This window comes from Rhopalosiphum padi, chromosome 1, assembly GCF_020882245.1.
Source record: "Rhopalosiphum padi isolate XX-2018 chromosome 1, ASM2088224v1, whole genome shotgun sequence".
NCBI lineage: Eukaryota > Metazoa > Arthropoda > Insecta > Hemiptera > Aphididae > Rhopalosiphum > Rhopalosiphum padi.
In genome coordinates this window covers 55,795,769-56,084,126 of record NC_083597.1, presented here as the reverse complement: position 1 = coordinate 56,084,126, position 288,358 = coordinate 55,795,769, and the positions used below count along the sequence as shown (strand labels likewise).

General features: G+C 27.9%; 24 protein-coding genes and 1 pseudogene across 36 annotated transcripts; 15 read left to right on the top strand and 10 right to left on the bottom strand.

Moving 5' to 3' along the window:
- Window positions 1–11,462: 11,462 nt before the first annotated feature.
- On the top strand, window positions 11,463–19,246 carry LOC132932192 (sodium/potassium-transporting ATPase subunit alpha-like). 2 transcript variants are annotated; one of them, XM_060998441.1, is made up of 2 exons: window positions 11,463–11,919; window positions 14,080–19,246. In XM_060998441.1, exon 2 carries the CDS (start codon window positions 14,477–14,479, stop codon window positions 17,492–17,494), a length of 3,018 nt encoding a protein of 1,005 aa, XP_060854424.1. In that variant the 5' UTR covers window positions 11,463–11,919; window positions 14,080–14,476; the 3' UTR covers window positions 17,495–19,246. The 2 variants fall into 2 exon arrangements, with proteins under 2 accessions (XP_060854424.1, XP_060854425.1); XM_060998442.1 differs by lacking the exon at window positions 11,463–11,919 and adding an exon at window positions 12,732–12,878.
- A 564-nt stretch (window positions 19,247–19,810) lies between these two features.
- On the top strand, window positions 19,811–28,091 carry LOC132932193 (protein obstructor-E). The gene is made up of 5 exons (XM_060998443.1): window positions 19,811–19,965; window positions 22,423–22,737; window positions 26,441–26,641; window positions 27,246–27,441; window positions 27,798–28,091. Exons 1-5 carry the CDS (start codon window positions 19,929–19,931, stop codon window positions 27,958–27,960), a joined length of 912 nt encoding a protein of 303 aa, XP_060854426.1. The 5' UTR covers window positions 19,811–19,928; the 3' UTR covers window positions 27,961–28,091.
- A 4,335-nt stretch (window positions 28,092–32,426) lies between these two features.
- Window positions 32,427–34,440, top strand: LOC132917752 (protein obstructor-E-like). The gene is made up of 5 exons (XM_060978634.1): window positions 32,427–32,582; window positions 33,111–33,305; window positions 33,408–33,614; window positions 33,735–33,948; window positions 34,174–34,440. The coding sequence occupies exons 1-5, from the start codon at window positions 32,528–32,530 to the stop codon at window positions 34,238–34,240; spliced, it is 738 nt and encodes a 245-aa protein (XP_060834617.1). The 5' UTR covers window positions 32,427–32,527; the 3' UTR covers window positions 34,241–34,440.
- A 1,809-nt stretch (window positions 34,441–36,249) lies between these two features.
- On the top strand, window positions 36,250–44,002 carry LOC132917044 (protein obstructor-E-like). The gene is made up of 5 exons (XM_060977567.1): window positions 36,250–36,705; window positions 37,543–37,767; window positions 38,888–39,091; window positions 42,244–42,457; window positions 43,757–44,002. Exons 1-5 carry the CDS (start codon window positions 36,654–36,656, stop codon window positions 43,803–43,805), a joined length of 744 nt encoding a protein of 247 aa, XP_060833550.1. The 5' UTR covers window positions 36,250–36,653; the 3' UTR covers window positions 43,806–44,002.
- A 1,762-nt stretch (window positions 44,003–45,764) lies between these two features.
- On the bottom strand, window positions 45,765–45,890 carry LOC132918766 (U4 spliceosomal RNA; annotated as a pseudogene).
- A 2,241-nt stretch (window positions 45,891–48,131) lies between these two features.
- Window positions 48,132–52,474, top strand: LOC132917174 (protein obstructor-E). The gene is made up of 5 exons (XM_060977782.1): window positions 48,132–48,417; window positions 50,392–50,619; window positions 51,132–51,329; window positions 51,606–51,798; window positions 52,257–52,474. Exons 1-5 carry the CDS (start codon window positions 48,369–48,371, stop codon window positions 52,279–52,281), a joined length of 693 nt encoding a protein of 230 aa, XP_060833765.1. The 5' UTR covers window positions 48,132–48,368; the 3' UTR covers window positions 52,282–52,474.
- A 5,327-nt stretch (window positions 52,475–57,801) lies between these two features.
- LOC132927977 (putative uncharacterized protein DDB_G0288537) lies at window positions 57,802–72,975 on the bottom strand. Its single transcript, XM_060992531.1, has 4 exons — window positions 72,771–72,975; window positions 64,473–64,706; window positions 61,960–62,148; window positions 57,802–59,825 (listed from the first exon to the last, which is right to left on the bottom strand). Exons 1-4 carry the CDS (start codon window positions 72,823–72,825, stop codon window positions 59,095–59,097), a joined length of 1,209 nt encoding a protein of 402 aa, XP_060848514.1. The 5' UTR covers window positions 72,826–72,975; the 3' UTR covers window positions 57,802–59,094.
- Window positions 72,976–94,085: 21,110 nt separating this feature from the next.
- On the top strand, window positions 94,086–94,747 carry LOC132932228 (uncharacterized). Its single transcript, XM_060998501.1, has one exon. It carries the CDS (start codon window positions 94,250–94,252, stop codon window positions 94,709–94,711), a length of 462 nt encoding a protein of 153 aa, XP_060854484.1. The 5' UTR covers window positions 94,086–94,249; the 3' UTR covers window positions 94,712–94,747.
- LOC132932227 (male-specific lethal 3 homolog) lies at window positions 94,730–98,988 on the bottom strand. Its single transcript, XM_060998500.1, has 11 exons — window positions 98,688–98,988; window positions 98,546–98,614; window positions 98,375–98,484; window positions 98,076–98,316; window positions 97,843–97,988; window positions 97,522–97,674; window positions 97,365–97,441; window positions 97,220–97,289; window positions 96,991–97,160; window positions 96,281–96,365; window positions 94,730–95,437 (listed from the first exon to the last, which is right to left on the bottom strand). The coding sequence occupies exons 1-11, from the start codon at window positions 98,790–98,792 to the stop codon at window positions 95,320–95,322; spliced, it is 1,344 nt and encodes a 447-aa protein (XP_060854483.1). The 5' UTR covers window positions 98,793–98,988; the 3' UTR covers window positions 94,730–95,319.
- A 2,553-nt stretch (window positions 98,989–101,541) lies between these two features.
- Window positions 101,542–140,897, bottom strand: LOC132918323 (uncharacterized). Of its 4 annotated transcripts, XM_060979505.1 has the most exons (13): window positions 140,616–140,897; window positions 133,111–133,223; window positions 111,780–111,872; window positions 108,306–108,440; window positions 108,077–108,241; window positions 107,872–108,000; window positions 107,477–107,806; window positions 107,128–107,388; window positions 106,798–107,051; window positions 106,572–106,719; window positions 106,448–106,514; window positions 106,133–106,381; window positions 101,542–106,068 (listed from the first exon to the last, which is right to left on the bottom strand). In XM_060979505.1, exons 2-13 carry the CDS (start codon window positions 133,198–133,200, stop codon window positions 102,119–102,121), a joined length of 5,871 nt encoding a protein of 1,956 aa, XP_060835488.1. In that variant the 5' UTR covers window positions 133,201–133,223; window positions 140,616–140,897; the 3' UTR covers window positions 101,542–102,118. The 4 variants fall into 4 exon arrangements, with proteins under 4 accessions (XP_060835488.1, XP_060835486.1, XP_060835487.1 ...); XM_060979503.1 differs by lacking the exons at window positions 133,111–133,223; window positions 140,616–140,897 and adding an exon at window positions 114,302–114,622; XM_060979504.1 differs by lacking the exons at window positions 133,111–133,223; window positions 140,616–140,897 and adding an exon at window positions 114,302–114,622 and having other exon boundaries at window positions 106,133–106,378.
- Window positions 140,898–153,708: 12,811 nt separating this feature from the next.
- Window positions 153,709–155,926, top strand: LOC132931892 (sepiapterin reductase-like). The gene is made up of 5 exons (XM_060997970.1): window positions 153,709–154,212; window positions 154,377–154,811; window positions 154,872–155,038; window positions 155,228–155,454; window positions 155,522–155,926. Exons 2-5 carry the CDS (start codon window positions 154,617–154,619, stop codon window positions 155,710–155,712), a joined length of 780 nt encoding a protein of 259 aa, XP_060853953.1. The 5' UTR covers window positions 153,709–154,212; window positions 154,377–154,616; the 3' UTR covers window positions 155,713–155,926.
- A 1,497-nt stretch (window positions 155,927–157,423) lies between these two features.
- On the bottom strand, window positions 157,424–164,948 carry LOC132931893 (peptide methionine sulfoxide reductase). 3 transcript variants are annotated; one of them, XM_060997971.1, is made up of 5 exons: window positions 164,638–164,948; window positions 158,391–158,557; window positions 158,212–158,326; window positions 157,919–158,052; window positions 157,424–157,850 (listed from the first exon to the last, which is right to left on the bottom strand). In XM_060997971.1, exons 1-5 carry the CDS (start codon window positions 164,677–164,679, stop codon window positions 157,613–157,615), a joined length of 696 nt encoding a protein of 231 aa, XP_060853954.1. In that variant the 5' UTR covers window positions 164,680–164,948; the 3' UTR covers window positions 157,424–157,612. The 3 variants fall into 3 exon arrangements, with proteins under 3 accessions (XP_060853954.1, XP_060853955.1, XP_060853956.1); XM_060997972.1 differs by lacking the exon at window positions 164,638–164,948 and adding an exon at window positions 160,413–160,543; XM_060997973.1 differs by lacking the exon at window positions 164,638–164,948 and adding an exon at window positions 158,670–158,796.
- Window positions 164,949–168,887: 3,939 nt separating this feature from the next.
- Window positions 168,888–175,817, top strand: LOC132917387 (sepiapterin reductase-like). The gene is made up of 4 exons (XM_060978104.1): window positions 168,888–169,280; window positions 169,349–169,515; window positions 175,081–175,307; window positions 175,376–175,817. The coding sequence occupies exons 1-4, from the start codon at window positions 169,086–169,088 to the stop codon at window positions 175,564–175,566; spliced, it is 780 nt and encodes a 259-aa protein (XP_060834087.1). The 5' UTR covers window positions 168,888–169,085; the 3' UTR covers window positions 175,567–175,817.
- Window positions 175,818–178,182: 2,365 nt separating this feature from the next.
- Window positions 178,183–186,035, top strand: LOC132931949 (transcription initiation factor TFIID subunit 2). The gene is made up of 19 exons (XM_060998070.1): window positions 178,183–178,536; window positions 179,265–179,318; window positions 179,406–179,569; window positions 179,650–179,866; window positions 179,944–180,182; window positions 180,242–180,463; window positions 180,719–180,932; window positions 180,998–181,288; window positions 181,496–181,704; window positions 181,762–182,001; window positions 182,079–182,331; window positions 182,411–182,551; window positions 182,619–182,812; window positions 182,928–183,139; window positions 183,225–183,447; window positions 184,724–184,853; window positions 184,922–185,113; window positions 185,198–185,515; window positions 185,581–186,035. The coding sequence occupies exons 1-19, from the start codon at window positions 178,492–178,494 to the stop codon at window positions 185,773–185,775; spliced, it is 3,753 nt and encodes a 1,250-aa protein (XP_060854053.1). The 5' UTR covers window positions 178,183–178,491; the 3' UTR covers window positions 185,776–186,035.
- Window positions 186,036–187,524: 1,489 nt separating this feature from the next.
- Window positions 187,525–194,015, top strand: LOC132928498 (tRNA N(3)-methylcytidine methyltransferase METTL6). Its single transcript, XM_060993213.1, has 3 exons — window positions 187,525–187,667; window positions 192,489–193,156; window positions 193,219–194,015. Exons 2-3 carry the CDS (start codon window positions 192,489–192,491, stop codon window positions 193,391–193,393), a joined length of 843 nt encoding a protein of 280 aa, XP_060849196.1. The 5' UTR covers window positions 187,525–187,667; the 3' UTR covers window positions 193,394–194,015.
- On the top strand, window positions 187,526–191,990 carry LOC132928506 (ubiquitin-conjugating enzyme E2 H). Its single transcript, XM_060993225.1, has 2 exons — window positions 187,526–187,667; window positions 190,232–191,990. Exon 2 carries the CDS (start codon window positions 190,262–190,264, stop codon window positions 190,808–190,810), a length of 549 nt encoding a protein of 182 aa, XP_060849208.1. The 5' UTR covers window positions 187,526–187,667; window positions 190,232–190,261; the 3' UTR covers window positions 190,811–191,990.
- A 4,532-nt stretch (window positions 194,016–198,547) lies between the features above and the next one.
- On the top strand, window positions 198,548–204,581 carry LOC132917446 (rab-like protein 6). The gene is made up of 10 exons (XM_060978194.1): window positions 198,548–199,097; window positions 199,174–199,280; window positions 199,376–199,626; window positions 200,089–200,229; window positions 200,295–200,495; window positions 200,609–200,823; window positions 200,899–201,079; window positions 203,947–204,034; window positions 204,118–204,258; window positions 204,399–204,581. Exons 1-10 carry the CDS (start codon window positions 198,968–198,970, stop codon window positions 204,504–204,506), a joined length of 1,563 nt encoding a protein of 520 aa, XP_060834177.1. The 5' UTR covers window positions 198,548–198,967; the 3' UTR covers window positions 204,507–204,581.
- Window positions 204,582–211,509: 6,928 nt separating this feature from the next.
- LOC132919559 (cell division cycle protein 27 homolog) lies at window positions 211,510–219,620 on the top strand. The gene is given in 17 exon segments (XM_060981252.1): window positions 211,510–211,702; window positions 212,465–212,540; window positions 213,102–213,187; window positions 213,189–213,250; window positions 213,413–213,692; window positions 213,760–213,869; window positions 214,435–214,611; window positions 215,182–215,302; window positions 215,387–215,530; window positions 215,596–215,788; window positions 215,865–216,045; window positions 216,104–216,329; window positions 216,413–216,540; window positions 216,776–216,893; window positions 217,012–217,215; window positions 217,268–217,406; window positions 217,987–219,620. Coding segments are annotated over 17 exon segments (2,280 nt in total). The 5' UTR covers window positions 211,510–211,678; the 3' UTR covers window positions 217,998–219,620.
- A 723-nt stretch (window positions 219,621–220,343) lies between these two features.
- LOC132919552 (lysosomal alpha-glucosidase-like) lies at window positions 220,344–229,141 on the bottom strand. The gene is made up of 18 exons (XM_060981240.1): window positions 228,639–229,141; window positions 226,661–226,830; window positions 226,356–226,530; window positions 225,204–225,294; window positions 224,897–225,065; window positions 224,753–224,819; window positions 223,912–224,013; window positions 223,561–223,701; window positions 223,250–223,366; window positions 222,984–223,195; window positions 222,357–222,490; window positions 221,820–221,971; window positions 221,607–221,755; window positions 221,461–221,545; window positions 221,181–221,362; window positions 220,994–221,079; window positions 220,696–220,898; window positions 220,344–220,568 (listed from the first exon to the last, which is right to left on the bottom strand). Exons 1-18 carry the CDS (start codon window positions 229,008–229,010, stop codon window positions 220,509–220,511), a joined length of 2,667 nt encoding a protein of 888 aa, XP_060837223.1. The 5' UTR covers window positions 229,011–229,141; the 3' UTR covers window positions 220,344–220,508.
- LOC132919536 (lysosomal alpha-glucosidase-like) lies at window positions 229,092–235,525 on the bottom strand. Of its 2 annotated transcripts, XM_060981226.1 has the most exons (19): window positions 235,370–235,525; window positions 234,598–235,172; window positions 234,254–234,414; window positions 234,018–234,192; window positions 233,747–233,837; window positions 232,798–232,966; window positions 232,676–232,742; window positions 232,505–232,606; window positions 232,303–232,440; window positions 232,124–232,243; window positions 231,835–232,046; window positions 231,616–231,749; window positions 230,829–230,980; window positions 230,612–230,760; window positions 230,449–230,533; window positions 230,202–230,383; window positions 229,953–230,041; window positions 229,686–229,888; window positions 229,092–229,541 (listed from the first exon to the last, which is right to left on the bottom strand). In XM_060981226.1, exons 2-19 carry the CDS (start codon window positions 235,135–235,137, stop codon window positions 229,479–229,481), a joined length of 2,832 nt encoding a protein of 943 aa, XP_060837209.1. In that variant the 5' UTR covers window positions 235,138–235,172; window positions 235,370–235,525; the 3' UTR covers window positions 229,092–229,478. The 2 variants fall into 2 exon arrangements, with proteins under 2 accessions (XP_060837209.1, XP_060837203.1); XM_060981220.1 differs by lacking the exon at window positions 235,370–235,525 and having other exon boundaries at window positions 234,598–235,291.
- A 14,111-nt stretch (window positions 235,526–249,636) lies between these two features.
- LOC132917888 (protein RRP5 homolog) lies at window positions 249,637–252,735 on the top strand. Its single transcript, XM_060978867.1, has 7 exons — window positions 249,637–250,036; window positions 250,163–250,381; window positions 250,665–250,793; window positions 251,028–251,129; window positions 251,198–251,351; window positions 252,226–252,391; window positions 252,474–252,735. Exons 1-7 carry the CDS (start codon window positions 249,914–249,916, stop codon window positions 252,646–252,648), a joined length of 1,068 nt encoding a protein of 355 aa, XP_060834850.1. The 5' UTR covers window positions 249,637–249,913; the 3' UTR covers window positions 252,649–252,735.
- Window positions 252,736–253,028: 293 nt separating this feature from the next.
- Window positions 253,029–254,637, bottom strand: LOC132917889 (peptidyl-prolyl cis-trans isomerase H). Of its 2 annotated transcripts, none has more exons than XM_060978868.1 (5): window positions 254,413–254,637; window positions 254,210–254,330; window positions 253,556–253,732; window positions 253,371–253,466; window positions 253,029–253,308 (listed from the first exon to the last, which is right to left on the bottom strand). In XM_060978868.1, the coding sequence occupies exons 2-5, from the start codon at window positions 254,291–254,293 to the stop codon at window positions 253,111–253,113; spliced, it is 555 nt and encodes a 184-aa protein (XP_060834851.1). In that variant the 5' UTR covers window positions 254,294–254,330; window positions 254,413–254,637; the 3' UTR covers window positions 253,029–253,110. The 2 variants fall into 2 exon arrangements, with proteins under 2 accessions (XP_060834851.1, XP_060834852.1); XM_060978869.1 differs by having other exon boundaries at window positions 254,424–254,637.
- Window positions 254,638–254,813: 176 nt separating this feature from the next.
- LOC132917886 (zinc finger Y-chromosomal protein 1-like) lies at window positions 254,814–260,418 on the top strand. Of its 3 annotated transcripts, none has more exons than XM_060978865.1 (9): window positions 254,814–255,226; window positions 256,673–256,902; window positions 256,965–257,096; window positions 257,338–257,432; window positions 257,510–257,699; window positions 259,406–259,578; window positions 259,642–259,859; window positions 259,921–260,157; window positions 260,222–260,418. In XM_060978865.1, the coding sequence occupies exons 1-9, from the start codon at window positions 255,163–255,165 to the stop codon at window positions 260,383–260,385; spliced, it is 1,503 nt and encodes a 500-aa protein (XP_060834848.1). In that variant the 5' UTR covers window positions 254,814–255,162; the 3' UTR covers window positions 260,386–260,418. The 3 variants fall into 3 exon arrangements, with proteins under 3 accessions (XP_060834848.1, XP_060834847.1, XP_060834849.1); XM_060978864.1 differs by having other exon boundaries at window positions 257,338–257,444; XM_060978866.1 differs by lacking the exons at window positions 257,338–257,432; window positions 257,510–257,699.
- Window positions 260,419–260,751: 333 nt separating this feature from the next.
- LOC132917885 (beta-1-syntrophin) lies at window positions 260,752–265,633 on the bottom strand. Its single transcript, XM_060978863.1, has 7 exons — window positions 265,138–265,633; window positions 264,774–265,073; window positions 264,374–264,562; window positions 264,084–264,307; window positions 263,152–263,500; window positions 262,868–263,061; window positions 260,752–262,001 (listed from the first exon to the last, which is right to left on the bottom strand). Exons 1-7 carry the CDS (start codon window positions 265,301–265,303, stop codon window positions 261,909–261,911), a joined length of 1,515 nt encoding a protein of 504 aa, XP_060834846.1. The 5' UTR covers window positions 265,304–265,633; the 3' UTR covers window positions 260,752–261,908.
- A 3,810-nt stretch (window positions 265,634–269,443) lies between these two features.
- On the bottom strand, window positions 269,444–285,384 carry LOC132917884 (neurabin-1-like). Of its 3 annotated transcripts, XM_060978860.1 has the most exons (24): window positions 285,129–285,384; window positions 284,645–284,900; window positions 281,438–281,717; window positions 280,835–281,029; window positions 279,864–280,059; window positions 279,441–279,800; window positions 278,829–278,965; window positions 278,307–278,327; window positions 278,096–278,239; window positions 276,956–277,145; window positions 276,022–276,168; window positions 275,693–275,953; window positions 274,755–274,922; window positions 274,543–274,695; window positions 274,421–274,474; window positions 274,095–274,247; window positions 272,584–272,748; window positions 271,666–271,794; window positions 271,260–271,514; window positions 270,941–271,142; window positions 270,271–270,423; window positions 270,072–270,209; window positions 269,893–270,002; window positions 269,444–269,774 (listed from the first exon to the last, which is right to left on the bottom strand). In XM_060978860.1, exons 2-24 carry the CDS (start codon window positions 284,898–284,900, stop codon window positions 269,499–269,501), a joined length of 4,143 nt encoding a protein of 1,380 aa, XP_060834843.1. In that variant the 5' UTR covers window positions 285,129–285,384; the 3' UTR covers window positions 269,444–269,498. The 3 variants fall into 3 exon arrangements, with proteins under 3 accessions (XP_060834843.1, XP_060834845.1, XP_060834844.1); XM_060978862.1 differs by lacking the exon at window positions 274,421–274,474; XM_060978861.1 differs by lacking the exon at window positions 278,307–278,327.
- Window positions 285,385–288,358: the final 2,974 nt, after the last annotated feature.

The window sequence follows — 288,358 nt, the reverse complement described above, 5'->3', positions numbered from 1 at the left end:
ATCGTTGGTCGTATATATGCGATACTCCCATCGCAAGAGTTTTGTCGTCTCAGCGCCCGTTCTAAGATTAAAATATATCCATGTTAGACATTGTACTAGGAATATACTGAATATATTATTATAATTTATAATATATATAATATATATGACACGTCACGTTCAAGCGGTCATAAAACGCGCACGCACGAACCTCCGAAATTAGGTACTAAGAAAGTTTGTTTTAATAATATATAGAGAACCCGTTTACCACATGGTATGCTAAACTATATTCTACTTCCTCGTAATAGCAATATCATTACTATATACGTATATATATATATATATGTACAGATATACTGCATTAAGCACGCGCGGAGCTTACTACTTATACGTACAATATATGTATATATTACAAAGTTCAATTAACGAATTATTCTGTATTTTCGAGAATTGTGATTCGTGACCCATAAACTTTATGCAAATATAGCTGTTTTCCTTCATTTATAATTTGACTACTACTTTTTATTCTAACTCCATGTTACATTTTACGCGACGCGCGTCTAATCGTTTTTATTATTCATAGTACATATAAGACCACAATACTAGATTATGTAATAACTAAAAGGTCGAAGACAACGAACTTTATTTATTATTTACTTTTATACCTACTATATTTTAATATTTATGTAATAAAACAATATTTCGTATATCGCATATACATTGTATAATAAGTAATAACCACTAGTTACCTAAAACTTTATTGAGGTTTTTTTTTTTAGTAGATATTTATTATTATATAATAACAATATATAATATATTAATGTTACAAAGAAATAAATAACAAAAAGATACCTTCTAAATTAGCATAAATTAAATAAGAGTAACTTTGAGTTTTAATTTTCAAAGTTAAAATATTTATTGAATATTAGTATATGACTTGTTTAATTCACAATTATAGTTCATCAAATCAATGACAATTGATTAGTTAATTATAAAATGTAAAAAATTTGCATACTAATATATTTATTATAATTTATAGTACGTTTTGTTATTGCATGCAATGCTGACGAGATTCATAATATTAGGTAAATAGATTGATACAAATAATAAGTAAGATCAGTATTCAGTTATATAAATTGCACTGAGCTGACATATAATAATATAATTATAAATATAGTTTAATAGATCTTTTTATTTAAACAGAATTTTCAGCTATCAACACTTTAAATTAAAACTGTTTTATGCGTTAAAAGTTGTAAAAGTAAAATTATTTTTTTTTTTAAATCGTTATAAATTATAATAATAGATACTTTATACGTTATTCTTATGTTTAAGTTTTAAAATTTTTTTGTAACAATTTATTAGTGTTTCTGTATTATAGCAACTGTAAGTCAACCTATACAAACTTTTATAAAAGAAAATGTAAAATATATTTAAAAGATTTATTCAAAATTCAAAATAATTTTAATTATAACGAAAATATTATTTCATGAGACTCATATCTAATACATAAGCAGTATAATAGCAACGTAAGTAGTTATAAGTACCTTCTTAAAATAAATTATTTATCAAATCGGGCCTAATTGTTATTAATGCTTAAATAATAATTAAATCCGTGTTAAATATTATGTACGCGATAATTTATTTTTAAACGTAATAAAAAAAAAGATCAATGGATTTTTCAAATTATATTAAAATAATATTTAATTATTTTTAACATTTATTATAATGAACGAATATATCATATTAATACTAAAACGTATGTTCCATTATAAGTTATACCATATAACACATAAGCTTATTGCTGATGTTTTTTTTTTATGATATTACATTAGTAATTATTTTATAAATTTGTGTTATGACTAAATGCTTTTAGTCGTACATCAAATACGTTATTTTCGAAGAAAAATAGATTTCGTTACTTTTGAGGTAATCGGGTCAATCAATAGTATATAAAGTATTGCTACCTAGTACCTGGGAATGGTCATAGTACCTTTTTACTCGTTTTAACAGTGTTTTATGAGTACCCCGAATTTTTCATTGGATTACTTAATAGAAAATTGAATTGATCTGTTATGATAAATGAAATTTTAAATGTTCAGATTGGTAAAAATAAAAAAAAATAATAGATTTGCTTTAAATAGTAAATACCTAATAGATAATTTAAAATAATGGTAAAAATTATGCTTTATGCAAAAAAATTAATAAATTATAACATGTCCAACAGAGTTTATATACTGTACTAAATTTACTGCATTACATTTTGTCTAAAAATAAGACAGGCAATGATGCCATTTACTATTTTATTTTCCGTGTTTTGTTTCTAAACAAACCATGGTCATTTACTTTTGGTCTATAAGTATAATACGCATCATTAATAATCACGTGTTCAAAACTTATTTTAATTCTAATATTCTGAAATTGGATTTTATTATGTGTTAGGCAGAAATATTCTACACATATTGTAATAATGTATTTCTAAACCTTTTTCATGGAATACAAAATTCTCTTAAGGTCATAATAATATGCCAATAATAATATTTGATTGGCTAATAACAATTATACATGCATTTAGTTTAAATAACATTACATAATCACCATTATTACCACTGAAAAACCTCAATGTTTAAGAAATATAATATAGACTTTGAAAATAATCGCTCTGTTAAGCACTTCATTTCAGATTGATTAAAAATTTAAGTACGCTTATGATTGTTTTGAACATAGAATATTTCTCAATCTTAATGCTGCTCTTGGACTTGACCTTTTTTATAACCCTAAATCTAATTGATTTTTTTAAGTGAACTAATTTATATAATCTTATTTAAAATAACAAAAATAATTTTAATTTAATATACAAATATAAAAATATATACATTTAAAAATAACATGTAAGTTCAACATGTAAATATAATGTAACTAATGGTCTTTGTTGTAATCTAAGTTGTAATTTGGATCAATAAATATAAAAAATAAAAATAGTAAATACAGACTCAAACGGATTAGTGTGATATGGTAATAGTTTTATATTTTAAAAGAATATTTATGTATTGGCAATTGCTTTTTGTATAAAATTATATGGCTTAAATATTAAATACTGGAAAGTACCTATTATACAAATTTAAATTATACATTTATTATCATTTATGCTATCTGATTATTTTTAAATTCAAATTATTTAAGAATGAAATTTCAAAGATAATATGTTGGAACAAATATTTTAAAGTTATCGATATTATTTTACTAAATTACGTGTATTCATAATTTACTTTTATAGTTTGAAATATTATAGTAACAACCTAATGACATTTCGAAATTATATTAGTACATTACTGCCACTACTACTATATTAATAGTATCTAAGTACTTACAATTTATTATAATTATATTATGAGTCATTTGAAAAAGTTTTGAATAAAAACAACAACACTTAAAAGTTAACACAAATTATTTTAAGTAAATTTGAAAAGTATTTTTGATAAAAATATAAAATTAAGGAAGTATAAATTAAATTGTATTTTACGGGTAGTAATTTAAATTTAGTTAAACGACTAAATGCATAAATGTTAAATGCATGTTTTGAATATTATATATATATATATTATTATTATTGTTTTAGAGTTAAGTTAAATAAATTAAATCATTATTAAATTATTATATGATAAAAAAACGATTTTTATATTTTAAAAATGATTTTGGTATTTATAAATATTAACAATAATAACAATAATAATAAGCTGAATAGGACAGTATTATTTTTTATTGAACAATTTTGTTTAAAACTAAAAGTTACAACGTAATTTATAATATCAAATTATATTCGGATTAATTGTAATATTATGCATTTATCGTTATATTGGTTATACATAAAACTGTGACTTTAGTAGTAGTTGTCTAGCTACTGTATACCTATTACATGAGGAATAAATTTGAATTGGAAAGTATTTATTTTTTATACATAGTATATACAAACGATATTTTCTTAACAGATATAGATGTATTTTTTCATTTCCTACAATGATACGCCACGTATAATATTATATTAATAATTTACTTCTACTGAGATCTATTTTAATATGTTTATTCACAATCAGTGTTTATTTATCTTCAAATACGTTTCAACTCGTTCTCTAGAAAATAATATTTAAACCTGTCAGTGGTTTTTGGCAAATAAAATAACACTGAATAAGATAATTTATGGTATGAAAGATATGTTTTTCACAAATCTTTAAATAAATTATTTTTGAAATGAATTTAAGATAAACCTTTGAGATATGGTTATGACGTGTTAATGTTCCATTAGGTGAATAAATATTGTAATCTTTGTTTTACATAATTCAAACGAAAAAAGCAATTGATTTTTTTCTAAATTTAAATCTGATGTCATAATTCTGCATAATATTACTTTTTTAGTGGTTTCGACGGTTAAACCGATAATATTCGTTTATTATTTACTCGAATTTGCGCTTATGTAACATATTATACTGGAAATACAGTTACTGATTCGATTCATGTAACAGTTATACCGTAATATACATGTTAAAAAAGAAGCCATAGTTGTATAATGCCGACGCAATATCAAAATTCAAAAACTATTATACATGTTTAGCATTTATAATATGTAATAATTGTACGTTAGTTATCCGTGAGATGTTTTTCTTTTAGTCATCATAAAATTTAATTTTTTTGGAATATTGTAATTATTACCTACAGGAAAATTAAAGTGAAACACTTAGACAAGACTACACGGAGACAGTACCTATATAGGTCTCGTTTCGTTTCGCTGAACTCTGCATTAGTTGGATGAGCTGTGAATTTCACAATTCACAATTCGCTAAAAACAATAAAGTGATCAATGGATTAGTATTTGGAAATATAATTAGTAAACGAGAGTTCATCGCGTTCAGGTTCATTGTTGTAACTGTATTTTTTTCTACGTGTGGAAGTAATGGATAAGTTTATATTATTATACAATATTAAATTTTTTTTCGAAATGTCCAGACAATTTAAGTTAAACACATACTGCATAGAATGTAATTCAATGAGAGAACGTCATAGAATGAACAATTAATAAAAAGAATAAATAATAAACATTAGTAAATTTGTTAATGATAAATAAAAATTGATATATTTGTTTTTTATTATCAAGCTACTTTTTTGCATTTATAATGTGAATATATGATTATATTTTAACATTAATTCTAATGTGTACTCAATAATCATATATTTTAATTATTAAATTTGATATTATATTTTATGCGTGTTAAATTATTTTAGTAATTCATTATATTTTATAATATATAATAGTTATATGGATTGACAACTATAAAAAGTTGACAATGTTAACTTTACAATACAAATTTCAAATTATATTCATTTTTATATTAATTTTCTAAAAAAATTGAAAATTAACTTATCTAGATAACATTTTCGAATTTAGTCATAGGGAATAATTATCTTACATTCATAAAACAAATATGATATACTTATCAGATAGCGTATATAATATATTATGTATAAATCGAATACGGGTTGGAAGAAAATTTGAACACAGATGGAAAGTTCACATTTTTAACAACTTTAGAAAATTAATGTACAATTATTTGTAACATAACTTGTAACTAAAAATTTGAAATATGTATATAACCCAAAGTTTACTCTCGAATTTTGTTTAGGGCGCTATAGGGTCGACGGTCCTGCATGTTGGGCGAATTTAATATAATATTGTCTGATCTTTTACTGGTAGGTATTTATAGTCGTATAGAATTATCGAAATACGAATTCATCCATAATGATGACATAAATTATGGTACTATATTCCAAACACATATTTAAATAGCATGTACAGAGAGACGGTTCAGTCAAAATTTAATTGCGAATTATCATAACAACCGCACGGTTTGTATAATTTCGAACGAAATGTTTGCACATTAATTGAATGCATGTTTTGTTGATCTTTTTTCAATTTTGTAATGTGCATAGAATTCGGCAGACTTTTTGATAATCGCGTCATACAATTTATTATAATCACGTCTACTCTATATGTAAATGTTGTTTTTTTTTATTACAAAAATCATGTTGTATAATATACTATATGGTCTATGAAGCTCGTCAGACACGGTGGGTGGGTTGTCGAGGGGAGTGGAATGGGAGTGGGCGGACACAGTCACACAGAAATAGTGCACTGTATACTATGCACAGGTTGATAGATTTCGTATGGACGGAGATTTACACTCGAGATCGATGAGTAAAATGTAATATTATTAGTATATAAATTGCATAATAATAAGCGTATTATATCGGGCTGTTTATATATACATATATAATAATGGATGTAGGTATATATGTACAACTCCGGACATCGACATGTATAATAGTATGTACCTACTATACCACGGTATGTTTGTACCACGTCGTTATATATATACAGTAACAATATATATATGTGTGTTGCAATATATTATATGCAGACCGATGAGATACTGATGATCAATACGCGGGCAAATGAACGATTTGTAGTTATTTCAGAGTTCGGTAGCAGACTGCCGTTCTATATATCGTCGCCGCCGCCGGTACATATGTCATCGCCCCGGCAGCAAAGCGCACGTTTAGCCCGCCAGCCAGCCAGCCAGCTATCGACCACGCCGCCGCCGATATATAGAGCTTCGCTGTCCGCGGTGTTGTTGTATACAGCGCGGTGCACGCGTTCACCGCATAATGATATATTATATACAATATATATATATATGTTGTGCGGAGCCGCCATTATGCAAGGTTTATACAAGTCGGCGCGCTATTTTTAACGCGTACCTATACATTGAATCAATAATGAGCGTGCCGTTAAAATAATGACGATAATAATATAACGATGATAAATTATTATTATGCCATAATGACCACGTGATAAAGCGGTATAATAGAAATCGTACCGGGGCACGGCGGCGGCGGCGGCGGCGTGCATTGTAATATGGACTTTTCCTGCAGCTGAAGGGTCAAGTTATTAGCTCGGTTCCTATTATATAGAAGCTGTATTGATTTTACGCCGGTGTTGGCGTTGTCCTTGCCGTTCAGCCGTACCAACCGACCGTGTACGCCATCAGCTGTTTAAACCGTCGCCACTGTCTGCTGCGGGCGTCGAGCACAGGGGTGAAGCGACGACGTCGCCGCCGGCGCGCACACCGCCACCGCCACCACCATCAAGTCTTCAACGGGGGTGTGTGCGTGAATGGTTGGCAGTGTTTGTAGACGAACAAGAGTGGGCGACGGTGGTTTATCGCCATCGAAAAATTGATGATGGACAAGAGATGGTATATGATTGCTAAAGACGCGACTATATAGAAAGACGAAACTTATTGCAGAGATTGCTAAAATTATAAAATAACGTTCTTAATATATATAATATACAACATGCCGGTGTCACCTTTCGCTTTTTGATTATCGTGACAGATTTTTTTCTTCCACCTGACTGTTTTCGTGATTAAAAATGATTTCTTTGAAATCAATGCAAAAACGCGATGATGATTGCAGTCGGACTCGTGCATGGACGCGGCCAAAGACCTACTTCTATTTGCAACGTGCTAATATAGCTTTCCCGAACAGTATTCAACTTAACGATTTTGTTTAATTCAACATCTATACAACCTAGCAAGTTTATCTGTTAAATTTCGTTTCCAGAGACTAAAAAAAACGAAGTAAATTTAGTTATTATGTCAGAAAATTACCTTTAGATTATTACAAAATCCATGTTCTGTTTATTATGACACTAAAATCTGTTAAAAAATCAAATCCAATGTCCACATAGCTATACAAAGACATAACTTTAGCTAGACAACACTAAAATTCGTATTGTAGGTACTGATATATCTAATATACGATTATTAGTGGTGCACAATATTAAATCAAATTTACCGTCATGCTTATACATTTTATTTAATAAATATGCCATGTATCAAACATTACCATATGGCTTATGACGATATATAAATATAAAATTCGTCCCGAATCGAATATAAAACTATATAATATTATAATTCAGAAAAAAACATATCATAGTAAGATAAAACATTCGTAAACTGTCCTAAGGCTTCTCCGATTTTTTGGAAATGTACTCTAAAAAGAAATCATGTCATAAACCTAGATTGTTTCCTTGGAGACAATATTTTGAATTTATTACAACGTTATTATCATACGTAAATATGTTCTACACACGTGTGTTTTATAATACCTATATTTATAAATTTCCAGTACTTTTCTGTCCGTTATTATAAAAGACTGGCTGCGTGTACGACATGAGTCGTGGAGAATGTTTATTCTTGGTGGCTTAATTTAACTTCGTCCGCAAATATATATGCATAATGTATTTACGTACGAAACAAATAGAGAAACTTGCGACGGCATCGTCAGTGATCCAAGTACGTTTGCCACTGACAGCGTATTATTTTTCTCCGGTTCGTGGGTTCTATTCTGACATCGACAAACACACATATTATATTATTATACCTGCATACTGATACTTTCGATTTACGATAGCATGGCAAACATATCATAACGGCGTCGTGTCGCATGACGACTGTTTATTTTCCAAACGCCCTCGATTACAACTCTGTAATATCGGTGAAAATAATATCATGTACAATATTGTATCGATCCTGTCGGTAAAAAATGCATTCATGTCTGTTCAAACACACAAAGCCACGTCTATGAGTACGCTGTAAAAATAAATACATTGTTCTCTTTTTCCCTCTAATCTTGAATATTGTCTTTTGATCTGAGTCAATTCAATTCAAAAAAAAAAAAAATTCACGTTTTATACGTTTTGCTTTACAAACACGTTTCAAATTATATCATCTTTTATCGAAATGAGGGAATGAGAGACATACATTGTGATTGGTGGCTCTTAAAGTTCCTTCACGAATAAATCTAAGTTGTCATTGAATATTTCGACATATGCTCTCTTTATTGATTAGTTTAAAATAAATTATGAAATAAATAAATAATCATTATTTATTCTGAAATATTTATTGTAATATATAATATTGTATATATATATTGTTTCATATCAATAATATTCATTTATGTCGTAAATCGTAATAGCTTACTTTTTTAAGTTTTATCCTTTTTAGTTATTGGGTATATTGTATTGAAAATAATAATAATATTTTTTAAATAGATTTATACTAATACTGTATGATTAATATTAAAAAAATTAATTTCTATTAATAATAATAATAAATAATAATGAATAAATATGGGCTTAAATAAAGTGAATAAAGTTCTGCGATAATACCGACTTGCATTTATAGATACATGATGCACGTAAGAAGGGTTTTACATTTATATCGAATGTTTTGGGGTATATTATAATATATTTGCTATGGATTTCATTTCTACTAAGATAGAATTGGAAACCACGAATGACGGTCATTATGTATTTGCGTGCTATACGAAACGAGTAAACGACAAAAACGAAATACATAGGACGTTCGAAAATTACTTTCATTATATTATTATAGCGTGATTTTTAATTGAATAAAATCAGTTTTGTAACTGTTTAATAATTGGTTTAAATCGATCGACAAACAAAACGTTTTCGTGTTAGGATAGAATTTTAATGATTTAATACTTTAAACGAAATTTAATATAAAATATATTTTGTTTACGTATTTGTAAAATGGGCGTTAGATTTTGTATAAATCAAAGCTATAGGCTCGTTATAGTCATGAATATATACAAGCTTGTTGTTTTAAGTATTAAAATACGTATACGTATACTATGCATTATTATAAATAACTTGAAATCACACATTATTTTTGTTCATTGTAACACGAATGATACGATGGGATCGTTTAATACGGCACCCGATGTATGCAATTTAACAGCGTCCGCGTCGTGCGTACAAAACGTATTCGACGACAATATAATTTGTACTGGTTATCATTATTTTTTTTTATTAATATAAACAAGAATGGCCTTTTAACAATTTAATTACACGTCTTACTTAAAATTAATAAATTGTAGCAGTTTAGGCATTATATAACACTGCATTAAATAGTTAAACAGCTATAAAAATCATTTAGCCATATTTAACCCACATTAGCTATATAGTTATCAACCGTCTGATTATTATACTATTAATAATCGTTGACTTATTTTTGGAATAATTTTAAGTACATACGTATAGAAGTGTAGAATAAAAATATTGAGTAATTAACACGTACTATTATTTCAATTTATGAACTATCTTCTTAAATCGATATATTATAATATTATAATATTGTACGATAGAAATATGCGTGAACGGATTTGTCCGTTTATATTCTATAGTAGTATAATATAATAGAAGAGAAATTAGGATGGAAAAATGATGATGTGCTAATGAATATAATATAACGTACAATATAAAATGTTTGAAACAAAACAAAATGTACAGTGTATAATATTATTATTATTATTATGGTCGTTATAACGCATGTTGTATTGCATAGTTTATAAGACGACAGCCAGGAATGTTATATAATATTAAGGAGCGGAGTTGTAAATGAAATTGAAACGGTTTGGTTACGATGACATATCGTCACAAAATATACTGCTCGATTCCATCCTCACACGGGCAACTCTGATTTTTTAAGGAAAACTATAAACATTTTTTAGATACTTAAAAGTGGAAAATGCTTAGATACTCTTTAAATTCGTAGTACACATTAAGCATACTATACACGTAGAGATAGTTTGACTTTAGGCGAGTCTTCTGTTGCCCTAGGTTAACATACGCGGTGCTGTTCGGTAGTATCGCTTATACAACTCACATCGGCCCTCTACTTCCTCGAAGATTATAACGGAGGACGCAATGAGGATCTCTCGTACAACGACACTCACAAATCGAGAATCTATCGTTGACACAGAGTGGAAACGAGGTCAGTCTGTCTGCTGCCATAACTTACAACACTACCACCAACACCACCATCGCCGCCACCAACTCCACCATTATTCGTGCACTAATTTCATGCATTAGTCCCCCATAGTGATTTGTTATAAACGTCATGTAATAATAATAATTGGCGAATACGTAGTGAGTGCACCATCGGAGACAGTGGAGGCAGCGGCGGCCGGCACCTCTGAGACACATGGCAACGGCGTGAAATATCTCTGCGAGACGTTTTTTCGCGCAGTGGGTTTGTGTGCGAGAGAGATGGGACTGATTTGCGGGTGGGTGGGCGGATGGATAGATGGGTGTGGGTGCTGCTTGTGTAGGGCGAGAGGGCTACACGGACGATGGCGAACGGGTTACGGCGGGCGAGTGCGGAACGGCAACCGCGCCTGGCGCCTGGACGCCCGACGGATCCATAGGACCGCCGCCGCCACTACGCCGCCGCGCCGTTATGCCGAAACCCTCCTAGCCGCCCGTCGCACGGCGGTGGCCGCGCACGCGCGTCCCAGAATAGAACTTTACGCTACAAGCCCGCGCCGCCGCGGCTGACACGGCCGCCGGCCCGAAACGCCGCCTGAGAGGAGTTCAGCTGCTGCCGCCGTGAGCCGCGGGACCCGCGTTATTGTAACAGCTCTAACGCACTGGACAGATTTTTCTGTCTTTATTTTAAGACCATCACCAGAGACGGTTTTTTCTTTTTCCTTTTTCCTCTGTTTTTATTCCTTCTATCGCGTGTCTCCTCGGCGAACTCTCCGCCTGCCTTATCCCTACCACATCCCGATCCCGAAAAAACTCACCAATTATCCTACCACTGCTGCATATACGCGTCCGGTCTGGCTTCTATATTATTATTGTATTATTATTAAAATTTTCGTTATAATTATTAAATTTGTTCGCGATTCGTTAAGTGTTTTTTCAATTCATCGTTATTATAAAATAATTCGAAAAATTTATAAGTGCGACTCTGCGATCACCTGGATTACAATATTTGCGTGATTTGGATACCAAACTTGGTGAGTAGCGTCATCGTCGTACAGGCGTACAGCCGAGTATAATTTTCGTCTACCACCGTTGTTTAATTGTAATGCTAAAATAATATAATATAAATATACGTAGTGGTCATGTAACACTTGTGTTTATGCGTTATTTTGTTTTTATTTTCCATTTTCGTCGCATAACGATCTAACGATGTTTTATTTTTCAAAATTGTTTTTACATAACCTTAAAGTCGACATTTTTTTTCCACTTCTGTATATTTGGCGATTATTGTCAAAGTTGACGTGTGTGTGAAAACGGTGTGCTGTTATCGAACGGTGAGCGCGCTGGTGGCGGACGGGTGGCGAAATAGGTCGCGTCGGCGGCGAACGGGGGCTTGGCTCATGGGTGGGCGATGAAGGGACATACGGAATTGCGTGCGGGCCGGCGCGGGGGTAAATGTGGCGTGTGGGTCCGCACTGCGGCTGAGCCAACTATTCGTCTTAACCTAAAATATAGTTAACGTAATAATTCCAGTCAAACGATTGGATTTTTTTTCTGTTAATAGTTTTTATTAGTCTATGTTTTTATTTATTAAACTATTCCGGGCAGAACTTTTCAGTTCAGACATTCATGGCTAAAAAGAAATAGCAAAACACGCACTTGGGATGATTCGATTCGAATGAATCGAATTCGTTAATGCGAGGTCAGGGTCATTCGGTCACCAAACGCTCTTCCAGTAACTACATGTGTAATAAAGTCATGTCTTAAGGCTTATCTAAACTACATAATCCAATTTAGTTTTCATCGTTATTGAATTTATCCATAATTTAGAATTTAGGTGTTTTTTTTCGTACATTAACTATTCCATATTGCAGAAATATTAAGAACATTTAACGCATAAAACAAAAGAATATTATTAAATAAGTACGGTTAAAAACGAATATTGAGATTACATATGCAGAATTCGATTAAAGCTTTTGATTTTAAATTTTAAGTAAGTATCAAAATATGAGTTTTATTTTATAAATTAAATGTATTTAAAAATGAATAAATGCTAACAAAATAATATAATAACAAAGAAAGAAACATTAATTTTTATTGAATTCTATATAGTTATTAGTTACCATATGTTACTTAAACTTTATCATCTGATTAAATATTTCTAAGTCATAAATGTTTAGTATAAAGTAAATTTCTATATATATGTATTATACATGTATGAAAATGTATATGTATATAAAAGATTTTTAATGATTTTTAAAGTCAATAATACAAAAAACTATTTCCGTTTACTTTTTTATGCAATTGTATAGAGTATAATAAATTAAAACATATCTAAATTGTTTAATAATTTATTTTAAGATTCAAAATTTTAAGAATATAAAGTAAATAAATTATTTTCTATAAAAATATACAATTTTAAATTAAAACAAAATTTAATAATTGTTTTGGTCTTCGAAGATTTAAATAAATAAAATCATTGTTAGTTAAATCAGTTTTAAATAATAAACAGCTAAACGATCATAAATACTACTTTTAATAATTTTATATATTTATAATATAAGCAAATATATTGAAGCAAACTATCAAACAATCTTGGTTAAAATTTTTATTTTAATGTTAAATTATTGATTGAAATAAAATTATATTCTACTTAAATTTCTAAAATTTAGTCATTACCATTCCATTTATTGAATGTACATAATTATTTCTACTTACATCTAACTAATGAAAATTCGAAATAATTAAAATACATTTTTCTATAGGTAAATAGAAATATACATATTACTATAAGAATGAAATATAATTTTACTATAACATATTGCATATCTATTTGAGCTGTATGTAATTATATATAGGATAAGTTTCCGGTAATACATTTATAACGTTATGATATAAAACATAATATATTATAGTAGATCTTAATTGAAACATATTTTAGTGATTTAATTTAATTATCAAACAACATTAGGTAAAAAAATAAATGGTTGAAAAATAATTTTGGCACGATGATCGTATATGTATAGCGCGTTTCTGGATTACCGTCAAGGGTATTTAAATATAAATTGGGGGAAAAACTAAAATACCATTCCAATGTTAGCAATAGTATAATTTTTATCAATTAATTTACAATTCAATAAGCTAAAATATATTACTATTTTATTTTATTTTTTGTTTTTTTTTTTTTTGGGCAGAAAATCATCATGCGGGACAAGACGTCTTGATCCACGCTGATCCAGAATAACAACAGCACACACACATACACACTTCAGAAAATCGGAGTCACACTTTATTCTAAGTCTGTGATATTATTTAATATTTTTAAAAATGAACCTATTAGCCGTAATCGATTTTCTCGATCACAGAATAGAGATAGAATCGCCTATTTGTAATCAAATGAAAAGATCGTTATAAGTAGTATTATAAGTTGTTGACGTAAATTCGTTATTCCAATTAGTTAGTGTATTTATATATTTTGTAAAAATAATAATATTAATAATAATAACCATGAATTCCTATAAATATTTTTAAAACCGTAAACAGTTTTTAATTGTATTTTTACAACGAAAAGTCCCTTATATTCTGTCCAAAATGGGTTCCAAAGAGGCGGAAAGCGGTGGTGCCAAAACCGCCAAAATGAGCGATCTCAAAAAAGAAATCGACTTGGATGATCACCGGATACCGTTGCCGGAGCTATACACTCGTTATGAAACGGATCCAGAGAGAGGTTTAACGACCTCCCAAGCTAAGCGGTTATTGCTTAGGGATGGTCCTAATTCTTTAACCCCACCTAAGAGGACTCCTGCGTGGATAATCCTGTTGAAACACCTGTTTGAAGGATTTTCAATCCTGTTATGGACAGGTGCGGCCCTGTGCTTTTTAGCATATGGTATTCAATATTCCACATCTGAAGAACCACAGGAAGACAACCTATGGCTGGGTACAGTATTAGTACTTGTATGTGTAATAACAGGTGTTTTTGCTTACAGTCAAGAAGCAAAAAGTTCAAGAATTATGGATTCCTTCAAAAACATGGTACCACAATACGCCAACGTTGTGCGAGACGGTGAACGGAAAAACATACTGAGCTCAGAACTGGTAAGAGGTGACATTGTGGAAGTCAAGTTCGGTGATCGAGTTCCCGCCGACGTTCGTATTATCGAGGCCCATAATTTTAAAGTGGATAACTCATCTTTGACTGGAGAAACTGAACCACAACCTCGGGATTCGGCTGTATCTAAAGTACAAGTATTGGAAGCGAACAATTTGGCATTCTTTTCCACTAATGCGGTTGAAGGAACTGCAAAAGCTCTTGTGATACTTTGTGGTGATAACACTGTAATGGGGCGTATTGCTGGACTGACTACAAGGCTGGAACAAAGAGATACACCAATCGCTAATGAAATTCATCATTTCATGCATTTGATTTCTGCTTGGGCAATTTTCCTAGGAGTGTCATTTTTCATAATGGCATTCTTACTTGGATACCATTGGTTGGATGCTTTTATATTTTTGATCGGAATAATTGTCGCTAATGTACCAGAAGGTCTTCTCGCTACCGTGACCGTGTGTTTGTCTTTGACAGCAAAACGGATGGCATCGAAAAATTGTGTCGTAAAACATCTCGAAGCAGTCGAAACTCTTGGATCTACATCTACTATCTGTTCTGACAAAACAGGAACGCTGACTCAAAACCGCATGACTGTAACACATTTAAGTTATAATAAGGAAATAATTGAGGTGGATTACTTCAAAGACCCGACAGGTGTAACAGAAGAGGCTAGGAACACCAAAGCTTATCAGTCGCTTGTTAGAGGCGGGTGTCTTTGCAGTAGAGCTGAATTTATATGCGGACAAGATAATACACCAGTTTTAAAGAGAGAAGTCATGGGTGACGCGTCTGAAGCCGCTATAATTAAATTTTCCGAGCTTGCAGTAGGGGATGTTATGGCTTTCCGTGATCAACATAAAAAAGTAGCAGAAATTCCGTTCAATTCCTCCGATAAATTCCAAGTTTCAATTCACGCATTACCGTCAAAAGGACAATTGTTAGTTATGAAAGGAGCACCAGAAAGGATTTTAGCTCGTTGTACTAGAATGCGTTATGGTGACGGTGTTGTTGAATTGGACGAAAACATCAGACAAGAAATGGACGAAATCATTGAACAACTAGGAAGTTACGGTGAACGTGTTCTTGGTTTTTGTGATCTTTTTCTAAGTACAGATCAGTTTCCAATTGGCTTCAACTTTACCACAGATCCTCCTAATTTTCCTTTGACTGATTTGAGATTTTTAGGTCTGATGTCTATGATTGACCCTCCAAGACCTGGCGTTCCAGATGCCGTTGCTAAGTGCCGATCAGCTGGTATTCGTGTTATCATGGTAACTGGTGATCATCCCGTGACAGCTAAAGCTATTGCAAAGGCAGTGGGTATCATAACTGAAGGTTCTGAAACTCTTGAGGATATTGCTAAACGACGTCGAGTACCGGTATCATCTTTAGATCCACGGGAATCTACAACAATCGTTATACAAGGTTCATTATTAAGAGATATGTCCACCGAAGAACTGGAACACGTTTTAAGAACAAACAGAGAAATCGTATTTGCCCGGACTTCCCCAACACAAAAGTTGAATATTGTTGAAGGTTGTCAAAATTTGGGAGCTATCGTGGCTGTAACTGGAGATGGCGTCAACGATTCACCGGCTTTGAAAAAAGCAGATATTGGTATAGCTATGGGCATAACAGGTTCAGATGTATCCAAACAAACTGCCGACATGATATTATTGGACGATAATTTTGCATCTATTGTAACTGGAGTGGAAGAAGGGCGCCTTATCTTCGACAATTTGAAAAAATCTATAGCGTATACTTTGGCGTCCAACGTCCCGGAGATAACTCCATTCTTACTGTTCATCCTTAGTGGTATTCCGTTGCCACTCGGTGTTGTTGCCGTACTTTGTATTGATTTGGGAACTGACATGTGGCCAGCTATATCATTGGCTTACGAAAGGGCAGAATCCGATATTATGTTAAGACATCCCAGAAATCCATCAACCGACAAATTGGTAAACGGTAAACTTATTTTTGTCGCCTATGGCCAAATCGGAGTCATAGAAGCTGTAGCAGGATTTTTCTCGTACTTCGTCATTATGGCTCAATGCGGATGGTTACCGCGGAGATTGATTGGCATACGTAATGAATGGGATTCAAAGTCAGTTAATGACCTGGAAGACTCTTATGGCCAAGAATGGACATTTACGCATAGAAAAGAGCTAGAATATACCTGCCATACTGCCTTCTTCATAGCTATTGTTGTAGTGCAATGGGCTGATTTGATTATTTGCAAGACTCGTTACAATTCCATTTGCCACCAAGGTATGGACAATTGGGTTTTGAATTTCGGAATGGTTTTCGAAACATTAGCTGCCTGTTTTGTGTCTTACTGTCCTGGTATGACCGAGGTGCTCAAGACCTATCCCGTGAAAGCCGAATGGTGGCTCCCCGGTTTACCTTTTGCCGTAGTCATATTCGTTTATGACGAATGTCGGCGTTTTTGGCTCAGGACTCATCCAGGTGGATGGGTCGAACGACACACTTACTATTAAAATATTTTAAAGTATTTACAATAAAATTAAATAATAATCACTCATTGCGTCAATGTCCCTGTATAAAAAAATCAATTAATTAAAAACAGTTTTGCGCATAATGAATGCGTAAAAACCTCATTATTAAAAATTAAAAATGTATAGCTGTTATTGTTATTGATAGTTTTATTAGTTATTTATATATGCGAATTTTTTGAAAATATAGATTAAAGATTGGTAAAATTAAACGCTAAATTAAAAATGTCACCCCAAACTTAAAATGAAACCAATTTGTAATAATAATTATTATAATAAAAATGAGTGTTCATTTACCATAGGCCTAGATTATTAAATATTATGTAAGTAAAAAAAAAAAATCGTTGAACAATGCATAGTGTTGGATTAGATATTCATAAATGTTTTGTTATATACTATAATAATATATATAGTACAAGGCTGATCAAAAGTCTTAACTGAAAAATCATCTTAATTAAAAACTTTTGATCTTCCGCGTCTCTACATATTGTAATCCGGGCTGGTTTACGTGCAATTATGCTTAGAGGCTGAGCCATTATATATGTGTATACATTTTAAACAAATTGCCTGTAGAAAATTCAATGTATAGTATTTTGTTTGGAGTAAAAAACTGAAAAAAAATCGAAAAAAAAATTTAAATAGTTATTGCATTTTTAGTTTTGTTATGAGTTAAAAAAAAATATTATCAATAAAGTATAAGTGTTATGCGTATAATTAAACTAGGGCAAGGATTGGAAGATAAATTACAAAACCAAAATCTCGTTCTCAGCACTAATAGCTGGTACCAACCTTTAAAAATAAAATTGTCGTCTTAAATAGTCTATATAATATATTATAAAATATACATACGTATTTAATTGTTCGGCGTTTTCAACTGATTGTACACATTTTCAATAGATACATATTATATTATATAGCTTATTATTATTGTATTGGGTATTATAAGTTAGACAATTGTTTGTTTTTTTTTTTACATTTTTTTCCTGTAAGTTGTGCCTTATTTATTTCATTTATATTTTGTTTCTTGGCTGGATATGTATAATTTGTATTACCTTTTATTTGTTCTTTTCTTGTTTTTAATACTTATATACGATTATACATATATGATAATTACGATTATACGATATAATAATATACGCTATTCGTTTTTATCTTATTGTAGACAAAACGCTTTTTATAGTTGATTTCACAAAGGCAACAATAACTTATCTTTAAGAATAAATAAAAAAAAAAATCGTATACTTGTCATTTGATCTATAGCTTACCACCTACTAAAAAAAAAAAAACATTATTATTATGTTTATAGTATAACATGTAAAACGAAAAAAAAAATAATAATAATATTTTTAAGGCAGTTATTTTTTTTTTTTTTTATATATATATAAATATTATATTTAGTGCAGACGTAGGACGAAAAATGTTGTTGAATAGAAGGTTTATAAATTGTAATTCTGTACGCTTTTAATATCCATTAAATAAATTGTAAAGCTACAAAACTTAACCATATATTATATTATTATTATTATACATAGTGATTTTTTTTTTTTTTTTTTTTTAATGAAACAAACCATTGTAAAACTTCGGGTATTTAGTTACTATGTAATGTTATATTATTGTTCGGCTATCTCGTGCTGTATGTGCATAAGACAAAACACGCAAAAAAATAAAAATCATATTTCAGAGATTTAATGGTAATGTATGTTCCGAATAAAAGTCCTGTATACAAAGACATTTAAATTTGACTTTTATTTTATCCATCACGTAATACAGACTTTCTCATCGTCATAATCATAATCACGTTCACCTCACAATATTATTATCATCCTATCCTCTATACGTTCCTCTATACGTACACGACAAAGAAATTATGTATATTATATTCTTTGTCTTGCTGGTTTCGAATTTTGAAATTCGTCTTGCGAAAAAGCAACAACGAATAGAGTATAATATAAAAAAATGCATTCAAACGTTTGAGTAACATATATTATATATATATATATATATATAAGTAGGTATATATTATACTCTATAACAGCTATAAGACGTAACAATATTATTATTATTATCATCGAAACCTATGTCGGCAGCGTCGCTTAAATAAAAAAGCGTCGTGGCGTTATGAATAAAATCGTATTAGCATCCGGCGACGTGCATATGTATATAATAAAATCACGTTTGTATCGCCCAAAGCCGTTATTAATGGTCGGCGTGGTTGTGGTGTACGCGGGAGAACTGAGAAGTGGTTTTCTCAGAACGAAGGTGAATACATTATAATAATACGCTGGTTATTTTATTATTATTATGATTATTATTATTATTATTATTATTATTACTATTATTATTATTTTTTTTCTCGTGTCCGTGCCTGCGTCGTTCACAATCATTCGCGATCGAAAGGTCTACAAACCACACGTACAACATGGACGTAAGACTCGTCGCCATTATTTTGTGCCACAGTAAGTAGCATAATGAATCAATTAAGTCATATATATTATTATTACTATAATATATTATATACCTACCTATAATATCTATATATCCGCTTGTTTTGTTCTTATTTTAACGCATGCAATATATCATGTTACTATTATAATACGCTTTACACGTATTTACCTATTAAACGCGGTGTTCGTCGAGAAAATATTATTTTTTTTAAAAATATGCCTATAACAAATAAAAAGAAAGTATGTAGCGTATAATATCGTATACGTTCAATTTCTCGACACATGCTCGTCTAAAATAGTATATAAATGTATGAGGTTGTTGGTTTTGTTTTCATAATATACATTTTATGCATCAATATTATTATATTTGAATATGATATTATGCAGGTAGCCACGTTATTTGAAACCATAAATCGATTATATATATATATATATATTACTACATGCTTTTACACTTTTCTATATTTTTGAGCTTTTTCGGTGTAGATGGTGTAGTGTTATGTCAATATTAATATCGCTTTTTAATTTTTAACGCATTATTATATTGTGTATGTAATATGCGCAAGGGTGAATTTAGGTAGTAGGTATTTGTTGAAAAATCGTTTTTATTCGCCCTCACAATATGCGTGTATTTGATATTTAATAAAAAGATTATGTATACTGACAGTACTGTAATATTATAAAACCCTACTGATTTTATTACATTCGGGATTACTATCGTCTTAATACTTTTTTTCAAATAAATAATTTATAATAAGAAATAATTGAAAACTGTTTCTTGGCGTCCGACGTATAAAATATAATATAGACGGAATAAAAAAGCGGTATCCCACTCCTTTTTGCCCTCTCGTGGTGAATCGACAATACCATATTATATATTATTATATATGTATATGTTAAATCATACGTACAAACGGCATTCACTCGAACTCACGAACGGACGCGCTTGAATTCGTGACTGGTACCCGGCAACGATTTACAATAAACAGTACAATCTGACCTTGGATTTACCCCTAAAGAAATAAACGTTCGAAACAAATTGACTTTGATACGTATGTAAAAAAAAAATGCCAAACAATAAAAATAGTAGTATAGGTTTTAAAGATTGAGGATTTTCCCCTATTCCCCAAAGCAGAACGTATAAAGATTATTCAATTCTCTGATAGACTAAAAAGGGGTAGAGGTGATTTATAAAAAAAAATATTCACCTTTTTATTTAATTTACATATTAGGTAGCAACCTTTTTATGTTTAATGCATTTACCTCAACTGTTCGATTAGAATATTCATTACATGTCAACTGGAATTTTAGTTATTATTTTCCTCTGTTCATGAGGTATAATTTATTTTAGTGTTTTCTTTTTCTTTCTTGGTAACATTGCAAATAAGATGGAGAGGGATTGGGATTCGATTATTGAATTAAAAAATTATTTTATGTCAATCTCTTTCATTGTGCGGTGCTCGGGTCTACTGGTGTCCATATTTTATGATATTTTTGTTTGTAATGATGACGAGTGTGTGTTTTCGACTTTCGGTGCAAAAATAACACGATATCGATGTGCCCGCGCTTGAGGCCGTTAAACCTTTTACTCTTCTACTATAGGCTCGCTGGACACCGTCCAAGTATTAATACTCGACGCCGCTGTGGAATTCGTGAGAACGCGGCAAATTCCTAATAGTCTGCGTCGGATGGCGTGGTGATTAAAAATACGTCTATTTGACACAAACCTCCCCTCCTCTCATTTTGCGTTTTTAGTCAGCGGTAGTATATTATTATAATAGTATTTTTTTCTGGAGAAATAATGTTTCGCGTGAAACTTCTAACGACCAATCAGCCTCAGACGTCTTTTCAAAACATAGAAACGACGAATAGGTGAGCGTATTTTCGGAGATTCGCGGTGGTGTAAGGACGGTCAATATACCACTTATTGTATATATACATAATATATACAGCGTTATAATTTAGGTCGTGCAAATGTGCTTAGGCGAGAGAACCAACGAAATTTTTCTTTTTCTTTAGTACTATGTGAATATTATCATATAATATATATATATAAAGAAGTATACTCGACGTCCTTTTTTGTCCCTTTTGTTCTCGATCTCTTTCTGTGAATAGCACAACATAGTTCCCCACTGCTGCAAATGTACATAATATAATAAGGTTTTGTGTGCTTTTTCCCACGTGACAATAACGCAGAACTAGTAATATATATATAATATATAAATGCGGTAACAGATAAGCACCCATTACAACACCTACAAAACAAACGCCTAAAAGCTTTTTCGTAATACAATACATTATACGCGTCGCAAGGTCTTATTACCTACTGTTATTATATTATATTACTATATGTGTACACTTCGACTACACTTCTCCCACGCGTTCGTAATATAAAAGACGAATGCTATAGATCATCGTGTGTGCGGGCGTCTTATAATAATAATAATAATAAACGAATCGTTTCCGCAGTCGCTCTGTTGAGCGGCCAGTCCACTGGTGGTAGAAAACGGCCGCCTACCACGACTACGGTGGCACCCCGTCATCGACCGACCGCCGTTATTGAGGACGAAGATTTGGCCGATCAGCTACAGCAGGAGAGCGAGTGTCCAGAGCCGAACGGTTTCTTCGCGGACGCCAGCCAATGCGACAAATACTACGCGTGCTCGGATAACAAGATCACCGAGAAGCTGTGTCCGGACGGCATGGTGTTCAACGATTACAGCTCGCAGCAAGAGAAGTGTGACCTTCCATTGAACATCGACTGTTCACAAAGGCCCGCCTTGCGTGAGTATATTTATACATATATAAGATAATGCGTGTACGTACTCTGAATGACGCTATCAAAAGCCTGAACGGACTTACAGTGTCGGTGCCTTTTATCGAAATCGAATTTTTCACCTGACATTTTAATACTTTAAAACCTGAGTAATTGCAATAGTGTGATTATACATTTAATTTTCTCTATTCTAGAAAATGTTGATACGCAGAAAGTGGTTTTTGCTATATAACACCCACGTTTTACTTATAATAATATATCATTGATATAATGATTTGTAATAATTTGTGAAACGCGTGAATATATAACACATATATAAATCCTATTCGATTAAACTATCCCGTCATCCATATATCAAACCAGAAAATTAGTAATTGTAACAATTCCTGCTTTTCGAATCACATTGTTTGCACCCGGGATACTCGCAGGGCTTGTCACGATTCCTGATGATTTCATCAAATTTGGAAATATCGTGTATATCGTGTAGTGCTATAATATTATACATAAGTATTTATCATCATAAGCCGCAAAAACATTAATCAATTTTTTTTCCAAGTTTTTTCTCATCCGAATTTTGATAAAGTATACTCTATACAAGTAAATTATTAAATAACTATAAAAAGTCCATCAAATTTTTTTGAAAAAAATCCAAAATATATACGTTATATATTTTAAGAGTTTAATATTGTCCCTTCCAAATCACGCATAAAATATCTGAAGTAAATGTTCTGCCCAAACTCGACCGATCTGCGACGCGCATGAAAGTCTTCCGCGATAAATCATCGACACGGTCACGCCAACCATTTAACCATTTCCGCAGTATATTATCGTAATATGGATATTATTTTCAATAACATTCCAATACCATTTTGTGCGACGGATAAATCCGCAAACTCACCGCGACTTAACTGTGGTAATATACGAACAACACAATAATCGTCGATATTAAAATTCGTAGCGTACGATAATAATAGAATTATATTACGTCGTCATATACCTACGTATTACTGTTTATGCATAAAAGTCTGTGGGGCGCCGCGTGGGCGGTGGTTTGCGAAAGCGAGTCCGCGCGGTTGCTCGCGTATACCTATTTGTCGCCGCGATTTCGTGCGAGGGCGTCGGACACCCCGATCGATCAGGCACGTGGTCGTCGTGTATCGCGTTGTTATTGCAATAATAATATTATTATCAATACGATTAATAGCATTACCACCGTCGTAGTCGTCGTTATGATTATTATAATATTGTACGTAAACGGTTGACGACAATAATAATATTATAATAATATAAATGTGGCGACTGCGCGCGCGACTGGACGCGGTGCCAACAAAATAATATAACGCTCGCGACGAGGAGACGAAGAAAGAAAAAACCGTCGTGTGACGTGAACTGTACGCGGCCGACGCGTCTTATTTTAGGCGTACCTTTTCGAGCCGGCCGACGCGTGTTAATTATAGCGCGCGAGTTTTACGCGCAAAGACACGCGGTGGCGGTGGCGGCGGTAGCGGTCGTCCGCGTCACGCAGTTTTTTCGATTATAACATATTTATTATTATCACGTTATTTTTTTCATGTGAATATTTGTGTAAAATAATATTATAATGATATCGTGATCGTTATGTAATATTATTTTATATTATTATATTGTGTACGTGGTCGGGCGCAGTTTATGTAGAAAGTTTAGATTATATTATTATGCATAAACACTATTAACGCTGCGTCCGTCTTGTATACGGCACGCTGTAATAATATATTATTATTAAATATTAAATATTTTTGGCGAACGATGTGTTCAACGTCGATTGCGTAAATTATACATAAATACCGCTAAACGCTTCCAAGCTTTCTAGATATAAATTATACATTATATGTATCCGGGGATGGAATTTTATCCATTTTCGTTCAGTCTTAACGTTTTTATTTAAATTTCTTATCACAAAATACTGTTGTCATTTTATGGTCAAGCGAGAGTAAATTGTAGGTGAAATCGACGTTGATTTTAAAAATTATTACCTTACGGAAACGTAAGCTGCCTTTGTCCTTTTATATTTCGAATACACATAATACTGCGTGAACGCCTCTCACAGTAATACCGACCCTGCTCCCACAAGCTTATCGATGACAGTCCAGACTGCAATACGTGTTATTATTTAAGGCGAAACGTGTCTCGGGAGTAGCCACATTAAATAAACAACAAATGTTGACATTGGTCAGGAATTCAAAACGAATAGAAATTTTTAAATTACCATTTATACGCATAGATACGTTTACGGCGATAGTCTATCGCGATCAATGTCACAACATCAGGGTACCTAACCGTTTCGATAATAATATTATATTTCTTACGACATCTGCTATAACGCGGATTATTGGATTATTATACAATATATAATACAATTATATATAATATATATACGATTTTGACTCTCTCTCTCTCTATATATATATATATATATATCATGCAGTACTTATACATAATGTGTGCTATAACTTGTATTTCATGTACCTGTAACGCTAATAGTCATTTTTATTACGTAATATCGTACGACCAAGTGCAAACCAAGTCTTTCAGTAGTCGTACACTTTATATATAATACATATATTATAACATAATATTGTACATGCAGGAAACCACAAAACTGTAGGTATCTGTGGCGTTCACATGTAGAGGAAGCAGACGAGGGCGTATAAAAGTTAGATTAGTCCACGTTAGTTATCTCGTATAAAGTATAATATACGGACTTATTCGTATTAGTATAATATAGGTAATAATATATATTGTATACCATTAAAATTCCGAGTACATATTATTATTATTATTATTTTAACGCGACGACAACATTTTTTGGTATGATATGATGTGATATTATATTAAATTCAACTTTCGAGAAATTTCAAGGATGAAATTTCCATATAAACATCAATTAAATCGTAATACTCTATCCATTTGTTCGTTATTAATTATATGCAGACCTTTAGTACACGCGTACTGTAACATTGAAAATTTAACGACGGCAAATTATAATGTTCGTTCTTTCCTTTCTTTATGAAAACTCTAATAACATATTATAATGTTAACACGTATTATAACAACCGTGTCCACATGGTATAGACAAATTAATTTCCCTTTTTTTTTAATGCGGCTTTTAATGATAATAATAAAAAAATTACAAAATATACTATTATAATCATAACGGTGAAATAAACAATTTTTGGCATACACATATGGTTTATAATATTAAATATTATGCAATGTGTTAATAAACATTTGCAGCGATATGATAAATAAAACCATGACAGTTTTTATGTCCGATAATAAATCGATCCCGCAGCATTTACTCGTATAAATTAATTTGTAACTTTTCGTTTTCTAAACAAAGTATACAAGCGCTGTTAGGAGTGTTAGGACATTAAATCTGTTTTGGATCCATAAATATCATACCGACATTCTCTACGATACTGCTAAATAACCGAGAATGAAAAGTATAAACTATAAGTGCGTATAATGTACGAATGTGTTCTATAAAAACTTTTTGTCCAAAATGATTGATGGTATGTGAGTCAACTCGCGCGAATTGTAAAGTTCGATAATAAACTAAAAAACTAGCAAATATAACGTCATACGAGATGACCGTTGGGAGAATAGTATTTCATTAAGTTACATAGTAAAGCTTCACTTTCATTAATTTAATTTATATATTTTTATTTCCAGAGCCACCTCAACCAGCCGAACATTGTCCTAGACAAAATGGTTATTTTGCGCATGAGAATCCAAAAATTTGTGACAAATTTTATTACTGCGTGGACGGTAAATTTAACGCGATCACGTGTCCGGGTGGTTTAGTGTACAACGAAAAATCTGGCATTTGCACGTGGCCAGATGAAGCCAAGAAAAAAGGATGCTCGTCGCAAGGTAAATAATAAAACTATACAATATTTTCATCTATTCTTCTGCAGCATTTTCAAAATCGTATCGCGATAATTTAATTGTTTACTCGCGACATACTTGTCAGAAATTCACCACTATTTCTGTAACCATGTTATTCCGTTTCCGGCCATAGGATACGCTATAATAAACCGCAGAGAAAAAACCATACAATCCGCGTACAGACGCGGGATATGTTAATGTTTGTTCGACTGCCAAAATGAGCACGAGATTTTGGACCGATATCAAAATACGTGGTAAACGCGCTAAACTCCCACCGCCGGCGATTTATTTTATTTTTGCAGCTCGGCTTTTTTCATAGTTATTTATATATTCAGTCCTATACATCGTTTTCTTTCTGTTAAATCGTTTATCGAAAAAAATATATATATTTATGTAATTATAAATGTACATATTATAAACTATACTAAACGAAAATAATATAATTGAAATAGATATTATTTATATATTATATTTTATACTGTTAAATTATCACGTCATCAGCTATCGCATAACTATAGTAATATTATAGCCGTAAAATACATATTATATTCTCGTCATAACTGTTATTTGGATTGTATATTATGTTTAGATGTATTCAATTTCCGATGTCCCAATGTGACTTCTGATATTGCGCTACAACATCCCAGATATGCAAATCCCGAAGACTGTCAATTTTTTTATGTTTGTGTCAACGGCGACACGCCAAGGAGAAATGGCTGCAAAATGGGACAGGTGTTCAACGAAGCGTCGGGAAAATGTGATTGGCCGAGAAATGTTCCCGAGTGGTAAGAAAAAAAATCTATGTTATTTATAGAATAAAAGCGTCGAAAAACGATCTCGTATTTATGAAGACAAGTATATTATTATAGACATATATATTTTTGGTCGCTGAAAATCATTATATAATCGTAATCGTCCTCTGATAAATTTCACGTAAATAAAAACGAACGAAGTAACGAGTCGAGTGCATTATCAATAATAATATTATGTAGATTATATAACAGACGTAAATTATTAACCGTAATGGTAGTTCGAAAGCCGGAACGTTTTTCTTTGGCTTCAGTATAAATTATGCATGGGTTGCTGACTTCTCATGTACTTAACTATAATAATAATTTATCGTGACGAATTTGTTTTCCAGTGCCGATTGGTATAAAGGCGTATTGACAGACGAAGAACTTTACAATCTCGAGAATCCAAAACCCAAAGAAACATCAAAGGAGAAAGAGGCGGCGGCGGCGAGCAGACGAAAGCCATCAAGACCATCAACTACAAAACGTACTGTCGTAGAAGACGATGAATGAAATTAACTAATTGTTATTTTGTAATTCGATATTTTCAATAACTGTATCAGGGAAACTGATCTCATTTGGACATTAAGTCGAAGTTAAAAATAAATGATATATTTTCACAATAAACGATACCTAAACCTGTTCTTTGTTTTAATATTAAATAATAATATTATGCTAATTAAGATTTTTTACACCTCATGAGTGTATGATACAAGTACACTTATTATCAATGATTACTTATTTATTATATATTTTTGCAAAATATAAATAATCGTTTTTATTCAGTATTTAGGTCATGAAAAAAATTAAAATGTCATCATGCAACCTGTTTGACCATTATGTCTGCTTGAAATGTAAATTATTGTAAATACTCGTACTATGATGCTATTCACAACCAATTTGAATATAATAAGGTAAGGTAAAATATACCATTATCTACAAAATTCTACGCTGCAGTAACTCATACATGATTTATTTGCAATGGTATTTTTAACACTTTTTTAACATTATCCTAAAAAAATCTCACCGAAATTCGGTGTAAATTGATTTTTATGTTAAACGATAAAAGAAAAAAGAAAAAATCCTTACTGACCTACTATATAGTGTCAAGGTCTGGCACCATAAGTTGCTGCAATTTTCAATGCATTATTTAAGAGGGAAAAATGTAATAAAGTGAAATGTTTACTCGCAGAGCTTATTGTTTTTTTAATTAAATTAAAGTTTAATCATTAAACTATTATGACTATTTTTTTATAATACTTACTTATAATGTATTTTGAAACGCTAAGTCAAAATTCTTATTGTGTTTTGATTAGAACAAAATGATATCCGAGGGTTGACATTAATAGATAGTGATCGACTGGCCACTCAATAATCTCCTGAAAATACATTTTACCAATCTTATCATTATAGAATATAATAATTAAATGAAAATAAATTAATGATAAGTTGCATCTTACAGAGATAGCCCTTGCTAAGTATTATTGATAAACCAGTTAAAAAATAAATTTATGATCTGCAGGTAAAAACTAAAAATGTTGTCATGCAATAACACGTGGTTATGTGTCACTTTATTTCGTATTATATGCCGAATCTGCGATTATAGTCTATACACGTGCACATCATTGTTTGTTAAATTTTTCAGTATCATTATAGTACAGAAGATTTTTACACTATAATAAAATTTAATTGTATTTAATTTTATTATGATATATTTTGAAGTATCAATAGCAAGCAATTTTTATTATATACCCTTTGGTTATAAAGGGAATATTTTATTGTTTAACTGCTATCACCACTATTTGAGATTTAAATATCTACTCAAGTTGACATTATTCACTTTATACATCTACGTCAAGGGCCCCAAATACAATATTGGGACCCTGCACTAAATGTTTGTCCGGGCCCTTTATAAAACTTTATAAAAATTACAAATAAATTCCAATGGGCCCATGGGCCCTTAAAATAGCCGGGCCCCTGTACTCAAGGTCCATCAGCCCCCCTTGTGGAAGCATTGTCTACATCACAGCTAGTGTATAATAATAATAATAATAATGTGAAATATCTTAAGTACAATACTTTTAGACTACATTTGATGGTAAATTAAAACCAAATATACGCCAATCCAAAAAATACGGTCGAAGAAAATCATTAATAATATGGTAACTATGAAACAAAAGTTGCGTTAAACACACTCCGGGTGTTCTATATATTATGTTCCATACTTATATTATATTGGTATCTAAGTAGTATAAGAATTTAAGGAGAAAAAAATAACTATCGTCGCGTTCTGTATAGATGTGAGCGTGAACAGAGTTGTCCAGGAAAAAAAAACTGTATTAAACTATAAACTATTATAGTAATATGCTTATTGTTAACCATACGCCATGGTTAGTGCACAATTTTATAAATATTTATTTTTAAATGAATATTTGTAGTACCTTTATTCAGTTTTTGTACCTGTATAAAGGAAAAAACTGAAATGAAAAACAGTCATTGAAAATCGAAGGTAAACAGTGTATAATTGTGTAAAAATACACATGCGTATCATATTACGCATACAATGCTGAATTTCCTATAAGCGTGGATGTGGATAAATTATGTTATATTATATGTAGTTAATAGACAATAGTTGTAGTGCAATTAAACTATGAAAAAATACTGAAAAATGTTTGTGTGCTTTAGAAAATGTATTTAAATTACATTTTTAATAACATTCTAAATTGTTAACTGTTGCCGAGATAAAGGTTTAAGTTTAATCCGTTTTTAAATTAATATATATTTTTTTTCGTAAAATACCACAAAAAAAATTATATTAAAAACAGGTCTCACGTTGTAATATATTAGTCTTTTAGTTTTTAATTTTGTAAAAGGTCTTTCTTTGCTACATCGCATATTGTGTACACAAAAATTATATAAATCATGACAGTGACAAATTAGCAGGTCTTCAAAAGTCCAGAACTCAGATACGCACTCTGTGTATTGTGTAGTTCGTTGCCACTAAATAAATTGTACAGTATGTTTTTTTTTTTGTCACTAATCGTCGTTTTTTTAGTAGAAAATATTTTTTTTTAGACACAAATAAGGGGCTTTATGGCTTATAAATTAATAATTTATAAGCAATAACTTATTATTAATAATTTAGGTACGGATTTATATGTAATAAAAATATATAAATATGGAAGTATAATTTATAAATTATGCGCTAAAATATCAAAATATATTGGTAAAAAACATTTTTTTTCTGTATAAGTACAATGCATTTATGGAAAAAATACATCAAATATAATTATAAGAATATCGAAATTATGTGTTGCATTGAATAATTACAACTTCTTTTAAATTATTGATGTTAAAATCGCCTATTAGGTCTCAAAATATTTTTAAAATGGCTAAACGATCGTTTCACATTGATGTAATTAGAGCATATTAATTGAAGCACGTAATTCTAAAGGCAACAATTCCAAATTTTTAGAAAGGTGTCTGCTAATCATTATTTCATTTATCGTTTTAAAATCAATATAGCATGGTTTTTTTTTTTTTTGAAACAGCTAGTATGAATTTTCCTGTTTAATAACATTTTTTTTGTCCTCTTATTCTATCGCTGATTTGGAAATTTGCATACCTACTATCATTTAAGGACATATTTTTTGTTTCTAATTTTGTAATTGTATGAGCAAAATAAAACTCATAGAAACTTTGGACGTAATAGTTTACTAATTTTTAGAATTTTTTAAGTATTAATGTCAAAATATTATATCGATTTGAGTAAAATTTTCTATTATAATTTGTGTAATTACGCACAATTACGAATACAATCAAATACTATATTCTATAAAGATCTATTGCTACTACCTATCATCGATTGTCAATCGTATATAAATATATACTACATTAAATAAAATATTAGGACTTATTACACATTGTATTGCATGGAATGAAGGCCAGAGACCATGAGCAAGATAATTAACTAAATATATAAATCTTGAAAATATATCGATAAATGCCTGTTTTTGTTCTCTGAAAAATGGCTTAAAAAACATACGAATAATGAAATGATAAAATATGTTTAAAAATATTTACAAATTAGTGAAATATTTAATAATACAAAAATATGTAAAATAAAATTACCGTAATTGTAATTAGAATAATTTAAATCGTGAACCTTTCTTATCAAAATATTAAATATCTTGTTTTAATAAAAATATGCATTTACATATTATAAATCCGTTCCCGATTATTAGTAATAAACAAAATGAATGACTTTATAACAGTTTTAATATATAATACTTTATTTATTAAAAGTCAGGGAAAAAAGTCATAGGAGGACACATAACTTCTAACCTTCACCCATTTCTCCCTGAGAACTCCACCAATGATTTGAATTAATCAAATACATTTTTGAAAAAAAAAATTTTTAATTTTTACTTTTACTCTAAAAGAAAATAAATAAATTTTACATTTTTAATTACATATTCTAAAAATTATATTTTTCTGAGAATAAATATTATATATTAAATATAAAATTAGTATATAGGTTATTAAAAATATAACTTTATAATATTTATTTAAATTTATATGAGTGGAGTGTTGGTGAACTACTAAATTAATAAGCGATTAGAAAATTAATTTTTTTTCTTTATAAATGTAGTATTAAAAATATTTAAATTTATGTAAGAAAAAATATAAATAATAAACAGATTTATCGAGAAATTGCGACAATATATAGAATTGCCATGATAAATATTTATATATATTATATAAATAATGTCGATCGTAAAACGCGTATTCATAATTCGTATATTAAGTATACATATATAATATAATATTATTTGAATGGAACATTCACATTGTTTAGAAATTTTATACAGTGCCTCCGAGTCTGCGGTACCTACGGTTGAAAAACCTCGAAACGAAATCGATTCATCGAACAATTTTTTTCACCTCAGATTTCCCATCCACGCCGAAGTGACTACTTGAGGTAGCTATCGGTAAGTGGGAGAAACTATAGAATGGTTTCCTGTTCTTCCGCCGAGGCCGCAGTCGCTTGCACATATCATCACGCATTAAGTTTTCAATTATGAGTCTCTCAATAGTATTGTGTACGATAGTTATTGGAATATCCCATTTTACAAGTAAGACTTAATATTTATTATAACTTAGGTATATATTAAATACTAATAAAACAATATTATTATTCAAATTATCACCGGATGGTTATGCCTTAATAAAATATAAATACTTTCACGGAAAACTTAACGAAGTCCGTTGTATCATTCAGATATTATGTATAAAAAATATATATAATAATGTGTTGTAAAATCGACTTGTCGCGCAGGTTGACTTAAATTTTTCGACATTTCGATTGGGACGCATGTCGCTTGTCTTAGTAATAAATGACGTTCGTTATTAGCGAAATTTTTCGAAGATTTTTTTAGTAGGTTTACTATATATTTTAACACCCACTGTGCTAACGTATGCCAGCTGAAACCGAGTTGGTCGTCGCGCGGAATTCACTTTCTCCGTGTCTTCCGCAGCTGTGTTCGTCCTCGTATCACCATATTTTGTACACAATATATCCGGACCCGAAAAACCCTCCCCGGAGAATCGTACATTTTTTTCGCGTGTACATTTTATTAAATGTTTTACTCGTCATCCTATAGATGGTCAGTTCCAATGTCCCAAGAAGAACGGTCAGTACGAGGACCCAGTGCAATGTGATAAATTCTACGAGTGCAAAGACGGTGTGGTCACAGAAAAACTATGCCCGGATGGGTTAGTATTCGACCCACTGAACAGGAAGGTGAACAAATGCGACCAGCCATTCAGCGTGGACTGTGGCGAACGAACTGAACTCCGTGAGTACTACCATTACATACGTCTACCATTGTGTATTCATTTGGATTTTCAAAGAATAGTGAGATTAATAATATAACGTTGACTTTTTTGTTCGTCCGCAGAAACCCCGCAGCCCAACTATTTGTGTCCTAGGCGTAACGGATACTTTGCGCACCCGGACGAAAAAGTGTGCAACATATTCTACAACTGTATCGAAGGTGACGGCACAGAAATCGTGTGCCCCAATGGATTACATTTCGATGAATACGCGGGCTCGTGTGCCTGGCCCGCCACAGCCGGCAGGACTGGTTGCAACGAATCGGACGACAGTAAGAAAAATGCGATGTTTTAATAATGATAACGACGACGTTTTTTATGCGACTGAAATCCGGATTAGGGACGAACAGTGGTAGCGTTTAAATCCTAATATTTCGTGCCCGTTTTTTTAGTGAAATTGAAAGATGGCTTCACATGCCCCAAAGACAAGACCCATAACAGCCGAGGCCAAAACGTGGCGCACCCTGTGTTCGCCCACCCAGACGACTGTCAAAAGTTCTACGTGTGCCTCAACGGCATCACTCCCCGGGAACAGGGCTGTTCGACCGGCGAAGTATTTAACGAAGAGTCGCAAAAGTGTGACCAACCCGAGAACGTGCCCGGATGGTGAGTGTATATCTAATTTTATTGTATATTTTATTGCGTCTCACATATTATAGTATGTATAAATTATAATCGAAATATCTGTGCAGCGACTGCAGTGTGTCATCACGTCGACGTAATGACACATTGTAGAGTTGGATTTTCGTAATATAATTATTATTACTTCTATACGTATAACGGTATATACTATATGTATGGCATAATAAAATCATATTGTTTTTTTTCCAGCGAAAATTGGTACAAAGACGACCCACAAGTGCAACAGCAGCAACAGAACAAGAACAAAAAACAATAGTTGTTTCACATTGTTTTGTTGTATTTAAAATAATTCATATTAAATGTATACTTTAAGTTACTATATATATATATGTGTGTGTGTGTGTGTGTATAATTTTATACCAAGTCAAATCTAAAATCATTATTGTTACGAATTTATATATATGCATAATACTTACTATGATGTAATACTAAATAAAATTTAACTTTATTACAATATTACTTTTGTTGCATTGTTTTGTTTTTTTATTAGGTATCAGAAGCAATCTTTTGGAAAATCTAGTACCTATTGTAAGCTATTCATTAATTTGTTCTTCAACCTCGGAATATATAATAGTGTAGGAATTAAGTTACGAAAATTGGTTAAAATAAGTAGATATGAATATATTACAATATAACTATATAAGGCATACCTATTATCTTATTTTAAATTAAATTCACAGTATAAATTACTATATTATGTATATTAAATAAGTTTAATTATAAATCAGTAGGTATATTTCAATCATTTTATATATTATAATATACATTTATATAATATCTACTATACCTAATAACTAATTAGTCATAAACTCATAACCTATACAGAATGTTATGTTATACCAAAATACGTAAAAATTATATTATTAGTATATTATAATTTATTTAAAAATGTTTTTAAACATTAAAAACGGTGAAAGTCACACTTTTAAACTTTCACAGATACTTATTGACTTATACAAGCACTATAAAATAAAAGTGTATATAGTATAATAGGTATAAGGTACTAATAACCAAACAAATAAACGTACGTGTTGAACATTTTTTTTCTAATTATTAGATAATTTATTTTAGTAATGTACAAGACCTGTTTTAATGTCTTTGTTTTGATAAAGATAAAATTATGTAATTATTAGTTATACTAATACTCAAATTAAACGCCTCCAGTTCAGTTTCTATAGCTTTCACCAAATTCAAGTGTTGCACTGGTTTGATGACGCAACACAAAAGGTGTCTTGATTTTTATACGATGTGAAAACTTGTTTAATCCACACAATTTTCCATTAGTCATACCTAGTACACACGTATATCTATTATAAAAAAAATTCAGGGATAAATATTGTGCATGTGTTATTTTCGTACATCATTTCAAAAACAATAACTAGGTATATAATAATAATATGTAGACGCTAAACACATGTATTATAATATTATACATATTAGATATACATTGGGTCCAAGAATAATATGAGTTCAGACAACAACCGTGACTTTGCCAGACGTCGTTGTTTTCTGTTTAAAATATTTTCGTAATAGCCATTAGACATTTATACGTCAATTAAAATTCTAGGAGATAGTCGTTTTCGTCAAAGACAACTCGTAAATATAAATTACTCGTTAATAGTTTTTTATCAAATTGAATTCGTTTAATTATATTTTACCATAGGCGGACGTAAAAATCGTTGGACGTCGTAATACAGGTAGTGTTAAATTACGATATACAGCCGTTGGGCGAATACAAATATGTAAAGGTCACTTTCAGTATTTTCGGTTACGCCCGTGTTACCTATGCCCGTAAATGGCGTGTAAAACGCATTGTCAGGAAATCGAATATTATGTATGTCTACCCAGCGGCGGCCAACCAGTGTGTGCATTATACAGGGTGGTATCTAGCTGCGCGCTTGTGCCCACCGATAACATATTATCTTTATCTAATAATATTAACTTCATCTGTGAAACAGAACATTATAAGATTTTAGTCAGTTGTTACTGCAGTATTATAGAGAACCACTTGACTGCTGTTATAGTTCACAACGGTTTCTTAAACATCAGATAAATAGAAATGACCAACAGTTTATATAATAATATATTATGAAGGTAATTCTTGTGAATATTATAAAAGTTGAGTATTTAGTGGACGGTTTCCGCAGAGTGTTTAAACAGCCAAGTGAGTCTAAATAAACCTGGTCAAGAGGCGGATAAAGTCTATGCACACATAATACACACACTCATATATATATAGGTGATACAGGTGCACTCTACGCGTTACACTCGTCGAAGAATCGTCCGAAGCATAGGTTGTGGAGGTACACGCGTCCGTGTTTCGTCACGTACCTCTTTTGTGCGCCCATCATATATAATATTTTATTGTTATTAAAATATTATATATCGCGCGCAGAGTGCAGTGGTTAAGAACGTTCTCACACGGGCCCATTGAAAATCGTCACGTGCGTGTATCGCATTATATATTATGTTGTAACGAATAGGAGTTCAAAAACCTTTTGTCGTCCGTCGCCGGCACCACTACAACAGAGGTCGCGACAAGTCGCACGCGGGGGCTTCGCCGACTAGTTTTTCGTCCGTCTTCCGTCCGCGGTGGGTATACCTATAGCTGGTTATAATACGTGCCCGAAGACCCGGTCCATTCGTAATCTGCTCGCCTTTTACCAACGATGCTTCTGCACGCTCCGACTGCTATCGCTGCTGCGTTTGTTCTATTTACGGGTAAGTACCTATATAAATAACAGATAAAATATAAAGATACCAATTCAGTGGTATATACCTATGTAATGGTTATTGGTTAAATATATACGGTTATTATTAATATTATATGGTTTCACGCGAAATCCGCCAGTCTAGTAACGTGAAATTATGATAACCCGCGCCTGTGTATTGGTGTGTACACAATACTATCATAGTTTATACATGATAATATATCGTTACGTTAATAATATCGTGTACTCTGTACATATTATACATATGCACTATATTTAATATTATTATTATACACACGTGATACTAGTCATATATTATATTATATTATGCGAATATACGTTCAGGTACAAAAGTAATAAATATACACAAAACGCACGTGCGTGGACGTTTTTTTTTCAACCTTGTCTCGTCGACCATTATATGACATCATAAATCCGTATCAATTCTTTGTACTCGACATTTTAAGTCCCCGTAAAGAAAGGAATTGATAGTTATTAAGTGTTGCATATGTCCAGAAGCAGATTCAGCCAATTTTATCAGAGTAGAACATTATTATATTTTCTTTTTAATCTGACTGCTTATGTTATAAATTAAAACTTATAATTCACTATGTAATAGATTTATATTTTATATTATTATAATTTATAACATTATGTGTGTTACTTGCACGTAAATTTGCATCTGACCGAAATTTGATGGCAATTATACTTTTAATCGATTTCTGACAATCCTTAGTCGATACAATAAAAAAACAATTATTTTTGGAATTTTCCTCGCCCCAAACATTACTAATAAGTTATAATACATATAATAATAGTAAGATATAATGTGTGTATGTATGTGTAGGCTTAGCGCTCGGACAGCAACAGAACAACCGTGAATTTCAATGTCCCGAGAAACCAGGGTTCTACGCCGATCAGATACAATGTGATCTGTACTACCATTGCTCTGTGGACGGCGAACTAACTGAAAAACTCTGCCCCGACGGACTGCTGTTTGACGACACCAGCCCGACTCACGAAAAATGCGATACATCTGTAAACGTAGACTGCGGTCAGAGAACCATTCAGCGTAAGTGTTTATCACATTAGCAAATAATTCATCTACATATACAGTCTTCAATTACGTATAACTCATATAAGTATATAACTATAACTAAGGCAATGACCATAGAATCAGAGTTTAAGTTATAACTATGTGTACTATGTAGTCTTATTTGACACATGTTCGGCCGTTTTAGACGATTCGGTTATATTACGGATCGATATTGCATAACAAAATAATAGTATTCAATGAAATGTCGGTGGCGAACTTGAGCGTAAAAATGTATCAAAACAGGTCTGCAGTGGGTGAGCTTGTGAAGCTGCCCTGCCCATAAATTTAGAACGGTGTTAATTCTTTTAAAAAAATATATAATATAGTAACATAGTGTAGGTATAGTGCTGCCACTGCCATACATACAATGACTTTTCTACAATTCAAAGTTATAAAATGTTATGTTTTGGTATATCTGAATTCTCTTTTGTACTGTAGTGTTATCTACCAAGGTATATATTGAGAATTAAATTTATTGTATTAAATGCTGCGATATATTGTTTTTATTAATGTAGTGGGAAAATACTTACTACAACTTAATTATTGGCAAAATTTAAATTATATGAAACATACGACTGTACTTCTCAATATTATTGAAGAATTTCATTTAATTTTAAAAATAACACTCTTTTACTAGAATTTATTAAAATTATTGAAAAACGCTATTTTACTAGTATTACCTAAAAAAAATGTTCATACACATCATTTTGGTTTAAGTAACCAACAATTAATAGAAAATATTAAATTTTTAAAACGCTTTTTGAGTATAACAGTGTAAAGTATTTTATTCTCATATTCTATACAAAATCTCCTTATGGTGCTGTAGTTAATTCCCTGACTACTAAATATCTAGAAAACAACCACCGAATACATGTAAGCATATACAAATATATATATATATGCATACAAATTTTTCAAATTTTGTTGTCTCATAATTGACGGAGCTTATATGACGTATTATTTATTCAATTCGTGAATGTGGCCACCAACGTTATCACATATCATGTATAATGTGAAATTTTGATGATGCCCAATACATATTAAGATTTTTATTTCAACACTCCTTAATTATTATTATTTGTTAATCCTTCAATAGAGGAACCAAAACCGTCTAAGGGCTGCCCCCGGGCCAACGGTTACTACAGGCATTGGGACGAGGGTTCCTGCGACAAATTCGTCAATTGCGTGGACGGTGTGGCCAACGAGATGCCGTGTCCGCCTGGTCTGATATACGACGATTCAACTAGTTCTTGTGCCTGGTCGACGGACAGCAAGCGGCAATGCACTACGACCAAAAAAGGTATACAATAATATTATGTCCAATATATTACATTACATATCACATTTAAACCTATGGCATGAAGATTTTGCGTAGTTCGTCATAATAAGAGCAAATAACTAAAGTCCCAAATCATCAATCGAATACGTATGCTGACATGCCTTAAAAACTATATGTTATACGAGTACATATTACAGTATCCTGATATTATATATTTTATAATCAAAGTTTAATACTAAATATGACTTTTAAAATATTCCCTTGGATAACGACAAGCTTTATTTTTCATCATTTTAAAAACCAAAAAAAGCTTAAACGTTTTTTTTAAATACCTATAGATAGGTAGTTAAAAAAAAACTAAGATAAATTCAAAAACTTTAAAGTATTATACAATATTAAAAATACAATTTCCTATACATAATCGTTAGTTATGAAACGCATTTTGGTATAAATCATCAATATTTTTGATCACCCATTAAAAAATGTAAAATAATATTATAAATATATATATCATATAGTAATAATGATATAAGTATATAACTATCATAATTCATAATAATATTATACTACTTATTATATAATATATGTCCACTTTATAATCAAATGAAAAATATGTAGATAATATACCTACAGAGATTTTATCGGGATACAAACGTCACATTCTAGTGGTTTCAAACTTTTACTTTAAAAGATTTCTACGATTTCTAGTAAAATATACTAATAAATTATAATAAAGATACTCACCCCACTATCTTTTTAACAAACCAACGCAACAGCTTTTGCCGCACCTTTATGTACATCATTGATTTGTATAGGCTTAATATGAATCTTTTTATTATCCCCCTCTTTACACACGTTTACAGTGTAAACTATCGTATAGTACATATTTATCATATAGTACAGGCGATCAATAACCTCCAATGCACCGAGACAAGACGTATTGGTAAAGTACGTCTGAGCTTTGATGATTCTTGTTTTCGCAAACTGCTAGACAATATCTTATGAAGTTCAAAAAAAATTTTTAACGTTTCGAAATAAACTGAAGTATCTACGGTCTTTTTGTGATTATCAATTATTTTCTTAAACGCTTAAAAACAATTTCTTGTATTTTCTAAGGTATTGCTTGGTTCACAATAAAATAACTCTATATAATTTACAGGGAACGGTCTTGATATGGACCGTGACATAATATGTAAATATTAACTAACTTACATTTTTCAGACGACAAACAGTTTCGTTTATTATATAATATAAGTAGTATGTAACGCATGTATTTACAACAGGCGAATGTTGTACACTTATAACTTATTAAGTTACTATGTAGTCGTAAATCTTGAAACGTTCTTAGCCAAGCATTATATATATTAAATATATTATTGTTTTGCAGAGGTTTTAAAATTGTATTTTTTATGACAAACAATACAACACTAATAATAGACAAAATGTATGAAGTATTTTTCAATATTTGTACTCTCGTATGATTTACTACGTATGATACTCTTACATTTTTCTGTGATTTTAATTATATTTCGATATTATAATAAATAGTGTATAGTATGGACGTTTAGTTTGCAGATTTTGATTCCACGAATAGTATAGTGTTACAGTTCACATGTTGACATCATGTTCGAAATCCTATATAGAGTATCATAGAGTATAGACTATATTATAGGTAGGTATATAGTAAGCGTAGGTGTGTATATATTGAAAAATAGAAAGTAATCGATATAAGTATATATATAGAATAAATCTTTGGTATAGCCATATGTGTAACTAGGAAGGATAAAGCCCCCCCCCCACCTTCTAAGAGTTTTTCAAGTTCACTCAGACTTTTTTAGTATATGTGTATACAACATACATATTATTATATCATACAATGCCTATTGTTAACGTTTTTTTTTTTTTGCTTTACAGTTTCAAAAATATCTAATACGTTTAATAGAAATCAACAAAAAATAATATTTTTAATAATGTTATAACTATATGAATGTGACTCTATCTATCACTAAACCTTATTTTTCAATCAAAAAATATCCACTCCGTGCCTGATTACACATGTGGGTATAGATTATATTTAAGCGTAACAGTTACATATTACTATGTTATTTTTAATAGGTTGACTAAAAGTAATTTGCATAAATAGCCCTTTACAAAACGTTTCGGGGATAGGATTAACAGTATTTAACACGTATTTCGTTTATGCGTAATGCTAATAAATCGCCCAAAGTTACATGGTGTCATTCAGCGTCCATTGCAGTTACAATTATGTTTTTGCATATTGATGAAGATATGATTATTTGATTTCGAAACGAATTAGACATTCCAAAAACAATGTATAGCGAACTGCGCGTATTATAGGTGCTGTTATACGGTTTCATACGGATTATCTATTCTGATCGTTTAAACCGTACGCCACCGTACAAGTAGAATAATAATTAGATATAAATTCAATCACACAATCAACATTAATCATAACACAGTACGTCGAACTCCAGACAAGCCCATGCTATTACAATTTACAGTTTATATAATCGGTGTAATGTGATAATATGATTATATATAAAGGGAATGGATAAACTATCTATTACCTACCTATGTGAAGTTATAGTTATAGCTTCGATTGAAGCAGATACTACAATATTATTTAGATAATTATTTGAAATTGCAATTTGATGTTTTAGAAATTTTAATTTTCGACAAAAACTAGACTAATTTTATTCTGACCCGTTTTGTCAGTTTGTTTATGTAGCTTTTCGGCTTATTATGGAGCAAACCATGACATTTCATAATTTTTCTATACAGAATAAACAAGACAATAATATTTATCGATGTTTGAAAAAATATTATTTTTTTTTTTTTTTATACAAAATGAGAAAATATTGATCAAGTCACTTATATTGTCTTGTAATATATATATTATTACATGGCCCGTATATATTGTTTTACCGCTTTATGAAATTGTTATATGTTTTATGAATAGTCAAAACCATATTATATACTTGTGTTGAACAAATCTATTACTTTTCTATATTATGAAATATAACTAAAGCGTCATAGAAATAACATAAATATAATATACCATTTTAATATACATTATCGTTGCGTGAACTGCAAACATTTGTCATTTTCTTTTACTTATTTGTTATTATATCATGTGTTTACATTTTTCGCAGAGGTCCTTACCGATGGTTTCTCGTGCCCTGACGGTGACGTGGTTGGTCCCAACGGTAGAATCTTACCTCATCCGACATTTGCCCACCCCGATGACTGTCAGAAGTTCTACATCTGCAGGAACGGTGTCATCCCGCAATACGGTAGCTGCTCCGCAGGTTCTGTGTACAACGACGTATCGTTCAAGTGTGACGAACCGGAAAACGTACCCGGATGGTAAGTGATGATAATAATTTGTTATGATAGCGGTAAACTGGTAGGTATATAAGACTGAAATTATTCTGGGTGGGAAAAAAATCACTTTACTACATTTTTTGCTTAAACAATCGGCTAAACTTTGCTCCTAATTCAGTAGTCTTAAATTTTGATTCGTCTTTGACCCTCGTACATAAAACATACCTGCTATTACATAATGATTATAAAATCACGGTAAGAAAAAATATTGTAAAATATTAAAAAACTTTACTATTTGGTAAAACGGCATAAAGTAAAATTAAAACACACACGAGAAGATATAAAAATGGGTATAAAATGATTTTACTTCTCAATCTTTTAATAGCTCAAAACGTGAGAGCATATTAATAAGTATTTTAATTAATCACGCGACATTGCAGGCAGTATTATACATTTATATATTTTTACAATATCCATCATACAAATAATTTAAAAAGCAATTATTATTCATTTTTACGTTTTAATAAGGCGCTATAGTCTGCAAAAGTTGATTCTGTTGATTCCCATCTCATTGTTAATGATCATAAACATAATTACAAACTGATATTTACCACACAGCACTGATTTATTTTCTTTAGAAACTGTAAAAAAAAATCACGCAGTGCTTTTATTTAAATCGAAAAAAAACAAACATTTTTGACCAGGGAAAATATTTCTCGCCTTTCTTGCCTCCTATACTTCATCAGACATCAAGAAATGTTTAATCAATCGATTCCTGTTCTGCACCTCACGTCATATATCTCATGATTAATTTCACTGTAAGCGATATGAATGGCTTTCACGATTCAAGCTTTTATATCCATTCACTACTAATTTCTTATTACATTGTCAGATATATTCTATGAATAATTTATTGACAAGATATAATATTATGAAATATAAATCAATAAATAATATACAATAAAAAAAAAATCTAGAAAAAGCAATATTAAATTATGTGCGATTCACAGATTTCTATATAAAAAAAAATGTCTATGGTAATTCGAAAATAAAGTTATAATTCTGTAGTTGCATTACACTTAAAAAATTATTGAAGATTATTTTTAAAAATAAAAAATAAACATTATTATATCTTAATTATTACGATGAGAACATGTCCTTTGTGGTCGAAAAATTTCCAAAAATATAGGTACAGTTATTATCTGGCAAAATTAGTATATAAAATAGAGATACCAGCAATTTACATTTTACATTAGATGTAAATTTAATAAATAAAATAATTTACATTTTTATAAATAATATTAATTATATTATATATAATTATTTTTTATTACTTTTCAGTGAAAATTATTACGAAAACGAAGACGAGAAGAAGAGCGGAAAAAACTAAAATCTCATTTATATTATCTATAGTGTAATTATTTTATATTTAAATGTAAAATAAATATGTTTGTTGTTTTAAAAAGCAATCACAATGTACATTATACTGAATAATAATAGTAGTTAATTACATCCTAAAATGTGTCCAACAATGTTTTAACTCTTTAAATTAATTTAAAATAAATCCTTGAAATACTAATATGATAAGTGAAAGCTTATGATTTATCTTTTTATTTTATTCAATGCATTTCACACGCCCACTGTGCGTTTCTCGTGAGCTGATTACTTTTAATGGTTGTGTACTCTACATTATGAACACCGCCACTTGTTTAGACTGTAAATTAAATAACTTATTTAATAACCTCGTACCAGTTTCTTAATTATAATTATTATGAATGCTGAAACCGAGATAATAAGTTTTCAGTTAAGTAATTTTTCTTATTCAATAAAATCTTTTATCTAAAATGGTATTAAATACAAGGTAATTTATACCATACCTACATAATAATTCAACATTTACTTATGTTTCTAACTAAATTTTCATTAAGATATTGCTTATTATGATTTATAATTTTGACTATAATATGTTTAGATTAAGATAAAGTTTAACTTAAGATTTTAAAAACAGAATTATTTTACGAAAATTATTTTTTACAACACTACTGAATAGTGATACTGAGTATAGGTACCATATCTTTAACAATACTATAATGTTTAATCATTATTCAATTATAATTAAATCATAAATAAAATTAGTTCATGAAAATTATATTAATTATTTTCTGTTACCAATTTAATTCATTTTTAGTGAACATATAAAAATAATTATATATATTGAGATATTCTGAAATTAAAATAAAACACAATAAAAGTAAATAGATATTCAAGTGTAAGCATTATTATGTGCTAATGGATCTGAAAATAGTTTGAATTTAATATGTTTCCAATTACCTATTATATATTACATTTAAGAGTTTTTTAATAAAATCTGTCTACGCACATAAGTTATATAAAAAACAAAAAAATAACTAATTATATAATATACTAACATTTTATTTAAAAACCTAGTATGTTGTTTGAATACAATTTATTACTGAAAACTGTAGGAACTATTTAAATTGACATAATAATTAAATATCAAATAAACAAAACAAAATAATATCATAAAAGCCACACCCATAGTTTTCTAAAATGTATTGAATAAGGAAAATGGTAAAATCAAAATATCATGTAAATTAAAAAAAAAAAAACTATATTTGAATAACATTTATTTTAAAACCTTAACTACTTATAAAAGTGAATAAATATTGTTATATATTCTACTTTACTCTTTTTTGTAGTTGAAAATATAAACTATTCAAACTTGAAATACCCTTTATTACTAGCATACCCTCGGGGTTTAGTTTCAAATTTATTTTCAAGACTCATTAGTATGTTATAGTTTAGTAGTATTATAGTAAGTATAATGTACAAATAATTTTTATGACCAGATATTTTCATATTATTTTAAAAATTTTAAACACCATGTTACTAAGAATTATATTTTCTCAACGTATTAAGTTGGTTAATAATTATACAATATCTATTAATCTACATAATTAAGTCACTATAATCATTATATGATATTTATATGATTAAATTAAATTTTAACTTACCATTTATATAAATAAACAACTTAAATTTGAAAAAAAAATTGAAACTTTTACTATATATATAACACGATTTTGAAACTACATGATTAATGAGAATAAGCCTCATAATGAATTACCCTAACAATACCTTAAAATCAGTATATGACACAAATACTCAATTCATAATATATAGCTATTGCCCATTGAAAATTTGAGACACGATTTTGTTATGACAGGATGTATTAAATATATATAACGATTCTACTAGCATATTCCATTAAAGCTTATCAAAGATTCATGATCTTAATTTATCTTATATACAGTTACCTATAGAAATGTCTAAATTTAAATTTTCAATTGTGTGTTTACCGAGAAACATTTTATCTGCAGCATGTTTTTTTCAACTAGCAATAATCGCACCTCGGATGAACCTCATTGGTTTCGATACGCCACTGCGCTAAATCAAATTTTATTATTCGTTATTTTTATGGACTTACAAAATGTTTTTCAAATTATTTATTTATTTGTAATTAAACCAATCAATAAAAAAAATTAAATTCAAATATTTTAGTCCATTTAGAAAATAAATTTAACATGTGTTCTTGACACTTTTGATACATAAAAATATTCATACTGGAATACCGTTATTATAAGAATTAATAACTTTACAGTAAGTTTACACTTACAAGTATTTAAAATTGGTACGAGGTAAATGGTACTTTTTATATACTATAAGAGGGACACCTATTTATACTATTTTGTGGTACATAAATATATTTATCGACTACAATACTTTCCTTTGAATTTATTGAATTAAAATTGTATATTGATAATTTTATGTTTATAAAGAATAAGTTATTAAAATTTATTTCATGTTTCCCTGGTTCATACACAAAAAATATAATGGAAATTATAAATATTAATAAAAATAAAATTTGATACAAGTTTCATATTAATAAGATTTTGTAAGAATGTACGAAATTAATGAAAATTAAATAAAATTAATAAACAATGTTTTACATTCAACATAAATCAAAATAGCTCACTTGAGAATACATAATGTGATATGTACAAGGGCGTAAAGCATATATTGTTATTATATATATTATATAAGTGCAGTACTGATACTAGCTATTAAGACAGCAACTTTAAACTTAAATGTATAAAACAAAAATGATACTATGATAATTTATTTTTCATTGAAAAAATTATAATTTTAATAGACAATTTATTTATTTGTACGTTATAGTAATAATATATTCAAAAATATTTAGATTGTAAAATTGTCTGTAGTTTATGCGAGAATATTAATACCACCATGTTGTTTAGGGCGTTTGGGCACAATTCCAAAGTAACATTATGATAATATTAGCCGGTTTTCTTAATGACCGTCGGCCTTGAAAGTCCATGAAATATAGAGAGAATAATAATAGGATGGAAGCATTATGGAATTCCACAGAGCCATATTAATTAATCAGCAGTTGCTAGGATTGCCCTTTGTAAAAGGACTTAAGCACAGTCGTTTCAACAAAAATTATATTTACAATAATAATAATAATATCGTCCTTTATACAAACAATACATTCATTTTATTTGAATAGATGAGTGAAACATGATCCGAAGAAAATTAAGTTGCATCAAGCAATTATTATAATGTAATGTTACCTACTTAAAATATGTGTGTTATCGCTGTATTTTACATAAATACATAATATAATTTTGTTTAAAATTTGAGTTTAACATAAATCTTCTGTCTGTCGAAAATCAAAATGTAATTTTTCAGGAAAATAATGAAATACTTTTTATTATACCGAATAAATAAATAAAAGTTGATATAATTACACACCATCTCGTATCTCGTCTGATAAATAATCTCAAAGATGTTTACATTTTTAACATAAATCAGTGTTATAAATTTTAACAGATGAATACTTTTTCTTCGCATTTTATATAATTTCTAGAATAACAAGTATAAAGGAAACTGCAGTCGGCTCGTAAACGGAAAGAAGCATTCTTGTATATTAAATAAAACATGTGAAAATAATAAACTTGACGAAATAATATTGCTACTTCTAAGAAATTTCGTTAAAATTGCAGTATTTTATGTTTTCGCCAAAATCGCTTCGTCGGAATAAAATAAATGCGTATGAATTTTTTAAAACGATTTTTCACGGTTCTCGGGGCCAATTGTTGATACCAAATAAACTTTCGCCTCGTTTCGTCGCTTATAATTATAACTATTACAAATATATATTTATTTAAACTTGCAGATGAATACACAACAAGCAATAATATTGTGCTCCGTCGCGAAAATTACAACATTTATTATTTATTATATCTATCAATCCTGCAAAAGAATCGCCAAGAACCAAAAATATATATATACTTCGTACAGCCAATTGTAACAAAACCATAGTACTTATATTATTTTATTATAGTGTATTATGTATCAATACCATTATAAATAGAGAATATCGTGACATTCGTATTTTACGAATCGAGAACTACAGAAAAAAAACCACCACCAATGAAGAAATAGTACCAACAGACTATATAATATAATCAATATTGCCATAATGGCATATATAATATAATATAACATATTATAATGATATATATATATATATATATATATTATATGTAACTATTATACAGTCGGCCCGCACTTCGATCGCACTCGCGGCGGAGTGGTTCAAGTTCATTCGGTTCCGAGCTACAGCGGCGTGTGAATACTACAGATTGGGGATCTGATTGGAGCGCTGTCGGTGAAAGGCGCGTAGTACACACGTACATATAACATTTGTCACGTGCGTTTTATTATTCTTTTTTCATTATTATTATATTTTACGTACAACGCGTACAGTGCACCAGAAGCCGCCGATTGTCTGACAGGTCGGATTTGTAAACACGCATAGGTAAATACCACACAGACCGCCGCTACAATGAACGTCTTTTGGACGTTTTCCGCAGTGCTCCTGCTCAAAGCAACAGGTATGTAAACTTATGTTTTACTCGCGTTTATCGTGTGTTACCATTTTTAATTCGGATCATCAGTAATATTATGTACAGAATTTTCGCAATCGAAATACATTTATTATCTATTTGAACATTTCATATGGCTAAAATTGGACCAATGCGTGTGATGAAGTACCAGCGTTTATTGTCGCGTGTAGCCCGTGTAGGTATATTATATATATATATAACTTGAGTGTATGTGGTTTTATTTTGAACGTACTTATGTTTTTCGTGTGTCACTTCGAGGGACGATTATGTATACAATATCATAAACAAACAAAATAACTATGCATTCTTTAGATGGTATGCCATTTATCGATATTCAATTAAAAACACTACATTTATTATAATATACCTAGAATACAATAAACACTAAAAGTCTGCAATGGCACAGAATAATATGTTTATTTATTGTTTTTGAACGTTGGGTGTAGTCGGAAGTTCATGATTTTATAATTTTTGTATAAATTAATAAGTGTTGTATTAATAACACGCATACAAATCGGTTGTTATGATAAATAAAAATAAATAAATAAATATATATTAAATAGAGTACGCTAGACATAGCATATATATCATATTAAAAAAATATAGGACATCGATACGTACAATAATTATCTACAGATGACCATAAAAACTGATCGAATGCACGATCACTATGCATATAATATTTATTATTAATAATATATTAAATATTATATATATAGTAGGTATATACATAATACATATATATAAAGGGATTAAAAATCAATTGTTGGTTACAGGGATCCGGGTAAGTTGTAAGTGGCTGAGCGTGGAGGGTGTGATGGATTTTGGGTCCAAGAAACGGTGTACGACTAATAGAAATGCGGCCCCCAAGAACATAATATTATTATTGTTATTATTATAAATCGTTTACCTATCTATATACCCGCACATATTATATTATATTAGTTGTATGTCAGTTGCATAATATTGTTATAAACTTATAAATAATACAATATTATATATATATAACGTGTTCGAGTTGTGCAACTAGCATTGGACGCGTATATGACAGATTGGAACAAAACCGCTCGCCCGAAGCGTTTCATAAATTACTCCATACCGACAGCAGCCATTATATTATATACGTACGTGTACGCCCGGGAGACAGTGCGCACGCCTCGATATCGGGACCGCGATCACAAAATAATGACTTATACTCTATATGTATGGGTTGTATGTATGTACATATATATAATAACGATAATAATACCGTAATAACATAATATACTCTCGTGTGCGGTTTTCGCTCGGGTGAAAGTTTGCAACGGGCTCGCGATGCGGTTTGTATGGGTGTTCCTCCCCGGCGAAACGAGTTTGAAACGCGACGGCGGCGGGCTGAAGAAAAATTGAACTCGTATACCTGTGCATAATATTATTATATACCGCTCTATATACTATATACGTGTATATTATATGTGTCAAATTATTATGTACCCACATGAGCACCCGCAACTGTTTACTGTTGCTGCGTTCTATACCCACGTCACCACCGAGTGAGAGTATACCGACGCGATTGTCATCGTTTGTGCCCGGCAAAATCGATACCCTTAAGACTGCACATAATTGCTCGTCAAGTCAATAATATATAATCGTATTGAACGAATATATAAACATATACGTTGTGTACAATCGATATTATCATTGGACAGCCATATTATATGATAATATTTAGTATAGCCGATCGTTGTATGGCGACGATTTTTCACGCGCGTTTTCAAAAACCAATCAATATATAAATATATATTATAATCTACTTAATATTTTTTGATAATTTTACTGATGACCAAGGTGAACAGTTTTATATCAAGACGAATTCGACAAGACCATTTGTATGTTTATATAGGTATATCAGGCTGGGGTTATTCTACCTGGTTAACTTAACAAAGTTACAATAACCTAACCTAGTTTTTTTTCGTTTTTCAGTGATCCAGTGCCAAGAATACAGCGCGGAAAGATCGTCGCAGTGTCCGGAACAACACGGCGAACAGACGTACGCCCACCCTGATTATTGCGATCAATTTTACCTGTGCACGAACGGCACGTTGACACTGGAACAGTGCGGCAACGGTCTGCTGTATGACGGAAAAGGCGCCGCCTACCACTTCTGCAACTACCACTGGGCCGTCGACTGTGGCAATCGCAAAGCCGAACGTAGGTTACGCGTAGTGATGAATTAACATACGACGCAAAACTAAGTATATAGTTTACTCGATGACGTAAACATTTTAGGCAGATCCTAATACACCGTCCAACACTTTGTTATTTTGCATATTATGCTCAAAACCACGGAGAACGATGAAATAGAATACATCCGATTAAAGGCTTAAGTATCTTAAGAGATCGTAGACTCACATAAATTGATGTATTTTTTTCACTGGCCTTTAGTGTTTGTATATTTGGTCCGTGATTCACGGTTTATGATCTATAGTATGAAGTCGAATATTGTAGGTTTTAAAACTGTTGTTATAGACATTCATAATGTAGAGATTGTATGAGAAATCAACAAATTGATTTAATAGAAAATTGAAACAATTTGAGCTCGTTCTTGGGGAGTGATAAATACTTGATACTTTGGGTACGCCAAAGACTTTTTACGACAATCGTCACGAATTTCTCTATGGAAAAATTGTATATCATAATAACGTCGTTATCGTGTTCCACAGTTGTGCCGATCAGTTCTCCCGGATGTGAATACCAGTTCGGTTTGTTCTCGGACGGTTCCGCTTGCAGCACCAACTACGTTAAATGTGAACACGGATCGCCATACTCGCTACCCTGCGAACCTGGCCTAGCTTACGACGACAGGATCAAGAAGTGTAACTGGCCCGATGAGCTCGTTGACGTAGGATGCAACCCAGCAGGTGCTCAAAATTTTCGTTTATCGCCCAAGCGCATATTACAATAATAATATGATAATATCACGCGTGTCTAGTCGGATTTACCCTTAAAATAACTTGGGATGCCAAGCGAAACCATTATTATTTTAAACTGCAATTTACGTTAGGCCCAGCCCGTACTTATTTAATAGTTGTGAATCCGCCTCAGGTCGCGAACGCGAGATATTATAGTATAAATTGTACTATAGTGTTGCTCGAGCGATGTATTGAATTACGTTTTGATTTTTCATTTCCGCACAGACATAATTGGATTCAGCTGCCCGGATAAGGTGGACCCACACTCGGTGTCGGCCAAATTCGAACCTTACCCGAGGTTTGCCCTCCCCGGAGATGCACACAGGCTCATTACGTGCGTGCACGGACATCCAAGGTTGATAAGTTGCGGTGAAGACAGTGTAGTAGATGAATCGTCACTGACATGCGTCGAGAAAGGGTACGTGTACACATTATTAAATATTATTGGTTGCCATTCGTTCAATTATTAGTTACCGATTTAACATTGTAATTCCCTATAACAGAATTTTTATATTATATAATTATCCGATCGATAATGTAGGCGTGATGCGTTGAACTGCAGTATTTACCAATCATATTATTGAATATTGATATAGACTTTGATGAGTGAAATATGTTCGTAACGTTTAGTAATTATACATAGACATAGCTACTGCTGATTTATTGTTTCAGTTATTAAACGTAAACGATCGATTAGTCCGTATAAAATCCGTCACATTTTTATGAGTTTAATGTTTTTTGCTCCTGAGTTAAGAACTTGTTTATTTTACTCGTCGTTTTTGGATTTTAAAATATGACATAACGGAAGACAAAAATTTCGTTCCATCCCCGTCACAATGTTAAAAAATAATTGAATGTATTTTTTTTCTGTTGCAGGTCTCATTACAGAAAGAGAAAGTAGATCATATCATTAATCCATTTGTGCCATGTTTTAAGTGTACATTTTCGCATAAAAACCATATTGTACAAACCATTGAATGACATTGGCACTGTGGCATCGTTACATGAAAACATATAAAAATAATTTTTCTGGGCTTGTTATTTATACCAAATTAATAGTTATATAAAAAAAATTAAAAAAAGTTTCCAATCAACCGTTTTTATATTATTATTGTGTTCTAACTTGAATACCTCGTGTTACACTCTATTATAGTCTATAGATAAGTCAATAGTCAATTTACCATTAATGAATAAGTATTGACGTATCGTAAAAATGTTAAATAATAGTACAAAATATATTATATACAACCACTGTATCTTATTTAAATAACATCAAAAATGTTTTTTTTCCATAGTAATGCGGTGAAAAAAACTAAATAATAGTTTATTTATTACATAGGTAGTAAGTCAGTGTATCTATGCCTAAAAATGCTAATTAAATACCAAAATATGCTATGAAAACTATTTTTATCTATAGAACTTTTAAAAAATTATGATGCACACTATAAGTGGCATCATACGTACTAGTGGCGTAATTGCGTAGATACGATTTTACTCGCTAGCGTCATTTTTATTTTTATTTTTTATCTAAATTATTTAGATACACTTATTTATAACTCATTATTAATTTAAAATTAATTATCATATTTAAAAGGAATTTATAATATTATTACTGCTAATAAGTACCTTAATTATAGATATACTAGAATAGTAGATATACTTTAATAAAATGGCTTTACTAAAAAAAAATTTAAATAAAACAATAATTGTTTATTATTTTCGTTAATTTTAGAAAATAAAATATAACATTTTAATGTATTGATATACCTTCTTGGTTATATTAAAATGTTTAAACCTATCATCAAATTTGTAACTACGTCACTGATACTTATACTTAGAAATAGAAACATAATTAGTTGTTTTTGCATTAAATCATTGACAAACGCATAATAAATCCTAAAAAAATATATATGTTTACAAATAATATCTGACCGGTTTCTGGGCCATCAAGATTACCTCACGGAATATTAGGACAATAAAAAATACCAATGTTATACAAGATGTTTTTAAATGTCTTCATATGTATATTATTCGTACGCAACCTAGTTGTATTATGAATAAAAACACGAAATTATCGAAACGTTTACATGTACTACAATCAATGGCGCAAATAAGAAAGAGGGCTGTGAAATGTATCATCCCAAATCTCTATCGAACTCCCATCTCCAAATCAAGTCTACACGAAGTATAGATATATTTATATATTTATTAATAATTATTTCTGAAATTTAGAAAATAAATCTAGTTACCTTGTTCTTATTTTTTATTATCTCTGCTACTAATTGAGATATATATTTACAACACACATCCGTCATTCAAATAATATAATTAATAATGCCGAATTTTACCGAAACAAAAATATATAATAAATAGTAATATACTACTATAAAATACATTTTTATATTGATTTTATTGAATATGGTTTTTTTTTATCAGTGTTTCGGGATACTGTATCCCCCTACCAATGTGAATTTTAACATTTATCACTGATTGGACTATAGATAAAAAATGTTTTGATAATAGACCAACAATATACGATTTTCCTTTTAAGGATCAACAGACAACAGTAACATAGCAAAATTGTATTAGAATCATTTAAACCTCGGAATACGCACAATGGTGGGATTAAAATGAAACCAATAGAATATTCTATCGGTATAAAGTAAAAACGAATCAAAGGCGCCTAAAACCAATAAATTAATTATAAAATATAATCATAATTTATATAACAGATGCTAATAAGTGATGCATATAGAGTCAACGTCAAAGAATATTCATTCGGGCAAATTTAAACTCGGACAAATCATGCGATTCTATCGAAGTACTCAACATAATACAATTATAACTTTGCGCTATTAACACGATATGAAAATTATTGTGGATACGTCGAGGTCGTTTTGTATATCGTATTATTATGTGAACGTGTTATAAAAACAATATTGCGTCATTCGCATTGGAACGCCTCGACTGACTATACTGACACGTGACATAGGGTTTGGGTTTATTATATAAATTGTAATCGTTTGACGCGTTAGATAAGTTATAGTAAAGTAATATTATTACCATAAACTGGTGCGTTATTCTCTGTAAAAGTGCAGGTGTACCCGGTAATTATGATTTTAAACAATATTAACACGCACAACAAAGTTTTAATTATACTAATACTCGGTATAATCGTGTTGTGTAATAGTAAATTATGAAAAGCCACGGATTTTTATTTCGCGATCGGGAACTCTTCACGCGAACTCAACTGTTTCAGATTAATAATTCAATAATATCTATCGGCGGCTTTAATGAGACTAAATACAAACATTGAAACATCGATGCAATGCGTTAACACAGACAACGGTAGCAAAAACTGTAACTGGAATAAAAATAAATATTACCTGAGTTATTTCACTATAGGACTATCTATATTCATCGTTCATGGAAAGAACGCGAATAATAAAAATAATCTCCGAGTACCAAAGAGATTTAAGTATGAGAACATAACAAAACTTAAATAATTTATTTGATTTTATGTGCTGTAATTTTTTTCTACGAACTTCAGCACAATCATGTACTTACGTTCCATTTGAAAAAGAAACGAGATAACATAACGTAATGCAATTAAATATTATACGTCCTATGCTGTTTTCAGCGGCGTTTCGAATATGCAATACGCAATTCATGTACGCCAGTAATATTATAGTAGATTAAATTAAATTTAATAATCGAATAGAAATTATTTACCTTTATATTTTAGATTCTAGACGGTACGATGCGTGTATAATAGGTTTAACAATAATTTGGGCTATTTTTTCTATATTATTTTTATTATTTCATTTTTGAATGTCATACTGTCATCAGTTATAAGTTATAACTTAGTTATCCGTGTACCCCATCTGGTCGTTATTGGTCTTGGTGGATTTGGCAATTCTGGGCATTTCTCATTAAAGATTGCTGTACGTTTGGTACATTTTAAAAACGTTTTTTTCATTCCTCCAATCAACTGATCTACATCTTGGTAATGTGCACGTACTTCTTCGCAAACATTGTGTAATGCATGTGCCAAGCAAGTCACATGTATGAGTTTTGGGTAAAGCGCTTTTATACAATCACCAGCTTTTTTCATATAAGGTGCCGCATCTGAGACAAATAGCAAAACATCGTTATGTTTTACATCATTTCCCCACAAAATATGCATAGCTTTATCGAATAGTTGGAATATTGTACTATGATTCACTTTCTCCAAGTATTCTGTGTGAATAACGAACATATTACTTGGATTTTGTAGTTGTAATGTGCCCACTATTACATTTGCAACATTACGACGTACAGAGTCCGTAGTCTCATCAATAGACACCCATATTTTTTGGTCTGTAATTGTATCACGAATTTTCGCCAATGTATTTTCATAGCATGAATTAAAATATCCTTTACGTAATGTCGACTCGTCAGGAATAGTTTTTTTGCAATATTTTGTTAAAAATTCACGAAAATGTTTATTATTTAGTTTATTCATTGGAATATTTGCAGCTACCAATGTTGAACATAAATCGGCATTAAAATCTGATTGACTACTAAACTGTTGTAAAAATGGTTGAAGTAATGCAGACTTTTCATTTTCGTGTCTTTTAACAGCTTGAACATGTTTTTCTCTCCGTACATGCTGTTGTATATTATATTTTTTTTCATGTCATACTTTTGTTTCACAAAGTTTGCAATATAAAATCGATCCATCTGTTTGAAAAATTTCTTCACCAAATTCTAAAACTAATTGTTTTAAAAATGCATTCGTTTTGACTTTTGGCATTTTAATAAAATACAACACTATAAATCACTATAAAACTTAAATTTTAAACACGTCTAAATTGATGTTATACGAGTACTGAGCGTAGGTTCTACAAACTATATGCAATAGTCGATAAGCTATCGACCCATAAGCTATCTGTAGATCGATAATCTATACATTTCAATCATTACATTTAATGACGTTTCGCACTAATGGTACGGTCACGGTCATTATTGCGGGTTTTCACATTTCTTATTAAGTAAATAAACACTTTTATATAATAATTTATTACGGGTTTTGACATTTCTTATAAATTATATGAACATTTTTTTAATTACTATAGCGTAACAAACAAATAAAAATTACACAGCTAGAATAACTGAAGAAAGCAATAAAAAAGCAAAAAAAGCATTTATATTAAAAAAAGCAAAAATAAATTCGTTTATTTCGAATCAGATTAACGTGAAACGAATTATGTATAAAAATTAGATTTTTATCTCAAATATATAAAAAGAAGCATTTGCTTTAAAATCCGAGCCCTAGTTATAATATTTATATTTATTTAATACAGTAAAATACTTCAATCTTCAACTTTGAGGTAAGTTATCGGTAGCAAATTTGAATCTATTATTATAGATTGTTATAGATAGTCGGTAATATCTACTTAAATAAATACGTTTTAGCTCTATCAAAAAGCTTGATAATTCAATACAAGATCTCATATAAGTTGTTCTAAAGCAATTTAAAAATGCATAGGCACGATTTTAAATATTTGAACTTCAAATTTTGATAACAATCGTACCAAACACAAAATTTCTTAAAAATTACTCTTTTAATAGAAATTAAACATCTCAAAAATGCAAATGCATAATTCTTTTTCAAATCTGTTAAGTTAATGTCTTGACGAAGTTATACAAGTAATACTGGCCGATATTTAAACGAGAAAAATAACATAATTTAAATAACAATAATTTAATTTAAATAACATAATTTAGTTAGTTCATAAATTAATTTAAAAAATACCAGTTTTATTCGTATAGAGACATAGCAACTTTTCATTAATACGTATATTGGTATATTATATTATTTTCTATTAACAATAAAATTTTTAAAAACGCTATTTAGATTTATGTTAAACTATTTGTATTTTGTACGACAACCCTATATTTACACCATTCAACAATACGTCAATATTGACTTGTATAATAATATTAATTGTTCATATTATCAATTAATAATATTATAATAATTCCTATATCAAATTGTATATTATATTATATAATATTATATGATTGGATTTCGGAAAATATTAATTAATAATCGAACAAAATACTTTTAAAACAGCATATCCACAAACATTTTCCTGATCGTTTTTAAAAACATAAACATTTTGATTTTAAACGATCTAAAATATTTAAAAACTCAACCCCTATCAACTTCGTATTGACACTTTTTCGTACACTTTTATATTATATTGGTACAACGCAGTCAGTTTTCACTGATTTTATATGCTAATATATTCAATAAAGGTGTTTTTTTTTTGCCTAACAATACACCGAGATCATTTAATCGATAGTAGGAATTTCTTGTAAACCAACAGGTTCGAAAAATATGTTATTTTTGCTATATTCAACACGAACTCAGATATTTAAAAAATAATAAAAGCATTCGTTTATTTTAATTGCAAATATTTTAATTAATAATACATGCATTACAATTGTATAGTTTCTTAAATGTATGTCAACACTATATTATGGAAAATAAGTGCTCAACGTACAATATTATATTATTTAATATATTATACTAAATATTAAAACTTACCTTTAAATGGCAATATTATATATCTTAATAATAAACAATAATGTAACTATAATATAACTTCTATTACAATAGCAAAATGTATATAAAAAAAAAATTGTAAAAAAATGCTGTACGATAATATACATACATACTTACAGAGTATTATATATTTTTTTTATATATGTACGAGTATATAATACAATGTATATTAATTATATTTAACGGAAACAACAGTTGTACAAACATTTCAACTTATTAAGTTATTGTTTATTATTAGAAAATAAAATGCGTTATAAATTCAGTCCTTTGGCAAGCAATTTCAAATTTGTATCAACACGAATAACATCTAAACGTTACACTCTTAAAAGTATACTATTATTATATCATATGAATGTGTTATACGAAGCGATTTTACGAGGATGCCCGACGCACACGTGTCACGTATGTTGAATTCATTTCATTCGACGGGTTTCAGCTTTTGGCATATTTTTAATATTGTGCCTAGACCGACGCGAATAAAATGATACAGTGACGATTTAATTTGAAAAAAAAAACCTGTAGATACGACCTTAAAACATAGTTGTTAACAGACCGTATACAAGGATACAAAAGCTGAGATAAGTCGTAATCTTTGAAATAGACCGTGGATAAACGGATACGGAAATTGAGTGGAGTAGAAATGTATTGATAATGAATGTGTTTATCGACGGTCACCTTTACCATTAATGCTTTTTTATAATAGATATCTATGAAATGGCTATTGACAAAAATGTATTTTCAGACTCTCAATCGTAGTTATTGAATACGCAATTTTTTGACAAAACTAGGTATGATGATTGATGTGTAGTTTTTATGGCGGTCATAATACGATATCGGATATGTTTGCACGACTATCCTCGAAAAATCGCCTAATACTAACGGAAAATAAAATCGAATAAAAAAACGTTTTGTTGTAGGTATATGTAGGTTATTCGAATTTTGTGAACAAAATCATTTCTGACAAAGGAATCGAATTCGATTATATTTTTGATGTAATATAAAATATTCGTTTTCGTTTTGAACTATATATTCTAATAATATACTAAATGTGTAGGTGTGTGTAGGTGTATCGACGTTAGTTGTGCAGTGCAATAATTGTGTTTAGTGTTCGGAAAACGCGACCGGTACACTGACATCGTCACCGACATCGTCTTCGGCGCCGCCGTACGATACCGGAGTGTTTTCTCTCCTCTGCACAGCGTGCTGTTGCTGTTGTTGCACCGGCAACGGGGGCAGTTGGAATTGTTGTGGTTGGGCCCGCTGTTGTGGCACAAACTGTTGCTGTTGCTGCTGTTGTTGCTGTTGCTGTTGTTGTTGCTGTTGCGGTTGCTGAACAGCCCTAGCCGCGGGTTGCTGGAACTGAGCCCGTTGTTGCTGTTGGAATTGTTGTTGCGGCAACTGCTGTTGCTGTTGTTGTGTAGCGGCAGGCAACTGTTGTTGTTGTTGTTGTTGTGGTTGTTGCTGTTGCTGCTGTTGGAACTGCTGTCTCTGCTGTGGCTGACCGCCTTGACGCTGATGAAGTTGCGGTTGCTGCTGTTGCTGGTTTCGCTGTTGTTGTACTGCCGGGGCGGCGGTGGCCTTAGCTTGTACTTGTTGTGGCACGTTCTCTTCACCGTCGTCTTCGTTAGACGGTAAATCATCTGGAGACGGGGCCGGTGTGGTTGGCACCTCACAATCCTCGGTGGGCGGCACAACGCACCTTAAAGTTCGCCTGTCGAACACCAACATGGCCGGACATCTTTGCAGCCTTGGGTAACCTCCTTGGCACTGCCAGTACCTATTGCACGACTTTCCTAGTGGTACGTTTCCGTTGGCGTCTTCGTTGCAGAGAGCTGAAACGCAAAACAACTTTTAACATAATGTATTTACGCACATCGTAAGAATATGTTTATTGTATATATATATATATATTATACGAGATGTGCAGGCGCGTAGCCAGGGGGGGTGTTACAGGTGTAATAACACACCCCCTCAGCCGTGGTATACTTAATATTTTTTTATCAAGATAAAGATGCATCATGTTATCAATTTTGTGTGTGTAATTTTTTCAATTAATTTTGAATAACACCCCCCCTTAGAAATTTCTAGCTACGCGCCTGGAGATGTGTGTAAATAAATGACAATAATGTTTGATACACGTGTAAATAAAACATAGAAACTAATAAACTATAGCACTTGATTTTGATAAAAAGGGCAAGAGAGGGAGAAATTACGCAAAAAAGTGAAAACCAAAATACTAGCAGAACCACTTATTCGATGATAATGGTATTAAGAAAATTATTAATTGTTATGAATTCGTAAAATGTCTTTCTAAAAATTTTTGATCAAAAAACTATTAATACGATATTATTATAATAAGTATTATCTCGAAATTGAAAAAAAATTTTTTAGCATTATTTTTAACTGTGGACTCATCAAGTATTTGGTTTAAATCTAGGGTCCAAATTATATGCGCTACAGCCTACAGTACAAGTCAATACGAGATTCTTCTCGTTTACGCGTTTTAATTTTATTTTTACAGCCCGTGCGCGATTACATAACTGCAATAATACGCGATACATCCAATCGTGCGATATACCTACATCATAATCGGTATACCAATACATATATAAAAGATACTTTGCATGCCGATTGTGTCAAAGCGTGCAGTCAGATAGTTATATAACCCGTTAGATAAATTCGGGTCGACTCGAATAGTATGAGCGGGCGAGTGTGACAAGTGTTGCTCGTATATGCTGCACAGCGTCGATGTATCGATAAATAAAACGGGATTTCTCTTTCAAATGGCATCCAATGATAAATTAACAACGAAATAATGACGAAAATTTACCCAAGGCGTACGTCGTGTATTTATTTTAAAAAACAGTCGAGTTTGGTGGCTATGACGCAACAGCGACAATATTATGAGATTATTATATGACTCGCGTGGATAATAAAAAAATATTATAATATTATGTCGGCATAAATTTCAGTGTATTTCGTCCGCGAACGAATACCTCTTAGTCGGCGGCGAATTTTCTGAATAAAAACAACAATGAAAAAAAAGTCTGTAAACTGACATATGTAAAATAGTATGCCTTTATATATATTATATATACAAGGCCCAGTCAGCGGTATTATTTGTTCAGTTCTCCACAAGACGTCAATCGGTGAAACTGCACGTCAAAACGTAACAATAAAAATACAGTATTAAAATGTTATAGTTCCGCCATAAAGTCCGAGTGTCAGACCCGCACGTGTATCGCACATAACGTATTATATCACCAGGTCGAGGTGAATTGTATTTTTCTGGCTATATTTTTGGTCGCAAATTATTAGGTAATTCACCGATCGAGCGTTTCAACGGGTAGCCCAGGTATGTTATTATTATGATAATAGTTTTATATTATGTATACACACACGGTCGTCAATCGAGTTGCGCAGCCTGCGCCGGACACGATCTACCATCGCGGTACATATGCCTCGCATGATTATATCATCGGTGACGACAAAATGGCGGTGAAAGCTCTTTAAACGCGGTAGGCAAATATATTGATACGTCATAAGACGGTGGGGTCTGTGTGGAATAAAGTCGGATTCACACGGCTACTTTATCTGTCGATTCTGTCGTATCGTGTCCTAAAGTCGAGCTGCCCCAACTCTGAGAATTTACAGGTAAACCGTGGTAAGTAAACGATACCACGATTACAACGGCCAATCAGAATACGATAAAAGCCACACGACGCGACAGACGACGTACCTGCGTGAACTCGGCAAAACGCGACCGTGCGTAACCAGCCCGGTATGCGGTATACTCGACAGTGGTTGTCACACCATTTACCGAATATTTTCATGTGCTGTCAAATGCGTATGTATGTGCGAATATTAATTTAACAGTTATAGGTTACCTACCTATATTTAAGTATAAATATATAACTAGTGCTTTTTTATATATATTTCATAATATAATCACTGGCAAGTACTTACGGTGTTTTTGGCATCCGTCGACATTCTCGGGCCAATCACAAGAGTGAGTTTTCTCGTTGTACAACAATCCGCCGATGCACAGCTGTTCGGTGGCGGTGCTGTTCCAGCAAGTCCAGTACCGTGTGCAAGACGTCTCGTGACCGAATATTCCATACAGCCAATCGCAGTGTTCTCGAGCTATCGGACCGTCTGTGGGACGCAATACGAATGGTTATAACAATATCGATCGACAACTACCATGGTATCAAAATTTCAAAACCTATGGCCACATTCGTCTCAGCAAAGGACCACACCCTGTCAATCACAAATTGTGTATAAATGTGCAAACAACTAACCTACAAACACAACATCTTAAACCAAAAATGCCAACAATCACCGCCATCCAACTCTACCACCAATCCTGAACACCACTGAAAATCCGACAAAAACACGTTCATTTGCAAATGTAACACAGGATCACCAATCATTCAAATCTCATCTTACTCATATATAAATAACAATAAGATCTAATTTCTTGATGAATTTAAATCCATTTAAATCTTATTATTATATACCTCCTCACTACTGTCTCCTCGGCTCTCACAAAAGTGTCATAAAGTTCTATCGTTAAAAATGGAACTTTCAAGTCTCCGTCTTTAAAAACAAATAAGTTAAGTATACACGGTTAACCACATTATTATTTATTATAATATAATTCGATAAGATTGACCGTTTACAGGGTAGCCAATGTTTAGGCAGTCTTGTCGACAATTGTTGGCACATTCAATAATGATTGTTTATTTTTAGAACGTGTATATTTTTTCGTCACATAAAAATGTACTTATAGAAATTTTAATTTGTTAACGAATTTCTCGTTGTTAAATTCAATAGACTTCAGTCAAGTTTCAATTGATATTTAAAAAAAATTTTAAAACACTTATTATGTACCTACAGCAAATCAGAACAGAATTAAAAGAACGAAATTAGTTCAAATCCAATTTATAAGTTCTACTTGTATACGCTGTAAGTACATCACAACATATTTATTTTTGATAAGACACAATAACCAAACGTCAATAAAAGTTATTTCTTGTTAGAATTGTTTTATTAACTTGGAATACAATTGGTACAAGTGCCTATACAATTTATTATCTAACTGTGTGTGTTGTCGTTATATAATTGCATTAGGTAAGTACAATATTATATACATTATAATGTACTTTAAAATAAATATGTTAACCAAATTTCAGTCAAAACTCCAAGTTTATATTCGTAATGACTTAGCATATTATTACATCAAGCATAATATTGTATTTGATAGCTGAATTTAACTGATATTATATGTATCATATAGAACTTTCGTGTGTTATAACAAACAAAAACATTGACTAACACGTAAATATTGATTAACATAGACGTCCAATGTGCGGCAGCGTATTACAACCTGCAGTTCTTATTTATATGTCAGTGGGCAATTTATTTAATAAAAATTATCTTCGTAAGCCAAGAATCGCGCGTTGTCGGCTGGAGAATTGGGCGAGCAACAAACTTCGTTTTTGCAATAATAATAATAATAAAAGCAATATAGTACAATACACGACGCCGTGCGCGCGTGTTTTAAGACGATTATAATTTATTGTAATCGGCGTAAGTTTATTATTATTATTGTAGGTACTATATTATATTATTGACGTGGATATTGCGGGTTTCGTGCGGCGATCGCCTGCCTCCCCGGGTGGGCGTCTGACCGCCTCGGGCGTCAGCAGTATACTTTCACCTCCGCGCGACGACGGACTTGCCGTATAGCACGTAGCATAAGTATAATAATACTATTAACATTATACCGCATTCGTGCTGCACCTATGGAGAGGTCGGTCCGTTGGCTTGGATATTGCCGGAGGAATTTATACGAATATATAATATGTAATAAAACGAGCGTGAAGCCGTGAAGGCCTGGGCAATGATGGGTTTGTATGTATATTATGACATGAGAAGGGTTCATCGCATACACTGTAGTATATACAATATTAAGTAATAACACGAGGAGATCGCGCAGAGCAACGTCGTGAGAACGAACTTTGATGAAAAAAGCGCGCAAGCTCCGATTTCGATTCGTTGCTTTCGAATTTAAAAATACTGTTCCTAGTATTCAGTCCCGACTGACAGGTTTTTTTTTAAGTACCTACACTACTCAAGTCATTTTGAATTTCAATAAAGACTAACTATAGATTCTATAATTGAAAAAAAAAATGCTGCCTATGTAACCGTGATTGAATTACATTAAAAAAAGTGCATAACAATTGTAATGGACTTGATATTATTTATTATTTATATTGAATCGCATATAACACTGAAAACCGCATATTATACTGTCTATATAAACTCAACAATGCACACGTGACCTGTAAAATATCTTAACTTTAGTCTTTAAGCATAAACTGGAAACTACTTCATGACTTGCCTTATATATTGTAGGCTAGTATATTATTCTACGCAGAATATAATATATTATATTATTTTAAGAGTTGTCTTACTGGCTTGAGTTTTTCCATCGCAGTAGTCCGCCCTCCACGGGTAGTCACATCCCTCGGTGACACCCCTATGTTTTCCCGCATAGACCAGACCATTCGGGCAGTCGTACAACTCAGGCTGACCGTCCACGCACTCCCAATAACGATCACAGTAAGCCGCGTCAGCTACCACCTTGTTTTTGGCTTTACACGGGTCTTCCTGTACATTGGACGACTTCAGTTGTTGCTGGCAGGAGCCTGAAAACGGAACACAGAGTTAAATAGTATAAGGTATCTATGTATATTTCATGTTATTAAAATAACTACTTGCGTATTAAAACAATTAATATTACTATTATTATTAATATTATGCTATATGTCTATATATATATATATAATTATATCCCTGTATGAATATCAATATAACACCGATTGCTGGTATAACATCAGTGCATCAGTCTATTCTAATCGGTATTCAGTATAAATTAATAAATAACGTAACAATAACCGGTAACAGACTGATTCCGTTAACCGGTTTCGTACAGTCGTACAGGTATTTTAACACGTCCTGTCGCTGGGCCACGACCGATGTGCAAGATTCGCCCAACTTTTGTTCGATCGATCCGCTCGTGTATCATTGTGTCTTGCACAATCATCAATAATATTCTTATTATAACATCATCATAAAAAAAAAAATACACTTAGTGACGACTGCAGCGTCTGTAACCGTTTATATTATAAATGCATATAGGTACCTACCGAATTTACGAAATCGGAAATATTCGTCTATAGTGAACTAACAATGGGTATAATGATAATCGATTTCGAGGCTTATGCCGTTTTTAAATGAAATAATGTAGCAATTTTTTTACGGCGGTGTTACAATAAATTGTCTAGAATAGTTTATGCGAAAGGCACTACGGCGTTTATTAACGCGTAAAACGCCAAAACGTGTATATTTATAACATCGTATAACCTTAACGTAAGAAATTATGACAATAATGTGATATGTTATGTAAAAGTTTAAGTGGGATGGTGGTCTTAAATAACAATTAATTCCATTCCAGATTGTTTTCGATTGTCACAATATAGTCAATACCAGACAATACTCAATATTTTGATGTACCTATTCTATCACGACTCAGTTACATGATAAAACGTATGGCTTATTTGAGTAGAAATACTATAGGTCAGTGATAGCAGAAGTATTTTTTTTTACTTTCAATAAATGAATTAACATTTATGATTTATAATATCATTTTTAATAACGAAATTATATAAAAATACTACTGGTCCCGTGTAAAAACATCTCTGAATCGATAAGACTTTTAAGAATGACTTATGTTGTTTATTCAATATATATATCCTAAGCATGATGGTGTAAAAAAGTAAAAACTTTCGCTTGGAGGGGATAATGACCCAGTTTTTTTTTAAATACACCACAGCGATGAAATCAATGAATTTTTGAGACCTATACATATATAAATATACAACAACAGACCCGAACCCTGATTCACTGCAGTCTCAGTTCTTCTGTACTAATATTACGAGTATATTCGAAATGGCTGTGACTTTTAAACAAAAAATCTACTTGTGCGTATTTATGGTTTAATATGTTTATAACTGTCATCGATATTGTTTCGATCCGATAATTTTCAAATGACACGGCCGCAGTACAATCGGAATGCATACATTGAAGATGCAACAGGGTAGTAGACGATTATATTTTTGATTATTTTTTTTTCATCAAACCAAAACGATATCAATTAACGTAAGTACACGTTACGCAACCTACTCGCGCGTGACCTTTTACACCGCGGCCGATTACATTACCATTGCAGTATATAAAATTATAAACGCTACTCCGGGGATCGGCTCAAGTCGTAGTAACTTAGTACTCGCGTATTAGATATATAATACATAATGTACGCTCCGGATCCCACGGTGAAAGCAGTAACGACGGCGAGATAACTATACGCGTCGTGATCGGTTTATTTTTTCGTTTTTAAGAAGAAATGACCGGGTTACGTCACCCGCACCTAACCTTGCCGTCGTGCATATCAATATATCATATCATATATTTCACTCATCGGACGCTATTATAAAAATAGAAATAGGCACACTGCAGACGGGTATACCTTATGCACATCGTCTTGCACCTCCACAACATTATATATACTGTGACGTGCGTGCGTAATGGTTATAATAGTTATTATTACGACTATTATATTTAAATATTATTATTAGTATATTAACGGCGTACATACGCACATAATGCACCTTTTAATTTTTAGAAAGCCGTGGCGACGCTGTCTAAGACCTGAGTGCACGGTATACCTATACTCGGGAGATGTCTACGACGACGCCGCCGCCGCTGCCGGGTCACACGAAGTACATGATGATGCAGACGCGCATCCTATACGAAGCCATTGAACTTTCGCATAACAATATACCTATATGTATACCGTCTGCCCCGAACGGTCGACTTAGCGTACACAATGAATCTATACACATTATGTTATGAGATTTGCATTGTACGCGCGCGTTAGATAATAATGTTTTACGATACGTAAGTCGCGTATATGTATATATATATATATATTTATAGAGTATACATAAACACCGAATAGAAAGCTGCCGCTGCACACGAACACAATGACGCGAGGGCGAAGGAGGGCGTGTCGTGCGCCGTTTTTATTTATATTCTCTTTTTGTCACCGACTTCGACGCGCTAATTATTATTATTATTATTATTGTTATTATTGTCACTGCCGCCTCCGCCGCCGGTCGATAATTATTTTAACAATAACGTTTCATTATTATTACGATCTTATTGGTTCTCCTCTCTCATCTTATCGCAATATGTATGTATATATATTTTATGTATCGTCATTACCGCAGTCTCAGTTACATCAGTTATTACGACTATCGACGTTGCCGTAATCATTGTTGTTTCTGAGGAATTATATATCAACGTATCATTATTAGTAAAAGCGGAGACTCTCCGGCACACATAGCTTCGGGACAATAATCGCGGACAAAAGGCGGACACAGAGAAATTGAAGGAACTCGAAATCATTTCGGCCGCGGTGCGTAACAAATCGTCTTAAATACATATATTGCCGAGTATAGCAAGACAACAATACCTCCCCCGCCTCTACGCGAGCACGCGTCTATCGTCTTCCAGCCGAGGTCGTTGCTGTGACGCTTAATAATGATAATAATATGCTAAAATACATTATATAGACTTCATGCGCGACGTGATAATCATGTTTAGATTGTATAAATACACAACGACGATAATGTCTGCACAAACGCGACCGTTTCGTAAAAATCGATCAGGTCCACCCACGTTTGGATGTAGACGATAGTGACGTATAATTTCTTTGTGATTCTTGTGCCGTTCGAAGTACTGATTATGTCGTCGCCGCTGCCGAACGGAAGACAATTCAAAGCGCGTGAAACTTTCACCTTTTCGCTCGTCTCCGTCGACCCGTCCGAATCATAACTGATGTTTCACACTCGTTATACGGTTTACTGCGCGCACACGCGATCACGCAAATCACTCTGTTCTATACACCGTAAGACAATACGACATAATCGACGTAAATACTCTGTTTTCATAATCGCGTGACGCGCCACGAAGACGTCTTAAACGTTTATGTGGTCCGAAAACCGAGTTTACAATATAATTTCTGCTTTTCGAGTGCAATACCGGTATACTATTGTGGAGAAAACTTGACCATCGTCTCGGTTGCGCGCCGACCGTAAACGGGTAGAAAACTTAAAAAAACGGCTGCATCGGCTTTCCTCTCGCTGCGTTAAACAATAATCGAGATGACGACCGATATTATGTACAAACTCACATTGACTGTGTTTAAGTAGTGTATACTCTCTTTTCTCGGGCCATGGTATATTAAAAACTGCACTTTTCAGTTAACAACTAACTATACTTTCATTAGCTCGAAAAATTGTTTTCACTCTGACGACGATCGAGTCATTATTAAACTCACCGTGCCGGTGTTTCTGTGTTTTCCGTCAACACTTGGCTGGCGTTGTTGTTATTTTTTATCTTTTTCACTTGCAAGACGTATCAGCATGGTATATATAGATATAATAAATTCATAGTTAGCAAACTAACAACGTTAGGGTGGTATAGACAACGAGAACAAACGCGATGAAACCCCCTGTATTACTCTATAATTATATGATGATACAGGGTTTTTTTTTATCACTTCTAGAGCGGGTTTCCAAGGTTGTAAACGAATTTATAATAACAATGTACACGATACGCCTAAATGTATACAGTATACTGTACACTATATGCACGTATAATAATAAAGATAGAAACCATGCGCGGTCTGCGGGTGCGAAAAATATATTATAAAAGGTCGAGGCCGACGCGGTCAGTCGTCTCTCATCGTTGTCGCGTTTAATTACGTTTGCATTATTATTTGCACAATAATACGTATTATATTATTATTCAAAAACATGACTTTGCCTCTGTGTGTGTGTGCGTGTGACTATTAATTTGCACGCGGACCCGTGTGAATACATTGCGATTCTATAATATACTCATATTATATTATGTAAGTGTCGAGTGTATGTTTAGGGATGATATTGTACCCACGATGAAAATATGCGTGTATAGGTACTATTCTTATATTATAATACATGATATACATAATATATTAATATATTATTTTCCGCGATTGTGCAACGAGGACAATTTTAAAATTGTCTATAAAAAATACCAAATAATAAAATGACAAGCATCGTGCGAAAAAGGCGCTGAACGCGTAATAAAAAAAAAAACAAACCGGATTGTTTATGTCTTTACAATCGATTATTCGACAATCACAAATGAATTCGTACAGATTTCGCAATCCATCTGCTAATATAATACAACAACAACAATGTGATTATAATGATGATGGTGGTACATTATACACAGGGTAATTTACCAAACACGCTAATCCCTCCCTTTTTTAATACCTCTTTCGGTTATTCAAAATATCTGATTTTTAGATTTTTTTTTAACTCTTTTACTATATACTTATAGATCATAATATCTTTAAATTATTTGTTCTACACTTAAAGAATTTCTATGAAGATACAAACTTCTGTTTTTACAAATGAGAATCCCCGTTCTACTGTACATTTTTTAATGGATAATTTTTTCTCAAAATTTTAACGTATAGCAGTTTTAAGTTATTTAACTTTATATACTAATGGTATAAACATAAATATAGGTTAAGTTTATAACAAAATTATTTAATTATTTACAGTAAACAAGAGGACTTATTACCTATTTAAAAAACAGAGTTTGTGGTTTGTATCGCTGCAAAGTACAGAATATTCTTTAAGTAGTACAAAAACTTTCAATAATTTAAAAATATGGTTGTTAAGTGTGTTTAAATATTCCTGCTTGCTGCTAACATCAGAATTTGAATAATTTCATTATTAAATGAAAAAATATAAGGATGAACATGCTTGGTGAATCACTCTGTATGATATCGAACTATGACGATGATATATTGATGGTGGTTATGATGATCTGCTTTCAGGCCATTTCGACAACGACGCCTTCGCTGGGATTATTGCGATAATATTACAATCATTAAATCATATTATTAGCACGTAAATTATGTACAGACCGTGTATGTATACGTTGACAGTTTCAAGTTGTGTTAAAGGGCGTCACTTTATCACAGATGATGGTGCTAAACTCTCAGCAATACTTGTCTTGGAAATTTATTGTCTGTTAGATATAATTCACGCCATTTGGAGTTTTTTTTTTTAAATTAATCGTAAAATAGGTTTGGATGACAATTAATATGCATAAACAATAAATTAGGGGCGATTGCATGAACTAATAGTTCGTGATATAACTGCTATGGTTAGGTTAAATTATATTATAGCTATACTATAGTGTATACGGTATGATATTGTATCTATAATAATAATTTATATATATCTATGAGGTTTACTTCCTGTGTAACTGCAGCTGCAGAAACTCTATCAGAACGGACTGTAGCAGATTTCTAGCGTGCGTTAACGCGTCTAATCTATATACGAAATATATTATATATATATATATATATATATATAGCCTATATGACAGGTGACATGTATCCAATATAATAATATAAGATACAAATAATATTAATATATTGTGTTCACTTGGTGCGGAATACGCTGCATTCCTACGAGATCTAGGAAATCATAGGTTTTTATTAAAAACATGACGTAAAAATATGTTGTACAGGAACGATTTTACGAAACCAGTCGAAAGTGAAAGTTTGCATCTTTGACAGAACATTGTCGGATACAAAAATATGTCCTTAATGATATTTAAGCGAAAAATGTATAAATAATAATGATATATTATATCCTTCCCCTCTCAACTGATAAAAACACTTTGTAGCTACTTTTGTTTAATTATAATAACTATGAGCCAAAATTATAGTAGTATACACTATACATAATACTTATTTTTTTTTTTTTTTTAAACCTGTAGTCGGCAATACGTTATTTAAAACCATTATTTTTATTTTTTATTTTAGTATTTAAGTATTTTTTTTCTTTTTAATGTTTTTAATATTTATATAGAGAGAGAATCCGGAATCGTTATAATGCCATCTGTTTTATTTTAATGTATTCTTAATAGGTATTTGAACCTCATGTGACATCCATTGGAAATTCATTTTAAATTAGAATAAATTTATTTATGTCTATTAGTTCCGCCTCTTCGTTGTAATTTAAAAAAATTACCCAACTGCTACATTCATCACAATCGGTAAATAATGAAGTTTAGAATTATATCCTTATGTAAAATGAAAATATGTCGATATCAATTGTTAACGTAAAAATGTATACAGGTTTATAATAGTACCTATATTGTAAACCCGTCAAGTGATTATTATAAAGCGTAACCATGTTACATATTATTGTATAGGATTACATGAATATTTTTGAATTGACAGAATATACAACTTGTCACTTATAAATTTAAGTTAAATAACAACGATTTTAGTTTCTATACCGGTTTCAATTTTTTTCGTACGTTCACATCGTCAAACGATTAATCATATAATATATTACCTCAAATAATGTTTTCCTTAACCAATATGACGTCGTAAAAAAATAAAGCTACCGATCCTACACAAACCATTTAGCATTTACAGTGCACATTTGTCATAAATGAGATATAGTACATTTTTCTTTCTTCGGCGAATACATCTCCATTAAAAATTTTAACCATTATATCATTATTATTACTAATGCAAAATAAAACAAATGTGCATTAAAATATTAAATACCTATTAAAATCTTTTAATAGAAAATAAAGTACATAGTTTGTTTAAATATTTGCCAACAACTTATTTTTTTACGATTTGATAACATTTTGAAATACAAATTTATCTTAAACAATAAATAACTACACTAAATGCTATAAGTCTTATAACTTAATTTTACTAAATTCATTAATAATAATAGATTAAAAAAAATCATGTTAAATTTAACAACCATTCTAATTTAAAATTATTGTTGGGTATTCTTTTGTTTATAATCCAAATAAAAAATTTAATATTAATTATTCTTTCTTAAATAAAGTATCAATAATTAATCAAGATTTTTTTTATCACAAGGTCAATATAACCCCTGCAAGTACTACTATCGGATTCAAAACAAGAAACAATAGGGTAACAAAAAATTAATTTGATATAAACTTTAATTTTAATGGAACCTGATTCACTCGATATATTATTTAACATATTCGATAGGGGTACACACCATAGGCTTATGGTTTTTTTTATCATCTAAACTATTTTAGTTTTTTCGTTAGAAGTTATAAAACCATGATGAAATTAGCGTAGAATATCTTGAGAACTCTTACACAAAAATATATTACTATGCATTTGTCTAAAACTAACTAGAAAATAATACCGATAAGAAACTTGATTTACTGCATTATATGGTATACGTTATATATTATGAAGTATAGTGGCCAGGCCGTGATACTTGGATTTCGAGAGATGTGTTAGTCTCTTGCAATACGCGAAATACGCCATTGCAGTTAGGAATGCACAACGAAAATTATTTCCGTGTAAACTACAATACTGGACAGAAATAATCGGCGGATATCCAAGAAGCGATTTTATACATTTCATAAGTATATAATTTTGATGCAATTCGCCACGGAATATTCAAAGGGTAATATTAAAACTATATAACTCATATGCCTATCACCATGACTTACTGTTAATCTATAATATAATAACATACGTGTTTAAAATAATAATAAAATTGTTCACTTACATTGTTGAACCAGGTAAGTGGTGAGAACCACCCACAGACATGTGTTGCGCTTCATCGTTGTCGCGGAAATAATAATGAGCAGTAACTGACGGCGCAAGAAGGCGGTCGTGTTCGACGACGATGGACGCGACGTCGGACAGCAGAGGAGGACAAACGCGACGATGGAGAGGAAAAACGAAATATAATAAAGCTGAAGACGCCGCCGCCTCGGACGATAGGGAGAGAGATGAAAGTAAGAGACCTTGCGTTTATATATACACATATAAATAAATATATCTATATACATACATAATATTATACGTATACGCGTGTACAGGTGGTTCGCACAACATCAGATCCCACGGCCCATCTCTCGTGAATTTATTATACATTTATGTATATTTTACCGTGTACGAATTACTACACTACATAATAATAGTTGTACTATACATATTACATGTTACGCATCGCATTATTACGTGTACGATGTTGTTAAATAATTTTTTTTCGAATTTTAATGAATGTATTCTGGTACTATATGCCGTTCGACAATAATTTAAAAAACCAATAAGTTCGCGCTTCATGAAAAGATATTTTCAGGTCTAAATATTGCACCTTCCTTCCTAAAGTCTTCATGAGTCACTTTTTCGTTTCCATTTGGAAAGGAAAAATAGCATGTAGGTATAATACACATGGTATGAATCAATAAATCGCACATCCCATTAAAAAACAAAAAAAGAAAGAAACGTAAAAATAATTGTAATTTTATGAATAAAAATAGGTTAACCATTTTTTATACTTTCGCGTTGAATCTCGAAGCTTATTATTATTTATTTATTTATTGTAATTATTTTGTATTTATTGTTGATCTGTATTCTAAAATAATATTGTATAGTAATAATTTACTAGCTATTCCCATTTACTGCTTTGCCCGTAAAAAATACATCTGTGTTCAATGTTGTTGCCTAATGCTAAATTTTTTTAGCGTAACGCGAATAGATAAACAATATTTTTGATTTTCTATTTCTTTCCACAGCCACACAGCAGGTTATGTTACGGTTAGGCAGCTTTACGAATATGCCGTAATGAACGTTTAGTCTTACGTCGTATGAAATTTCGCTTTTCGGTGTTAAAACAGTTCTTGAAGTAGAAGCTCACATCGCAAGTATTCAACTTACGTTGTTGTGTATCTCGATCTTCAGATGTTTCAGTATCTCTTGAAGTAAAGGCTCTAATTCGGTAGGTTACCCGGTTTGCGTCTCGCTCTTCGGATATTTTATCAGATCTAATCATATGTCTGACTGATCATCCAATATTTGGTCTTTTTGGTGGTATTTCATATAATTTCCAATACAGTGAAACCTCGATAGATCGAAAACCTTGATAAGTCAAAATAAATGCCATTTCCTTGAGAAACCCTCGATTACTCGAAATAAAAACTATAGATACTTGAACATTCTGAATTCTGCAGATTATAGACAGATAACAATGGATACATTTTATAATTTGTCAAATCTGCTTGTGCGTTCCGATAATTTAACCTAGTTGCATTTATTATGTATATTATTGTATTTTTCATTTGGTTTATTTTATTTACACTACATTCGGTATTGTCAGTTGCGATCGATCGGTTGTATATGGTGGTATTAGTTACAAGCAATGCGCATTGGATAACATAATGTGTATGTATATGTCTAATGAAAATTACTAAAAATCCGATTCATCTCCGTTTGGTGATGTCCGTCGTCATTACATAGGCTAAAATTTTGTATTTTGTTTTTTGAAATCGTATTGCTGTATATTATTATAATATAAGTAATACAATATGACGTGTACCCATGTATATAGTTCAAAATTTATTTCATTTTATTTTCTCATTCCAAGTTGACGTACACTTTATTTTAATAATTTCTGAATTTAAGAATGATGAAGTTAACCAACGGGGAAAACCTATCATTCCTTGTTTAGCTCTTATATTATTTTATATTGTTACTATAACTATTTTTATTTTATTAAATTATATGTATATTTTAATTTTATCTATTTTCATAATGTAATTTTTCTTTTTAAATTTAAATTAAGTGTTATCCGTATTATTTCAATATGATAATAATAATATGCTATTCGTATATAAAAATGCCAGAGGTTCCGTTATTTTTGTATATTTTAGTTAAACAACTAAATGTTTCATCATAAAACGTGATAATAATAACTCAAATTTAATAGTTGCGAAAAATGTTTTAAAACACTAGACGTGTTTTTTTACAACCCTGAACTTCTGAGTCATGAATGTTATTTGATATACAAGAGTGTAGGCGTGTTCCTGACGATCTATAAACAATATATCATATTATTATATTATTATAATATTCAATAGATTTATAAACAATTGTTGCAAGTAGGAGATTTATAAGCTAACTCCAGATCTGATCATATTATGAACTTTGATCAGCCAATAACTTTCTCGATTACTTAAACAGATAAACGTATTAGTCAGACACGCAGACGATCTTTTTCCTTGGCCCGCAGGCCTTATGAAAGTGTGACCTTAGAACTTACAATTTAATACTCTAAACCGAATATTGTTATACGTCATATTGTAGTAATTTTGGATATAATAACTTTTCTACAGTTAAGGAAGCTAAAGATTAATGCAAAAACTATATTATGGTATTATTATAATACTATAGTGTTTATTGATATCGATGATAAACGCATTAACATAATAATAATATGTCTGTTGTCCTGCAATGTTCGTATTCAATTTATATCTTCAATTAGATATAGGACGTCGTCAAGTAACCTCAACTTGTTATTTATCACAAATAATTTCATTAAAATAATTAATACACCTATTATAGCGACAATAAAAATTTATCTACTATCAAAATGTATACTAAAACACAAATAATTAGGTATTTTGAAAACTATATACCTAGTATATACCTACTACTACAAACCTACAATGCGTTATTATAATATGACACGGTGGATCCATCATTTCGTATTATTACATATTACAATATAAAATACTATGTAATATGACGTTATTTTTATGAATTAATTATCTAATAAAAAACATGTTTTGAGGGTTGAGCGTACACATCATATATTATGTACCTAACTACACGTCATACAATAATTTTAAAAATTAAACACAATATTTAAGTGCATGAAATATAACAAAAATGAGCTGAATTTAAATAACGCATTAAACGTCACAATAATTAATGATTTTTTACAAACTATATTTCCTGCACGTCGAAAAAAATATAACTTTCTATATTATTTCCGAACAAATATGTATTTTTATGACGAACAATGTGCAATTATCGCTCAAACGATTTAAAATAATACGATTACACGTAGAACTGAAGCACTTATAAGAATGTGAAGAAAGTAGACAAATAATGATAATTAAAATGATATCACAGCGTTATTGGCGCATTGTTGTTTAAAAAAGACATACCGCAGCTATTATCGTTCACTCGGATAGTAAGTAAAAATACAATTTTTAAAAACAACTATAACATAATAATTTCATCTTGTAAACTATTACGTTTTAAGATAATAAAAGATACATGACATAATATACATATATATATGTATATCGTGATTCAATATAATCATTTTAATAAGTAGGTATTTTATAATATAGGTACAGTACCGTTTTGATCTATCATCAAATGTCCGTACCAGTGGAAGCACGTATATAGAACTCCGTTAATTACTAGTAATCGTCGTATTATTATCACTTACATAATACTAGTCTTAAAAATGATGCACAAAACGACTGAAACAATAATCATCAAAAATCTTGTGGGGGAATCGATATTTTCTCACTGCAACCGCTCACTAATCTTCGCAGTGGTGAATAATATAATGTAATACAATCTCAACAATTTCATTCAAAACTGACGTTTTACATTTTGCGAAATTGTATTTTTATTTCAGTAGATAATAATCGCGCATTATTTTGATTGAACACTGGTCATGAATAGTCCAAAGACTTTCGTGCGTTTACTTATTTTTTTAATTTTATTTTTCGGTCAAATGTAATATATGTATAATAATATATACTACGCGTCTTACGCTGGATAAGCACGAAATTCGCGTTTCGTAATTACGCTGCGAACAAAATACTCTTAACGAATATAATACCTGTCTATTCAAATGTGTATTCACGTTGTCTTGAGGTCGTAGTTTTGATTTTTTTTTCGAAAAATTATGTTCACTCGTGAGAAATGTATAAAATAACAATAGATAATTAGTTCTGAATTTGTAATATTTAAGAGATGCCTCCGATTTATTGTTGACTGCACATAGTGAAAACCCCAACGAATAATTCGTTTGAAGTGATTTTATATTTAATTTTCAAAAAAATATATCGATGTTTTCTATAAAATTGTCAAAACGATAACAGTAAATATATATATATACAATGTTGCGCGAATGTAATATATTTAGTATGGATGAAAGTCCTTAATATTTTTTCTGGTTTCGATTATGAGTTATACGTATATTATACATACTTACATAAGTACATTATACTACGAACTGCAATTACAGGAAAGGAAGTGACAAAAATTATCGTGTCAACAAATTGACCAATGCAAAATAAGAAATTTAAACATAATATAATATTTTGTCTAAAATAAATTTCGAAATTTTAGCAATACAATAAATAATAATACAAACATAATTTAGAACACATTAGTCTGAAAAAAATGCGTATTTTTATTAATGACCATTCGCGTATAACGAGAATACTATATAAACTTTATATGTGTCCAAATATTAATTTTTGCCGTATTTTACAGATGATACAAACGATGGCCTTAAGACGTTATTAATTAATAATTACTATAAAATAGATATACGTATATATACATTTTTATACTATAGGATCGAATTGTTTTTCAATATACGTCACACTGTGCAGACAGTAGACAAAAAACTATTAAAACGACATTATAAACACAATACCGTATAGACATATAGTATATAATATATATACATACATATTATTGTAACACATATATATTATATATATATTATAATATTTATAATATGTATAAATATACACGCGCTTACCATCAGCTATTGAAATATTTTCTTTAAAACAGCATATATATATATATATAGCGTACACCTACTTTGATTACAGTCATCATTGTCTGTGATATTCGTGTCTAAGTTAAAACATAACAACAAAATATATAGTATAACAATCAATGGCGACGTGTTCGGGAAGTAACTAAAATATTATGTACTCGTATTGTGATAAAAGTTAATTTTTTTTCCTTCGACTTCCGCGCATGGTTTTATATAATTCACTAATACTATTTCTACTAGTTATAATAACAATAGGTACCTAAATGTACCTGACCTAAATGTATACTGCTACATTGACGAGCTGGGACAGGATTTGTAGGGGTCGTGACCCCTGTAGTTTTTTGGTGACGATGGTGATCGTAGATAAATGAGTATTATAGTAGAATATATAATTATTTTGTACTTTACTCAACAATCAACATATATTACGAATACTATTCAGTAATGTATACAAACCATTGTATATATATTTATTTATATCTCCGACTTTCATTAATACTATATCTAAACATTGTAAAGCAGTAAGTATTCCTATATCGGCTATATCAATAGCTTTTTTTTTTTAATTTTTCGTAAATATGAAAAATGTATGAATCGGTAAAAATGCTTGATAATTAAATACCAGGTTCCTAATAATTTGTTCCTTTACCAATTAAAAATATCAATAATTTTGATTGTTTTATTACAAAAATGAATAATTGTAGAAATTTAAATCTTTTTTTTTGCCAAGTGTTTATATGATTATTTTATTTTATTTTACATGGTATGATTTTCAAAATAGTTTAACTCTTTTTGTCGAAATTCTTAAAAATGTAATACAAGATATACCACACATAAGTTTTTCTTGTATCAGTATAAAATATATAAAATTACAAAGGCCAAGTTTTTCTTTTTATGCGTTTGAAATTAAAGTTTTTGTAAAATTTATCAAAATTACGAAAATTTAAAAGCTATTAGTATTTAATTGTAAAAAATGCATAACATCTTATATTTTCTAGAAATTAAAATTAAAATTTAACATATCCTATCCATTACAATGACCCAATCAATACTTAATATTCAGCAGAGTAGTACCTACTGCCTATTTTCTTTTTACACAATTAAAATAATAATATGATTAAATAATAAAATAAATAAAATAGAATACTTATTATTATAATTAAGTACTTAACTATTATGTGAACCTAACCGATAGTTGAAATATTTTATGAAAATGTCTTAACATCTTATACCTGACGTTCGTCATAGCTTTATGTACGCGAATGCCTTTAAAAAAATCGAGCCGTTGTACGTATTAGGCTAAAGAAATAGAAAATAGAAATAATTCCAAACTCGCGAATATTCTTAATCTTTAGATTATGACATCACCCGGTGTATTAATATATTACATGCACATTATATATTTTTCATGTCATGACGTATAATACAACATTATTATAATCGCTATCTGTCGGCCGTTTTGTTAACGCAAGCTCTAATCGTACCCAATAGGAATCGCGGTTTCGTAATATTATTATATTATGCTCGTTTACGCGTTGCTCTTCCTATATAGGTAGCGAGCCTCATGAGCTCATAACATTTCATACCTTCTATGCACAACTACATTACCTATAGGTAGTATAACTGCATATTATTATATTATATATTATAAGCTCGTTTGGCATTTTTTTTCCTATATACTCGCGTCGTCGACAATGTCGTTTCCGTCCGCTCGAGGCCAACAGAACGAGTTCGCGATTACGCAATAAATCTAATATACGTATTATGTATATAATATATATTATGCTATGTGCAGGCGTATCGCTTTTAAACATTTGTGTATCGGGAATTTGAAACGAAAGAAAGCGAGATTTTAAACGACCCATCGACGATTCGTTAATGTAATGGTCACACCTATTTAGTAAATTACAATAATATATTATCATATAATTATTAAATTTGTTCTCGACGTTCTCGTTCATATTATATTATAATATATTGTTTAGGTAACGTGCGCCTTACTATTTCGATTTCCGAAAGAAGTTAGACATTATGTTTTCGTTGTATACAGCAGAGTCTTTACTATAAATTTTATCGTTTTCTGTAGGTTTCTTGTTTCTTGTTTTTTGAATAGTAAATAACTAATGTCCCAGAGTCCACTTAAAAGTGAATGTAATATAACATTTATTGCTTATCATTTTTTTATGTAAACATTGCCCTACATTGTTGTACATCGCATCAAGTTATCTCATTCAAAAAATAAATGATGAAATAAAAAATTTAAAAACAAAAAAGTCGATGTAAATTATTAGTAAAGTTGTTGACAAAATGAAATATATTTTCAAAAGTCTTATTCAATACAAGTCGACTTTACTATGGTATATTGGTCAAAATGCACATACTTTAAAAGAAATTATTAAATATAATGAAGTCGTATCCGACTTCGCTTTAGTGACATGTGCATGAGTGTGAAAGTAACATGTCATGAATCATGATAGGTGAGCAATATTTTCACGCGTACTAATAATCATTTTCTACGAACACTACTTCACTGCAATCAGTGCAATCCACAGCTAGTAATTATATACTCCCTTCGTATTGCCTACATTAAACTCCTTTAGCAAAAACGAATTGTTTGCAATTCATTTACAGATCAAAAATCCTATATAATTATCGCCAATGTTTTAAAAAAACTCATCGCGCCTGTATGATCTTTGGTGTTTATTAACTTATGTCACATGTCATTACATAGGGTGATTGAGTAATTATTCTTACTTATGCACTTGAATAGTATTATAATAATCGATAGTTATTTCCTACTTATATTGTTGTATATTCATCGACGACATTACGACAGTGGTGTACTTTTAGTAGCCTAAATACATCACCGTTTGATCATAATTTCGTGATTGAAATGTATAGAAAAAATAATAATGGTTAAGAAATAGACCTTACGTTTTAATAAAATCAGACTACATATATAGCGTGTATATTTATTTTTATGTTTTTTAAATGATTGCCAAAAGTTTCTCATTTAGGTTGATTGATTAACCGTTCTGCCTCCCATTCACCTAAATACGCAAGTTGCAGTAATTATTTATTTTTATTATTATTAAATTTACCTGCATATATGTGTTTAAACATCTTCTTTATCAGCTCAGCGGTTCATTTAGTACCTGCGCTACCACTAGTAAGCCTCTCTATTTTTCTCTGTCTATAGGATCCATTCTAATGTTGCACCCCCATCTGCCAGTCTCATATTCTTTTCTACGTGTGTCTTTCCATCTTGTTCTTGGCTTTCCTAGTCGACGTTTCTTATTTAATTTTCCTGTTAGGTCGTTAGGACATTCCTTAATACATTTCCATCAGTTTTCCACACATGTCTCAGCCACTCTAAACATTTTTATCTTATGTATATAAGTATTAAGTATATTGCCATATTGGACTATTAAATATAGCTTTTTTTTATATATCTATAACATTTTGGAATAGTAAAGTAATAAAATGCCAAACACTTTTTTTACAATATTTTTTCATATTCTATATAAATTAACAAATTTATATTATTTTGATTTTTATTATGTAAAAATATAAGTTAATTTTTGCCTCCATTACTTCTTAAGTAGTTCACGTAATACTTGATTATCTATTTTAAAATTAATTTCATATCACGTGACAACATATTATCGTGCTTTTGTTAAACTTCTTACCTATTAACTACAAATATTTTATAATATACAAATAGAAAAAGGTAAGTGATAGAGGTTATACATTTAAATATTTTAATTATTAACTTAATTAACTTTTTTCCATAAAAAATACATTTTTGATAGACAAAGGTAATAAATAATAATGCATATAATATTATAGTTTTTAGATACATCATTTTTAACTTTATTTGACTATTTGAATGAATTGAAAATCGTTTTATTATTATTTTAAATCTCGTAGAAAAATCTCTAAAAAGTATTTAACATTTAATTTATCACACCAGAAGATCGTAGAAGTTGATTATAGAAATTAAGGATTGATGTTCCGTTTGGACGGCCAATGCTTGATAGAAAGAAAAAAGTACAAACGGATATTTAATGACGATTATCAACCGAAAAGAATAAGATTTAAGTTAGAAAAATGGCTTCTAAGTTCTATTATTGACTCGGTGATACGATAAGAAAAGGATTTTCGTAATAATTTATAGTAGTGGAAAAATAATTGCTGCTGTATCTATTCTTTAGGATTAAGCGATGTTTTACTAATTTACTACCATTTACAAAATACGATCAATATCCATCAGCATATAATTTTCAAACAATAGATTTAAATTTAAAAACTATCCTTTTTAAGTAATTATTATATATTTATATATTAAATAACTTAAATTAAAACCACAATAATAATATATGTAAATAATAATATTATGTATAACGTTTCAATTTTAAAAGAAATTATAATTGGCATATTATAATTTTATAAATTACCATATTATAATATATTTTAATACATAAGGTGGTTCATCAAGCATGCTCACATCCGATTTTTCCTTTAGCATATTCAAATTCTGAGGTTTGGAATTTTAAATAATAAACTCGAATATCATTATATTTTTAATTATATTTTTATGTAAAATTTTGGTACCGTGGTCTATTGAAATAATAACTTCTTTTTTTTCAAATGATATCCACAATTTTATTAATTAGATGATTTTTTTAAAATTACTGATATATCTAAATAAAATTCGAATAAGTATTAGTTATTAAATTGTAACTAATGATAAATATGTCCATCGTTTATATTAAAATAAATATAGAAACTATAATTATTTTTTTTTTTTTTAATAGTTAATATAATATTATATCTACTAACTATTCTATAATTTATAAACATTTTCAAAGTGTAATAAGCATTAGACTAAATTTTTAAAAATTTTAAATTAACTAATTAATTTTTAATTATTTAATCTAAAATCAATTTTGTATTATACATATTATATAATATATAAACTTATTTATACTTATATTTTTACTTATTTATTAGTCTGTAATAAATATAAAAACTGATAAAATAAAAGTTATAGTAGGTTACACAAAAAACTGTACACGGGCGAAGCCGGGTTATTCAATAACAATTTTTCAGGATTTTTAACTAATAAGTACCAAGTACCTATAGTAACTAGTAACTACCCACCGCTTTATCAGGTAATTATAACAAATTTTGACGTCTGATCCGCTGTAATATTAAACAGGTAATATATTATTTACTCATTTTTGACAACAATAATTAATTTATTCTATTAAATAATTGTTATATTATTTATTATATTTTTAATGTTTATATTATTGATATAAGTGGCTTTAAAGTCTATACTGGCGAAACCTTTTTACGACGTGAATAAGTTACTGAAATTGAAATAACCGTTCAGAAACTAAAATGTAATATTCCATGTTTGATGTTATCTGTATGTACTATCGAAAGATAACCGATTTGAATTTTGGTGCAAATTGACTACGGTCAAAAATGTACACAGAAGCTACAACTCCTCCCGAATAATATTTTTGAATTATAATTTTCGCTTCAATTCCGGGTAACCCCGTCAGACGTCTCAAACGTAACTGATATCGGGATCTGCTAGATGCATAAATCCTAGATTAAATCCTCCTACCACACTCTAAACAAAATAGGTAGTGTCATTATTGGGTGGCTTCTTCCGTCATACTACTCATGTTTTTATATTACTCTTATCTAATTTTCTTATTGTTCTCTGAATAGATTGTAAATATCTTGTAAAAATAAAAAAATAAAAGAATTATAATTTAGAACAAAATAACTAACGTCGCTAATCTTCATTTAAAAATATCTAATTATGTCCAAATTTACACTTCAAATTTCATGTGTTCAAATATTTCTTAGAGTTTTTGATTTTAGTAGATATAAAGTACTAGGAATTTTACTTTTGACTCCCTAAAGTTCCAACTAGATTCACTTTCCAACCAGAAAACTATATTAAATTTGATAACCCAAACACGCTTTTACTGCTCTAAAATTAGATAAACTGAAATACAAAAAACACAAATTATTGTAAAATACTAAAATCAATATATTCATCGCTCCACTCAGAATATAAAATGTTAAATGAGTACGTCATACGTACATTGTAATGCAATAATCATCGCATAGTCATTATATATCAGATTCTGAGCGGAGCGTTGAATATAATGATTTCACCTAATCTCACACTGCAAATAAAATGTTAATAAGAAGTAATTTATTTTAAACATTAGTTCTTCCGTGTATTAAAGTTATATATTTTTTATTCATTGACAAATAGGCACTGCTCATCTAATATATTATTATACATATATGTATTATGTACAGTGTATCTGGTACACACAATAGACAAGTACGTGTAATAAACTTCACCCCGATCGGACATTGTCGAATAATAATAATAATGAAATTATGTTTTACAGAACAATTAAAGTGAAGCCAAATGAATTTTACCACGGGGATCCCCTCGGGAAGTTTTTTCGCCTCTCTTCCCCTCTGAAGACAATGTATTATACGTAATTACGCCACCATATAATTAGTTAATGGAATTGTTGATGCAATGAACTCTCAAATATCCTAGGAATTGGGATAATGGTCTGAGGCCTGACCCCGAAGGCAGTTGAGTATAGACGGTACCTGTGCGCATATAACAAATAATAAATTCATGTTTAATAAATACAGTCGTATACACTTCGGTTGTGAAAAAAAATAATTAAAATAGTTCAATAAATTAAAATTGTTATTGTAGGAACAAAAATAAGTTAACTAACATAAGGTTTTCATGGCGACTGGCGGTTATCTTATTAAAAACTTTATCATATATGTTTATAACTATACACCTGCAGATATAGCCGCCTAATGCCTATAACTGTCCATAATACTTAGCTGTAGGCTGTAAAATATTTAAATATTTAAATATGAGAACGATCGTGATTGAATAACACGTATGTGATTAAACCCGTGCCAGTGATTTATGTTATTAAAATTATATAAGTAGTATTATTTAGGTATCTATAACTTATAAGTATAACTAAATAAACTTTATATAACACTCTATAATAGTCCAAATAACTAAACTACAGTTATGACTTATGACACACTGCAATATTGGCATACGCGCCAGGGCTGGATCTGAAGTTTAGGTACTTATTCCAGAGGAAAGGACAACTATAATAAGGATATAATATATGAGTGACATAAAATGAAACGAAATGAACACAATAAAGCTGTATATTAATGCAAATCCGTGAAAATATTCCTTGTTCTCATAATATGATAAAAATTATTTGCTATGGTATAACTTTTTTAACACACTAGAACATTGGAAGCAAAATTAACAGTTGGACATGCTCGTAACTAAAACTAATTTTTAAGGTGTAGTGAGCCACTAATCATACTATTTATACTATTGATTCTAAGAAGTATTAGGAAATCATATTTTGTTTTATAGTAACAGCGAACTATTGAGCTCGTCATTGCGAGTCATGATGGTGTGCAATGTGCATAATACACAAATCGGAATCATTAGTTATAATAACACGCTAAGCTGTAATATACGCATATACTCGTATTTAAATGGGCTTACGGATTACCATCCATCTAACATATAATACGAGGCCATAGTCGTCAAATTATTTACCTAAAGTCTAAAAGAAGAATAGGGAGGAACAGGGACACCACATATAAGGAAACCCTCAGCACAAAATGTACATTTATATGTAACACAGCCGGAGAGTTCACAGTCCCTTACGCTTTATACTTTTATATATCCTTGTCATACTTAGGCTAAAAATTAAAATGAACGAAATATTTTCTATAATAAACTTACTTGACAATCATTTCAATTCCACAACTTGGAGAGACGGAAAGTAAGCACGCTACAACGCGGTGATTCTGTCTTCGTCTAATAAACACGAATTTGTCATGTAAATAGTTTATTTGAGAACGGCTTTCCCAGAATTTTGATTTTCTCAAACAATTGTTGAAATATGACAATTTTTTACATTTCTACTTGTTTAACATAACTTTTTCATGACTTATTGTAAAAAAATGCGTATATATTACCTATACATATAATATTTCATGTTATATTCTTATTAAAATTAAAAAAATTTATTATTTATAATAATTATGGTTGTTGGAATGATGTACATGAGGGAATCTTGTATGTCGACACTTGTAGATTGCGATAAGTGTATAGGTATAAACTATATAGTAAATATATCTATTGGAAAAAATAGTACCTATTACAATAGATATAATATTATTATGATATGTAATTAAATGTATTAGCCTTATATAAGTACCTATTTTATACACACGCACATGAATGTCAAATTTACATCGACTTTCCGGTAAAAATTATAAATTAATAATAATAAAAAAAAATAGTCATTATTAGCAACGCCGTCATTTAAAACTTTTGCCATCGAAACTCAGTCACTCTTATTTCTCGCTAGATGGCGCTGACCTATTCGATTTTGATTTTTTAATAGACAATTGCTCTGATTCAAGTAAAGTAGTTAACTACACCCGACCTCGGATTCATAAGTCCATGTTTATAAATTATAAGTAAGAAACGAATGTACGATAGAACGTCATATTAATACATAATAATAATTAATAATTATAATAACCAACTATCGTCAGTAGTAAACGATTTAATAAGTCTATAAGACATGCTTAAGTTATTATTTAAATTATTAATGCACAACAATTGTTGTAGAAAATATAAACTTATCGTATGTTTATGAACAAAGTTGTTTCTCACAATATTTTAACGACAATTTAATGTTTGATTCTTCTAATCGTCATTAGTAATGACTCATTACTCATTAGTCATTAGTTATCAGTTATCATTTTCAAAAATTATGGAATTATTATACTGCAGTGGCATCTGAAATTGATAAGGTTATTCGTGTTATTCGTAATATTAATACAATCATTATAATATTGTAGATGTAAAATAATATTTTGAGTATGAATATTATATTATTATAATAATAATAAAATAATTTCTAAATTGTTCAAATATTCCAGCCGAACCAATTGGTTATTTATAAGCACTGCGCCCAAATATTTGTTGTATTTATTAATTATTTATCGCATAAATTATAAATAGGCTGTTGTAGTCGCATTCACGATTGAACGACAGGTACTTATGATTACGTTCGATTACATATGCGATACGCACTATTATTCTTACTTATATTTATATACGATGACTGACGAGAGAATCGCGTATGAGACGTGAACATTATAAACCGAAAAACACGCGTTTGTTACACGTTAGTATGATACGAGCTTAAGGCCCGTTTCACGTGGGCGCGTATCATACGCGACATATCGTACGCGCGCGTTTTCGGTTACATTGGTTAAATACATATCAACGTGATACTGATTACTGACAGAAAAAGCACAATATTGATGTTGAGATTAATAACTATCGAGTGCGCATGTTTGACGGTCAGCGACGAATACTGTTCATTGCTCTACTCTGTCTATTCAATAAAGTGACATGACGGCGAGTCGGACACCATTAATATATTATAAAAACAAATCGCGCACTGTTGAATGATGATAATAATAATAACAACACATATTATAATATAGTTATAGTTGCTGCGCGGATCTGGTCACCTTGTCGGAGAATTATAACCGACCGAAAATTCAAAAATTTGTCAAAAAAAAAAAATAGAAAACACACGCGTTTCCGTGGCACGTAAATACCTGCGTACCTATATATACAGGATAAACACGCAATACGCCAATTCCACCAATACACTATGTATAATGTTATTATATACTGCAATAGTAATAGCATTGAGTATATATAGTATATATATACTCAATGGTAATAGCTATTAATTTGGTTTTGTGTATACGACAAGTAATATTAAGATTACAACAATATTCGGTTAAACACAGACATTCCATAATATAATATACCTGGGCGTATTATGTATACGTGTATATATATTCAATAATGGCAGCCGCCGTATGTTCGCCTGTGCGTTGTGAAGATTTATAAATTACTGCCCATCAATATTATTCACGAACGTGGTTGTATATAATATTATAATAAACAGGTAATTTCCTGGTACGGAATATTTAGCCACCGCGCGTGGTTTTAAATTGAAATTTAATTGAAATTCATATTCAATAAGTACAAAACATATTGTACTAATTATATACTGACCTGCTAATAAATTTAACACGTGAAACTATAGGTTTGTATTATTAATTATTATACAATATTAGCCGTTACGTATATTTCACTGCATATATTTTATTCGGTTACGAAATCTCCTTTAGCAGGTTGAAACGGTCTGCTCCTCCTCCACCCGATTATTTTTCTGTATACATGTCTATTTGAAAGCATAGATACTTCAGTCGATTGACGAATTCTCGTGGCAAAACAAATCCGAAAGACCGAAAACAAGGAAAAATACCTCATAGATTGTAGATTTATTTATTAGTTAACTAGAAAAAATAAGACTATAAGTAAGTCATAAAAACTTTATATTTTATTTTAAAACCATCATCCATTAAGATTTTGAAAATTCATTATAAATACATTCACTATCAATACTTTTTGCAATCACAGTGGTATATATAAGATGACATTGTTTGTACTCGGTATGGACCGAATGATATATGCACGTAGTGTCTGCGTATATTGCGCACATGGACATGGGTATATATGCTACACGTGTGAAATAAACATAAATAAACGATGGACGACGTGCGACTGCACGGGCGTGTCGCGTGTGACCGATAGCGTTACGGGGCGCGACGCGGATGACAGCGGTAGGGCCGATACCGATACAGTACGAGCGACAACGCGGCCCAAGTAACGCGATAACGGTGATGACACTTATTGGAGCTGCTGAGACGGTACGGGTAAATTGATCGGAGTACCACCGACTCGACCGACACTATACGCTTATATATATATATTCAGACAAGGCGACATATTTGACTGGAAGAGACTGCGCGCTATCTTTGTTCGTGTGTACCCCCGTGTTTCCGATTTAATAGGTATATTATTTGTTTGTTATGTATATTATATCTATCTCTGTTGTTTATATAATTGTTGTATATTGATGATCCTTTTTATTACGATTTTATTGAACCATAAGAAGTACAAGGTTTTGATTATTCTTATTATATTTATTTGTGTATTATACCATAAAATGTTGATGTACGGCTGCAACAACTATTGAATACCGCGCTACTGAATGATTCATATCGACATCACTGGTATACTTAATGTTATGGGATAAAAACGCAAATCAGAAAAACTTCACAAAGATAAATAATATCATAAAGGAACCGTGCAAAGCGAACAGCTTCGGTGGCGAAGACTAGGTATATTGGCATACCGTGCGTGTGGAGAACGGAAGTTTCGTTCAAAAAATTAAGTTTACAGATGTTTCTTTTCCTGATAAAAATTAAAATATTAAATAGGATATTTAGTTTTTGGGAATTCTTAGACAAATTACGTTTAGTCCCCTACCTGACAGCTATCTCTGAAGTATTTTGATTATAGGACTTTGATACTATCCTGTTTAACAAATCATAATTTATATTAATTTCTTTAGGAAATATTCAAGTTAATTATTTAATGTTTAAATGATACAAATACATCAATAATTAAAAAAATTGGTCATGGTGTCGTAAATGATTTACCTAATCTAAACGTGTAAGTTGATAAGTATGATTAAGTAATAGTAAATATATTATGAAATATAATTTACTATATCTATATAGCGGTGTCTAATGTTGACACCGTAGCGCGTATAGCTATACATAAAAGCGTCACAAAACCAAATATTTTTTTTGTTCCTAAAATAATATAAATCTTACTCTTTGTCAAAGTACTGTGAGCTTCCAAAACATAATTATTATCTTATAAAAATGACCACGACACATGTATATGCATACGCCAGGTACTCAGATGACTCAGCTATCCGGGTATCCATTGCACGCGTAAATAGACGTCCCACTATAGCATCACACAATTTTAGTTCAATACTATAATAATAATTACGATACAATAAGTTCGTGATTAATTATTATTATTGTTCTGACGAGCTCTAGATTCTAAGTGGACTGTTATTTTGTTCCGTTGCGTTCATTAATTTTCCGTTGATAAACGGCTGTTGGTAACTGTAGCGTATACGGCTGGGTTCGCGTTCCGTACTCAACTACTCATATATTTTATAGGTGTGGTACTGCGGTATCGCGTCGGTAACGTTGCGTGACGCCCGACAGTGTTTGGGAAAACCTAACACTGCGCGGGGACATCCAGCAAAACTGGAGTAAAGAATTTACCAAAAGTCTTAACACTGATTTTCGGCACCCACGAAGCCACGACGGTTGATGTTGCCATGGGAAATCGCTGTTATATTCGGAGAAGCCCAACGCCGCGCGAAGACACCTGTCACCTGACATCGTTCGTTGTCGCTGGCGCAGTAGTCGTTCCCAACGATTTATCCCTTTTGATTCTGTTGGTGCCTCCTTTATTGGTTATGATTTATAACCACCTAGTTTTGCATTATAGTAACCCAACATGTGCCGATTTAGCTCATCCCGACACTTAATATTGTTACATGCATAACAACATTACGATATAGGTAATAATAATCATAATTCATTTATTATTATTTTTAAGGCCACAACTCACAAAGAATAGATAGATTTTACCCTCACTCCACATAATACATAGACTACGTATAGCTCCGGCAACACAGTCGGCGAGAAGTTGGTATAGTAGATCGACTGTACGTTTCCCGACGTCAAAAGAACCAGCGCAGCTTGATAAAACCAATATGTTTTCGCAATGATCAGCATGGAAGGATGCTAGCTAATCGACTGTGACCGAAAAATGCATCAATGCATGCAGCGAATATTGATCGAAAGCCCAAGATTACAATATGAAAAAGATAATAATATTATGCTAGTGTAGTATTGTATAACTATAGAGAAAACAAAATATCAAAATTCATGACGGCGAGAACAATATTATTAATACCTATATATTTATAAATAGGTACACGCGTACACATATATATACATAAATATATATAATATATTATATACTAATATACGTACGTCCGGCAGAGTACATACCTACTGCAGTGTATATGCCGTACTATATGAATGACGAATTGCACGGCGCGTTCACCAAACACTGTGACATGTGACCCACGTCGTGGTTATTTGCACCAACAGTGCGTCCTATGGCAGCCGTCATCTGCATTATTATTGTAATAGTAATAGTTGTAAAGCGTATTCCGATGTTGTATAATATATTATATTATATACGCGCACACGTTTCTCGTCCACGTGTAGATGTCACAGCGTGTATATACGCCAAACGTGGCCCGTTTTGGGTCATGGATCCTGCCTAGAGCGCGTGCGTGTCATGACATGCCTGTCGTATTGCGACTAAATTCATCGCTGCTATCGTTTTTTTTTATTTTAATGCGTCGTGCGTTTGTCTGTTTTTCGTCTGCGCTTAGTGTACGCCGAACGAGGCTGTCCGTTTTAGTAGTCGAATGTTTGTTTCACTAAGTTTTTCTTAACACACTTCTACTACAGTACAGCCTTTAGGCAGCTACTAGTCAGGTATAAGACACTTATATATTCTCCTTATAATACATTAATTATTATGTGCATACTTTATATGTATTTTATATACAATCGTATATTGTACGGCGTGATCGATCAATTTTCGAATACATGACCTCGACGTTCGACAGGATGACAGCTCTCCGAACAACTCGAAGAAGGCGTAATATTTTAATATTTGTGTCAAATAACATTCTCCAATAAGCTCATTGTATTTTAGTGCCGCACTTTATACTATACTATATTATTATTATTATTATTTCCGTACTGAAAAACTCGTACATCATTAAGGTTAAACATAAAAAAGGTTCGACGCAGTGGTTATTACCACGGACAGTGTCAGTACTGTCGCACACACTCATTATTGTACCTATAGTCTATACGGTCGGCCGACGGCAGTAATAACTACTAGTTGCATGTTTTAGGTGCTTAAAAATCGGCCATCGGTGAAACAGAGAAGTCATAGGACACCATTGGATTTGCATTACTGTTTAAATAATTTCAGTTACATGATTATATGGATTGTCTTTATTCAGCTAATCAGATGAAATTGTTAGGTTCCATTGCATATATTTTTTATATATATATAACTGAAGTTTACTTATCATTTTGTGCCTAATAATTTTTAATACTTTTGCCTGCCATTCCTAATTTACACATGATCACTATTTTAAGTAGTGTAACGATTGTATACATATTATTTTTGTATCTAACCTTTATTTTTGTTTTTTATTTTAAATAGATTACAGTTTTCAGCTTCCAATACAACATACATGTATAAATGTTTAATTAATAAATACATTTTTACTTATTAAGATGCATTTACCTGTTGAAACTTCAAGATCTCTTCTCAGAGACTCCTTTGTTCTTATAGTTCTTCTAAATCTGACAGTGATACTAGATAACAATTTAACAACTAATTTATATTGAAGTATATTATGTATTATAATTGTAAAATAAATAACATCTATCATCTAAGTTATAAACTACGCTATAAGGTTTGAAGTAAATACTATAGATAATTAGGTATTTATATATATTAATAAAATATAAATTTGTTTTACATACTCCACACAAAGGTAACGTATTGCTCGGCGTATTATATAGGCAAAACTGATACGTAACCACTGTCTATATTCAATATTATTATCCATAATAAATTATATTTTAACTCATCGCAACTTCATTTGTCGACAGAATAATGTGGTTTCGCACAAAACAAAATGCGTCGTACCCCGCCGCAATCGCCCAAATTTGCACTACTTAGCACGAGCCATCATGTACGCCAAGTAACCTAATTCTTTAGGCAAACTAAATATACATAGATAAAATACACATTTTTGTATTAATTTTTACCGTTTTTGTCTGTCGCCAAAAACCATGGAAAAATCGTCATTCTTCATTATAGCCAATATTATCAATATTACATATACTCACGTAATTCAACCAATAAGCCTTTGAAATTATAATTTTTACGATATTTACTCGCAAAATAATTATTTCTTCTAGTTTAAAATGTTTAAATACTAGTATTCATAATCAGTCCTATTAACTGTCAGTATTTAATATTATTATTCATATTTATTTACAAAATATTACATATAGTAATACAGTGGTGGATGGTAAACATGAATTATGACACCGATAACACATAATACATTGTATAATACACCACTCTGAGCAAGTTCGTGTGGGCCCCCCAAATGTGTACATTGTAATTTGTAGTAGATTTATTTTAGTTTAATACCTAATTAATAATTTATTAATATTGTACTAATTATATTTCGAAAATTATTTTTTTTTTAAATTGTGTTCAAGAAAAAATAAATAACATTGTATAAGTAACCTTGGTTACCAAAAAGTTTTTGCTCGGAATCGTTTTTTTATGGAATACTCAATACAATGACTGGCTACTTATATAAAAATAGTACTTAGCAATCAATGATAACTATCCGGTACATCTCGTCACATATTGTACAGCAAAATGGCTATCTTCTTTATTACTTTATTTTTTTTCTTATTAGTTATTTAGTCTTATGGTTGGCTTGGCTGGACTATTTTTTCCCCAAAATAAATCACATTTAAACATATTATAATATAGGGTAACTGTCTCAATTACAATATTATTTCATGCATTAAAACCTGTTATTATTAATTTATACAAGCCAATGCAGACAATGTAGTATTGTAGTAGATCGCTGTAAATACAGAGGTTTGTGGCATAAACTAAAAAATTAAAATTGACCTTCATATTTTGAAAAATTCATTGTGTATAGTAAATTGTAGACAATATACAAAATGATATCTTTGAATAATATTCGTTATTACAAAAAATACAAATTTTTTTACCAATATGGCAATATATTATTTATATATCAATATATCATTTCGTATTCATTCTGCATCTAATAATAATAATAATAATTTTAAATCTAAACTTTTTTGGAACTAATGTGATATGGAACTACAGATACGGCCCCGTTTTTTTTTTTTTTACTATCTGGTTCTCTGTTATCACTATAGATTTCACGAGTGGTATAATCACAGAATAATCGTTGTCTTATCTCAGCGAGTTGCTGTTGAATTGTTTTCACAAAATCACGGACAGACGTCGTAAACTCGTAAACACTAAGCAATAATTAATCAATTATGAGTTAAAACCTTGAGCACTCACCCGCCGTCGACGCCCAAATAATATCAATTTACGAAACTCGAAAATCATCACAATGGGTCATGAGAAAACGGCAAAGCAAGTCGATGATGAATTGGATGTGATTTGTGTACAAATGATACAATTAATGGACGAGTATTGTTCGAGTATTGGTCGGCTGGAACACTGTTTACGTGATGGTTGCGTGCATCTAGCCAAAAGTAGGTACGTGATGGGCAACCGTAGCGTATCTGATCTTCAGCTACCAACGTCTGGCCCATACACAGCTCGCTCGACAGTAATACGCGAGAACACTGATGCAATCAATTTAGTGCATGATGACAGCGGAGACGATCCCATCAAACGTTTTGGCGTACTCGTTCCGGGTAGTCTACGTATGGCTCAAGAAAGGTTTTGCAAATGTTTAGAATCTACAATCGAAGCCACAATCATAAAATCGGAAATGGAAAAAGTTCAGGGAAATTATTTATCATTAAAGGATGTGAGAAGTCAAATGACAAACAAAGTTAATAAGTGAAAATAAAATAAACATTAATAATTACTCATACAATAATATATTTGTTTGTTTTTTTTTTTTTTAATATAAATAAATGAAAAAAATGTTTTTTAAATAAAAAAAGATAAATGAGTAATTTAACCTAAACAATAACAATAAATATTATGTAAGTTTAAACTTTAAAAATCGTTAGGTATATATAAGGTGTAACAAGACTATTTAACAAACTTCCATTACAAATGTTACTATTTGTTAAGTAGTCTTGGTACACCCTGGATAAAACGGTGATTTCCATTACTTATTATAACTATCAATTATTTTTTGAAAATATTATATTTAATTGCATTTTTATAATTTTTATAAATACCTTATGACATTTTTTTTAGTAATGTGTTCAAACATTTCTACCAAATACTAGATACACAGATGGTAATAATTAATAATATTTGTACATATACAAAGAAATGGAAAGTTTTAAAATTTCTCAATGTTAATTGTTGATAAAGAGATAAGTTAAAATACATTAATTTATTATTTTCATAAATAATTGACAGTTATTTAATGTATTCACTCTGTACATTTATTTATAAATGTAATTTATAGGTATATAAAAGGTGCCTTAAAACAACTTAAGTATTCTTATGATTTCGGTGATTTCGATTAGGAGCACTTGATTTTACTGTAGAATCCATTTCGTTTTTCACATAATACTGCATCCCAAACAAATTCTTTTGAGTTGAAAGGTACCTATATAAATAAAAAACATAAATTAACTTTTGTAAATTACAATTCAATAAGTCAATAATATTACTAGAAATATTAACATTACATTTAAAAATTTCAATCTGTTGCCACTTACAGACTTTAGAAATCTGTCTTAAATGTATCAATTTTATATTTTTAAAATTTAACATTTATATTGATAAAATAAAAAAAATTATTGATGTATCATTATCATTCCCATAAATAAATAAGTCATTTTTATTATTCAGGCTATCTACTGCTAACAGTGGATTAAATAGAGACTTAAATAATAATAGTTGACAACCTTAATTTAATAAAAAATACTTGTGATTAGAACAACTAAAAATAAGACAATTGTAAATCAAAGTTAATTGATTATTAATTCAATGATGTGTAATGAAATGGATGGAGAATTGGTGTTATCAACTATAATATTATGAACTCTAAAGCCCCTTATAAACATTATATTCCAAATATTACATTTCATTGATGGTTGTCAGGGAAATAGACAATAGTTATAAAATATCCGTACAATTTCAATTTAGGCATTATTATATAATTGGAACAATAGTTCTTGGAGTATCCAATGTGTATCACATGGAGAAATAATTTTTTTTTTTCGTACAAATTCATTATTTATTTTGCCATATCAAAACAAATACGTTTTGTTTTAAATTATTTATTTATTATTATTATAATTTTTTTTTTTGTCAATAATTTAATAGACATCGAGTCTAACAAACTTTAAATTCATTTGAAAAATCACTTATTTTAAAACAGCAAAAAAATGTTTGCATTAATATTAATATTTAAATTATTTAAAAATATTAAGTTAAAAATATTTACTGTAGTAGTCCATTACTGTATGAATATACAATTGAAAGTTTTTCACCGTCCACTTCAGTGTTTGCCAATATTTTTGGTAAATTTTCTATAAAATGAAAAATAAAATTTTTCTTAACAAGATGAACTTACAATTGAAAAGTATTTTTGTAATAATTATCATTAAAAATAAAATTGAATGTTAATATAAATATACTACATCAAAAACTATCTTGTCTTATGCGTTTTATTACAATACTATCCAATTTATATCTTAATTATCGACAAATTTAATGCATTTCTGAGACATGGCACAACAATTTTAATATTTATAATTTATTTTAATTTTGTCTAATTATTTTTGTATTTATGATAATGAAATGAATGATAAAACGACAACAAACAATGATAATACAAAAAAAATTTTAATAATATATTTATAAAAATATGTTATTGTTCATTTATAATGAGAATATATTATCTAAAATCTAAATATAGTTGTTGAGTAGTAATGGTAAAACAAGGTAGAGTGCATATGACAAGATAACCACTTCAAATATTATAAATTCTAAATCTTTGACATTGTTGAACAATTTGAAAAATGCAGTGCAACTAATAATATTCTTTTGTTCGTTGAATATGTAGTAGCAGGTAAAAAAAGTTTATTTTTGTTAAAAATCATACCAAAATACGCTTAATTATAATTTAACATTAGTTCTTAGAATAAAACATACCCAAAAGCCTTAAAAGATGATATACACCATATATAATAGCTGGCTGTTTTATTTCTTCATCATATGCACTGTCAGGGACAGCTTTCCATGAGTCTGCTTTTGATACATACTCATCACGTGCTTTTTCAAACATGTCTTTTACAATTTTTGAACATTGAGATTTCTTTAAACTAAAAATAATATAACAATAATTAAATGCAAGAATAAAATATAAAATTCTATAAAATACCTGCAATCTGAACAAGTTTGTTGAGAACTAGCATATTGACTGGTCGAACTTCGTGTATTTTCCCGTTTAACTAATAATTTAATAATAAACATTTAAAAATGAAATATTCATTAAAAATGTAGTAAGGTAATATATTTTTTTTTACCTTTAGCGTTATTTTTGTTTTCGTGTGTATCTAATTCTTCACCATTTTGTGTGTTATCATAGTCTTGTTCACCATTTCTTAATACATAATTAAAATATTTAATAAATTAATAGAAGAAAAATATTTTTAAATTATATAAATAATATTTCAATCATACTGTGAAATAATATCGTTTACTGGTGGTTGGAGAGTCACTTTTAATGCTTCATAATATTGGGCTTGTTCATCTTCATTTACTAATAACTTTCTGAACAAGAAAGTGTTAAAACAAATCCTCAGACCATCTAATACTTCTACACAAATTATGTAACTATATAAATTTAAAAAAAAAAAATAAAATTAGATTATACTTATAAATTTAAAATATTATAAATAATAAACAGAAATTAAAAATATAAATACTAAATATTTTTTAATAAGCTAGGTTTTATATGTGATATGATTTATTTCATGGTAAAAAAAAAAAATACAAACTAACCGTTTTTCTAGTTGTTTTTTGTCAAGTACTTCAGGTTGTCGTTTTTTTTTTGTTGCTTTATTGTCACTGAAGTTATTTCTTGCTAAATACTTAAGGTAACTTTCAAGCAATGTAACCACATTAGGTTGACAAGGTAACTGAACCAACTAGAATTATATTAATTGGATAATAATAAAAGAACAATGTAAGAAAAAAAAAACCGGCTTATACGTCTTAATATTACTATTTCTTACTGTATTCTTTTCGTGTACTAAATAACAATTATATCCAGTATGGTATTTTAAATTATCTGGAAATTCAAGGTCTGGTAGCCTTCTTTTTGGTAATAATATTGTATCAATAGGGACTGGAACATTTTCGTCCTCCACCATAGACCTATCATCTATAGAAATCGTAGCTGGCTCTATTACTACGGGTTTGGGTTCTGGTTTTACTACTCTTTTTTTGCGTTCTTTTCTGTACAAATTTCCACCACTGAAACAACAAAATTGTTTTACTTTTCCATTATTTTTGATCATGGTGCAACACTCACGGTGTAAGTTGAGCTTCTTCAGCCAGTTCTTTTTGAAGCTTGCGATTTTCTTCTGTATCTTTCAATATGAATTCGTCAGTTACATATCGATCCCATGTGGAATTCCATCCCTGAAAAATACATGAACGTATGAAAAAAAAAGTAAAAATGTTAAAAATGTTTTATAATTACTTGAAAATGAATGAGAAATTTGCAGAATTTGCGGCCTTGTTCATCTTTTTCAGGTACCACTTTTAAAACCTAAAAGCATGGAAATAAAAATGGTTTATTGAAATACTGTAAGTGGGATGGCAAGGGGGTATATTTTAATTACTTTGGAATCGTAAAGGACTTTAGTTTTTGCAGGGTCTGGCTCGTAGCACAGTACTTTTTCGCCTTCTTCAAATTTGCATTTAGTCAATACTTTTTTTGCGGCCATGATTAACGATCGACATTGCCACAACAAAGTCAAAGAGGATTAAACGGAATTTCTCTTAAACTCCTTCCATGACGTTTAACACAATTCAAATACTAACTATATGAAATAAAAACATCCAAGAACAATACGAATTAGAAATGATTACAATTTTAAGAGTATAAGAGTATATAAAACTCGTTTTTTGAAAACATAAATTTCTTATCACTATGCGCTACTATCACTTATCAAGGACGCCATTCGGTGTGACCAGTAACAAAACGTATTTATCGTATTAAGAACAATGAATAATGGTTGCGGTGTTTGCTACGAACGTCGAACTGTAACAATAATGACGTTTAGTTGTTTGGAAATTGTATTATTGTATTACTACAAAACTCAGATCTTTCAAAATGCAATAACGAGTTTACGACTATAATATTATAACTTATAAGTACAGTCATATTATTTTAAATAAATGTAAAAAGTTTTTTTTTTTAAATGTCTGGATGTGACTAGTTACCAGCGTACTGCTTTGTCACCAATGGCGTAGGTGTGGGGAGGATTTAGGGGTTTACCCTCCCCCATTAACAAAATCAAAACACCATTTAGTAAATAAAAAGGTAATAATAAAAAATCATTTTTAATTAACAGAAAAAAAATACAAGTTGGTGAATACTTCTCTTAGTAAATATAGAGTACAATATGAATATTTTAGTGATACAATTTTACAAAAATACGTGAAACAGTTGCAGTTGCTACCACGCAAATACGCAATTTTTTTGATTTTTTTTTTTGTGGTAGGACTTGGTAAATCAACGTTTTTAAACTTATACTGATAATATAAATCTGTATAAACCATTTGATTTAAAATTATGAAATTAATTAAATACTTATAATTTGTATCGTTTTTATTAGTTTAATATTTAACTGATACTTACCGAAACTATCAGGTAGATAAATGTAAATTAAATCGTAATTATCGTAATTCTCAACATTCTGTAATTGTATATATCTCCAGTACTTTCGCATTCAAATGATATTATTAAGATTTAAAAGTAAAAAACAGTGCTAACAGTGTCTAGTATTGTGCTTCCTTCTCCTAGCGGTTCCGGTTGCCAGACTCGGTCCCCCGGACCTCGAGTTAGATGGAGGTTTGGCCCCCAAATACTCTGAGGGGGGGAGGCAATGGATTGGCGACTCCTTCGGGGTCTTAAGAAGAAGAGCATACCTGCCCTTCGGGCAGCCGGTGACCTAACCCAGCCCCGTCACGGCTATTGATCGTGTTATTATTTCACCATCGTTCATAATTCATTAAAATTGAAAAATTCGTTATAGACGCTCGATGAAGTATAGATTGTAATATATTATATTAAAAAAATATATATATGTTATAATAGCAGGTATGTCAATAACATTAAATTAATTTTTAGTTATCTATTGAGGTATAAAATATAATATGTAGTATTTACATTTATTATATTATTACCAAAAACGATAAAAACGTAAATAATTCTTATAAGTAGGTATATACTTATTAGTTATTAATATAATAATATTACATTAAAAATATGTTTTCTTCTTAAGATATACGATGAAGAGGGGTATATATAGGTACGTTATAACAATTAAGTAGAATTCAATGATTTTTTTTGTTTTTTGAGTCTCTAATTTCCAGACCATGTAAAAATATCTCTCAAAACAGTCAAAACTATTTCAAGACTATTGTGTAAGTATATACTGTTCATAATAAAATCCATTGGTTTATTATACCAAATAGCCCAATATATATAGGACATGTAAAAACGTCTAAAGACATAATTAATTTTAATTTTAAAACCGTTTTTTTTTTACGTGATAATTGATAATAGATCTGTATAAATATTTAAAATTAAATATAGCTTTAAAATTCAGTAATCAAACTTGTACAGAACTGTTGCATATATCTGTATTCTGTATAGATATATTATATATTATATTCTATAAGTGGGTAATGCGAATAATGACATAATTTCAGCGGCATTAATTATATTTATTTTAAGTAGCTATTAGATACCAAATAAATACTGTATTGGTTCCCGTATTTTAAATATTCATAGCCAATATTTGCCGCCCCCCAATATATATTTTTTTATTGATTCTACAAAAAAGAACTATAGGTAATAATAATAATCATAACAAAAAAAGATTTCTTTTAGATTATTATTTCTAAATTTTTTAGGAATGAAATAAAATTTTGATAATTTATGTTTTACTCCTATCACCAAAATAACCTCTTGACATATAGGCATATAATGTATAGTAAATCATATATATATATATATTATATAATATAATCATTAATAACGTTATGTTGTTACTTATAAGTATTTTGAAAAATATAATCTAATCTTAGTAAGGCAACCTTAAATGTTGTACAAATGTATCATTGTAATTGGAACATTAAAATATTTAAAACATTATATCATTGATTATATTTACACTATAAAATAGTTTTCAAGAATTCACTGTTGTAACACTGTGATCTGTTTAACAAAATAAGATCTACTACAATACACCTCAACATCCTCAACTTGACAAGTTTAACAGTTTAAGCTACTCTTTTGTAAGCCCTACCACGATCGCACCAATCTATCAGACGTCGACTGTAACAATATTGTATTTTCGTAAATATTGTATATTTATAAATCGCAATAATTATTTAATTTGATTTAATTTAGAATATAAAACATTTTAGTTTTTCTAATTAACATATTATAAAAAACAAGTACGATATTATTTATTAAAATACATGTTTTATTGTTTCAAATACATTATAATTTAAATTAAAAAATGATCTTAAACTATTAATACATTAATGAAAGAGGTGGGCTTATATTAATATTAATATATTTTATAAATCGAACATGGCAAAACTTACAATATTATGCTTCTACATCTAAAATGTCATCCTTACGATATTACACACATTTAATAATTAAAATGTATTTTACAATATGGTAATGAGATCATTCAACATAAAATAAGTAATAACGATAATATAATATATCTTATAAATGGAAAAAAAAAAATTCAAAAACAATTTTCAATCAATCATAAAATGCATGGTACAAACAAATAATTATAAATAAAAAAAAAGTATAATATATACCTTGTATACAATGATAAAATTCATATAATAGTAATTTGTCAACTATACTAATACGATATAACATTAGAAACTGAATAATGTACCTATAATAAAACAATTACTAATTTACTGTTGTATATCACAGATACAAAATTTAAGAGATCACGTGCTGCGTATAAAATAACCGCAAACAGTACCTATATCATAATATTATATCATGTTAGCACGTAGTTGATTGAGCCTTAGGTTTGAACCTTGACATGTAAAAGTCGCAGTCCGAACAGTAAATGGATGGGTGGTTAACCGCCTTCTTGCGGCACAGATTGCACGGCGACGGCCTGGGCATGCCGTTAATAATACCGTTATTGGCACATTTGTCCTGCAACCGGGGTGATGGCGGCTGTTGATAAACAGCGTACCGGCCTGGATCGTTAGCAGCAGTCGCGTTGCCGTTTGGTGTTGTGGACCTGGGCTGGCCGTTGGGCCTGCAGGGCTGCTGCAATTGTAGCTGCAGCTGTAACTGTTGCTGTTTGAATGCCACTGGAACCGGCGGGTGCTGATAAGGTGGAAGTTGTTGTGGCTCGTAAACAGTCATTGGCCTACGGACCGTGTTGGTCCTCTGCACTGCCGCTGCTGTCGATGACGACGGTGACGATGGCGACGAATTTACCGGGCGAACCTTAGACGGCGACGCCGGGCAATCTGGCTGGCCACCATACTGTTGGTGCAGCTGCTTGTTCCGGTCCAACGACGACGATGAGCCGTGTGCCGACTCGGCAGTCGACCTCACGAAACCGTTGGCTGGCTGCGTGAAGTCCTTCTTTGGGTGTGCTGGCGGCAAGTGAGCCACGGTGTCCGTGGACTGTCGGGTGTACGGCATCGAATGGAAACCGTTAACCATGCTACGCTGCCTTAACAACACGCCTGGTGAGTGTTGGCCAGGTTTCGTGTCCAAAGCGTTCCGCGGGTATCCGGCCGGAAGGGCCTGCGTGGGCCTATTGTCGGGCTGCGGCACTGGATACCCATTCGACGTCCTCGATTCAGCATGCGCGTAACTCGATGAACACTGTTGTACCGATGGCAGCTGCGATTGATTGCTGCCAGGCTTATTGTTATTATTATAGTTGTCCCCCGCTACAGTGCCGAATTGTTGTTGTTGTTGTTGTTGCTGCTGCTGCGGTAAATTTGTTGTGGTTAAGCCCTGTTGAATGTACCCGCCAGTTTTGTTCTCGTAATGTTGGGCCATCCTTTCCAACTGCTGCGCTTGGTTGGCGGACACTCCTTGTTGCAAGTAACCAGTTTTATTGCTGTTTTCACTATTTACGTTATACTGAGGAGCAATGTTAAGCCGATCAACCAACTGTTGCTGTTGTTGTTGTTGCTGTTGATGATGATGTTGGTTAATCACGGACTTATCCCCACAGTTGACCGAAGAATTCGATCTATCGAATTGATGCTGTTGCGTTTGTCCGTAAGCGGTTCTATTACCGTTGTCGCTACAAACCGTAGTGGGACTTGATTGGTGTCTCCCAATGTTGTTGATATTGAGATTGTTGTGTTGTACTTGAACGGGACTGGGTTGTCGGGGATAACACGTCCGGTTATCGGTCATATGATTGACGTTATTGTTGTTATTACTGTTCAACCTTTCGAGTGATTGACATTGGTACTGGGGAATTTGACCGTGGTTATTATATGATCTGTTTTCGTTGTTATTTTGGTATTGACTTGCTGGTTCAATATTTGAAACATTATAACGAACATTATTTTGAGCGTATGGTATTCTAGGAGATCCTGGATTGGTTTGATACTGGTGGGTATTTGTTTCTGAATTTGATGTTTGATTTCCATGGAGCCGAAGTTGTGTTTGACTGTCACCATTGAATCTAAAATGACCGCTCCTGCCTTCGACAGGCGATTGTTGTGGATAACAATTCGACGTGACACCACCGTTAACTTGTCTGATCGTTTGATTCCTCTCTAAAGAAGACTGATTTGATCTACTGTTTACAGGTGAGCAACTTAATTTGTTTTCACTTATTGATTGATAGTTGAGTGAATGTGGTTCATTGCTTAAAAACGGTTTTTGATGTCCCAAATGCGAAAGACTTTGATACTGTTGGGGATAAACGTTATTTTGTTGATTGTTGGAATAAAATCTATGTGTGGTCGAGGATTGATTTTGAACTGACTGAATACTGTCCATTGAGTTTATCGATAAACTTGACATTGCATTTGCTATTTGTGAAGTAGAAGGAGACTTAAATTTCTGTTGTACCAATGGAGATTGATTAAGATTCGTCGGCTGTTGAATTGGTGACATGCGGTAATTTTTTACAGATTCCACTGGTTTTTGAACTTGTTCTGGAAGAGGTGCTTTTAGTTTGGGTTGTATTGCTACAGATGCATGTGTTTGAGGCGATTGTTGCACAGGAGACATACGATACGTTTTTGGTGGTAACTCATCTTTGACTTCAACATTAGATTTTTCTTCAGTGTTGTTATTTTCATAACAAGATTTTAAAGATAAATTGCTTCGATTGAATTGGCCAGAGTCATTTCGTTTCAACGGAATTACAGATTTTGTGACTTCCCTATTTTGTTCAATAGGAACATCTTTATGTAGAACAGATCTGAGAACTCTTTCCAAAATGGGATTTGGTATATAGCTATCGACTTCATCTTCTTCCGCAGTCGCAACTAAAACTACTTGTTCACAAAAGGTAACATTTTTCTTTTTTCCTAATTTTCTTTTTGATTCACTATTATCAAAAGTACTTTTACTTAAAGCTCCCTTAAGTTCTTTTTCAATTTTCTTTTCCTCTTCATCAACTATTTCACAAATACTGTCAGCTGGTAAGTTATTAATTGCATGAGTTATTAAATTATCAATAATGCTCTTTTGTTCAAATTTATTTTTCAAATCTTTTACAATTGATTTGGACTCTAAATCTTGACCAACTTGATCATTACCACACCAAGAGGCTTGCTTTGATTGTAACTCTTTGACCCAATTGTTTTCTTCAGTTACTTCCAATTTAATTTGTTCCTTAGGTATAACTAGACAAGCTCCATCGACTTCATCAATAGCTTGCGCTGGGGGCGGAGGTGGAGGAAATTCTTCACTAGGTTGCCTCGAATGACACACAGAATTTAATGGACTTGGGTAAGGTGGTAATGGAAATCCAAGATCATCGACATTATTTACAACAACATTTTGTTCAGGATTATGATGAACTTGAGCTTGAGTAATCATAACATTTTTATTGTCTTTGTCAAGTAACATACCTCCGTTAGCGTAAGTCACATCTTCCTTACGAGGATGAATGTATGGTAAGGATTGAGGCTCAGAACACCAATCATTATGTTGTTTATTACTTTCTGCTTTACTCAACTGAGAAGATGTACGCATTGGTGGTGGCGGTGGTACTTTAGCAAAATGAAGGAATTTATTAGTATAAAAACTCTTTCTCATTAGTTTACTTCGTAATAAATTAGGATTTCCTGTACTTTCAAGATGACCTTCAGACAGATATCCACTGAGATTGTTTTGACTACTTATTGAATCTACCATAGAGTCATCTTTGGATACGATTTTTTCTTTAGGTGGATCTTTTATTTGTAATTCATCTTCGCGTAAATCAGGCATACTTCTATTTTTCCTTTTTATTAGGCCACCCATTAACAGTTTTCTCCTTATTTTATGTTGTTTTTTGCCTTGCTTATTATCTTCAACTTTAGGTTTTTTTGTTTCCTTAGTCAAAGAGTTTGACAAGAATTCCTTAGTATTTTTAGTACCACGTTCTTCACTCCTTGCCCTTTTTTCTCCATCTTTTTTATTAGTTTTACTTTTAGTTTGTAAGCTTCTGCTAGGTCTTTCATACATCATGTATTCTTCATCTTCAATTACTTGTTTTGTTTTGTTTGATGAACGAGATAACAATCCTTTTTTATTCTTCGGCAATGTAGCATAAATCTCAATATTTTTTACAGATTTGTCTATAGGGGAATTTTGTAAAGACGATAACTGAAGTGACATATCAAGTAATTCCTTGCTATTTTGCCTTGAATGCTGAATTGTTTTATCTTTGGAGTTCTGCCGGCTATGTGATACTTGAGATCCTCTATTGCTACAACTACTTCCTTCTCGACTATGCCTTCCTTCACCATCTAAAAAATAAAATTAAGTATTATAAAATTCATTTTTTTTTCAAATTATAATAAATCTACATACGTTTATTTGTAGAGTGAAGAGGTTCTTCAAGTCGTTTGTGTAAACTGCGAGCTCTCATCACACAAGTGTTATGTTTCATTCTTGCAAAGCTAGCAACTTGGGGATTACTATATGGAGCATCCATAGCAGCCCTAGCTTTACCAGCAGCTAAATTACATAGAGATAATGCCATAACTAAATCTTCAGTGGCTTCAGATTTTCCCAATAACTGATCAGCTTCAGCACAAAGTCTTTCCACTTCATCGACTGCTAAACATAAACATAATGTTAGTATAACACATCTCTAAAAGAAAAATGATTTAAACCATAACATACCAGAATTTTTAGATCCATTTTTCAATGACGTATGAGAAGTTTGATGCCCTTCTGGTATTTGAGCAAGCTATAAAAAAGACACATTATTGATTGTATAACTAACATATTATATGATTTTAATTACCTGTAGGTTATGCTTGAGATTCTGTTGTAAAGGCAAACTATCATTAGAAGACAATGAATAAGAGTCATATCCTAAATCAAATTGGTTCATTGTATAATCTTTTGGTTTATTGGGGCTTCGAGGAACACCGCTAAAACCATTTCCAGTCCTGTTATTAATTTAATTATATTTTGATGAGTAAAAAAAAATGTTTCAATAATAATTAATAATTAATAATTATATATACCTATTTTGAATTTTTCCGACAAAATATTGATAAGGATTTTCTAATGAAGTAGATGATGACGACGAAGCGCTATTTCTATCACCACTCCAATTTCCCGAATCTCTTCTAACTAATTCACATTTAGATGCCACGGATCTAGGTGAACCCGGTTGATCATTTAAATCGTCATTTGTATACATTTCTGCAGCCTTAGCCATTATAACTGTTTGATAATGAGCCAGGTTTTGATACTCATTTATCGAAGAATTTAAACCCTGTAATTAATTATTTTTGTTAGATAGGTAATAATTTTAATACTAAGGTAATTAAAGGATGTAAATTTAAACTTACTGGTTTTGCTAATGCAATTGTTGGATCTGGATTTGGAGTGACAGCTCTCCGATGACCTTGATTTGATAAAGGTTTTTCTGGATTGGGTGTAAGAGATCTACGACCCTGGGACAAACTTTGAATAGTGTTGGTACAAAATGAAAGCTTAGTTGCCTTTGTAATAGATTTTGGTGCTGTTGTTGCATTAACGGGTTCACCTTCAGGAGAAGCAAATAATAGCAGAAGAGGTTGGTATCTCCCTCGCTTACATTTCTCTACTACCTGTATAATAGAATAAATACAATAAATTAGTATTTAGTAATATACTTAACAAAATAATGAATATTTTTCTAATTATTATTGATTTTACCTGTTCCCATCTAGGGCCAATTTCTCGAACATTAGCATCATCAAAATATATCCAAATTTTTAGTTTCGTGTGATAAAAAAATGTAGAATAATGTTTTCCGTAATATGTTACAACTCCAACTAATTGATGTTGTAGGGGCATACTTCCATTTGGTAAGTCAAATGATCCATGGAATACATCACATAGTCGTAATGAAGTTCGCAGTGTGCTTAAAAGTGCCATTATATGGTCTAACGTAGGTCTGTCTGAATCCCAAACAATGCCTACTGAAACTATTTCCGGTCTGTTCATTAATGTTCTTCTTATTTGAATTTTAGCACCACAAGCGCTCTGAAAAAAGAATGTATTTTAAAGAAAATATAATTTTTAATAATTATTATATTATATTAGCTTACTGGACAATCTCTAATATCTCCCATTCCACCGGCTTTCTTCAATAATTGACCAAATAGATCAGCTTGGCCGGTTGAAGGAAATTGTTTAACTTGAGCAGTCAATGCAGATGCGGATACATAATGCACCATCTAAATAAAAATGAAAGGAATATAATTAAAACACCAAATGGAAAAAAGTAATGAAATCATTAAAGATTTAACAAACCTGAGTAAAAGGTAAAGGCTCTGAGGTAGCTCCACAAGCACCACATACACTTTGTTCAACTAATGTCATAGCAAACTTTTGATGAGATATACAATGTTTCGCATTACACATGTCTTCGGCTTCTTCGTTGGCTATATGGTAGTGTATTCTTAATAATATATTTTCCTATAACATAAAACATTAGTTTCCCTACCATTTTTTTTTATCTAGCATGATATTAAATACATACAAAGCATTCGGCAGCATCGTCCATAAATCCTAATTGGAATCTTCTCTGATCGTAAAATGATTGAGCAAGAGCTTTCCTCAGTGCATCTGGAGGCAAAGCCGTTTCTTGGCTGGAGCCAAGCGCTGTGAATAGTTCCTAAAATCATAAAAATAAATTGTTTGAATAAAATTAAAGTTAGTTATTAATATTAGGTACTTATAACGTATTATTAACATTATAGTATTGCAATTCAATATCATTTTTATTATATCATAGTACTTCTACTAAGGTTACTATACCTCACAGACAATAAGTTGTTTAATTTTGTCGGTTTCCTACAAAAAGGTATAATTTTATTCGCATACGATTGAATGAGTCACTGGCCTATACAAACTACTGTGAGAGTTTTTAAACAATAAGATATCCGGTTGTTATCTTATATACTTCCATAATGACTTTCCCATGATCAATTTTTTTGTATTTAATTACAACCTTTTTGCAACAGAGATTATAGAGGTTACGAGATATTATAACCTTATAACAAAGATACATTTTATATTTTTATTTATGATATTTTATGAAAGATTTAGATTAAATTCTACTAAATGAATAGCCCTCGGGGCCTGCCGGATGATTAATAACAAAAACGATTTGTAATAGTTGTGGCGAAATAAGTTTGTCACGATTCGTATGACTTTTCTAGTGAACCTTCTTTCCACCCACAATCCTTTGTATTAACTGTATCTCACTGATAAATCGTATAAACGGAAAGCGAAAAATAAAAATAAATTAACAATAAAGCGATCCTTTATTCATAAATACATTTATATATACATATTATTAACATTGGTCGAGCTAGCTTTACCTAGTTTACCCATTCCCAGATGAATAGTGATTTAGAAAATCCGTTATTGGATATCAAGACAAAAAAATATATATAGGTATTAGATATATATACAAAAAACAATTGAACCAAAGCATGAAACATATAAAAAAATGACTCAACTACGTTTAAAATTAGAACATATAATAATATATTATAAACGTTTGTATATATTATTATATTACGTTAGAACAGTTGTATTGCATAATAAGCATCAAGGTTTGTTTAAATGCTGATAAAAACCTGTGACATTTTATTAAATATACGACTACTTCGAAGCTGTATATTCATAGTATATTATAATATATAGCTGACTAAAACATTTCTTTGAATTTTATTTGACGAGTCATGCGTTTCTACAACACGCGTGTTTTTCGTTATTATTTGTTATCTGTTTTTTTGTATAATATAATAAGTTTTTTAACGCAAGTATCAAAATTAATGTTATCCATCAAAAAATCTATTAAAAAAAAAAAACTAGTTATAATTTATAACAAAAGCAAAAATAATTCGAGTACATTAAACCTATTGTTCACGTAATAGAAACAATTTTAAAGTCGTACCTATTCAAGTTTATTAAACTGAACATGCACAGATGTAGTATTAATTAAGTTTTTCAGCGAAAACAGCTAAGATTTGATAATACAAGTAGAACAACCACGAATAATACAATCGTAAATAATACCACATAATTATGCGAAATTTCTATTCAACGTTATCGACCAGAAATAACACAATATAATATTTTAATACTATTATAAATTTTATGATTTAACCTTTCGTATAAACTCATACGAGGTTCAACATATATTCTAACACAATTCGCCATAACCGACCGGTTTCGTAGGGATTTTTTGTATAATATTATTTTAACTGAATTATGAGATACACGAGTAACGTTGCCGAACTCGAAAAAATATAATATATTGTACCTACCTACTAAATATTTTGTGCGTACACCTGATTCAATAAAAATATTATGTTCGTTAAGATTTCTCGGTCTATGTGATCAATTAATCATTCGAATATAATAATAGTATATTATATTGTATGCGAGAAATGAAAACCATATACATGTACTTATGTATATAGAAAAACTACCTAGTGTACTCTAACGTCGTCTCGTCTATATCGGAAGATCATTTATCATCGTCGTCCCGAAGATTCATCGATCTCTATTATATACATTATACACGCTTTCAGAAGACGTCAAATCATGCGGCTATTGTCGTCAAAATATATTATGAGTCGCCGCACGTACAATGTATGTTGTACAGCAATATGTGTATATATGTATATTGTATATACTCTAATTAAACGCCGTATTTATTTATCTCCATTTTCTCGTAGCCTCTTCGCGCGACTGGGGGTGTACACGTGCGTTAGGGGGTGAAGGGGGTCGCGGAGGACTCGATTGTCGACGAGGACCGGTTCTCCAAAAAAAAAAAAACCGTGCCACGTCGAAAAACCAGTACTACCAAGTAGGTGGAGCACCAACATCTTGGGCCCTATATCGTTCGTAATTGTATGTATATATATATATATATATATATATAGCTATACGCGTGAAGAGTGTGTATTATATACCTTTTTATAATAACACGAGTGTCACCGGGTTGTACCCGTATATGCGTATAGTTAGTACTTTCCACGGCTTAAGTTATACATAATATATTATCTTAATTCGTGATATCTACTACTACAGTATCTGCAGTGACGACAGAGTAGATAATAAATAGACGCAATATATATAATGTACATAAAATAAATTTATAAATATAATGATACGTTAAATCGCACAAGAAACACAACGAATAGAAGATAAATAAAAATGCGTCCATCCAAATAACGACGTCGAAAACTATCGACGCGTCTCGATTTCTACTAACAATACTATAAGAGAGGCGGAATGGTGTGAGACTGAAATACAATATCATTATAAAACAATGTATATTACCGACGTATAAATGCTATTGAAGTCTGTCAAAACGTTTATCACAGTTATACCAGTTTCGTGTATCGTATCTATCAAAAAAGCAAAGATAAAGTTTTTACAACTTTAGACTTTTCTATATGAAAATAATATTGGAATCCAGTCTCTAAAATAATAATATATATGAAACATCAAGATCATACGGTTTGTATGTTTTCATTTTTTCAACGACACAAGACAATGTCAAACTACGTTCTACTAAATAACTATGTGTCATTTTTACCCAAAAGAATACGCATAGATCGGCATACGGAACCAAAACGTACTTATACATATATACACTATAATATGTATGTAACCTATAATCTATATAGAGCGGACCACAGCGGGACTACTATAATAAAGTGTCTTTCGTATGAAATAGAAAAATATATAATAAATACGCTGAAATCAAAATGAAATTTAACGTTTAAACTAAATAATATTGTATCGCGTGTTCTGCGCGATGCCGCGAAAAATACATATAGTATATATATACATAATACATTTAATTTACACAACAAGCTATCTGACGAGACGTTAAAGACCGACGATAATACGAGGAGTGAAATAGAAATCGTAATAATACTGTTTTCATTTACTATTTATCTAAATAATAATGAATGTTACTTTTTCTTACCTTTAGAGCGCAAAAAATGCATGACTCTTCCATGCAAGCGTGCCCGTACAATTCTCTGAAGCTTCGTCTGAATATGTCCAAGTGCCATAACACCTGGAACAATCAACCGTTCGGTAAATACACAACATATAAATATTTATACACGTTTATTTCAATTAATTTTTGTTTTATTGAACTAATTGCCAATCGTATATATTCATATAGATATGCACAATTAGCAGGTATAGGTATATTGAAACTATTACAGTACATAAATTATAAATAGGTACCTATGCAGTGAACTGCTATTGAGCAAAAAGTATTTACACTATATGAATTATACAAATTAACATTTCAGTGCTGACCCCTACTTCAGTAAAGAAATCGTATTAAATTAATGTTTTACGTTGATTGAGTTCCAATGACATTCAAAATTATAGGCCATCAATCATCCGGTTAATTACATATATATATACCTATAATATAACTGTATATATTAAAGAATATACTGAGGGGAGAATCATCATGCCCCCGTGGTCACGGTGAACTGTCATTATGATTTCATGGACACCTGTGTTCACCGGAACAATGTATACGAAATGAACTATTTAGGGTTGTAACTTGTATTAGTCAACAGGTCCCCCTTCAAAACAAAACCGATAGGCCGACTTGGTATGAGTCACATATTATACATTTATACTATATTTATTATATATATACGAAGACGAAGCTGTCTACGGATGTAGACTCTCTCAGACTCGTATTCTTTACTATAGGTATTATATTATTATAATACCTCCTAATATTTTTTACCGAACACGATTTATAAACGTGTTGTTTTCGATATTACTCATTTCGTTATAGGTATATTTTAGTAATACATATTATAATTATATTACACTGAAATACACGGTTTATATAATAAACGTTATTACTCATTTGATATTATTATTTTATAAGTACTTTCACGACGTCAACAAAAACAACACCGACAATTTATACTAATCTCGCTACTTTATGCCTATCAAATATCTGTAGAATGATCCACACGTATTTTTGAATCTGAACCAGTCGTGACCGTTAGAAGATCATGACTCTTCCTACCCGAAACAATATAAAAAGGGGAAAAACAACAAATCGGTTTGAAGGTACATCGCCACGGCGAGCGATAGCGCATTGGCCCGGAGACACTTGCATCGGTCACGGATAATGCGACGTTACATCATTACATTACCTAGACTAGAGAATAGACTATATTACAGTAGTAACGTAGATCATCCAATAAACCTACCTACCAAAAATAGGAAATTGATTTTTTTTAAACTTATTTAGGTATACCTTCTGTACAGCGTATGTCAGCGACCTGCGTTAATGTAAATATATATAGTTTATATATTTCCATAAAACATTTCGTTACGAACACAAATTATAATTACTTATTGTTCACAACTGCAATAATACTGCACAACAAATTTCAATTATACTACACAAAGTAATAAGTAATAACTAATAAGTAATAACATACAACGCATTGATTTCATTCTTATCGTGATTACAAAACACAAATCCAGTTTAAAGTAGGCGTGATGCGTACCTGTATATTATTAATATTGTACTTATAATATATGCGCTCAATAATCGTGTTACATATTACGTCATTACAACATACTATATTTTAATGTTGCTAATACAGTTATTCTAATAAGTACTTTTTAAGCGCCTTTAATATTTGATATTAGATACCTTAACGTCCTTAACTCTTTATAGTGATACTGGTGGTAGTAAGATAATGTCAGTTAATTGTATAATGTTGCAGTATGCATATACTTGACGTTTAGTATGCTTATACATTATTGTCAAACAATCGGTCCAATAATAATAAGAAAATTTTGATTAATAGTCGCGGGGCATTAACAATAAATAATTTATTATAAATGTACCAATGAAACATTCTTTTATAGATACTTCATACAAAACAGAATAGAGTCAATAATAACTCAGAAAGTCAGAATATAGGTAGGTAATCGGCGAAAAACATATCGATTATTAATGAAATAAATAATAATAATCATACCCGAATTTCTACTAGTATTTAGTATTGAGTTTTTAAAAAACGTTACGAATCAAATTATTTTATTTATTATCAATTAGGTGCATGTTCTGTAACCTTATGGTAATCGACAAAAACAAATCGATAAGAGTAATTCGTGGTACCTACAATAATAATATGAGATTGTCTCTAGACCGAAACGATGGTTGTTTTGAATAAATACAATTCGCATATTGTTATTATATTAACTCAGTAACAATAATAAACAGGTTATATTTCGTAAACTGCACGGGGACGAGCGCCAAGACTTGTGTGGATAGTCTTAAAAAGAAATCGAGGATAAATTTGCGAAATAAGAATCGATTACGAAAAAAAATCAATTGCGTTCAAAATGGCGGGCGGCGGTAGCATCGTCCGAGAGTGTAGTGACCGGTGCGCGGCTTGCGGCGGCGGAGGAGTAACGTTGTCCGATTATAATATAGTAGTTTCTTACCTTGGTGATTTGAAACAGGGCTCGTCTCTTGTACGTCCTGTTGACGGACGGGGGTGGTTGACGTTGGGGTTGTTGGGGTGGTAGGGGTGGCGGCGTACTATCTTCCATGTTTTCACGAAAGACTGCGACCACTTTTGCGTTTATTAGCAATAATTATTGTTATTATTGCAGGATATTAGAATATTATATCATAATTTATCGTAAATATAAAAGAACTAATATTATAACGACACCACAATCGAAAAGAACCGTCCCCGAGAAGACGGGACAAACGAGCGAACGAGACACCGAACCGAATCCGACATTACAAAAGACTGGTGGCGCGCCGTCGGGTAACAGGTAACGGCGCACAGGTGCGCACCGCCGCCGATGGATGGACCGCCTTGCGTTCATACGGATAGGCCGGCGGTCCTCAGGTGCAGAGAGCGTTTGATGGCGGGGATAGCGGCGACGGGGTTGGCGGCAGTGGCGGACAGCGTCGGTGCTGCTGGCCGCCGAGTGCAGAACACTGCCTCATCCCTCCCACTAGTACAAGAAAACGCCGTGTGGAACAACAATAATATCGTATTATCACTGTCTCTCCAGTCTCCGTCTTCTTATAGGCATCGTTTTTATAACATAACGTCTACGGTATATTTTTTTCATATCATATCATATATTAGCTGAGGTAGTGGTAGTACATTATATTATTATGTACACGCGTACGTAACACTGACTCTATTCGTGTAACTTGATGCTGTCTCCGCCTGGTGGAACTTATCTTCGACAATCGCATCAATAACGCACGTATAAGCAATTTTTTTCCAGAAATGCGTTATACACTTAGGTTTATCGTATATACGGTGCCTGCCACACGATTTATCAGCTATTTATCAATTGTCACTTTATATGCCCGAAAAGATACGTCACGGCACGTTCTACAAATTATATACAAGACGAAAAGTATAAACATTACGATAAGGCCCACCTGCACGTCAAACTACATCTTTTTAAAATTATTATTAAATACATTTGTATACACCAACATAAATATATTAAATTTTATTATTTTCGTTATATCGTAGTTCCTAAAAGTGTTTCTAATAAATATCTCCTATTATGTTAAAAAATGACAAAATTGCGTATGTTCTTATGTAAGTGCCATGGTTATAGACTTATAGAGTTCTTGAAGATTATGATGTGGTTCTTATGTACGATACATTAATGTACTCAGTAGTATAAGAACTTCTAATAACAATGTGCAATTACGCGTTTAACATACGTCATACTTACATACCTCTAAGAGACATTAGACATAATACAGTAAAATACCAAAATTACAATAGTATGATTATCAATAAATTAATTATGAAAACCAATTGTTTTTTCGATTATTAGAACATCGTAGATTGACAACTAATTGTTAATCAATATTTCTTACAATTAAAATGTTGTTAATTTGTTTCTATTCTCAATAGTTTGTAGTGTTTGTATACTAATTATTATTATTTGTTACCAGTGTAAAAGTTTTAAACATTATCGGAGTAAAAAACAAAAAAACCCGAAATCAAGAAGTATATTATTATGATGTACATAATAACCATAAAATGTAATTCGGATTACATTTTTCTTTTTCTGTTTTGTCAGTAATTGCGAACTATTCTTCTAAAATATTACGCCACTGACGCCCCTCTTGAAGCCCGCCAAATCGATCATATAGAATGTAATAATACACAGACTCCGCGCGTTATTCTACTGACACTATGGCCTAGAATTTGGCAAAAAAAAAATATAAACAATAATAAACGAACAATTATAATTGCGATTGCGAATGCGGGAGTGTACCTATGTAGTATGTAATAATTTTATAGTTGTTGGCGGTGACGGTCGACCGTGCCGCGCTGTCCTTGGATTTGGCGCCGAGAAACCGTGCACGTTGGCAACCCTGGCCGGTCGACGGGCGCAATAGCGAGAAACCGGTTTTCAGGACCCGCAGGGGATTTACTACGACTTTTACTATAGTGTAGTAAAATATAATAATAATAATATGGAATATAATAATACACGCGCGAGGCGCGCGCGCACTGCGTCTCGGGAACGAGAGATTGTGTAGATCTCTTACGCGCAGGTAATAAACATCATCGTGTAGTAAAAAATAAATAATAAGAAATCCCGCCATAAAAACCATAGTAGGTACTATAAACATGACGTGGCGGCGAGGAAAACGAACGCGCACAACGTCGTCGTCGGGTCGGATGCAGGTTAAACTATACTACGAGGGCCATTGTTCTCCGCGCAGTTCGAATCTCGGCGAACAGTCATATTCCGCCCCCACGACCGCGTTGCGACGTAGACTTGAAAGTCCGCTACGAATGCAATGATGATAATAATAATACGCACTTTGTGCGGGTGTAAAACTGCAAAATCGTTGTAACTGCGGTACAGAGTACTCATTTATTTCTTTTCTTTTTTTTTTACACTGCGAACGTGAAAACAATAATAATATAGCCAATATAGGTACCTACTTACATATTACGTTTCAGCTACGACCGCTATGAAAACCGAACTTATATAGTATAACTTTTATAAAATCGTGTCGGACCAAAGAAAATCTACAACCCTAGTGCGCATATAGCCATACATTGAATATTGATCAAACACGAATTCCGCTAAACCTGCACCGCAATAGCCTATAAAGAGTTTAAATACCTTTACCCAATCAGGAAGTATTCGTCGTGCGCACAGGATAATAATATATATTATATATACATAAGGAACACACGGTTAGTCAATCGATTGATTCGGTTAAAATCGAAAACATTGGTGGTTGGTACGCGCGTCGCGAATTCACGTCGTTCCATTACTCCGTGTGTTAACGGCAGCCGACAGATACCCATTAAAGCGCAATATTTCCATTTTCCAGCGTACGAAATTTACGAAAAGCACTGATCAATTCGTTTAAACCACTCGTTTGTTTTTATTTTAATATCATTATTTCAGGTTTATTAACGTTATTTAACTGTACACACGGTGTATCGGTGTAAACAGTTTTCGATTGCGTAATTATAAATCGCGTAAAATGAGAATGTAGTTGACGTTGCAACAAAACAACATGAAGTTAAAAAGAGGAAAAACAAATGATGCGATGACGTAGAGGCGTCTCTAGATCAATTTCTTTTTGTGGTGGAATGAGTGAGGGGGGAGGGTGTCGAACACGATCGTTTATAGATACAGTGAAAATATCGTGTATATAAACATTAATCGGACACAATAAATAGCAGGTATTATAATCAAACAAAAACATAATAAAGTACTTATTATTAATCAGTTAAACAAGTATATAACAATCACCAATAAACCATACATCAGTAGCGTATCTAAATAAGTACCCATGGGTTGGGAGACTTAATATGAAATTACGTATAGATATGATAAAAAATAATCACGAGAGATGATTGATTTAATTGAGTTATACGATAGATAGTTATTATGCGTATTGCGTATAGTAACAATAAATACCTACCTATACCTAATTACCTAATAATATAAATTCTAGATGTTGCATTGCGTTCAGTAATATACTTAAAATACTTAAATCGTTAAATATTTTCCACTCGTTATTTAAATTTTTATTCGCGACAATTACGCGTCAACGAGAGCAGTAAAAATGCTTAGGTATCATGTGCTATGTGGTTATATTATATACATAATACGCATTTTATAATGATGACGATCTATCAAAATGCAATAAATACAAATAAAAATAATAGACAATAATCGATATATTATAACGCTGACATTAAGTCAGGCTATATATATTTCTTAAACATAATTAATTTATCCCTTATCATTGGTATAATATTGTAAGTGACGTTCACTTAATCATTAATAAAATAATACATAACTTGGAAAGCACTATAAGCAGGAACTATCCATCAAACATAAACACCGTTTTAAAACCCGTATACAATGTTAAATATATATGTACATACTACATATACGTTATACATATAAATATAATATGATGCATAATATATTACACAACTAATATTTAAAATCGTATAAGACCGGTTTTTCGTTGTATGGGGTACAATTTATTATCCGAATGACACATTTCTTCAGTCAGAACATTTAATTTCGTGAAATTTTTTTATCACGAAGAAACGATAACACCCAATTTATAGTGTTTATTTTTTACTACTGAAATAATGGTAACTGCATGAGCAATAATTTAGTGCAAAGATAAAATGGTTCACTCCGATTTCAGTAAGTCTATAATGTAAGAGACAGGTGAAAGAGCTCTTTAAAAATTTCACTCCCACGCCAACTGTGGCTGCGGGTTTATTTTTTAACAAATTATTATTCTTTATACATCACAACGTATTTACTAATGAAGGTAGGGATTTTATAAAATACTAGTTGATAATTTGTTGAGCTTAGATCGTGCAAGATTAGAACATATTATATAATAATAAAAACAATTTTATCCCGAAAGTTATAAAAGTTTGCACCGCCTCCGACTGGCACTATATTTAATATTTAATCGTTGACGAATACAGTGATGTGTAATATGTATGTAACCGAGATAGTTAATGACTTTTCGAGTGAGTATACACGGGTATTGCCTTTTATTATATGGTGAGATTATAATAACCTAGCGCAGACGTTGCCCTCGGCCGGAAGCACGCGGCGATTACACGCGTGGTTCCATCGCGGTCGTCGTTAAAGTCGCCGGCGCGTAATCTCTGTCCTCCTCCGTCGCTGTACAATTGACTCAGGTCGCCGGCGCGTAGGTACGAGTTGACGACCACCACTACGGCCTCCAGCCTCTACTCGTCATCGTGTATTTTACTCCACAGCCTCCCTCCGGGTGTCGAGCGACAAATATTGATCTCCGAGGGCGGGCGCAGTAGTGCGTGGTGACCGGAAAGATCCTACATAATATGATATTATAATATCGTTACGCGCGTCGTACCTACCTATAACTGTCGCCTACGCAATCACTATATATACACGTCTCTGTGGTCTGTAACAGCGGTCATCCAATTAATAGCGCCAAAAAAAAAACAAATCTAAATAAATATTGTATAAAAACTCAATCGTAGGAAGATTTTCCGTTTAAGGAGGGTACGTCGGAGTAGAAGCTTAAAAATATCAATTTTTTTATAGTCAAAAAAACAAATGCAATGCTCCTTCCAAGGGCTAATGTATTTTGTGGTGCTGAAATAAATGGACTATGCGTATTCTTTAAAGTTGACGCCATCAATAATTTATTTATATATATCTTGAAATGGACCATCTGATTCTCTTTATTTTTTTATACAGAATTATGCATCTTCTTATAAACTTAGTCGTTCTTCCCTACGTTTAAAATGTCTGAAGTTAATCAGTTTAGAATATAACCGTTTTGTGTTTTTGCAATGTGTACTCAATAATTCTACAATCCAAATACATAATTTTTTAAGAATAACATTGGTTTTAGAATGGAAAAATTGAGAAAAATACTTCTTTGATCTTTCAATTCATCGTAGGTTAGGTACACCCGCCTTGTACCCTTAAAAAAGTAAATCAGGTTCAAGCCTCAAGGGCGCTGCGTCGTAAAGATTGTGCGCATTCTGATATGCATACGAGAAAACGTAACGAAACGAAGACTTACGTGCGTTGTCAAACGCGTCAATCGCGTAAAGAAAATTGTAATAATTAAAAACTATAGCAGTAACTATAGTAAGTACACAGAGGACATGCAGAGACTATACGCTACTACTGCAGTAACGCCAACTTAATGACGACGAAGGGGATTTGAATACACATAAGCCGACGCAACGGAAAACGGTTAATATACCATCGAGTGAATTATAATACCCAAGTATACTGTTAATCTCTATCCCGATCCTGACGTGAAGAGCGTGAGTGGCGCGCGCGAGTTCGTGTATACGCACTGCACGCGCGGGTGCGCGCCTTGCCACCATCATCGTCGTAAGTACACGGTTTACGAAAGGAAAACCGGTTTCTTGTTATAATAGTGGATATACGAAAGGATTGAAGCGAATAGATAATTCAGAGTCGTCGGACGGAAGATCGAGAGCAGGAGAAGAGACGCCGACGGTGGACGTCAACAGCGTTCGGTGCCACTGCCGCACGTGTCTTCGGAGCTCCTTAATTACTCCTCAGACTAATTTCCTAACAAAAGACACTGTATAGAATGATATATATACGCGTTGTTCTCGTGTTTTGAACAGTCGCCGCGTGCGCGATGAAAAGAAATTTTCGTTATACACGCACTCTCGAAATGCATATATTGAAATATAAATAATAATATAATAATAATGTATATCATACCTGCTATAGAGTTATTAGTTATTACTATATATAATGTATATACTGTATATTGTGATTCGACAAAACTCGACTTTATATTATACAAACGTAAACGTCGCCACAGAAGGTCAACGGGTAAAACACGACGTAGGGACCTATATTATATAAAAATATAAACAACGAGAGTCTGTATCATGCTACATTATAATGTAGTGATTGTATTTAATCATTATTGTCGCATACCCCGGCATACTCGTAATACCAACGTATGTGTGAAACTGTGTAAACAAAAGAATAGATTGTTCTTGGTGAAAGAATTAATTCGAAGGTTTGTTATAATTATTATGCACAATAATAATATATCGACCTCAAAATTTGACTTTTAAAAGGACAATTATTATTCTAGTTAGTAGGTATACGATATAAAACTAATTACCTAGTATATTATAGTATATTTAGGTCGCAATCAAAATTGTATTCAAAATCCTTTATTCCATCAATTTTGCCTGGCCAAACGGCTGCCGACTTTCAACGCGACTTTCCTTGCATAACACCATAATCTTTTTGTATTTTATAACTTTCTAATAATTTTCATTATACTAGTTTTAGTCGTTTTCATTTTTAATTATTTTTTTCAAACAATGATTATATACTTTAAAATTAACATTTTTCTCCCATAAAAATATATCTTTTTAAATTTTATATTTATGATTTTATTGGTGTCAATCATCAATTTTGGTGAAACTTTGAATAATGTATAAGTATGTTATTGTGATTGAAAATATTGGAATAAAATAAGAATATTAAAAATTAGATTTTGTTTGTAGGACAAATAAAATAATATAGCTGGTATGTTGATATGTTTTGATTTTGTATACGTATTTAATATAAACTACTTAGAAAACTATTAAAAAATGCAATAGAGTGAATTTATCTAATTAATTAAATTTATTATACAAATCCTATCTCTAAAATCTTCCCACATAATATATTTTATATTAAACATTTTTTCTAGTATTAAAATATTCATAATACATTCCAAATAAAGAATAATACAGTTAATTTAATATTTTAAAACTATAGTTATATTACGAAAAGTATAGTAATACCTATCCATGAAGTAAAAGTGAATATATTATTAAGTATACTGTAGTATACTAGTGCTTTGGATAAACACAACGATTTATCAATTTTATAACCAAAATATTAATCTAAAAACGCCGTTTGTTTTTATTGAATTTCTTCATGGCGACACAACGATTATGAGTAAATATTTCCATGTATATGCCTGCTAGCAATATTCATTACCGTCACTTTTTATAAATTACCATATTATTATCATGTTATGTGCGTTTTGTGCCAAACAACATAGTGCGAAACGCGGTCCATTTCCAATCTCTATACGGTCGTATAAATGTCGAGGTGAACATATACAAATACATTATACAGTACCGAGTGTTTACTCGTATATTTAAAAAACATAATAAATTATAAGTGTTGTATACTGGCATAAGCGTTGTATATTATATGTTAAAACTGTGATGGGAAACACGATTGTTTCTTTCGTTTTAAATTGAGTTTTGACATTATAAATTTGCGTTGACCACTCTCATATGTTGACGTATACATATATAACTTTATATAATAGATTATTAAACATTATTTTATTATATTCAATTTAACCACCCCCGACGAGGGACATACGATGACGCCGGACAAGATATAGAAGTCCTAAGAGACGTCGGTGGAGGAGTGGTGTTTGGTACCTAAACTCGTTTCGATAATATTGTTACCGAGCGAAAACAAAGAACAAAAAATCACGAACATAATAATAAATAAGTGGTCCGGTTCGCCGCCGCACGACGTCGAACGACTGATCTGTCATTCGCGTTAATGGCCTCAGAGTCGAAATGTTATTGTGCGCTTAATCTCGTAATCATAACAATTCTCTTGTATTACTATTGAGTAGTATAATAATATTATATACCTCGTCTTAGCCATGTATTAGTTGTCAGCGCGTTCGTAATGGACGTTCATAAATCCAAAATGAGCGAAGCGTGCTACAGGGCACAGGCCAGTACACTATTGGCGGGTACACGCTATAAACACTGTATACATATTTTATTATATATCCTTATTACTAGGAAACTGGTCGCGTGCTGTAGTTTATCCTATTCCTATATATCTATAATACACTCTGCGACCGCGGCATTTCTCAATTAAGATCTTTTTTTTATTAAATCATAATCGCTTAATAAAAATAATATACGCGCGATACGAATACATAATTCTACGCGTATATTTACTATTTTACTCTATCCGATGTCGATGATGATTTTATGATATCGGATTACCAACGCGATCGCTGTTGCGGGTAAACGGCTGCAACAGGTTGAACTACGCACGCGCGTGTTTATAATATTTAACAGTGAAACAGGAACAAGTGGTTTGATGATAATACATCCCGAAAAAGTTTTAGACTGTTTGAGCACTTACTTAGACAATTATTTCAACATAATGATAGGGCTCTATAATTAATATATTAATATCTACATTTAATAATATAACATTCATAACTCATTTGGGCCCCGCGCGTGATTGGTGTTTGATTGATTTTAGATGGAATCTGTATTTAAAAACAATAGAATAATTCGAAGCATTAAAACGAATAAACAGATTTAAAAATAAATCAATATGATTTGAATATAGAAACGAACAACTTCATCCTTTTACTGCTTTAATACATTATAATATTATAGGTTTAAGCCCTTAGGCGTCAACCTAACCAAATATGTCACGAATCATTACATTTTTGGTTCCTAAACAAGTAACGACGAGAATTAAAGTGCCAAAAACGGGCTGCATTGGAAACCATTAGTGTCAAATAATAGCCTCGGCAGTCGGCACCCTAGCGAAACGGGATTAGTTATCGTAGAGTATACGATGAATATTATAATTATTATTATTATTATTTATTATGTATGATCATAAACATGACGATATTTTATAGTTATTTTTTTCCCATTTATAGATACTCAATACTTAATAGTTACGTGGTTGTCGACAAAAAAGAAAAGAGTAAAGGGCTAACTATTCGTCGGACAATACCGCAACCACTCCTCGGCGTCAGCATTTCACGGGCGCCAAACGACCTGACGCCGCTACATACGATACGTACGATGATAAGCGACGTCCGGCGCGACAGTGTTTATACCTAATTTTATAATATTATCCATACACATTCGCGATTGTCACCACACCTCGAACGTTTTTATGTGTAGACGCCACTGTTTCATTGTATGTCTGTCCACGAATACCGGGAAAAGTCGCCATAGTCCGCAGTTAACACTCCCAGGAAAAAAATTAAATGTTTTATTCTACTCGACGGGAGTAGAATATAGCAAGCGTTTGGCAGTAGATGAAGACCATATTATACGTACAAATGATAAATTGTATATTACTAATATTACGATTCTTTCTCTCTCTATATATATATATATATATAAGTGTATAATACTATTCCATTACCACTAACGTCATCCTCGTTTTTAATATTATATCTATAATGATACAGTTTTTTACAGCAATCGTCGAATCATAAAATTATGCTAATATTATCAAAAATTAATTATATGTTCGTCTATCGTAGCTAAACACACGCAATCGAGGCTGAAATAATACTATATTAATGCGTAGTTATTTCCACCACTCTAAATCTCCGTTAACGAAATTGTGGCGTTTCTTGTACGACAAAAATATAAGACTTAGTCTCATAATATTTATGTAATAAGAAATATATAAACAGCGTACTATTTAGTAATTATGAGACCGAACAAATAATAGCCAACGAGACTTTGGTTCTAAACACGCACATATTTATACGGAGCGTAAAAGAACTATACATATTATATATAATATATGAGTATACCATTAACTATCAAAAAATGTGGATAGTTTCTATATTAACGTAACCGGTGATTACAATATAATGTTTTCGAGATGAAGTTAATATATATATATCGTATAAAGTATATATATTTATATTTTTATTTTTATTTTCAATTTATTTATAAACTCAATCGATGGAAATGTTTAACAGTCTGCCAGTCCATCTCCATATGTAGCTTTAATAGTTTATGTAAATTAAATTTTTGAATATCTATACCTATTTAGTACAGATTAAACATTTATTTTTATTTTTTATTATACAAACAAAATAAGATAACAATTGAAATTTATAAGAAAGTAGTCTTTGATAACAATCAGTATTATTGTTTAAGTAGGTATAATCAAATATCGATCACATAATTGTTTAGCAAGAAATATAGTATTTTATCCAAACACAAGAAAAACTCACCCAAATCCTACCCAGTCTTGTTCCACCCTTATTTATTTTAGCAAACACAGGTAGTTGATGCCTGAAAACCATTTCACGCTGGTCTAATATAATAACTCCAAAGAACCCTCCTTCATACTTTTTGTTGAACACACCTGCATAATGCGCGCGCACACACATCACATATATGTACTTATATATATATATATAGGTATATGTATAATGTATATAATATATACGAGTAACATATGGACAGCATTCGACCCTCTGCTATATACATGTACAATAATATACAGCATATACCTACATTAAATGCATCGGCTTCAAGGCACGCTTAGGGTTTCCGATTTCAAATAACGGGCGAAACCACAAGTAATAATAAAATATGTTTCCAACTTATAAGGCAAAGGCAATGAAAGAAAAAAACAAAAAAAAATATATCCAGAATCGATTTCAACAACTGATCGCGTGGTTATTTAACGACGCCAGCCGGTATTCATCTTGATACATATACGTATCTAGTATCTTAACACGCAATTTGGGTTTATAAAACGCACATACTCGTTATAAATATGATATGTACAAACTTCAAACTGAATTATTATAGTAGTCATTTGGTTGTCTATTTCATATGTCGAGTATAATTTCCAAGGTTGCGTATATGACAGTAACATATTTACTGTTCTTCAAGCTTGTGCCGACTGTACCGCCAGTTACGGCCTTTCTCTTGTACGAGCAGGGCCTATAGCATACCCAGCGCGAATATTCATATGAATACAAAACAACAATCATTTTCTAATCTGGGTTAAGCGCTGCCCCTCTCCTATTTTAATCGAAATCAATCGCAAACGCATTACATATTATAATAATGCTCTTAGCTCATACGGAATTCAAGGTAGATTAGGCAAAATTAAATATACATTTACACTATGAGCATCATTAAACCTCAAATGATTTTTTCCTGAGCATGTTAGTCATATTATAGGACCAAATATTTATATAGAATCATATAGAAACTGATACTTGCGATCTAGGCGTTGAATTAGACAATTATGATCGATTTCAATACGAACACGTACTAAACACATCCGAATGCTGTGGATTCGACCTCGATGACCACTATCATTCCATCACGTGTTCAAGTCTGTCTCACTCTCTATTTAAAATCCGGATGCTGAGGTTCACGACTCCAAAACAATTTTATACCTCATCTGTCTTAATTCTGAGCAACTATTATTTAAAACGATTCTACCACTATTCAATTTTGATTGTCTGCTATTAATAAACTTATACAGTCTATTCTATAACATTCTTTCAAGTACGATGTAAGACTAATAACTTATAATGGTGTTATAAAATAAATACGTATCCACAACTTATTTTAACTTTTTTATGAATAGCGATAAGTTGTTTTATAAAGTCCTGACTTATAATAAATGTATCATACATTTAATATGGTGCAAATTATATTAAAAAACTGTGAGTAAGAAAATGTATAAAATGGTAAACAATCAAATAAATCATAAAAAATTTAATTCACAAATATTTTTGAACTTGGTTGTATATTTAAATGAAATAAATAAAAGAAAAACTATCGCTGCAGTTTAGGAGACTGGAAATTACACCAAGAATAGTTTGTATATATTATAGGCGAGGCCCGGGTTGTTTATTTGACCTCAGCATGGCACGAGCTGAACACTAGCTTGACCTGCGTCATAAGGCGTGCGCGTTGGTAAAACCAGTTTAAGATGCAAATAATATCAGCCGTGTGCAGATCGAACCTTACAGAGAAAATACTGTATTTTACTGGAAATGGATAACAAAAACAAGATAATCTCGTTTTTAATTCGATATATCACTAAAAAGATTGTACAGTGATTCGATATGGATGTGCGAGTTTTAAGAAAAAAAAGAGAAAAAATAAATGTCGGTATTAATGAATACACAGGAAACGATTAAGAGTTACACGCAGGGTGTCACGCATCGGTAGCTTGCTTTACACACAGCCAAGGATACAGGTGGGACTTTTAGTGAAGACACTTTTTCCCGGGTTAATATATGTGCGAGCGAACCTTGTGAACAATAGATAAGATAATACACCTGTTGTAGATGTTTCTCATACTTAAAAAAGCAAATTGCAGTTGGTATAATTATGTATTTATGCTTTTGCTTTCTTGTGGTTATTAAGACTTTCTGTCCAATTTGTGTAGGTGACTGAAGGGAGTTTGTTTTTTTTAATTATTATATATTTTATTTTAATACTTAAATGTCATAGAAATATAAAATTAGTTCTCGCCCAATTAATTTTGAATAAATAAAATAAGAAATAACTAATAAGATGTATCATATTTAAATTAATAAAAATTACTTTCATCATTTTATCGAAACGATAATTTATCTTAATTTATACATAACATAGGTAATACTACAATATAGCAGCTATATAATAATATACCTATATACATGTATATTTATAAATTCGCAAAAGTTTAAGCATGATTTTATTTAAAAATTAATGGTTATTTCATTTGTATAATTGATAAGTATATACTATACTTAAGTAATCGAAATTAAATTAAATTTTAGATATCTACCAACATGTATGAGTTTGTACATATTACTTAAGTTTGGGCAAATTACAACCTACATCTATTCAAATATAATTCTACAGCCCACTATAATTCACTGTTTTAACTCACATAACGGGTTATAGAAAGTATACCAAAACCAGTAGCATGCACTAAACTATATATCCCACAAATATGTAATATGATTTTAAGTTTAAACAATTGCTGGCTTATAATTTATAAAACATCATTTATGTTTACAATAACAAATAATATTTATTATTTATTATATATTTTTTTTGGACCATAATAATATAGTATTACTATAAGTTAATTTTATATCCGTATTATTAGATATTAAAAAGTTATAACAAATATTTTGACATTTTGTATTATATTTCAGTATTCTACAATATAGTCGTATGCGTTTAATTTTATTGAATGTACACATAAACATGTGATGGTTATTGGTGTTTTAATGTCACGCAAATTAAGTATATACAAAAAAAAAATGCATAAAATAATTAATTTTTTTTTAATTTTTGCCTATTTTTATTTATTTTAATAAAGAAAAAAATAAGTTTCTAAAAAAGTTTGTGATTAATTAAAGCGTTAAACATAATAGCAATAAATTTATACGAAATATTTCATAACTGTTTATGTACAATATTACAATGTAAGACAAACAATCAAATGAATTATCATAATAATCTATACACAAAATCACATCATAACCGTGAGTTACATTTTAATTAAGTATAGTATAGTAGTATACGTGTATACGTATTGTTTTGGTAATAAATATCAAACACTTCAATAATACTTATCGTATACTACGTACAATTTACTGTAAAAGATTTAATTCTTTATGAATTATTTATTATTAGAAAATATCAAATTATATTATACATTTTAAATATTTTGAGGAGCACTTTATATAATTATAATTAAAAAGAGTCAAAAAAAAAGTTGTATATTAAGTATATACATATGCCTATAAGTGTCTTAAACGATAATTGAATAAGTGAATATAACCATTATTTAAAATCGTTGAAGATATAATTTGCTATGGCTCATTAATTACGAAATGTTTATGGTTATTATATTGGCCTAACCTATGGAGATGTTAAAAATGGTCGTCTGGCGTAGATTTGTTTATATTGAAGACGAAACACTTCGGCACGCACCAAAGTTATATAACATACTGATGTAGTGATGTAAGTATAATGTATAGTCACACGTAATAAAACAAAACTACCCCTCCATGCTATTGAAAACCACTTGATTGTGTATAGGTTGACATCGAATGAAAAAAATGGACAACGTATATAAACACATAAAATATAGAATAAAAACATACTATTAATTATTATAGCTAATAAACTATATGGTGAGTAAAAATAAAGTAATGAGCGTGGGTTCTCATACATGATGAATACGGTTTCGGTTGGTAAACTATTCCCACGGGGCCCTTCGAATACGCACTATATAATATATTATAGTATATATTATATTTCCACCTTGAAACCCTTACGTTTTCCTACGAGAAAATTAATTTCTGTTTCCTTGGCACATCATTGTTAGCGTGCGCACACGCCGGAACATTAGTCATAAGTCGAAATTTGGATTACCTGCGAGCTATAATACTCAATAGTTGCTAACCACCACTTCACCTGTAACATATGTCTATTAGGAGATGTATCTATTTATGATTTTCACTCTTCGTCGCGTTTTATCGTCGTTGTTATTATTTTATTTTATTTTTTTTAAACAAAATCGTTAGCAAAATAAACGGCCAATTGTCACGTCATTCCACCCTAGGGATTACACCTCGCCGTCCCCCAGTGAGCCGGAACCACCGAACCGTGTTTCCTACTTCCTGCACGTCGCCCGAAAAATAACTCATCGTGCAATGCCGTGTCAACCACAATGATTTTTTTTAGAAAAAGTTTTAGGTAACTAGGTTACGACCATTGCATTATTGAATTTATCAGAATAAAATAATTTAAACCATATTTTTTTCAAAAAAATATTTTTTAAGCCAACAAAATATTAACAATATATGATTTCAGTTGAAGTTTTAAACATCCATTAAGCTACTTATTTAAAAATTAAATAATACAAACATATATTATTATTCATTAATAATATTATCATCTATGCCTATATTACTCAAAGCAACAAAAAATGGAGTAAGTATAATATATTAATTATGTTTAAAAATTAAAAACCCATTTACTTGTATTTATATTTACTTGCTATACATTTGTACAAATTTCAAGTCATACTAATTAGTAATTTGCATTATTAAAAACAAAAGTTTTACAAATATTTAAATAATTTAATAGCCTATGCTTTATTTTTAATTGTGTAAGTATAGTATTGCAATGCACCTAATAACAATTTTTTGAATTTCAAGTATTAATTGTATTCATCACAGCTCAAAATTTAAACATAAACATGACGTACAAAAACAAAATTATACGCAATTATTGCAATTTATTTTACACAGCAGTACCTATATTATTACACTTCAATAAGTATGTTTATTCATACACAGATGTTATTTTAACACGTCATGCGACTCGTATTTAATGTTTGTTTTAATAAACATAATGCTGCACAATGCACATAATATTATTATGCACCTGTACACTATTAACGTTATTAACAATATTTATGAAAAAGTTTAAATCACAACACAGTACCTACGGACTCAAAATCGGTTGGTAATTAATTACAATATGTTTCAGTTTAATTTATCCTACCTTAATTTTTAAATAATATAAAAACTATTAGGAATGATTTTGCATATTTATGCGTTACCTATATTATGGTATCTATACTATACCTTATTTTAATTTTCATTATTTTTGACACTTTTTTTGCTCTTGGACATCTACCATTTATAATCAATTGCAAAAACTAATTATAATTTTTTTTTTTTATTACTATATTTTTTCAATGACCAAAACTCATCAATACACGCGCTTAGAACTGTATTCAGGCGTGCCCATTTGGATACGGCAATGACTTACGAATTATAAGAACGCTATGCATCAATCAAAAATGTAGGTACCTACTTCCACTGGACACTTGCCCACCATTAAATTTGCAAAACAGCACACGTATACGTATAGACATGAATAACTCAGAATTTATTATATCAAGTGTGTGTAGTATAGGTACTAAGGTACGCAGTATGAAATGTGCGTAAAATATTTTAATACATAGTATTACAGACTACACGTTTATATAGATAGTTGTAAATTTACCTCATGCCACGCCCTCAGCTCCTTGTGAAGTTGCTGGTTTGTGTTATTATTATGAATATATTTTTTTTACTCTGCTACTTCGTATAATAATATATAGTATAGGTATACATATAAGAAATAAGATACGTATTATGTTTTATAATATAATATAATTTACATATTAAACACAAGTTTCAAGTGATCTAAACTTTTTTTTTTATATAATTTGCCCTGGGGAGTAAAAATATTATCTAGATTAGTTAGTTTAATTAGACAGGTTATCAAAATTCCAAGAGAGGATCGAAACATAATTAATTTTAATTCTTTTATTTTACAAAAATTATACAAGCGAATTGTGATTATTTATACTTTATAGATTTATCATTTATACCCGCAAATACACCATACACGTAAATGGAATGGTGTGTATATTAGCTGGGTTCTTGATCCTCAGTGAATTATATTTTTTATAGTTTTTTCCTTTTAAACATGACGATAATTATATGACTTATTGTAGTTATGTAAAAATAAAACTAAAAATACTGAAAAAATATAATAGCATTTATAATATATTATACCTAACCCAGTTGTTTGTCATATCTCAAACACTATATTTTTGAATATTTACTATAAAGGCACGACTGCAATGGTTATATGTATATAATTTTCACGTTATTTTTTAAGGATAAGACGCCTGTGTGGCTGTATCATTCCCATGTAATGCAGTATATAAATTAATATCGCTTATTATAGTTATATAATATATTGTAAATATTATATGATATTATGATGTGGTACTACTGTTACTAATGTGTATTAAATTGTCCTTCTTACAACAAAAATATGTAGAGTAGAATGGTCTATATTGGTCTCTATTAAGATTTTACAGCAATCAATCAACACCCACTGTCATCATCCCTAAATATCAATAATAATTATAACACTTTACTAGTGAACTTAGTACATTAAATTATATCTGGCTTATTTTTTTATAATGATGTAATATTTTTATAATAATTTTAATCATCAAGAATTGCTTATTAATTTATTTTCACATAACTAATCCCAATGTATGTTCATGTTTCATGCATTACATTGAAAATATAATACGTATTGATACTTAACAGTTAAAATTATTTGAAAAGTTTTTGAAATAATAGCATAATTCTATAAATAGAATTCTATATTTTAAATTTAAAAATTGATACTTAATAGTTGTTATCAATTCAATAAGTAATTAATCTAATGAAATACGAGCTGCAAAAACTTAATATATAAAACGAAAATGTGATACTCAGTTAATAATTTACTATAGCTATAGAGTATTCTACAAATAATTTTCTTTAACAGTAAACCTATTTTAGCATCAACTGGTTTATCTCAGGCGTTATTAATACAACACCTAATTTCATGTGGGCACATCTGTGCAACTATTTCAGCGGCTATCAGTTTATAATTATTATACGCGGCCAACAGCGTTTTCGTTATCAAAGTGAAATGAGTCTGTTTCATTCAACTTTTTTTTCTCAATCCCAGAGCAGACTAACCGGAATATATTTCATATAAGTATATATAGGTATATATGAGATACGTTATTCTACTTCCGGCAACCGTATTGTATTTGTATAATGACCACATGAGAACATCCTTCTATTCACAGGTTTAGTAGTTAGTTTTACTATTTCTACTGAATATCTACTTTGTGGTTAGTAAAAAAAACACTAATTTTAAATATATTATATATACTTTCCTGTTTCCTAAAAACATTTATGGTATATTAAGCTATTTGTTGTTTGATATGCGCATTGCGCAAGTGTATGCGTATGTAATCGTAGTTATTGGCAAGTGAACATCTGGCGACCGAACAAATTATAGATGCAATAATAATAACTTTAGCGTTTTGCACGAATGACATAGACGATAAAAACACATATGTTTTAGCCATAATATAGCGTGAACTATATATAAATATATACTAGCAATTTATAGCTAGACGTTGTAATTTGTCGAATAAAATAATAGCAAAGAATTAATATTGAGTGTTCTTGGCAGGTCTTCGAGGTCTACATTTTACATATATAATTTTTAAATTCTAATCACTCTTAAGAAACTATTTAGTAAATAATTTATAATATTTGACAAACAATTCATTAAAAAAACCCAGTTGAAAATTATTTTATAAGTTATCAATGAGATTTGACTAAAACAAAATGGTATAATTCAGAGTAAATGGTAATACTCTAATTTGTTAATCGAATACATTTTTAGAAATAATCCTAGATACATAGTATAATACATTATACATTTATATTATTAAAATAATATTTAAATACATTTTTTTTAGTAAATTCTTACCTGTACAGCGCTATTCAGAAAACAATTATTTTGTCCCGGTCCATTAAGTAGGCCTTTGGTGTACGCCATCGAATCTCTAGAAGGCGGCATTTTTGTCGTTATTTCTTGATTTCCTGTGAACATAAACGATTGTATAAGGTATAATTATAACAACATCACGGTTTGTTATTAACGAGTATTGAGCAATAATGATTCACATCATCTTTGTGAAACGCATATAGATCATGGCTATTTTCTACCAAGGAATTTATGTGAATACAATAACTAAATAATTACAACATACTCTTTGCAGTCTATTGTAAAATACCAATGTACCTATATATGTATTTGTGCTAGTGTCATTACACATAGCGGAATTCTAGCTTTGAACGCTAATTCCATAATGTAAGCCAATGTAAATTAATACATAATTTTCTATATCGTTTTTATAGATGGAAGTATGGTAGTGGGTTATATAGATAATAAATAAGAAAATTATGCATTTGAACACTACAAAAATAAACTGCTGTACTTATACGCGACGTACGAGTACAAACGTATTTCGTTAAGGTCGTGTTCTGAATAAATAATGTCAATATTCAATACCCTATGCAATACCTATGTTTTTCCTACTAAAGACAATACACAAAGACATCGCGTACGCCCGCTTATTTTTATGGAGTTATTGTTATTTATTTTAAAAACACGATTCTTATGCTGGTGTTATCGGGACTGGAGTTCTTTTTTAAAGACAGTGAATGGGAATATATGGACTGTTAGAGACTACTGATGATGGTGCATGCTTGAAAACGCGAGACACGTCTTGGTTATGGAAATTAAACGACCAATACCACTAGTGTTGTACCTATTTTTTTATATATTTAAATATTTTAGGTTTTATGGATATTTTTAGTGGGAAATATATTTTAAACAATAATTTTCGGCTATTATAGAAATACTGTAAATGATTTGTTTTATATAAATACCTATACAATAATATCTGTACTGTAAACATAAATACTACAATACAATACATTACTAAAACTATGTTTTTAAGTACTGTTATACTTATAAACTTATCTTGATCTGAACAAAATTCTGATTAAGATGTAAGCGCGTCGAAACAAATAATTGTCTCCCTTTTTAATATTATGAACTAGTTATTTAATGACACGGCAAAAACTTTTTTGATTTGACAGTTATTGTGTCTTTACTCTTTTGTCGCCCTTGTTAAAATATGTTCCAGTCACAATTAGATACCAAATAACAATCATTTTGTGGACAATTTTTAGTTTCAAAATAAAATGATTTTATTTGAAACGATGTATATAGAGGTGTATATAAGAAACTAAGAAAAACAGGTTTCATAATTACACTAGATTTGGCTTGTGCTGAATTAAATTTCAATTTAATTTCATTAAAATGCATGATTTTTGTTAACTAAACCAGTTGTAAAATAATGATAAATGGATATGTAACTCACCTCGTTTACGCAAATACATAAAAACACTAATACACCACCATATAGTTATCGTTTTATTAATTGGCGATTAAGACTGACGAAATAATAGAATAACCGGTATGTAGTATGTAGAAATTATATTTTTAATAAAGTTTAACAAAACAAGATAATTTAATTTAATTCATAAAGATTCATAAATTACAATTTTCCTAGAATTAATTTTTATTAAAAAAAAACTATTTATAAGAAATTCAAATCCAAAATAATAGAAAAATAAGTGATGGTAATGCGAATACTACAATGAATTTCACAACGTTATTTGTAATGTTTTGAAAATAATATAACGTGTTATATTTACTTATGTTTTTAGAACTGTGTCTATGTGCGAAAAATGGAATAAATTCACTTAAAAGTTTCTAAAAAAAAAACCAGTTATAAAAATGCATGATCACATTTTCATAAACAATAAACGAACAATGAACCGGAACAGATTGTGTTCAGCAATGTTTACACGTCTTTATATAATGATGCGGAATGACAATCCGAAGACGCCGTTATAGTATAAACGATGCTATAATATCGTGGAAAATGTGCATAAATAATATAGTTTAATATAGTTTCAATTTTCAATATCATATACACAATATAATATCAATATTAATATAACATTATTTTATAAAGTCTACATCAGTTAATGTTTATTGTTTAAGACTTTTGTACTAGTAAATAATATTAAATTAAAACATATATGAATTCCACAACTCACAAGAAGATAGAAATCATCATTCAAGTCGTTTATTTGCAATACATTATATTTACAACATTCCCTTTTCATTAATTTTTACTGATACAATAAAATATTAACGGACATGATGACGGTATTTTGAATGATTTTTTTTTTATTAATTTATTTGTTTTTGTATTTGCTCATCCGTAGCCCATATAGGTACTCTGAAGTCTGGATAGCCTCATTACTTATTAGTTTCGCTAGATGGACGTTAGTGTCACGCAAGAGTCCGTTACCATTAAAATCAGGTGTGTTAAATATTCACAAACTAAAAATTTGCAAAGACAAATATCCAAGCAAATGACTAAATGAAAAATTAAAACTGAGGATTCAAATAAGTACTAAAAACGTACAATACTTTAAATGTGTGTCTTAAAAATTGTTTAAATAAAATAATATATTTTATAGCATTATATTATCCGAAATATTATTTAGTATCATACAAGATTAATTTATTAAATCATACAAACTATCACAATAATTTAATTTTAACTTTGTGTCTAAAGAAAAAATAATTTCCAAGGCTTATTATTTACAATACTAAACTATAAAATGCTATTAGATAAAAATTGTTTCATAATAGGAAAACCATTTAATCACTAAGTAGGTTATTTAATCATCCTGGAAGTGATAATATTTTTTCAAATAATAAATAATTAATTTATAATATTATTTGTTAAATGATTTACTTATTTTGGTATCTAAGTATTATAAAAATGCATGTTATAAAGACTAAAAAGTTACAGTAGGTATAATTTATGAGCCATAGCTATAACTAGGGCCCGGATTCCAATGCAAAATGCATCATTTTTTGATTAATCCTAGACAATGCTTTCCAAGTTTATAATTTGATTCATGTAACAGAGACTTCAAAGGTGAAATTTTTATTTTGCATTTTTTTGCTTTTTTTTGCATATTTCAATATTTTTTCATTTTTAGAACATATTTTAGCTTTTTTCGGTCATTTTTTCGTTTTTAATGCATATTTGTATAATATATAGACATTTGTCACCAGATGACATTTGTCATTTTAAATATGCTCCTATAACATCAGTGGACGTCGAACGAAGTTTTTCAACATATAAAAATATTCTTTCGGACAACAGAAGATCGTTGGTGTTTGAAAATATTAAACAATATATTATTGTTCAATGCAATGCTGAACATTTTATAGGTAAAATAGCTTAACGTAGAATTTAACATAATCTTAAGTGTATATTTTGGTATGTTTAGAATGAATAATATTTCCCCTAAAACAGCCAAAACATGCGTTTCAACATCATATCAGTCAATATTTCAAATTTTCAGTTTTTTTTTAATAAAATAATTATTATGTCATTTATAAATTACAATTTGTATAAAAAAATATATATGGCATTTTTAAGGTCATTTTTGTGGTAAATTGTATTTTTTAAGTGCATTTTTAAGGTCATTTTTGTGGTAAAATGCATTTTTTAAGGGCATTTTTGGCTATTTTTTAGAGCATATCTGTATGGTTTTAAGTGCATTTAAATCCGGGCCCTAGCTATAACAATTAATTTTTAATTTACATTTCTTATTTCTCATAATTATAACACTATTATTTTAAGCAATTTAATCATCAAATTAAGGATATAAATATTAATAGGGTGTATTAAAATTAATGTAAAATTAATTATTAATACACTACCTGTCTACCTATATATACATATTGTATACGAACTAAATAAATTGATCAATAGCTTACTAATATTTTATAATTTATGTATAGAAAATCCATGTGAATTAAACCCTTTACAAAAAATATCATGGTTGTTGTTATTTATAGTAGATAACTGATTAAACTATTTTGTTATATAACTATAGTAATTTATAATTTAGTAACTAATAATTTATTTATTTATTATTTATCGATATATTAACAATGTAACAGTGCGTACTGCGTATAATATATTTATATTCATGACATAATAAATGATAAATAATATAATCTATTTATTTAAATATGTGTTCCCAATATGAGATTATAAAATATTAGGTACCCAATAAAATTAAAATTATAAATATAAAAATTAAAATTATCCATCCCAAATATCTAATAGTTTTATTGGTTAATATGATTTAGAAAAAAGAAATTGTTTTTGAAACTTTTTAAATACTCAAAATGTTAGGCTATCCAATCATAATTTATACATGTTTACATTTTCATTGTAAATGGTTAACCAGTGCCTAGTTGGTATGTACTGGTCATCTATAGTCCATAGATACTTGTAATTGTGAACACTAAACATGTACTCGTATATGGCAAATTTTTACCTCTAAATATATGTGTTCAATATCTATAATGTAAATAATACTCGAAATTGATAAACATTGATAAATCATAGACTGTCAAATCCGGCGGACGGTTTGGCGAAATCGAGGATAGGACGACCTACATTAAAAAATGCGGCCTCAACATCGCCTGGAGATCTATACAGCCACTCCGCACACCAAGAAACGGAATGGATTATGCAAGTAGCACATACGAATACATATACGACGATAGCTATATTTTCATATCTTGATTTTACGAGTAACTACATAAGGTTTCACTATAACGTACTGACATAACATTATATGAAAACACGTAGTAAAATGTATAGAACATTTCTTCGTACAGATATCACAAAATGTGAATTATGAACGCTATTATTACTATTTTGACTGTCACCTTCTATACAAATTACAAATCATATAATCATATGCTAAAAATGATCGAGAAATCATTTGATACTTGGGGTCAATAATACGTCAGTACGTCACCCCGATACTTTAAAATCCAACAGTAACCATTTAAAATGAAAAAATGAATGTATTCAATTTACTACAGGAACATTAGTATAAAACAAGATTTTAAATTAAAACCTGGTAATTTAAAGCTGTTCGTTTTACAGTCATTTAAATGATATTAACGAACAAAGAATAGTCTTCTAATGAAATGACATACACATGAACGGGCTGACTTTGATCAAACGATACTAATTTATTTTCCAAGATAATGATAATAATATATTATACACTAATTTATTATAAAGAAACACAATATTCTCTATTAGTTATTGCTATGCGCAGTCAACAATAATACTTATAACACGACCAACCACAAATCATAGGAATAAATAGCTGGGACGAAAAGATTTCAGATATTTATACCTAGGTAGGTATATAATGATTTTTGTATTTTTATATATTGTATTGATTAAGAGTAGTTGTTTTTAGCTGTTAATCAAAACTGTAAATACGCTTGTTTTATAAATCTATGAATCTATCACTACATATATTTTATAAAATCAAGGAATGTGTATAAATATACAAAATACAAATATTTCATAATTTGAACTTCTGTGCTACTAGAAAAAAATATGATAGGTATAAATGATATTATTATGTATAATATTATTAAATTTTTCAAGAACATAATATAAAAACAAATTGAAATGATCCTATAATAAATTGTATCTGATTTTTTTTTTTTTTACTTGCTCAATAATACGGCATGGTGTTTTTACATTTTACAAAAATTTACAGTTGAACAGACAACAAATCAATCGTATATCTTATAATCTAGGATTCTGGTAGACGTAAATTATTGTTAGTATTTTCAAAACGTGATATTTGAACTTACGTGACTGAACACTGGATGAACTGTATTAAAAATTATTATTATAATCCTGGAAACAAAATCCTGAACAGGTACCCCCATTGTAGGTATTCTATATAGCCGGTAGAGGTAATAATGGTGTATCACATTAGTCAGGGTGGTTTTTCATAAAATCACGTAAGAAGGTATATGTCTATGTATTTTTTGGGATATCCTGCTGTGTCTGACATGTTCCAATAATTTTACTTTAGCGAAAAACATAATATACGAGTAATATTTAATGGTATAATGGAGTACTATACCTATTACTTATTTATAAAACCAAATATAATAAACGCACGTCCTGTACTATTTTCTTTTGAATACTTCATCACACACAAAGTACTTAAATCTTGATAAAAAGACATTGAGACTAAAAGAAAATTTTGCTTAAATAGAAAACTGCTTAGGAACTGTGCTCAGTAAACAACTGAAGTCGAATACTTACTTAACTCCAACTTTATGAATAGTCCTGTGTTTATAATTTAATCATTATATTAATTAGTAGGCGTATCGTTTAATAGATAACATAGATATATCAGATACAACTACTAAATAATATTTAGTCTAAATCGATGCAGGGTAAACTATTAAATATACAATACGTCAATACTTTACATAAAGGTCTAAAATATCTAATTGATTTTTTGCCAGAACTTTATAGGAAATTTCAATATAGTACCTACCTAACTGTACTATACATAGATGTTTAACAAAAACGCATCAATTCAACCAGGATAATAATTTGTGTAAATATTGTGCACCGCAAAATGTTAATTATTTCATTCATATTAGACATCTGTAGTCACTAAAATCGTTATTTGAGACAACTGGTTATAACTAAGGTATATATAAATACATAATTGCGTAGAAAACAATTTAAAAAATTGATTCGTTTGTTTCAGTAATAATTACGATATATATTGATGATATAACGACATTTCGAGTACAATGCTATAAATTATTATTAGAGGTAATTATAATGATATCAAACCTTTGTGGGTCTGCGAATAGTTATTGATTACCGTCCATCAACGATCTATAAATAATATAGTTTTATAGCAGGGGTATTTGAAACTATGTACACCAATATCAACCGATATATTATTATTACATATATATTATTCCGATCATTTAAAACAATTTTCTGCTTGAGTTGCAAATGGAACCGTCTTGAACGATAAGTTTCGGGTACACAAGTGGTAATTGAAGTACTTTGAGAGAAACTCCAATACAGGAAAGAGTGCATGACCACCACGCGGATCACGTTACGTTTAGCGAACCCTCGATGGATTGACATTATATTAGGTATAATTACATATTACATCGATGTTTCACCCATCTGACTAACCAATATTATATTATAGAGATATTATTGTCTGCAGGGTAGGTTCATAGATCTGAGTTAATCGAATCTCGACAATGAAAAATGTATCTCAAAAATCACAGCTTTCTATCTGTACAAACTTTGCTAGCTGCCCCATTCTTCGTTTCGGAAAAAAAACCTTTGAAAGCATACCTATCTTAGAACAACTATATATACGCATAACATCCTTCCTAGTTACAAGTTTGATATTTATATAGAATATAGATTATACAGTATTAAATATACTCACTCGTCAATGCTGGTAAACCATGATTTCTGGAACGACGATAGACAATGTCTCTATGGCGGGTGATATTCCTATTAGATCACAATTTTCACCACACCCGCGAAAATAATATTTATAAATAAAAGTATAGTAATAATGCATATAAAATATAGTCTAGTAAGCACTGTAAAATTGTTATAGCGTTGAGGCGGTAAAACTTTCGAGCGGTATTCGTACGACGACACAACAACTGACGTAACGAACACACGGCATGATGTACGGTCTCCGACTGAACGTGGCGAACGTCGCGCGCTTACCGGGTTGGTTGTTTGGTGGGGGTGGTGCGGCGGCAGTGCAGTCGGTGAGCGGTAGAAGGCTGAACTCGTTTCAACTACGAGGTTACTACTTACTACCTGCCGCCGCCGCCGTCGCTGTGACGACGACGACGCACGACGGTGTTAAAGACGACGATTGTTATTATTAGGTGTACCAGGTACATAATCTACGGCTATACATATATTAAACCAGCCTACTGATGCTTCGATGACCTAAAATCCATGAACAGCAGTAAAGTAATTTTACATTCGTTTTAAGTATATTACATATTATAACCTATTACGATGTATAGGTAGTAAGTACGTACACAACACTTTTCGAAAGGTATCGATCTACATACCGCCACCGTCACTGTCAATCGTACATCGATCACTTCCAAGCTTTTATTTGGCTATTTGGCGCCGTTAGTCAATTTGTTTACATTTCAAAAGTAACTTTTTCAAGTTATGTATAAGTAGCTAGCGGACGTATAAAGGTACATATATTTTAGATTAAACTGGATTGAATCTTGATCGGATAATCGGTTATAAGTTATAACACTTATAAAGTTTAATAGTATTTCAAATAATCACGGAAAATAACACGAATACGATATTTTAGTAAACCATAATTGACGAAGTGATATCGAAAGATATCATTTTGGTCCGTTCTTGTATACAGAAAAACGATGCTTAGAACAGAGAATATTTATGATAGCTGTTTATATTTTATATATACAAAGACGTATATTTTCATAAAAGCTACAGGTATTTATTATAAAAAATTATAAGTCCTTCAATAATTAACATATTATTGGCATGTAAAGATTAAGGAGTATAAAGAAAAAGTAATATTCAATCAATATAGTATCACCATTCACCACATAATAACTACTGAATGAATTGATAAAAAAATCAACGCTTTCTATATTCTTTAACAGGGATAGGCAACTCATTTATTAATAGTTCAATACTAGATAATTATTCATACATCTACATTTTACGATAAACATTATATCGATTTTATAAATATAACAAAATAAAACATAGAAAAACCATAACATTTTATATTTTTATAAAGTAATTTTAAATGCAGCACGGGCCAGTTAAAAATGGTACGCGGACTGCCATCGCCATGGCTCATCTCTATTCTATAATATCATCATGCTTGATGTTAATTCTATCGGTCGTTTCGTCGTATACCTAATTCTCAAATTAGTTTTGTTTTAAAACATGGTTATAAATTTGTGATTTATAAAGTGATAAATAAACGCAGTGAAATATTTATCATTTGAAGCGATCTTAATACTTATATATACTATCTGAATTTTGAAAATTGAGAATAACGTGAAACTTCTCCAACGTGGTAAACAAGTTAAAAAAATTTACAATAAATACACTAAGTTCAAATAGAAAATTGTCTGTCCTAAGGAAAGAGTGACAAGCGACCCTCCGCAGATGAAATGGATTGATTATTTGGACAATGTTAACGCAACAAATAATTTTAACTATAGTTTAAAAAAACTTTTTTTATTTAATATGATTATTTTTATTATGCAATGTTCAATTTTATTTATTTATGACTATAAAAGTACCTAATAATGACGTACGCAATCGTACATAAATACATTATACCTATACATTAATATAGGTAATTAATAAGTATGTAATTTGTAACTTATAAGTTATATTATGTTACTCGAAAAATAAATTCAGGAAAATGGCACCGCGGCGAAATGAATTCATTTTAAACGGCAGCAAAATAGGAGCTGGCCAATTCTACCACACTAAATATATTTATGTATTTTAGCTACACCGTAAATTGAGTGTAGACACATCAATTTGAAATTGAAGACAAATATATCGGAAGATCCTGTATTCTCGTATATATATAAATATATTAGGTACATTCTTCTACAAAGTAAGACTACGGACTACGGTACTATATGTCTATATTAAACGTATATGTGTATCAATTTATAGATATAGTATATACTGTACCTATATAAGTATAGGGTTTAATACAGTTTCTAGTTTAGGAAACATATAAGACATACTATTTGATTAATTCCTGTGCCCGCAACTATAGATTATGCGGCCCGCTATCATTCTATAAACGTACTTACGCACATATTTGCACTGCAGTGGTCTCAATTTAAATATTAATCAAACATAACTATTACACGTCACACAGATTCCATTTCACCGCCACTCCACCATATGTATTATTTATATATTAACTTATAATAATAATAAATAATAATATTCACCAATAACACGTATACTGTATGTAACTATATAGATATCTACCTATTATAATATTATACTATGTAGCACTATTATGTTATAATCATTATAAAGACTCTGCATGTAGAATGTAGGACACATTACATACTTATAATATTTCAAGAAATATCAAACGTATATGTATATAAGGTGCAAAATTGCACAAGTAGTTAATAGGTATATAGTTTACAGTCAACGGAATCATAAAAAAGGGCTACATTAATTTTTAGAACGTAATCTCATGTATTTTATAAAAAAAATACATAGGAATGTAATCCTATGTTTTCGTAATTACTCCATTTTCTCTAATCAAAATATATAGAATGTTGCGTGTTCAATAGCCATATTTTTTTTCATCACGTTAGTTTGTAAAATCTTGATACGTCTTGTCAGTTGCAGTCAAAACAAAATTTGATCATTCAAATAGATATTTATAAATACCACCTGTAGTGCCAAAGAAAATACTATCGTGTGCGATGCTAAGCGATGGTTTGTAATATATCTCCTAATAATAATAATAATAATAATGTTTTAAGGGTTACCTTGAAAGAAATTACCATTACTATTTTAGAAAAATAAAAATAAATGTATTTGAACACTCGTTCATAGTATATACTGGTACATGGTAGGTAACAAGTCTGTTACCCACCCGAGTAAACATAATAATATTTTTAATAAATAATCTCTTATATACCTGTTCCATTAAAAATAAGTGTTTTTGGTCAAGTAACATTTAAAATAGAATTAAGAGTGGCCTAATAATTTGTATAGTATTACCTACACAAATAACAAAAAAAAAAAACTACAAAAAACTATAATAAAAATAAAAATTAATGTTAGACATTTCAAAATTAAAATTAATATGTATCTAATATAAATGCTAGTACCTAAATACCACAGAAAGAACAAAATATTCTGTATATTATTCAAATTGTTCTGGAGAAAAATCCTTTTTTTCCTAAATCCTAAATTGTTATTTAATACGTTTTTAATCTCTGTACAAAGTATATTGTACACATAATTCTTTTTTAAAATATTATTATCATTTATCAATATTGCTTATACCTTTTTAAATTCCTATCTTTACTTTAATTGTAATTCCTGGTTTTAATCTTTGCGACGGTTTAATACTATTTTAACTATAAATAATATTTTAATTTAATAATAAAGCATTCATAATTAATTGCAATTCAATTTTAAAAATATATTTTACCTCTTTTATACAATTACTAGCTGCCAGTGTAACTCGATTCTGGTGTGTAGAAGCCACCTTCGAGGTTATTGAGTGAAAATCGTTTCACCAGGAATTCGGTATAGAATAGTAATCGGGTGTCTAGAAATCGGTCACTATAATAGGTGATGAAGTCGATTACCATGTTTGTGAGTTATCAGTTATCATTTGGTGTAAAAGACTGTGTTAACGCTTGCCCGGGTTTTTTTTTTAATTCAAAAATAATAAATGCATACCGAAAATGGTAATTGAGTGTCTATAGCTATCAGTCCTCAACGGGTGTAACTCGATAGCTGGTTGAGCAATCCACCTATGGCCGATTGGATGCATATCGTATCGTTTGCCCGGTGCTTTTTTGTATGTAAAAAAATAAATAAATGAAGACTGATAGCATTAATAATAGCTGATCTATAAACGTAGATCGTAGTTGTATAACATTATACGATTATCTCATAATCTCATAACCCTGGCTTTATAAAATATAAAATTTATTTTCAGTTATCATAATAATTGTTTTGTTATAATTAATAGTATAATTAAATTGAAAGTAAATAAAAAATAAAAATAAAATAAATAAATAGTTGTCAGTAAATGTTTTTATTTATTTACTTTTGGGTTTAATAATATACAATAATAGTAATTACAACCATCAGTATTCAAATGTAAACTGCAGAGCCCCTTAATTTATTTTGTCGATTCGAGCACTGTATACAATATTACGATGAACCTAATCACATAGTTTTACGATATGCTGCAGGTATTGACCTATAAGTTATAAGTATTAGGTACACTTTATATGCCATTTGTTTTTGAAATAAATTAGACTTACCATAATATTACTCATCACTTATAGGAAAATTTTAATTATTAATAGCAATATAATAATATTTATGAGAGAGGAAATCCGAAACATGCCGCAACTCATCACTCCTCGCCGTCGAAGATTTTTAACGGCGTGGCAACGAGTCCGGCGAGATTTGCGGTTCATGTGTTGCATCCGAGGCGAAAACATCGGATAGGAGGACGGCGACGTAAGGATAGGGGAAATACTGGAAAGAGCATGAACGGTGTGCAGTGGTAAGTCGCCTGCGCGCATTCTCCGGCCACTCGCGGCGCGACGAGGGTTTGCTGGAGTCGAATGGTCGGTGGTCGATGCGATCGACCCTTTGGTGGCACGGCGGGCCCTGGCAGCTTTGGTAGAACGACGGACGACAAGGCGGTTAGCTTGTACTGGCCAAGGCAACGACTCCGCCTCGACCACTGTATAATACTCTTTGACTCTTTGCGACGGCGGTGGAGACTTTGATGCGCATAAGATGAGTGATGATTGTATAGCTAGGAACACGGATGTCAGCTACGCCGGATCCGCGAAACTCGAAGTTTCAGGGTCAGACGGCGTGTGACTCCGGCCGGGACACTGGATGCAGACACGGCCGACGGGACCGCCGGCACGAAATCTACGGAGAGTACGAGGACCGCGACGCGCCAAGTCACGCCTCCGGTCGTCGCCGATTCCGCGGCATCATTTATTCGTTCCCCGTGCGTTTCAGTCTCCGCTGTCCATCGCCAAAGTCGTCATCATATCTGCACCGAATGCACCGTCGACGCGCACCACATCGCGCACTTACCCATCGCTGTCGATCGTCGCTCCCGAAGGCGAAATTGTCGGGACTCGTATGCCATCATTGATGGTTGTCGAATCGCGCTCCCGGGCAAACGCTCCAGCGACACTCGCCGCCTGCGAGACTGGTCGCAAGAACGCTGCACGGGTAACCAGTAGCCTGTATCTTATGCACCCATTTCGCCATCCAGTATCTCCCCTCCTAATTTACTGTATCTTCCTTCCGATGTACCCCTCTCCCTTTTTTTACTTGATTTTAATCTAGAGTTACCTCTCGTAACCTAAGTTATGATATAATCTGTCTTTGAATTTAAATTTAACACATATCTATTACAGTCATCTATTCGATGACGAGATACACTTAACACCAACTATACAGCACGATTTTTTTGAAGTGACAATAATACCTAATGATTAGCGCTAAAATAGAAAAATAGCAAATATCATCAAAACTATACTTAATATACAAAAATATGCAACCAATAATTTCATGTTTTTATTTCTTGGTTATGAATCAACAGAAATATGTTTATAATGTTTATATGTTTCTACGACTACGAGTCACGATAACTCAAAGTTGAAAAGTAGATAAAAATTCGCTTCGAGATATATGTATTATTCGAGATATCTAACTCGTATATTAATTTATATATAATTTGTATTTCTAGAAGAATAAAAAAAAATTCGAGTTCTCAAGTTTTTTGAATTATCGTGCGAGGTTCGAGTTATTGCAATTCGACTGTATATACAATTGCTACAGTCTACTTGCACATAAGATCTAACTATTATAATTAATACATTATAATTAAAAATGTTTCGTTGAATAACTTAATAAACACGTAAAGATTTTCAAGTAATGAAAAAATGTGTTAGAATTTTCTTTTTAGACGTATGTAATAAAATAGTATTAATAATATCAATCATTGTCATGTAGTCATGAAATATGATATGAAGAACGAAGGTCATATAATTGAATTGTTAGATATTGTCTTGAATGTAATTTGAGAACAAATCTGTATCGTCGTATTCAATAAATTGAATTTATTCTTCACGTTTACAGATATTGTGGGTAAAAATATATTATATTGTTTTAAAATGAAGTACAATTATTGTTTAATCTATATAAATAAGTGTTGAGTAAAGGCAAAATATAATTAAATCCAAAAAAATTGTACCTAAACATTATTTAAAACTAAAAATAAATTTTAACGAATCAAATGCATTTTTCAATATACGTTAGACATTAGAAAGTCTCATATTAATAAAAGCACAATTTTATACTATGATATTAATATTAGTTATTACTTTATTATTTGTTATGCCATATAATTAAACACAGTGACATCTCTGAATAGCGGACATTCTTGGTTACCAAAATTTCTTCTGCTATTTAAATGAGTCCAAATTTAAAAGGGGTAATTTTTTTAAATTTTTATAAAGGGTAATTGTGTAAAAGGAAAAAATATGCGCTAAGTTAAATTAAATTATAATATTGTTATTTAATGTTTGAATTATATGATAATTTTAATATTTTAATAATACATACTTAAATATATATAAAAATATTAAAAAAGGAATGCATACATATATGATATATCATATATACATACAAAAATATAATTCAATTCGGTTAAAAAAAATCGATTTTTGAACAGATATCATTCAATCATCATTATCGTCATTACTATACTGTCTATAGTCTATACTATAGTGTAAGCGCGTTTTTTGTCGTTTTGTCATTATTTTTAAATTAAGATTAAAATAGATGTGCGCAAGGCCATACCAGGGGAGGGGGGTGTTTAAAGGTTCAATCTCCATCAAAATTTTCTCGCATTACGCAAACTTAGTAACTTAACCTCATTTTTTTAATATAACTAATGCTTTAACATAACATCTCAAACAATTACAATATAGTGACGTGGTGTTTAGACGCAATCACTGAATGGTGCTGTGATCAAGCACCCACACGGCGTTTCTAGCTCTCAGATGTGTGACCACCCGAATTTTTAGCCACGAATACATGCTCCACAAATGAGAACACGTGTTCCAAAACTTACCGTACCGAAACTTTTTTCCAAATATTTCATTTTTAATAAAAGTTTTGATGACTTACCGGTGTTAACCGCATGCAACGTCCAACAGGACATTTTCTTCTTAAAAATTATTAAAAACTATTTGCGAAACGCTACCGCTGGACATAGACTAACCAATTTAACATTACTTACTGTACATAGAAATTGGTATTTGGTTTTACGTTTTACTATATTAAAAATGTACAATGTGTAATTTTTAGAAGCAAAGTAGAAAATATTATAAAATTCATTAATTGTAACAGTCGTCAGTTAACCAAGTTTGTACTTTAAATTCTTAATTACAATGTTATTTTTAATTTTCTTAAATTGTTAGACAATCGGAAACACAACTAATTAAGTGAATAACCACGAATAATTGAAGAAATATATTATAAGCATCACAAATCACCTATAACAAATGCAGTTCTTAACAAAATGTTCACTTTATTTATTGTTGTGCCTTCGCTCTTCAAACATTTTATTATTTATATTTTTAATTTGTTTATGTTATGTAGGTAGGAATATACTATACTCAATATACATTATATTATATGTATATATTAACAATTTAAACACAAAACATGATATTAGTATATTATCCTATAATTCACAATATGCCTAAATATACTAATGTTTAGTGTAATAATAAAATATAGTTATTTACTCTATACTGACCCCCACACGAGTAGGTACGCCCAATATGGTAAGGTTACCTGTCGACTGCCATACCTATCAAAATTATAAACAAATAATCAAATAGATATACATAAAAAAAATTAATGCACTCCATTAACCCATTTTTTGAACATTAATAAACATTATAAATTATTTTTAAAATGTAAAATAATAAGAAGTACTTGAATTGTAGAACTACATTAATACCTATTTCTTTATATAGCCTATATTTAATAACGAACTGCATATTATATACGTTATTTAAAAACATCAAATTGACATATTGAACCATATACTCGTAATATATGAACGCAAATAACCTAAAAAGTTGTTATTAAGTAACAAATAAATGCTTTACTATCTCTATTTTGCACAAATAACAACATATAAATATTTAATACCATAATAATTTCATACGAAAGTAAAAATATGATTATTATTGTATAGTATTAATACTTCTGAGTTACTTCAAATATGATTTAGATATCAATGTATACTGTCGACATTTGTAACATTATTACATAAAATTATTTTTTATGGTAGTTATTGACAGTCATGATCTTAACCATCTTTTTATCAATTTATTGCTTTAAATTCTAAATTGAAAATTAAATTATTTATATAATATGGTAAAATTATTCAGGTAATTTGATTCAAGAGTATCTTGCAAGTCAATTTCACTAATACAAAAAATTAAATTAACATTTTTAATTTTAAGTTGAATCCCTATGATGAAGTGTATATACTATATCAAGTTTATAAAAAAAGCTATATTTTAACTATATTTAAATAATTTTTCTAAATACGTTTAAATTTTTTTCTGAAAATTCACTATATAAATATACAATACATTAATATTTATTATACATGAATACATGTACTTCGAATACGTTTCAAAAATTAAAAGTTATGTGCCATGTGAACCTATTTTGTATGTATGAATTAAGAAGTTTAGTTTTGAAGTGATTTTACTGTAAAAGTAATTTTACTAATGATCCAATAACCTTACAGCTATAGCCGCTATAGGCTATAACAATAAAAGCGCTAAGGTGTGAAATAAAATGTTATAACTTTAAATTTATAATAATGAAACATTTTGTAAGTAGCAAAATTAATTTCACTTATAATCTTCTTGTAACTTTTAGAAAGGATTAGTATACACAAACCTGAGTGCCAAAAATTATATCATTAAAAATAATCATTTTTGCTTTTTAATTAACCGTTATTTTTTTTTATTCAAAATGTTACAACCGATACTTTTAGAACATCCTTTTAGACCCACGTTATATGTAAATAAGATTATTTTAATATATTTAAAATACTTAAGTTGTATAATAAAATTAAATACTATTGCAGATAATAAGCTTTAAACATATATCATATCAGTATAAAGAATCAAATATTAAATATTATAATATTTTGTTTAATTTTATTTAATTAAAATGGCGAATTTGGCGATGTCGGATGTAGATCATTTTTTAAATTTTTTGACGATGAAGGACTGCATTTCAAGTTTCAACAATTGCCAATGACAGTAAAAAGGTTTGTGGCATAGATTATTTTTTATGATTCAATTTAATTGAATAAATTGATTAAAAAAAAAAAAATCAACAAAGTTAGGTTAAGGGGCCGCTACAGCAGCATTTGTTTTCTCTGGCCATCTCCCACATAATATAGGAACAAAGATACTCCGTATTTCCATGATTACGACTCTCTGGTTCAGTTTAGGGCAAAAGCACCTATTATATATTTTATAAAGAAGAGTATTTTCTGTCCATTGACCCGATAGATTTTTAATATTTACAATTTTGAATAAATTATTAATGGTTAAAAATAATCGATATTATTTTAAATTAAAACATACTTATATTTATATAAAATGTAAATATTAAAAATCTATCCGGTCAATGCATAGGAAATATTCTTCTTTATAAAATATATAATAGGTGCTTTTGCCCTAAATTGAATCAGAGAGTCGTAATTGTGGAAATACGGAGTATCTTTATTCCTATATTATGTAGGAGATAGATAGCGAAAACAAAAATGCTGGTGTAGCGGCAATCATCTGTTACTAGGAGTGCCTTAACGAAAATGGTTGATTCTTATTTGAAAATTGGATGTATGAAGTCATCGTCACACCCTATCACAGGACACTTTTCAACTATTTTAAAATTATTTAATTTTACATTACATGATGATTATTTAAATTACATAAAAATATTTAATTTATTAAAAATTAATGCTCGGGATTTTATTTAATTTTAAAGAATATAAAAAAAAAAATTAAAAATTAAAAACGCTTGTCATTATTTTATGATAATAATACGTACTATCGTACTACGTAGCTTGGTCATTATATAATAAATATTTGTTGAATAGTTGAACGATGTTCCAGTTTTTGTGTAATTTAATTTTACAATTACATAATTAGAAGAGTTTTACATTTGCAAATCTACTATATTATGTATAAATGTAGGTATCTATCGGCTATCTCATTATCGTGTACAATAAATTTTTTAAAATATTTTTCAGTGTTTTATAATTAATAAATAAAAATAACCAAAAGCATTGGAAAATTTAATAAACATTAATTTTTATAAATTAGCATTTTAAATAAAATATATTAAATAGGGTTTATTTAGTTTTATAGACATACAATTTCTATAATAAAAATTAGAAGGGTTAGCGAGTGGAGCAAGAAGGAAACAGAGCCTCTTTTTTAATTTTAATTTGCAACATTCAATGTATTAAAAATGTTTTTAAATCTTAAAATCCTTTGCAAAGTGTTTATGCAATCCTCTAAAAATCTGATGATATTACTTATTTATTTTCAGTTGTATAGTTATTTCACTTATTTCTAAATTTCTAAAATTATAGTTAAATTTTTGGAAATTCTTTAAAATAATTGTAAATTATTCTACAACACTAGTAATTTATGAATGTAAAAGTATTATAATCATAATAAGTAATAACTAAAATGTAATTTAAAACGTTATCTTTTTTCTAATTTTATTTTATTTTATTTTTTTTGTGAGCACGTATAGAGCAATGCCTGTGTAAATTAAGTATAGGCAATATTTTGACATGACTGTAAATTATTATGTATTATATTATTATTAAATTTATATTGTTGCTCCCATGATAATAACAATGATCATTTCACATTATACTAGATTAATGAATAATAATAATTATTATTTAATAATCAGTATTTACTATTTATTTATTTAATTATTTAAAAATATAAAGTCATGATATATCTATGATTTTTTGTTTATAGATATTTTAGGTTAAAAAATAGATGAAATCAAATATTTAAACAAAGAATAATGATTTTAGTTATTTTATTGTAATTCGAAATTATGTTTTGTAGAAATTTAAAATGTTTACGTTTATCATTATGTTTTATAAACACAATGTAACAGTGACATTTTAAAAACATTTAGATTTTATTTATGTTATTGCCTATTTATGTGAAACTCAATATTTTTCAAACATAGATAATACTAAAGTTTTATTTTTCTTGAAAATTTACAAAACCTAAATAAAGTGCTCTTTCTGTATTAAGCGAATTAATTTATAGATACCACGGACCTATTAACACCGTTCTACAATAAGTCGGTATTGACTTAAAAGTTAATAACAATAATATGTGATATAATATAAAAATATATATACTATTATAATAATTTAATATTGAGTAATTATAAAAAAATGCAAAGTTTTTAACAACAATTAATTCAACCTCCTATAATGGAAATGACTCATTATATAATTATTGACTTGATAACAAAAGTGACTAGGTATATCATCATAATTCCTATTATAAATACATATATTATAACCATTTATCTATAAAACTTTCCTCGGCTCAGAAGATACCCTCGTTCCACACCCATATGCTCTAGCTACTAGTTAGATTTTTCATGCATCTATCTCAGTCTGTAGCAAGACTAAGACTAAGACAAAATTTAGATCTGTAGAATTATAAAAAATTTGAGAAATAACATATCTGGGAGGGACTGGGCCTGTAGCCCCCCCCTTGGATCCGTCCCTGCATACTACATTTACTTGTATAATTTTAATAATATTTAATAAAATAATATACCTATCATTGTTTTTCATTGGTAATTAAATTATTTTCTTATATTTTATTATGTTATTACGCACCTACTTCATTGGGTATACTAGATAAGTACTGCATTTATTTTATTAATAAGGTAACTATAAAAAAACTTACCTTTAGTTCTAGTATATGACATTAAATAATAACTAAATTAAAATAATATAATATTAAATGTATGGTTATGGATTGTTGTTTAAAAATTTAAAATTATAAAATGTATAGTATATTAAAAAAAGTATTAGATAGGTATGTATTTAGTTGGTACTGAATTTTATTTACCGTATTTTTATAGGTATCTTTTTTCCGACTACCATATTGTATTGATATTAAAATAAATTACTATAATATTAGTATATTACAATAATAGTTTAAATGTATAGGCTGACCGACCGTCTTCGCTCAGAATCGTTTATTGTGTGCAATTATTTATTTCAAATTGTTCACATAAAATATTACAATAAGTCAAAACTTCCCAATGGCATTATAGGTACGCACGCTCAAATTGTGAATAGGTACCTATACTGGCATACAGCACAGCAAAGTGAGGTGGTCTACCTATTTCCCCCTTTTATAAATTACAATTTCACAATCCATAACTAAAATGTTTACTAAAATATGTATAAATAAAATAAAATAAAATAAAATATAAAATATATATTTTGTACAGACAACAGACATATAGTTATAGTAAGAGTAACTATTATAGTAAGCAACGTCGTAATTTCGAAATTGTATTATCAGTTATCACTCATCAAAAGCATATTAATATCATTATCACCACAAGTCCACAAAATAGTAAAATAAAAACTCAGAAAAAAGCAATTGCCTGTGGTAAAATTGAACAGCGAATTGAGCAAACGATATTTCTAAAAGTAACCAATTTACTGTAATCCACCCATGGTCTATTAACTGTTGCCTAATCATACTAATCGTCTATCGTCTATACCAATTATCAGGTGGACAGCTCATGATAATTTCTTAGTGAAATTAGTGATATTGATATACCTATCTAAAAACTACTTATTATTACTAATTCATTTCATGACTAGTAATTACCTAGTAATGTAATTTACATTTAAATTCATTATCAAAGGGTACACACATAATTTATTGTAAAATACAATGCGATATTATTCGTGATGGACTCTTGTTGCATGTCGAATGAATTGCAGACATTAGATCCTTGGCCACAGTTAACAACAGACGTGGTAGATTTTCAATTCGAAAACAATTTTAACACCGACCAGCAGTCATTCCAACCATTGCCCGACAAAGAAGAATACTTACAGCGTTTAGGTAAGTCATCTTTCTGATATATAATATACAGTATACATAGTACTGAATTCAGTAGGGTAGTCATTATTATATAATAAATAATACAAGTTAGTATTATGTAATCATTGCATCAGATTTCAATATAAACTGGTTATTCGATATTTGATACCATCAATGTTATATAGAGCAAAAACTGAAAAGACTGAAGAACAGTTCACAGTCTGATAGTACAAAACGCCGTCAAATCGTCGATCAACTGTGTGAAGCTCGCAAATCATGTTTAGAACATTTGGTAGATTCAGATAATATAGTGTTTGAAAACGAGCAGCCAGTCACTCAACCTTCAGGACTTTCTGCTTGGATTAATCCAGAACAGCCTTTGTCTACAACTGAAACCCAACGACTAATTGAACAAGACACTCAAGATGAATGAGTTTTGGAGTCGTCGTACATGCGTCATTTTGACTGGCGCTAGCAAAGGTATAGGACAATGTTTGGCTGTAGAAATTGGTAAACTCTTGGTCCCAGAGTCGACCATTGTTCTTATGGCTAGAGATACAAATGGTTTAGAAAAAACCAAAGAAATGGTAAACAAAGAAAACAGTGACATTTTGGTAGAGGTATGTGTGACATATAAATATTTTATTTTTTACCTATTAAATATTTAAATTTTTTGGTAGTATTATAGTGTAGATTTCTATAACTCCAACGCAACAATGTTTGAAAAAATTGTTGAACCTATCGATTCAACAAAGTATGAATTATTTTTATTAATTCATAATGCTGGGTCAGTTGGTAATCTGGATCATCTTGCAGCTGATATGAATGATCCTGACGAATGGAACAAGTAATATAAAAAATCTTTTGTTATTAGTTAAATGTATACATTTAAAAGGAATTTATCTAGTTTATACTCGTGCGTATTTGACTTAATTATAAAATTAAACACGCATGAATATTTATTTTATGAATTTTTTTGGTAATCAAATGCTAATAATTAATAGTCTCAAATTAAAAATATTTAATTTTTTTCTAGATATATGTTGTTGAATTTATATTCAGTAACTTGTTTAACAAGTGTATTTTTATCCAAGTTCAATTCAGATACATCTGAAAGATGTATTGTCAATATTACTTCATTATTGGGCATTGAACCGTTTAAATCAGTTGGATATTATTGTGTTGGAAAAGCTAGTAGAGAAATGTTCTTCCGTGTATTGGCTTTAGAAAACCCTACATTGAACATTCTTAGCTATTCTCCAGGTAAAATAATTGTAAATACAAATATTTTTAGTTTTTATTAAATTAAATTATTTATACTTTATTTTAGGTCCTGTGTTGACTGATATGTATACAAATATTAGTTTGAATTCAAAAGATGAAGTAGTACGTGAACAATTTACAAACGGACAGCAAAAACAATATATTGTAAAAGTAGAAGACACTTGTCAAAAGTTAGTGAATACATTAGCTATGAGAAGTTATAAAACTGGCGGTAGAGTTGATTATTATGATAAATAATTTTATTCCATATGAAACTGTTTTATTATATATTGTGTATTATTATTTTTAAGTTATTTTTATTATAATGTATATCATTTTTAATTTTGATTTATGTTGGAAGAACAGAATTCTTCTTTTAGCTTAATAATATGATAATTAATAATGTATATTTAACTGAAGTTATATTATTATACTCAGCAAACATTATTAAACACCATTATAACATATTAAACATTTATAGTTCAATTTTTTTAAATTGTTAAAACAAAAGCATAATATAAATTCCTTTTTATATCCTTTTCGTTTGTATATGAACTATTGAATTAAACTCAATGCCCTCCACTCTTTCAAATTGGAAGTACTATTTGTGACTATAGCTTATACTAACCTACTACTTATCTTATATAAATCATTAATAATTATTTAATATGTGTCATAATATATGTTTATACATTAAAATGTTAAGTTGAAGTATTTACAATTACAAACATATTCTTATTTATTTTTCTAAAAGATAATAATTTATCTTCAAAAAGAATAAGTAAGAATATATTTGTAATTATTATATTTTTCTAGAAGAACTAGAAATTAAAACTAAAAAATTGCATGACAATTCATAATATTCTAGGATGATTGTTGAAAAATTCAATAATTTTAATCGAAACTTTAACGAATTGTCATTTAGTCGATTTTGGTTTTAGAGCTATGGTAAAAAAGACCAAATTGACTTAAAAAATGTCGGTATATCCAAATCTCTTGTTAAAGTAAGTGTTGCTATTTAAAAAAATGAAAGTTCTGTTGCGCATGCGCACAATAAAAAAGTTATACATTTGAAAACTATCGAAAAATGTGTATTTAGGCATTTCCTATCTCCCAAAACTGGATATCAATCCAATGGCACCGGACAGAATAATTTAGTGTTACCTTTAAAAGGGTTCACACTGTATAGACTTATAAGGCTACAAAATATATTTTATATAGTAATAGTTGTATAACCCAATTTTGTCTGGTACAAGATAAACAAATATGAATTAGAGTGTTATATCAATTTATTTTGGTTTTAGTGTATCTACCTCAGTTTACTGGCAAATCAATATTGATATAAGTATCTTGCTTTGTAAACTAATTTGACCAAGATGGGCATCCACTTACAGTGGATTGTATTTAGTACTTGGAATTATTCTAGTGTGTTTAAAACTACTCTCTAAACTTTCTTAATATCTCTATTATCTAAGAAAAATCTATGAAACTTTTGTCAAAATTGGTCAAGTATTTTTTGAGTTTAAAAGTTATAAACATATAGATATTGCTTTTTATTGCATATTTAAATAACAAACAATTAATTAAATATTATTTTCTTTTATTTGAAAAAAATTCCATAGCAACTCAAGATAGGAGGGTTAGTCAATACTAATATTATTTTAAATTCTATTTCTTAACCAATACAGGTTATTGTATATAAATAAATAAATGATTTGATTTTTGTGAGCTAAAATAAAATCATGTGTATGCCACCTTTTAAGGGTTAAAAAACAAAGCATAAACTATTTGCCAAATTTCGGGGAATAAGCATGCAAAATTTGGTGCCTACTGATTCAGTAATTTCCAAGTTTATAATTCTCGCACTAATAAATATTCCTTTTTTTTTACAAATAGAAAATTATAATATAGCTGATATTTTTTAGTAAATAAACTGAATTGTACACTATATATTAATATAAAGCTACAATACCAATTCATCATACATGTATATTATAATATATAATAGTATATAATACTTAATTTATTGGTTTGTTAGAAAATAATTAATTTTCCATTGTTCTACACAATTTCAATATGCTAAAAGTGCAAACAATGTAGTTATATACTCTAATACATCACACAGTAAATATAAAATACAAAAATAAAATAATTTTAATCAGCAATGTAGTCCTTGACCTTCATATTTAATCACTAATTGTCTTATGTATTTAATCGCTGCTTCATCTAATCTTAATTTTGAAACTTCTGAATCAAATTGATCAATTCCTCCTTGACCAACAACATAACCATTTAATCTAGCAGCTACATGAGAATTTATCAGATCTTCTCCGGTCTTAAGACCAAGGTCATTACACAGGTTTTTGTGTTGTTGCAATCGGTATTTTTGATGGTAACTAAATATATAACAATATTTTTTTAATAAAATATAGTTTGTAAAAAGTTAAAAATTATTAATATTTACTCTTCAGCGTTGAAAAATTGACCAGCAGGTTCTATTTTGGTAAGGACATCAAGACCCTTAGATTTCTTTTCATTTAGAGTCATTTCGGCTTCTGCTTTTTGCTGATCATTATGATAATATATGAACGACGAATACTACAAATCAACAAATTGTTTAATTAAATATAAAAAAACATAAATTTATTATACATATTAATGAAAAATGTTATTTATTTAATATCTAAATATTAAATGTATTGTAAATACGCATTTCAAACCAAGTAATTACTAAGTATTAAAACTATGAAAACATACTTGTTTTTTAAACTTTGCAGTAGGATCATGATGATCCCAAAACATTTTCAATAACTCTAAATAAGAGACGGTATTTGGGTCATATTGCAATTGAATAGCTTCTGTATAATCGCCACTAAAATTAGACAGGATTATTTATTTATCAATCATTTTAGATTTTCCTGAAATGGTTAACTTACATGTTTCTATAAGTAGGAATAAAACCTTCAGATCCACCTGCATAACCAACTCGTGTAGTAATAATTCCTGGAGTAGAGCCAAAAAGACTGTCAGGAGCCCAAAAACAACCCATAGAAAAGGTTGCTTTTTCTGATGGAATGTTTAGGTAATGTAATGGTTCCATTTTCTATAGAAATAAAACAAAATATAAAATGTCTAAAAAGAATATTGTTAAACAATTAATTTTATTAGTTGAAAAAAAAATATTATTTTTTCAAGATACACATTGAATATCTTACAATGAACAGAAATATGAAAACTTTGGAGTTTAAATAGGATATCTACATCTTTTAATTGCAATTGTTATATCTTGAAGTAGACCATATCAAATAACAAAATACAAAGATAATAACTTAACACAAATGTAATATAGGTACTTATCTAAAGCCAAATACAATAAAGAGAAAGGATGATTTAATTTCAAGTAAATGTTGCAGTGGAAAAACTAAATGATCACTGAGATTAACTGATAAAAGTGGATAACTATAACTAACAATTCACTTAGTTTTGTGATGCAACATGAACACTTGAAAATAAATAATTCATCGTATAGTAGTATACAATATAATTTATATAATTAATCTTTTTTTTACAACACTTCAATAAGATACTAAGAACTAAGAAATGAAACTACATCTTAAACCTTATTCTATTAGTAAAACTTCTACTACTACTATTACAAGTAATCAGCAAATATATTATTTAATATCTTATTTACAATTACATTTTGTCTTAATATAAATACACAACATATTAACATATTTTACAAAACAACCAAAAATATAAATTTGTTATTGATATCCAAATATATATTTAATAGAAACAAAATATTATTGATACCTATTATTAATATTATAAAATTAATTCAATGTTTATTATCCAAATTGAATATAGCTTGGTTTTTAATATTCATCAATAATGATTTAAAAATGATTTTAATATTTGATCAATAATTGATGAACTATTACAATATTTAATTTAATATATTTATAAATCATAAGTACTTTAATTAAAAACAATAATAATGTATTTTTTCAAAATTTAATAAATATTTATTCAATAACTCATAAAAAAAATACTATTTAGGCAATATAGTATTCAAGAGAATTTTTACTCTGTAATTCATTGGAGCTTAGACATACTGTCATATTATACATATATTATATTTTTTATATGATAGCATAAAGTAGAATTTATTAGGCATTATTTTTTTATTTTATTCTTTAAAACTGTATAATTAAATTATTACATTTTGTATGTAATTACGTTCTAAATTTCAGTTTTGAGTAAGTACATACAATCAAAATTTATAATTTAACTTAATATTACAGTTGATGTAGTTATTTATTACCTATGGAGAGCATAAATCATCTATTTAAAAAAAAATAATTTAAAAATAACTCATAACATAAACGCACATTTGTAAATTTAATTTGATTACTGCTAAATTTATTATATACTGTGTATATTTCAGTAATTACATTTAAAAATCATTCCTATCTTAATTTTTTTTTTTTGATACATTAAAATAATAATAATAAAAACTGGAATCGTATTATAGAGAAATAGTAAGTTATTTTATGTTAAAATTGTAAAATAAAACTAATTTTTATGACAAAAGAATTATTTACAAAGAAAATTAGTTCACCTAACAATTATAATACATATTTTCAATAGTTTGAAATTCTTTATACTAAGATTTTACTATTTAAATTTTTATTTATAACATAATATGAATATTTTTTTTTGTGATGTTGATGCAATAAAACACATGTCAGAATGTATAGTATAAATTATTTAAACTAATATTAAGTTGTGTATTTACTATTTACTATTTAGTGTATATACTATACATTTTGACTTAATGGCTGTTAAATGTTAATACCAAAGGTATTATTAATTTAAATAAAAATAAATAAACAAATTTAATATCAAAAAAAAAATTATATTTATTTGTTATAATATTGTAATGTTTTTCTTACCATATTGAGATATTTTAGTAGCTGACTAATTAAGATGTTAGGTTAGGTTAGTCAACACACAACTTTACAGCTAGAGTACAATAGATAAAAAAATATATTCTTATGTATCGTGAATATGGACTTTAGTCTTATATTTTATTAATGTATGTTAAACTATAGGTGAGAGTTTATACCTAGACATATAAATAAAGTACCTATAATAAAATTTGCATAATCATATCATAATTTATTATATAAATTGATAACTTAGTGATTGCTACAAATTATAACTTTAGAAGACAAAATATAATATGATTTTTAGTTTTAAACTAATCAGCAGAAGTTATTTCATTTATTTTTATCTATATTAATTTCTAACATTCAAAAATAATGTTCTGAATAGGTTAGGTTATAATTATATGTATTGTATTACTTATTATTTTATATGATATGTACTTAAAACAATTTTACCCCAACATTTTTATTTTCAGTAGGTAATGTATTAACAAGTATAATTATGTATGCGTAATTTTGATTATAGGTATGAAGTTAACAATGCAACATTTATAGCTAAGTTATAAGTATGAATCATATCAATTAACCAAAGTAATATATAAAAGATTATATTTAAAAATAAACTATTCAATGCATTTGACAGTTTAATTAAAAATCAAAGTATAAAAAGTTGTTAAATAGTAATACTTAACATGTAGGTAAATATTAATTTACTTATTTGTTTACCTACCCATAATGTTTTGTAGTTAAAATACAAGTAGGGAGGTACAATTGGTACCAACAATTGAATGACTCTAATTTAGCTAAATATTGTTTGTACATAAATATACTTAACCATTATAAAAAAAGGTAACTTGTAGGCCAGAACCAATATGCCGCAGGTAACTAAAAATTATAAATTGATAAATACATATATAACTAGATACCTAATACCAATTTTAAATTTGTTTTTTAAACTAAAATATGTACATAATTTATTTTATGTATAATAATATTATTTCATTATGTAAATTAAAGTTAACTGGTACAGTATAATGCATTTTGTAGAAGTCAGACTTAACCCTCAACAGACAAGACTGGTCACCCATGACCAAAACTATTTTTAAAGTACTTCTCACCATAAAATATTATTGATAATTGGTTCTACCCCTCTATACCCTTTTTTTTGTCATTCAAACCAAATAGTTACTTAATTTTTTTTATTACCAAAATTAAAAAGTTTATAAATACATGTAATACTCCTTTTATACATAAATGTTTGTATTATGGATATATATATATGTGTAAAAAATAAAAATGTATTTAAGGTTATATAAATATGAAATAAACAAAACTTTTTAAATAGTTATAAAAATGAATAAAAAATACTTGGGTTACCCGTGACCAGCCTTGTCTCATTTATAAGATTATAACCTTGCTTGTCATTGTATAATTGTATGGATTCCTTTTCTTTCCAACTGCATAAATAGGATTTATGTTATAGTGACTTGAGGGGGCTTTGCATCTCATATCCCTCAAAATGTATAATATATTTTTAATTTAAAAAAATTTGTATACAAAAACTTATTTAAAGTACATACTATTGGAAACAGTAAACTAAACCAAATTTTCATTACCCAAATTGGTGTGTTATTGAAATTAAAATAGTAATAGAAATAAAGCAAACACGTCGTACAGATTTTAGAAATATTTAAATAGTAAATCTGAGATCAGTGGCGATTGCCAATATTTATACAATCAATAACACAATAGCTATTAGCTACTAGATTTTCTTATAATTTATAAGTATTTATTTATGCTGCTTGTCTCTAAACAATATCTCTCTAATAAACTAGTTTATAACTTAAAAGCTATTTTTAATACCTAACAAATTATTTATTTTTATTAGACATTAGATAAAATTAGTTTTTAACAAGCATTATTGTTAATAGATCTTATACAGTAAAATGATTTCTTAAAATTCTTAAATTCACATCTTATTTTTTGTATTGCACCTTATAATATAGCCCAGTTACATGAAGTATACATGAAAAAGTTTATAATTTATTATATCTATTGAATTTGTATTTACACCAAAAACATGCAATTGTAATTTAGTTTAAACAATAAACTAAATTTAAGAACATTATATTAGATAAATTGAACACAGAACACATTTAATATTAATATTTTTATTTAGGCAAACTTTTATAGTAATGTAGAAACAATATAATAATTTAGTTATGGTACAAGTCTTAACAATCTATTTATTTTTATAGATATTTATAGAACAAGTGTTAAAAATGATAAATAGGGCAAATTTTGAGATTAAGATAATTAGATATTTAGATATTACAAAAATGTAGTATTTTCTTTTCATTAAAATGATAGGTCTTTATCTTCTATTAATGAAAAGTTTATACAATTTCAAATCTACTAAAAAATTTTTGGATCAATCGCAATGTTAGTGAACTTTAAGAATTACCTTATGAAAACCTGGTGAAAAATGGCTTAAGTTTACAGAATTAAGATATGGTTGTTATTAAGACATTGAAAATAAATTAATGACAAAATTTGGTTGGCTTATACAGCAGTTATCTGGCGATAATCAACGTACTATAATTACAATATAATGTATCTCTATTGAATTACCCTTGTTCAATTTATTTAATTTATAACTATTGTTTATCAAAAGTACAGTACCTACTATCTTCTATAGGTACCGAATGAAAAAGGATTTTAGCAGCACTACTCTTATGAAATCATGGTCATCAAGTTACCCAAAGCAAAAAAATCAAAATCAATATATCAATGTTTTACATAACATCATAGCATAGGCGTGTTTACGCGTCTTGCCTGTCCTGCACAGGCATGACCTACGAAATTTGATCTAGCTTACATTATAAATTGTGGTACATAATATACCTAACCTTATTTTTTTCTCAGTTTCTGATTTTATATAATATTTTTTTAATTTTCATCGTGTGGACTTATAACGTTTATATTTATAAGACTATAAAAATTGATAATTCTAGTGCAGTAACCCCATCCTCCTGGATATTCCACTGTTGTGCACGACCTGCTAATGAAGCCTAGACACGCCTATGCATCATAGACATAACTAGAGCCATTAAATTGAGTGGGATCAAGCCCATAGTTAAAATGTTTAACAGAGGGGAGGGGTAATGGGACACTACCCTCACCCTTAATAAACAAGAAAATATATTAAAATACCAACATTTTCAATAAAAAAATACAATTTCAATAACTTGCTTGTTTTTAATTCATATTTCATTTTAGGTGGTCTTGAGAGACTGAAGGGTTGGCTAAGCCCACCCAAGTTCATCCCCTATTTACATCAATGCCTAACATATAAAATATAATAAATAGGTATACAATATAATACATGTAATATATAATATTAACTCAATACTTTTCTTCTGTTGTAAGTTTTTTCATTTTATTTTATAGTATAAATAAAGTATGATAAATTAAATTAATACAGTAACTAATTGTTTATTAGAAACACATTTCAGAATGGTCCAAAACTATTTCTAATAATTAACAATTTCTACTATAAATAAATAATGATGATAGAGGACAGAGGTAGTTGGTTAGCATTTTAAAATATAATAAAAAAGATACTAATAAACTTAATATAAAAATAAACTTTCTTAATAACGATGCTTGGTGCTTTTCTTAGATTTTCTTAAAATTTTATTATACAATTCTAGCAACCTTAGTGTCACAAAATAAAACATTCTAATTTCATGGTAGATTTTAATTGTTTTGATTTAAGAAAATCTTCTAAAATCAAAATAATTAAAAACTTCCTCAGAATAAGAATTTTTCACTTAAGACTGACTAAACTACCGACCTATCAACAATTTAAATGGAGAAAAAAATAACAGACACATTGAATTTTAAAATATATTATAATATATATTTTCACATCCATTAATTCAATGAAAAAGGTATTTTATTCCTTGTTTAATTTATTTTTATTTAAATTCTTAAATGACAATATTAGTAATAAGTAATAGATAATAAACAATTAACTAATTCGTAAATTTATAATTAATCTTTACTTAAATATAAAATTCCCTGGGTATTTAATAATATTATCTTTAATATTTGTAGGTACAACTTATATAGTGACATGTGATCCATTTGTACAAATAATGTATCTATTAAGCAATGAAATATCTAAGGCAAAAGAGTAGAAATACAAAAAAAAATACAGATAACTTACATTTATGTTTGAGTTAAACACTTTGAAGATTCTAGAAAACATATAATGTGTGTTTGGTCGAGTTCGATAAAATGTTATGTAAAAAACTTATTTGACGTTTGACTAGAAGATTTTTAATTAAATTAAGATTCTTTATGAATTAGGTTAGTTAATGGATAGTATAAAAAATGACAACAACTAGCCACGAGTTTTGTCACTTTTGTACATACACAGGTTTATAAAAGTAGGTAACTTATGATAGTTGAACATTGGGAAAGGATACCTAACTATCACGTCATACATATGAGATGTTCACATTTACGTTTAAATGTTATTGAATTCTGATTTCAGATGGAGTGATAATGTATATAGTATTAAGCCATGATATTGTAGGAAGTAAAAATTACAACCTTAGGTCTTTTATCTTTTTATGATATCTTTGATAAAAAATTAAAAAACTTTATTATTATTACCCATGATTAAAGGTATATCATGTTATTACCGCAAACGAAGATAAAGTGAATAAGCACCACTGAAGACTGGTCATGACGTGATTGACGGGTGTACGGGTGTACATTTCCTTAAAATATGATCAGTGTCTCCCACTATCGACTTGTGGCACAATCTAAAATATACTATGTAGAATGTAGATAGCGGTAGTATAGCTAAAGGTGAAATATTCATGTAAGACCATCAGATTCTGTATCTGTACCCAGGGCTGGATCTAGAGGGAGGAGAACCCGGGCCCCGGAAGTCTTGGTCGAGGGGTGCCGAAATACTAAATGACAGTGACATAAAAGAGAAGGACTGAATTATGAGAGGGCACTAATTTTATACTTTGTTCTGCCCCCCGAATAAAAATATGTTAGATCTGGCCCTGTCTGTACTTTAGATCATATAATATTATCTGTACAGATTTTTACACAGAACATGAGATATTGACATTTTAAAAACTACCAACTTTTTTTTCATCTAAAATTTTGAATGTATACGAATGGTTTACTAAATATCGAACCATTTGAACATACGAATAATGAAATTGAGCGTTTCAATAACAGATTTTCGAAATTATAAAACAAATAATAGGTACCTTATTAAAAAATCTCATAAAAAATTAAGTTATAATTGATGAAATTTATATTTCGTATAAAATTAAATCTAAAATGTCTATAAAAAAAAAAATATAATGTTTTCCCAATTATAACCATTTTCGTTAAGGCACTCCTAGTAACAGATGATTACCGCTACACCAGCATTTGTTTTCTTTGTCTATCTCCCACATAATATAGGAACAAAGATACTCCGTATTTCCACGATTACGACTCTCTGGTTCAGTTTAGGGCAAAAGCACCAATTATATATTTTATAAAGAAGAGTATTTCCTGTGCATTGACCGGATAGATTTTTAATATTTACATTTTTTATAAATATAAGCATGTTTTAATTTAAAATAATTTCGATTATTTTAATCATTAATAATTTATTCAAAATTGTAAATATTAAACATCCATCCGGTCAATGCACAGGAAATACTCTTCTTTATAAAATATATAATAGGTGCTTTTACCCTAAACTGAACCAAAGAGCCGTAATGTAGAAATACGGAGTATCTTTGTTCCTATATTATGTGGGAAATAGACAGAGAAAACAAATGCTGGTGTAGCGGCCCCTTAAATATATATATATATGTTACGGGTAATGTTAACATTTGGATAATGTCGACATTATCCGGCTAAAGTCGACATTAGCCAAATGTTATCATTACCCGCCATGAATATTATTAAATGTTGGATAATGTTAACATTAACTGGATAATATGATTTTAGCCAAGAACTTTTGGATAATGTCTTAACAACCATAAAAATGTAACATGCATGAGATAAAATCATTGTAAATAATTAACAATATTAAATATATTTAAGATACAATAAATTAGTAATTAACATAAAATATATAATAATAATAGTAGTTTACAATAATATAATAATATTCGCGTAACTCTCAGAGTCAAAGCAAATTTCTATACACAGCAAAACCCAATCCCACAACTGCAGCAGAAAATAAATATAATAAATCACATATAAAAACCAGGAATGTTAAAGAAAGAGTGAACGGAGTAAGTACTCAAAAGTCGATTTCGTTGCTTATGCAGAAAGCTCCGTACAAAACTTCAAACTTCTACTTTGATTATAACTTCATGTCTTCATGTGCTACATGAATGTCTTCATAATGTAGAATTAACTTATAATTAAGATTTACAAATAGAAAATGAAGAAGAGACTGTTTGGTTACCCAGAAATGATAATATATTGTTAGCTATACCAGACAATCGACTTGAAAACATAATAAAAGCAGCCTTTATAGAAAGACATTTCACATGATTACATAAGTATCTATTATCTGAATAAAAACAACAAAATAAAAATAAGTGTAATATAATAACATTCTAATAGTGTGAAATATAAAAGAATAATATAATAATTAAAAAATATAAATGAAATAACAGTTTTAAATATATAGCTATATAGTCTATTTAATATACAACTTTTAACATTATCCTATATTGACTGGTTAAGGTTAACATTATCCGGATAATGTCGATATTATCCAAATTTTAACATTACCTGTAACATATATTATATTGTATATTTAATCAATGGCACTAAGCCGTGCTCTAAGTGGGGAAGATACCCTGATACGAAGGATGATATTCCTCTAGTTTTTTAAACTTACATTTTTCATCCTTCTACTTATTTTATCTAGAATAAAGTATCCGGTATCCCCTCCTAAGATATAATTTTTTTAAATGAAGTGCATCTAAAAAATTTTTAAATTTTAAATGTGACTATAATATTGTACTGGGGTTTTATTTTTATCTAAGAGAAAATGTTTAATTGTTATGGTGAAAAGAATTGTTTTATAACATTTCGGTGTTTGTTTAGTATAGACCGTTTCGCAATCATTATAATATTATCTATAGCCGCTATCTATACCGATTTACCGATTAGTGTTTAAAATGTAAAAATATATGTTTAAAAATAAAAATAAAATAAAACATCACAGAACCAGTCGCGAATACAAGGGGGGGACGTGGGGGTCAGTTCCCCAATGGCTTTTTATTATTTTTGCTTACATTAGCCGAGTATGCACTATAATCTATAATGTAATATTTTGTGATATTATGATCTATCGAGCTATTGAATTTTGACAATTTTTCAATACTCAATAGTAAATACCATTATAATTTATAATTTTATTTGTAGCTAAGTAATGTTTATTTAGTCGAAATGGCGACTAATGAGTAATGACTATATCGTTTATACTTTATTATAGCTTTAGCTTATCGCTTATGTAACGGCTAAATGGCCTAACACTTATGTCAGTTTATAGAAATATTTAATTACAGCAGAAGTCTTAGACTAACTAGCAAAAAAAAACCAGATTTTTTAATTTAATTATTATGTATTTTATTTATATATTTAATGATATAGAATTTTATAATACAGAAGTTTTGACTTTATGGAGTATTGGAGTGAATAATCTTCCATATTGTGTTTAATGTGAATTTTGAATCAATTCAAATTATAGGTATTAATTGTTCCTCATTTGTTCCTATATTTTACTACCGAAGTAAAAAGTTTTGGGAGGGTGGAGGATTTTTCAATTTTCCCCTCCCATTTAGATTTTTTTTACCCCCCCCCCCCTTTCAGAAATCATGTTTACAACACTGCACAGAACAATAACTAAATTTATATTAATAGGAACGTAGCTATTTGCTAAAGTATTTAAACGTAATTTCTAACAATGTTTTGTTGATAGCTGACAAGTGGATGTTTATAGTATATCATGTGTGAGTCGACTAATTGATAAATTTATATATAAAAAAAAATTAAATTAAGTGTGAAGAATGTTGAACTTATGATGAAATGAGAAAATCTGAATTATTAGGCACCCCTCCACTTATTTTGAGCCATTACGACCACTATGTATAGGATCAAAGTCTATTATACACTATTAATTAAAAAATACTTTATTGGTTTTGATATCGGGAATAATCATGTAATAAATTATTTTACATATTCATATTCGACCTTTAAAATATATAGTTTACTAAAGATCATTAATTTAGGAATACACTGCAGTATATTTTACACTAATTAATCATCATATCAGATAAAAGTATAAATTAATTAGGTATTTTATATAAATACGATAAAAAATGTTCAAGAGAGCAAAAATTAAAATTAACAAATAATGCAAAGCTCTTAAGTAGGCAAATCATAATGTTTCATTATGTTTAAAACATTTGGAGGATTCAGATATAGACAATATTATTATAGTGTCTGAAAATAATCAGGCAATCATTCAACCTTCAGGAATTTCTACTTGGGTCTTGGATCAATCCAGATCAGCCTTTGTCCACATTTGAAACCCAACGACTAGTAGAACAATACACCAGTACACTCAAGATGAATGAGTTTTGGAATCGTCGTACTTGTGTCATTTTGACTGGCGCTAGCAAAGGTATAGGACAGTGTTTGGCTGTAGAAATCGGTAAACTTTTGGTCTCAGAGTCGACTATTATTCTAACGGCTAGAGATACAAATGGCCTAGAAAAAACCAAAAAAATGATAAACAAAGAAAACAGTGACATTTTGATAGAGGTATATAGAACATGTAAGTATTTTATTTATCTCCTTATAAATTTCATTTTTTTTTTTTTTGGTATTAGTGTTATAGCGTGGATCTCTATAATTCCGATGCAACAATGTTTGAAAAAATTGTTGAACCTATCGATTCAACAAAGTATGAATTATTTTTATTAATTCATAATGCTGGGTCTATCGGTAATCTAAATCATTTAGCAGCTGACATGAATGAACCAGACGAATGGAACAAGTAATATGATTAATTTTTTTTGTTATTAGTTAAAATGTGTAACATATTTTTCTATACATTTTTTTTTCGTATTATTTTTCATTAAAATGACTATCTATCTTTGTCAATGCCTTATCACGTTGATAGTGGAAGTGTGTATTGTGTATACGAATTTTTCTAAGAAGAATATTTATTAATATTTATTTACGTGCTGTTATTTAATTAAATGAAATCGTTTATTTATACACTTAATATGCGCAATACAGTGTGTAAACGCTAACTGAGATCACTCGACAATTTTACGTAGAGTCCTGCAATTTGAATTCTGTTTTTTTGTCGGTTGTTCATATAATATCGAATTTAAAATTAATGGATTTTCATCTCAACCACGCAATAAAAGTAAGTCTACGATCTGCATCACACTGACGTAAATGCTGAACTAAATCAGGTCGATATGGATGCATTTTATACTTTTTTTAAATCTTACAAACAGTGGTATGAGATATTCCAAGCTCTCTACCAACGTGCCGTGTAGAAACTCTGGGATTTGCTCTAACATAAGCTAATAATTGTTCCTCAACCTCTTCACCTAAAGCATCACCTCGTCTTTGATTGTTGATTGTTAACCCTGTTAGAAAATAACCCATAGGTTCTAAGATTCCTTTCTAAATTATAAATAAAACTATGGGCAGGATGTTCTCTATCTTAAGTTATTAATAAAAAAAATGAAAATTATTTAGAAAATTATTTAAATAAAAATTAAAGAAAATTACTAAACATACCTGGGTAACATTGAAACACTCCCAATAAATAAATAACATATCGACTTTTTGAGAATGATTCATATTGGTCACGGAGTAACGTATGTGTTTGAACGATGACAAATATTGAAATGTTCAGTCACTTATTTATTTTATCGTATTTAATTTTATATCAAATTGTCATACAGATAAATGTTAACTCTAAGATAGATATTATACTAAATATTTAATTTTATAATAGCCGATAAAATACGATAAGTATTATATAACGTTTATTTTTCAATTTAAAATAGCATAGGTTTGGACAACAATTTGAACAATATTTATACATTAAATGAATTAATAACTAAATAACTTATAATTTAAATAAGAATTGAATTCGTTATTAATTATTAATACATCCTAGTAGATCCATTAAATGTTATGAAATAAACGTCATACTTATTTACGTTTTTTCTGCTATAAGTTATAACTCATACACAAATTACAGTGAAAATTATACAGCAATTAAGATTATGATTATGTGTGAATATCAACTTAATAATTAGGGATGAAAATTTCAAGCCTAAACAATCCTAGAATAAATATTTTAAGAGTTATAGTCAAAAAACTGTAAATCGCGGCGTGTAATTTGCAGTTTTTTGGTTGACTTGCTATAACTTGATCAATTTTGAACTTAGAGAGTTGGTTTAACTACCAAAATTCATTAAAAAATTAGGCAAAAAATAATTAATGGTTAAAATAGGCGGTTACCATTTAAGAAAAAAAGTTTTACTGCGCATGCGCGTGTCTAATTAAGTTAAAAATTCAAAGGCCATAAAAATGTGTATTTTTATGTCATAACAACCGACAAAAAACAGAATTCAAATCGCAGGACTCTACGTAAATTTATCGAATGTACTCAGTTAGCGTTTACACACTGTATACCCAATAGCCAACTACTGAGCCACTGAGGTGATAATATGTCAGTAATGAAAATTTGACAGACCTCCATCTTGAAAATCCAGTTGGTACTTGGTATAGAATTAAATCATTCCAAAACTTAACATTTTAGTTTTATGGCGTATTCCCACTTCTCTGTTTTTACTTTTTTGTTTATACGAGTATATAAAAGCACAATATAATATATGAAATAATATAACTTGATACGCACGCTGGTCACACCTTCAAATACATTTCTTCTAATCTTGCCGGTTTTTACTTTTTATTCTGAAAACAGGTGATTACATTTTGATTAGGATGGTATATTATGTGAATGTCTTATGTATGATATATATAATATACTTATTTATATTTTATGACTAATTAAAATGTGTATTATTTATTATTATTTTTAGAAAAAATTTGTACAATTGAATATGATTTGATACCGATACCTTATACAAAATGTTTTTCTGGAATAGGTAAATGATAACCATATCGTCCATATCCAAATACTCATAATAATAATATGTAATAATAGTAACATATAGATAAAGCTATAGTGGTAATGGGACAAAAAGGTCATAACTCATAAATAATAATTAAGAATACAGTTATCGTATTTGTTTTGTCTATCTCTATTGCTACTACAGATTTTTAATTTTAGTTTTGATAAATTACCCAGTAGCACAAAGAAGTTGATCGATTTTAATATAAACGTTTATAAGTCGCAAACGAATTACTCAAATGAAATACTGTAAACGTTAAAACTGCTTTTTCGATATACCTATTTATAAATTGGCTATTTCTAATTAGTTCTAATTTTTTATTTTCTACACAAAATAAATAAAAATAAAAAAATTTATATTACACGTGTAATACCTACAAGTGTCTATTAATTTTATGAAAAATATTGATTAGAATATAAGACATAAGTTATTTCATTTGTCAGAACTTCGCGATACACTGTATACAATTTATTAAATTTTATACCTATTTAATATTTTAAATTCGTTTTTTCTAATTAATATACAATAACCAACTAGGTACATATATCTTAATATCCATAAATGCTTCAATCACCGTATGGTGTATGTATATGGTGACCAGACGTTCAATTTTTCGTAGGACAGTACAATTTTTATGCATGTCCTAATGTCCTTAACAATAGTGTTAGGTACATAAAATTGTACTCTTTTTTTAAAAAATATTATACGTCATGTTTATGATTTTTATAATTTGGTATTTATTTATGTTATATGGTTCAAGCTAATGCAACCTAATAAGTTGGTAGCATAGTTAATTTAATTTGTTATCTGTTAATATGTTTCCTACATATTAACAAAGGTTTGTATTTATTTATTCAAATTTTACACGTGGCATTTTTACAAAAAAAAATATTTTTTTTTTAAATTTTTATATCTGGTCACCATATGTACCTTATATAATCTTATATACCTTTATAAAAGAAAGTTTATTAAGGTCCAATTGTAGGACGCTTGTAAATTTAATATAAAAATAGTATACTTAAGCGTGTTTGATTTAATTAAACCCAGCGATTATACCGATGAATACCGGAAACAGAATAATCTAAACGATATATCACTAGCATTTATAGATAATAATAACTAAAAACTAATTATCTAACAAAAATATTAAATAATAATAAATTAATAACTAATACATACAAGTCATACAACTAGTTGTTGTCGGTATAAAATTAAATTTTATTAAATGAAGCTAAAATTTTTACAAAATTATATCTATCAATTTGGTTGTCGTTATCAGACGTTATATATACATACTTCTATTTTTTTTATTAATAAATTGCTTATTAGTTTTTGTTGAGTTCTAATTATCTTATAATCTAATTTCATTATTATTGGCAGAAATCATTCGTATAAAAGCACCCATCTGCGGCGTAGCTAATACATTTTTAATAAAAACTGCAATATTTGGATGTGCAAATGTGCTGAAGTACATAAATCACCAAATTTGACATGAAAAGACTCACTCGATTAAATAAATTTGTAATAACTTAATAATTTAAAAAAATTATATTTTAAGCAATTACTAGTTAGAGAATTGATCAATGATCACTATTCACTGTCGGTTCGTTAAGAGTTTGAGACACAAAGACACTAAATCAGTACACAATCAGAGGCGTATCTGACTTAACTTTATGGGGGGGGGGAGGAGCAAACCAAAGGTAACTCAAGGAGAGGCCAGAGGGGGGTGATATAGTGCCAAGCACACCGAGTCTTATAAATTTTAACATTCTAAATAATTATTTTCTTGACAATATAGCCCATAGCCCATAGCCCTCCCCCATCCAAAAAAAACAGGTGTGATCAGAGTTGAAACAAAATACCTATAATATAATATACTATTAAATTATTTGTTCATACATTAGATATTTACAAATTTACAATACATTATAATAATTAATAATTAAACATACTATAACAATTGAAACATTTCACTAATAATTAGTATTTATAATTATTTTCAACCTGTTTTTATTTTTTCTAAATTAAAAACCTCAGTTTCTTTTTTTTCATCATTGCAAATGTATTAATTAATTGTTCAGTAGGTACCTACTGGCTACTACCTATATCAATATGTCTATTTACATACAGTAAAGCCAAACCACTTAAATGCTCTTGCTCCATAGCTAATAATATTTCAATCTACAAAAATAAAAAGAGTTCCAAACCAAGCATAAGAAGAATTAGATGAGATGTTGTAGAAATTGTTTATGTAATATCATATAGTCATACAATTTATAAAATGTAGTAATATCATATCAATATCATATATCCCTGCTATTAGAAAATGCAATAGATGTATTTTATTATTTAGGTTTCTGTATTTAAATTTAGTTAAACTATACACATAATTATTCATAATATCTTATGGGAAAAATCTATACAAAGAAAGAAATTTATGGGGGGATCGCCCTTATTGCCCCCCCCCTCAAATACACTACTGTACACAATGATGATTATTGAATATGGCTTTGTGCCTTTGTAGATATAGGTAATAGCTTAATTTCAATTTGGTTTTACGCCGATATTGTAGCGATATCTTAATTTATTTTATGATATGCGGACATTTCGTGTTAAAAATATAAAAATATTTTTAGAATGCAAAGCTATATCATATCAGCATATTTTCAAAAAAAGATTGTTGTTCAATCCAAACAGTTTTCCCAAAATCAAACCATTCAATAATCAATACCGCCTACACTGATATTATGTCCATATTAATAACACTCACACATTTATCTAAAATCACATTATCAATTAAACCATGCATCATATTTAATCAAAATCACAACATTATAATAAATAAGCAATAAAATTAATTTAATAGAATATTTTTAAAAAAACACTAGGGCTTAAATTTATTCCAATCTAAGCGTTATTTACTTAAAATAAAGTATAATAAAGAAAATACTCTCATTATATATTGAATTATTTTTAATTAATATTATAATTAGATGATATATTGAATTACAAGTATTTTTACAAAGAATTGTTTAATAACAATAAATGTCTAATTTTTAATTGTCAATCAATTATCAAATGTGTGCGGTTTGTTATCAACCTTCCAAATTTCCTTTTTAAAAATTGAAAACGTTGTGTGTGGTCAGGCGCGAACGCAGGAAAAAATTTGGGGGGAGCTAAACACCCAAAACCCCACTGCGTTCACGCCTGTGTGTGAAAATCAACGGTCTAAAATGAGTGGTTATAAATTCTAGGTGTCGAGTTTAACGATGTACTAATTATAGGTGAATGAACACTGAATGGTGAATACACATAAATATTTATTTAATACATTCCTTTGATTATTTACTAATAATCAATAGTATAAAATTAAAAATATTTTATTTTTTTTCTAGATATATGATGTTGAATTTATATTCAGTAACTTGTTTAACAAGTGTATTTTTATCCAAGTTCAATTCAGATACAGCTGAAAAATGCATTGTGAATATGACTTCATTATTAGGTATTGAACCATATAAATCAGTTGGATATTATTGTGTGGGCAAAGCTAGTAGAGAAATGTTCTTCCGTGTATTGGCTTTAGAAAACCCTACATTAAACATTCTTAGCTATTCTCCAGGTAAAACAATTGTAAAAATAAATATTTTTATATCTAATTAAATTAAATTATACATATTTTATTTTTAGGTCCTGTTATGACTGATATGTATACAAATATGAGTTTGAATTCAAAAGATAAAGATTTACGCGAACAACTTACAAGTGAACAGCAACAACAATATATCGTGAAAGTAGAAGACGCTTGTCAGAAACTAGTTAACATTTTAGCTATGAAAAGTTATAAAACTGGCAGTAGAATTGATTACCATGATAAATAAGTTCAATTTACTAACAATAATAAAACAAAGTCAATAGTAATTTAAAGATTTTTCTAATTTTGTTATTTATGATATTGATATATTTTAGATTTTTTCTAAGTTTTCTATAAAAATTCTGTGTTCTTTAGCTGTTAAATAATACGCTAATTTTAATGATTTTAACGAATTTTGTCATAGTTTGAACCTTAATTGGTTTAATAAAAATAAATTGTACTTATATATAAGTATATATGTATCATTGTATCAATGTATGTATGTGTATTTTAAATATTTTCACATATTTATAAAATTATAACAACAACTTATGTGGGTTTTTGTATTACATTATCAATATTTTTATTAACATTAAAAAAAATAAATAAATATTTAAAAAAGGCAAAATTTAAAACTTCTATTAATAACTCAAAAATAGTCGAAATATTTTGAAAATTGTATCAAGTATAGAAAATGGTTATGCACATTACACATTTTGAAAATTTTAAGAATCTACAGTTATTCATTTTTAATTACGACGAAATATGAAAACAATTTTGATAAGAAATAGTTGTTTTACGAGCGAATGTCGTAAAAATTTGATCTCCAAACGCTCATAGAACATTAGACTTTCTGGTAGAATTTTTTTGTCTATACCGATTAAACCTTGAATTCAATGAAAAGAAAATCTTTTACTCATCGAAATTCTAAATTTAAACTCTTATAAATACAAAATACTATTATGATTTATAGCTATACATTTTTGATATTGTTTAATTGGAAAATTAATAAATTGTGAGTATTTTTTTATTACATTTTCAAGCATTTTTACCCAGCATATGTGCCCGGAGGAGGGGGTTGCCCCTCCCCTAGAAAAATGTCTGCGAGCGCCTATGTAATACCCAGTAAATTATTTTTTATCGACATTTGAAAACAAAAAAATGAAATTTTTCAAGTGTTTATTAGTAGTTCAAAATATTTTAAAAACTATATTATATATAGAATGTACTATATGGGTATTTAAATATTTCAACTTTTAAGTATTTACGATTTTTCGTTTCCAATTTACACTAAAAAATCAAAATTGATTTTGATTGATTTAAATAAAAATTCCCATTTTTCCTAAATATTTTCAATTTTTACCTGTTTAAAATACAAAGTAGATCTAATTTCCTATCCAAAACCAATCCGGAGTTCAAGATTAAAGCATTTTTATCAACTACTTATTGGGTACACATGTCACATACTTACATAATACCTCATACCACAGAATAATTTGTAGTCATACCTACATACATACAAAAAACATATCTTGTAAGTTAAATTCATTTATCACTTCGCTCGGAATTTAAAATGCCATAAAAATGATAAACACATCAAAAAACGGTTATTGGTTTGTAAAATCACGAATATTGTTTACAACTACCGTCTACCGTATAATTTTTGTTAATCTTGATGTATGACAGATATTAATCTATAAAAAAGTGATATTTGACACCTTAGATCCTTGGAACAATCATCAAGATACAAATACAACGACTACAATGTATAATGTATTTAATGCCGTACTGCTTAAATCATACACCATCCATGATCCATAATCTATTTAAGTTTATAAGTATATCTATCTAGAATCTAGAAAAAAACGACAATGTAAAAAACGTCAAATGCATTTTACTTCTAAATTCCAAATATTTGTTAAAGTACCTATATTAAGTAGGTATATTATAATTGATAACTCAATTGTTAAGTTAAACAGTAAATAATAATAAAAATAAATCATATATAACGAATAGTATAATATATTAATATGCTATTGCTATTAAAAAAATTGGTAAATCACTTTCCCCACTTAAATATTCTTCACATATTTTGAGTTTATTCTGTGATTCGGCATTTATTTTTTTTTTTCGTAATATACCCAGTGTCCCAGTGAACGTCATACGATTATATTTTTAACGATAAAATTTGGTTTAACGCAGCCCACAGATATCATTATATTAACAAATACAACTTAAATATAATTATTTATTTAATATAGGTACTTACCTAAGGTATTAACATCACTAAATCAAAACTTAAAGTGCGAAATTAATAATGTAAAGTTTATTTCAACAGACGTTCTTTCGAATTTCTATATATATTTCAAAATGATTTTATTTATGACAATTATTTTAATAACGTTTAACCAAAATTAATGTTTGTCGTTTATTTCCGTGTCTTTTTTTACCGATTACCATCTGGCATCTATCTATATTACTTGGTAGTTTCACTTCAATTAGAGATATACCTATATTTAAATTTGTATATATTATCCTATATTCCTATCCTTTATGATCTAAAATATAATCAACTAAAAGTCTATGAGACTATCCGATCTATGATCTATCCATAAATGATTAAATCATAAAGGATAAGGTCTATGTATGGTCACTACTGACTACTGAGTACTGCCAGTACTGGACTACAACTCTACATCGTGCTGCTGGATCACTAGTAACTGTGGTATCACATGTGATATCATTTTTCGGACAACTACACTCTGCCATTGTACCACGGCATCGCGACACTTGTTCGTATATATGTATTTTACCGCTCAGAAGATTTCAAGAAGATAATGCCTGACGTGATAAATGATAATAGACTATAAACATTTAAGAGTTGTTACTTGTTAGTCAAAATCAAAACTCAAAAGTCAACAGACACCGGTTTGCGATGATTTAAAATGTTACGATGTTCGTTGTACGATTAAATTTCAGATGATTACTAATTACATTTATAATTATTTCTTAATTCTAACAAATGTTTTTATGTTTTAATACTGTGTGTGTAATAAGTATTTTTAAAATCATTAACTGATTAATTATGTGCCGAAAATGGTCCCTTAGATTTTTAGTGTTGTAAACATCAATCATACCACAAAACCACTTAAAATCATACGCAACACCCACCATGAAGAAGGATAAAACAGGAGACAATGCAAGACCTTATAAACTATAAGTATTTTTTGATCAAAATTATTTTAATTTCTAATGACACAGTTTTACTGTTTTATTAAGAGTGCCAATTCTTGTTGAATCTGCTAAGTTGGTCCAAATAGATGGTTTTAAACTATCGGTTTTTAATCAATAAAAATATACATTTTAGAACAGGTATAACAAATGTAGTAACAACAGTGCCAAAAATACTGAAAACAACAAATTATTTAAAAAAAAAATTGTATTAATATATTACAATTATTGCTGGGAAAGTACATATACATCATAATGTGTAAATCAAAATATATTTCTTTCTAACATAGTTACAATACTAATTAAAAATTGTATTTATTTTTTTCTTTATTTTCACTTAATTTCCCAATAATCCTGGTGGCTACAGCCCACTAAATATTGATTCAAGGGTCACTGCGTGTTTGACATGCCTACTCCATATCTATAAAACCCTAGTTGAAAAAACAGTTTCTGATCAATTGGGAACCATTTTTTGTAATAATTGGTAATGTTCAAAAATTGATTTGATTTATCAATGCTAAAAATAAATTGAACTTGTGAAATTTCTAAAAATTTCATTAAATAATTATACCCATTATGACATTAATTTATTAATTAAATTTATAAATTACACTATGAAATTAAAATTGTTATATATTTATAGAGTTAAATGTTATTTTAATTATTTTTAAATATTACATAATTTAATAATATAAATGTTTTTAAAATTTTACAGCCCATCAGTTGGTCAGTTTAACAGGTATTAGTTTTCAGCGAAAAAATATATTGGTAAATAAATATAAATATTAAATTATTAATAGTTTTTTTTCAAAACAATAATGATAAATATCAAATTTTATTATTTTTTTTCTTTAGGGAATGGTTGAGTTAACTATTATACCATTGAAAAATAATCTTCAATTTATAAAACTCAATGCAAAACAATGTCGTATATATCGTGTAACTGTTAATGAAAATATTGAAGTTCCTTTCCAATATTTTGATCCATTTGTTGACATTACACAAAACAAAGATGAAGAGTAAGCATATACAATTAAAATATTTAGTTTCTAGTATTTTTTTTTTCAACAATTTAAATGTTATTACTATTTCTTTTTAGACCTACATTAACTGAATTTTCTGCATCGCATTTAAATGCAGCTCAGATTACTGAACCTGATAACAATAATGGGGAATTAGTAATAAGTTTACCTGTTGAAGTTACAACATCTGTAAGTGATGGAACAAGTATTAAAATAAGTGTAGAATATTCTTTGGAACAGCCTAGTGGAGGTGTCCATTTTGTTATTCCAGAAGGAGATGGATCTTTAGTTGAGGTATAAATATTTTTAAAATTTCTTTAGTAATATAACATTTTTACTTTATTTTAAAATATTGTTTTATTTACTTTTAGAGACGAGCTCATATGTTTACGATGTGTTTTGAGAATTCATCTCGATTATGGTTTCCATGTGTTGATAGTTATGCAGAACCGTGTACATGGGATTTAGAATTTACTGTTGATGAAAATATGACTGCAGTATCTTGTGGAGATTTAATCGAAGTTGTTGCAGCTCCTGATTTAAGGCGTAAAACATATTATTATAGCTTATCAATGCCTACTTGTGCGCCAAATATAGCCTTAGCAGTGGGGTAACTATTTAAAAAAAATTAAAATTTTAGGGTGATATTACATAATATGTTTACTTTAGACCTTTTGAAATTTATGTGGACCCAACCATGCATATTATAACTCACTTCTGTTTACCGGGGCTTTCGGAACTTCTACCTACAGCTGCAAAGTATACACATGAAGCATTAGAATTTTATGAAGATACATTATCTAATGGTTATCCTTATAGTTGTTATAAACAAGTATTTGTTGATGAAACTCCTACAGATTATGCATCGTATGCATCAATGGGCATTATGAGGTAATACATTTAAATTTTATGAAAATATAATCGGGGCCGGATTGGCAAGCTACTGAGAAGATATGATAAATTAGTACAAACTTTAGTATAAAATATAATTGATTTGAATTATTTAAACCGCACAGTAGCTGTAGCTGTAATAAAAAAAAAAAAAAATTTAAAACTCCATAGGCCAATATCTTGCAAATCCAGCACTGAATATAATTCTAGACCTTTTTGTTAATTATTACTAATAAACTTTACATTTTTTTTCAGTGTTAATCTTTTACATCCAAAACAAATTATTGATCAGGTTTATGTTTCAAAAAAAATCTTAGCACAAGTTATGGCAGAACAATTTTTTGGTTGTTTTATTTCAACTCAAAATTGGTCAGATTGGTGGCTAACGTGTGGTATAGCATTATACATGTCTGGTCTTTTTGCAAAAAAATGTTTTGGCAATAATTCTTATCGTGAATGGATCCACAATGTATATATTTTTACTATTGCATTTATTTGATTACTTTACTAAGTGTATTAATTTTATTAATGTAGGAATTAACAAGTTTGGTGAGATATGAAGAAGAAATTGGACCTATAGTATTAGATCCAACCCAACAACCAGCTCCAACAAGTAGTGGTCTTGTCAGTCCAGGAGGAACTTCTAATCCTGGATTTTCATTATCTTTCAATAATGTGCAAAATACTAACGAAATCTCTAATTTTTATTTCTCTACTCGTAGTTTACACACAATATCACCTCGTTATTTTCATTACATGACTAAAAAGGCACATCTTGTATTAAGGATGTTGGAAAATCGAATTGGTTATTCATTATTGTTACAGGTAGAATTTTATTATAATCTAACTTGACATTAAGTTTTAATGCACTTAAAAATATTAATGTTATTGATAATTATCAAATTAACTTAATTTTTAAATTTTACTCCAGTTATTTTAAATTAAAAAATATATAATATATTTAAATTAAAGATTTAATTTATTTATATTTTAGGTATCTAACTTTTGTCAATAAAATTGTTACTTTTATAGGTTTTGAATAAGCATTTATCTTTAGCAAGCAATGCATCTCAAAATCCAATGAACTCAGGTTTATGGGGCCACATGTTAATCAGTACAAATATATTTAACAAGACTATTTTTACTGTATCTGGCATTGATATGTCTGTATTTATTGATCAATGGGTTAGAACTGGTGGTCACGCTAAATTTACTTGTACCTTTGTGTTCAATAGAAAAAGGTTTACTATTATAATTCAAATATAATTATGTATATTACATATTAGATTTTTTATTAGGAATACATTGGAATTAGAAATTAAACAAGATGCTGTTAGTCAACGAGGTATTCGTAAATATGTTGGCCCATTATTAGTCAGCATTCAAGAATTGGATGGTCCATTTAAACATACATTGCAAGTTGAAGGTAATGTAGCTCGAGCAGATATAACCTGTCATTCAAAAAGTAGACGTAACAAGAAAAAGAAAATTCCTTTGTGTACAGGGGATGAAGTAGATATTGATTTAAATGCTATGGAGTAAGTAAAAACTAAATAATTTGATATCCATTATAATTCATTTAATAACAACATTATAAAAACTAATTTTATTTCAGTAATGACTCACCTGTATTATGGATTCGATTAGATCCTGAAATGACTATTTTACGTAGTTGTATTATAGAACAACCTGAATACCAGTGGAATTATCAATTGCGACACGAAAAAGATATAACTGCTCAAATGGAAGCAGTGATAGCTCTTGATAAATTTCCTACTATCGCTACACGTAATGCTTTATGTGATATTATTGAAAATGAACAAGTGTATATTCATGTCCGGTGTAAAGCTGCTCACTGTTTAACTAAGGTAATTAAGCTAACTTTACAATATACTAACTAATATATCTATTCTGCTTGATTGCTATCAACCTATTTTGTGATAATAGATTGCAAATGCAATGGTAACTAATTGGACTGGGCCACCAGCAATGTTAGCAACGTTTAAAAAAATGTTTGGATCATTTTCATGTCCGCATATTATAAAACAAAATAATTTCTCAAATCTACAACATTATTATCTACAGAAGGTACTTGAGTTAAATATAAAATAAAAAATAATCTTTCAAAAATCTAATAGTTAACTGTTTGTTTTAGACTATTCCAATTGCAATGGCTGGTTTGAGAAATTCTCATGGAATTTGTCCCCCTGAAATCTTGAAATTCATATTAGATCTAATCAAGTACAATGATAATAGTAAAAATAGATACTCTGATAATTACTATAGAGCTTCATTAATTGAAGCTCTTGGTGCAACAATTACACCAGTTATATCTTTAATGCAAAAAGCGTAAGTAACCAAGTGTCATTATTGTTACTGATAATTAAATGCCTAAAGTATTTAAAATTATTCAAGTATTCTTATTTTAATTATTTATATAAGTTATAATACAATTTTTTTTTAGCTGCGATATAACTGCAGATTCACTTTCTGGGGATTCAAAATTAATACTTGAAGAAATTACACAGCACTTAAACTTGGAGAAACGTTTGCAAACCTATAAATATCCAATAACAATAACCTGCTTAAAAGCTATCAGAAAATTACAAAAATTTGGTCATTTACCCAATAATCCTAACATATTCCGTTCTTACTCATCATACGGAAATTTTATTGGTTTGAATTTAATTAAATATTTTAAAATAAGTATAAATAATTACTTATTTTAATATATATATTTATATATGCTTTTTTATTTTAGGAGTAAGACTTTGTGCATTAGAAGCTTTAGTTGATTTCACTTGTTTAGATGGGCGTTGGGATGATTTAAAGTATCTTATAGACATAGCGGATAGTGATCCAGATCCAAAAGTTAGAAATGAACTTGTTCGCATGTTGTGTAAAAATCCACCATTTACACCTAAGAAACCAAATAGTCGATTAAACAATGATTATCTTTCTCATCACTTATGGAAACTTATCAAGTAAGTACAAAAAATATGGATATATTTATTATTTTATTTTTGAAGCTTTAATATTGAAAACTAGAAATGTCAGAGTGCCAAATGTACCGCATCATTGAGTCACTTTAATAGTTTTGTTAAGTTTGATGCAATGAAAAATCATATCTAATGAATAACGATTTTGAGCACAGATGGTATGTCAGCCTATTTCAGGAGGATATTTTATAATATTTTATTTTTATGCTTAGTAGTGCCTAACTTATTTATCTATTTCCTATATAGTAATATAGTAGGTTAAACTTATTTTTGTCCAAAAATAACAGTTATTGTATATAATAATTATATTTATATTATTATGAATTTTTATCACATACCGTGTGATGTATTTAACATAAAACACTTATTTCAAAAACGTTTATAGTTTTTAAAAATATTATTTTTTCACATAATATTATAAAGTTATATATATTATATATTCACAGACGTATTTAGGAATTTTGCGCCCTAGGCAAGAAAAACCTAGGTACCATATTATATTAAAATGCACTACGCAATTTAAAATTTACCGCCCGGGGCCTAAGCCTCCCTGCCCCTCAAATACGTCCCTATACATATATATATAAACACGTTGACTGCCATGCAGCCGCCAGCGGCCACAACAATATTTATTATTGGTATGCCAAGGAAATTTTTCAGTGTCATTATAAATTTGTACTCAAATATATACTATTGAGTTTGAAAAAAAATTAAAAATATAAAAAAAATTATTAAAATTATGTTTATTAGATCAAAAAAATTGCAATTATTCCCGCTATGCCACAGGGCATTTTTTAGATCATTATTGTAGCGTCACGGAAAAGTTAATAATATAAATCTAAATTAATTTACGGCAGCCCACGCCTGTATGGCCTCCTACGAATGATGTGGTGCTATTGATAGTGTTATTATAACTTATTATAATGAGAAATCTTATATCTAATACTTAATATTCTTGACAAAGAAAGAACAATTAAATGATCATAAATTTTTTTTGAAAATATTAAATAAATAAAATATTGAAGTATAAAATGTTCATGAATAGCTCAAAAAGAGACAAAATATTTAAAAAATTATATCATATCAAAAGAATGCTATTTACAGTTATTAATTTTGAATTATAATTTAAATAAATCTTAAATTTTTGACCCTTCAAAATAACATCTTTGTACAATCAATGTGATTATTTGTACACTCAGAATCTAAAATTAAATTATAATCAAAAATATTTTTTTTAATTTAATATTATTTACTATTTTAGTTCATTATTGTCATATGATACAACATTGCGTTGTAATTTTGTTGACTTGTATTATACTTTATTTGGACGGCAAAAAATTTTACGTGCTGAAGTCGCTGCATTGTACAAGCCAATCAAAGTTGAAGTGGAGGTTAAATTTTACTTTTTTGATAAACAAAACAATTATACTTCTAACCAATTATTTGTTGTATAAATTAGGCGAAATCTTGTACTCTTCCAAATATTATTGTTGAACCAGATAATAATTCTAATAGTGAACGTGGTATCAAACGACTTATAGATCATGAACAACAATTAGATGTTCCAGAAATTGATGATCAGCTAAAAGTTGAAAGTGATAATTTAGAAAATGAATTTGGTATTGATTTACATTTTGATAAGAAAATAAAGGTAAAGTATAATTGACATTATTAAAGTTTGTTACCACTCCATGACTATTCTTCACTAATTGTTTTGGTTAAAATTAAAATTTAGGTTGAGATAAAAAAAGATAGTGAAGAGGCTATTAATGAACATAAAGAAGTCAACTTAGTTCCAACCATCAGGCCATCATTTGAACAGAATGAGAACAAATCTAAGACAGGTTATTTCTCTGAAAATTCTGCTTCGCTTCCTGGAATCATGGTATCCAATTCCTCTGGACCGGTTGGTTTTGAACCTGGAATGTTTAATGTAAAACCTGAAGATCAGTCCAATAAACCTGTAGTTGTACAAAATGAGAATAAACACCACCATCACCACCACCATCACCATCATCATCACCATAGTAAAATAGATGGAACCAGTAATTCTGTATGTTAATTTTAAAGTGTTGATTCTAATGAAATACTTGTATAACTTATTCATATTTTTTTTAGAGCAAGAAAAAGAAAAAGGATAAAAAAAAACACAAGCATAAACATAAACACAAACATGAACACAAGCATAAGCAAGATAAATTGAAGGAAAAAAGTAAAGAAGATACTACAATCATTAAAGTAAAAGAAGAAACTTTGACATCTGGAAGTTCTAGTAGTGACGATACATCTAGAGACTTGAGTGTATTTATTTAATTAATTTATTTAGATAATGTATGTATATATATTTTTTATATAAAGTTAATATTTACTCTGATTATTATAAATAAAATATCTAAATCTAAGTTATTTAAATTTCTGCTTAGTACACATCTATTATTATCATGATTATTATTCATTTTAATATTATTTACTTAATGAAAAACTTAAAAAATATATATTCAATTAATTAAACCCGCGTTATATAAATAAATATTTATAATTTTACTTTGAATTATAATAAGTATATTTGTCTATTCGCTAGTATTTTTATTCATCTATCACCTATTTTTTTTATAAATCAAAGTAAGTGATTACAATTGTATAGTTTTAGAATTTATTTTAATAAACAACTGACTTGAAAAGTCAGAAATAAACTTAAAAATCAAAAATTATAATAATAAGAAAGTTTTTTAAATTAATAAATTTTTGTTTTGTATACTAAATTACTATTTTTTTGTAATTTTATTTTACATTAATATGAGGAGGTATCCTTTGGGTTAATTTATAAAATACTGTACATTATTGCCTACTGGTAGTCAAATTGAAAATTGTCTAAAGTAACAGTATGGAAAAATGACACAATTTTGCTGATAATTTATTAGATTTATTTGATGATTTATTTGTATGTAGGTATTATATATTATTTAAGACTTAAGAACTAGTATGTTTACAACATACATATTATAACAAATATGTACAAACGTCACTATTTAAGGCAATAAGCATATAGAATAAAAATTAAACACTTTTGGAGAAAAAAATTGATAACAACTTTTCTAAATATGGCAAAAAAAAATTTAAACCTGCGTATTTAGTAATTACCAATGTTTGAAATAGTTGTCATACATATTTAGAGAAAACAGAGCAAAATACCAAAACTTCATTTATTAGTTTCTACTTTTAAAATAAAAATCTTGTTTATTATTATTAATCAACATATTTATATATATTTAATTATAAATTATTATACCTACTATTATTATTGTTTAAAGTAAAATAATCATACAGACTGCTAAACTGCTCTATAATTTTTACATATCGAATATTCAAATGTATTGTATAAACTTAACATTTTATTAATAAAAAAGATAGATTTTCATAGTATAATTAGTATTATTTAAATTATAAATTATAATAAAATAAAAAATTTAAAATAATTATTTTAATTTTTAACATTTGGAAATTAGCCAACTAGTGGGTATAAATATTGAATTGGACATAATATAGTTGTGCCAGTAGAGCGCTGACATTAATTTACTTATTTTATTTTTATTTAAAATCTTTTTGAGATTACTTGAATGCACACAAAATTACTAACAATTTAGAACCAAAAAAGTATAAAATTGTATTTTCTGCAATTATTATTTGACTCATTTAGTCGGTCGGTGAATAGTGTAGTAGTATCATCAGTGAAAATATGTTCATGGATTCGCAGTCTCTAAATGGCTAAATACATCAGTCAGCAAATTTACGGATTTATATATTTTAAATTCACCGCGTACCTTCCAGTCAGTGGCGGGTCAGCTGATCGCTATCAGATAACGAGTTATGCGCATGACATTTTCTTTTCTTTCATTTTTATTACTATTATTATTATTATTATTATTATTATTGAGCTCACAGATGTTCTAATGGCTGTTTTGCATTCAATATTATTGGCTCATTTCTACCTTGTCAGAGTTAATTCGTCATAAACTCATAATCAAAAGTCGGAGTGGATATTATTATTTTGGCTCTACGACTTTTTTCGTCAACCGTTCGAGTTCGCGTGTCGTGGCTTTCTAGCAATCTGTTCTCGTGGACCGTCTGAACTACTGTCGTTCGCCCGAATTCCCGAGGATCCCAATCAGCCCGAACGGACTTGTCTGGTCTCGCTCCAGTAACTAGTAAGTAAGACGCAATAATCGTGTAATGAGCCTGAAGTATTTGCATCCAGACAAAGGATTATTGGGTTTAGGATCCCTTTCTATTATTTTCAGTTACGATTCCGACGTTTATATATCAATATTCTGTCGCCGAATTCGGTTATTTTTGTAAATGGTTTATTATTTATTTACGTGAAAGTTTTCACGATTTCACCCAGATTTTGTCAAAACAATTGATTTATGATTAGTGACCTAAACGATTTTCTGCGACCATAACTTGTATTATTATTATTCTATTATGTTTGCGTATGTATGGCTTTTCTATCTACCAATTATTGAGTAATATTCGATTTATATTAGTCCTTGAATTAGTTTAAATTTAATTTTAAATAATAATTTTATGTTCCAATTGAGATCGGGTGGTTTAATTTAAAATTTGATAGTATAAGTAGTTTTATCTTGTCCGTATTTTATTTCTGTTGATTTAAAATTGATTTTAATAGTCAAGGTGTACCAGATTTCTTATTAAATTATGTATATTTATTTGAAATATATTATTTTACTACATGTGTAATAATCCAGTTGGCTTAATAAGTTCATCAAAATTGTATTACTTATATTTTAACACTAGATAATTCTATATCTAAAGTAAAATATAATATAAAATTTTGTTTAATAACAAAAATGGTTGCTTAAAGTTATTTTATTGAATAACTTCATATTTAAACTATAAAATTTATAGTATTTAATACTAAAATAAACTTTTGTTAAATTTTTGAATTACCCAAGCACCTAAAGTGAAATAATTTGAATGAAAATTAAACTTTTATCTTTTTGCATATGCGTATCTCTTAAGAAGCTGCATATTTAAAATCTAATTCAACACAACTTGTTTCATAATACTGACAAGTCAAATCCAAGAATGTATGTTGTATATTTTTGAATATTTTATCAAATTTAAATGATTTTCCATACTTAAAGTTCTAAACATATTAAGTGATAAAAGTAAATTTTATTAATAAAAAAAAAAACAATTAAATTAAATTTAAAATATAATTTCTAATATAATGCATTGGTTTTCTGCATATTATTACACTTTTTGAAGTTTAGGCTATCTCCCAATATGCGATCTAAATATTATAAGTATAAATAAATAAAAATTAAATTAAATTAATTTAATTTTAATTTATTATTAAATTTTAAAATGTTAAACAATGATTTATCCTGAATACCCCTTTCATACATAGCAGTATATAAGTCATTCCAACTACCGCAAAATGTAAACAAAAAGTTACATACAATAAAAGGATTGTTGTTTTTTTAATATTTTTAATTTTAAAAAAAGTTTATTTTATTTTAATATAAATATAACATATTTTTGAAAATTTCAATTTGTATGCAATTTAAAAACTATTTTTCTGGCTCAAAATTAAAAAAAAAAGTGGCTTCACCACAAATGACACTAAAGCAACTAAACTGTTGTGTGATAAAATATATATCATTATGAACAATTAAGATAAAACATATAGATTGGTAGGAAATAAATAATAATGATGTGGGATTCCCAACTATAGGTAGAACACAAAACAATAGTAGATGGTATACTATAGTATGAGTATACTCATATTTATAGTTAGATAGTACAGAAAATAGAGATAGACTATATATTAGGAGATAGCCAAAGTTTATTCCAGTTATATAAAAAAAAATTACAGCATAAGTATATAAGATTTTTTTTAGTGCATTTATATATTTAATTGTTTTATAACAAATATAGTTCCAAGCTCCACTTACAATTAATATACAAAACTATTTACTGTCAACTAGAATAATCTTATAAAACTAATAAGATTATTTGGGTTTTATCATTTTAATTCCCGTTATATAAATGTAATAAAGATGTCAACGGTGGATGCTATTATTGTATAAAATATTTTCAAAATCATGTTTGACAGATAATATATAATTATAAATGAGTTAGGTTTATTGATAATGTAATCAAACATAAATTTAGTTAAATACCCAACGGATAGCGGTTTTCATAAAATAAAAACCACTTAATACTTATCAACTATAACTAAAACATTTATTCTATGTACATTTCAACTAATATCTATATTTATATTCTGTATTCTTTCAAATTTATTTAATTATTCCAAAGATATAATTGGTAAATAGTTATGTATATTTTTTTGTTTATGATATAATAATGTCTACAAAAATCTTTTTCTTTTGTAGACAAATTAAGAGAAAAATGACAATGAAAAATATTTATTTTATAAATGAAACCTTATAATATAATAATTTTCTTATAGATAGTTAATAAAAAATAAAATAGTTAAATAAAATATTCATTGTAAAATCATATGTAAGATAATAAAGAATTGTCGTATTATTTTTATTAAATTGATACAAAATGATCACCTATTCAATATACTCTAACTTGGTTTTTGTTCAAATACATACACTTATTAACTAATTAAACTAAAATATTAGGAAAATGTTTATTTTAATTTTACTGTAATTCAATAATTTCTAGATAGATGGGTATCACCATGTACCTAAAATATAAATATATTTTTCAGTAAACTTGGTATACAATTCTGCCAACTGCTATGTCTTCACCTAGTGCCGGCAAGCGCCGTATGGACACAGATGTCATAAAATTGATAGAAAGCAAACATGAGGTTACTCTTTTAAACGGCTTGAATGAGTTTTGTGTTAAACTCTATGGACCACGTGGTACTCCATACGAAGGTGGCTTATGGAAAGTTCGAGTTCATCTTCCCGAACATTATCCATTTAAATCTCCTTCAATTGGCTTTATTAATAAAATTTACCACCCAAACATCGATGAAGTATCTGGTACTGTTTGTCTTGATGTAATCAACCAAGCTTGGACTGCTTTGTATGATCTGCTTAATATTTTTGAGTCATTTCTGCCCCAACTGCTTGCCTACCCAAATCCAATAGATCCATTAAATGGTGATGCTGCAGCTTTGTATTTGCATAAACCTGAACAATATAAAAAGCGTGTTGAAGAATATGTAAAAAAATATGCTACAGAAGAAGCACTCAAAGATGATGGAAATGCTGGTTCGGATAGCGACGAATCCTCTATGTCGGAGTTTAGTGAAAGTGAAGCACAAGACATGGAGCTATAGCCATCATTTTTCTAAAATTAATTAATAATTATAAATATTATTATGTATCCAGTTTTTTCGTTTGTTTTCACTAATTTACTTAAATGTTAGTTAAAATTAAGTAGATATTGGTAGGTTTTTTATGTTGATCACATCTTTTTAATACTTGGAGAATTAATTTTGTAGATATTTTTATTAAGGACAAAAAATTAATTTGTGATATTCATAGAAGGAAATACAGTAATAATAATAATAATAATAATAGATTAATAGTAATACGTCAAACTTAAAACCCATTTTCATTAGATTTATACACGTTTATAGTCCAGACAATTCTAGAAATCTATGCGCTTAGCTGTATCGTACAATTTGTCAATATTTGTTATAAAAGCTATGTGTCTGTTTAAATATTTATGAATATAGATATAATGAAACAGATAAATAGCTTAATTTTAAAAATCAATTTGCTTTTTAGGCTAGTACTTTCTGCCTTATTGTACGTACAACTACTTTTTAATATGGTTTATACAAATGCTTTATTTAATTTTCAAATTTCACAATGCTGTTTGTTAACCATGTATTAGGAATAACTCATTTATATTTTATAAGCTTTGATATAACTTAAGTATTATTTTGATAATGGTCTACATAAAAATTACATTTATATTATCTCAAAACAATACACATTTAATTAAAAAAATATATCCTCTATAAACTTTTATTACATTTTATTGGACAACCAAGATTAGTAACTAATTAGTAATTAATGTTACAATGTCTTAATTAAAGAATTCTTAATTTTTCAAACATTTGTATATCCTAATAAAAAATATGTATTTTCATGTTTAAAACCAATTTACAAATTACAATTTATTAGAATTTCACCTTAAAATATGGGTGGTAAGGTGACGTAATTACAATTAACTTTTAAAAATAATTTGTGCCACAATGGTGAATGTATACCATGTAGCCTTAAGACTATGGATTATAATAGAATTATTATTGCTCTGTTATCATATATAGTTTTATATTACAATATTCTCACAGGTTTCTATATTGTTTAAAAGTTCCCTTTCTGTTCTTTAAGAAACTGACAGTTGCTTAAATTAATAAATATTTGTAAAAATTAATTCATATTAATAAAGCAAATATATAAAAATTATAATTGGAAAACAAATCAATAAATCAAACAAACACTTAAGTTTTATTGTTACTATTTGCAACCATGCAATTTATACTTTTTCTCATTATATAAGATTTTAAAATTTTAAACCAATATCATTTTTTTTCTTAGAGAATCCCCTGATCTCAATATATTTTAGGTTTTATTTTGAAAGTGTAACTTTTCTGTTATTAAATGTCCATACAACTTTTGTAATGCCAATTATATACTACAGATAAATTAATAGAGAAAAGATGAGAAACCTTAAATCCAAATTATATTGTATAGTATGATTTGATTAATGCACTATGGATTATTATATCTTATTATTTTTTTTTTTTATGTATTAAAATTGCTTTATAGCTTTATTTTTCCTTAATAAGTTAAGTTTTATCTTGTTGTTTTTCATTACAAAATAAATATATATTAATATTATTTATCAATTTATCATTATAAATTTAATATATATATATAAATATGTATGTACTTTTAAGTATATAATATATTATGTGATTTTATTGTGCATGGAATTTTTAGATGGATGACTGTAGCAATAATAATAGTAGATATCAAGAAGAGACAACTGACCCAGTTCAATTAAGTGAATATGATCAGGCTATTCTTGACAAACAAAATTCACGGATGGTTTCATCATTCAGAGCACAAGAAATTGAAAAAAATTCAAAAAAACATTGGGATATTTTCTATAAGAACAATGGAAACCGTTTTTTTAAAGATAGGCACTGGACTACCAGAGAATTTTCTGAATTGCTCGGAAATGACATTCATCAAAATCATATATTAGAAATTGGGTGTGGGGTTGGAAATCTTATATATCCACTTCTTGCTGACGGATTGAATGCTAAGTTTTATGCATGTGATTTTTCACCAAGAGCTATAGAATGCTTGAAATCAAATCCTTCTTATGATCCATCATTGATTAATGCGTTTAAATGTGATATTGTTACGGACGAATTGATCACCAAAATACCTGAAAATAGTTTGGATATGGTTACTGCCATATTTGTGTTGTCTGCTATTCATCCAGACAATCATCCAACAGTTATATCAAATATTTATAAAGTATTGAAGTATGGAGGACTATTATTATTTCGAGACTATGGAATTTATGACATGGCACAACTGAGATTCAAGCCAGGACACAAGATAGCAGACAATTTGTATATGCGTCAAGACGGTACAAGGTGATTATTTTTTTTATATATATATTATAGAATATTTATTTAAATATTTTTAATTTTTGCAGATCATATTTTTTCTCAATTGAATATTTTAAAAGTTTAATGGAAACTAATGGATTTGTAGAATGTTCTAATAAGTATGTGTGTAAAAGGACAGTTAACATCAAAGAAGATGTTGATGTACCGAGGAGATTTATTCAAGCAACATTTTCCAAGCGGCAGCCATCTACAGATGTCTAACATATTTGAATACTATATGAAACTTTTTACTATTGGTTATGATATTCATACAATTTAGCTTTAAAATATATCTGGATTATTAAAACCAAGAAAAGTATTTGAGAGTTTATTTTATAAAATAATTATATAAGACTTACATAATTATAATATGTAGTAAAAATTTAAAATTTAATAATGCAGTCTATAAACATTACCAAATAATATTATGTGTTCTCTCATATGGTTTATTTCATTTTATTTAAGTATAGGTGCTGTGTAAGATCTTGCATCTTGTTTTAAAAAAAAAATTCTATTTTTTATTGTAGTTTACATTTTCAGAGTGTTTATTTAAAAGTAATATTTTAACAGCATAAGTATGTATGAATTTAAAATTCAACAATTTATTTGTATTGTAAACATGTTAACTTTAAATTAAGATTACTCTTTTAAAACAAATTTATTTTAAGCTATTATTACATAGGTTTATAGATCTATAGACAATGACTTGTGGTAACTATTATAATATGTTGGTAAACTATCACAATTATCATTGTAATTTTATTTTTAGCATTAATAGAAATATGCATAAGATTTTTTCAAATTAAATTTGTGGCAATAAAGATTTATATTATATATAAAAAAAGGTGTATATTATTTTCTTATTAGAAGTTTATACTCAACTACTTTTAATAATACTTATTGGAAAATACTATTTTTAAATTAAACATATTTCATTACATTATCTATTTAACATAATTTAAATGTTTAAACAAAATAAATTTTACTCAAGGGAAAGAAATTTTATATTCTGTTATTATGAAATAAGAACAATGATATGAATAGTATTATTAATAGGAAAACAATAATAGTAGTTTGATTTAAAAATTGTACATATTGATTCAAACCATCCATGCGTGAGTTTATTTACATTTGTACATTATTATAATTGACTATTATAAATTTTAGAAATATATTTTTAGACATATTTTATTAAATTTTAGGTAACTTAATAATTATATAATTTAATTGATTAAATTAATTTATATAAAGTATATCTATTATTTTACCATTTAATATTTCAGACATATTTTTAAAAATAATTACAGTAATTTTTCCTTTTATTTTACAAGTTGTTAAACTCTTATAAAAGTAATTTAAGTACCTATGAAATGTTGAGAGTGATCATTGTCAGATTATTTTTGTTGATCCTAAAGATTCATTAATAATCGTAACAAAGAATGTTACGTATCCTTGATGATTTTAATTATTAGATAATATATTCTGCTCGGTGTTTACTAGTTGCGGTCAAAATCAAAAGATTACCTACTAATTGCGGTCACTGTAATTGCGTTTTTATTACTCAAGTACAAAAATAAATAAAAATTTCTTAAATATATTGGATTTTTATATTTCAAAAACAACAGTAATCGACTTCAGTTGAAGTTAAGTATTATAATAAATTTACAATTATCATATCATCTTTTATGAAACAAACTACGGTGACGGTTGATAATCATTTAAGATTACTATACAGTGTATTATATGGTATAAACTTACATAACATGGTATTTAATAGCTCTAAAGTTAACTCCAATATAAAAGCATGGAACTTTTACATACAAAAAACAAAAACAATCTCCAGATTGGACTACTTAAAAACCGTGAGCTTCAAATTTCAAATTAAATTTTTTAGATATACCTACTCATTATAATATTATATTAATTAATACTAATATATAATTTCAATTCTATTTTTTAACTCATTTTATTATCACTGTAAAAGCTCAGTCTTTGCTGTGACCGCAACTAGTATGCAGCCATTCCGCTATTACTATTAAGAAACTCCTTAAGGCTTTAGAGGACGTAGTATCCACATATGTTGTCTCCGTCTTACACACGTGCGACATAGCAAATTTATGTTCATCAGTTTCAATATTGTGCTATTAGTTTTGATATTAGAGTGAATACTGACCTATTATAAAATTCAAAGGTAAGATTATTATCCAGGACCCCACGTAGCATTTTATTAATATTATTATTTTTAAATAAGTTATGATCATTTTAAAATGTACAGTTTCAAAAAGATCATAACTTACTTAAAAATAACAATATCAATAAAAGGCTAGGTGGGGCCCTGGATAATAATCTTATACCTTTAAATTTTATAATAGGTCAGTACTCAGTTTACTCTATTATCAAAACTAACAGCACAATATTGAAACTGGTTAACGAAAATTTGGTATGTCGCACGTTTGTAAGACGGAGACAACACATGCGGGTTCTACGTCCTCTTAATGAAAAATCATAGTATTGGGAATGAAAAATGTATAGAGAAATATGCCGTTTATGGAATGTCCAGTACAAACTTTAAAATATGATTTTATATTAAATATCATTGAATGAAAACATAGTTGATTTTTTTTAATGTAAGATTCTTAAGATGGCAATGAGGGTATAAAATAAACGCCATAAACAGTATCAATTGCTAAATTTAAGTTCACATAGTGTCATTTTAATGAAAAATAGATTCTTCTAATCGACTTTTTACACCCAATTTAAGGGTTTTCAATTTTTACATTTACCTATGCAGCTGTGTATATTATAGAGACGATTAGTATTGTCACAAGTTTTAATAAAAATTCTTAAATGCCGCCCTTGGCGAGGCTAGGTCTATGTCGCCTACCCCTCGAGCCGGGCCTGGAAATAAATAAATAAATTTATAATTTATATTTTTTATAGTCGAACACTCGAACGTGTATTTAACAAACTTATATGCAACGAAACTCTCGAGAGATAGATCTATACAATGAAATATTTTATGGAACTATGAAATTTTCATACGAAAACTTTTCTATTTAGTTAACGAAAAAAATGTCTATTTAATGAATTAATTTTGTGTTACTTTTCTTCGACAAATATAAAAATTATTATATTATTTATAAAGTACACACTAATCAAGAGTATCTATAGATCGTATACTATCATACCATTCATCCCTCGTTAAATTTTATTACCTACCTTAAATTATTGTTTGATTATTCTATTAAATTCAATACTTATTATATATGTTACGGTCAAAGTGTATAATTGGGCGTTGTAGTATAATGCCCGGACAATATGGACAATTATACACTTTGCCCGGGCATTGTACAGAATGACCAGAGCACAGTGGGCAATTACAATTAATTAATTAAAAATGTATAAAACAATTTTTGTTATCTTAATAATTTATTTTATGACATTTAAAAGTACATAGTTTGCTTGCAGCCTTACATTTACATTTATTTGTCTTGCTTTGCTGTTTACAGTTACACCCATTGGCGCAATTTGAGTTTTAAATTTGGGGGTGCTATTATAATTTGCATGTATATGTACTGTGTATATAATTCCTGAGATATATAAAGGTGGAAAGGAATATAAAAACCATTTGGGGGGGCTATGATTGATTTTGAGGGGGCTTAGCTCCCAAGCCCCCCTCAAATTGTACTTATGATTACACCGGTCATATCCTTGACCGCCAAGATTTGAAAATTGTCTAGCCGTTTCTCTTGATGATATCGGAGATGTTATTGGGATACATTCAGACGCGGAATCGCGATAAACTTACATTGTCCACAAACAATTAAGCACTGTACACAATGCCTGGCTATTGTATAACAATGACCAGGCAATGTACCCAAATTAAAAGCAAATTCAGCTTTACCCAAATATGACGAGAATTATGCACAACGCCCGGTCACTGTATTACAATGCCCGAATTATACACTTTGACCGTAACATACATAGATATTTTCATAAATTAAATAAAATTAGTTTTTAAGTAAAGAAAATTATTATTTCTTTTTAAAAAAATTTTCAACATTTCTATTTAACGAATTTTTTTCACAATGAACTGAATTGAGAAACCCGTATATTCTATCATTGAACGTGTAAAGACACATAAGGACGTGCATACGTCATATGTTGGGTAGTAATGTAACGTGCGTTACTCGTTACTGTAACTTCGTTACTATTATTTTTAGATAACGGCAAGAATAACGACGTTAATTATTTGGAAGTAACTTACCAGAAGAACGCGTTACGTCTTACATTATACATTTAATTATATTTTAATGTTTTTGGGGATCAAATATATATCGTGGTGTTACGAGGGCGCTTTCGTGGCTCTTTAATGTAGCTTGAGACATTTGTACAAAAAAAAAGCACGTATAACTGATCAAAATTTTGAAGATACATTATTGTATAAAATAAATATAAAACATGATTGATTTAAAATAGACTTTTTTTTTATGAAACTTAAATAACATAAGAGTAACGTTATTGTAACTAGTTACTTTTGAATAAAAAAAACCAAAAAGTAATGTAACGCATTACTTTTGTTCTTAAATAACTAACAAGTAATCTAGTTACCTTTTTAATTTTGTAACTTGTAACGTAACTTAGTTACTTTTTGAACTGTCAGGCCTCATTCACAAATTAAAAACAGTTTGCGGACCAGATAAAAACAGGGCCTGATTTAATAAAATTAGGGCAAAGTGCACAATTTTTTTTGGGGCCTTCAAGTCTAAAAAATGTTCTAGACAAAATCTACATAGAGAGGGAGAGAATATAAAAATATTTATATGTTAAAAGTGTTAAATACCAAAATACTTATCTCAAAACTTATAAAATATTTGTACATTATTTCATGTACTATAAATACAATTTTGTTACTTGGTCTAGTATTTTAAGGACAATGAAAATACAATACTAATTAAATAAAATAACAAAATTATACTATGTTAAAATATTAAAAAAACTTATGGATTCTATTATATGAATTTAAATTAAAATAATTAATTTTCAGTCTTCCATAAAATTATAAAAATGGAAAATAACTTTTTAATTTAATAATTTATTTTATATAATTAAAATGAAATAAAAACCGACCAATTTCTATAATTTCTATTTTCATAAGTTATATAGTATAGAGCATAAATATCCGCTCCCTACTTATAAGTATTAAGTATTAGCAACAACTAGCAACTATATACAAATTCGGTTTTTTAAATTTCCGGGGTTTTTATTTTTTTTGTTTATGTTTTGTGATTCTAAAAAAAACACATGTTTTACTATTTAATCTCATCATGTTTCTTATCATTAATCAATATTTTGCCATCAGAGCATAGATAATATTTAAATGCACCAATGCAAATGAGACTGGTCTGTGTAAGACTAGAAAGTAGTGACTATACAGTTAGTATAAGTTTTAGAATAAACACTTGTAGTCACTTGTTGTGGTTGTTATTGTTCAAACTTACGGTTACTTATTCTAAATTCCAGATAATACCATTATAATGTATATGATAGTTATTTAAATGTTTCATAACATTGATAAAGAAATATAAAATACATGTTTTGAAAAACTTAATCAATATCATCAGTAAAAGAAATGTACGAAAACTGAAAAGTAATTTATTTAATCATAAATATTAAAATGACAATAAAATAATAACAATAAAATCAACACCTATTCCAAGTAAATGTTTATTGCTTTTTAAACATAAAATTACTTTTTCTTTAAACTATTAAAGAAAATCCAGAAGTTATTAAAATATGTTTTCAACATTGAAACGTTTGGCAAACAAAACAGTAGATAAAGATACAACTGTTAATACCACTACTCATCCAAAAGCATTACCTCAGGATTTACAACGTTCTTTTTCTAAAGGAATACAATATAATTGTTAGTATTTGTAATCATTTATAATTTTTTCTTATTTTAACTGTTATTGTGTTTGATTATATATTTTCATTTTCAGTGAAATTAGTTATTAAAGGAGATAGAAATGTTGGTAAGACTTGTCTATGGAACCGTCTACAAGGAAAGCCATTCCTAGCAAATTATGAAGAAACAGACGAAATCCAAGTATGACTAATCATAGATTATTTAACATTGTGTTATTTGAATCTATGCTATAATATTTGTATAAGTTAAACATTATTATAAGTATTTTATTTAAGGTTGCTCATATTCAATGGAATTATAAGAACACCGAAGACATTGTAAAAGTTGAGGTGTGGGATGTAGTTGATAAAGGAAAAAGAAGACCGTTAACGTCTTCAAAGTCATGTGATGTACTAAAAACTGAGCACGATAAAGTTAAATTATCTCCTGTACCGATAGAAGATACTCCAGTTCTGGATGCCGAATTAGTTGATGTTTACCGACGTACAAATGGTGTCTTATTAGTGTTAGATATCACTAAAAGATGGTATTAAAATTATTTTATGACATATAATTTTTTTTTTTAATTATCGAAATTATACAAAATTAGCAATACAATGTATTAAGTCTAGATCAAATGTATTCATATAATCTAACTGAACATAAATTTGTTTTATTTCACATAGAATGAAAGACTATGATAATTTAGTGTATAATGTCTATTTTCTTAAGCTAAAAAATAAGTAGCCAAGAACAATTTCAACATAATTAATACTAATATTATCTTAATATTATTTTTAATTAAATCAAAAATGTTCAATCACGAATTTAAGAAAAACGTAATTATCTTATTGTACCCACAAACTGTTAAATTTATTTTTGTAATAAATCTTATATCTTAATTTTAAAAATCTTTCTTAGTCATTCAAATTTTCAGTATAACAAATGGCATTACTAACAATTTTGCTCTTCATTAATATTTATTTTTTATTTGGTTAAACTTTTTTAGGACATTGGATTATGTATACAATGAACTACCTAAAATTCCTGATAATATTCCAGTATTAGTATTAGGAAACCATTGTGATATGAATCATCATCGAAGTATCAATGGAGATGAAATTATTTATTATTTGAAGACACTAAAGAGGTATTTTAATGATGATTATTAATTTTTAAAATTTAATTCTGTTTTTAATAATTTTAATATTTTAGGAGTGCACCTATTCGATATGCTGAAGTCTCAATGTCAAATGGTTTTGGTTTACGACTAATTTATAAATGGATTGGTATTTCATTTTTACAACTTCAACGTGAAAATATAATGAATCATTTAGAAACAAATGGAAGTGAAACGAAAATTATGACTATGGAATTGGATGTTTACCAACAGAGTAATGAAGCAAATTACGATGAGTAAGCTATTCATAATTTTAATTTTAATAATATTTAAAATAATATAGCTTATGTAGTTATGCAACTATAGTAAATAATAATTAGTTAAAAGTACTTTATGATTTTGTTTTTAGATTTTTATCTAGATTATCTAAACAACGTAGAGCTGATGCAGAGAACAAATCAGTGGCCCCTACTTTACCTTTGCCTTTATTAAATAAACCATCACCTAATATAAAAGAAATAAAATCTCCGGCTGAAAATTCAAAAATGATGGATTCAAAAACACAAGATATTGCGCAAAAAATGTTTCCTGGAAATAAGTCTAATGTAGTGCAAACAGAATTAAGTAAGTGTACTTAATAATTGAATATAACATTGCAAAATAATTAGACAAATGTTAAATTATTTTATTATTTTATAGGCAAAGATGTTAAAATACCTAAAGAAGAACCTAGTATAAAAACACCTTCAATAATAAACATTAACAACTTAGATGATTTTGTCCCTGATGATGAATTAGATAAATCATTTTTAGAAGATGCAGGTCATGGGGATATTATTGTTAAAACACCTAAAGAAACAGAGTTAAATTCTGATGAAAGGTAAAATATATTATCAGTTTATCTATATTTTTACTGATTTTATAAAAGCGTTTCATTTAGTTGATGAAGGTTTTCTATTAAGAGGCAGGGTAAATAGTCCCAATCCCAAACTAATTTGGTGAATTGAATCCCCCATTTAAAAATTAAATTGGTGAATTGAGTTCCCGTATCATTGAATTATATAATAGTGCTAAATACTTATAACGTAATAATATGTACATCATACACATTTATCATAACTGAGTTATCAATATGCTGATTCAAATAGAACACGTTTTTGTACATTGTTACTTAGATCACAGAATAGATATAATGTCATATATCAACGTGTGCAACGAATAAGGCAGTAACTCAAATTAATGCAAAATCGAGTTACTGCTATTTTGTAATAGACATTTGTTCACGCTATCAAAATTATAGTGAAATAAATATCAAGCCATGTTTAGTTCTACTCAAATAAGATTGTGTTCAAGTTTCAATATAATCAAAGAAATATAATATAATTGTAATTCAAAGTTTATTTTACTTTTCCTGAAAAGTTGTGAAAGTTAAGTTACTGCCTTATTCGTTGTGCATGTTGAATTATTAATAAGATACTTATTTTATCATATTTAAACGCAATTACTGTAGAGTGTAGACTAGTTTTCAAGGGTTGTGTATAGTGATGTTTAGTTGTGTATTTGAGCATCATCAGTTATTGCGAGTAATATATACACTATACACACCTATATCAACTTTATAATGGATATAATAAAAGGTGAACATGACAAAGTAATTTTTATTTTTAATAGTTACAAATTTCGTTCCATAAAATGTTAAAAACTGAAATCTAGCATTGGAATTGCTTCTTAAATAGGTACATGGAAATGCTATTTGAAAATCATTGATTCCAACATAGTTATTCATAGATCTGTAAATCACAATTATTTTACCATTTTTAAGTCTGAAAGATCTTTACGATTGTTTTATCGAAGATATTGTGCCAGAGCTTTCTGAAAGTGAAAATATAAAATTATTCACCAATTATATTTTAAAAACAATTGCATCAGATTTGACGTTTTCACCTAATCTTTGGGCTAAATTTTTTATATTATCAAATCGTACAACAAATATTTGTAAATAATTTCATACAGAGCTAAATAATTTATTTTATACTTACTTCACATCCAAATATTTATATTTTTATTGATGCACTCAAAGAAATCTTATCTAATAACTAATACATATATTAAAATAAAAAGTAAAAAGCTAAGTAAAATATCAAAACACTATATAGAAAAAGAGAATATTTTAAGAAAATAAATGACAAATTACAAGAATAATGAAATTAGTAGACTTGACTTAATTAAGCTTGTATCATTTAAATATTTACCCGTTTAATTTATAATTTAATTTCTGATCCCTGTTTATTTACTTTTTAAAATTTTCAACAAAATTGTTTGCTTTTATTATATATAATTAATGCCATCGATAGTCTGTATTTAAGTTATTCAAGTAGGTAATTCTGATTAAATTTTAGTCATTTTTATAATAAATTAAACTCATGGCCTTAATCATATTGGATTATGAATAATTGTCTTGAGTTATAAGTTAAGACCGGATTTATATGCATTTACAATTTTAAAATATGCACTTAAAAAGTTTCAAATATACACATAACAAGCACAAAATATGCAAAATAATTTTTGATTTTTACAGCAAAGTATTTATTTATTGTAAAATTATAAAATGAAAACATTAATGATGGAAAAAATAAAACTACAATATATTTTATGATTGTGATGAAAAAATAGACAATTTATTCGTTATTGGAAAAACAATAAGTAACAATTATATGTTAATCCATTTTTTAGGTAATTTTGAACTTAGACACTTAGTCATTGTAAAGTAACTAATAAACAATATTATATAAAATGATCACGTTTTTATAATACGTTGACCATTGCCAAATGTACACTTCGAACTACAGTCGTCAGTTTGTCAGTCCGTGTTCTGTAGTATTGACAAATGACAATAAGTCGATAATGTTAGACGAAATAGATAAGATAAAAATATTCGATATGAAAATCAGTATGCAAAGAATTAGGTATACCTACCTACGTACCAACTAATAAGTAATAATGATCTATGGAAACATTGGAAACATAATATTATATTTTTAAAAGTATTTTAAAATTTTGTGTTGATAACCAAATTTATAGATAATAATTGTATATAAAATTATAAAACTAAATTAAAATATTTAAATGTATACGTAAAATGCAGAAACATGGGTTTTTATGGAAAATATGCAAAAATATGTAAAATATTTTTAATATTATATTATTTATTTAGGTATGATTGATGAAAATCCATTTACTACATGTATAATTGCTTATAAAAATATATACATGCGTTATATGCAAAATTCGGTCTTTAATTTTAAGTCTCTAAAATCTATTAGATGGTTAACTCAGTTGGAACAGAATATTATCAGATAATTTTTGAGAAAGTATGAAAAAAATATCCATCTACTGTAGAAATTGTTTATAATTAATAATGATGTTTAAGAAAAAGTTTCTTGATAATCAACGCGTTCAACATTTAAAAACAAAATACAACAATGTATCTACATAATATAGGTTTATGAAAAAAAATGTCTTGTTTTATCTATATTTTAAATCTGTTATCCTTTCCATAATTTTGGCCTTATCTTTTCAAGTAAATTTAATATTATCTCAGAATCATGTAATTGTGATTCCTATAATTACAATATTATGTCTTGATATTAATTTTTAAATACAACCAGTCAAATAATTAAAATGTAGTTACTCAAATGTAGTTACTCAAATGTAGTTACTCTGAATGTTTTTTCTTAATATTTTTAGTGATGATGACTGTGGAAATCCAATGGTTGCAGGTTATCAAGCTGATATAGATCCTGATGATTTTACACCAGATATTGCTAGAATAAAGGTAATAATAACTTAAAATTAATTTATTAGTTTGTTAATTTTTAAAAATGACAAAGTATAAAAGTATAATTTTTTTCACACAAGATTGAAAAGAACAACATTGAGTCTAATGATATTGATAATTGGTCGTCTATTCAAAATACTACAAGACCAAGACCAGAAGGTGGAGAAGATGAAGAATCAAAACCACATGTAGATGGATTAAGTAATGTTGCTACTAAAAAGGTAATGTAAAAATAATGTTATTGTTATTAAGTAATAAACTATAATGCCATTTGTTTGATAATAATGGTTCAGTCTTTAGTACTGTAACATAGGATTTAGATTAAAAATTTAACTTAAAATATATTTTGTCTAATATTTAGGTAAAAGAAAAAAAAGTCAAGAGTAAAAGTGAAAAAAAGAATAAAAAGAAGACTAATAATCCTAAATCTGAGTATGAGAACTTGGAATGTTTTTTGAATGATGAATAATGTTGTTTGATGTTTGTGTTTTATACTGATAGAATATTTATTGTTTTGTTTTAAATAAATTCAACTATATTAATATTTTTGTTTTTAATACTTAATTATTGTTAAATTATTATGATATTAAAAAGTAATATTATATAAAAAAAAAAAATTAGTTAAAAGTTATATTTAATGCTAAAATAATTTATCATGTCTTGCATTAATTTGTACAATTTAAAAATATAATTTTATTTAATAATAATTATTAATATAATTTTGAAATATCTGTGGTATTTTATTTATAAAATGTATATTATATTATTTTAGCATTTTTTTAACATTAATTTCAATATGTATCTAACCATTGCATCTAGAAATGTTTTTGAACTATATCTTTAAACACAATATTGTAAAACAAACAGGCTCAAAGCGATGTTATGATTACACCTTAAAACTATATTGTGTTGGCTGTAAAAAAATTTAATTTCAAAATTTTGAATTTAAATTATAATTATAGCTAATATAAATCAAAATGTTATACTTATTTTTGGTTACATTATCGTAATTTAATTTCCATTATTATTATAAGCTATGTCAATGAGAGGTTAACTTTAGACAGCTATAATATATATATACATACAAAGTTTTGCAAGTTTTTAAAATTTTTATTTTCATAGTAAATTTGTTATAAATTTTACATTGGAACAATTCAAATGAAGCTAGGTATAATTTAATTTTTATAACTGAAATAGCTTGAAAATTGGCCGAACTCAAACTTACTTATCTATTTTTGAATTATGTTTGCGGAACAACAAACTAGAGTACTAAGCTATTATTTTTATTAATTTGTATGTTTATGCATAAACAGTTAATTTGATTTTTTTAAGCATTCCTATTTTTAATATAATTTTTGTAGCGTGGTGAACTTTACTCTTCACATAATTTTCATGGCACATGAGCAACTTTTTATTCAACGAACATCGGTTGAGAACCACTACTATACAGTGTATCATCGTGTGCGTATGATTTTAAACATTCTTTTTTTTACATAATATTTATTTACATTAATATTTAATACAATTTATGTAGTTTTCTTTTATAATTTTGAAAATTCTTTAAAAAAAACTAATAAGTAAATAAACAATCAATCAACTAATAATAATTAAGATAAGCAATAAGCATGACTGGTTATTTATTTATATACTACACGTAATTTTAAATTATCCTAATATAATTAGTAGACCAATACTATGATAAACTAGATCATCTTACTCAAAAATGATTAAAATTATAATAATCTACGTTAATGAATCAGCGTAAGTATTAAAATATTTGCCACAGATGATAGATTAAAATATTTATCAGAAATTCAAGAATTGTTCATTGATGGCACTCAGATTGTAGCTACATTATTATTGTCAACTGCATTTTAATATTCAACTACATTTATATCTATTCAAAATTCAAGTTAAATAAATATTTATTACATCTGTATATTTTGTTTATTAAAAATAAAAGCCTAGTCCTACATATTACGAATAATTTATTAAAGTTTTATTAAAAAAATTTAATGAGGGAGAAATGTATCTTGATCCTCTCATAATCAATGTAGATTTTGAAAAGACTGTGATTGAAGCATTTAATAATATAATAATTGAATATCGTATTTGCTTATTAAATGGTACTTGTATCGCCTTACTTAAAATACGAATAAGAAAGTACAAGTACAATCTTGAAGTATAAAATATGTACAAGAATAATAATGATTTCAGAAAGTATCAGAAGGAATCAATTTTTGAAGAACAATTATATAACTGGAACTTATAAATAAGCAAGTTTGGGATAAATAAATAAGTATAAAAAACAAAAATGGTATCAGACTGAAATATTTTACCATGGTGGACTGCAGTGCACTGTATCTATGATCCGTAATCAACATGGAATACCTATCCATCATACCATTCTTAAAAATGATCAAATCTACAACCAAACAGAAGGATGGAACTATCATTCTTCGAAACTGTAGGTAGTTGACCACAATTAATACTAATAAAAGCTTTTATTAGTTTTATTCATATGCGTATTTAATATTTTTTAATTGTTATACGATTATACGAACAACTTCTTTGTACATTGTACAGAATCTTGTAATTTAAGATTTTTAATTGTGATTTTATTATAGTTTTAAAAACATATAAAACAAAATCTAAATGCTTATAACTAGTTTAAAATAAGTATAAATATTTTGAAGATTTCATTGATCATAGAGAAAATTATGATTTAATACCAGTAAAATGTTACAAGTTACAATTTATATTTTTACTTTCTTGATTTTTAATCAAGTAATTATGGTAATTTAAATGAAAAAAGTCTGAATTTTTAAAACTTCAAGAATTTTTGTTGAATAGGAAAATGATAAAAATGTAACTCAGTTGTAATGAGTAGGTGGATAATTAAGCTAGCTTTAACATAAAATATTAATGAGAGATCCGATATCACACCCAAGTGGTATAACGATTTGAATCCACAAAAACGTCAGCGTGAACAGTCCTTAAATTTCTATTTTTTAACTTTTCTCCAAAACTGTTATAGCTAAAAAGTTGGTTAATAGCTCATTAAAAAGGGATTATCAAGTAAATACAAAATGTGAGATTAAACATTTTCAAAAAAATTATTTAATTTTTCACTGTTAAAAAAATAGTTATTTTTTGCTAGATTTTCATTTAGCGTGGTAGATTACCGAAACTGGAGAACAGATTTTGTTATTTGGGGTCTTGTTAGATTCACATTGGCTAGGAGAAATGCAGTGAAGATTTTCAGAACTTTATCTTCAATCGTTAACTCACTACAAAGCTATAAAGCTGAATAACATAAAAAAACCGCCTAATAAAATGTGTTTTAATTTTTTTTGAAGTTCTGTAGTGAATTAACTATAAAAAATAAAGTTCTGAAAATCTTTACTGCATTTCTCCAAGCCAATGTGAATTTAAAAAGACCCCAAACAACAAAATCCGCTCTTCTGTTACGGAGATCTATCTCACTAAATGAAAATGAAAATAAAATACCTACATACATAATATTGCATACAATTAATAAATTTCCAAAAATTGAAAATCAAGAAAGTTTGCATGCCAAACCCTAATTTGGCAAGCGTTTTTTAATTGCATTAAGAAACTAAAATCCCTTAATGAGAAATGTTTATTTACTGGATGTCTGAATGAATATTTTTCTAGTTAGGAAAACTTTTATGGAAACTTGTATTACATTTTTAAACTGTATATGAAATATAAATACTAAAAATTGTATGAATTTAATGCAACAAAATATTTTCCACATTTTTGCAATTTTAATATTTACTTTAAACATTCATAAAAAATTGCTATAGATTTACAGCAGTCAGTAATTGTGTAATACTGTAATTGTATATAATTATCTTATTTAAGCTTAAATTTTTTTTATTTGTAGTTTTAATAATCTTACAAAGAACTTTTTGTTATATATTGACTATTAAGTACTATTTAATTGAGTATAATTTTTTATCAACATGTAAAAAAATAAATCAAAATTGTTTATGAATTACCTATAGAGGAACGCAACGCTCGAATTGAGTATGCAAGGGGAAGAAAATCTTCTAATTGTTTTATATTTTGCGAGCACTCCTATTTACTGTAATCATTTTAATTAGAAAGATGTTTTTACAAAATATTTTTTTACCATAGACGATAGACACATTATTTATGTAAATATAAAATTGAACGGATTAAGACATATAAATTTAATTTGATTAATGAAATAAATTATTATTATTATGAATTATATTATTGCATTCCTATAACTATTAGTATTATTTTTAAATAAATAGTAAAAGTTGCTTTATAGTATTGCTTATATTGATGTAGATGTTATAAATTTTGAGAGTACCTCGTCATAACTCATAAGGATGTGTTAAATTTTAATTCTGTGATAAAACAATGAACACGAAAAACTATTGGAATAATGGATATATCGGTAATTGTTTGCGGTACTTTATGAGTTAATGACGAACAGTTGAACTAATGTTTACCAAAAACATCGCATAATATATTGTATTAATAATAATAAATAATAATATAATATTTAAATTTTATAATTTCAAATTTATGATTAATGACTAATGAGTATAAGTAGAATCCAGGCACGAATTAAGATCTATGAAATTCCCATAGGCTGTAAAAAGGAGTCTAGGAAAAAAAGCGCCGGAAAAAAGCCCCGTACCAGCTAAATACATTATTATCGTTATTTTATTATGATATACATAATTAAATATTATCATTATCATTAGTCATTAAATTTATCTATATTCTATGCAACACTTCTTTAGCATATATATAATTGTATACTGTATAGTAGCTATATAGCTTCAATCTGCATTTAACATTGTCCTTAATATTGTAATTTGTACCAATTGTACCTACATAAAAAATTTTTTTAAATAATTAAAATTAAAAAAGGTGGTCAAGTGGATAACGCTCTGCTGTATAGTAGAGATGGAGAGTAGGTCATCACTATAATGAATGTGTTGAATTTGAATGCAATGCAATGACATGTATAATTGTATACGAAAAACGATTCTGAACGGAGATGATTTGTCGTCTAGGATAATTAGTAGGATATATTATTTTATTCAATTTCGTAAAAAAACAAAATTTCATACGCTCATAAAATTTTTTTTATATTGAAGCTGGAATTGTTTTTACAGTTGTTTAAAGGAAAACTTATGGATAACATTGTATTGGGTTTTTTAACCTTAGGTATAAATCACAAAAATTTTACGAATTTTCAACTTCAAAATTCCTTGCAAATTTTCGCCATTTTGATAAATTTCGTAAACATTTCAACTTTAAATGCTTATAAACAAAAATTGTGAGTAACGATTTTTGATTTTTTTTTTTTACTACGTTAAGTACAACTTATAATAAACACTGTATTAAATTTTAAAGATTTTTTGAATAGCCAATTTTTTTTTTAGTCATTCCAAAAATAAAAACTTAGAAAAATCGAAAATTTAAATAGTCTATAACTATAAGACTATATAAATAGCTTAAAAAAGGCCAAAATATTTTGAAAATTTAATCGTAAATAGATAACGCTAATATAAGCATTTGGTGAAAATTTCAAGTGTTTTGAATAGTGATTCGTTTTTGAGTTACAGCAAAATAAAAAAATCGATTTTGCCGAAAACTGATTATACGTAAAAATTTCCGTTTTTCCGTTATTTTTTGAGGTGTTATCCTGATGTTTTTGAAAACTACTGGAAATTTTTGCTTTTGACCCCATCCCCCCCCCCCCCCCCCGAAGTACCAATTAGATTCGTTTTCCTTTTCAGAGAGGGGCTGAAGTCAAAAATCAAAGCATTATTTCTACTCCAAAACGTGATGACAGACACAAAAAAAAAAAATAAAAAAAACATACCTACATCATTATGAAATCAATACATTTTTCACTTCGTTCAGAATCTTAAATGATTATTAATAATGAATTATTTTAATTATACATATACAAATGACAATTATTTTATATTTTTTAATTATTTTAATTTTTTATCCTTTAACATTTTTACTTACATAGTACAAATGACAAATGACAATGATCGACTATGTTAAATACAGATTGCAACTATACTTTTAGATATGTTATAGAAGTGTTACATAGATATAAATGTAATGATTATATTTAATTATGTAATAAAATAACTAATAATGTATTTAGTTGATACGGGGCTTTTTTTCGAATACCGTAAAAAGTTTGAGCCCTTGTTTTAACTATTTGGCCTTTTTCAATTAATAAGTAATAATAACGCATCATTACTCTACTTGATACTTTAATAAATAATAAAATAATTTTTTGGGTTTATTCAGTTTATTGATCATATTAATATGACAATATGTCTGTACCTATACATGAGTACAAGGGCGGATCCAGTGGTGGGAAACTTTGGGCAAGTGCCACCCCACTGGAAAAATTAATATTAAAAAACATACATTTTTATCATATTGTTTTTTTTTTAATGGGGGTTAACTTATTATTATATTATTATAATGCTGAATAAACTATTTTCATAACCCATATTCACAAAATGATCAATGACTTTGGCCATCTGAAAATTTTCATTTGAAAACCTAAACTTTAAGTTAAAATGTTTTTTATGGCTAAACAATTAACGAATCTAATACACAATGCCACTATATAGTGGTGATAATATAATATAAATATCAAGGTGGATATATAGATATATATATATATATCCACCTTGATAAATATAATATACATTTTATCATTGATTTATTAACTTGTCAATAAGTCGAAACATTTTATTAATCATTTAATCAGTATGTAAGATCAGAAAAAAATAAATAAATGATAGTCTTAAAAAATAAAACTACATTGTTAAATTATAGATATTTGAAATCACAAAGACGTGGAACTTGGGGATGCTTAAAGTAAAGTTGGGGTGCTTCAGCACGCCCTAGCATCTCCGTAGTTATGCCACTGATTAAAGGCAATGAAGAAAAACTAACTGCTAAGCATAGATTGGCAATGTTACGCACTTGTAAGACAGAGACAATAAATGCGGGTGTACCGAGTGTCTTCCTATTAGTATTTGGTATCTAATTTGCCATTACCAATTTGGAAATACCGTTATCGTTATTAATTTTGTCATCGAACGTTTAAAGTATGAAATGAATAAAGAAAATGTTGTGTTATAGGTTATACATCAAAATATCCCTTTCAGTTAGTAGACTAAATATTATTTTAAATTTAAATGGTTAAAGCGAAAAAAGAAAATTTTAGTTGAGTTTTATGAATAATATCAAATCTCTAAAATAAATGTGTAAGGTATAAGTACTTGAATTAATATTAATTATTAATTAATAAGTAAGTAGTTCAATGTTATTAAACAAAAATAAAAATCAATGTATCTACGATATGAAAGTAAGTTGGTACTGTTGTCATTCTTATCAATTTAGCTTCTTTCATTTTTTCACTACATGATAAAGTCGCAACTTGGTAAAAAATATTTTACATTAATTTAATAATTTCCTAATTTTAGTTTTAATTTCTTATTGAATTGTGGTTGTGTTTTAATTACGTTCAACTAATAACCATTATTATAGTGCACATACATACCTACATATAAATACATTTATTTGTTTACGATGATTATTCAAGAACCCATCCAAGTAAGTGTGTAGTTCTCGTGAATAAAACCTATGTCAACAATGTTATTGATGGTATTGAAGTTTAAAATATAGAATAAATATATTTCTAATAAAAACAATGATCAGATAAATAGAACCTGTATATTTTTCTACTCAAAAGTAAACATTTTTATTTTGTAATGCATATAATACATTAAGTTACTATAAGTATAGTGTACAAATATACGATAGATAGGTAGTTTGAAAATAATTAATTTTCATTCAAACGATCTTAATAACATTTGAGTTGTATAATTAGGACAAAAATATAATACCATAGGTGGATTTAATTTTATAGTTTTTGAAATTGCAACTAGATAAATGGTTGCCTATCTATATAATTAAACATCTTTATTTTTAAGATTTCAAAATTAAAAATAATCTGGTTATCTCAATATATATATCTTTAATTATATATTTTATTCTGTCAAGTATAGAATTGTTTATTTGAGTAAAGTATAAAAAAACTGAAGGTTATCTACCCATTATTTTATAATATTTATAATTTATTTATAATAATAAAACTATTCTTAATTTAACTGAATGTTACACAAACCAAGTATTTAAAAATTTTTACATACAATTGTTATTATTTTATATTTCACATCATAGTAATCATCAATATTCATTGTCAATAAATAGAAAGTCATGGTTCTTAACATACTTTTAGTGTAAAAACATTTCATTATTATATTATATAAAGTATTAATGTATTTATGGATTATGTAATTTAAAATTTCACAGGCTGCAATTTGGCATTGTTTAAATCATTATGCTTATTCAGATGCAATATTCCTTGCAGAAAGATTATGTGCAGAATGTAAGTTTTAAAATATTTTTATATGAATAAAATGTTTAAAATAGAGCTGCAAACTTATATCTATATTTTTGGTTGAACTATTTAAAGTTAATTCCCTCCTAAAATTTAATTATGTTAATATTTTAACTTATTTGTATATTAGATTTGTAGTATAAACAAGCTGTACTATGCTGAAAAATTATCAGGTCTGAGGTTAACTACCATTTGACCACCCATGCAGCTTTTAATTTACATTTTTTTTTTTTACTTCATAATATAAATATTACTGCTTTTGTTAACAAGGACTGTTCTCTTAGTATTAAATATTAATATACCTTTGACATAATAAAAGTTTATATTTTATTATTTTATTTAATCATAAAATCTTATTTAGTTTTTTAATTTAATTATAGTTTGCTAATATTATTTTCAATCAATAATATTTTATTGTTTAATGAATCTCTTAGTTTAAATTGATTATTTCATCACAAAACCGCCGTTTAAACTACTCTTAAATAATTATTATAAATATAATTAATATCTTAATTGATTTTAATAATATATTAAAAACATTATTTTTAGTTGATTCAGATGAAAGTATCTATTTATTGGCTACTTGTTATTATCGATCGGGTAAACCATCTCAAGCATATACAATTCTGAGTGGAAAAAAAAATCGTGTCAGAAAAATGCAAATTTCTACTAGCCCGTTGTTGTGTTGATCTTCACAAGTATGGTTACATTTTTGTATTTCGGGAAAAAATATAATATAATTTATTTTTTTTTTTAGCGAATGTTTAATAAATTACTAGTATATAATTTATAAATATATTTTATTTTAGTGTATAATATAGTTTTATGCTTATTTATTAATTTGTTTAATCAATTTATAGGTTGTCTGAAGCAGAAACTGTGTTAACTGGTAATGTAGGTGATTTAATATCATCTTCATCGTGTTCATCTTTTATTGAAACCATAATTTCTGATTATGGCGACAGTGCTCCATTTGCTTTGCAACTAATAAGTCACATTTGGTGGCGTTCTGAAAGATCACATTTAGCTGCAGAGGCTTGCCGGAAGGCTCTGTATTTAAATCCTTTTTTATGGCAATCATTCCAAGACCTATGTGACAGAGGTGTTAAACCTGATCCTGAACCCACTAAAATATTTAGGGTAAAATATTAAACATTTTAAATATTATAAATTGCATTTTGATTTATGTATTCTTATTATATTTTAGGTGGATAACTTAGAGAACTTTAATAAATGCCTAGGTTCAAATTCTCATGTCAATTCAACGCCTTTATCAACCTATAATCTTTCATATGAATCAATAAATACGTTTAATAGGTAAGTTTATGTCATATATGTATATTGCCTTCTGTCATAGTTTAATTGCTGAAAGCATTATTACGGTCAAAGTTTTTAAGCAGATATTAAAATATATAAGTTTTGTGATTGTATGGTGCTAGTGGTTAATAATAATTCACTCAAGCTTAAAAACACTTATAGTCATAAGCGCAATATATAGGGTTAAGCGCCCCAAAATCAATTGTAGCCCCCCAAAATGATTTATATATCTCAGGGAGTATACACACAGTACATACATGCAAATAATAATACCCCCTCCCCAAATTTAAAACTCAAATTGCGCCCATGTTTTTAGTTTGTCTCGTGAAAGAAAGGTACCGTTTCGAAAATGTAGACTGAGCTTTGTAACCAGTATCGGGCCGAATGTGATGTAAGTATTATGTGCAGAGTGGTATGGGGAAAAAATATCTGGTTTTCGTCAAAATAGGGTACCTTTCTTTTGTAAGACAGACTATAGAAAACATCTTAATGAATTTGCAGCCAATGTGTTAAAATATTAATTATGTCACTTTTATATCTATGATAATTTATTGTTAAATTCTAGTAGTACACCAGCTCAAAAAATGGTTAACATGTCTGTACCTAGTAGTAATAGTTCAATATCCAGTGGTATACAACCATTTACACCTGATATGAATAATGCCAAAGCAATATTTGTTCGACCATTAGGAAGAAAAGTAAAAGTGATTAATGAAAATGCTTATAGCCCATTGACACCAAGGTAAATTAACTACATCCAATATATATATATATATTATTTTAATAAAATCATAATCAAATGTCTGATGAATTTTCAGGTAAATTCTTTTTTCACAGAGTATTCTTAGTACAATAAGTATATTGATTCACTTTCTTTTATATCATTATATAAAATGTTATAATATATGTTAATGTCATATTATATGAATACTCATGTATTTATTGACGCTCTTATGTTGTAGGAAAGATATTAAGACTTTTTAAAATATGAATATTAAATCAATTAATGACTTTGTTTATCCTGTAAAACACTTCTACATTTTCAACTACTTTTTATAGACTTTGTATTGAGTAAAGCAATATCCCTATAATTATCGCCGTATTGTGAATCATTTATATATAGTGAATACCAGATTAATATTCTAGCCAGTCAATTTTATCAATATTAATAATATTAATTCAATAGTGGTAATATAGTAATATAGTGGATTTAGTTCTAATTCTGAATGTATTATTTGGTTATAGTTTTATTTTAAATATTTATAAGGGTTAATTATAATAATTAAACTAATATTTGCTATTTTAAAAATAGTTTTGGAGTATTCCCCCTAGAAAATTCAGATAATTTGTCTGTTTGTTCATCCCAATCAATGGTTTTAGTTCCTTCAGCTACATTAAATGAAACTAATGATCAGAAATTCATATCAAAAAGAGTAAGTATAGAATATTTTTATTTTATTTTAAAATATTTTAATTACAGTTAATACTTAAAATATGTTTTTACATTACATTGATAGAGTTCTAAACCAGTTTTTAGTCAGTCAGGGAATACAAGTAATATTAACAATTTAGGCACACAACAAATAACCATGCCTTCAAGTCCTATGTCACATGTCGTAAGACGTAGTAGTCGAATAATCACCAATAATTGTTCGGTCAAGGTAACTTTTATTTTATAATTAAAATATATATTATCTTAAACTTTTAAATAAAATATTTTTTACAGGAAAATACTAAGAGCCCAAATAAAAAGTTTGCTAGCCCTAAATCGGCCACACGTAAAATAAAAAGTGGATTGATTCCCAAAAAGTCAGTTTTTGCTGATATCACTGAAAGACATCCAAAAGAGCGCGGAGTAATGGAAGTAGAAACATTAACACTTGCTCAACAAGCTCTTAATTTACAAAAAAAAACTACAGGTAATAAATATCATTTAATTACATTTTTACTCTTATGTTAGTATTAAATGATTCAATTTTATATTTAATTTTATAGAAGGACTTTTGTCTTTACTAAGAGATATTGGAATAGCATACTTGCAATTATCAAAATTTAATTGTAAAAAGGCAATCCAATTATTTCAAAGTTTACCACCACGACAATATAAAACTGGTTTTGTATTGTCAATGATTGGAAAAGCATATTGTGAACAGTCTGATTACCTACAATCAATAAAGTACTTATTTAATTAATGTTTATAAATTACTATTATTGATTTGAATTATTTTCAACAGATATTTTAGCGAAGTCAAAGAACATGAACCATACAGGGATACGTTAATGGAACTTTATAGTACATCTCTATGGCATCAACAGAAAGAGGTTGCTTTATCTGCTTTAGCACAAGATATGACTGCTTTAGATAGAAATTCTTCATCTACATGGTGTGTCGTTGGTAATTGCTTTTCTTTGCAAAAAGAACACCAAACGGCAATAAAATATTTTCAAAGAGCAATACAAGTGAGTATTATTTATAATATTGATTTGTTTTTTTTAAACACTGAAAAAATAATATACTTACATTATTATTAATTTACTTATAGGTGAATCCAGATTTTCCATATGCATATGCACTTTTAGGTAATGAGTATTTAGTCACTGAAGAATTGGAAAAAGCTATTACTTGTTTCCAGAAAGCTGTGAAATTAGATCCAAGACATTACAAATCTTGGTAAAATAATATTTATATGTTAATCTTATTTCTTTCCATACTTTTTTTTAGATTTTTGAATCTTTTAAAGTAAAATGTGTTTTTATTTTCTGGGTGAAACTGAATATATTGTTTTTACAACATTTTATTTTTAATAAAAATATTTTTATTAGTTTTAACTTATTGAAATCATAAATCTATTCACATAGTATTACAGTATGCTCAATGCTGATAATGATCTATACATTTATTTTAGGTATGGAATTGGTGCTATTTATCAAAAACAAGAACGATATGAATTAGCTGAAATGCATTATAAGCGAGCTCTTAGAATAAATCATAGTAGCGCTTTAATCATGTGTCATATTGCAGTCGTAAGTATAATAAACTCTTATAACCTAAATCAAAATTTTCTAAATTATCATTATATTTTATATTATAATATGTTTAATACTTCAAAAAATTTCATTATATTGAAATATGTTTAAATAGGTACAAAATAGTATGGACAAACCTGACCAAGCGTTACATACTTTACATATAGCTTTAACATTAGAACCTAAACATCCAATGTGTAAATATCAACGAGCACAAATTTACTCTAAACTTGGTAAATTGCCAGAAGCACTGTATGAATTAGAAGAATTGAAAGAAATTGTGCCAAAGGAATCTCTAGTCTATTTTTTAACTGGAAAAGTATGGTGTAATACTATTAATTTATTCTAGTTTTTAATCAACATTTTTTTAGGTGCATAAAAAACTAGGCAACATACATTTGGCATTAATGAACTTTAATAGAGCAACTGACTTAGATCCAAAAGGGGCCAGTAATCAAATTAAAGAAGCAATAGATCCGACAAATAATCAATCACCATTGGATGATTCAGGTTAGTAAAAATCTAAAATATATGATAGATGTAATCATTTTTGTTTAAATTAATCATCAAAATTGTATAGAATTGTACTAATTTGCTGATGAATTTGATATGACAAATTGAGATTAATTACAAATATAGTTCAATAGTATTAAAAATATAAGTTCTAACAAACCTAAAGCAATTTATTTAATGAAATATAACTATAGAATTCCAAATTATGAAAATAATTATATCAGATTATGATATAATAATGTTTGAAGTCTGAAATCATTTGAAATATTTCACAAAAATGTAAATCATTGAATTTTTTTTAATATACATTTTGATGATAATTAATTATTAGATAATAATAATAAGTCCACGAGTTGTAACTTTAATCATAAATAATTCCTTATAAGCTTTTGGTAAATTATACATTTATAAATAGAATGACAAATGTTCTTAAAAATAAAACTTATTTAAAAAAGAAAAATTTTTTTTATTAAAATACTGAAATATTTCAAAATTTTATATTTCAAGAAACACATTTTCTAACACTAGATATAAGTATTATTATTAATAATAAATATGTATGTTTTTATTTTTTTAGATGACCCTTGATGCAGTAACTTAATTGTTTGTTTATTTATTTATTTTATAACATTATAATTTATATTATCTTCTTAACTAATATTTTTAAATTGTTTATTGCCTTGAAATTTATTTTTAGTGGTTATTACAAAAAAAAAAAAAAATCATAATATTAATAATAATAAAAAAAAAAAGACTGTTGAGATGCGTCATTAAAACAAAAGCTGTTTTTTGGTTAAAAACTACAAATAAAGTATCTTGTAGAACCAAAGTCATTTTTAACAATTCCTATTTTAATTTGTTTATTATTTTTTTTAATTTGTTTTTTATTCAGTTAATATTTTTGTGGCTTGTATTAAAGTTCCTGATTTTTAGAGCTAATTTTTATTATTAAAATATATATTTGTGTATAATACTTATTAATAATCTAAATTTACTTGGTATATTTTATTGCCAGTATCTGATAATTTTGTATACCATGAAATGTAAATCTACATTTTGTAAGAATTCTCTAATATTAATTAATTATTTTGTTCTATTATTATACACATTTCAAAGTTCTTATGAACATTACAATTATTAGTTTAATTCATATTGTTACTGTTTTATAAAAAAATTTAATTGAAAAATGTTAGTATAACTAGTTATATTATGTATAATTGAATATCAATTGTTTATTAATATTTATTTAAGTAATCTAGCTCTAAAAATCTAAGCCACAAAATAAATATAAAATTTTATTTGACTAACATTGATCAACATATAGTTTTTAATGATATGAATTACTGTTATAATATCTATGGTTATTTTTTTTTTTTATTATTATTCAATTTATAACTATTTTACTTTAGAAATCATTTAAAATTGTATAAAATAATAGCCGATATGCAAAAGATAACATAACCACAATTTTGTTGAGTTTCTATGCATCTGAACGAAAAATATCTTCATTTCCTTTCACCACTGTATCAAATTATCAATGTAGTTATATTCAATATTTAATAATATTTCAGTCAAATATAATTTTATATTTAATTTAATCAATAATTTTATAACTAAAATCATTTTATTATTTGTTAATGTTTATAATAATTCAGTTAAATATTATAAACACTAATTATGAAATATATATTTTATTTCATTTAAAGAAATGTTCAGAAAATATTAAATATAAAGTTGAACTAAATTCACTTTTACATTTAAATTAAATTATTACTAAATTTCAACTTGATATTACACAATGCATTGGTTATTTATAGATTGATTTGGAACTTGTAATTAATTAAAATTAAATTAAATTGTGATTGTGATTAAATACTTAATTTAAGTTAATTTTATACCTGTATTAATTAATAAATATTTATTGTACAGACATAACTGTTAATGTTGTTTTACACTTAGATAATTAGATATTTAATTTAGAAAACTTGATGGAAACAACAAGAGTTAACAAGTGATTTATTTTAAGGAAAAAATAATGTTCTTTATTGATAGAAAATTAATTATTACGTTACTCATTGATTTGAATTCATCTATTCTAAGAAAATAAAATGAGATAGCATTTCATCCAGTAAACTGATATTAAAATAATTTATCGTCTACTAATGTACATGACAAGTCTAAGTTAAAAGCATTTAAAATACATACAATTCACATTCTAATAATGAATAATTCTATTTTAATATTCTTCAATTTGAATATATTATATGCTGTATTGCTGTAGATGTAAATAATATATATATATAACAAACTATATAGTTTCAATAAATCACTGATGAAGAGATTTTTATAGACAGGACATTTTTAAATTATAGCGATTAACATGCTTATGATTCTTATACTTGGATTATGGTATAGCTTATTGATAGTTAATATCTAGCGAATATTTACTTGGTAGTTATTAAATTTCTTTCACATTTATAAACCGATAACTGGGATGTTATGTTTTTTCAGCTAAAATAAAATTTTTTTTTATCTAATATTAGAAATTATTTTGAAAATTGCAAATTTCGGTTAGAAAATTTAAATCATCTATAGGTCTTATATTAACATCAACATTATTTTAATCATTATAAAACATGGAAAAACACATAATTAATAATAGTTATTGGAAAAAAAATTGTAATTTAATCAATTGCATTTATATTTTATGTGTAGAAAATTATATATTTACAAAAATCAAATAAATGTAAAACCATCTCTTTTGTATACAATTTAATTTGAGGCATCAGAAGGGTAAATCCATCAATGTTACTGGTCTATAGTTTCTAATTTTTATAACTGGTTCCTAGTTTGTAATAAATATAGAAACTAACATTAATTATTTTATACACCAAGTAATAATCTAATATTATTTTATATATATATATGTTAAAATTGTTTTTAATTAATGCAATTTTCTATATTTATAAGTACCAAAAAGTATGAACTGAATCATTTACTCTTGTATAATCAACCACATTTATGGTTATTATTCAACATTTATTTTACATAATTTAGTACTTTGTAGATGGAAATTTATTCATTATTGATGTTCATAATTTACCACGTTAAATTGAATGGCATCCTTAGATCTAAGTTTAACATTTTGAAGTATAAAACCTATAATAAATATAGCATTTTATTAATTAGTTATAACTTATAGGTATTGTACAGTTAATAATACAATTTATGTATAATTATGTTGATATGTATATATACAATAATATTTAATTATACTTCAAATTACTTGTTTGGTTTTATTGAAGTAATAACTATTGAACGGAATTCCATTAACTTGTGAATTAGTTGGTCCTTCTTTGATTCCAAGTACAGTAATATTTTGTAACACAAAGTTGTCATCAATATAACCATTCATCTCTACTACACTAGAAAATGTAGTTTTATCAAGTTTAAATTGCACTTTGTTGAATGATTTATTTTTCCAGGCATCTACAAAATAATAGATTATGAGTATAATCCATCATCATTTTATGGTTAATGTTTAAATAAAAACATTTGACATGTAGATATTCATGACATCTTACCTAAAGACTCTCCATCGTCAAAAAATAAAAAACCAGTTGCTTGGTTGTGTTTAGGAGCTACTAAAAGTTCAAAGTGATTTTGACGACTAAACCAAGTTACATAGCACATTCAACATTTATGGAACAAGTAAAATATAATAGTAAAAACAAATAGTGATTAGAAAATAAATAAATAGGTATTGTTTACCTTAATGTTGTAGTTAAAGCGGGCATTTGTGTTGGTAAAATATAACCCCCTCGCACCAGTAAAGGTATTGTGTGGGTTGGAGCTGTTATGAAAAAATAACTTCCTTTGCTTAATATCGCAGTGTTATTGTAAAAATCATACCATGTATCTTTAGGAAGATATACATATACTTGATGATTTTTCTAAAAGTATTTATTTTAATTATTTTTTTACATATAAACTTGTTATATAGTATATACATTAAATATTATTTATTAGAAAATATTGATTATTTACTAACTTCTTTTAAGACTGGCAAGATCAGTAAGGCTGCACCCCATAGGAACTGTGTGTCTATGGCATATGTATTTTCATCAGATGGATACCTATGTATGTGATAAAAATTAAATAGAGCTTGCTTGGTTTAAAATTATTGTCTGTAATTACTCAAAAAACAAAGGTCGAACAACAGTTTCTCCGTAAATATGAGCTTTCCAAAACAGTGAATACAAATATGGCAATAGATAATACCTAGTTATCAATGATTTTTTTGCAGATACTATAACGTTTGATCCTAAAGCTACTGGATCTTGGTCCTAAGAATAGTATAATAATAAACACTTTTTTACAAAGCTTTTGGATATTTGTGAAATATATTACTTTCATGTATTGGCCGTTATGATTCCTAGAAAATGGATAGAATGCTCCCAATTGAATCCACCTTGAGCACAACTCAACAGTTGTATCGTGGTGAAAACCACATATATCTGCACCGACTAAGGGAATGCCAAATAAATTAAAATTTATTATATCTGAAATAAGAAATGATTATGTAGTTTTTGATTTATACTCATTTAATAAATAAAGGTATAAAGATACTTTATCAGACATCTTATTTTTCAAATTATTTTTTTTCCAAGTATTTGTTAATGTGTGCTTAAATACTAAATAGCTAAATTTACTGAATTTAAGATTGACATATTGTAGCACAATAGGAGACATGGCTAATAAATAGCCATTGGTATGGGAAAAAATATAATGGGTAAGTGTGTAACTGAATTTGTATTACTAATAAATGATCTCTAAATCAGCCCTCATAAGATAACTTTTAATATTTGATCTTTGTAAAAACCAGGGTTATTATATTATTGGTAGATAAATATTTTTATTGATTAGTGATTAAAAAAATTGTAATACCTGTTATGGACTGTTTCATATCATCCCATGAAGAGTTTATGTCTCCAGTCCAGTGACCAGCATAATGTCCAAAACCAGGAAAAGAAGATCGAGAAATTATAAAAGGTCTAGTATTTTTTACTTCTGACAATGCACTAACAAAATAATTGAGTTCAAAACTAATAAATAATAATGCTTACTTGTATAATATAGGGGGAGGTAACTAGGCCATATAATAAAACCTGGAGGTTAGACCACAAGTGTACAGCACAAAAATATATGAATATATAACATTTATTAATTTAAGTACCTAGGTATATAATTTAATATATATATATTTTTTTTAAATAATGTGTTACAGATTTTACAAATTAAAATGTTTTCCTGGCTTTTAATATATCTTTACTTGTTTAAAATAATGACCCAATTACCATATACCCTTTTGAAAAATCTAGTTTTGTCAATTAATTTTTGATTCTTTAAAAAAACTATTGATAAGCTTATTTATAATATAACTTTCCTAGATACTTGAAGAAAAATTGTAATAAAATCTTAGCAATAGCAAATAGGTATAACCAAATTTTTAAGTTATGTTAATAGACTTTTCAACTAAACTACAAACTGAGCAAAAATAAATCAAATCATTACTCGTGAGTGGATATAGTTTCAACAAGTCCATATAAATTATGCAAATCATAATGAATACCAGCGAAATGACTTGCTGACATGCAAATAGTTTTGTAGTTCAATTGACCACCAACTATACCAGGAATATATTGAGGTAATTCCCAGTGATCAGATTTAAATGATGAACACCCATTAAAATCACCATTGACAAAATTAGCTGGTTCATTCATATCCTTAAAATAAAATACATCAGATGAAAATCATTTTTGTTTTAGTATCAAACTTACCAACCATAACCCATCAAATTTTACAATATTGTAAAAATTTAAAATCTGGTTTTTCCAGTATTGGGTTGCTTTTGGATGTGTAAAATCAGGAAATACTGTTCCAATATTATTCCAAACCTTAAAACATGAAATGTTGATACCTACCTATGATCTAATAATATCAGAAAAAGCTGGCTAATGCATATTATTGTCTTTAATTTTCAAAGACTAGTAGTCAGATCATTAAAGCACATAACGTATTGTTGAAGTCTTACTTATTGATCAGAATATATGCTTGCTAAATTACCTTACTAGGTGTTAAAATTACATACTTTTCCTTCCAATGGTTGACCAGCAGAGTTTTTTATAAAAATATTGTCGTTAAGACCGTCCTTTAAAGGTACATAAATTTTTCCATTTGATTGTCGTGATTTGATACCTGGATCTAAAATAACTATATGGTGCATTCCGTTCTAATAAGAATTCAATAAAAAATTAAATTAATTTTTTAATTTATCATAATTATTCAGAACTACACATATTTTCCAGTTTACAAATTAATTTTAAAAAAAAACAGAATCTATTGAAAACATTGTTTTTCTATAGATGTTTTACTTCTTGGTCCTTGTATATTATAATTTCAATTTTCAAAACAAAATAAATTAATAAAATGTGTGTATTACCTTATGTAAATTATTCACATATTCTGGTAGTTGCTTAAAATTGTTGGAAAGTGTGAAGTCATCTTTATTATTCATATAATCAATGTCATTCCAGTGAGTATCCTGAAATGATTTATGAGCTCAGGTATTATAAGTACACTAAATTAATTGCAATATTTATAACTAGCTAGTTTGCTAGATGCCTAGATATATTATGTAGTTGATATTGTATGACTATCATTGTGTAAAAAAGGTTTACATGAAGAAAATGTTATATATCCGCGTGTGTTGTATACGTCTTACAAACATATAACATATCAAATTTATGTTTAAACTAGTTAATAAGAATCAATTTTGAGTCATTAATTTCAATATAAAAGTGAATTTTGTACCATAAAATATAATATACAGGTAAGATTGTAAGAATATATCTAGAGTATCTTAAAAGATTTTATTTATAATACAATTTTATAAAACTTATAATTTTCATTTTTTTATTTGAAGAAAAATTTACAATCTGTATTAATTTAACACAATAAGTAAATGAGATGGTTATACAATCAGTATAAAAATAAAAAATAATGAGTTATCCAGTGTCCAGCAATAAAATCTTTAATAACATTTTTTAATTTATTATTAAAATCCCACAAGATTACACTCTTACAAAATATTCTTACCTATAAAATTGATAATAAGCCAATTTATTATAATATCGAAATCAACGATATAAAATTGATTCGTCTGAACTAAAATTGTCTATATTGTATGTCAGTAAGAAAGATACAAGTCTTAGTCCTTAAAAAATATAATATGAATTGCAATATAATAATTAGAACATGTAATAATTTCATCATTACTATACCCAAGGAATACCAGCTTCTATAGTTCTATTATAAACTTGAACGAGATCTTCAAAAGTCTGCCCAAATCTAAAAATAGAAGAAAAAAATGATTTTACTTTTTTACTAAAAAGTACCTACTCAAGATTATCTAAAACTATGTTTACCGGCTCATATGAAAACCTAAAGACCAATAAGGTGGTAAAAATGGTCTGCCAATAATTTCAGTATACTGAGTAATAACATCTGAAGGCGTTGGTCCAGAAAAAAAATAAAAATCTAAGATTCCGCCAATAACACGATATGTAATTGCAGGCGCAGGCTGTAATATAATATCTGTAGAAAGGATTACCGATTAGGTATAAATATGATTAAAATATATTATAAGAAAAAATATATGATGAATAAATGCATAATTTGTATTAGTATGTATGTATTATTATTTATTATAATTGTGATTCAATTGTTACATACCCATAGCATTGCTATTAAATAAAAATACTCCATGACTCTTCCCAGATTTTTCCATTGATAAATAAAACGGATGTGAGCCATAGCCGTTTATCTAAAATAATGAGTATTAACGTATTAAAATATTATGTATATATATTTAAACTTGTATATATATAAATTTATATAATGTGGTAACATTTTTAACTCTGTAAGTAATCAGTGATTTTACTAAAAACTTTAAACAATTTTTCCATTTTTTTTTTTTTTATAATTTAAAATAATAACAAATCATCATATTCTAATAAAGACTTTATATTGATTACTATTTATACAGTTATAATTTTTATGTTTTTGAGTTTTTAAATTATATTATCCATTTTAATTTAATTTTCAAAAGGGGAATGTATTTATGAAAATTTCAAATTACCTGTATCAAAATCGAATTTTGAATGAGTATGTAGGTATCTAATTAATTATAGTTATTAACTTATGAATATTAAATATTTAGGTAAATGGAGTGATGTGTAGGACGTAGGTATCCCACAAAATTGTTATCTACTTATCCGTTCATCATAACATTAAATACTTAAGTATACATTTTTAAGTTATAAGTTATTATATAGGTAGTAGGTACCTACTATAAATCGAAGTTTAATTTTGTATAAAATTGTGTCAAATTTCATAAAAATGTACTGCTTTGTAATAAGAATTAAAAATTGTATACTTTTTTTTTTATTCTTTACAAATATACTTCTCCAAATTATTGTTAGTTAAAATACTAATATAATGAACGAAATTGATATGTTGAATAAGTTTTTATTTAGACTTGTGCGAAGAATTCATTACCACCAATAGAATTTAATACTATGTGATGTGTGTATTCAGTCATTTAAGAGGTCGAGGCACCATTTTTGATTTAGTATCTTAGGTACCTACCTACTAGATTACATATTTTTTCAACTAATTAATAATATGCTACAATAGCAATGGTTGAATAGTTGAATATATATACTTATTACCTACTAATAAGTTATTAGTTATCATTGTATAGGTATTTCAAAAAATGCTACTAAAATTCTTACTTATAGCCTAATAGCAGTAGTAAAGATAATTTTATAGGTACTAACCACTATAGGAGGTGTCTAGTTATGACTTATAAATAGGTACGCTTACGTCAGGTTTTGGAGTACTGTCATGATTAAACAGTGTATATGTTTTCCAATTTGAATTTAAGACTAAATTAGTTCTATGCTCTCCCAGTCCATAAATATATTTCGAGGGTAATAAAGCTGACAATTGGATAAATTGATCAGAAAATATAAAACCTCCAATATTTCGACTATCAAACCTGGAATTTTAAAACGTATTTTTTCAGTTAGCAATTAACTAGGTAATTCAAAACAAATTTATAATAGGTGTATATTGTAAGTAAGTATAATAATGCATATTTATTATTTACTGTTATGGGAGATACTCACAGAACTGTATCATCCACCTTACGAATAATTGCAAATCCAACTCCGTTCTTCGAAAGCCGTACAATAAAATCAGATATTATAAAAGTATCATTTTTTTGAGTTGGTTTTCCTTTAAACTCGTTAATTTTTGGAAAGGGTGGTTTATAACGTATTTGAATTGCATCATCAATCTATTATAATGAGATATTTTTTAATTAATTTTTATGTCGAAATACTCCGAAAAATATTCTGCTTTAGGAAAAGTATTTAAAAATGTATGTTGTCATTCAAAAAAAGTAAATAACTTAAAGAATTATTTCGATAAAAAATATTTTTAAAAACGTTAATAGATTTTTAAATTATGAGTGTACGATAAAAAAAATCATTCTGTATTGGTACCTATGCAATTTATTTATTTACAAATCATGCATATTACGTATGTTATTATACTATATAATATTGGTAGGTATATTACAAAATTATTTATTTAAATAAACAATACCCTGTGAGTGGAAGAAATTTAGTAATGCACACCCGGTTCTTCCCTTTCATACAGGAGCTTAAAAACAGGAAAAAAAACTAAATAGTATACCTATCTTCATCACTATTAAATTTTAATATATTTATAAACCTAGTTAAAGGAATATTTTGTTAAATTTTAAAATTATAGCTATACAAATTGAAGAATTTAAAAATTGTTTACTACCAAATAGGTACTTGTAGATTGTAAACTGTTGTGATTTTGACGAATTTCGTAAACACTTGAACTTTATTTGTCTATTAAAATATATTATTCATGTTATTGTCTATCTATTTTAAAAATTTGTAAACAGATATAAGTACAACTTATCTGGGATCTTGTATAAAATGTTTAAGCCAGCAATTAGTTTTTTGTCAACATTTATAAAACATAATCTAAAAAAATGTTCATGTCTATAATAGGTATGCTCAATAAAGTCAAAATTATACTATGTATAGAAAATATATACGGATAATATAAAAATTTAAAAAAATTCAAGGATCTATGGTTACATTCATTTTTGAATTACAATAATATAACAGTTGTTTTATGGATGGATATTCAATGTTCTAAAAATTAGAATTTCAAATGGTGATAAAATATTAATTTGATTTAACGGTCGAAATTTTTTTTAGATACAATCTTATACAGGGTGAATCTTTTATCATAAAACATTCATTATATCAAAAAGTATTCATGTTTTTAAAAATATTTTTTTACACAGTTTCAAGTTGTTAAAAAAACAATGTTTTTATTAAAAAATTATATTTTCAAATATTTTTTACCCTTATATTTTTTTTAAGTATTACTTTTTTGAATGATAACAAAGTTTTTTACTATATTTCATATTCCAAAGCAGAATAATTTTATGTATCAAAATATGATACATAAAAATTGAATTTAGGGCGAGTAGTTTATATGAGTTATAACTTAAAAGTATTTAAAGTTTAGATGCGCAGAGTGGAGTGGTACGGGGTTACCCCGCAAAATGTTTGTCCACTACTACACTTGTCTAAACTTAAATACGTATAAGTTATAACTCATGAACTACCATACATTTTGTGGATTCAAATCGTTACACTGCTTGGTTGTGATATCTGATCTCTCTCATTAATATTTTGTTAAAGATAGCTTAATTATCCACCTACTCATTACAACTGAGTTACATTTTTATCATTTTCCTATTCAACAAAAAATCTTGAAGTTTTAAAAATGCAGACATTTTTTCATTTCAATTACCATATTTACTTGATTAAAAATCAAGAAAGTAAAAAATGTTTTTATGAATTTCTAACTAAAAAATTATCTAATATTTTTTTATAAACATTAAATATTTATAAAAAAAAATTATAGCCTATTGGTATAAAAATATAATTGACTTCCAGATTTACTACCTTAAACATTTTACTTAAATTAGTAATTCAATTTCAATTTTATTTTAATTAATTATTTTATTCTGTAAGAAATATTCATAAGTACCGTAATTCGTAATCTTTGTGATGTTTCAAAAATAACATCCAGTCGCAAAATTTGGATATTTTTTTTGTAATTAGAATCCACTGATAAATTATAAAATGCAACTATTCCAGTACTTGTCTTAGATATATTAATTGTATTATAATTATTGTAACATTCTGGATAGTAGCACCATGGCCATTGAGTAAAAGATTGCTCAAATGGTGTCCAGGAACAATTAATTTGTTTGCAGATTACTTCATCAGACTTTCCTTTGGGTATACAATCAAACTTTAGTTCATTAGGCATTGAGTGACAGTAATACAAATTTAATGAGAAAAAAATCTGTATAAATAATAATATGAAGATCTTGGAAATATCATATTTTAAGTGCATATTAAACAAAAGAACTACACCAAAAAGCAATAATAAATTTTATAAAAACAAAATAATATAAATATTAAAGATTTTTAAACATTTATAAAAGTAAAGTAGTTTATTATTCACAAAACATCACAATTGAGTTATACTATTTATCAAAATTTTAACATTTTATTCTCTATTTCCATTTATATTATAATGAACATAATATTAATCTTAGTATAAATTGATAGGAAACCCAAAAGTATATATTTAGATAAAAACAATGTACAAAGGGCATAATTTATATCTCATTAAAATAAATACAAACATGAATATTAAATTAAAACTAGTTGATATCAGTTTAATAATAAACAATAATTTAAAAAATATTATACAAGATAAGATATTTTCATAATAATGTGTTAATTATTTAATTTAATACATTTACCTAAAACAAAGAAGAATTGTAAACAATTTTAAGAAATATATTTGATTAAATATTTAAGTCCATGTTATATTGAAAACTATATTCAAGTCCAAGTTTAATGATGAGAAGTAAAGGACCTAAAAAAATATTATATATATATATATATATGCATATTATGTAGTTTGTATGCAATTTAATAAAAGCTGATAATACTAATAAATAGTTGTAAAGAAACAAAAATGCATTATTTATTATAACAAAATTTAACATTTATTACTCACTTCTTCAGTTGTATTATAATAAAAATTATTGTAAGTAACTCCATTCACTTGAACATTTTTTGGTTGATTTAGAATGCCAAAAACAGTAATATTTTGTAAAATAATTTTTTCGTCAGAATAATTATTTGTGACAACTTCATTTAACAATATTGTGTTATTTAGTTTGAAATGGATTTCGTTATATAACCCATTTTCCCATACATCTTAAAACAAACATTTTTTATAAAATATAGCAAGAAAAAATAAAATAATTGCATTATTAATTACTTAAAGAATCACCGTCGTCCCAAAACAAGTAGCCAAATGCTTCTTTAAATTTGTTTGGTGCAATTAAAAGTCCAAATGAATTTTTACGGCTATAATTTAAATTAAACGATGTTTATATCATATTGATACAAATTTAAAATTAAAATAATAAATAAATTTAAGCTTTAGTAACATATCATAATTTTTCTTACAATCTAATCTTACATTTTAAATATTATATAGAAATAAAATAAAATAAGAAAAGTATACCTAGATGTAGTGGTAGTAGCTGGATCTTGAACTGGTAAAATATAGCCACCACGTATCTTAAGTGGAATAGTATCTTTTGGAGCATCAACAGTGAAAATGGATCCATTACTTAGAGTACATTTTTTAGAATAATAATCATACCATATATCATTGGGTAAATAAATGTCTACATCTACTTGGTTCTAAAAATACGTAGATAATTTATACATCAAATACTTTACTTTAAATAAAATTATAATAACCAAACCTCTTTTAAAACTGGTGAAATTAATAAAGCAGAACCCCATAGGAATTGTGTATCAATGTTGTAAGTACTGTTATCATATGGATATCTAAATAATTTCATTATTTGTACCATTTATCTTCTAAGAATATCAAATTTAATAATAAATAAAACTTAATATACTTACTCAAAAAACAGTGGTCGTGCAACTGTTTCACCATAAATATGTGCTTTCCAAAATAAAGAATACAAATATGGAAGCAATGAATATCGAATTAACAAGGCTTTTTTAGCCGATTCTATAACCAATGGCCCTAATGCTACAGGATCTTGATCCTTTCATATAATAAATGTAATTATATTATTTTTTCAATAAACGTACAACTATTAAAATTAATACATACAAAATTTTCATTAGAATTATGATTTCTTGAGAATGGATAAAATGCACCTAATTGACTCCAACGCGAACAAAGTTCAACTGTAGTATTATAGTTAAAACCACATATATCAGCTCCCACAAGTGGTACACCAAACATATTGAAAAGCACAATATCTAAAATAAAATTTATTTTAATAATATAAAAATAAATAAAAACCATAATTATCATGCAGTATGCACTCCTCCTCCCAATTAAACCATGAATATAATATATGCTCTACCAATGATACTAAAATTATTAAAATTATAATATTATATTAGTATTATTTGATTGCTCTTGCGCCTTAGTACAAACTACAAGTGAATATTTTTTCACAAAAATTATTTTTTGACCAAAAAACATAAAGTTGCCAAATTAATAATATAGTTAAAAGTCTTAAATAGTGAGGACTAGATTTATTATTTTGGTAATGCCATTTACTAGGTACTCCAGTATATGTCTGTTTTTTATGTATGTAAAAAAGAGTATATTTTGAATCAGAATGTCTAGTTATGAGTTTATGACCATCTGGTGCAAATCAGACTCGGTTGATTTCTTGTTCTTCTTATTATATTAATATTTATCATTTCTCAAAAAAAATGTGTGATGTGTCTAAATATATAAATAATTAAATTTAACTAGTGATAACATGGACTTGCAAGTTATAGTTTGATAAATATTTTTAATGCAATAGACTTATCTTAGTATGTCAGTTGACGCTAGAACTCATATTGAAAAATAACTAAAATAACAATTTTTAAATTATTACCAGTAATAGATTGTTTCATATCATCCCAAGTAGAAAATACATCTCCAGTCCAATGACCAGCAAAATGTCCTAAGCCAGCAAAACTTGATCTTGAAATAACTAATGGTCTTGAATTTTTAATAACTGATAATGCACTAAAGTTTGTAAAATATTTTTTTTCAATTCATTATGAAATAAAAAGTTCATACTTTTTTTAATGTTACCACTTGTGAATCTTACAATTGCGTTGTTATAGCTTCAGAAAATCCATAAAGATTATGTACATCATAATGAAGTCCAGCATGCTGATTTGCTGACATGCAAATAGTTTTATAATTTAATTTTCCACCAGCGACACTAGGTGTATACTGAGGATTTTCCCAATTACTAGAATTGGTAAACATGCAACCTTCCCAATCGCCATTGACAAAATTTGATGGTTCATTCATGTCCTAAAAATTTTTGAAAATTAAAAATTAAAAACAAAATTATAATAGTTTAAAATACAAAATATAATTATAATACTAACAATCCATAAACCATCAAAAGGAATAATATTATGATAGTTAGATACTTGATTTATCCAATAATCAATTGACTTTGGATTAGTGAAATCAGGGAACACAGTACCTCCATCAAGGTTCCATACCTAAAAAGTATTGCAGTAAATTATAAATACAATTAATATTTAAATAGGAAAAAACATACTTGGCCTTCAAGTGGAAGACCAGAAGAATTTTTAATGAAAAGTCCATTTTTTAAGCCATCATCATAAGGTGGATATGATCCTTTTGGTTCGCGAGAAGAAACTCCAGGATCCAATATAATTACATGATGCATTCCAATCTTTAAAGATAAAATTAATGAATACAACTACTACATTTAACAAATAGAAGAAATACTATACTACCTCATGTAAATAATTCACATATTTAGGAAGATCAGTAAAATTATCACTTAAAGTGAAATCATTTCTATTTTTCATATAATCAATGTCATTCCAATGTGTATCCTAAAAATAAATTATAACTTTATATGAATAAAATAATAAGAAGAAAAATATTAAACATTAGTAATTTACCCAAGGAATTCCTGCACTAACAGTTCTATTGTGAACGTTAATAAGATCTTTTAACGTTTGTCCAAAACTAAAAATTATTTAATTGATTAATTCAAATTTGATTTGTAAAAAAAATCACTTACCGGCATAAATGAAATCCTAATGTCCAATAGGATGGTAAAAATGGTTTACCAATTGTATCTGTGTATTGAGATATAACATCAGAAGGTGTTGGTCCCATAAAATAATAAAAATCTAATATACCACCAATTGTTCGGTAAGTGATTGCTGGTGTTGGTTGCAACACAATATCTAAAACAAACAAAACAAAGTTATTTTTAATTAACAACAAATTTCTAAAAAAATGTCATAGAAAAAAAAACTAAATACAGTATTTGATTTATATTGTTTATACACTAAATAAGTAAATGTCAAAATCTTTAACTATAAATAGATAATTTAGAAGCTCCTTAAATGTTAGGTTTATAAAAAATATTGTAAGTTAAGAAAATAAGTTGAATTAAATGTCTACTACAATAAGAACACAGTGTAAATTTTAAGGATATTTAAATCTTAAGTATACAACCAGTAAGTTGCATATAAAATAATACTGTATTACTTTCTCATAAATACAATTATTAATTCAATGTTCATAAATTACAATTTTTAGACAAATTTTCTATATTATGAAATAAAAAATAAAAAGTGGTACAATAAATATGTACATAAAAATAAATAAAAGAAATACAAATCTTGGAATGATTTATATCTTAAATTTTGATAATATTTTGTTTTTAATGTACTTCTTCAAAAAATTGACATTTTAGCATAATTAGTATTTACTGTTTAAAAGAATCATTTTATATATAAATGACAACTAGATTGCTGACTTTCTAAACTAGAAAAAACAAGATAATTTATAAAATAATAATAAAAAATTGAATCACAGAGGCTTATAAATATCTATTAAAACTTATAAAATGTAAACATGAACTAATTATACAAGATAATTTAACTTATTTCCTAATTGAATATACAGTGATAATAATATCAGCTAACTATTTTTTATTTTATAAATAAGCTATTTCATACCCATAGCATTGCTGTTGAATAAAAAAACTCCATGACTTTTTCCTGATTTTTCAATCAATAAATAAAATGGATGTGAACCATATCCATTCATCTGAATAAAAAACATAGTTATTACACTGCAATATAATAGGTTGAATAATGGCAGCTTGCATTAAAAATATATTAATTTAATGGACTTATCATGGGCCACTAAATTATATTAAAGGGACCATTAGATTCATTCAATTTTTAGTGATTGTTCATGCAATCTGGCATGAAAATATTAACTTACATCATTTGTCGGTGGGCTATCATGATTGAAAAAAGTATATGTTTTCCAATTCATATCAAGCAAGAGACTAGATCTATGTTCACCTAAACCATATATATATTTCGTTGGTAATAATGCTGAAAGTTGAATAAATTGATCAGAATAAATGAAACCTCCAATATTTCGACTGTCAAAACTAGATTTAAAAAAATATATATTTATATATATAAACAAAATATAAATTATAAAATTCTTACATGGTTAAATTATCACTTTTCCTTAGAATTGCAAATCCAACTTTATTATTGGATAATTTTACTATATAATCAGATACTAATGGTTCATTTTTATTATTAAATTTAAGTACTGGTACTTCAGGATATGGTGGCTCATATCGTTTATTTTCTGGATCATAAATCTAGGCAATAAAATAAGTAAATAATATAATTTGGTATTAATTTTACAAAAATGTAATTACCTACAAGTAAAAAAATTTTACAATAATAAAACTCACAAATAAACAAACACATTATTGTTTATACAATTTTATAAAAAGCTGTCAATTCTGAAGTAAAATTTGTTAAATGAAAATATTTTTTACCTTAACACGTAATCGCTGAGCTGTTTGTAATGTGATTTCCATACACAATACTTTGATATCATTTTTATAAATGGTATTTGCCGTAATGTTAAAAAATGCTATTATTTCATCTCTGGATGTAGTTACATTAATAACTTTGTAATTACTATAATTTGAAGAATAATAACACCATGGTATTTGAGAATTTTCAGTACTAGGTGACCAACAGCAATTTCTTTTTTCACAGCTTTGCTTATCAGCTTTTCCTCTTGGAAAACAATCAAATTTATATTCATCGGCGGTTATTGAACAATAACTATCAGCTACATGATTATGAATAGTATCAATATCAGTCTCCTGTTCAAGATATTTACTTGAAATATTACTATTTTCTTGTACATTTTTATTGTCACTTAGATATAAATATAGTAAAACTGATGTCAACAAAAAAATGGAAAGTAGTGAAATAACTGTGTTTTTGTTACATTTTGGATCTTCATCAGCTGAATTTTTAAACACGATAGGTTCATATGAATTTTTAGATTTAGTTTTCTGCTTCATTGTAAGTGAAATGAATGATGTTTAATTAAATTTCACTAAATAGAAAATAAAATATTATGTACATTCAGTAGGTAAGCATATTAACAGTTCAAGTACAACTGATAGGGATGATAGTAACATATTATGTTAAACACTTCTATTTATTTGTAACGTAAATAGATAAAAAATAATGAAACTATTATTCTCCACAGTTAATATAACCATATAATAGATTAAAATACGATGTACTGACCTTATTTGTTATTTAATTTATAGTATCTGTGCATTAACAGTAAAGTGTTTATAACTCAAACGTAGGTAATTGCTTTTAACACTGATTCAAAGTTCAAAACTTTAATCACAACATGTATTTACATTGAAAAAGAAAAAAATATAATCTCTAAATCTAATAACTAAGATTTACCAAAAAATTACAATCTATCAGACTGTTTCCAAATGTACGTCTAACAATAATTTAATAGTATTTTGGAATTTTGGATTAATAACAAAAATCAAAATAGAAATAAAGGTATTAACTATTAGGAAAAGTAAATTAAAGTTTTTAAAATTAAAAAAAACTGTGAAATATGCATGATAAATGGTGATAATGTAACGATATAAAATGGGTTACGGATCACCTAGATCCCGCGACAAGTAGATCCCCGTATGTCAACCGGATCCTTTTGGACATTTAGAACCTCAATGACAATTTAGATTCCATATTAACTATAATCTCCCACGTCATTTAGGTACCCAGAAATCGGCGGTAATTTAAAAAACTTGTCTAAAAAAAATACTTAAATAACAATTTAAATTTAAAAAATATTATGAAATAGTATGAAGTATAAGTAAGTTACATAGCGTTAGTAAAATCTCTAATTCCATTAATTATGATATTAGATTCGATGTTTTAAATAAGTAGTAACGTTTCATTATACTCTAATATACACGATATATGAATTATCGGTTATGTTAATGTAGAACTTATATATAATTTTTAAAAGAACTTGCTCAAATACCTATATATTATAATAGGTAAATACATTAAAACCTAACCATTAACCTAACAGGGTGACTATACTTATTTACAAGCATTGTATGACCACTAATTCCTTTTATTTATTTATAAGTTTATAATATTTTTCGTTTCTTGATATAAATAATTATTTAATTGGTATTTAATAAAAAAAAATGTATGCAAGGTAACAAAATAAAGAAGAAAAAGAATAACAGTGTTAAGTAATTTTCCACACCACCTTTATTATTAAACGACGTACAATAACATTGTCCGTATTGTTTAATAACTTTATGAGGTATTACACGAGGCGCGTTTTTTTATTGTGGTGTCCCCAGTAGGCCTAATCCACATCGTAAGCGAGAACACATCATATGCAGGGGCGTATTTAGGTAAGGATTTTGGGTTCTGTTGTTCAGAAAATCAGAACGGCAAATTCTTAAAGACTTAGAGGGGCGGCAAATTTTTATTTCGTACTTTATGAGTACTAGCGCAGTGACGTCAATCATTAATAATTTTCACAACACATGTGTGCCATAGAGGTATAAAATACTATAGTATTTATATAACATGGTATTCTATGGTATTAACAGTTTGACCACTATTGCGCGGCGTAGAAGTTTTTTAATTTTTTTTTAATGGGGGGAAGGCGGCAAAATATGTGTTGCCCTTATCCTAAAATTCCTAAATACACAACTGATCATATGAATGCATTCAAATAATAAAAAAAAAATATACAATAACTTAAACTATGTAGGTATTAATAATATTATATAATATAAAACGGGTAATGTGTATAATATATGTGTGTTGCCGGCCGGCGATAGTCAATGTGTTGGATGAGTGGATGGGAGATGAGCGCTAATGCGTAAAGGGGGGACAACTAAATTAAGATGAGCTTCTTATTGATGCTGCCAATCTTCCTCCGGGTTGAAACGAAGCCGAGTGCCGACACATTTCCCATCAGCTTTGTGACAAATTCTTCTTCACTAATAAATATTAAATAATTATATATAGTATACTGTACCGTCTGTACCTACTACGATTCTAAAAGTTATAATATAATACAAACAAATACTTTGGATAGTTGATTATCAGTTGAATTTCTTTTTGCTGCTGCCAATCTTCCTCCAGGTTGAAACGAAGCCGAGTGCCAACACATATCCCATCAGCTCAATGACAAATTCTCCGTCGGTGGGTAGTCCATGATCCAGCCAAATGTTCGGTTCCTATAAAACTTCAACTAATGTGCTGATTAAATGTAATTTAAATTTATAGTAAAATTTTAATGTTTAAGAAATCTATGTTGGTGTTCTTTTATTTTTGAATTTAAATTAATTTGAAATTTTATATTCATCATTTATCAGTTAAAAATGTAAACAAGAACTAAAACGATTATAGTATATTGCAGTTTAACTTTCTGTTCGGTGGCCACCTTTTTAATTCCTCACTCTCTTTTATAAGAAAGTTAAACAGCACAATAACTATAAAAAATATAAATTTAAACATACACAAAGACAAACTAGCTTTGTGATAAGAAAAAAAATTGGTAATTTATCAACGTATTATTAAAATAAAAAGAACACCTAAAACCGTAGTACAGTATATTATCTGAAAATAAACCATAAAAATTAAATATAATTTAAGTAAATATTCATAATATACTGTACTACTGTTCAAAAAATTATAGTATTATCAAACACAGCCTTGCGACACTTATTTTTGTTATTCAGATGAGCTTCTTAATGATACTGCCAATCGTCCTCCGGGTTTACATTATACAAGGATATAGCGTAATTATTTCAGTTTTTTTGTTTTTCTGATATTGTGGCAAGATCTGAAATTTTTTGTTTTATTTTACTATTTACCACCCAAAGTATCAAATTGATCCATATTTGCTACAAGAATTTATGACAAACAAAAAATAAACTACATAATTTTAAGATCATTATACATTTTTCGCTACGTCCACGTCCAGGATCTAAGGTGTACTATTCTACTACTATTCTAATATAATATAATCGCGAATAATACGAATAATACATGGTTGTTATTTCTCACAATTTTTGTCTACTATAATTAATGAGTAAAATAAGTAGGCATTGTGTACTATTTTTTCATTGGACCCTGGAGAATAAAATATGCGACTACATCAACTAAATCATCCGACTAGCGCGGATTGTTCATATAAATTAATATATTTTATTTTAAGTTTAAAATGTAAATTTAATCCTAATAAAGACTATTATAGAATTGTTAAACGTCTTTGACGAATGTCGTCGACTGTCATATGCTACAGATGACGAATATTATAATATGATAAATCTATGGTTATTTTTTTATAGAACTCTTTGTGATATTATACGATCTATTTTTTTATTTTAGCTGTTTATTGACATAATAACGTAAAATTGAAACATATAAACTATATACCAAATCTTTATAGATATTGTAAAGTATTAATATTTTATTCTAATGAAGATGATTACAAATTATTTAATTTAATCTATAAAAATAGTGAACTAAACAAAAATAATTATATTATTATATATATTTAAAAAAAAGAATTATGATTAATATCGTTATGTTTTTGAGTTATTATTTCTGCATTCTTTTGGTTTTAATCACGCAGTGCTTTAACTTAATCTTACATATTCTTACATGTAAACTTACATATATATATATCTGAAGACACCTATCATAATAGAAACAAATTCATACATTTCCTTTATTATGGTTTCATGTAACAGATAGTACCTAGTCAATGCTTTGAGAAATTCAATTTTCAGTACCATTTTACAAAATAATCAAAAATTACATTAAATTAAAGATAAAGAAGTAATTATTACAGTGTTGCTTTATACATTAGTGATTAAGTTTATTACTATAATTAGTGTGTGAAATTTGAATTTGAAAGAGACAGTCAGTCAACTTTCATTAATAAGTATAATTTTGAGGTATTATGACTGATAACATTATATGTTGATTGATATTGCTAAGTATTTTATTTTTTTTTTGTGTAAAGTTTGACAAGCTACATTTTTTCCAAAAACATTGCATTTATCATAATTATTATTATAATATTGTATAAATAATACATATAATTTATACCGTATTATATTCTTGTTATATATACTTTTGAGTGAATAGGTACAACCCTTTCGTAAAATAATTTGAATAAATAATATCTTAAGATTAATCTACGTATGTCAACAATGCCATTGTGTACGTATAGTATAACATGTACAAAAAACTTTTATGTCCCTACAAATAATGTTTTAAATAATAACAAAATATATAACATCGTAAATATACATAATTTCAAAATATTTTGAAAAAATACTATTTGTAAGAAATACTCTCATAAGAATTTAATTAAAGTTTTAATTATCTAAGATAATTCATTTTTGAACTATAACAAAATAAAAAAATTATTTGAGAAAAAATATTTATTTTTAGGGTGGGTGTATAAATGTATAATAAAGTTAATGTATAATATAAGTTATAGATATAATACTGAACTTCAAATAGTCATAAAAAATAATGTGACTTTCCAGTAAACATATTATTTTAGGTTAAAAAAAACTAATGAGAATTCCATTATAATATTTTTAAATTGTAGATATAAAAAGAAAATGTTTATATGAATATCTAACGAAAAAATTAATTTTAACATTTTATAGATTTAGCCGAATACAATCAAAATATTAATTTTAAACGTTTATAAAATATACCGTGACTATACATTTTTTATTACAGTAAATTAGTGAACGATTGATGAAGAAGCCTGTATTAAATTTTAAATCATATTTGCATATCTATAATTTTTTTCGGCTTAATAAAAAAAAAAAAATTGAATTGTTATAAATAATGAAAATGCTTTTAAAATTATACAATTTACCTATAGAGAAATCATAATGTAGATAATTGGTAAATTTTTCAAATTCTATAATTAGCATTTTTTAATTAAAATTAAATTAATAAATTAATTTTGTCGATATTATGCAAGTACCTATATAGCGTTATAATACATTTGTTTTTTTGTGTTTCCGATATAATGACAAGATTCGAAATTTTTTATTTTATTTTACTATTAACCACCCAAAGTACTAAATAGATCATATCCAAGGTATACTTGACGACTTAATTTTATTCTTGGCTATTTTATACATTGGACCAGTGGTCAACCTTTTTGGACTCTCGGGCCACATTCACAAACTAAAAACTGATTGCGGGCAAGAAAAGAATAAAAATTTACTATACTATAATTATTTACTAAGCAAAAAAATATTGTTTATAACTTTAAATTAAAAAAAAAATTCGTCGTTTAAGAATTTAAAGCGGGCCGTAGACAATAGCTCACTGGTTGCCGGCCATTGCATTGAACGATTGGAAATAAAATATAAGTCTGTCATCCAAGTATAGCAGCTTGTACACGTCAACAAATATTTATTTTAAGTATAAAAGATAAATTTAATATTCCATAATTATGGGAAAATTAACCTGCTTAAGACGTATCCTTCGACGCTTCTCGGCGAAATCAAACTGTGCCATATTAAAGTTCAAACGTGCACCGTCACCGAAGAAACGGCTATAGTTTATTTCTTCATTCGTCTTCTTTACGCTTCGGAATGGAATTTTGAAATATTTTATGAAAATGAGAGTACTTGTTATGTACTGAAGGCTGTTGTTTGACGACTGTTCAATAAAATTATTAGAATAGTTAATCGTCTCCTACAAATGACAACGATTGTCGTTTGCCATGGATGTCGTATGATAAATATTATAATATAGAACTCTGTGATTTTATAGAATTTATTATTATATTTTAGCTCTTTGACATACGTAAAATTGAAACATATAAACTAGACCAAATCTTTATAGATATTGCAAAGTATTAATATTTTATTCTAATGAAAATGATTACAAATTATTTAATTTAATCTATGAAAATAGTAAACTAAATAAAAATAATTATATTTTTAAGTATTTAAAAAAAAGAATTATGATCAATATCGTTATGTTTCTAAGTTATTATTTCTGCATTATTTTGATTCTAATTACGCGCAGTGTTTTAACTTAATCTTACTTATCTATTACATTAGATGCAATTACCTCTGTCTGTAGATATTGTGTATGAAGACACCTATCATAATAGAAAAAAATTCATACATTTTGTTTATTGTGGTTTCTTGTAACAAATAGTACCTAGTCACTAGTCAATGCTTTAGGTAATCAATTTACTTTTTAAACTTAAAATAAAATATATTCATTTTTATGAAAAATCCGCTACCTGGATGATGTAATCGATGTAGACGCATATTTTAATAATTTATTTATAAATTATATAATATTGAACTTCAAACAGTCATAATATAAGTTTCCAGTGTTTTATTTTTGTTTTTGCATTAAAAAAACTAATGAGAATTCCTATAAAACATTTTAAAATTGTAGATATAAAAAGAAAATATTTATATGAATACTAATGAAAAAAATAATTTGAACATTTTAAAAATTTTAAAAATTTGTAATAATAAAATATAAAGAACATTGTTTATATATATATAGTTTGAAAATATTTTTAAAATAATAACATAAATAAGAAATACTCTCATAAAAAATTAGTTAAGACTTTATGTTATCGGTGTATAAGATTATTTGTTTTTAAACTATGTATAGTATTATAGTCTATAACACAATATAAAAATCGTTTTACAAGAAATAGTTTTTTTTGGGGATGAAAAATTAATACTCAATAAGTCATAAAATATTGAACTTCAGTCGTAAAAAATAATGTGACTTTCCAGTAAACCTTTTAAATTTGTTATATTTAAAAAAACTAATGAGAATTACTTTATTAAATTTGTATATAAAAAGACAATATTATATATATAAATATCTGATGAAAAAATAATTTGAAAATTGTATAGATTTGTCAAAATTTTGATTTTAAATGTTTATAAAAATATAATATCGTGACTATACATTTTTTATTGCAGTAATTTAGTGACTGATGAGGAACACTGTATTAAATTTTAAATCATATTTGTTATCAATCATTTTTATCGGCTTAAAAAAAAAAATTTAATTATTTAAAATTGTTAAAATGTTTTTATAATTATACAATGTATAGGAAATCATAATGTAGACAGTTGGTAAAATTTTCAACATTCTATGATTAGCATTTTTGAATTAAAACTTAGTAAATGAATTAATTTTGTCGAAATTTTACAAGTATATTATAGCGTAATGATTCCAGTTTTTCCGATATTATGACAAGATCTGAAATTTTTTATTTTATTTTACTATTAACCACCCAAAGTACTAAATATATCATATTTGCTATCAGAATTCATAACAGATAGAAAATTTTAAAATCAATATACATTCATTGCTACGTCCAGGATCCAAGGTATAATTTACGAATTTATTTTATTCTTGGCTATTTTTTAACTTTAACCTTTTAGAACTCTCATGCCATATTCACAAATTAAAAACAGTTTGTGGACCAGACAAAAAATAAAAATTTTATATTCTTATAATAATATAATAATTATTATAATTTACTATGAAAAAAAATATTATCTAGAACTTTAAAATAATAAAATATTAAAAAAAAGAATTCATCGTTTAAGAATTTAAAACGGGTCGTATACAATAACCCGCCGGTTGCCGGCTATCGGAAATAAAATATAGGTTTAAGTAATCGGGGTGGCAGCTTGTACAAGTAAATAAATATTTATTTAAAGTATAAAAACTAAATTTATTACTACCCTAAAATTATAGGAATAAAATTAACCTACGTAAGTATCCTTCGACGCTTTTCGGCGAAATCAAGTTGTGCCATATTAAAGTTCAAACGTGCACATCAGCCACCGAAGAAACAGCTAGCTCTTATTTCTTCATTCGTCTTCTTTGCGCTTCAGAATGAAATTATTGAAATTTTTTATGAAAATGAGAGCACCTGTCATGTACTGAAGGCTGTTGTTTGACGACTGTTCAATAAAATATTAGAATGGTTAATCGTCTCCTATAAATGACGACGATTGTTGTTTGCCATAGATGAAAAATATTATAATAATATGATAGATCTATGTTTTTTTTATAGAACTCTTTGTGATATTATAGGATTTATTTTTATATTGTATATCCTGAATTTTTTTTTAAATTATATTTTATTATTTCAATAGTTGTTTGGTAAAATTTCTCACCAACAAATAAGACCATCTTTGACCAGCATAATTTTACATTGTACACAATGTATTAATGCATTATACATTGAAAATTGAATTCAAATTGTACAAATTCGTTATAGTGACATACTATAGTAGCTATACAGCAGTTTACGGGTTGGCTGAACTAAATGATTAATAATTTTAAAAATATTTAAAAGTTGAATGTATTACATACTAAATAGTTAATAGATTATGATCTACGTATAATAAAGAAGGCCTTACAAAATCAAAATTTTCTAAATACAAGCAGTTATTCACATTCGACTCGTTATATACACATATGACTATATCATTCCCGTTTCGGTACCGTCCTGTTTAGGAATAATACATACGTATTACTACTCATACTATTTATATAGTTTCTAATGTTAATATGTTCAGATAATTTGCGATATTAATATATATATATAGTAAATGCATCTATTTATGGTATTATGTTATGTTTATTTTATACTATAAGTGTATAGTCAAAATATTTTGAAAATTATAATATTTATAAGAAATGTAAACATTAACATTTGTTAAAATTATCAAATAACTATAGTAATTCGTTTTTAAATTACTACAAAAAAACAAAAATCGGTTGAGCAGAAATAGTTATCACAGAAATATGAAATGAATATCCAATGTCTTAAAAATTCAAAATTTAAACAATTATAAAAAAATATTAATGCGTCTTTTCAGAAAACTTTTTATTTTTGCTAGGGATAGAAAAAAATTATTAGTCAAGTACTCGGCCAATTAAAAATGAAAAATGCTATTTATACAATTAATATAAATATAAATTATTATATAAAATGGGTCTGGTAATATATTAATATGACGATTATGTATTTTTGGTTTCACGTATTTTATGCATCGCGCGTTCGGGAATAAAATATGCATATACGTATACGTCACCCGGCGTGTAGTAACTAGCAGATTGTCCGGTGCAATAAGTATGTATGTATTTATTTTATGTCTAAAAAAGTAAATTAAAGCTCCAAAAGTATAGAAAATCAAACTCACGTAAACATCGATTTTTTTTGTGAAACTTAGTTGTGTCATATTTAATGTCCACATCGCCGACCCAGGAACACCTTTCCTCGTCCGTCTTTACTGCGTTTCGAATTGAAGATATTGAGATATTTCATAAAAATAAGCTGAACAGAACGGCATATGCGTGTTAAATATTATATATATTAAAGTACGGTTTAACATACAAATCATGTCTATTTTTTTGTCTCCGTTAAAATTATTACAACCGTCAATCGTCTCCGACGAATAGCGAAGATTGATGATTGCCATAGATGATAGATTAATATGATAGATCCATATCCATAGATTATATATACTGTACTATTATATTATAATATTATTATTAGCCAGACATTTAAATTTATTCGGGAGTCTGCCGTTCGAGAGACTCAATTGTGTACCTACTTATACAAATTGTATATGCACGACAAGGCGGAGGGCGGGGTAGATTGTATAGATGTTGTTCAGTACATTGCAGAGACTAGACTCATTCAAAGTTTGAAGTTTCTGCCATTGGCATCGCATAAATTAGTAATTAGTTGTTGTTATCGATATTTTTCGCCCGTATTATTATTGAATGACACCCGTCTTCTCATTATTAATGTAAAAATATTATAATATTATCAATAATCAATATTAATATCGAAAACCATCATAATTATTTTCCAAATAGATAAAAATATTAAATTATAGGTACTACAATTTTCTTCAAACTTTTTTATTGCTTTACCACTTTTTTATGGTGAGTCCTTCGTCTCAAAGACCCCTGACGAGCCGCCACTGCAGGTGTTAATAAGTTTATAGTATAAACAGCTTATAACTAATCTACATAATATTTTGAATACTTCACTGTTAGTGTTAAATAATAATACACGAATTGATGTCTTTAAATAATATTTTTGTAATAACTTAAAACAAAATAGATAATTATACCTATATAATCGTCATTTTTCGTTAAAATATACAGTATTTGGTATATGCACTAACAGTAGCGCCGAACACGGGTATGAACTGGGGAAAATTCCCCAGAAATATTTATGGGTGGGTGGGTGATAATCAAAAATAGTTTGTTATGCAGTATCTTGTATGTATATAGTTAGAAATAAATATAGTACCATTCGATCGTAACTAACTAAACATTTTTTTAGTAGGTGGGTCTAACACCAGCATTTTTTTTCCCTAACATGAAATATAGATCGGCACCACTGGACTTACTACGACTAACCTCTGTGACTGAGAGTGAGAATATGAATTAAGTTAAAACTTTTAAGCAATAATAATAATGTAGGTAATAGTAGCTATAGTTATATAGTTGTACTAAGTTATATAGGTATACTATTCTGATTAATATAAAAAAAACATAAGATGGTAACCAGACATGAGTTTTGGCTATTTTAACTAAGAAGTGAAATGTTCAGTATACTTCAGTTACTACATTTTAATTTTTTATTAGATGTATAAACGAAACCTAACATTATGAAAGCTATATTTATGAAATAATTTATGCGTGTATAATTAAAACATTAGGTTATAATAGAAAATATTTTTTAATTGTCTATTAAACAAAAATTATATGGATTATGCTATAGATAACAACTGTTATACTAGTGTTACTACTAATAACGTAAAAGCATTTAAATACATTGATAATTAAAAATTAATAATACTATTAAAAAATTAATTAATTTGTAAAATCCTTATGATTATTTTAATCCCCCGTCAATTAGATCCTCATACGTCATTTTAATCTCGCGTCAATTGGATCCTCTTGCGTCAGTCACCGGGATCTAGCTGTCGAAGGATCTATGTGACCGTTCACCTATAAAATGGAACAATATCTGTAGTTCCATAAAACATTTGTTCCAAAAAATGTTACAACAATTGACTATTGAAATTCAAACAAATGTCTTATGAAAAAATTGTTCACTCTTCACTGGAAGAAGTATGTTTTGGAATAAATAAAAGCATTTGAATAAATATATAGTTTGAAATATAGTTTTAGTTTTACAATTACAAATATCTATTTTAGTGTTTATACTAATGTGTTTTAATTTTCTTTCTTCTATTTTAAAACCAATAACCATGGCGGCATAGTACCCAAGTCCTAAATACTTATTATTAATTATTATTACTTATTATAAACCCTGTATAAAACTATGATCACAGAATAAATGATACCCTCGATAGGCTCGATAGGTAATTAAAATACATAAACTCAATATAGTTATTTAATATTTATAAAGTAGATGGTATAGATTCGTATTATTATGAAAAATAAAAATAATTGAGATAAGAATATAAAATTATTAATCTAATGTATTTAGCTTGCATTTTAAAATGAAACAAAAACAATATTATGGGGAAAACAACGGTTGAACCGTACCTATAGATAATTATAAACGACCTTTGTTTAATAAAGTCATTAGAACATTAGATATTAGAATAGAAGAGACAAGAGGGGCATTTATGATAGCTGTGAACTCAGAATTAAAAGAAGTAAATAATTTGATAATTGGTCAAAATATATCCAAATGTATTCGTTTTTCCAAAAATAAGTGCATTACACTTTACTTTCTAATAAAATATAAATATATTATAAATTATAATACCACAAAATATATTACACACACATTAGTCAAATAGTCAAGCAATATAAAATAAAATGTAAAATAATTTATTTTTATAAATACAATATACACACAATAAAATAAAATATTAAATAATATGCTAAAAAAATAACTACACTATTTTCTAAAGATTTAGAAAAACGTTTTTAAAAATAGAAATTGTTATCTTTATCTCTAATAAAATTAATCCGTTTTCCAAAATTAAGTGCACTACACTTTACTTGGCATAAACGGAAATTTTTTGAAATTAATAGTAGCGGAGGGGCTGAGCAATATACTACAGTAGACCTGTACTTTAAACTTCTGGGGGCTTAATTCCCTTAAGCCCCCCCCCTATTTCCACCTATGTTACTTGGTCAGCTTTATCTATACTATTATATAGAATTTTAAGGGTTTTTCTACGACCGCGCTAACTGAGAAAACTACTGAACCGATTTGGCTGAAATTATTTACTGTTATACCCGACACTCTGCTGAAGGTTTTAGTACCACTTTTGTCAAAAAAAAATAAATAAAGTTCATAAAAAATTAAAAACAATTGTACCTATATTACATACATATATTGTGCGACACGGCGGCCTGCGGGTTTACAACTACCTGCAACCTGACCTTTTTGTTCGTCAAATTGTATTATGTTTGATATGAATAATATTGTTCCTAGAAGTTTATCGCACGTACACCGACAACATGACGTATACCCAATATTCGTATTAATCTATACAAATATATAGTCAAACATTCAAGTACGTTGGCGTAGATCTTCGTACAGAGTGCTTTTCACGTGGACAATTATACGTGGGATTTTCTCCAACTGGGGACCCGAATCATCTTATGATTTTAATTTCAACAGGAGATAAAACAAAAAACTTCATATACTCAGGAGTCTTATAAAATTCTTTATCAACCATAAATTACTCAGCATTTATTTTTAGTAAAAATATATTTATCATTTATACCGCTAGAAAAATTTCAATCCGTTTTTATTAACCGTTTTTTATATTTACTTACCGATCACATTAAACAATAATATTTGAATAAAAAATTCTACATATCATGGTCCGAAGGCAAAATAAACAACCAATCACGGGCGAAGTCGTGACGGGTCGGCTAGTTAATATTATATAATATATTGTAATTAGATATAATATATATATCAACAAGTAAGTACAATTAAAAGCTCAACTCAGGGGTGGATTGGGGGAAGATATACTCATATGGAATTATATAGAAATTGGATTAGTTCCTAGATCTTTTTTTATTATATTATATAATTTTTTTTATTTATAGAATTTTATTTTTCTTGTCAAAATGCTCGAAAATTATTTGAGTATTATTAGCAAGTAAAGTGTAATGACTGTAATGTACTTATTTTCGGAAAAACGGATATATTTGTATATTTTGTCCTGGATTTAAATAATTTCGATGTTTGATGAATAGTGGGGATGGTTTTGAATGTTTTGGTCAGAGACGAGAGACGATACTAAGTAGCTTAGTAGCTTGTATGTAGTAGTATGGCTTATCGAAATTAGATTCAAAATTAATTTAGAAATGATATGTTCTTGTCGAGTTTGGCTATAGGAAAGTTTAATTTTTTTTATACGCATAGTGCACAGTGCATACGTCGCAAGAGAGCCTAGTGAAATATTGCATATGTCAGGTCATCAGATATGTGTTTTTCCTAACGTGACGTAAGAGGACGTATCCCTTTGGGCGGCACAGTTCCGCTTTCGAGCGACTGATAACTTTATGAGCAAGTAATCGTAATGCGAATGTCGTGTTGAAAAAGTAATGTAATTTTAACAGCATTGATTGTTATTTTATTTATATTTTATAATAAAAATAACAAATAGCAACTGCAGTTATGGGCTATCCAGGGAATCCAGTTATGGGGAGCCGCAGCAATCTACTAACATTCATAAAATCCAATATCCAAACATTCCAGTACAAATGCTTCAGCTAAATAACCAAAGCCCCATGTTTTGTCTCAAATGATACTTTCCACCAAAATTACTCAATTCAACTCGTTAAAAATATTGCCAAAATCTTTTCAAAGCGCTTTCATTCGAATCTACTCAACCACCGTTCACCATAAACCCCTGATCTCAGGGTTTTTTGTTACCACCATTCCCAGAAAGCGCCTAAAATGGACGTGGTGTCGTTTTCTATTAAATAATTAACCCCCCTTGGCCTTTACATTCATGTCCATCAATTGATCCCTCTGCAAGTCCTCATCAGTTACCTAGGCACTTAAATTTTAACTTAATATATTTATTATTTAATGTTAACCTTACATCACTTGATCTCACTGAAATTTATAGATTGTTTAATTACTGAATTACAAAATAAAATAAAAAAATTTTTTTTTTAATTTTGTAATTTGTTGTATTTTTCGTATTTCCTAAATAATTGTCTCAATTTATCTGGCAATGACTATACCTTATTTTTTGTATCATACACTGCTGCAACTTCTACTCATTTCAATAAATAAATAAGAGCATAAAATAAATGAAAAGCTCTTATAGGTAATTAAAAATAAAATATTTTTGAATTTTTTTAGTGTCTTTTTTTACCTAGTTGTATTTTTCTGTGAATCTTTTTTCTAACCGCGAGAATTTACATGATAAAATACGACTAAACGACATAAACTCACGAAATAACGACAAAAAACCACACCATTATCATAATAAAACAACAAAAAACATCGTACCACACTTTTTAATTTTTATTTCAAATTCCATTTTGTATTACTAACGTTAGTAACCTGCTAAATCTTGACAACTTCTTATCTACCCTCTGTTATTTGTAAATGAACAGATACACTGTTATCACCTTTGAATGAATGTAAAAAAAACTCCGCTTCAAACACGTTTTTCATATATCAACAAATTAAATTTTTAAGAAAAAATGAGCAAAAAGACTATGCACAAAAAAAAACAAATTTTAACCAACGAAGGAATTGGATTTGAGTGGGATGTCACTCATAATTATTTCAATAAAAACAATAGTGAATCGGAGGATTCTGACAAAGTAAGACACAACAAGTTTTTAATTAAATTAAATAATGATTAGTAAACTTAACTTTCGTAAGGAGCAAAAATTCATGTTGACACAATCACTTTGTAATACTTTTACAACTTATGTATTACGTTTTAGGGCGAAGACAATGAGCCAAAAAAGAAAAAAATACGGAAGTCAAATGTATCTCAACGACGTGAAGAACAAAAACAAGAAGAATTAAGACTCAGAAAAGTTGAAGAGGAATTAACTCAGATCGAAACAAACCCTCAAAATGCTGACCACTTTGACCGATTAGTATTATCTAATCCTAACAGCTCATTTATTTGGATTAAGTACATGGCTTGCCATTTACAAGTAATAATTTATTAAATACTTAATTAATTTTAAAATAACTAAAACTTATAATTGATTAATGTATCAAAACTTTTTGCTTTTAACCATGCAAAATTGTTATTTTACAATATTTATACACAAACATAAAACCGGCTTATTGAATTTAGCCTTTATAATGATTATATCATTTGTAAAACTATTAAAAAACTATATAATAATTTTTATTATGCAAAAAATCTTTAATCCTTAATTATATAGCAAATGGGCAATTGTTTATTAAACATATTATTATTGTGGTTTATAGGCTACTGAAGTAGAAAAAGCAAGGGCAATCGCTAAAAGAGCATTGTCTATTATTGATACTAGAGAAGAACAAGAAAAACTAAATATTTGGACTGCACTTTTAAATTTGGAAAATTTATATGGCACTAAGGTAAAGAGATTAAAAATTTAGCCTATTTTTATATACTTATAACTGCTACTTGGGAAGAAAATTGAATTACACATCTTCATTTGTATATATTTGATATTATATGTTCTTCATTTGCCTTTTGGGCTTTGGAAGTAACATTTGTAAGAATATTTATATATCATCATATTGATAGTTATTACTTAAAACTAAAAAAAAAAATAATAATTATACCTAATAACATTAATTATATTTTAGGAATCATTTAAAAAAACAATGGATGAAGCATTACGCTCTAATGATGAGTATCAGATTTATATAAAAATATTGGATATTTTCGCAGAATCTAATAAGTTAAAAGTAAAGTTTGAATATAATATATAATAGTTTTTAATAAACTTTATTTCAATTGCTTTTGTTTAATTTAGGAACTAGAAGAATTAATTACAAAGATAAATAGAAAGTTTCGTGATTCTCTTGATGCTTATCTACACTGTGCCACTGTGTACTTCAAACTTAATAAATCTGGCAAAGCAAGATTTATTTTGCAAAAAGCATTATCAAATCTTCCGACCAAATCACGTATGTTAATTTATATATTAAATTTCTAAAATCCCCAAATCTCATGAGAAATTATGAATAAAAACAAACAAAACTTACAAAATAGGATGCAGTGGATTAGGAAGTAAAAATTGTTAAATGTTAATTAAATAGTATTAATATTTTCTTAAATACTATAATATGTTTGTAAAGTTTTAAATCCTGAAAAAATGATTGTTAAAACCATCTACAAACATATTATTGCTGGTACATGAAATTATGGTATAATATTAAGTACACCAACAATATACACAAAATTAAGATAATATATATATTTTTTTTTTAATATTTTATAACTAGATCATATTTGTATTAGTCGCTATCTCGATTGATTATAATTTATAAGTAAAATATGAATATCAACAATTATCTACAATATTGATAGTGTTATGCAATATTATGAACTATAATAATATATTAATAGGACATGTGCCCATGTATGTTGTTTCTGTCAAACTAACGCATAGTACGCATACTATACCAAAATATATATTCAGCAGTTTCAATTAAATGTATTTAGCTTAAATATTGAAATGAAATTACCTATAAATTAAAGATAAGAAAATTATATATGTTCATCATCTGTTTCTTAATTTTTAAGCAAGTTATGAAAATGATAATAAAAAAAAAAATTGTATTATAAAAATCGATGAGAAAACACAGATAATGTTTTATTTTTAAGTTTAAGTTTTATACTATATATACTCTTATATTTAAGCTAAACACACAAAATTGAAACTGCTGATTGTATATTTTGGAATGGTTTATGTATTAACAACAAAGGTGGAGACCTCAGATTAGGGTTTGATGTCCACTTAATATGATTTTGTAATATTTTTTTTTCTTTACTTTTTAGATGTCACTATGATTAGTCGATTTGCTTTGGTTGAAAATAGCGATGGATCACCAGAAGAAGCACAGACACTGTTTGAACATGTCTTAACATCTTATCCTTCACGTATTGATGTATGGAGTATATATGTAGATATGTTAATAAAATCTAACCGAATAGATTTGGCAAGGTAAGAAAACTTTAATTTTAACCATCAAGAAATATTTAATATAGTTTGTTTTATAATATAAATCTAATTTTTATGATTTTAGACATGCATTAGAAAGGGCGACAATACAGAAATTAGCTCCTAAAAAGATGAAGAGTTTGTTTAATAAGTGGATGATGTTGGAAGGGAAATATGGAACTTCTGAATCTGTAGATAAAGTTAAGGAATGTATGAATAACTATGTTGATTTAATTTTAAAAAATAAAAAACAATTTTGAATAGTTAATAATATAAACATTAATATCTAAGATTTAGTTTTTATAATATTATTTAATATTTTCATTATAAATATCTTGTACTTATAATAGTATTTTTCTTATGAATTTATTGTTTTTCTTCCTATTCATTTTCATGCATTTAATTATTGTGAAGTTTTGATTACTTTTTTTAGGTACCATTCTCAAAATAAAATTATATACCCTATTTATGGTATGCTATTATGTATGTAGATTTCTCATCTACATTGCTGTGCAATGTTCAAACATTAAAAAAAAATTAATACGCTTACTGTCAGTCCCTTTAATACTAGGGATATGTTGAACTCTGCATTTAGCTTTATATTTTAGAAGCAAAAACATATTTACTATATTACTCATAGTATAATTTGATATTTATTTATTTTTAATATGCATACAAATGAGCGACAAAATATATGAGAAAGAAAGTACAACTTATAGCTATTATAATTGTCCGCATTGTGATATAACAATAGGAATTTTTGGTTTGTTATTTGGACCAGTAGGAACATTTTCAATTTTTCTCATTACCAACAACCCATCTATGACACGACCAAATACCACATGTTTTCCATCCAAAAAGTTACAGTTAGCGCAAGTGATAAAAAACTGACATCCATTGGTGTCTACACCACTGTTTGCCTATTGTGAAGAATATAAAAAATTATTTGTACATTTTATATATAATTATAAAAAAATATTACCATTGATAAAAGTCCAGGTGCGTCATGATTAAGTTTAAAATTTTCATCTGAAAATGTATCTGCTCCATATATACTCATTACCCCAGTTCCATCACCCTAAATCATAGACAAATAATTGGGAATTGTTGTAAAGCATAATGATTTATACAATTAGTATATTATATCATTTAAAAATTGAAACTTACATTTACAAAATCTCCACCTTGTATCATGAAATCTTTAATTATCCTGTGAAAACAACATCCTTTATACCCAAAAGGAATTCCATCTTTTTTGTGTTCACCAGTACAAAATTGGCGAAAATTTTCACTAGTCTTAGGCACAATGTCTGCATATAATTCCATTATTAATCTACCAATTTCCTGCGAAAAACATTAATTTAAATTTTTATAAGATTAAATTGTTCAGGAATTGGCAATTGTATAGATTTAATTTAATTCTTATTATTTTTGACTATTTTTAATCATTCTCATGTTTTTAACAAAGCTTATTGTCATGGGTTTTAAAAACAGAATATCAAGTTTTAAAAGATAAATTATATTTAATACATAGTGTTAGCTTCCTGTTGTCAATTTAGTATTATTATTTATAATTGATTTTAATTTTTATTAAGTGGTCCGCTATCTTTTTTATCATCTCTTAAGAGGTCTGTCAAAGAAAAAGTTTGGGAAACGCTGGTATAATACAATTAAATTATTTTTTTTCAATGAATAGTTAACATATAATTTTACAAAAAGTTAGTTTTTAATATATTAAAAATACTTATACGGCTCAATATTATATTATTTTGAATATACACTGTTTTTATAAATCATAACAAATAAAGAAAAGACACTTACCGTTCTTCCAACAGATATGTCAAAGAATACAACAGGGTTCTGTGGGTTTCTTAATTGACTTTGAATTTGATTCCAGGTCGGCATAGTTGAGCTTATTAAAGTACTAATTCGACTATTTAAACTATTTAAAATATTTTGTTAAACAAGTGAGTAAAATGAGTAAATTATTTTAAAAGAATGAACTAAAATATTATAATTTTTACAATGTATACACGAGTTTTGGATCTCAATCACTATGGAATAAGAACTAATAATATAGTAATGGGCTTTAAATTTTAACTATCTAAAGCTGTCGTCCAAGTGTTCCAATCTTTTAATGTTATTTAAATTCCGGGTTTATGAAATGAAACATTAAACATTAAACGAACTTGAATGCTATTTGAAATTTAAGTTTGATAAAGAAAGATGTGGAACTGAGTGGAAGTAGATACTATAGTCTATAATCATTGCTATGATGTACAGTAAAAACAATTGTTTATATCTCTAAAAAGTAGAAAATTCAAAATAAACAGGTTTTATCAATATTATCATGGATTAAAAATATTAATATTATGTTTGTGATATCATTTATCATCATTTATCATCATTGATTGTATAGTTTTTAACATAATAAACTTAAAACTTTTAACTGTGGTTTCAAGTATTCAAGTGTTTCAACTGTATATATAGCCTATGTGTACTTTGAGCTTTTTACTGTTTAGTGTTTACTACCCATAACAAATATTTTTTACATTTTATCACAAGATGACAGAATAAATATAATATTATGTATTGTGTATAATGTTTACCTTATGGGTTATACCTGCCCCATACTCACCAAGCATTATGACATAATAATATTATGTTTGATTCATATTACTCATTATAATGATTTTTATATTAAGTGTTAATTTGTATTGATTTGTCCTGGTTTTATAAAATTAATCATTTTACTTTCATTTTATTTTATTGACATGGATAAATCTAATTTCTCATTACCATTGATTATTTTGAATAATAAACAAATATTATTAAATTGTAAGTTATATCTCATATTTTATTTACATATTTATTTTGATATATTTAAAATATTTAATTTAATTGTATTATTAAAAGCGGTAAAAATAGTTAATAAAAAAATACTTGGTTTTAAATTGTTTTTAGTTGACTTACATTTATAAGAATAGTGATATTGAGTCATGTTACTCATAAATTATATACTTATACCCTAAGTGTATATGAATGAAATTGTTTAATTTCAACAACTTTTCAAATAATTATTGTAATCGAGAGTCAAAATGTTATTGTTAACAAATAATTTATAAATCAATGATAGGCTAAATATAAAATAATAATATAGTGTATAACATTATAACCTATTGTGTCGTTTTTGTAATACATATCCAATGGCTAATATGATTCAATAATATTTATTTATTAATTAATTTGCTATTTTTTCTGTCTGCCCCGGAATTGCTTGATGAAATTATGGCTACCCAAGACGGCTTCCATTATTGCGACTATCACAATTAGCTGAATGTTATCCATGTGCTGCGTTCTAGCGTCACAATTCATAATTGTTATATCTATAATATTATTATATATATCTATTATTACCTATATTATTAGTTTTTGTAATCTGATGTTTCTCAGGTGACAGAAAGTAGACTGTTTTGCAATAATTTCGCAGTAATCTAATAGTCTAATGAAAGTTGTTGTGTTTGCCGTTTAATTTTGATATGGACATGTGGTCTCTACCTAAACGTTTGCCAAGTGTGGCTGTAGCACGGCATGCACCGTGTAAAATATATAACAAATGATTACTGGGTAGTTAAATCTTTTTTTCATATATATAAAATTCAAATGTGGCCATCCCTGCAATACATATAGATTAAAAAAAAAATCAAAAATTAAATATGATTAAATTGTTAAGAGGACATTGTACATGCAGGTGCAACGTCATCTTAATATAAATGAAAACCAGTAAGTTAGTCTGTGATAATAGGAAAGTGTGCAAATTTTAGTTGTCTTAAATAAAAGAGGTAGTCTTGGGTGGTAGTCACAATAATAGCAGTAGTCTCTTATAACAGGAAGTACCTATTCTATTATAAATCAGTATCAGAATATAATTATCAATATTGTTTATTTAACTATCTTAATATTTTATTACTTATTAATTTATAAGTTTTAGTTAATTACATTGCCAATTCAATTTATTTGTTGTACATAATTAAAAATAGTTTATAATTTGTACATCTTTAAAAACTTCAAACCATTTTCCAAGTATTTTTATTTGTGAATATATGTATAATATAAATTGCTGATCCATATTATATACTTAACATATTCTAAAACATTTTTTGTATGACAATTCAAATCATTATTAAATGTACAACTAGGTTATAACAAATTATAACTTATCATACAGAATAGTGAATACTATTTATAATAAGTTTAATAATGTTTGTGTTTTTTTTTATACAGGCACAGTTGTTCCAGAAAATTCAAATCAAAACAATGATAGTAATATTATAAATACTATAAATATTGATCCCAATGTAAAGTTACACTCTAACTATACACCAGAAAAGAATACAACATTCTCAAAAAAAAATCAAAAAAAAAAAGGAAAAATTCGTTTCAAATGTTTACATTGTGAATACTTAACATTTCGAAAACAAAATTTAATTGTGCATCTTAAAGAAAAACATGAAGTACCTTCTAAATAATAATGTTTAAGTTAACACACTTTATCATACTAATTAATTTTTTTTAGATTAAAAAACAACAAGAAACCAAAGTTAATAATGGCACATCAAATACAACAAGAACAACTGAAGTTTTTTTGTGTACATTATGTAAAATGACCTATAATACATTGGATAAATGTAAAGAACATATGGCTCAAGTAATCAAAAATAAAATTAGATTTTTTATTAAATACTTAATTGGACCTTTCATTCTCTTATTTATAGATTTTTATTTATAAATTATTTTATTTTATATTGGATTTTTAATCTGTACAATTATTTAAATAATTTCTAATTTTAGTTTCAAGTTAGGTATATAGAAGTAATTTTTTTTTAATAGTTTCCAATAAAAAGTAATTTTATTAGCTTAAATTATGTTAATGTTAAACTATTTTTCAGCATTTAAAAAATGTTCCTAAAAATAATCAAAATAAACAACAAGAACACAGTTGTAAAAGTATTCAATTAAGTAAAAATAATTTTGAAGATATGGAGTATGTTTCAAAGTAATTTATAGGTGTTTTTTATATAGTTGACTTATCTGAATAACAAAAAAATGTGACTGTTTTAGGTGTGAGCATTGTAAACGTAAATTTCGTTCAGAAAATTCTAAAGTACTTCATTCATTATGTCACCAAAATGATTGTAAAGATTATAAATGTAGTGAAAAAAATTGTGATTTTATCACACCAAGATGGAATGCTTGTCGTATACATTTATGGAAGGTTCATAAAATTGACATTGATATGTTTAACTGTCAAGTATGTTCATTAACATATAAATATATTATAAATAATGTTTTCCTTTAATGTTTCTTTGAGATTAGTTTTATATCATTCTTGATACGGGTCTATCAAAACAAAATGTTTTAGACATACATCTAAATGATATGAGAGTATTTTTGAGTAATCTGTTCAAACTTTAAGAATTATTTCATATTAATTAGTAGAATTGACTACATTTGTATTAAAGCTCATTATTAGTAAAACTCTAAAATATTGTGACATTAAGAAAGGAGTTTTATGGGACAAGTTTCTTGAGAGAATCCTTAATTAATAATAAAACAATTTACGTACATATTCATTAATTAAAACTACCATTCGTATTTTTTTTAACCACGGATTTACAAAATAGATTTTTGATTCCCCTTATTAGCATGAAACTAGGCTTATTAAACTAACAATTTTTTAACTCATCTATTCTATGTATGCACTATACAATTTTTTTCCTATATATATGTATATAAGAATATTTTTAATATTGTATTTAGTTTTGTTAAAATTTGTCAATACAATTTGGTGAGTCAACTTTTAACTTTTGTTATCAATCCAAAACTGATTGTATTATAAGTATTCAAATTGGAATTTTTAATTGTATGCAGTCCAATTTTTTATAACAAATTATTGACTACTTGAATGATGATTGATTACTGATGGTGTCTAATGTTCAAAACCAAAAAGTATATAAATGTTTTTAAATTAAATTTAAACCTAAATATTCAACTCGTTAAAATTTAACCAGATATAGAAGATTCTTATTATCAGAGAATTCTGTGTTATTATGTCGAACTCGCTATCTCAAATACATTAAATCCCATTGAAACTACCATTATATTTAATAGCGTTTTGCTCTCAATAACTCAAAATAAAATTAATCGTTTTTCGTTATCTAAAAATACACAAATAATAATTTTATTACAGTTAGAACAAAAAATTAAGCAGTGATTGTGATTTTCACGAGTTTGTAGTCATTCATGTACAATATAGTGAAATTGAAAATAAGTGTAAATTAAATGTCCTTACAATTAATTTTTACAGATTTAAAAAAAAAAAATGTATTTATTCATTATTGTAGTTTATTGATATGCATTTAGTATTAGTATTTTAAGCATTAAAATGATTTAACAATCTTTTTAAGAATTTTAATAAAACTCAATATCTCAAACTTTTTCCTGTTCCCTTGACATATGATATAACAAAAGTCTACACTATAAAATTAAGAATATACATTTCCCATTTAAAAAAAAAAGATTGTATTTTATGTGCATAGTGTGCACAATAAATAAATTAAAAGATTTGTAGTTCAGTAGTAGTTTACTTTCATGTTCCGCAAATCGTATTTAAAATAATATGCATAAGATACCAAGTTAAAGTATATAGGGAACACTATTTCTGTTAAAAATCAGTATATTATTCAAACAATTTTTGATCTTAGTAACCGCCAGAATTGTTTCTAAATAACCCTTGCCTCTTGATTTATGTGCTTAAAGGGAATCAGAAATTAATCTAATAAATATTAATTTGTATTTAATTTTCCTGTAGTCAATATAGCGTTGTTACGTTTAATTTCTTAGTCTTAAGCTATATTATTTTGGATGATATAAACTAAATATTAATTTATTTAATTTCAGTACTGTATTTATAACAATCAGTATAGGTACATTTAACCAATATTTTTATTTTAATAGGTTTGTAAAAAATATACAACCACAACATATCATAACTTAGTTAATCATGTATCAATGAAACACAATAAAACATTATCTTGTGTAGACTGTGGTGCAGAATTTGACGATTCAATTAAGCTACAAAATCACAGAGTATTCCATTCAAAAGCCAAATCTGTGAATAAAGAAAGATGGTAATTATATAGCATTTTAGTTTTCAAGCACTTAGATTATCTGATTTAAAAATATTTTCATAGGTATATGGAAAAGACATGTGTAATTTGTAATATGGTGTTGGCTAATTCAAAAAGTTTAAAACTTCATACAAAAAATGTTCATCTGAAGTTAAAGCCTTATGTGTGTCAAGTATGCAATCATGGTTCAGCAACTAAATACATGATGCAAGTGCATATGAGGCAACATACTGGTGAAAAACCATTTAAATGTGATGCTCAGGATTGTAATTTTAAAACTGGTAATAAATAACAATATCTCTTCATGAAAAGAAAAAATCTGCTATTTGGTATATTATATAGGAGATCATAACTCACTTAGACGTCATAAACTACGCCACTCTGAAGAAAGACCGTACAAATGTACCCATTGTGATTACAAGTGCATCCAAGTGACTGCTCTCAAAAGCCATATAACAAATAATCATCGAGATAAAATGGATAATTCATACTACTCTTGTAATCGATGCACATTTGGAACAGTGAGCTTGAAAAGATACAATGATCATATATTTAGTCATGAAACCCAAGTTCAAAATGGTAAAGTATTTGTGTAAGCAATGATATTGTCTTTATATTTTATTTATGTTCAAATATTTCTCAGGTCTCGAACCTAGTCCTGTAAAATGTCAAGAGACAAAAGCTGAAATGACTGATGATGATGATACTGCACAAGGATATGTTGATGACACAGGTGGTATAACTATTTCTGAAAGTGTTGGTTGTGCTGTATTAAATTTAGATGATAATGCAATTATGCTTACATAACATATTTTAAAATAAAACTAGTCATAATATGAATGCAATAGTTTTTTTTTATATTCCTTAAATTAGTTTCCTCTTAATAATCCTGTATCAGTTATTTTGACTAATGTACAATAAACTGTTATATAATAAAATAATAAATAAATTGATTGTTCAATTTTAAAATTAAAATTGACATACATAAACATTAAATACAATTGAAATATAAAATTCTGAACAACTTATTATTCATACCTACTGAAAATTAACAATATCTCAATTTGTATATTTTATCTTCCAAAATCTGTAGCTTAAAGATATAAACATTATCATCACAAATAAAATAAAACCCATTTAAAAGAGCAATATTTTTAAAGAATGTAAGGAAAATAATAAAAGAAGTAATAGTTTATTTTTAATGAAAAATATCAACTTCCAAATGTTGTATTTCTTTTGTTTGTCAATTGATTACATTATTTAACGAATAAGTATATTTTGTTGAAATAGTTAAAAATTGATTTAACTATAGTTGATAAAAAACATAAAAATACTTAAAAAATCTAAAAAGTGTAATTAAATCAAAGATTAACAAACAATACTAGAGTAATTATTTTATACATAAATAATACAAAATTAATCTTAACAAATAATAATAAAAAAAAAAACAATCCAGCTAACTTATTTAACATTTTATGGTATAACAAATTTACGCTACCATAAATTATATATTTATCTATGATATAATATATGTTAGTTGTGTTGTGATTAATAAGGATGCCAAAAATAAAAGCTTAATTGTTACATCAAATTAATTAATAAATGTTGAATTTGACTCATTTATAGTAGTCAAGTTATAAGTGCAATGACTATACATATAAAACAAAATAATGATACAATAAGACAATTTTTTTAACAGCAGTCAATATTAATGATTAATATAATTAATAATATACAAGTAGAATAGTTATCAATGTTTTATAATATTTAAAAAAAACATTTACTAGCAATTATTTGTGATTCTTTAAACCCCAAGTAAAAAAAATTGACACTGTTATTTTGATAAAAACAAATTTGACACATAGACACACTAACACACACACATATACGATATACACAATAGCATTTACATTTTTAACGAAATAAAAACGAATTATCACAGACAAGTTACCATATTTCAAGTGTAGGAATGTGTGTGCATGTTACGGTGCCACAGCACCCTGTTACTTTGAAATTAATTTAGGTTTAGTTACATTGTATTAATTTAAAAAATACTTATACATTAACATTTTTGCTTTAATAACCTTAACATTCCACTACCAATAATTTAATCAACAAAACTAAATAATACATTTTTTTTGTATTCTACTTTAAAATTAATAAATATGTAATTGTTATTGAGCTTAAAGTTTAGGATCAATAAATGCAATTGTAACAAATATTAATATTAATTTAAATAGTCAGTGGAATAATTCTTAGTTTAAATCAGATAGCATGAAAACAATTGATAAATTTAATGTTTATCCATTTAAATTAAAGTTTATTTTCAGTTATGCATACAAACCAAGCCGATGAATTTTAGCTGATAGAAAGTTATGTAAAATGAACACTAATGGTTTTGGACTACACTCCAAGTCTATTTCCTAAAATAAATAAATTTAATATTAATTAAATGTTTATAATTTACCACAATAAACTAAAATAAATAAATTTATAATTAGTACTCTGTAGAGATAGTTTATCATCAAAAACATTAACTTAATTATTATACCTAATTTTTGGATTTTAATGTCAAAATAATTGATAATTTAAACTAATAGCTAATAATAAGCAAATAGCTATAAATTACATTTCTTATGACTTCATATTCTTCATACATTGGGAAGGTATAGGTATAATTGTGATTTATTTTAGATTACTTTAGAGTTTAAATTTATGTTATTTCATTAAATAATAGTGGCATATAACATTTTAAATATGATTCCAAACTGAATTACTAATTTGAATATTTAAAATTGAAAATAAATGTAACTAATTCCTCTTAAATTACTTTAAACTGTACGCTCTTTGGAATGACAACTCCCCCCTCCCAAAAAACCTTTATTAACAATTTTTCTATAAAATGCCACCAACCATCTGAGGGCAACACCCCCTTCACGTCATAATACTATCTATTTTACTTATTACACAACATATATATACAGATTGAAAATAAAAAATTATTTTTCATTAAGAAAAAAAGTGTAAGACAACATTTTTTTCACTTTATCAACATACTTATGGTTGCATACCCCCAAAGAGTGTAGGCTAAATGCAGCAGCTACTAATACAAATTACAATAGTCTACAAACATAACATTGTATAAACTGTTGAAACTAATAACTTACTGTCATTAATGTTAATAAATATATGTCATTGTTGTTCTGATAATAGTCCAATATAAATTAATTCAAAACCATACCTAACATCATCAACTATATAATCTATCTTGTCAATAATTAACACTTACTATATCCACGCTATCACCAAAGTCCAGCCATAATAATCTGTTATTATCATCAGAAGACATTTTTAATCTATCAAATGGATAACTCCATAATTTCTTTGGTTCACGGCCTACAGATCCGGTTTTTGATTCAATAAGTGTAAATCCATTCTCATAGTGAATTGATAATTGTGCAGGCTTTCCATGCCATAAACATCCTATGTATACAAATAGGTATATTTTGTTTAATATTAACAAACAAAATAATCTAATTTGTCATCTAATACATTGAATACTAAAGTACTTACGACAATTTACTTCTCTTCTATTCGCAACAGAATTATGGCAACCTTGAATTACAGCTCTTGCCCAACTGGCAAGATCTCTTTGAGTATCAACTTTAAACCGATGAGTAATAATACCTTCTTCTGTACCACATCTTAAACTAAATGTGATTAAATCTGAGTTACGAGATGAATTCATCAGCCTTGTAGATAAAAGTGAACAAACAAAGAGTGGAGCAGACCAAGCATCTGGACTCCAGGGGGCAACTTCATACAATCTTAATTCTTTACTAGTAACCACTCCAAATACTGATTGCCATTTATCATTTACTGTGAATTCTTCTTCTGAACTTATGCTACGCAAACAACCATTCTGAAAAATTAAAAATTATTTAATAATATATCAAAAAATATTAAACAAGATATATTATTTTTAAGTTATGAACATTCCAGCACAATTGATGAGTTATTTATTTATATAAATTATATCATGTGGGTTGTTTGAAACGATACATTGTAAATTAACTTGAAAATAAAAATTTGTATTTTGTAGATTGTAATTTAATTTAGTAAACATTTCAAATATCTATATTCTATAAATCATAGGTACAACTTTAAATTAAGTAAAAAATTATAAATCTTAAATAAATGGAATCATAAATATTTAAAAAAAAAAAAATTAAAAGATTATAATCACTGTTAAAAATACATGTTAATTCTAAAATTTTGGATTAAAATAAATAGTTGAAAATGTATTATGACCTTATAATATAACTTAATACAATAATTTATAATATGTTTTTTAAAACTTAATTTATTTCTACTGTACATTCATAAATTCATAAATGAGTTCATCTAAGTGTCTACCACTAAATCGGACTTAAATTATGACTAAAATTTGTACATCTATGACATTATTTTAACACCAAAAACTAAAAAAAATAAAATAAACTAACCTCATTTCTATTAACCCTAAATAACCATCCAATATGATGAATTTGACCAAGTACAGGCATTATATTTGCTAATACTTTGTTTGCATCATGCAATGCTTTTAAAGATAAAGCATTTAAAGCACAGTGAAGAGTATTAAACCAACAAGTAGCTTCACTTGCTTCTTGAGTTCTTAATATACAGCAATGTATACCATCTGGTGAATGTAACTCAATAGTTTTATTTTCTGAAAGATATGTAAAAGTTATAAATTTCCAATGAAAAATAAACATTATTATATTAGAATAAATACCAGGATCAGGATGCTTATAATTTCTGGTTAAACAACTAAGTTGCAATGGTAAATAACGAGCATCAGGCTTCTGCGGAGAGCGATGAATTGGTGAATTTGATGATAAAAATCCTCGCTGTAATTCCCATCCAACTTCTGATATGATGGTGGCTTTTCTAAAATATGGAGTTACTTCCCGCAAATATTTAACTAGAATAATAGTGAAAAATTCTAAGATTTATACTTATTTCATTTTTTAAATATTTTAAATTAAAAACTATGTAAAAAATTATCATTTTTTGGTTTAAACTTATTGCATAAAAATGATATTATTTTTAAACCCCTCCAATTATTTTAGTTAATATAATATAATTTAAATATACAACAATACATTAATATAATGTAATAATATCACGCTAACCTTCTAGTTCAACAACTTTTCCTGCTTGTTTTAGTGCTTTTACAGCTTCATCGTGTGTAGCTTCTCTTAAATCTTGTTTATTAACGGATAGTATAGCATCGCCAACATAAAGCTGCTCAGTTTGATCAGCAGCCATTCCTTTAAATATTTTAGATATAAGAATCGGCATTTTATTTTCACGTCCACCTTTAATAGAAATTCCCAAGCCATTGCTATCTGTCTTTACTACACGTATAAGACGTTTCTGATTAGCTACAGAATCTGGTACATCAACACAATCAATGTGACTCCCCGAAGAATCTGTAACACGAATACATTTTACAGAGTTCAAATACTAAAACTTAGAACAAAGTTTAAATTTTACCTAAGGTGTTGTTATTTAAAGATCCATTAACAGGTGTACAATTTTCATACGTTTCATCCAAACTTATGCATATATAATCATCTTCCAACGTTACATATACCTTATACCACTGTCCACGTACATACGTTTCCAGGGCACTGGAACGACCATAACCAATAGTATTCATGCTGATTAATCTAACTTTTTGAACGAAAGATATTCAATCCTCATCGCATATTAAAAACAAACATTTGCGCGGACGAATAAATATGAAGGATAACATTTTACCTATGTTTGATTTTACTAGCACGGCTAAACAATAAGATGTTAATATTATTAGTTAGACATGATGGTTATTCTCGTAAATTTATGAGGAGGTCGGATCGTTAACGTGTAATTAAAACAATATTTCACGCATTGCACCTATTTTGAAACTGTTCAAAACTTTCACAACAATAATTAGCCTAAATAATTTATGTATAAGGTGGGTTACATTCGGTAATCACTAATCAGTTGCGCGAACCACTGTAACCGCTATCTACACGTCAACTGAATCGTCGTTACTCGTTTATAATATTTTATCATCTTTCGAAAATTGAAATGTTATCATCATCGTTAGGAAATGGGAGTGTTAGGCCATAGCTCATTTTAGTCACATAACTAATTATAAATTTATAAATATTATATTAAATTTATATAGAGGTTTATGTTATATATGTAATATGTTGTGTATTATATATTATATATATACATATACAGTCCATATCGGTACGGAAGTTCTATAGCCGTTCTGGCATACATTGATACATTACAATCATTATCTAAATTCTATAGACAGACATTTAAAACAATTTTTCATATCTTAATTTATTGTCTAATGCATGTTTATGATTAAATCTATGGTAATATGCCACCCGGCACACCCTATACCCCATGAGGACAGTTAAAGTAGCGCCGTAGCGATGTTAATTATAATTCATAACATATTAACATAATATAATAATTGTCTAAATATATGTATGCCATTATACCAATACCAGTAATACCACGGCAATGCGTTATTACAATATACATTATATTTTCATTGTATATTAAAAAAAAATTGTTGAGGTTACAGTTTCAAACTATCGAAGATTATAAAATATGAAATTAATGACTATACTATAGCACTCTACCATTGATGCTATAATTGCTGTATGATTAATGGTGCTGCATTGATAGTAACTATGGCAGTGGCGTGTCCAGCACTATGGGCGGTAAATAAATTAATAAAAAAAGAAACTGGAAAATTTAACAGTAAATACTTATGTCTAAAAAACATAAGTATACTTTCGGTAATTTATGAATACCTTCCGATTCTTAAACACAAAGCAAATATGAAGAATAAGATGAATTATTGTTGAATTTATTTAGGTTTTTTTTTAATAATACAAATACAATTAATTATAAATAGGTACCTAGTATAATATATAAATATTATATTTTATAATAAATTATGTACCAATAATAAATGCAATTATATTATAGATGTCATGGAATCATTATAGAGTAAGAATATACATAGACATCTCAATTAGTTATTAAATAATAATATAAAAATTAAAAAATAATTTTCTTTCAATTGAAAATAATAGTAAATGTAGTAAAATATAGATATTTATTTGTTTTAAGATATATCTTAAATTGTGATCCTCATACACATAGATAAGTTGCCTACAAGTGTACACCACGACTGTCTATAGTCTGTTATTACTTATTATCATAATATTTAATATTATTATTATGACGAAATGCAGTGAATATTCGGGATTTAAAAATTTGAATTTCTAAATCATTTAATGAATAATTATGTAGATAATTATTTTAAGATAACCTATTTTTTTATCTAGATAAGATAAAAAGATAATTATATTTTATCTAGATAAATTATCTAGATAATGCACAACACTGCCTACAACTACTTACTGGACAAATAAAATATTGACTATTAACTAGATTCAGGGACGTACACAGAAAAAAGTTTTGGGAGGGTATTTTTGAAAAGTAGAACTTTTTTTAATAAATATACAAAAATTTTTTTATGAAAATTAGGTATACTTAAAATACTTTTTTTAGATACAAACATTAATCTAACAAAATTAATATTAAAATTGAATAAGTAAATAACCATGCAAAAACCCAAGTATTTCGGGAGGTGTTTAAACACCCAAAACACCCCCCTGTGTACGTCCCTGACTAGATTCAATGTCTAATAAATAATGAATAGGGAAGCAATAAGTATTTTTAAGCTTTTTAATTCTTCCAAATTATTTACCTACAACAAAAAACCTTTTAAAATTAATACAATTCTCAATTAAACTTAAATAAAATAAGAATAATTGTTTTTTTTACATTTTTTCTATTTCTATTTCATTTGGTAAGAAATTTAACACTACCTACATACTATTAGGATAATTTTCTAAGTTTCTATGTAGTTATCTAATTTGATTAATAATTATCTTGAAGAGAAATTAAAAATCTTGTTTTGGTTGTGTTATTCAATTATTTTTCATATGCAATAATTGATTATATTTTTCAATTATAAAGGAACGCTAAGGTGTTTCAGCCAATTCTAGTATCAGTTCCGCATTGAAAAATAAAATTTTAACAACACCATAGCTAAAATAATTTTAAAATGTCATTGATTTTACTATTATACCTCCTTTGTAAATTCTACTGGTTAATATTTTATTTGTAAAAAACATGTTAATTTTGCTGATACTAATTTTTGACATGTAAAAATACATGTGTAAAACATAAACTCTGTCAACAATAATTTTTGACCAATTTAATGTTTAAATTATAAGTTAAAATTAATTATACAAGTCTACAATGTATTTAATGAAGGTCAATAGACAATATCTTTATTTTTAAAATGTTAGATTTTTCAATTATCGTGTAAATTGTGATAGATATTAATTTAAGAGTTAACATTCTATTCTGATAAAACTTATAAAATGTAATACTGATTTTCCCCAACAATATTTTTATAGTATTTATTTTTATAATATAATATGTGGAATTTAAATTAATTCAATACTGGTGGAAATTAAATTTATTTTCACAGGTCGAAATTATTAAAAATTTGATCTTGAAATCAGCAAATTAAGACCCTTGTTAACATTGAATAACAAATTATGACACATAAATATAAATAACACCATTTTTTTTATTTAAACATGCTTAAAGATATACTCCAATGATTGTAAATGTATGATACATTGATCTTACATTTTAATTTAAGAAAAATGTTAAAATACAAAATTAAAAAAAAAAAAAAACTAAAAACAAGTTATACAAAAAAAAGTATCTTAAGTACAACAAATTACTCAATAATGTTATGGTATTAATAAACAATAATTATACAATGATCATAAAATTAATTTATCAAAAAATGCATACTTTTAACATTTAAACATTTAAAACATATTACATTAATGATTAATTAATGTTAATTGAATTCTATCTAATTTACCTATAATTGAATAATTACTATAAATATTATAATATGTTAGATAATTTTATTTTTAAATTTGAGGAATGCAAAGAATAATATTTTAAAATGGATATTTGTATACATTAATGTTTTTTTTTTTAGTAAATTCGGATATTTATGAATATAGGTACAATCCTCACTCAAAAAATTTTAATTTAAGATAATGTTAACTGCGCATAAGGTTATTAAATAATATTTCAGTCAATAACTGAAATGAATTAAAATACATAAATCATATTACTCAGGTAAATAAATAAATAAAATCAAAATTATGTGAATTTTAAATACAAAAAGTATTTTTTCAACATAAGTTAAGTAGATAGAGCGACTAGAAAGCTGGATACCTAATTTAGGTAAAAATTTCCTATAAAAATTAATTTTTTACTCACCGATTATAAGAAAATAAATTTGGAATAGTATTTTTGATAAACATCAAGTTATACTTAAATTTAAATAAAACAAAAACTTATAAAGCCTAGTATATTAGTATCATCTAAATTCTATAGTATAAAATGATGAACTATAAAAAAAAAATTGTTAAATGTTTTTATCAAACGAATAAAAAATAAATAAATAGTATACACAATTTTTATCTAATACTGCTAATAAATTAAGTACTTAAATATAATGAGCAATTTATTTGATTCTACTCATGAAAAATTGTTAATAAGTAGGCTTCAGACGTATCAGGAATTAAAGATATCTTAAGAGGGAAAATATATCATTGCTATACATTAATTAATGTACAAAATGTTACATTCAATAATTGTGAATTTTTTTCCTTAGAAAAAACTTAACACTTACACTAAAGACTAGAAGTCAAAGACAAAAATACTTTAAGGTAAATTTATTTACGTTTACTAGCTTTTTCAGCTAGTTTTTCAGCTTTTCTTTGTAATCGTTCTTTTTCTTTTCGCTCTTTTTCAGTATGACGTTTTTCCTTTTCTGCTTGGGCTTTAAGATCCTTAAGTTTACGTTTAAGTCGATTCTTGTCATCTCCGATAATACCAAAATTTTTAAAGTCTTTAGTATCTAAATTCAAAAGACCAATACCAGATACTTGATGTTCCATGAATTTTGATATATATTGCTCTAAGCTCAAGGCTAATAACCATTGACATACCTAGGATTAATAAATCGTACAATAAAAATTAGACAACACTAATTGTACACTACAGATATTTTTTATATATTATTAATAATAAGAAAAAATAAATAAATAAGTAATGAGATATTCTTACTTGTTCTTTAGACCATTCGTGTACAGGTGCATTGTGCCAAACATGAGAATTTTTTCGCTCAGTAATTGAACTATCTGCAGATTGAGGAGGAGTCCAAATATCAATAGAATCTAAAAAAAATAATAATAATCATTTTTAAATTATATAATATAATATGTTTTAAAACTATTTAATTATACCAGTTGATCCAATGGCTTTGGAATTATTTAAATCAGAAGCATAATGACCAGGAGATACACTTTCAGACGATGATACTGATGATGGGGAACTTTGAGGCAACTGGTTAGAATGCTGCCATTGAGTATTGGCTTTTTTCACTAAATCATATAAACATTATTTATTATATAACCCTTTAATCATCCTAATTTGTAAACTCACAATTTAAGCTAGCTTCTCTAATTTCATCAGCAAAGGAACTTGTTGAACTGTTATGATCAGAAGAGTATAAACTATTTGATTCTGACAAACGTGATTCACGTTCAGCAAGTACAATCTTAAGCTGTTCAGCTAATGATGGTGGAGGACCATTTACTAGAGATGCACACAATGTCTTATTAGTTTTAAAATTTGTATAAGTTGGATATTCTTGTTGTGAACGATCTACTACACACTTACTATCTAACAAGTCTTTTTCACCAATTCAACGATGACAATGATTAAATTTTATCTTAGTAATCTTACTTTGATAATATAATACTATATTATAGCTAGGGTACAATAATACCGTAAATATAATATTAATCATATGAGATAGACAGTAATAGTTTAGTATATTCTTTAATTAAAAATTAAATTGTTATGTGATTGGACGTTTATTATTGAATGATATTAACTAAATAGTATTTATATATTTTTGTTATCATTATAATAATTTTTATTATTTTTAAATTCATGTATTTCTTCATATTTTAATTTAATATAATTTATAGACTACTGATGATGTATAAAAACATGTGTGACAAATGTAAGGTAGACTGCATATCATGTGCAGAATTATGCAGTAGATCGCATTAGACAAGAATACCTTATGTTGTTTGAAAACTCTTACAATTACGACAATGTGTTGATTGTTGAATACGAGCCAAAAATTGATCAGTTTGATGATGATGTGGTTTTTGAATAGATGCATACTGTGGCATTTGTTTTTGTTCTTGAACCATAGATTCAACATTTGATACATCTTTTAACTCAATAGTAGATTCTATAGCTATAGAGTCTTCAGTACGATTTACTTCTTCATTATTGTAATCCTAAAATACAATATTTTAAGTTAAAATATACAATATAATTACTATTATAAATTATAATACATCTGTTTATGCAAAAAAATATTGTTATTTAACTATGAAAATGTATATAATACTAACTAAGCTGCTATTTGATAAAGATTTACGAATAGCATTGGTTGGTAATTGTCGTGTAACAAGACCCCTTGCAGCTAATTCAGCTTTACTTTTTGATAAAGACACATCTAAAAGTTCATGTGGAGGAACTGCCCGATCTAATTCTTCTTTTACAGGCAATTTTCGTTCAACAGTTGCAACTTTTTCATCTTCAAAACTGTCTTCTGTTTCTGATAAATCAGCTCCAAGTTGTTGAAGTAATGGCAAAACAGGATTAACCTAAATTATTTCAAAAATGCATAATGTAAAATAAGAATCTTACAGAAAAGTGTATTAATTGTGAATAATATATGCTATGAATTGTAATTTATTATATTTTTCAAAAATAACTTATATATTTTATATTAATTTTATTTATAAAAATACTAACTTTTGTTTTTTTGACAAGTGGTGTCAAAGTAGTTAAATAATGACTAGTGCTAGTAGTATTTTGAGGTAGTTGGACTGGAAAACCAGCCCGCCGTTGAGTATCTAATAATTCATGTTCAACTTGTATTACCTAAAAATAAAATTTAAATAAAAACAAAATAAATGGTAGCATATAAGATAATTCTGACAAAAAATGTCAATTGTTATTTGGAAATAGATGTATATAAATTTAAAAGAGTAAAAACGTCCAAGTCCATAGATACAGTTATAACTCAAAATAATGAAATATAAGATGAAATAAAAGCAAGAATACAAGCAAATAATAGATATTATTTTGGATCGAGAAAGATGTTCAAGTCAAGAATGTTGTCCAAGAGCCTAAGGTGCAACTATATAGAAACTTGAACAACCTATGATGATTTATGAATGTGAAGCATGGATGATTCATAAGGTATAACAGAATAATCTTTTTATATTTAAAAATTATAAAAAAAAGAATTCTTAGATTTATGTTTGGATCTTGCGTAAATGGGAATACTAAATACTTTTTTGATATGGAGGATCAGAAGTAATGCGGAGATAAAAGAGATACTTCAAAAACTAAACATAGTAGATGAAATAAAGAAGAGGCAGTCTTAGTTAGGCTAGTCACTCATGATAAAATGTTGGTTCACTTATATTATTGGTAAAATGTGTTAATCTAGTATATAAAAGACTAATAGGACGAGCAAGGTTAAGGTGGTAAGAACAGGTGATGAAAAATTTGAAACAGGTTGTACTGGACGTAGAGTGGATTGCTACAATGAATAGAAGAGGATGACATATCATATATTTGTTAGCATGGTCTTAAACTCCAATAACTACAAAGAAAAACTAATACACTTTTAATACATATGATTATTGATTATCAAACTCTTACTCGATCTTTAAGAGCTTTCACCAAAGCGTTATATTCTGTGTCTTTTTCTTGTAACACTTGCAAATAATATTCTTCTCGGTGTAAAAGGTCAGTTTCACGTTGTTGGAATTCCTTGAGAATTTTTTTCAATTTTATGTATTTTTTTTCTAAGTTCACATAACGTTCCTAAATAAAAATATATATTTTATATACTATTATTAACAATGGTTACCTCAAAAATTATCAATATTTTTGAAAAATATTTATGTTAATATCTTACTAGAAAAATAAATGTAAATAAAAAATTATAAGTCTCAATCAATTATTTATGAAAAATCAAATTTAATATTTACAATTTATTGGTTATTTTCTTTTTTTGCAAAATAATAAAACAATTGTAGTATTTAACCCATATGAAGTAGATCAAAACCCACTCTTCAAACCTTACTGATAGTTATTAGTTATTACCTATTACACAGTAGAAACCCCTACATAGTATACCCCTATTAAAATATAGATATAAAAAATGTTATTTATGTATAAAAATTAATTATTCATTGTCATAATATAGTTTAGTAACTAAAATCTATTAAATACACAAATTGGGGTTAATAATAATACCCTATGTTTTTTTTAAGGTCATGGGTATTTTTAATTTGCAATATTTAACATATTTATTAATAATTAAATAATTGAAATAGCAAAAAAAAAAAATTAACAAATGTACAAATACAGAATATCATAAGTCAAATTACTCTTATTTTAATATTATAATTAACCAAGAACAGGAATGCTGAACATGGATGGGAAATGCAAGCAGTCATCTTAAAACGTGTTATTTTTAAAGAAAATATTTGTGTGAATTTTTAAGTTGATTATTTATACATCTAATAAAATGTAAAGAAAATTAAAAAGTTTCATAAAATTAATTTTTTATTAATTAAAATACTTTGATAAAATGAGATTAATATACATTTCATTTAAAAAATATAAGTAATTCTATAGTTATATTATATAATTCTATAGTAATATTTTCAATTTTTCAATATATGTATAATACTAACACATAGCTTTGATCATGGTGTAATAAACATTTATTAACTATGATGCACAACATATATATTTCAGAACCTACCCACCCACCTCTTTCTCAAGGACATATCCATGAAATTTATTCAAAAAATTTGAAGAAAACTAAAAACTAATAAAGATTTATTAAGTACCTACCAACTTATATTTTATGAACTCCTACCTGGGAATACTAAATTCTAAGAGGCTATTCCCTATTTTATGTTATAATTGACTTGGTTTACCAGAAATAACAATTTACCACTTTTTCTTATTTCCTACCATGACACCCCTAGGTGTCATTAACCCCTTTCACCACGTCACTAACTTTTTATAGTTAAAAATGTTATGTAACATTTACTATTGAACCTACGAAAATACGATTTAGTTGTTATAACTAAAATATGTTTAATTATTTTTTCTTACTTATAATTCTATAAAATACTTTAAGTTTAAATGATTACTTCTGACGTTTGTAACATTCCTTGATAAGTCTCTTTATCTCTTCTTGCAACATATAAGCATTTATCTAACTCATTTAAGTGTAGTCCAGATTGTACAAGTTTATCAGCAATTTCTTTTTTATTATTGGCACCATTCCATTCTAATTCTTCTACCTAGATGTTTTAAAAATAATTATTAAAATATATTAAATAATCATTGACATAATATGTAAATATTTTTTAAATATGTTAAATATATGCATAAATATTAGTAAATCAAGTATATTAAGTGTTAGCAACTGGTTAGGTAAGCCAGAGGAAACCAGAGAGTACATATAAACTCTCACCCTGGTTTTCAGTTTGCTAATTTCATCTTCAGCTTTAGCTACATTTAATCGGCTCTGTAAAATTCAATTATGTGCATCTAATATTGAAAAAAAAAAATCATATATTTATTTTAGCAACATACTTCTTGTAATAATTCGCGTAAAGATTGCACAGTATCAGCTTCATCGGTTTTGCTCAAGTCTTCACTAGAAGATTCTGTTCGATCATTACCAAAGAATTTTTGGTTTAATGAATGTTCAAGTTGACGTCGTTGAGTATCTCTTTCTTTATCAGCCTTTTTAACATATTAAAACATATTTAATATATATAAATAAAAAATAAAAGTAACTTTACTTCTAACGACTGGCGAATAAGATGAGCAACTTCACTATTCTCAGGATCAGTTTCTCTTCCTATCACAAAGTTAACTTGACCATAAGTATTTCTTAAAACGGAGGCTGCATATGCTTGTGTAACACCAACCAAAGATTTGTTATCGACTTCAATTATTTGATCATTCACCTAAATTAAATTTTAAATAATAAAAATTAATTTTAAACTCATAGTTATCATTATATTTAGGGTTTAGACCTTTAAGCAATTGCATAGTTTTCTTATTTAATGTAAAATATAGTATTATACAAAATAAATCTACACAATTAATTTATTACAAGAAGTCTAAAATATGAAACTGCAATTGTTCAAACATGCTTTTTTTGTTGTATATTTTAACAAATTTAAGACATTTTAAATAAAAATTATATACATTTCCACACAAACCAGTAAGAATTAAATAAAACAATCAATTGAACTAAAAAACAATTAAGTATAAACAAAATTTAAAAAAAATATCTTAACTATTTATTTGTTCTAAGTAAATATATATTAGATGGCTGACTAAACTCACATCTGGTTATTTATAATTATTTTTTTTCAGTATATTTTTATTTACATTTTTTAGTTTAATAAATGTTTTATTTTAATTTAGATTTAGATAAATATTTAGACAAAGAAAAATGTTGATATATTGTTTTTATTTTTATTTCATTTTTTTTTTAATGTATATATTAGCGTATACTATTGGTTTTTAAGTGTTTATAAGTTCCAAAACTTAAGTATAATAAATATTTTAAAGTTATTAAGATATAGAATATCAATATAAATAAAAAATGAAAAAAAAAAAGTAATAGTTGATAAAAAAACGTTTATAGTTTTGACAAATTTAGAATCATTGAAGATATAACATAAAATTATATATAAAATATATATATTACACAAAGAACCAACATTACCTGTATACGGCCATCTTTAGCAGCAGCTCCATCAGGAGTGATAGTTTTTACAAAAATACCGAGTTTTTCAAGACCTGTATCTGCGCCGACACCCATTCCAATAATTGATAAACCAAGACCTTCTGGACCTTTTAGTAAAATTACTTTCATCAAATCCAAACGTTCTACTCGTTTTTCTAATTCATATTCTGCTGATGCAGCTACAGGATCTACGTCTTCATTACGCCGATCATATTCACCCATTGAAAAGGTGCTATAAACCTAAATAGAAATATATTTCATAGACAGTATAAAAAATTAAAAAATTAATTATAATAGTAAAATAATACTTTGATTGGATCTGCACTAAATTGCACTTTCATATTTTGTTTGACTACAATATGAGATTCGTCATCTGAGTCACGTTCTGGTAACCCTGGAACTTCCATCCAAAAATGGCCATCTTCATAATAGTGCACACCGCCTTCTTCATAAACCTAATGAGAATATTAAATTGAAATAATACATTAATTAAGTAAATTTTTCCTCAATTTTAGATTTTAAGCAGTGGATTTTTAAAATTAAGTTATTAATTCATATTTTATTACTAGAGATGTGTTAAACTTATTTTTTTATTGTAAACTGTTCATCTAAAATTTGAATTATATTGACATTATAGTTTTACTTATGAGTTTTAGAAAATTTTATTATTAAATTTAGTTTCAACCTTTAAATTTACATGTATTGATAGACTAAAACTGCTAAGCCTATTGGATATAAATAATAATTGTAAGTAGTTTCTTAAAATAATAATAATAATATGCTGCCATTCTCAATCATTTAAAACACAGTTTTGCTCAAACTATTCAAACTTCAATATTTCTAGGAATTTGAAAAGAATTTTTTTAGGTGTTATGGGTGTGTGTTTGAGAGGATTATAAGACCCATCAAAATCAAAAATGTATTTTTTAAATATTGCAAAATATTTAAAAAGGTAGAAATAATTCAATAATTATAGTACACCACACACAATTGTTTTTTTTTAATGTAAATTGAACCAATGACATCAAATTTAAGAAAAAAAATACATCTTTTATACTTGAATAAATTTAGCCACACTACAAAAAGATTAAACACTGTTATACGTAAATATTGAATCATTTTTAAGTTTTAAAAATAATCAATATTAAATCATGTATCAAATGTATAAAATGAAAAGTAAATAACCAGCACACTTATTATTTATTTCTCACTCCAAAACATTTATATTTAGCATTAACTTACTTCTCTGGTAGGTTCAGGAATAAATTCTTTAGATTTATATAAATCACTATCTACTTCATATTCATCAAATTCAGCACTCTCGTTATTAGCAGATAATGTGTCGGTTTTTGTCTCATAACTTTGCTCCCAAGAATCATCAACTTGAAAGTCATCAGTGTTATAATTATCATGAGTTTCATTAATTTCTTGACTAAAATAATAAAAATTAATTGTATTATTATTTAATATCATTAAATGCTTGTATTAGATATTTTCAATGCAAAAAAAATCAGTAAATAAGAATAGAATTATTTACTATTATCTATTAACTATTAGCAATATGTACACTCTTTTCTATTCTATAAAACTCCTTAAATCAATATTAAAAAGTTTTTAAATTATTATGCTTTTATATATATATATATATATATTATAATTTATAAATAAATAAGTTTAATCCAAGACAAATTTGTATTAAAAAAAAATATAAATATATTATGTCACACCCTATTTGAATATTATATTAAATATGTACCCAAACTAAAACATCTTGTTTAATGCTTGCCATATAACCATAGGCGCAAATGGGGTAGGACTTAACCCCCTCTCCCCCTCTAGAATTGCTATAGCTTCCCCAAAAACTAATGATTTAACTACATAATACATTGGAGCTACAGCCCAAACTTCAAACACTATTGGCGCCTATGCATATAATGAACTTGATATAAGAAATCTTAAAAATTTAAATTTCTTCTCTTAATTTTAAATTATCTAAAAAAAGTAAATAGATTTCTATTCTTTTTATTTAAAAGATACATTAATAAACAATTTTTGATTTATAGAATGAAACAATATTCCAATATTCACAAAGAACCATATGAATAATCACTTAATTAAAATTATATAAAATTGAAGTTTATTTTTTTTAATCATAAAATGTGAAATCAGACTTTTATCTAAATCTCGTTCATGTATGATATAAATGCGTACAAGAATTTTTTCAACAAAATTTAAAATCAAATATTTTATAATAAAATTAAAAATGTAAACCCTTTAATATTCATATGTAGCATTCTATAAGCTAATTAAAAAAAACTATACATTAATAAGATTTTATCTAAAAATTATATGGTTAAGTTACTGTGACTCGTAAAAACAAACCTTTGATTATTGACATTATCATTGGATTCAATAGAAAGAACTTCACTCATCCAGTCAGATGTATTCAATTGATCATTATCAGAAGGTGATAGTAATTTTTTTATCTCTTTAGCTTCTTCATCAGACAAAAGATTATCTTGACTACTAAAAATATTACATATAATTGAATAAATGCAGTTGTAAATTCCATTCAAATATTATCACTACTTACATACTCTTTTTTTCCAAAATTCTTCAAAAAAATATAAATTATTATCATGCAGCCAAATCATAATACATAAAATCATAAAAGTAATAAAAAAAAATTAATATTTACTATTTACTATTAACATAAAAACTACAATGTAAGTCTATTTAGATTTGTTGGTTATTATTCAACACAAAAAATATATAAAACAAATAATAACTAAAATGAAGTACAAAAATTTCAACTTAAGTATTCGTGAAGAAGATAAGAATTATAAATGAAAAAAAGTTTGAATAGTTACAGAGTTAACTAAAAATATAATAGGATAAGACAAGAAGAGAAAAACAAGGAAATACATATTAATTCAAAAATGTATGGACTATATAATAGATGAGAAGAATCATATTTAAGAAAAACATAAAAATGTGTTATGGAATAAAAAAAAGGTAAGCACAGTAGATTATAATGACTAAAATTAAGTCAACAAAATAAAATGATAACTTTACAAGATTTCTAAAACATGCAAATTAAAAGTTAAAACCTTACTTAGTGCTAAGTAACTGTTCAGCTTCATCTGGTGTCATCATATCTGGTTGTCCCGAGGACTCTATATCTATTATATTTTCTGAACTTCTATTTATACTTGTATCTTCTAGATCCAGTGTCAACGGAGTTAGTTTATTCTTAAAAATATGAATTAAAAATAAGTTTTATTGTACTAAAATTTCAGTATATGTATTAATAATTAATTAATTTTTGTTTGTTTTATCTCTAATTATTGTATGTTTAAATAAGGTAATTTAATTTAAGTTTCCTTATAAATTGTTCATTTAAATTTCATATAAAATGATATAACAATGAATTTTAAATTTAAATTGAACACATCCATTACAAAAGTCCACTCAACACTTACCCACCTTTTTTATCTTTTGATTTCTTTAAAAGAAAACTAGATGCTGTATTGATATTACGTTATATTTTAAATGTTAAAAGCTATAATCGTTTATATTTTGATTGTCAATTGTTAAGACATTATAATTAAATTTAACATAACACATATTTTTTCTTTTAAAAAATTTCATTTTTATGAATTTAAAAAATGTATAGCCCCCTCCCCTGAATAGTGGACACCTCTGAGAATTAAAAAATAATATTTACTTCTTCTTCAACATCATTGTCATCAGCAAATTTGTCACTTTTATTCAAATGAATCAACCCTTTACTTAATTCAGGAACAGTCACGGCTTCAGAAGAGATAAATCCAGAATCAACTTCACTCTCTAATGGTGTAACTGTAGCCGCAGGATGATTGGCTGAATCTCCAATATTGAATTGAACTTTAGGGGTTGAAGAATTTGCTTCATTTAGATTCATACTTATGCCATTAATAATAGTTTCAATATCTTGATCCACAGGTACATTGAATGTGGAATTTAAACTAATAGGTAATTCTTGATTTGTATATGAATCTGATAAGTCTAATGAAATCCTCACATTACTGACTTCAGGTTCACTTGTCTAAAATATCCAAATAATAAAGTATATTAAATTGTAATTGGATTAAACAAACAACAATTTTACATTTAATTTATTTTCTTCAGTCACAGCTACGGAAGTATATATGTCTGAGGTTACAGCATTTAATTGATTATCAAAAATATTTTCTATGTGTTTCTCCTTGTCAGCAGAAATATCAATAACAGATAGTGGTTCTATTGTTTCTTTATTCAATATATCTTCAGGTATCATCTGGTTATTACTTATTGTAGAATCGTCTCTAAAACAATACATTTATAATAAATAGTTGAAAACAACAACTAAATCAAGACAGATTTACAATAAACATATTTGTAACTTATTAATTATTTACTTAATATACAGTTTAGTATTTTTTTTTTTTATCCAACATTAAATTGCAGATAACATAGGATTGAATCAGAACTATTTTGACAAGATAGATAGTAATTAAATATGTTTATGTTAATAAAATTTAACATCTACCTTTACACCATACTTGGGTACATAAGTCCATTTTTTATTTTTTATTTTGACTCCAAAAATTTTATTTTAATAATAAAACTAAAATAACCTAAAAACTAATTGGATGAGAGCCATTTTATATGTAATTATAAAATTTAAGTTCCAATAAATGGAAAAAACGTATTTATTATAACATTTTAAATAGTTTTTATATAGTATTATTTTTTTATTTTAAATCTAACCACCAAAATATGGCATTAAAATAGATAATGTAAGTTAAAAGATTAAAGTTTTACTGACATATACATAGTGGGAATGTTAACTATTTTATAATATGTTCATATAAATAATTTTCTTTGACTTCCCTTTAACCTGACCTTGTTTAGATACCCCCTAGTAGCTTGTCTAAAATGTCTAAATTCAATCAAACATAATCAAAACTAGAAATTTAATGTTACCAGAAATATATGATTTTTTTTTATACATAATAGGTTAATTAAATATGTAAATGGAAATATTCAAATCAACATAACATAATAATTATAAAGGCAACTATAGAAAAAAATACTTACAAATTAGTATCTTCATCATTTAAATTAAAATGTTCATCAACTTTTTGAGGTGGTGGTGGTGGTGGTGGTGGTGGACTTTTAGGATGAGAAATATTTTTGTATAATGATGAGGTTGAAGCAGTCCGAGAAATACCATCAGAATTAACATTTGGTATCCACTCTTTTACTTCACTTGGACTAGGATCACTATTATATCTATAAATTACAATTTGAAAATAATAAGCCTTAATTAATATGAAAACATATCTAATCATATCATTTAGTGAAATAAAAAAAAATTGTATATTATAAAATACATATTGTCAACAGTGGTGTCATTTGAGGGGAGATGGCAAAAAGGGGACTTTTATCAAATATATAACTTTTAAAGACTTATATAGGTAATCATAAGGAATTTTGGGATTGGTTAATCCAAATACATTACCCCAAATTATACCACTTTAAATAATAATATATTACGTATAATTTAATATTTTTCTTATACATATTAAAAAAATACATCTATTCAAATCATTTAATATAATTTAAAATGTTCAATAATAAAATTTAAAAATATGAATAATGTACCACAATATTTAACAAATTACATTATGTTAATATTACCTAGAATTGGATGAACGTGGTGATTTAGAAAAATGAGATGTCCAATTTTTCTGTTTTTCTATTAATTCCCGACTATTTAGTTTCTTATCAGGTTTTTCAGGTTTAATTGGTTTTACAACAACTTTGCTGCCATTTAACTGTGAGTGACTTTGTGCGCTTCCAAAAACACCATTAGATTTTTGATTACTTGAAGGTGGACTTGGAGATCTAGATTTAGCACAAATGCTGTCTTGAGAATTACTCTGTTTTATTTTTTCCAATAAAGTAGGTTTAGTTTCTCCTATAAATAATATAAAAGTATAAACTTATTATCAAAAGTAGATAAATTCGAGAAACTTAATATTAAATCAATAATTTTAATTGAAGGCACATATAATAAAACTAATTAAAAATGTGTCTTATGAAAAAATACATACATATTGAAAAATAATTTTTTTTTATATAAAACCAGTTTTTGGTAAAATTGATATTTTTGTTTTGTTATAATTCCAAAACAAATAATATTATGAAATTTATGAAAGTATTATCATTTTCTATACATAGTATAATTTTCAAAATAATTTGACTAAAAATATTTTAATGATGATAATTTGTTCATTATCTAGGACTACACTTTGACCACAGTCTAACATGGGCCTCAAATCCGCAATAAACAATGCATCCTAAATAATAGATTTTGACAACTTTACCTTCTTCTTACCTCAAAACATACAAATTTTCACGACAAAATATTAATCCATAACACCCTCCTAAAACCCATCTGGATCTTAGGGATCCAACTGAGGCTTAGTTAACCTTCTTAACATAAATTGTATCCAAACTTTACAGTCAAAGTGCTTCAGCCAAATCACTTAAGATTTATTCTATGTCCCAATCACACACTTCATGCTGATGTCTCTATCCCTTGTCTCTCTAAAATCACCAATACTCTTTACAAAATAATCAATACTCATTTCCATAGCCACCATTATCTACTCATGTAGGAACTAGCTACCCTTCTATGTCCTTAATGACTCTGAGATGGAGCTTAAAACAAAAAAATATGTAAAAAAAAAATCAAATTGAATACATTTTTTTTAAAATTATACCTAGCTTCAATTTTAGGATTAAAATAAAAGTTGATTGATCAAAATTCTTAAAAAAAATTGATTAATTAAAAATGATATTCAAAGTGGGGGTTGTTGTTAAAAAAAAATGCAGTTATATTTCCCAATGCCCATGCACAAAATACATGAGTTAAGAAAATTGTAAGTCATAAGAATTTATAATCCATTTGTCTAGTTTAACGTCCCGCAAACAGAATTGAAAAATATTTACAAAGTAATGAATGATAAATTCTACCCTATTTCTGAGGACACACAGTATACTTAAGCAACTAAATATTTATAAATTTTACACTAACTGTAAAAAATATTTTTTTTATAGATTGTATAATAAAAAATGAATGATACAAAAATGCTAATGAAAAAATTCCTGCCATCAAAAAGGTTAAAAATTTAATACACGGATTCATTTAAATTTTTATCACTTAAATCTAAAAAAAAAAACTGAGAGTAACTCCACAATAATTTATTATAAGTGTATAAAAATATAATTTTGTCAAAATAGTAATAAATTTTAGTTAAGTATTTTTTGGTTAAAAATGCATAAAATGTTCAATTTTCATAGCTTAGGCTTAAGAATTTAGTAAAAGGTTCCTTTTAAATAATTGTTACTAAAACTCACAAATTTAATAAATACAGGATGATTATTTTATCATGAAACACTCATTATTTCAAAAAGTATTCATGTTTTTGAAAACTTGTTTCAAGTTATAAAAAAAACAATGGTTTAATTAAAAAAGTAAAAACTTAAAAATATTATTTTTTAATAAAACTGTTGTTTTTTAACAACTTAAAAAACTATGTAAAAAAATGTTTTCAAAAACATGAATACTTTTTAAAAAAATGAGTATTTCATGATAAAAGAATCACCCTGTATATAAACAAAAATGTTTTATAGATATTTAAATTTTAAATTTAATCAAATATTCAGACAAGAATTAACAATTTTAGTTATTTTGTTATATGAAATATTCTATATATCATATTATAGTACTATACGCAATAGCATTTTTTTAAATACTTAGTTTAGTTTTAAACTATTGCTAAATTATATTTTAAACCATACCAATTGTAAAATAAATTACTACAATAATTAATAGCAATTTGAATATAAGACAATATATACTTAGTAATATAAGCTGGATTGAGTTGACTATCTCTGCTCAAAATTATTTTTCTTAAGCAATGATTTATCATTAAATACAAATTTAATACATAATATAAAATAATATTACACTGACCTATTCTCAACTCTTACTGTACATTTAATTGATTACCTACTTAGTACTTACTCACTTTTTTACATAGAAATAGGCTTTAACATATTTATAAAGAATGTGATTGGTAATAAATTCATCATTTTTTCTTTAGTAATGAATTTATGCAAATTCTCATTTTAAGTATACTTACTTTAAAATATGTATTAAGATTGTTTATACCATAAAAGTTAATTAATGTAGATTTTTCATATTTTGATACAAACCCTTTAAAAAAAAGCCCCTTTTTTAGTGTAAAATGTTAAATAACAAATTATTAGTTTATAGGAATAGAGGTTATGATAATTTTAAAATTATAGTAATCAATATTAATTATTATTAGCTTATATATTAGCTTACAATTTAAAAAATGTCTAACCTTTATTTGAGTAATTACCTGAATAGGGATTATTTTTCTTTTATATTTTTTATAAAATTATTATTAAAGTTTATTATAGCTCAGAAATAAAAAATAAAAATTTTGATTTAGATACATTGAAATATTTAACAAAATTATGCACTAATAGGATTTATAGTAAAAGAAAGGATGTTAAAATTTAAAACAAATAAGTTTGTTTGTAGCACCAAAAAACAATAAATCGTAAAAAGAATCTAAAAATATGGTCTTACGGATATTAAAAATTTCTAAAGTGAGGGCTTGTATAACAGTATTATATAGTTAAAAAAATGTAAGCATACTTATATAATTTTACCCACATGATTTCATTATTTCTATAAGCATATTACTCAAAATCTTATACACAATATTTAATATAATATAATACACTACTGAATTGTTGTTGACATAAAAAGATAAATTTCAAATAATATAATAAAATAAAACATACCTGTTCCCAATTTTTCAAAAAGAGCTCTAGCATTATTAAATCTTGCTAAATGGCTTTCTGTCCTTACAACAGTCACTTGATTAGGCGTTTCTACTTTTACTGGCAGTTTATTATCTAATGTAGGTGAAGCATTTTGCTTGACTACTATTATATCTGGATCTTTAGTGACAGTAGGACGTTGAAAAATGTTTGCAATTTGAGATACTTTAGGTCCGACCATTCTGATCGATTTTTTCTCATCAGTTACAGTAGACATCTATAATTTAGGATTACATATTAATTGAATAATGTGAACATGAAAATAGAAATGTTTTATTTTCATTTGCTGTTTTATAAACAATGACATCAGATGGCTGATAAATTCTATGACACTGGAATTTAATCAAATAGTTTTACTCTTTTTTAATTTACTAAAAAATACAGAAATTTACAAAAATTTCAAATAAAAATTGATACAATAGTCAAATATTAGAAACACACTCACAATTTAAAAATGAATGTTAACTGCACCGACGTTTTGACATCTCTGTGAATCATGTCCACGCTGTATTTTATGGTGCATGTTCGTAGGACGGAGAAACGTGATGTAGAACACGAATAATCTACCTATTTGGAAGTCATTTTTCTACGAACTCGTACAGACTAGTTATTGAATTCCACGACCTGCAAACACTACACTTCAACGTATAGCTAAAGTCTACACTTACGAGTTACACCAAAAGCAAAACATTAGCCGATAACAACAAAAATGGGATATAGTTTCATTATCGTATTGAAAAGATTACCAACTGAAGTATAACAAGCGTGTTTCCTCGACTAAGGGGACATAAACATTTCAATTTATATTGATAGTAGAGACCGTTTATTATTAATTCGAGTGCATTAGTGCAATAGCACAATTTAATTGCTTCACAGACCACAGGTCTACAGTCTCCACAGGCCACAGTTGTACTGTGGACCTGTGGCAACTGGCAATAGTGTATAGAAAATAGAAATAAAGAATATGGATTACAAAAGAAAGATGATAGTCGGAGAATGTAGTAGTAGAATAATATTATAGACAATTTGTAGTTACTTCTTCTCATAAGAAAAATAATCATGCTTAAGTATTTAAATTATTGACATGACAAGTTTACATTTTATTTTTATTAATTTTCAAACTCATTTATCATTATTAATCTCTCACTCCAACAGTGAAATAATATAGTAAACTTATTGGTGAAGGGCAAAATAACCACTAAAATAAAATATAAAAAAAAAATTAAATTAAAAATTTTAACATAACTTGTTTTGAAACAAAGTATTTTACAATACGTCAATATACGTATTCTTATTCATACATTGATACATTCATATAGATTATAGACTACATAGGTAAGAATACTTTTGTTTATAAATATTCATCAAAATATTGAATAAAAATTATTATTTAGCAATAATAAATACTTATTAATTATTGGTAGGTACTTGGTAGGCATATAAAATATAATAATAATTATGATATACGTATACGATATACCTACACTAATAGTGATCATATTATAAAAATAAAAATCAATGATATATTCGTAGGTACATTCGTAAATCATATTACAATATTTCTGATTCCATAAAACATTTATCGTTTATCCCATAGACAAATTTAGCTAAATAATAAAAAATAATAATGCATAATATTGTACATGGGAATTTTATTAAATAGGTCTATTGTCGCCCATAATATAATTGAAAGATGAGACTGAGATTAAAAATCAGGGAAAATAGGTTTTCATATTTTAATATTCATGAGAAAAGTTTGTTTATTAAATTTTTGTTTATAGTTTTTTATATTTTTTAGGGGTTTTTTAATTAATTTAAATCAGTTAAATAAATAATATATTCTATGGCACAATTCCATGACATTAATTAATTACCTATAAATAGTTTAAATTAAAGTCTCGTGCTTTGCAGAAAGTGCCAAAAACTATTATATACCATGCATGTACCTATCTATTGTTAGTTTAGATAATTTTATTGTGACTTAAATGGTAGATTTTTTAAACATGGAGCGTATAAAATATGTTTGCATATTTTTCTTTGATCTCTTGAATAGGTAGTCAACACTACTACGATGATTATTAATTTATTATTACCATTATTGATTATATAAATACTTATATAACTCAATATAAGTATATATAAGTATATAAGTATTTATAATCAATGTTATTACTTATTAGGTAGTATAGTATTATTATATATTATTTTACTTCAGTACCGAATTTAAGTTTCAGACCTTTGATAATTATTTTTACTATCGCCTATTTAGTATTTACAAAAGTAGGCATTTGGCTATTTTTGTACTATTTATAGGTATTTGAAATGTTCAACTTTTTTTATAGTTTTTTCGATTTATGTAAATTAATTATTTTGTTTGAGAATAAAAAAATTTAAACATATAATTCAAGATTACGCATTAATATTTCTTATAGCAATTAAAAAATATTTCATGAAAATACAAAGCCCCAATTTATAAATTTATAAACGTTTATTAAGTATATTTTAAAATTTCTAACTACCATTTTCAAAATTACATAATTACGTAAATTATATTGTAATATTTTAGGTATAGTTAAAAATTCAGAAAATTTTTAATTTTAACACCTTAATATAATGGCTTGATATTGTAATACAAGGTGCGTTATAACTAGTTATAAGTTTTTAATGAAATTTCAAAAAATGATAAATGTAGTTTATCATAAAGCCACTTAGATATATTTTTTATGAACTATTGAAATTCAGATTTTAACAACATAAATACATAATAGATAATTACGTGTATAACATATAATGATTTCTCTTCAAATAATTTTAGTTATTTTTTGTAATTCAAAAAATATAATTATTTGTAGGGACTTATTGAAACTTTTTTTCACTATATCTATTATACTTTTATACATACACGGCTACATAATTACATAAATAAACTATATACATAGTACATTAATACAATTTTCAAAATATTTAGATTAATAATATTGAGTTATTTGTTTGCCGTATTCACACATACTGTACTAACTTTATATACGGTAATACAGTATCGGTATTAACATACAAGTTAATAACAGCTTGTACAGTTGTACCTAAGTATTATATTGGGTGCACGGGAATCGGGCCACAATGAAACTTTTCAATAAGTTATTATACGGTAATTGGGCCAATACAATTTTACATTTTTTATGAATTGAAAGCCACAAAACAAACTTTAGTTTGAAAAAATTATAATTATAATTAAAATGAATTTATTATTTAATTAATTAAAATTATAAATCAAAAGTTTGAAATTAGGGAAGTTTGAAATTTAAGAAAAAATTAACTTGCGAGTCATAGACTCATAGTTGTCTACGATTAAGATCATTCAAATAAAGTTATAATATTATAACTCATAACAATATATATTGAACTTAATAAGTTAATTGAACATTTGAGCAAATACAATAATGTAAGTATATATTTTTTTCAATAATTTGTTTTTTGCGTGGTATATGTTTCTTCAAGTTCTACCATCTCTTCAAATTTCAATATTTATTGATATTTGATACATAATTTGATGTCAAATAAGTCATTGCAATTTGTTGAACATTCTTGTCCACGGTGGCTGAAAACAAAACTGTTGTTCTTTTGTCCTAAAAATAAATTTATATTTTTACTAAAATTTATAGCCAGCTGGTAATT

What these genes read in the sequence shown, in the direction of transcription:
- LOC132928498 (XM_060993213.1), top strand. Translation starts at nt 192,489, where the DNA reads ATGGATGACTGTAGCAATAATAATAGTAGATATCAAGAAGAGACAACT. An exon ending in ATGCGTCAAGACGGTACAAG is followed by an intron (nt 193,157 to 193,218) that starts GTGATTATTTTT and finishes TAATTTTTGCAG; the next exon opens with ATCATATTTTTTCTCAATTG.
- LOC132931949 (XM_060998070.1), top strand. Translation starts at nt 178,492, where the DNA reads ATGAAGAAGGATAAAACAGGAGACAATGCAAGACCTTATAAACTA. An exon ending in TTCAGCGAAAAAATATATTG is followed by an intron (nt 179,319 to 179,405) that starts GTAAATAAATAT and finishes TTTTTTCTTTAG; the next exon opens with GGAATGGTTGAGTTAACTAT. An exon ending in CTGCTCACTGTTTAACTAAG is followed by an intron (nt 182,332 to 182,410) that starts GTAATTAAGCTA and finishes TTGTGATAATAG; the next exon opens with ATTGCAAATGCAATGGTAAC.
- LOC132917886 (XM_060978864.1), top strand. Translation starts at nt 255,163, where the DNA reads ATGGATAAATCTAATTTCTCATTACCATTGATTATTTTGAATAATAAA. An exon ending in TAAACAAATATTATTAAATT is followed by an intron (nt 255,227 to 256,672) that starts GTAAGTTATATC and finishes TTTTTTATACAG; the next exon opens with GCACAGTTGTTCCAGAAAAT. An exon ending in GATATGGAGTATGTTTCAAA is followed by an intron (nt 257,445 to 257,509) that starts GTAATTTATAGG and finishes TGACTGTTTTAG; the next exon opens with GTGTGAGCATTGTAAACGTA.
- LOC132917889 (XM_060978868.1), bottom strand. Translation starts at nt 254,293, where the DNA reads ATGCCGACCTGGAATCAAATTCAAAGTCAATTAAGAAACCCACAGAAC. An exon ending in ACATATCTGTTGGAAGAACG is followed by an intron (nt 253,733 to 254,209) that starts GTAAGTGTCTTT and finishes TGTTTTTCGCAG; the next exon opens with GAAATTGGTAGATTAATAAT. An exon ending in CACCTGGACTTTTATCAATG is followed by an intron (nt 253,309 to 253,370) that starts GTAATATTTTTT and finishes TCTTCACAATAG; the next exon opens with GCAAACAGTGGTGTAGACAC.
- LOC132917446 (XM_060978194.1), top strand. Translation starts at nt 198,968, where the DNA reads ATGTTTTCAACATTGAAACGTTTGGCAAACAAAACAGTAGATAAAGAT. An exon ending in CAGATATTGCTAGAATAAAG is followed by an intron (nt 204,035 to 204,117) that starts GTAATAATAACT and finishes TTTTCACACAAG; the next exon opens with ATTGAAAAGAACAACATTGA. An exon ending in GTAATGTTGCTACTAAAAAG is followed by an intron (nt 204,259 to 204,398) that starts GTAATGTAAAAA and finishes TCTAATATTTAG; the next exon opens with GTAAAAGAAAAAAAAGTCAA.
- LOC132917888 (XM_060978867.1), top strand. Translation starts at nt 249,914, where the DNA reads ATGAGCAAAAAGACTATGCACAAAAAAAAACAAATTTTAACCAACGAA. An exon ending in AAATCTTCCGACCAAATCAC is followed by an intron (nt 251,352 to 252,225) that starts GTATGTTAATTT and finishes TTTACTTTTTAG; the next exon opens with ATGTCACTATGATTAGTCGA. An exon ending in AACCGAATAGATTTGGCAAG is followed by an intron (nt 252,392 to 252,473) that starts GTAAGAAAACTT and finishes TTATGATTTTAG; the next exon opens with ACATGCATTAGAAAGGGCGA.
- LOC132919552 (XM_060981240.1), bottom strand. Translation starts at nt 229,010, where the DNA reads ATGCACTTAAAATATGATATTTCCAAGATCTTCATATTATTATTTATA. An exon ending in ATGTGAATAATTTACATAAG is followed by an intron (nt 223,702 to 223,911) that starts GTAATACACACA and finishes AATTCTTATTAG; the next exon opens with AACGGAATGCACCATATAGT. An exon ending in TCTTGCCAGTCTTAAAAGAA is followed by an intron (nt 221,363 to 221,460) that starts GTTAGTAAATAA and finishes AAATACTTTTAG; the next exon opens with AAAAATCATCAAGTATATGT.
- LOC132931892 (XM_060997970.1), top strand. Translation starts at nt 154,617, where the DNA reads ATGAATGAGTTTTGGAGTCGTCGTACATGCGTCATTTTGACTGGCGCT. An exon ending in ACAGTGACATTTTGGTAGAG is followed by an intron (nt 154,812 to 154,871) that starts GTATGTGTGACA and finishes ATTTTTTGGTAG; the next exon opens with TATTATAGTGTAGATTTCTA. An exon ending in GATCCTGACGAATGGAACAA is followed by an intron (nt 155,039 to 155,227) that starts GTAATATAAAAA and finishes ATTTTTTTCTAG; the next exon opens with ATATATGTTGTTGAATTTAT.
- LOC132917884 (XM_060978860.1), bottom strand. Translation starts at nt 284,900, where the DNA reads ATGTCTACTGTAACTGATGAGAAAAAATCGATCAGAATGGTCGGACCT. An exon ending in TGAAAGCTCTTAAAGATCGA is followed by an intron (nt 271,795 to 272,583) that starts GTAAGAGTTTGA and finishes TTTTATTTTTAG; the next exon opens with GTAATACAAGTTGAACATGA. An exon ending in CAAAGCCATTGGATCAACTG is followed by an intron (nt 270,003 to 270,071) that starts GTATAATTAAAT and finishes TATTTTTTTTAG; the next exon opens with ATTCTATTGATATTTGGACT.
- LOC132919536 (XM_060981226.1), bottom strand. Translation starts at nt 235,137, where the DNA reads ATGAAGCAGAAAACTAAATCTAAAAATTCATATGAACCTATCGTGTTT. An exon ending in GAAGCTATAACAACGCAATT is followed by an intron (nt 231,750 to 231,834) that starts GTAAGATTCACA and finishes TACAAACTTTAG; the next exon opens with TGCATTATCAGTTATTAAAA. An exon ending in ATAATTCTAATGAAAATTTT is followed by an intron (nt 230,761 to 230,828) that starts GTATGTATTAAT and finishes ATTATATGAAAG; the next exon opens with GATCAAGATCCTGTAGCATT.
- LOC132932227 (XM_060998500.1), bottom strand. Translation starts at nt 98,792, where the DNA reads ATGGCCGCAAAAAAAGTATTGACTAAATGCAAATTTGAAGAAGGCGAA. An exon ending in GTAAACGATATTATTTCACA is followed by an intron (nt 97,442 to 97,521) that starts GTATGATTGAAA and finishes TTATGTATTAAG; the next exon opens with AAATGGTGAACAAGACTATG. An exon ending in TCATCTTTTAAGGCTTTTGG is followed by an intron (nt 96,366 to 96,990) that starts GTATGTTTTATT and finishes TTCATTTTATAG; the next exon opens with AAAATTTACCAAAAATATTG.
- LOC132932228 (XM_060998501.1), top strand. Translation starts at nt 94,250, where the DNA reads ATGGGTCATGAGAAAACGGCAAAGCAAGTCGATGATGAATTGGATGTG.
- LOC132917174 (XM_060977782.1), top strand. Translation starts at nt 48,369, where the DNA reads ATGAACGTCTTTTGGACGTTTTCCGCAGTGCTCCTGCTCAAAGCAACA. An exon ending in GCTCCTGCTCAAAGCAACAG is followed by an intron (nt 48,418 to 50,391) that starts GTATGTAAACTT and finishes TTCGTTTTTCAG; the next exon opens with TGATCCAGTGCCAAGAATAC. An exon ending in TGGCAATCGCAAAGCCGAAC is followed by an intron (nt 50,620 to 51,131) that starts GTAGGTTACGCG and finishes CGTGTTCCACAG; the next exon opens with TTGTGCCGATCAGTTCTCCC.
- LOC132931893 (XM_060997971.1), bottom strand. Translation starts at nt 164,679, where the DNA reads ATGTTTTCTAGAATCTTCAAAGTGTTTAACTCAAACATAAAT. An exon ending in TGTTTAACTCAAACATAAAT is followed by an intron (nt 158,558 to 164,637) that starts GTAAGTTATCTG and finishes TTATTTCTATAG; the next exon opens with AAAATGGAACCATTACATTA. An exon ending in CTGCAAAGTTTAAAAAACAA is followed by an intron (nt 158,053 to 158,211) that starts GTATGTTTTCAT and finishes GTTGATTTGTAG; the next exon opens with TATTCGTCGTTCATATATTA.
- LOC132917885 (XM_060978863.1), bottom strand. Translation starts at nt 265,303, where the DNA reads ATGAATACTATTGGTTATGGTCGTTCCAGTGCCCTGGAAACGTATGTA. An exon ending in AAAAGTTGTTGAACTAGAAG is followed by an intron (nt 264,563 to 264,773) that starts GTTAGCGTGATA and finishes CTATTATTCTAG; the next exon opens with TTAAATATTTGCGGGAAGTA. An exon ending in TTGGTGATAGCGTGGATATA is followed by an intron (nt 262,002 to 262,867) that starts GTAAGTGTTAAT and finishes TATTTATTTTAG; the next exon opens with GAAATAGACTTGGAGTGTAG.
- LOC132917752 (XM_060978634.1), top strand. Translation starts at nt 32,528, where the DNA reads ATGAGTCTCTCAATAGTATTGTGTACGATAGTTATTGGAATATCCCAT. An exon ending in TGGCGAACGAACTGAACTCC is followed by an intron (nt 33,306 to 33,407) that starts GTGAGTACTACC and finishes GTTCGTCCGCAG; the next exon opens with AAACCCCGCAGCCCAACTAT. An exon ending in TTGCAACGAATCGGACGACA is followed by an intron (nt 33,615 to 33,734) that starts GTAAGAAAAATG and finishes CCGTTTTTTTAG; the next exon opens with TGAAATTGAAAGATGGCTTC.
- LOC132932193 (XM_060998443.1), top strand. Translation starts at nt 19,929, where the DNA reads ATGGACGTAAGACTCGTCGCCATTATTTTGTGCCACA. An exon ending in AAAAGGATGCTCGTCGCAAG is followed by an intron (nt 26,642 to 27,245) that starts GTAAATAATAAA and finishes TATTATGTTTAG; the next exon opens with ATGTATTCAATTTCCGATGT. An exon ending in CCGAGAAATGTTCCCGAGTG is followed by an intron (nt 27,442 to 27,797) that starts GTAAGAAAAAAA and finishes TTTGTTTTCCAG; the next exon opens with TGCCGATTGGTATAAAGGCG.
- LOC132932192 (XM_060998441.1), top strand. Translation starts at nt 14,477, where the DNA reads ATGGGTTCCAAAGAGGCGGAAAGCGGTGGTGCCAAAACCGCCAAAATG.
- LOC132927977 (XM_060992531.1), bottom strand. Translation starts at nt 72,825, where the DNA reads ATGAAGCGCAACACATGTCTGTGGGTGGTTCTCACCACTTACCTGGTT. An exon ending in CGATGGAAAAACTCAAGCCA is followed by an intron (nt 62,149 to 64,472) that starts GTAAGACAACTC and finishes TGCGTCCCACAG; the next exon opens with ACGGTCCGATAGCTCGAGAA. An exon ending in CGACGGATGCCAAAAACACC is followed by an intron (nt 59,826 to 61,959) that starts GTAAGTACTTGC and finishes TTTGCGTTTCAG; the next exon opens with CTCTCTGCAACGAAGACGCC.
- LOC132917387 (XM_060978104.1), top strand. Translation starts at nt 169,086, where the DNA reads ATGAATGAGTTTTGGAATCGTCGTACTTGTGTCATTTTGACTGGCGCT. An exon ending in GAACCAGACGAATGGAACAA is followed by an intron (nt 169,516 to 175,080) that starts GTAATATGATTA and finishes TTTTTTTTCTAG; the next exon opens with ATATATGATGTTGAATTTAT. An exon ending in CATTCTTAGCTATTCTCCAG is followed by an intron (nt 175,308 to 175,375) that starts GTAAAACAATTG and finishes TTTTATTTTTAG; the next exon opens with GTCCTGTTATGACTGATATG.
- LOC132918323 (XM_060979503.1), bottom strand. Translation starts at nt 114,409, where the DNA reads ATGGAAGATAGTACGCCGCCACCCCTACCACCCCAACAACCCCAACGT. An exon ending in GCATTTTTTGCGCTCTAAAG is followed by an intron (nt 108,441 to 111,779) that starts GTAAGAAAAAGT and finishes TTATGATTTTAG; the next exon opens with GAACTATTCACAGCGCTTGG. An exon ending in CAATTGCATTAGCAAAACCA is followed by an intron (nt 107,052 to 107,127) that starts GTAAGTTTAAAT and finishes AATTAATTACAG; the next exon opens with GGTTTAAATTCTTCGATAAA.
- LOC132928506 (XM_060993225.1), top strand. Translation starts at nt 190,262, where the DNA reads ATGTCTTCACCTAGTGCCGGCAAGCGCCGTATGGACACAGATGTCATA.
- LOC132917044 (XM_060977567.1), top strand. Translation starts at nt 36,654, where the DNA reads ATGCTTCTGCACGCTCCGACTGCTATCGCTGCTGCGTTTGTTCTATTT. An exon ending in CGGTCAGAGAACCATTCAGC is followed by an intron (nt 37,768 to 38,887) that starts GTAAGTGTTTAT and finishes ATCCTTCAATAG; the next exon opens with AGGAACCAAAACCGTCTAAG. An exon ending in ATGCACTACGACCAAAAAAG is followed by an intron (nt 39,092 to 42,243) that starts GTATACAATAAT and finishes CATTTTTCGCAG; the next exon opens with AGGTCCTTACCGATGGTTTC.